The 288,358-nt window shown below is 38.8% G+C and overlaps 8 protein-coding genes and 2 pseudogenes across 11 annotated transcripts in view; 3 read left to right on the top strand and 7 right to left on the bottom strand.

The window, feature by feature from the left end:
• Window positions 1–42,673, top strand: part of LOC144666795 (serine/threonine-protein kinase ATR-like) — a 75,909-nt gene extending 33,236 nt beyond the window's left edge. Inside the window, exons 21-70 of the mRNA XM_078528182.1 lie at window positions 292–486; window positions 999–1,175; window positions 1,545–2,132; window positions 2,965–3,033; window positions 3,887–3,975; window positions 4,269–4,323; window positions 4,682–4,768; window positions 5,812–5,879; window positions 6,082–6,153; window positions 7,043–7,160; window positions 7,283–7,336; window positions 7,931–8,014; window positions 8,291–8,360; window positions 8,633–8,770; window positions 9,402–9,451; window positions 10,336–10,558; window positions 10,942–11,015; window positions 11,570–11,646; window positions 12,155–12,245; window positions 13,148–13,210; window positions 13,552–13,667; window positions 14,109–14,226; window positions 14,675–14,739; window positions 15,808–15,870; window positions 17,810–17,909; window positions 18,441–18,484; window positions 20,293–20,359; window positions 20,687–20,761; window positions 21,198–21,313; window positions 22,486–22,613; window positions 23,710–23,771; window positions 25,071–25,181; window positions 25,675–25,743; window positions 26,506–26,558; window positions 26,729–26,762; window positions 27,289–27,413; window positions 28,211–28,340; window positions 30,223–30,312; window positions 31,559–31,612; window positions 31,941–31,994; window positions 33,051–33,139; window positions 36,091–36,159; window positions 36,825–36,863; window positions 37,115–37,171; window positions 37,377–37,530; window positions 38,587–38,652; window positions 38,769–38,854; window positions 40,442–40,556; window positions 40,987–41,094; window positions 41,510–42,673. Of these exons, the coding sequence (XP_078384308.1) occupies window positions 292–486; window positions 999–1,175; window positions 1,545–2,132; window positions 2,965–3,033; window positions 3,887–3,975; window positions 4,269–4,323; window positions 4,682–4,768; window positions 5,812–5,879; window positions 6,082–6,153; window positions 7,043–7,160; window positions 7,283–7,336; window positions 7,931–8,014; window positions 8,291–8,360; window positions 8,633–8,770; window positions 9,402–9,451; window positions 10,336–10,558; window positions 10,942–11,015; window positions 11,570–11,646; window positions 12,155–12,245; window positions 13,148–13,210; window positions 13,552–13,667; window positions 14,109–14,226; window positions 14,675–14,739; window positions 15,808–15,870; window positions 17,810–17,909; window positions 18,441–18,484; window positions 20,293–20,359; window positions 20,687–20,761; window positions 21,198–21,313; window positions 22,486–22,613; window positions 23,710–23,771; window positions 25,071–25,181; window positions 25,675–25,743; window positions 26,506–26,558; window positions 26,729–26,762; window positions 27,289–27,413; window positions 28,211–28,340; window positions 30,223–30,312; window positions 31,559–31,612; window positions 31,941–31,994; window positions 33,051–33,139; window positions 36,091–36,159; window positions 36,825–36,863; window positions 37,115–37,171; window positions 37,377–37,530; window positions 38,587–38,652; window positions 38,769–38,854; window positions 40,442–40,556; window positions 40,987–41,094; window positions 41,510–41,569 (4,959 nt within the window). The 3' untranslated portion in view covers window positions 41,570–42,673. The remainder of the gene's footprint in view (window positions 1–291; window positions 487–998; window positions 1,176–1,544; window positions 2,133–2,964; window positions 3,034–3,886; window positions 3,976–4,268; window positions 4,324–4,681; window positions 4,769–5,811; window positions 5,880–6,081; window positions 6,154–7,042; window positions 7,161–7,282; window positions 7,337–7,930; window positions 8,015–8,290; window positions 8,361–8,632; window positions 8,771–9,401; window positions 9,452–10,335; window positions 10,559–10,941; window positions 11,016–11,569; window positions 11,647–12,154; window positions 12,246–13,147; window positions 13,211–13,551; window positions 13,668–14,108; window positions 14,227–14,674; window positions 14,740–15,807; window positions 15,871–17,809; window positions 17,910–18,440; window positions 18,485–20,292; window positions 20,360–20,686; window positions 20,762–21,197; window positions 21,314–22,485; window positions 22,614–23,709; window positions 23,772–25,070; window positions 25,182–25,674; window positions 25,744–26,505; window positions 26,559–26,728; window positions 26,763–27,288; window positions 27,414–28,210; window positions 28,341–30,222; window positions 30,313–31,558; window positions 31,613–31,940; window positions 31,995–33,050; window positions 33,140–36,090; window positions 36,160–36,824; window positions 36,864–37,114; window positions 37,172–37,376; window positions 37,531–38,586; window positions 38,653–38,768; window positions 38,855–40,441; window positions 40,557–40,986; window positions 41,095–41,509) is intronic.
• A 4,701-nt stretch (window positions 42,674–47,374) lies between these two features.
• Window positions 47,375–61,189, bottom strand: LOC144666810 (acetylcholinesterase-like). 3 transcript variants are annotated; one of them, XR_013573234.1, is made up of 8 exons: window positions 60,490–61,189; window positions 56,935–57,114; window positions 55,128–55,285; window positions 52,982–53,086; window positions 51,195–51,654; window positions 49,262–49,503; window positions 47,916–48,165; window positions 47,375–47,389 (listed from the first exon to the last, which is right to left on the bottom strand). XR_013573234.1 is itself a non-coding variant. In XM_078528215.1 (7 exons), the coding sequence occupies exons 1-7, from the start codon at window positions 61,083–61,085 to the stop codon at window positions 48,029–48,031; spliced, it is 1,878 nt and encodes a 625-aa protein (XP_078384341.1). In that variant the 5' UTR covers window positions 61,086–61,155; the 3' UTR covers window positions 47,736–48,028. The 3 variants fall into 3 exon arrangements, 1 of the variants encoding a protein (XP_078384341.1); XR_013573235.1 differs by lacking the exon at window positions 47,375–47,389 and adding an exon at window positions 47,648–47,662; XM_078528215.1 differs by lacking the exon at window positions 47,375–47,389 and having other exon boundaries at window positions 47,736–48,165; window positions 60,490–61,155.
• Window positions 61,190–61,853: 664 nt separating this feature from the next.
• On the bottom strand, window positions 61,854–79,866 carry LOC144666812 (acetylcholinesterase-like). The gene is made up of 7 exons (XM_078528216.1): window positions 79,013–79,866; window positions 77,824–78,003; window positions 75,506–75,654; window positions 74,181–74,288; window positions 68,169–68,625; window positions 65,935–66,179; window positions 61,854–63,683 (listed from the first exon to the last, which is right to left on the bottom strand). Exons 1-7 carry the CDS (start codon window positions 79,606–79,608, stop codon window positions 63,547–63,549), a joined length of 1,872 nt encoding a protein of 623 aa, XP_078384342.1. The 5' UTR covers window positions 79,609–79,866; the 3' UTR covers window positions 61,854–63,546.
• A 2,924-nt stretch (window positions 79,867–82,790) lies between these two features.
• LOC144666821 (band 4.1-like protein 3) lies at window positions 82,791–99,214 on the bottom strand. Its single transcript, XM_078528226.1, has 16 exons — window positions 99,053–99,214; window positions 96,031–96,135; window positions 93,919–93,967; window positions 92,225–92,297; window positions 91,841–91,885; window positions 91,209–91,261; window positions 89,853–89,932; window positions 88,674–88,720; window positions 87,632–87,719; window positions 86,389–86,477; window positions 85,854–85,920; window positions 85,395–85,564; window positions 84,473–84,576; window positions 83,860–83,958; window positions 83,205–83,241; window positions 82,791–83,063 (listed from the first exon to the last, which is right to left on the bottom strand). The coding sequence occupies exons 1-16, from the start codon at window positions 99,122–99,124 to the stop codon at window positions 83,060–83,062; spliced, it is 1,182 nt and encodes a 393-aa protein (XP_078384352.1). The 5' UTR covers window positions 99,125–99,214; the 3' UTR covers window positions 82,791–83,059.
• A 2,935-nt stretch (window positions 99,215–102,149) lies between these two features.
• Window positions 102,150–174,209, bottom strand: LOC144666799 (uncharacterized). 2 transcript variants are annotated; one of them, XM_078528201.1, is made up of 9 exons: window positions 174,090–174,209; window positions 122,490–123,510; window positions 115,785–116,152; window positions 113,935–114,625; window positions 112,954–113,050; window positions 110,859–111,108; window positions 107,993–108,793; window positions 106,013–107,246; window positions 102,150–103,663 (listed from the first exon to the last, which is right to left on the bottom strand). In XM_078528201.1, exons 2-9 carry the CDS (start codon window positions 123,475–123,477, stop codon window positions 103,626–103,628), a joined length of 4,467 nt encoding a protein of 1,488 aa, XP_078384327.1. In that variant the 5' UTR covers window positions 123,478–123,510; window positions 174,090–174,209; the 3' UTR covers window positions 102,150–103,625. The 2 variants fall into 2 exon arrangements, with proteins under 2 accessions (XP_078384327.1, XP_078384326.1); XM_078528200.1 differs by lacking the exon at window positions 174,090–174,209 and adding an exon at window positions 127,776–127,866.
• Window positions 134,112–140,346, bottom strand: LOC144664971 (uncharacterized; annotated as a pseudogene).
• Window positions 142,296–144,415, top strand: LOC144666817 (uncharacterized; annotated as a pseudogene).
• On the bottom strand, window positions 146,777–280,202 carry LOC144664970 (uncharacterized). Its single transcript, XM_078526164.1, has 25 exons — window positions 280,120–280,202; window positions 278,666–279,545; window positions 241,193–241,560; window positions 238,304–239,111; window positions 233,770–233,896; window positions 232,892–233,141; window positions 230,375–231,175; window positions 193,125–194,358; window positions 192,422–192,490; window positions 191,206–191,274; window positions 190,666–190,725; window positions 190,051–190,310; window positions 184,414–184,681; window positions 183,604–183,696; window positions 172,672–173,466; window positions 170,395–170,762; window positions 164,243–164,948; window positions 162,852–162,948; window positions 160,787–161,036; window positions 152,362–153,162; window positions 151,976–152,027; window positions 151,140–151,415; window positions 150,749–150,834; window positions 149,239–149,430; window positions 146,777–147,817 (listed from the first exon to the last, which is right to left on the bottom strand). The coding sequence occupies exons 2-23, from the start codon at window positions 279,507–279,509 to the stop codon at window positions 150,749–150,751; spliced, it is 8,682 nt and encodes a 2,893-aa protein (XP_078382290.1). The 5' UTR covers window positions 279,510–279,545; window positions 280,120–280,202; the 3' UTR covers window positions 146,777–147,817; window positions 149,239–149,430.
• Window positions 220,367–226,476, bottom strand: LOC144666828 (OTU domain-containing protein DDB_G0284757-like). Its single transcript, XM_078528233.1, has 6 exons — window positions 226,390–226,476; window positions 225,869–225,937; window positions 225,281–225,540; window positions 223,437–223,704; window positions 222,625–222,717; window positions 220,367–221,248 (listed from the first exon to the last, which is right to left on the bottom strand). Exons 2-6 carry the CDS (start codon window positions 225,897–225,899, stop codon window positions 221,241–221,243), a joined length of 660 nt encoding a protein of 219 aa, XP_078384359.1. The 5' UTR covers window positions 225,900–225,937; window positions 226,390–226,476; the 3' UTR covers window positions 220,367–221,240.
• Window positions 250,215–254,136, top strand: LOC144666815 (uncharacterized). The gene has a single exon (XM_078528220.1). The coding sequence runs from the start codon at window positions 251,852–251,854 to the stop codon at window positions 253,580–253,582; it is 1,731 nt and encodes a 576-aa protein (XP_078384346.1). The 5' UTR covers window positions 250,215–251,851; the 3' UTR covers window positions 253,583–254,136.
• Window positions 280,203–288,358: the final 8,156 nt, after the last annotated feature.

The following is a 288,358-nucleotide window of genomic DNA, read 5'->3' as shown; positions in this document are numbered from 1 at the left end:
TCCTTACATCCCTTCATGTCAATCCATCCTGATTCTATCAGAAGGTAACCTACTGTTAAGTAATGATTTTGTTTTTGTTTTTGTTATGCCAAGGGATGAAAAGAGATCTGTCCATTACTACTTAAAGAGAGTTTTTTTTAAATTTACATTTTTACTCGTGAATGCATGAACGAGTATAGTTTAGCCTTTCATCCTTCCATCGATGTGTTGTAAACATTATGCAAATTAGCTAACGCATTCACGAGTGGCTCATAGACCCCTTTGATTTTCTTTGTTTCTTTTTTTCTGCAGAACACATTGCGTTTTGTTATCCCATACCTGGTCAAGAAAGCCTCGCCTTCATCATCAGCAATCTTACGGCATATTGCTAAAGAGCTGAAGATGAACAGACGGGAGATGTTACTAGAAAACTTCAAATTCATATTCTCTTTTCTTGTGAGAACATGTTCACCATCTGAGCTAGAGAAAGCTCTTGGTTATGTGCAGGTAAATTTTAATGTTAGTAGTGTTTTTTTTTTTTTGGTGAAGGAGGTGGGCTTCAGTGGAGGTTGGGGGCAGTCAGGCAGGCACGGAACATGTGGAATACAGCCGTGTTCTGCCATAGTAGCCGTAGTCCGCTCCATCTGCTAGATCAAGATAGCTCATTTGTGCTGGAATTTAGTTCTGCTTTCTGTAACACAACGTGTTTAGAAGTAATGCTTCCCCTTCTGGATGGGATGCTTATAACTCCATCGCAGGTTTCTCCTGATAATTTTGTCACGTTGCTCCTTTTGAAACTCAAGTAGAGATGCTTTGCACCAGTCAATCGTTTTGCCATATAACAACACCATGACCCCTCTCAAAACCAATTCCAATTCATTATAATGCATTATTTTGCTTTGTGTATTCCACATTTATTTAGCAAATAACTTTTACAGTTTCTGCCAGCTAATTGGTATTTTTGGTATTCTCTTCGTGTGACACACACCCTTTTGTAATATGTTCACTTTATATTTCAGAAAGAGACAGATGTAGAGCTTGGCAGTCTTTTACGATCAGAGGCCCAGAGTGTATACAATCAGCTGCTATTGTATCTTAGTGTTAGTTACAACAAAGTGTTCAGTGGGCTGGCAATGCTAGCATCAAAGGATGACACATATACTGGGCCAAAGGATCTACAAACCACGCAACATCTGGTAAGGCATCATTAATTTTCCACAAGTGTTTTAGTGCAAGAATTGTCGCAACATTGGTATTTTGATTCGCATTTTGCTAAAGCAAGTTGCAACCTTTGCAAACAACTACTGAAACACAAGCTTTGATATTCCCCTCCCCCCATGTAGGTGAAACTAGTACTTATCTTATTGCTCATAATCAATTGCCATAATTTGGCCTTGGTGGAGGAAACGCCAGTTCACCAAGCATTAATCAACTTGGAGTATATTGCTACCTTTTCTGGATGTGACACAAGTCCATTCTGGTTACCTTCCCACTTCTTGGCAGATTGCTATGACGGTTTTCCTTAAATATTGTACAATGTGAATGCTGTCCTTTTGTCTCTGTAGGCAAATTTTCTTCAATCCAGGTTGCTTGGCATCCTTGCTTTCTACAACACTGTGCTTCTAACAAATACTGATTTGGAAGAAAAGAGGTTGGCTCTGGAAAGCCTCACAAAGCTCATGCAAGTGATGGGACGCAAGTTCATTACCACAGTACGAGTCAAAGTCATGGGCATCCTACGACTGTGTTTAAGATTCCAGGACAAGGGGTTCCCTGAGCTGTCATGTGATGCGTGGGAAAGCTTTGTACGAAATGTGGAACTGTCAAGTCTTGGCCCGATGCTGAGCCAAATTGTTGTTACTCTTTTGCCATACCTGAACAAACTTCCTGCAAGAGTTACACAGATTTTTCACTTTCTGATTGTAGAAAACAAAGCATCTTTGCAGGACTATTTTCACGAGATCTATTTTCTTCCTGACATTCCAGAACTCCGCAGAGTCAGTGCTGTACTCAGGTCGTGTAGTGGAAAAGCCTCTAAGAATATGGACCTACAAGCTCAACTACGGCAGTCTCTGAAGGGTATTTCACATGAAAGTGCTGATGTGCAAAGGCACGCTTTATCAAAGCTCAAACAGTTACTTCATGATCACCAGGTAAACATTACCTCTTTTGAGTCGTAGTGTTAAATTAATAGTAACAAGTAACAGGTGTCTAGAAGGAGGGCCAGCTTTGTGTAACTCTCGTCAATACTCAATAAAAACAGGGTTCCTATACAATAGGACCCCGTTTTCAGTTGAGCCTTGACATAAAAAAGCTTTACGTGCTCTTAGGAATCTTGACAACTAGCACTTGGTTGTTTCAATGCCTTTCCATACTTTTATTTTAACACTGATTTAGGTATTCAAATCAGATAATAGCTTGGAGTTTATTAAAAACAATTCACTCATTGTTTTCCAATTCGGTTTGAAAGTCGAGACTTAACTAGGTGAGCACAGATTTGTTTGCCCTTCCAGCATTAAACAGTTCTTATAAACGCTCTGCGACTAAAAAGGTGCAAAAGTACAAGCATTTTTTAACAAGTTTATTTCGTATAGATATTCCAGGAATGATGAATATGACACAAGTATCTTTCTCGGTAGATGTTGTTTCTAAGGAATGATTCAGTGGCAATAGCAACGTTGCAACCTCCCTGGATAGGTTGCTAGCCTACCTTAGGTCACCCTTAGCCCACCCAATATTTTGCCCTTGCACATTTAAACTTAAAAATTATGAGTGGACAGGGGTACTGAGAGGAAACGACCTTACCCAGGAACAGAATACAGTGACCCAGGCTGGGGCTTGAACCTGTACCTCTGATAACAGAGTCAAACACACCAACGATGTGCCTCCAACGATGGCAATGCTGGTTATTGGTGTAGTTTATGTTACAAGTGTATGTTGCTGTACATGTACATGCATCACTGGATGGTCTCTGTCTGTTTTCAGGCTACTCTGCATGGTTATGTCCTCAGTAATGAAACAGTTGATCCTATTATTCCACAGCTTATCAATGCGGTTAGTAACCCATTTTTTAAAATGATATTTTTAATTTGCTAGTTTAGAAATTAAATTTGTGTGATCAAAACCAGAGTACATGTAAAGGTCTGGTAGTTTCATATGTTTCCTTAGCATCCCATGGCTAAAGGTATCATAATTACATGCTCTATTTATAAAACAATGGCATGTACTAAAACCCGAAACAACGAAACGAAACCACCGAAACAAAACGACCGAAACGAGCAAAACGAAACCGCCGAAATAACCGAAACGGCCGAAACAAACAAAGCCCATTACAATAATTGAGAGCTAACCGTAAACAGGCTAACCGGAGTGCATAGTAGGCTAACCTAAGTGAAAAGTAGGCTAACCAGAGTGTGTAGTAGGCTAACAGGAGTGTATAGTAGGCTAACCGAAGCAAATGGTAGACTACCCAGAGTGTATAGTAGGCTAAACTGAGTGAAAAGTAGGCTAACCGGAGTGTGTAGTAGGCTAACAGGAGTGTATAGTAGGCTAACCGGAGCAAATGGTAGACTACCCAGAGTGTATAGTAGGCTAAACTGAGTGCATAGTACAGTAAGTGGCGAAAATATTGAAGTTGTGCTTGTTTCAGTAATTTTGTTTCGTTTTGCTCATTTCAGCCGTTTTCGGTTGTTTCGGTGGTTTCATTTCGGTCGTTTCGGCTGTTTGTTGGTTTTGTTTCGTTGTTTCGGGTTTTAGTACATGCCTAAAACAATATGTTAAAGTTTATGACTGGTTGATGTATAGTCTTAGGCAAGACATCACTGGGTTAATTCTTTAATTTTTCTATGACTGCTATCAATGAAGTTGACATGTACAGTAACTACTACAAACCCATAATTTTCTGTAGCTGATGTCCAGCTGCCGTGTGACTGATTCTGAAGCTAAAATTCTTGTGGCAGAATGTCTTGGAGAACTTGGAGCAGTAGATCCTGGCAGGTCAGTTTGCATTTCATCACTTTGACAGTCAAGAACCTGTTTCCCTTAAACACCTAGACCAGCACTTGATCCTCATCAGCTGTTTGAAGTCACACTTCACACTTAGAAGGTGGCATATCTGCACAATTCACTGGTTTTTGAATTGTACACAACTTTTCGCCATTCACTAATTTGTTACATAAGACATGGCTTTACCTTATGTTAGTGCGGAGGTATATATGCTCTTTTATTGAACTCCAGTTCAGTAAACAATAATTGACCACTGTAACAAAATTGTAATTGTTTTGTTTTAGGTTGGATAAGCTGCCAAATGACCCTGTACTTGTGGATGAACAGACAGTGTTTGAGGTATAAACTGTACAGTTAGAATAAAATGTCTTCCCTATCACATCTTTCTAGTTCAACACACCCTGGTTGGGTTATTGCACTGGATCTTGTGCACTTACTGGCTAAATCAGATTTACTGCCAACTATCCTTTACAGTTCTGAAGCCAAACCCTGTTAATGTTGACGGTATATATTGATTTATAAAATTACCAGCTTGCTTTAACAATGTCTATTTTAATGGCAGAGAAACTGATTGGTATGGTATGGATCATTAATTTTGTTGTATCAAATCTGTGGGGACTTACAATGTAATTTGTATGTGCAAACGTTTTTCTTGTGTGATGAAGGTGTTCTGTTTAACTGTTATTATTGTTTTCAGAGTGGTTGTGATGATACACAGTTTGCTGTTGAGCTCATTAATCAACTTGTTCAAGCATTCCTCGCCGCCCATGATACAAGAGCACAGGTAAGACCCGGGGGGGGGACTTCCTATAAATGGGCTAATGGGGATGTGCCGCTGGATGGGGTCGCATTCTCACGACTGGACTGACTATAATGGGGTCGCCATTTCAACCTTTTTTTATAGGGTGGCTAGAATGGGGTCACACTTTTCCGGGATTTTGAGAGTACGAAAATCTGGCAAGTTGTGATTTATGAACGGAAATATTCGCCGAAAAAAATGTTACTGTATTTATTGCTGTTGTTCAATATTTGACAAACAGCTCCCAGAAAGTGACTAAGTTGGGGTCGTAAAAATTAAATTTACCCAAAAGTGACTAAGATGGGGTCTATAATTGGCCATAGAATAAGACTATAATGGGGTAGGGGTTCTGAGAGGCCAGCGGCACATACCCAACAAAAATTTCCCTAAGTACCCCCCCCGGGAGGTAAGACTGCTTGTTTTGAATTATTATATAACAACATGTCTGCTATGACAAAACTTGCAACACACGTCTTTTTACACACTATACTGTGCTCACTCGGAGTAATACAGTATCGTTTTAAGGAAATATGTTTAACTTAGGGTTCGTTTGGTGCTTTCTAATCCAAGAAAGTGATAAATACTTTATCTTTCAGGGTAAGTGGCAGGGATGGCGGAGCCAGGGGGGGGCTGGGGGAGCTTTAGCCCCCCCCCCCCCACTTTTTCCGAAAAAATAAAGACTTTTTAAGAGAAGAGTCTCTTAAGCCCCCCCCCCCACTTAAAGTCACTAGTCAGCCCCCCCCCCCACCTGGAAAACTGCTCCGCCGTCCCTGATGTGGGAAATGTTTTTCCAAAGTATTAATTAAAGAGATTAATTATTTGAGAAATAAAAAAATGTGTGATTGCATATGATCGAGATCCTTCGTACAAACTCTAACCAACATCTTGCAATGGAAGTAAGACAATTGATTGGAACTTTTAGTGCATTTGAAGGTAGATGTGCATCAAAGCCAAAAGCGTTTTCTATTACGTGGTTCCACTTGGCTCCCAGTCCCTTTTCTTGTTAAGTGTTTTGCACGTTCTTTCAGGATTGCTCTGCATATGCCATCCAAGAAGTGCTGTTAACTTACGAATGCAGCGAATCAAAGAAGAATGGGTTAGTATTTACATTTCAAATCTCTTATTTATAATGCGTTGGTGTTGACTGTAATAACGATGAAGAACTCTGTTTTAATAATAAAATGCATTGAGGTTAAGCCCATACTTTATAAATTGTATCATACGAAATTCCTCCTTGTGTCATCACCTATAACCTGCTGTAAAGGGAATATTTTAGAATTTTTGCCTTGTTTGCATAGGGCTGGCTACAATCTGTGGCAAAAATTTCCAGAACATATCCAAGAAGTACTTAGACCGCACCTGTATTCAAAGTAAGTGAAGTTTTATTTCTCTTTGTTTGCATCTCAAGATACAGTGAATAGGAGTTAAGAAGCAGTCTTGGTGCACATGTAATAATGTATCAAACACAAGAGGCAGTGATGTAATGTATATGAAATGATTCATATATATGAACTGCGGATGTATTTTAGTGTAGTTCATATTTTCCCGTGAGAGGAGTGAAATGATGTAATGTATATGAAATGATTCATACATATGAACTGCGGATGTATATGACAGTGATAAATGATCATCGCAGTCGATAAATGATCATCGCAGTCGCAGTGAATTTGCTTAAATTGGAATTTGCTTTCATATACATGAACTCACAATTGACCTCGCTCCCAATGTGTGGCTTCAATAGCTCAGTTGGTAGAGCATCGCACTGGTATCGCGGAGGTCACGGGTTCGAATCCTGTTGAAGCCCTGAATTTTTTTCAGGCTTCTTTATTGCTTAAATTGGAAATTCACTGCGATGATCATTTATCACTTTCACAAGAGACAGTGTTTCATCAGGTATCGAAACACAGAGGAGAGAGTTGAAATTACGACGTGCAGCCGAATATCTTTAACATAATTCAAGGTGCTTAGATGGCCGATGAAACACCTTTTCAAATGTTAGATATATCTTATCAATCCAAACAAAAAGTACGGAGTAGGAGAAGTAAAATTGTAAAATCTATGTTAATTAAGACCGGGTATCCAAACCTCCTTCACAGTTTTGATTTTCTTTGTTTTAACTTGTTGAATTATATATGAGTTTGAGAAAGCAAATGTGACATAGAAGTTCTTTGTTAGTGTTATAATTTCACAAGAACCTTTCCAGTGGTTAATCTGAAGAATTATATCTAGTCTTACAAAAGTTCATGTTCCCAATTACAGGTACCTTAGTTCTACCACACCCAATTGGTCCCGGCTTCCAAAGCCTATTTACAGGAGTCCAAAGGGTAGGGTGTTCAATGAATGGGTCAGCACATGGACTTCGTATATGATCACCAAGGTACGATGTACAGTGATAGAAAACAACTTCCTTTAAATTCCTGCCAAATGCACACGAGCTGTGCTTAGAGAGAGTCAGACAACAGATGTTTCTCTGAAACTAATTGTTTTTCTCTCTTCTAGGTCAAGAGCCAGAAACCATCACATATGTTTCAGGCTTGCAGTAAGATTTTTAAGGTAATTAAGGCCATTTTCTTGTGAAGTGTAATAATGTAAATGAATAAACAGACTGAAGAAACAGACTACAGAAACAGGAGATGAGCAAGCCTGATAGGGCCAATAGGCTGGAATGTTGACTCTACACTGACTGACAGGTTGTTGAGTATGGATGGAAATCATACCCCAGTACATGAACTCAGAGACACTGCATAGATTTGTTTAGGGCTGTCATCAGTATGGAATGTCTTTGACTTGAATTGCATGGGTGTAGAGCAGTTTTCAATTGAGTGTAGTAAAACCAAAACCAAAGTAATAACTCTGGTCAATTACAAAGGACACAGACAATTCAGTGAACCAGTCAAAACACGAAGCAAATACATGTAGTTGGTACGAAGCGCGGAAAAACGTGCGCGAGCGAGTCACGATTGGTTTTGGTTTTAGTTCTGATTAGCAGAGAAAGTGGTGCGAAATTTTTAAACCAATCACTAAGCGTAAAAATGCAAAACCAAAGCAAACGCAATTAACTTTTTACACTCAAGTGAAAACCGCTCTATGAATGAGGCTGTTCTTTGGTTTCCTCATGTACTCATTCTTTGGACATGCTTTTTGCAGCATGACGTCAAGACTGCCTTGTTCCTGCTTCCACATGTGCTCCTGTACGTGCTGCTAGATGGCACACAAGAAGATGTGGAAGAGGTAAGCTGCAAAATAAGCATTCGACTAAAATGCATAAATCTTGTCAAATTAGTTGTGAACAATTCATACGACAGAGTAGGAAGTTAACATAAAATTCTGCTTCAACTCTCTTGTCCAAAGTATGTTAAATATGAGTTATAACGTTTTCTGAGTCACATACAGATTGGAGTTCATGTTTTATCAGATTTACAAACCTTGGTTTGTTTCTTTGGTTTAGTTTGTAATCTTATACAGAGTTCACAGCCACCTGTTCTGTATTTATTGCTTGTTAACCAGGTATATGTAGAGATCATGGCAGTTCTTACCCATCTGCAAAGAAATGAAGAGCTTCCAGCACCGTCATCTGGTTAGTCTATTTTTCCTTTATTTTTAAAATTTGAAATGACGTGGTTTGCTCTGTCTCTGTAAAAAGTAATTTGGATTGAGAATAGAAAGGGCTTACATTGTGTACATACTGTTATTCTTGGAGACAAACAGACAGGCAGACAGACAGACAGACAGATAGACAGACAGACAGACAGACAGACCGACCGACCGACCGACCGACCACACTGAACACCTTATGGAACCTTTTCACTTAGTAAAGTATCCTCATCAAAGTATATATTTGTTTTGTAGATTTCCGCCAAATGAGTGCTCAGACCGTATTTTCAGCTCTGGACTATTTGAACCGTTGGACCAGAGCAAAGGCTCACAGTTTAGCAGTGAAAACACAGCTGGTGTCTACAAAGAATCGTTTCGGTGCATCTACCACAGGTATAACTCGACATTTGTAACTTTAGTAACTACATAAAACGATTATTTGAAATTACAAAAATCTAGACAACTTTCAGGTGTTTTTGTGTGGTACCAATTGACCCTCTAGACCTGTACATAAGTTGACGGATTTGTTCATAAGGGCAGGAAGTTGCCTTTTGCTCAAAGATATTCAAGTTGACTGAAGACTGAAGAAGGAAAAGACAATAATATAACATAGTCTTACTCTACTCATTGTTTCTTTTAATAAATAGCTATAACTGTGTTCTCCTGCTGCTCTTCTGTATTCTTTTTCTTTTTCTTTTCTTAACTGTTCTTATGTAAACGTGGGTTGTGCAATGACATGGGTAGCAAAAATGGCATAGGTCATGCAGTGGGACATATGACATAACTTCTGCACAGGCATCAGTCTTGTTCCGCGCCCCAGACCGACCTATAATTTGGGCAATGTTATTTAATAGGTCACACAATGACATAAACGATACAATGATTTGGGTCATGCATTGCCTTGAGTCATGCAATCGCATAGTTGACAGAATGAGTTAGGCCATGCAGTGGGAAGAATAGAACTCGATTTTAGCTTGTTGAGATTACTTTCAATTGTAACATGTTTCTTGTTATGGTATTAAAGGAATCCATGATCACAAAGGAGTGGAAAATTTTCTGGAAAAAATTCCTCAGGTAATCCTTATTGAGTTGTATTGTTGTTTGATATTTTACTTGCGATCCCTGCAAGTGAATTCTATGGGGCAAGACATAGACAATAAATCCCTTCGGATTAGTTTGCATAGTTGAAATTGACATTTGGGCTGTTTGAAGGATCAGGGCTCGAGACTAACTTTTTTGCTAACTAGCCAAGTGGCTAGTGACAGCTTTGATTTCACTAGCCAAAACTTATTTTCTTCTAGCCACAATTTTTAAGCATAGTTCTTCTTTTAAGTGGGAGGGGGGGGGGGAGGGTGAAAACAATGTGCGATAATGTTTAAACCTTGAGCCATAAAATGTTCCTTAAATCTTCATGTTTTTTTTTTCTTACATATTTGGGCTTTGTTCTTTACTATAGAAATTGTAGATGTACATGCGTTTTTGTCAACTAGATTGTTTAAAGCTTCACATTCTATAATGTCAACAGTTTACTTGTTACTTATATTCTCTGAAAGACGATTATAATAAATGCGGTTTCTTGCCACTAATGCCTGATTTTTTCACTAGCAATTTTGGCTAGTGAAAGGCCAAAACCTACTAGCTAAAACTGCATTTTTACTGGCCTTTGGCTAGTTGGCTACCGTTAGTCGCGAGCCCTGACTGGATCACCTGAAATTCTCGTATGAGTAGTTCATTTATCAAACACATGAAATTGTGTTTTGAGTAAAACAAAAAATAGTGTAGACAGATCACAGAATAGCTCATTCCATTTCAATTTTAATTGCTTTTACAAAAGAACATGCATAATCTGCAATCAAAGGAGGAAAACAACTCTGTCATGAGCACCATGGAACTATAAAATAAATGAAAAGGATAATGTTGCCTCAGTTACATTTATCTTCATCTCATTTCTATTATAGGACGTCCTGGCTCATGCATCATTTCACTGCAAGGCATATGCTCGTGCATTGATGCACTTTGAGGCGTTCATCTCAAGTCAGCGGCAGGATCTTCAGCAGCATCTGGGGTTTGTTCAGAAGCTCTACATAGCACTGGATGAACCTGACGGAGTGGCAGGTGTGGCGGCGAGCAGGAAACAGGAGCCAACTCTACATGAACAGATCCTTGATCATAAAAGCTCAGGTTGAGTGTCTTTTTCTTTCAATCAATCAATCAAATCAATCAATCAGTCAATCAATCAATCAATCAATCAATTAATAAATCAAGTTTATTTATCCTTGTATCTGGGAGTCCCCTTGCAAAACATATGCTAATATGCAGTGTTTGAATTTTTTTTTACTGCTGATTTCCATACCTCTGTGTTAATGCCGTGTTGAAAATTCATATCACTGTAATATCAACACTTACTTAGGCCCCCCCCCCCCCTCTCTTCCCCCCTCCCATTATGCCAATTTGTTTTTCTGCCTCCTCATTATTTTTATCGAACTTGGGTATTAATGTGTTGTGTTGACCGCGTCGCACCTGATTTTGGCCTTCATGCTTTTTTGTCCTTTCTTTTTTAAAAGGAAAGCTATGTGATGCTTCAGCTCGCTATGAGAGAGCAATTCAAGAAGAACCAGGAGAGATAGGGCACCATAAGGTGAGAGTTTATGTAGTAGATAAAATATGAGGGGGAGATCTGCATGGGCGTTTACAATAGCGAGCCGATAGGCGAGCCATTGTAAATGGCCATACAGATCGGACGCAAATATTTTATTCTACTTGTGAAATGAAAACTATAAAATAAATGTAAAGTATTGTTATGCGAATCAGTAGAGATCTGTATCAAAAGTTAATAAATACTAATTAGCTGAGCAGGAGTTTGTATCAAAAGTTAATTCTATTGTCTGATTTGTATTGGGGTTTACAGATGTGTACATGTGATCTGAATACTGTGCTGGGATTGGTTTGCACCCTCATGAATAGTTTTTTTTTTTTTTTTTTTTTTTTAGACCTCATGAATAGTTAATGAATTTTACAATCAATTTTACACGATGGATGGTTATTGAGTAATATTGTTGTTTTTTTGAAAACCAACCCCTGCGTGGTCAAATGCAAACAAAATTGACCACTGGATTTCTCATTCTGAATACTGTGATTGTAGACCAATTAAGTTCTTTTTGTGATGTGTTTAACACTTTGTGTCACATTTAGGGCTTGCTGCAGTGTCTCATTGATCTTGGTCAAGTCACCACTGCACTAATTCATGTTGATGGGGTGGTCACACGCAGGTTTGTTGACATAATGACAGAAAGAGCTTCATCTACTTATCTTTGAAAGTTGTTACTACAAGTTGCTTTTGATAGAAACAAACAAACAAAAACAACAAAAACCCCTGCAAACAACTCTGTCTCCCTGACTCTCGACTTTCTGACTGTTAAGAACAGTAAACATCTAATTTCGTCTTTCGTCAAGCAGACAGGGGAAACAAATAAATAAACTCCTTAACTAAATATAAAGAGGACGTCGCATTATCTTTATGTACAACCCAATATTTATAATAAATTTATAAAAAGTATGATAACCAGAATCTGCAATTTTAAATTTCTGACACTGAGCCAAAATAAATTAAAAATATTTTGAGTTCAGCGCCACAATGGTTTATATGAGCATAATAACCACAAAAGTGTAGCCCTTTTGACGACTGAGCTTTTTTAGTTTGTTGTCATATATTTTAATGTCCCAGTTACTCCTTTTAAGAAGCTATTCAGGAAAAGGTCTTTGCATTGTTTTTTTCAGATCAGAGTGGGAGAAATCCTTGAATACTTACCGTGTTGAGGCCTCCTGGAGGCTGGGGCAGTGGGACTCTCTTGAAAGTTATCTCAAACTGGTATGTCCTAACTAACTTCTTTAGGCTTTTGAGCTATCGTTAGATATTTTGAAGAGGCTAGCTTTTTTTTTTCAAGGCCACAAGTTCCTGCAAACAACTAACAGAATTTCCATTTTCCCTAAACCGGGCGCATATGGTTTCCCCCTAAGCCCCAGCACACTTTTTTCAGATTTCATATATCCTAGTGGTAAGAGGCACATTGAGAGTGAAGTATATCAGTAAATGCAACGTGAAAAGACTAGCCAGGGCTATACCTAGACCTCGTAATCCATATTTTGTTGGACTAACCATTAGAGAGGTTTTGTACAAGGCAATATTTCTGTACACAAGTTGCTTAAAGCATTGTCCAACATACTAGGAGATCTTTTAGTCCTTCTTTTCCTTCTTTTTCTCCCTTTGGAACAAACATTTGGAGCATTACACAGTGTAATGTGGCTCCTGCACTTCAGCATTGCAAGACAAATTGCACAAAACATTACCTAGTATCACACTTTGTACAGACCAATGCAGTGCTTTCAGCATCTTAGATAGATATATAAACAACTTTATTTAGAGAGGGTGGTATGTAACAGAAAATTTGTGATGAACTTGTAGCCCTCTATTCTAAAAATTTTACAATGCTTAATGTACAACTAATTTATCTAAATTCATCTAGTTAATAAACTACAAAATCCCCTAAAAGTGCTTAAGTTACAATAATTAAAATACAACTTATTAATCTACTACATCTAATTACAAAGCTAAAACCTATAAAATGCTAAAAATTGAAAGGAAAGAAAAAGATATGTACATGAGTTAAAAATAAATTAAGCTAGGATTACTGAGTTACTTTTACACATGTACTCATGTGCTTGCAATTCCTTTCCTGTTGAGCTGACACCTTTCTGCATACCGGTTTTCAGGAAAGAGGTGTTGGTAATTGGGATATTGGCTTGGGACGAATCCTGTTAGCTGCCAAAGAAAAGGTTTGGAATCGATGTTATCTTTAGAGATTTTGTGTTGATTACTATGCTGTAAATCTGCCACATTTACCTTATAAGGTTCTGTGTTGATTACCATGGTGTCAATCTGTAATTAATTTCCATATTGGGAAGTAAAGGCTGCTATTAAAGGTATTATTTAACTCCTCAATAACCACATGAACATAAGTTTAAGAGAATGTAAATTTTGTTTACTAAGTTGTACCAAATACATTTAAAAAATGACATATCTTTCAAATGAAATATGCGGTCCATGTAAATGTTTGATTTCTTTTTTGTAGCAAAACTTTGTCCCAAAGATAACCATCATTTTTTCCTTATTCCAGAATGAGAATGAATTTAGAGACCAACTGAGGATAGTTCGCAGTCAGCAGATGGGATTCCTGTCTGCTGCCAGCATGGAATCTGGGTCCTATCAACGTGGATATGAACATATCGTTAGGTAAACAGAGACTCAAAAATAGGAACTTGTATATTAGTTTACTTAAAATATCCCTTAGAAAAACAAACATGTCTGGGTAATAATAGTTAATAATAGATGTCTTCTTAAGGCCATGTGAATGCTCCCGGCAGTTATATTTGTACCTTTGCCGTGTTTTTTGAAATCTAAACCAAAGAATAACACGATAAAAAAGATATGTAATAGTAAACTGACTAATTTTTGTGCATTTTATATAATAAATACGTTATGTGCAGCCAGTCATAAACATAAGGCTGGACTTCAAGGCTAGCACCTATGGGATAAAGATTTATCTTATTTCTGGGCTTCTGATTTAAAACTGAAGCTCTCGGCTCTTCAGTTTCGTTTCGGCTTTGACCAAATGCATTGCTATGCTTAATGAATATAAATATGCACCATATTGACTCCTTCTTTCTTTTCAAGACTTCACATGCTGCGTGAACTGGAGGAAGCCGTACAAAGAAAGTGCCATGTTGCAGCTGATGGTGTTGATACTACGGGTGTGGCTAGTGACTGGGAGTCACGCTTGCACATCTCACAGGTTTGGGACAGCTATGGTTGTAAAATAATTAGGATCATATATAACTTGTTTTCCGTTTTCCTCTCCATGACCTGCAAAATACTGTTGAATTGTCCTTTATGCTTGTATTGCATTGGCAAGCCTGCAAATAACAACTTGTCATTAGACGAATCTTCACTGAAAGCTAAGACTGGGCAGCTCTGCTACAACTAAATTCGAAAATAATATTTTTTTCTAAATTTAAAAAAATTGGAAAAAATTGTGAACTTCTATAGACAGCTTTTAATACCAAGACACTTTAAAGTTAAACAAGTGGGAAGAAAAGTCCACCAGACTGTCTTTTTGTTGGGTCAATATATTGTCCCTGGACAGACAATTGACTTGCTTAGAGAAGAAAATTTTTTGCAAACTTCCTTGGTCAATGTGATGTTTGCCTCTATCTGATTAATTTGTTTTGAACAAATTGCAGCCATCTTTTCGCACGAGGGAGCCAATTTTAAGCTTGAGACGAGTTGTTTTAAAGCTATTACCAAGGTAACTGTTGGTAAATAATAATAATAATAATAATAATAATAATAATAATAATAATAATAAAGGGTTTCATAGAATGCCTTGACATTGTGTCATAGACCTTTACCTGCCGTCAATCATACATATGATGACAATAAATGAATCTTGAATAAAAGAAAAAACAAATGGATCAAAATCTATCAATCAAGCCCAATAGACGAACCCGATAAAAAGAACTTCTGTTTCCTTAGAGGTCCCTTGATTGTTAAAAGCCACAAGTTACTACTTCAAGGTGTTACTGTTCATATTTAAACGCAAAAGAGTACAAGGGCAGATGAGCGCCTCAGAAAATCAGCTTAGGGAGGAATCTTGTTGATGATCAGACAGAAGTCACAAAATGTATTGTCTTGAATCATGTTTTCAAGTTTTTAATGTGTGTTCAAATCATTGAAAAGTAAGTTTTAGCCAGGTTTCCAAAAGTTTGGTACTTTGTACTCGAGTTTTGATATCTTACTTAACTAGTAGTGACAGACTGATAATTAATATTGTTCTGGTGAATGTCTGGCAATTACATTTAGTTAGCCAGTAGCCCGGGGGGGGGGGGGTACTCCCAATAATGGCCTATATGGGGAGGCTCCGCCCGAAAGCGGTACCTTTTTCAGACTTCAGGTATATTAAAGGGTAGGGATTTCACGAGTTTAAGTATATGAAAGGGTATGGAAATCTGTCATTTGGCTATTTAAAAGGGTTTTTTATTAAAATATTTCGAACAGACGCAATTTATGGCTGTATTATTTTAATTTATTAAGCGCTACATAAAAATGACAAGAAATCGTCCTATTTTAAGTACACGCCATGTCTCTTAGGTATACAAAAGGGGTACCTTTTTTCAGTTAAAGGTATACGAAAGGAGTACAATTTCTGTCAATTTCAGAGTCTTCATTTTAGTTCGATCAGTATATCATGCAATGTTGCCTTTGTTTATTTTCAATGCTAATTTCGCAGCGGCTATAAATGTTTACTCAAAAAAGTGTTTATTATCGTTCTCTATTGTCATTGCTGTTAACTTAGTTTTTGTTTAAATATCTTAAGCTCTGACGAGTTGCAAAAAGAGGCAGGAAAAAGCTGGTTGCAGAGTGCAAAGGCAGCTAGGGGGTAAGTAGTGTTAATTGTCATCCCACCCTCACTCAGTAGCGTTAAAAAAAACTACAAAACAAATAAATCCCAATAAAATAATGACAAATCCCCGGATATTGCTACTCCACGTGTGTTCACACGATACGGGAATAACCTTCATACCAGTATGAGTTTATTCCGGTTCCTATGTCATAACAGATGTCATAAAGCTACACCATATAAGTGCCTAAAACCAAGGTCTTATTATCTCAAACGCAGTTTTGGTTTTGATTATTCTGGGGCCATTAACCCTTGCAAGCTTTAGAAAGGGAATCAATGACTTTTGCTCCTTAACGGGCACCTTCACGGCAAGCACGTAAAACAGTATTCAAGAATTTATTTTCATTAAATACTGATGTTTTATACCGTGTTTAAGACGGAATCCACTAGGAAGTCGAGTAATATTTATTAAAGTTGGACAAAACAAAAATCAATTTCCAGAATAATTTAAATCCTATTGCGTTATTTCCTACCCTTAATAAAAGGTAAAGATGTGAGTAATTATCCTTGATAACACCAACAACAATTTCTTATTAGAGTCTGAGAAAATGAATTTCAAAGTTCACAAGGTATGGGCAAAATCTCACGTGTAGCCATTTTGTAAATTCGTCTTAAGCGATTAAGTGGAATTCAGCGGAACTTCAAAATGTGTTTTCGATGTGTGGTGTTGTTAGAAAAGATTTCTTTTGATAAGATATTTGAAGCAGTAACAAAAAAGTTTGCAATAAGGTGGAAATAATTCTGGTACAACAATTTCTTATCAGAGTCTGAGAAAATGATATTTAAAGTTCACAAGCTATGGGCAAAAGCTTACATCTTTTAAGAGATTCAGTGGAATTCAGCGGAACTTCAAAATGTGTTTTCGATGTGTGGTGTTGTTAGAAAAGATTTCTTTCGATAAGATATTTCAAGCAGTAACACAAAAGCTTGCAATCAGGTGTAAATAGTTTTGGCACATAATTTTGTCCAATAACTACTCGAAGACCTGGCGGATTTCCTCTTAAATAAAGTTTTGTCAAGGGCAATGTCAGTGGTACATTTGGCTGTCTTCTTCAAAGTGTTGCACTTAACCTCGATCTTTATAGATGAATGAAAAGTTGTTGTATAATACACACAAAACACCAGAGAGAGTGTTTCAATACATTTCTAAACAAGTAGAAAACAGTTGAAAATACGACATCCAGAGCAACATTTTTGACGAACTTTAAAGGGACTGTGTCACGGCTAAGTTAATCTTATGTTATTAAATTTTGCCAAATATTCGCTACGAAACTAAATGTTTGCAAAGAAATTAATTCTTTGATACTAAATAACAAAACCATAGCTTCATGGCAGCCAAATGTGTCTCCGGGGCGTCATAAATTAAAGTTACAAGCAGACAAGATTAACTTTGAAAACTGTTCCGCCGGACCATATTTCAAAAGCCCACATCGCAATCCGTTTCAATCTTCGACACTTTTGGCCATCCGTACCTTCTTTTGCATTTGGTGTGTTATTTAAATATCCCTTCACTGTTTTAAGAGGTTATTTTATACATTTAAACAAATTTGATGGTCATTTCCTATGCCTAAGTTTGGCTAAAATCCGTGACACGGTCCCTTTAAGGTGTTTGAAAATGTGATGAAACGCTCTTTTTTAAGTGTCAGATAATTCTTATCAGTCGACATTAAAACCACAAAGAAAACAGGAATAAAATCGTAAAAGTGTATGCTTAAAGCTGTTAGTGCAGTTCCCAGTGGGAATCGCAGGCAAAAATGGCTATTAATATCAGATTTTCAAACCACCATCACCAGTCTGATTTCCTTTTTTAACTAGATATATTGTGAATAAGTTTGAGAAGATATCTTTCACTGTTATAGTGTAGGGTTGACAAGTTCGTTGTTTTGCTGATCAAATGATATATTCTCCTTGCTTTCAGTGCTGGTCACGTCCAAACAGCTGACAGTTCGCTTCTTAGTGCCAGTGCTTTCTCTTTGCCAAGTTTGTGCATTGAACGTGCCAAATGGATGGCGAGTCAGGTAACACCTTAAATTACCGGTATTCTTTATACAAAAGAGGATATGCTCTTCACATTGCAACATGCTAAGCAGTCCTTTGTTCTTCCAAAAAAGAAGAGAGATTCAGAATGAGTGAGAAACCTTCACCCTTTCGAGACCGGAAATAATTTCCTTGGTCTGGTCGGTCATGTGGCAAACGAAGAAGATTTTATTGGTTTGATTTTAAGGAATAAATAGTGAAAATAACCATGTAGACTTCTGCTTTTGCGGGTCAAAAGCCATTAGTGAACATTGGTATGACTGACAACCGGTGTGTATTTCTAGACCTGCTCATTATTTAAATTTGGAAATGGTTTTTGAGGAGAGTAAAAACCACTACACCAAGAGAAAAGCAACCACTGAGCTAGGCAAGTCCAAAAAAAATTCTACTAAAATCACTTCTTGCCTGAACAAAACCATGGCATATTGATGGGGGAAGTTTTCGTGTGTCAGCTCTACATGTTCTCTAGTTTCAGTTGTTTATCTCCTTTGTTTTGGTTTGTTTTGTTACAGGGCGATGTTCATCAGGCTTTAATCAGTTTGCAGAGAGCAGTCAGGTGAGTCTCATGTCTGTGGGTCATGTCTGTCTGCAGAATCCCGGTCAAAATGAGTCAAACATGGAGTTTATGACCTGTTTAAATACAACCCTCCAAGTTTATGTTTTTCCTTAGTGGCCATTTGGCCACCAACTACTCAAGTTTTTGGTCGCCAGTGAAAAATTTTAGTCACCAAATTAAGCTGATGCTTTCAATCCTTCCTCTCAATTTTAGTCGCCAGGCTGGCGACCTTGGTTCAAATTTAGTCGCCAGCTCCAAAATTGTAGTCACCAAATTAAGCTGATGCTTTCAATCCTTCCTCTCAATTTTAGTCGCCAGGCTGGCGACCTTGGTTCAAATTTAGTCGCCAGCTCCAAAATTTTAGTCACCCTGGCGACTAAAATGGTCTTAACTTGGAGGGTTGTGTTATAGAGGATGTATCACAGGGATTTTGTTTACCTTCAATACTTTAAATAGTGGCCCAGGTTCGTTATAAATTACCACCAAGTGTACTTAAATTGTCGACAAGTGTCTCTGATCATGCAGTGGATGGGACGGGTTTAAATGAATTACAACTTTAAAAATTCTTGCCAAGTTCTCCCACTTTTTTTTCCAGAATACTCTTTAAACGATTATGATTTGTTCTTTTTCAAGAATTCGGTTGATTTTTCCTTCGGTGTTATAAGGATCATTTTCTAAACAAGTATATTTTGCAACAAGCTATTTTGCCTATTCCAAAATAGCTCAAACTCAGATTTTTATTTTATTTTGCATGATTGTTTAATCAGAGCCGATTTTTGGTAGAATTTGATAGGGTGAAAAACGCCAATGAAACTTCTAGTGCGCAGTCGTCTCTTAAAGGGACTATGTCACGGCTAAGTTAATCTTATGTTATTAAATTTTGCCAAATATTCGCTATGAAACTAAATGTTTGCAAAGAAATTAATTCTTTGATACTAAATGACAAAACCATAGCTTCCTTGCAGCTAAATGTGTCTCCCGGGCGTCATAAATGAAAGTTACAAGCAGACAAGATTAACTTTGAAAACTGTTCTGCCGGACCATATTTCAAAAGCCCACATCGCAATCCGTTTCAATCTTCAACACGTTTGGCCATCCGTACCTTCTTTTGCATTTGGGGTGTTATTTAAATATTCCTTCACTGTTTTAAGAGGTTATTTTATACATTTAAACGAATTTGATGGTCATTTCCTATGCCTTAAAAAAAAAAAAGGTCAGCTTCGAGCCAAAGTGGCGCATACTGCCGGAGCTTATCCCGGTTTCCTTAGCATTAAGCAGCTAGGAGTATTTCTACTCCCCCCTGGATGGGATGCTAGTCCATCGCAGGGAACCCCCCAGCATTATTTCGCCGGTACCCATTTATACACTTGGGTGGAGAGAGGCACTATGAGAGTAAAGTGTTTTGCCCAAGAACACAACACAGTGACCCCGGCCAGGGCTCAAACCCGGAACGCTCGCTCCGGAGTCCGGCGCGCTAACCATTAGGCCACCGCGCCTCCCATTTCCTATGCCTTAGTTTGGCTAAAATCTGTGACACGGTCCCTTTAAGCACTTGGTCGTTCATTCTTGCTGTTTATTTATTGTGGTTTAGCATTTTTATTGTTCAAATGTCGCATATGATGGTTGTAGTCTGTAACAAACAGTAATAAGAGAAAGATAAAACATTTCTGAACATTTAACAAATGAGTTGAAAGTAGGGTTCTTTTACCCCCTCAAAACTGCAGTAAGCTACCTTGAAGCATAATTTAAAATATTGAAGTTATTAGGCGAGCATAAACTAAGGCACTAGCATTGTTATGTGTTTGCAGTGAAAAGTGGCCCGATGGCAATAGTACTGTATCAGATAGTGAAGCAGGTCGATTTATCCATGCAAAGGTTGGTGATTTTCTGTCTATCATGTCCACGTGTCTGTTTTGCAAAATGAAGTCTTTGCCCACAAATGTCAAATGACTCTGTTTTATACAATGGAACCCCATTAATACGGACACGAAGGGGACAGGCCAAGTGTCCGTATTAAGCAGGCTCTCAGGTTACTCGACTAACACTCCATTCTTCTTCGTCATTGCAAATATGATGCTGTTTAAATAAAAATATTTAAAAAAGTTTTGAAATAAATTGGACTCCTAGATATGTTTTCTCATTAACGTATAACACAATCCTGTGGAATTTTGTTGCTTTATTAATATTTATATTCTATATCAGGCCCTGTTACTTATCGGTCGCTGGATGGAAGAGACAGCTCATTATGCAGCCAACCGGGCCATACAACAGTACAAGGTAATGTGTTTTCTTAGTCTCAAACCTTAACTCTTTCAGCACATTTTTTTAAAGCCTAGCATTAAAATTTTCTGTGCCTTTCCAATTTTTAAAACAAAAACAGTGGGGGATTTCTTTTAATGTCAAAGAGACGTCAGTTTTGTTAAACAAGTTTTACGGAAAACATTTTCTTGATAATGGAATGACATGTAGAGAGAAGAACTCAGAAAAAAAATTCTTAGTTTACAGATGGGATTTGAACCCACGACCTTCCGTACCCTAGTCCAACGCTCTAACCACTGAACTATTGAGAACTCTAGTGGTGAGCAGTGGTCATTATTTGTGGGCCATGTGGCACAAGCATATGTTACAAGGACTGCCTCGTGTAATCACGTGACATTATGTCAATGACATAATGACTTTACTTCAGTGACATTATGTCAATTTTTGCTGACAGGAAGTAACAACTCTCCACGGAGACTGGGAAAATGGACATTTCTATTTAGGAAAATACTACGACAAACTGATGGTGGCCTGTACAGATGGAGAGGAGAAATCCAGCACGCTATCTGTGTAAGTACTTAGTACATGTAGTAGATGCCTTTTGGACTGTGTCAGTGCATTTGGACTCTTTTGCCTTTTAATTGCTTTTAAACATTTTTTTGGTGTTCCTTCTGGTTCTGGCGTTGATGTCAACTTTTTGAGCACAAAACGTAATATGTACATTTCGATGATTGCTTGAAACACGGCGAAAGGTGTGGGTCAACACGATGAAGAGAATGCAGAATTGTACTATTTGATCAAACACCATTGAACATATGCATGTCATTTGTCTTTCTTCAACATTCAACACAGTACGGTACACTGTTAGCATTTTGTATCTTATCTTATTTCTTAGTCACAATATTTATAACTTTTTGCTTTTGTATCATTTGTCGCTCAATCAATGTTGACCACAAGTGTAAAAAAACATCATAAGTTGGATAATTTCAGGTCTGGATAGATTCTTAATACAGGCTTACTGAGATTTTTCTTAACGATGTTGTTAGCTTTCTTATAAACAGCTCGTGATTTTGTAATAAAGCAAACATAGGTGAACCTTAAAGGGTAGATCGATCTTAATTAAGGTTCAGCAGTGTGACTACCGTATTTACTCGAATAAGCGCCGCGGCGCTTATTAAATTTTTCGCGCCTCAAGTGCGGCGCTTATTTGAGGGCGGCGCTTATTTAAAACTTGGACGCCACAAACAATGCCACCTAGACAAAACTTCTACAGTAACTAAAAGAAGGCTATTTTGATTGTCAGTATTCGACTCTTACGGAAGAGAGTAGTTGCGCTTGCTGTCCCGACAAAGTTCACGGCCTTCACAACGTTAACAGAACTACGTATTGTAAGAATTTTGGATAGAAAAAAATAATGGGCGAGCGTTAAAACATAATAACTTGAACTGTTAAACATTGCTTTTGATGGAAAGGAATTTCCGAGGCTGTTTCAGAGTTGCTTTGTAGTGATATTTTTAGTTTTTCTGAATTCTTCGAACAAGCGCCGCATCGGGACTGCGGCGCTTATTAACTTTCTTGTCCCAAATGCGGCGCTTACTCGAGGGCGGCGCTTATTCGAGTAAATACGGTACTTATTTATTCCCATGTATTAACTCTTTAGGACCATGTGAAAATTTTAAACTTAAACACTGACATTTTTTTGAGTCACTCTTTAACATGTATTCAATCCATTTTCTCTCCAGGGATTTCATTCCGTTTGTTCTAAAGCATTACGGTCAATCTCTTCAGTTTGGTAACAAGTTTATTTACCAGTCGATGCCTCGTCTTCTCACTATATGGCTGGATTTTGGTGCCACGGTCTCTGATCAAGGTAATTTGAAACTTGGAACCACTGGAAGAGAATAAACCCTGTATTGTGGAGGGGGACAGGGGGTGGGAGCCCGGGAAAAAAAAGGTACGGGAGGCGGGAGGTTCAGACCCCCCCCCCCCCCCTGTATTAATCCTTTCACTCCTGATTTTTCCCCAAAAACGTTTTTTACCGTTAAATTGAATTTTTGCTGCTATGATCCTGAATTTCCCTAAACTTTGCTCTTTCCGTTTTTCGGCTTTCTTATTCCCGTTACTTTCTATTCTTTATATCTTTTCTTCTGGCCAAAAAAGTTTTGATGCAATCTTTGGATAACCCTGAAAAGGGGACCTTGACCAATTACAGGTGAACTGGCCTGTTTAAGCACCGATTTGGCGCCAAAGTAGGATTGTGTTTTTCTTTGATTAGCTCTGAATACAATAGATATTCAAAATGCACATTCCTGTAGACAGTTCAATCCTTGTTCTATCAGCTGCTTAGCACAAAACTCCACTGACGTGCAAATCGATGACGTCACAAGTGCTTCGCTAGTGGAAAGGTCCGTGTGTTTTCTGAAAAGCATTGTGGCTGTTTGCACCCGGTTCAAGGCATGTTAAGTTGTGCATACTAATCCACTTTTTTCCCTGACTCATTCCCCACTTGAAATAATATAATTCCAAAACTCGGCTGAAGGATCGAGTAACTTTGGTCTCTATTTTTATTTTGAGAAATGACCCGTTCCTAAACTTGTTTTTGCTGGAGGTTTATTATTTTAGGGTTGCACTGTAATTAGTATCATAAGGTACCCAATAGAGCGGTTTTCACTTGAGTGTCGAAAGTAAATTGCGTTTGCTTTGGTTTTGCATTTCTACGCATAGTGATTGGCTTAAAAATCTCGCGCCACTTTCTCAGCCAATCAGGAGTAAAACCAAAACCAATCATGACTCGCTCGCGCACGTTTTCCCGCGCTTCGTGCCAGCTACATGTATTTGCTTTGAGTTTTCATTGGCTCACTGGATTGCCTGTGTTCTTTGTGATTGGCCAAAGTAATTACTTTGGTTTTGGTTTTACGACGCCCAATTGAAAACTGCTCTAAGATATGTTCTGGTTTTGATTTCAGGTCGTCAGACAAAAGCTTCAGACAGGGGAGGAAAGCGACAAAAGTTGATAGACTTTAATAAGGTTTGGCTTTCCATTCATTGTTATTCCATAACATCAGATAAGAGACATTTCTAAATAGACAAACAAATCTTTTAGAGCTGTTAAAGGAAATGCGTAACAACCAAAGAGCGGAATTAATATGACTATAAAAACGCACGCTCTGATTGGTTAAAAGAGCGTGCTTTGTGAGAGTACAAAGCACCGGAGGTCACGCCATCATCCGCAAGGTAAGATTTTTGCTTCGGCATTTTGAGCGATTTGACCAAAATTAAGCGTCCTTTATGGTCCAGACAAACGCAACGAAAACGAGCTATTTGTCTGCAATAAACAGCAGTAGTGTTTACAAAACTGAACGCAAATTACAAGTAGTCCCAATGCCAACAAACTGCCGATAAAAATGCAGCGATCAAGTATCGAAATAAACAAAGGTTTCTCAACCTGCCGAGTGCTTTGATAAACGGCGCTTTAATTGTCACGGAGGTAGACATTACACTGAACAAGTAAAACAGTGTAAGAAAACGACAAATAAGCTGTCTGTGTTTTATAAAGACGAGCTTAATTTTTGTCAACATGTCCAAATGAAAGTGTTGAAAACTTACATGGAAAGTGCGCTCATTCCAAATGACAATCGCGAACTGGTTAAGTCAGGTCAGTCTCTCAGCGAAGATTACAATTATAACGCTCCCCCTTTTTATCTGTTAAAAGTTTGCTCTTGCCCTCAGTAGAAGCAGATCAATCTTTTCAATGTTGTCGCCAGTTCGGGTACTTTTTAAGTAATTCTTTTGCTGCCATAAACACGACTACATGTTCTAAATTTCAAACTCAACTCAGAAGTTTGGAAAGTCAAGCAGTCAAGTTTCATGTTTCCCCCTCCACTTCTTTTGTGCTATCGCCGCTTCCTGCGTGCAACAGAAAAAGAGAACAGTCGAGGCTTCTTTATTTGTCAAAGAATTTTAAGATTATAGGTCAAGTGGTTTCTAGCCAGCAACTGTCAACTCACTGAAGTTGTTCCAGTCTTTAAAATGGAATCAGTAGAGCAACACTCTACTTGTACATTTATGCACTGTTGGTCAGACCTGCGCATCTTGTATCATTATCTTGTTATTCTTTTTTGAATTTAGATTTGTTATTGTTCTTTTTTATTCAACTGTTTTATAATGCACACCTGTATAAGCAATAGTACTTTCACTCAAAGTAAAGTGGACTGGACTAAAAGTTTTGTTTCCGGAATTTTATACATGATAACGTTTTGGCCTAACACAGCTAACTTTAAAAGTAATATTTAGTTTTGTCTAACATACAGTGTTTATTGCCTCATAGATTATGGCAGAGCTGACCAATAAACTGCCAGCGTACCAGTTCCTCACGGCCTTCTCTCTGCTCATCTCTCGGATATGTCACGCCAACCAGACTGTCTTCCACCATCTTGAGGTATTGTCAAACCAGTGTTAATAAAGTTGGCTCACTAAAATAACTAGAAAACTGCATTCTGATTGGTTGATAGGTGCGTTTATTACAAGTAACACTACAAACTAATTTGCCGATGCCTAGCCAGCTAAAAAGTTTAGAAGTTGATAGGGCACCAGTTTGCTAAACGAAAGATAATAGGCCAACACTCAGGGTCGTGATATAACTGAGGAGGCACTAGAAGGCGCTGTCTTTATGTGAAATTAGCATTTGAAGGGATCGTCGCGTGGTTCACTTTCCTGCGCATTCCTTGTGCACTTTTCCATTTTGCTTCTCTCTTTTGGTAAATGAAGTATTTTCTTATACAAAAATATGATATTGTTTGGGAAAACCAAAATGGCCGCTGTTTAAACGCGTATACACAGTGCAGAGGGTGGTGTAACGAAAATCTCCAGAAATGTACCCTTAAAATTAATACAACTCGGTTTAATTCATGGTTACGTTGTTTACTGTTTAGGAAATCATTGCCAAACTATTGGTAACTTACCCACAACAAGCCATGTGGATGATAATGGCTGTTTCAAAGGTAACTTAACATTGCAAATAGAAGTTAAAGACTGACCTCTTCCCGAGCAATAACCTCATAAATATGACTCCAGATAAGTTTATAAGGCAAAGTGTAAACAAGGAATTCCAACGAGTCGATGGATACAAGTCTCACCAATATATCAGACCTTTTTCTTTTACACATGAAAAATTGTTGGGGTAAACTATAGGGATTTATTGTAGAGTCATTTATGTTGATATGTAAAATTATAACCCACCCATTGATTTTTTCGCGCTCTCATTGGACAAAACGCATCACGTGGTACAAAATCGGACGACGGGTATCAGCGAATATACCCCGTCCGATTTGATATCCGTCGCCCGATTTTGTAGGCAAGCACAAAACAAACGAATGAAGTCGCCTTATTCAATTCTAACTTTTAATGAAGTCACAGAGTTAAAAAAAAAACACGTAAATCAATCAACTTAATTTGCTTCAACCACAGTTACACCGGGTTTATTACGTAGGTTTTTTCCTATACATTTACTGGCGATAAAGCGCGTTCTAGAAATTTATCGGAGGGTTATAAATAATAAACCCCTTTCTGGCTTGCTGGTGTATTGGAGGATAATGCCCTTGGCTGAAAGATTGTCCTCAAAATTTGACAGTTGCCCTCGAAGTTTCGCTTCTCGGCCAACTGTTCATTTTTCAACAATCTTTCAGTCTAGGGCATTATCCTCCAATATACCAGCCGACTGAAGGGGTTTATTTACTAAATGTTTTCTTCCTTATCTCAAACAGTCATCATTTGCCATGAGAAAAAATCGTTGCCACAAAATCTTTCAAACCGCAAGGTAGGTTTAACTATCTACTTAAATTGACTTTTGTTGTTGTTTTGTGCTATTGAATTCAGTTTTTACCCTAAATAGGTCTGGTGAAGTGAACCGCAAAATACTGGGTTAGATAGAATTTATCAGCAATGGACTAACGTCCTTTCAATTCTTCCTTTTGGTTTAATTTTTAGCTCACGAGATGTGAAACTAAAAAAGTTTCTTGAGGTGAGTTTATAAGAATAATTGTTTTCGGCTTTCTACAATGATTTTTTGTGATATTGTTTTACACTGTACTTTAAGTATCGGCCCTGAGTTATGCAGATATCGCCTGGCGATTTAAAATGTTATGCTTGGTGTAGAGCATGTCACATAGTTGCAAAGGTTTTTGTTCCCACGGCTGCATTTCATTTTCCAAGCACTTAAAACAAATCAGTGTAGGGTTGATTCATTCCTTGGTTCTCGAATATGCCACGTTTTAGTGCTACAAGATTGTATAACTTACCCATGTCACGGCGGGTAGAAGGAAATAGTCACGTCAAGGTTGAATGCCAAGTTTCACATTGGTAAAAAGAACCTATAGACAAAAACTTAATGTCCTTTACCACCCATCAACTCTAGTGTTTTGTTCTACAAAAAGCGTTTTCAGTATCTAAGCTACCTTAATTGAGTGGTTGTCCTGTACTTAAGAGATTTCCATTTAACTTCAGTTGGTTAATTTGTGGTATGTGCTATTTGCCTCTTCCGTTTTTAGCATTCCACCAGGTTGACTGACAGACTACTTGATGTATGCAACAAGGAAGTGCCCAAGGGTGCTTCCAAACACACGCTGAGTATAAGCCATGACTTCTCTGTACTCAAGAGACTTGTGTCTGATGGGTATGTGAATTTTCCTTTCTAATTCGTACATTTCTTCGAATTTTTTTTATAAGAATTTAATGGTAAATCAAGAAAACTTCAATGGGCTGAGTCAAGATGCAAATCCAGTTTTTTCATTCGTTTTTTTTTTTGTATCGTATATTCCCCCAAAAAATTAAATGAAGCCTGGTATTTTGTTAAGCTCAACTAAGTTTTATTCTTCAAATAAAGACACACGGTTTTAAGTTTGAAAAACATGTTTCGGATGATCTACATGGATCTTCAGTTTCGAAACTGAATATGGATGTAGGTTGCCCGGAACGTGTTTTTCAAACTTAAAACCGTCTGTCTTTATTTGAAGACTATTTCTTGCCTTCTGTTTTTTCGCCAATTAAGTTTTACTTCATAGCAAAGTTTTAGTGAATGTGTGCTAAGCTGTTCATGAATGGAGTCACCACAATTTCTGCAAAGCAGAGTCTTCTGTCCGCGAAGAAAAGATTAAAATGATTTAGTCCTTAAAACCCTTTAAAAGTCCTTAGTTTTTGGTACACTGGCAAAAACTAACTTATTTTGGATAAATTGCGCCCTCTCCTCCTCATAGTTTAAACAATCAACCAAGGAATATGTACAGTTTCGCTTAGCATCCTCTTTAGAGATGCCCTAAATTTGACAAACATGTTTTGATGCGAAGCTTAGTCTCTGTCGTTTTTTTTTTACAGTGATTTCAGTCCCATATTAGTGTCTCTTCAGTCATCCATGACTGTCACACTACCCTCAGGAGCTGATACAAGTCTTAGTCTTTGTTGTTTTTTTTACAGTGATTTCAGTCCCATACTGGTCCCTCTTCAGTCATCCATGACTGTCACTCTACCCTCAGGAGCTGGCAGCCACCATGATCACAATCCATTCCCAGGCTCCTTAGCATGCATCGTAGGATTTGAAGACACGGTTAGTAATGTTGAGACATTGGTTTTTCTACTTTAGAGCGGTTTTCACTTGAATGTCGAAAGTAAATTACGTTTGCTTTGGTTTTGCATTACTACGCCTAGTGATTGGCTTAAAAATCTCGCGCCACTTTCTCAGCCAATCAGAACTAAAACCAAAACCAATCGTGACTCGCTCGCGCACGTTTTCCCGCGCTTCGTGCCGGCTACATGTATTTGCTTGGAGTTTTGATTTGTTCACTGGATTGTCTGTGTTCTTTGTGATTGCCAGAGTAATTACTTTGGTTTTGGTTTTAAGACACTCGAAAACTGCCCTATGGTTTAACGGTTATTGATAGAAACAGCCTGTCCTATTGGAAATCTGCGAATCTGAATGGTTCTTCTATTGTTGTCTGTTCACTGACAGAACTCGACCAAGCCTGTCCCCAGTTGTAGGTTTAGGACCCGGGGGGGGGGGGACTCAAAAAAGTTTTGTAAGGGGAGGCTCCGCCCGAAGATCCAACCCCTTACCCTTTTATATACCTTTTTGATAGAAAAAAGGTACCCCTTTTGTATACCTTTTATTGCAAAAAGGCACCCCTTTCATATACCTACACGACATCACATTTACCTAACCTTTAACCATTTACCTTACCTTGTTATTTTTATGTAGCGCTTAATAAATTAAAACGATACAGCCAAAAGTTGCGTCTGCTCGAAATATATGATATAAAGGCCTTTTAAAATAACATTATGGCAGGTTTCCCTACCCTTTCATATACCTAAACTTGTGAAATCCCTACCCTTTTATATACCTGGAGTCTGAAAAAGGTACCCCTTTCGGGCGGAGCCTCCCCGTATAGGCCATTACTACGGAGTACCCCCCCCCCCCCGGGGTTTAGGACTACTCGCCCTCGTTTTCTAATTCGTGCGTCACAGCGCACGGATTAGGAGAAAGAAAACTTCTAGGATCTATAAAGTCTGTTTCAATAAACTGTAGGGATCAGAAGAGCCCAATTACTTTGGCTTATTTGTGCTGGTCCTTAAGTGATAATGAGTAGCCCTTATTGTTACTAATTTTCGCGGTAACTTAATTTCGCGAAAATGGAACTGGCATATTTCGCGGGTCTTAAATTTCGCGATTTGGCCAAAAAATGGGTTTAGAGGAACTAAATTTCGCGAAAAGTGTCAAACTACTGGTCTGCATTAACAAACAATAAGTCTCAAAATCGGCGCAACTGATTTAAATTTTCCACTAGCAATTGTTTCCAATGACACTGAACAAAACCATATAGCAAAACAAAACTGAAAACAGTTTGACATGTTCCTTTGTAACAAAGTAGAGCTAGTTTGACGACTGTACCAAGATAATTATGAAGTAAACTGACGGCAACGTCATAATGAATTATATAGAAGGGTATTGAAGTTCGCGTCGTTACTTTTCGCAAGAACCTTTTTCGCGGGTCTTTAAAAATCGTTTAAATCGCGAAAATTGAGTCCCGCGAAAATAAGTAACAATAAGGTATTGAAATTCCCCTGGACGGAACGCTAGCCATCACAGTTTCTCTTCAGCAGTTTGACAGGTTTTGATATAAACAGATCGCTGATAGCCATTCTATGCTCCTGGGTGGAGAGAGGCACTGTGAGAGTAAAGTGTCTTGCCCATCAGTCAGCGCCCAATACCGGACCACTCGATCCAGATTCCAACTTTGAAAACATTACCCTCCGCCGTTATGCCTCATCGGGCGCGTGGACGATTATCAGCAACTTGTTTGCGCAGCCAGACAAAAATAATGGTCTTGATGACAAATAGCGGATGTTATGGTAGTTGTGTTCATGTGCACAATTCGTATTTCTTTTTAATTTTTTCGTCAGTTTATATTTCGTTTTCATATTTTCTTTCAAAGGTGGATGTCCTGCAGTCTCTACAGAAACCCAAGAAGATCACCATTAAAGGCAGTGATGGCGTCTCCTACACCATGATGTGTAAACCCAAGGTAAGCGCACCATTGCCTTTGATAGAGCAGTTTTCAATTGAGTGTCGTAAAACCAAAACCAAAGTAATTACTCTGGCCAATCAAAAAGTACACAGACAATCCAGTTAACCAATCAAAACTCGAAGCAAATACATGTAACCTTCACGAAGCGCGAGGAAACGTGCGCAAGCGAGTCACGATTGGTTTTGCTTTTACTTCTGATTGGTTGAGAAAGTTGCACGAGAGTTTTAAACCAATCACTGAGCGAAGTAATGCAAAACCAATGCAAGGCGAATTACTTTCGACACTCAACTGAAAACTGCTCTAACATTGTGTAAGTAAAGTCTGTGTTCAAGCCCTGGTGGCGTAACAGGCAATGCAAGGACGCAACTCTGGTTCCGTAACAGAAGTGACTATGAGTGTTGCTAGCAACGTGGATGGAATGCTACACTCCTGACAAAACTAACCGTAACAAACGAATACAGTAAAAACCCACGAGTAAGAACCTATTATTTTTCAGGTTAGCCTAAACAGGTTCTTACATAAAGGGTTGTTAACACAAATTTAAGCTAATTAGGTTCCTCATACATCATAATCCTCTTCGCGCCTAGGAGGCACATAAGGCTGAGACCAGAGAATTCCATTGCTCCCTTTCCATGGCTGCCTTCTGCCTTCTCAAGTTAGGTTAGGTTCTTAAAAGGTTCTTAATTCCTGAAGAAAAAATTTCAATATTGTTGTAGAGATTTTTGTGGTATTCGGCCTATTCCTTGTATAAAATTTGCATACCACATTAGTGCTTATGTAAAAGTGAAGCACTAATCGCTTAGAATATGACATGATATACATATGCTTTGTCCAAACTTATTTCCCAAAAGTATACATTTTTAATCAATTTTAGAAAATAAGAACCTGTTTCTAAATTTGAGGCTAAATAGGTTCTTATAAAAATGGTATCTAATTTGCAAATTTTAGCCTAACAGGTTCTTAAATGTTAGGTTCTTACTCGCGGATTTTTACTGTATCACACTTTTTGCGAATGTCTGTTACACTGTGAGCAAAGTGTCTTGGTAAAGGACACAACTCAAAAAGCTCGTAACGCACGATCTGGAGGGCAGTGCACTAACAAATAGGCTACCACGCTTTTCTAACAGTTGTGTGGCGTGCATTGAATATCATGATACAAAATGTCACACGCAACATCAAACATACTAAAACTTTAAAGAACAGTTGGGGGATAATCTTGTTTTTTCGTTGCATTCTATTGTAGGATGACCTTCGCAAGGATTGTAGAACGATGGAGTTTAACGCTCTCGTTAACAAGGTTTGAGAAATATTTCGTGTTAACCTATATCAATAGTAAGTGTCTGGGAAAAACATTGATAGGAATGGTATTTTGTAGCCACCTGTGTTAAATAGTACTATAATACTTGAGGCCTAGATTTCACTCAGTTCAGTAATCTATAATGAAACTTAGTAAGAGCAGAGCCTGGTGCCACAGGCGACTTATTGTAGTCTTTGGGTTACTTGTAGAACTTTGCAATCATAAAGGCTCTTAAGAGCTGGACACCCAGGATTTGTTACGTAAGAGCCCTCGGGCACCCTGCAATTATTCTAAGAGTATTTTTATTTATTATTTCTTGTTTTTGCAGTGTTTACGAAAAGATCCAGAATCTCGTACAAGACAACTTCATATTCGTACTTACGTAAGTCGTCCTTTTTAGTGCAGAATGCACTATTGTGATGGTTTGTTGGGGCTGTCGTCCGCTAAACCCCTAAACCCCTAAGACCCTAAAGCGCTATGGTGTAAACTTTAATAGTCAATTAATTAATTAATATCAATTAATTAATTATTCCTTGTGAAGGGGGTGGGGGTGAGGAGCACCTGAACGTACCCCTAGGTAAAACCCGGAGCACATCTACGTTACTTTCATATGAAGATCTCAAAGGTATATATTTGTTTCAGAAAACCCTTTGCTCTCCTTGTGGTACTACTCGACGTTCTAGGGCAACGTACTTTACGCTAAACGCATGCGCAGTTTAGTCTACGTTTTTTGCTGGAACTCGTGAACATCGCTTGTATTGCGTGTTTGTGGTAGGACTCCTGCAGACTTCGTGGCGCCAATTGAAAACCGCAAATTAATTAAATTAGATTTTTAGACTTTCACAGCACTTTCGTAATTAGGAATGCAAAAACTTGCACCGGGATTTTCGGCGTGAACACCTGATAACCAGGAAACAAATATCCTAGCTGTACTGCGTTTTAAAAACCCTTTCGAAAAAGATGTTTTTTGATTAGATTTGTTCTTTAGTTTTTGAGAATCGTCTTTCGTGCAGTTTAAACCGTAACTTAATTAAATTAAACAAATGTCATCGATGTCGCCGTAAAACAAACAAAAAACAAGAGTTTCATGTTACAGCATTTTCAAGGAAAACAAAACTATTTTGTTACAAACGAACAAAAGTGTCATGTTACGTTTGCAAAGATTAACGTAAGGAACAGCTGGGAAAAAATACAAGTAGCCTGTGAACAGTTTTTCCGAAAGTAAAATAAAGCAAATAAACACGAACATATATAAAACATCATACTTTCAATTGTTCCATATTGCATTCTGCACTTACCAAATCATCGAGATTTTTTAACTTTCTGTTCTTTTTCTGTAGATCAAAATGTTTTCGATTTTCATAAGGTTATTCAATATCAGTGGCAATAGGTTAGGAGCTATTTCACACAAAAATTTTTCTTTCTCTTTTTGTTCTAGGCGGTGGTTCCTTTAAATGAAGAATGTGGATTGTTAGAATGGGTGCAGAACACACATGGCTTGAGGAACATACTCACGAAAATTTACAAGTATGTCGTACAAATTAAAAAGTAAAATTTTCCTTCATTCCGACTGTAGCGGCACCATCACGAATGCAGTCAAACCACAGGCGGCCCAAGCTCACAATTAGAGGAGTTAAAATATTTAACATAATTCTCTTTTGTAACCGTATGCGAAACGTGACTCTCGACCGGCAGCATATGGAGGTGTTGTGTTACAACGGTTCTCATTTATAAAGGTTTGTATGGGAGAATACGCTTTCGAATTTATAGCTAAATATAATGCGATTTTGACAATAAAATCAACTTACCTCAATGCCCTGTCGTTATGTCTGTTGTTATCTTGGTTCTCAGGCCGATCCGAGGCGTTTTAAGCGAGTTATGCAATTTTTGGTTTCCACTGCTAAGAAGAAGTACTTCTTCTTAGCAGTGGAAACCAAAAATTGCATAACTCGCTTAAAACGCCTCGGATCGGCCTGAGAACCAAGATAACAACAGACATAACGACAGGACATTGAGGTAAGTTGATTTTATTGTCAAAATCGCATTATATTTAGCTATAAATTCGAAAGCGTATTCTCCCATACAAACCTTTATAAATGAGAACCGTTGTAACACAACACCTCCATATGCTGCCGGTCGAGAGTCACGTTTCGCATACGGTTACAAAAGAGAATTATGTTAAATATTTTAACTCCTCTAATTGTGAGCTTGGGCCGCCTGTGGTCAAACTATGAGGGGTTATCCCCGCCATAATTGTTTTTTCATTTTAAGGTAGTGTTCTTCTTTTTATTGTAGCAACTGTCATTTCGCTTTAGTCGTTTCTCTTCCGCGAAAGGCACATTTTGTGTGAAATTATGCATCAAGTTCCATCAAATATGGTTATGGTTATGCATCTGTATTATCGTTAGCGTTGGTAACCGTTTCTCTCGCTTCACGAACGAGGTGGATTATACGTGCGTTTGCTCTGGTACCTTCAGTGTCCAAGCATCTCGCGAGCACATTTAACACCCAATCTAACCTGAACACTGTATAATCAAACGTATCGGAATCGTGGTTGCCACCCTCTAAAAATCTCACTACATCAATAAGATGAGTACGAAGGCATTCGCGCACTTCACCACAATCTACCGTCTTGGCGGCCATGTTTTTGCTGAGTGACCGCTTCTTTTTCTTTTTTAAGAAAAACCGCTGACAAGTTTGTTTGAGGGCTCAGTGAGTTGAATTTCGCAAAATTCGAGTGACCAAATTCTGTCGAATTTGGCTTCCTTCATGGGTGCATTCTTAATTCGGCATAACCATATTTGATAGAACTTGATGCATAATTTCACAAAATGTGCCTTTCGCGGAAGAGAAACGACTAAAGCGAAATGACAGTTGCTACAACAAAAAGAAGAACACTACCTTAAAATGAAAAAACAATTATGGCGGGGATAACCCCTCATATCAAACAGGGCTCGAGACTTACAGTAGCCAAAGGCTAGTAGAAATGCAGTTTTGGCTAGTAGATTTTGGACTTTCACTAGCCAAAATGATTAGTAGAAATTTCAGGCAGTTTTGTGAAAAGAAACCGCAAATTGAAATGACTCTGAGAGAACAGAACTAACAAGTACACTGTTGACATATATCAAAGAATATGGACAAGCTAAAGTTACCGAAAAGCGAACAAACGATCATTGATAACTTCTTTTAGGACTTTCCGGTGACGAAAGCGACACGTAAAAGAAAACTGTTTCTGCTAATTATTAGCCGGCCTGGGAAATCGAGCATTATGTGTAGGTTGTAACGTTAATCAGTGATTGGGTAAGGTAGCATGAACAACGACGGTAAGAGGTCGCGTACGTGAACGTTTAAAAAAAGCTTTCATGTACACATTTAAGATTCGGTTCCGTTGGATACCCGAGATTATTCTGCAGTGGGTAGGAGCAAAAAAGCGAGGAAAAGACCCAATGAAGACAGCAAAGTGCCTCTGTGAAAACGCAAGTTTTTGCCTTCGTGGAACACAGACTTGCCATGGATTTGGGAAGAAAAACCTATTTTGTCCGATTTGTCACTGGCTTTTGTCTCCGCTGGCTTGGGAAAAAAACAAACGAAACCCATGCTTGAAAGTTCTGGCTAGTAGAATATTGGTTTTGGCTAGTGGAATCAAAGCTGTCACTAGCCACTAGGCTAGTTAGCAAAAAAGTTTGTCTCAAGCCCTGGTCAAACCAACGTGAACGCACACACTTCCCGTAAACGGACATTTGGTCCTGGTCCCAGCCACAGACAAACGCCACATTTTTAACATAGGCGTGCATTGCGTACATATCGCTATGTTTTATAGGCCCGTATGACGAAACGCAAATCCCTTTTCGCCGAGAGCAACTCTAGCTTCTTGAGTGATCTCCAAGTTCCCCAAGTGCACAGCTAAAAGCATGAACCATATTGTTAATTATTGATCTTCATTTGAATTGAGACGGTACCTACATCGTGCTAATCTGTTCTGAATTTTTGCATGTGACATCCAATTTTTTAGAGAGAAAATCATGGACCCTTTGGGTAACGATTACATACATGATACAAAGTAACACCTTGCCGGGGGCAAGCAACGCGCTGGGACAAACAAAACAAAGCGACTTCAACCAGTCATGCTTGACTTTCCTTTGTTTTGTCCCAGTGCGCAGCTTGCCTTCCAGTATGACGGATTTTGTACCATGTAACTATTAATGTCATAAAAAATGTTGTGGTTATTCATCGTGGTAGAGTACAATAATATAGTATTATTTCAGTCGAAACGTTGCGATCTCCATCACACGTGACTACGTCGTGAGACAAACGAAATAATACTTTATTATGTAACTATTAGCTGTAAAGGGCCTATTACTTGAATTTCCTTTCCAGTAACCAAGCATCCCTACCCCCTACCCTGGCAAAAAAATATGACGCCAAAGTCAGAGAAAAGAAGAGAGCGAATATAACTATAAATTTCTTTCTTTTTACAGAGAAAAAAACATGTACACCCGGGGAACAGAGATTAAGAAATTACTGGATAGAGCCGGAAACAAACTCGAGTGAGTCTCTTTTAATAATAAAAATAATTGCTCTAAATTTAATTCCAAAGGAACAAACGTTCTCTGTCACAAAATATTTTAAACCATAGGCACCATATTTTTTGACACCCAAGAGAGACGTCTATGATTGTAGCTGAAGAATTCCACACTAGTGTAGAAGAACTACAGTGATCCATGTTGTGTCTGTTATTCGTTGTTGCTCAGACAGTCGGTCAGTCAGTTAGTTAGCCTGTCAGCCAGTCAGTCGGTCTGTTTATCATTCTGGCTATTGTAAAAATAATGGAATACACGGAATATCGATTCCCAAAAGAACGCATATCCCGAAAACGGAATACTAGTGGTGGTGACCTCAGATCTATTGTATCCGCGCACATGTGAGTTGCGAACGACCTGGGGCGCATAATGCATATTCAGCCTATTCCAAGTAAACCGTATTTCGGAAGTAAAATGAATTCTGAAAACGGAATAGGTCCCAAAAAAACGCGATCACCCTCTATTCCGAGTATTCCTTTTCCGGAATAGTCCCAAACGACTGCGCCCTTAGCCCGCAAGCAGGCTGTCTACTCTGGGAATAGATACGAACTTCTACGTCGGCAGTTTGCCGGCAATCGCTGGTAAACAGATCCGACGAATATTGATGTTTCTAATACATGTTTGTGCCTTAGGGAGAAAAAGCGAGTCTTCATAAACGAGATCCTCCCAAGGTAAGTCTGTTTTATAAAATCTTTGATTCGAAATAATGAACAGAATTTCTCGTTATTCATCGTATGTTATTTTTTACTGTGTCGAAAACTTGACCCGTTAAAAAATGTTGCTTTCTTACTTACTATTGCTATAAATTTATGTGTAGTTTAAAAACATTTTAATTTGCAAGATGGAAGTTAATAATGATCTTTGTAACAAACTGACGGAACTGTTCAGGTAGCACAATGTTTTTTTTTGTTTTTATTCACAGACATCCTTCCGTTTTCCATGAGTGGTTTCTTAAGACATTCCCGAATCCAACGTCGTGGTGAGTGTACTAGATCAAATGCTATTTTCTCTTCACTTTGGTCGTATCAAGTCAACAGGCAATGAGAATTAACGTGCTGATAGTCCTGTGGGCTCTTTTACTACATATCTACAATTTTAGATGACCTGCCTGCCTGTAATTTTGTTTATAAAAACGTTTTCAAAGTCAATGTCTGTTCCATCATGTACCTATGTTGTTTCAACAGGTACATGAGCCGCCTGGCATACTGCCGCACGTCAGCGGTTATGTGTATGGTGGGTCATATCCTCGGTTTAGGTGATCGGCATGGCGAGAATATTCTGTTTGATGCCACGTGTGGAGACTGTGTGCATGTGGACTTCAATTGTCTGTTCAAAAAGGTTAGTTAAGTCATTGCTAGACAAGAGAACGTAATCAGGGGCACCCGACGAGAGAATTTTACTGTATAGGTATCGGATCCCGGCCGCTTTTACGTTATGTGTCCTCTTTGTGCGGTATAAAGATTTATTTTTAAGCGCCAAGAAAATTATATCTGTTTGAATACGCTAGCTGAACTTTCAAACGTCAGAAAATTTTAGGAAACGAAATATCATTACCCGAATTCACCAGCCGCTGTTGCCTTCTCGAAATCGTAGCTGGCCTTTTGTCGTACCCAAAACGACATTTTTCTCTCTCCGGTAACATTCATTACTTTCCCCATGATACGAAAGTTTGAGCTAAACAAAAGAAAACTCCAGGTTTTCACCACACTTGAATCCGAAAATCATAGGTCTTCCGAAGAGATTTTCACCGAAACGTTCTGTTGGGTGCCCCTGCGTAATGTACCCTGAAAAAGAAACACATTTCTTAATCAAAGGAGAACGCAACTCGTGAGACTGCTTCGAAAACATGAACGCCGTAAGAAAAGGAAACTGCTTTACTCCGATTGGACATTGAACTCGCACGTGATCAGAGCGTGCGCCTTGAGACCGAGGCAAGTTTGTGTGCGTGTTGTGTCAACCGGAATGATGTTGAATGAAATTCAGAATTTAGAAAAATAGTATTAATTTTAAAAAGGCTAAAAAGAGATAAAAGTTATAAAGTTCTTAAAAACAAAACGTTTTCGACTCGAAGGTCATCATCAGTGTTAAATGAACATTTACATTCAGCTTGGTTTTGTGACAACAAAAATAGTATTATTTTTTTATATAAAGAAGTATAACTGAGCACTTGATGACAGTTTCATTGGATGACAGTGAGTATTGTTTCCTCCTCCACGGTGAGGGTTCCACATTGACAGTCTCTGGGAATAAAAACCCACACTGTTTCCTTTGAGAATGTTGTTACGCATTTGCGAGTTTTTCAAGTGGAGCTAGCTGTGGGTCAGCGGTGTAACGGCTGGCACTTTAGACTCGATTTTCTCTTATCTATTGCTTTTACGTTGTGATTTGTTGTAGGGCGAGACCTTCGACTGTCCAGAGCAAGTACCTTTTCGATTGACACATAACATCGTGAATGCAATGGTGAGTGCTATGCGTAAAAGCTTGTTACCTCTATTTACAAAATAAAACCATCATTGTTAGGTTTACACTTTATGAAAATAGCTTGCCTCTTACGCTTATCTTTGGTTTATCCGCAGGGCCCGCTTGGTTGTGAAGGTGTTTTCCGTAGGTCTTGTGAAGTGACATTGAGACTTCTAAGGAATCAGTGTGATTCGTTAGTAACGTAAGTAAGCAATTGAATTACTGTTGCCTTCAATGACAGTGTCTTAGAGCGGTTTTCACTTGAGTGTCGAAAGTAATTTGCGTTTGCTTTGGTTTTGCATTACTACGCTTAGTGATTGGTTAAAAAATCTCGCGCCAATTTCTTAGCCAATCAGAACTAAAACCAAAACTAATCGTGACTCGCTCGCGCACGTTTTCCCGCGCTTCATGCCGACTACATGTATTTGCTTCGAGTTTTAATTGGCTGACTGGATTGTCTGTGTCCTTTGTGATTGGCCATAGTAATTACTTTGGTTTTGGTTTTACTATACTTATTTGAAAACTGCTCTAAGGTCATTCCTTAGTATTGAATTGCACTAATTGCGCATAATTCCTGGCGCGATTAGCGCGCGCAGACTACAAATGCGACTTTTTCTTTACGCACCAGAGAGGAAAAAAATCGTCATTTTCTCGAATAGTGACCTATAATTATTTTTCTCTTTTGCTTTGAATAGGCCTTATCACGGTTTTCGACGCCATCTTGACGAGTAGGCAAAGCGTTAAGAAATTAGTGTTTGTATGGAAATCCGACGGCAAATATCTTTTACAAAAATTGAGTTCTGAACAACTTATGAATTGTAAAGTTAAGATTCTCAGGCAAAAGTTTGTATTCACCAAATTTGAAGGATGTAGCTGGGCTAGAAGCGTTCAGTTACGTTTTTAATTTCCCATACATTTGTCTATAATTTTTCCCGCGAGCCGCGTCAATTTGCGGAAAAAATATAGACAAATGTATGGAAAATTAAAAACGTAACTGAAAGTTTTGCCTACTCGTCAAGATGGCGTCGAAAACTGTGATAAGGCCTATTGCAAAAATTTCTTTCTGTGAAATGAATATATATCGAATCCCAGGGTAGAATAAGATATAATTATCAGAAACGTGAGTTAGCAAGCAATGATATTGATTTTTCGGTAAACCGTTGATTATATTGATATTAAAAGGAATTATTGCGTTTATGCAAGGTGCCGCTTCTCCTAAACTTGTAGGGAGAACCTACATGATTATGATAATACATTTATATAGCGCATTTTCCATACGTTCAAATGCGCTTTACACACCAGACCACAACACTGGGAACTTCGTGCCCTACTCTTTGCGAATAGTGTGTGGGTTCTTTAACGTCCCCTGTTACAAGACTGAAGAGACAGTAGACTGGACCTACGGTTTATCGTCCTTTTCCGAGAAGACTGACATGTCTAACCATTTGCAGATGTTATTACAAAGGCAGCACAATCTACTCAGTTATTTTAAGACCCTGAGTGTTGGTCCGGTCTAGGGTTCGAACCCACGACCTCCCGCACAGCAGTCCGGCGCTCTACCAATTTAGCTAACCAGGAGGCGGTACATATATTTTCTTTCAAAATTTACGTTTCTATAAGTAAACAACCAATAGGCAAAATATAACCAAAGTCTAAGTGATAGGACAAGCACTTATTTGCGGTCGAGGTTCATTCAAACGTCCTTAGCTTACCAGTTAGAAAGTGGAATATGTTGTTATTACTATGTTGAAATGCTTTAATGCAATGAAATATTTCGTTTCCGTAATAGTGTTCTGCGGACGTTCATTTACGATCCTCTTGTGGAATGGCAGAGGACAAAAGGAAGAGAATTACTTGCTGAAGCGTCCAAAAACAAGGAGACTGGCGAAGTAACAAACGAAGAGGCAAGTGTGCATAATGGTTAACTTGTTTAAAGAAAGCTTAACTTGAGAGAAAAAACATTAGAAGTAGAATACGGTTGCGCTGATTTAGAGCAACGGTACTAGGAAATGAGGGTACAACCGACTCATCGAACAGGTTTTCTTTTGTTTTACTGCTTGCGTTGATTTCCCGGCGAGCCTCAGCTAGTACAGTTTTTCATACGTTTAGCCGGGTTTTCCTGTTATTCCAAGAAAACCATAGACAACTCGCTTATACATAACATTGCACACAAAGACTAAATTGCTCGGTGTTTATATCCCGAAATTGTTCGGTCAAACAGAAGTGGAATTGTTTTCTACGCCTGCGACAATATTTCACGCAATGTAACGCGGTGTGTTCGAGCGATAATTATTGTAAACTTGAACTAAGGAATAAATATTGTTCTGTTTTTAGGGTGTTAAAATCCTGAAGGACATTGAGAAGCGGATCAAAGGTTTTGAAGGCAACAACAGGATTAGAATTCCTCTGTCGATTGAAGGACAGGTTCATTATCTTATCAATGTGAGTTGCTTTACTCTTTTGTAGCGACAAAATAATCCAGAGATATCGATGTGGGAAGTAGTCATGTGATAAGCAGGGAGGACTGCCCTCTACAATACTTTTGGTAAAATAACCCCTTAAAATCTCGTTTTGTGGACGTGGTCCAAATTCATTTTAAACATATTAGCACTCTAAGGCAAGCGATACCAATCGACAAGTTTTACCCCTTAAAAGGTACTGCATACACCGTCATGTTTTTTAGAGAAGTCCCCCATACCCCGATCCCCGAACATACGTTCAAATCTGACATTTGTCCATAATAGAAATGTCCACTATTTCGAGTTTTATTGTTCAGCTTCTTGTGGTTCGACATTGTTCCTTTGCTTAGATGAACATAATATTATGTCGAGCAACCGAATCTCATTTCATCTTACAGGAAGCTACAAGCGCGGACAATTTGAGCCGTATGTACATTGGATGGGCACCATATCTTTAGAGACAACCGGGACAACTGCCTTGACCATCAGAGGCTTCAAGGTTGTATTCAACTAGCGACAAAGTGGTAGTCAGAGTTGAAGTCATAAGAGGGCTTATGGCCTATCGAAAATCTGAGTCGTAAGAAGTGTCATAAGCTCAATGGAATCGGAGTAGAAAAAACTAAAAAATAATAATTTGTCAAATCAAATCAACCGTTATAAAAACCCCTTTGTTGTAAGGGGAAAATTGGAGTCGTAACCAGTGTCATAAGCTCAATGGAATCGGAGTTTAAAGAATTAAAATTTAAATTTGTCAAATCAAATCAACCGTTTATAAAAAAAAAAACCTTTTGTTGTAAGGGATTTTACTATGGTTGATTTGATTGGCTAGATTTCAATTCTCTTTGTTAAAAATCTTGTCAATCAAACTCATGTGTCCCCAATGCCACTTGTTCCTCGTGCCCCAGGCTCTGCCGGCTAAGAGGGAGCAAGCGGCTCTGGGGATGAGAATGGTACAAACCATCACGATACTGGCTCTCAGGCCCTCCGAGTACTTTCTTTCTCCTTGGGACTCCGACAATCTAGTTTTCAGTGGCTCATAAGCGGGAGAAGAAGTCGGAAACTCTACTTACGACTCTGTCAGTTTGATTTTCACTAGATCGTACGCTTTGCGCTCTTGAATACGTCTTAACAGAACCATATCAAGATTATAGATAACTGTAACAGTGCAATCCTGGTGTAACGAATGTTCAATGTGAAAGATTTGGTTGTGTTTGTTTATCGCATTTTCATTTTTACAGACTTGGTTCATTTTATTCAGTGTTTTTGCTTACGGAATAGTTCGTATCGTGACAATAATTTTGTCTGTTTTATATGTCCAACATTGCCGGTATTCGTGTCGCCGTACGTTGAGTGTATGTCTTTATCGTTCAGGTTATAGCCGGGAAGGGGGGATACCCATATATTTTTAATACAGGGAGGTTTCCCCACCCGCGAGGTTAAAACCCTTTCATATACCATATTCGACAGAAAAGTTAACCCTTTCGTATACCTACGGTAGAAAGTTGTAAATTATACTCCGCTTTCACTTACCTACAAAAGGGACACTGCATCTCTCTCTTTTTTTTTAAAAAAAAAATCACTTAAATAACGCCTTTAAATACTTTAATGATTAAATGAATCTACCGCTCGTTGGGTTATTCGAGATATTTTGAAAGGTCGTTTGGTTGAAATACCTACATGATATTTTCCCTACTATTTTATATGCCTATAGCCTGAAAAAAGTACTTCTTCCGGGAGGAACCATCCCATATAGTTCTTTATACCATGCCATAGAAAATACAGCCAATCAGAATACAGGAAAGCCGTTGTATATTCGACGGTATTCAACCCAACCTTCCCATAGTGCGCTGCGACTGTATTCTCGACGAAATTTAGTGAGCGTATTTTCTATGGCATGGTATAAAATAGTTACACAACACTTTCTTGTGGTATACTATGGAATATCCCACGAGTCACTTGTATTTTCTTGGCATACACACTCGCCTAAAGGCTCGTGTGTATACCGAGAAAAAACAAGTGACTCGTGGGATATTCCATAGTATACCACTCGAAAGCGTTGCATAACTAGTATTTATTTTCCTATTCGTGGGACCAGATTTGCACACAAAAAGCGAGTACGAGAGCCGGCACCGTAAAAAGTATACTAAATGTCCGGTAGAACCCAGTTTACCAAGGCCCAGATTTGACGAGTTGCTGAGGTTTGCACATTAAAAACACTGCTGCCTCGACAGCATATAGTTTATATTAATGTTTAGGCGCAACCCCGGTATAACGAACAGCCTTATGGAGTGTAAGTCAGGGCCGTAACTAGCAAGAGGCAAGACGTGGCACTTGTGTCGTTTAGATTTTAACCCAAAATTAAAAACAAAGCACGTTTAGTTGGGAAAATAATCCCCAGTTGAACGAGATTAATTTTTCTGAAGAAATATCTTATGAACTGAAAATTGCAGAAAATAGCGTTTTAGAGGTTCTAGATTTCAAATATTTCTGGGACCGTGTCGCCAGACCCCCTACCCGAGCTGGGCCAGCTCGCGCATTTGGTGTTCTTCCCTCATCTTTGCCAAAAGTCTGGCTACGGCCCTGTAAGCTAGGGAGAGAGACAAGTGAAATTTTGGGGTTCTTATGTACATTATATAGTTCAGTTAGCTATTCGTTATACCGGGGTTGCACGATGTAAACAGTGTTACATAAAATACACTTATCTATTAAAATTAATGAAATTTTCCAACTTGCGTGGAAATATTCCTGTGTCCAAATGAAGAGGCGGGGGATGTAATAAACATAATTCGAGAAGGAATATATTTTTAAAAAATTCTTGTGTTCGTGCTTATTCAACGGCGATTTCTTTTGACGACAGCATAAGAACGAGTGATCTGTCGTTCCCTTTTCTCGTGCTTTCTCGTCTTCCCAAATACATTTCCCTTAGATTTCCCATCCGTCCCGCTAGGCGTTCTACTGTGCGTTCCGCAGCCCGTGCATTCTCCTATTGATTGCCCCCATGGGCTTCCGGTGGATCACCTCCTACTTTGCTCGGGCATCGCTGTGGGTTAACCAATGTGCTAGCTCGTATGTTAGACTGTGCGTTCCCTCGTGCGTTTACCGCGCATTTCCCTTGCATTCCCTTGGGCTCCACCATGATTTCCCCCGTAGGTTACCCCATGGATTTTTATTGAGTTCCCTCCTACTTTACTCGCGTATCCCCCGAGTGTTCCCTTGCGTTTCCCGTGCGACTCTCTATGTAGAACTCCGTTAGAATTTCGATGTTCCCCATTTCCTTTCAGCGCAACACCCGCGTGTTCCCTTGCATTTCCCGTGCGTTCAGCTGCACGCCGTCCCATGCGTTCACGATTGGAGTCCATGTAGGTTACCTCCTGCAATCCTAGCGCATTCCTTGTTGATCCCTCCATGCGATGGTGATTTCCTTGCGTTTCCCGTCCGTCCCCCTATACTGAAAACCCGGTGTGAGTTCCCCCCATGGGTTTCGGACTTTCCGGTTGGTTTTCCTTTTTCCCCGCATAAAATATAGAAAACAAGCTCGCCTTGGTTTATATTTTTAAGACTTTTTTTGGTTGGTCCGAGCTTTTTGGTATTTCTTTGAAAAACTGAAAAATGTCATTTCACAATTTACCTGAAACCAGAATATTTTCAGAATAGCTATATATAGCACAGCACTGTTTTGAACGGACCAACAAAACGTCCGTGGAGGCAGTGCCTCCTGGGGATGCAGTCGCAAGGATAGTCCACGCATAAACTTCAAAGAATAGTACATTCTTTTAGGAGAAGGAAACTCGAGAAAAACTGCAAGCTTCGAGAAACAGATTAAGTCTGACAAGAGTCTTTTTTTTGTTTCAAACAGCTTTTCCTGCGCACTGACCATAGGTTTTGTTACGACTAGCAAAACAGACGCAAATACTGTGAAACTAGTAGGACTGAGAATTGGAATACAGTAAAAATCCGCGAGTAAGAGCTTAACGTTTTTCAGGTTAGCCTAAACAGGTTCTTACATAAATAGAAGTTAACACAAATTTAGGCTATTTTGGTTCTTATTTTTCTGAAGAAAAATTCGCATTGTTGCTTTAGAACTTTTAGTGGTATTCGGCCTATACTTTGTATAAAATTTGCATACCACCTAAGTGTTCATGTAAACGGCACGTGAAGCACTAATCATTCAGAACATAACATTATATTCATGCACAGTGATGCCTTGTTCAAATTATTTTCCCAAAAGTAAACATTTTTAATCAATTTTAGAAAAAAAAAAGTTTCCAAATTTTAGGCTAAATAGGCTCTTAAAAAGGGAGGGGGGGGGGGGTCTAACTTGCAAATTTTAGCCAAAGGTTCTTTTAAAAATATTAGGTTCTTACTCACGGGTTTTTACTGTACACTATAAATATTCTGGTTATCAAGAAAAATGAAATAAAAATTTTATAGCCGTTTTTCGTTGACCATCTAACTACAAACGCATTACGAAATTGGCGTTAGTTTCCCCTGCGCCTACCTTTCTATTGACGAATTGATGATGAAACTATTCAATGAACGCAAAGGTACTTTGGCAATTGTTGTTTTTCAGAAAATTGTAACATGGTATTGACGACTTTCTAGTCTACTATAATAGCAAGAAGTGGCCACAATTAAAGTAAATCAAGGTTTTATTACCAGAGTTTCAGCAAAGCAATATTAAGTCACATGAAACATAGTAACAAATGATAACAAATTTAAACAAAACGCAAGTCAGAAATTATTTTGATAACCTTTACGATTTTCGAAGTCAACGTCAATCTTGATTGTTTAATCGCGTTTCAACAAGTGAAAAAAATATAAATTAACGACTTCATACTAACCGCATTTACAAATTAAAAAAAAATCCGATATAAAGAAGAATGTAAAAAAAAGGAAAAAAAAACAAGTCTGAAAATTCAACAGAATTGCATAATTCAAGGAATTATCGTCATTTTGTTTTTAAGGACAAAAGGAATATAAAATGTCCATAATTGTCACGTATGATTATAATCGTATTTTTTTAACTTAATTTAGCATTTTCTTTATCACTGACAACGTACATATAACCTATTAAACCTAACTACAATTATATCAAACATCTTATATATTAAAAACTAACTACAGTTAGATTAAAACTACAATGCTACCTATATAAGAACCATTTCAGTCTGGTATGTGAACCAGGAGGAAAGAGGGTTTATCTTTATAATTTATGACATTATCAACTTTAAATTTATGCTACAAATGTTAGAAATATATTAGGCTGGTACTAAAGCCAGCATTGAAACTATGTTAGCAGGAATGGCACTATATTTGTCTAGTTTTTTCCCCAGGGAGTGCGGGAGAGAGTGTTTCCCTTGTTGCAACATTAAACCTTCATTTCAGCAAATGTTTAAACTATGTGAGACAGGTATTTGAACCAGGGTTGGATCTACATTAGCTTAGTAAAAACCTTACAATTGTTGGAACTATGATAAACAGTTACTTGGCAAGGGTCAGAAAGCACTCAATTTAACACTATACTGTTGGAACAATATAAGGCCGGTTCTTTGACCAGGGTTGGGACAATGCTAGGCTGGTGCTTTGACCATGGTTGGAACAATGTTAGGCTGGTGGGGGGGGAGGGGGGGGTTCGGTGGAAAAGGGTGGATGCCGGGGGGACAAGAGGCTGGACTGACCAGGGCTGGAACAATGTTAGGCTGGACTTTGACCAGGGTTGGGACAAAGTTAGGCTGATACTTTGACCAGGGTTGGAACAATATTAGGCTGGTTGTTTGACCAGGTTGGGACAATGTTAGGCTGGTACTTTGACCAGGAATGGAACAATATTAGGCTTGTATTTTGACTAGAGTTGGGACAATGTTAGGCTGGTACTTTGACCAGGGTTGGGACAATGTTAGGCTGGTACTTTGACCAGAGTTGGGACAATGTTAGGCTGGTACTTTGACCAGGGTTGGGACAATGTCAGGCTGATACTTTGACCACGGTTGGGACCATGTTAGGCCGTACTTTGACCAGGAATGGAACAATAACTATTAGACTGGTACTTTGACCAGGGTTGGGACAAATTTAGGCTAGTACTTTGACCAGGGTTGGGATAATAATAGGCTGGTACTTTTACCAGGGTTGGGGCAATATTAGACTGGTACTTTGACCAGGGTTGGGACAATATTAGGCTGGTACTTTGACCAAGGTTGGGACAATATTAGGCTGGTACTTGGACCAGGGTTTGAACAGTATTAGGTTGGTACTTTGATTAAGGTTGGAACAATATTAGCCTGGTACTTTGACTAGGGTTGGGACAAAGCTAGGCTGGTACTTTGACCAGGGTTGGAACAATGTTAGGCTGGTTCTTTGACCAGGGTTGGGACAATGTTTGGCTGGTACTTTGACCAGGATTGGAACAATATTAGACCGGTGCTTTGACCAGGGTTGGGACAATGTTAGGCTGGTACTTTGACCAGGGTTGGAACAATTATTTGGCTGGTACGTGGACCAGGGTTGGAACTCTATTAGGCTGGTACTTGGACCAGGGTTGGATCAATATTAGCCTTGTACTTGCATGAGGGTTGGGCCTATATTAGATGGGTTAGCTTTGTAAAATCCTACAATGCTACATATGTTGGAACTATACTAGACTGATACCTCGATCAGGGTTGTAACTATATTAGCCTGGTTCTTGCACCAGGATTGGACTATAATTATTAGAACGGTTAGCTTAGTAAAACCCTACAATGTTATACTGATAATGGAACTATAAAAGACTGGTACTTGGACCAGGGTAATGGAACAATAATTATTAGCCTGGTAATTGCAGCAGGGTTGGAACTATATTGGACAGGTTAGCTTTAAGCAAAATCCTACAATGCTACTTATAATGGATCTATACTAGACTGGTACTTGGACCATCATTGGAACTATATTAGCCTGGTGGTTGGTCCAGGGTCGGAGACGGCATCTTGCAGCTTGCTTCTGATACGCCATATAACCACCACAAGAACAACGACAAAAACTGCCAGAACCACGACTACAGCAATCAGGGCATTCTCAGTTGCTGAAAGAAAATGAATCACAATAGAAACAAGTCATGAGGAAGAACAACAACAGACTTGACAAGGCCACAACTACTAGTCTGAACAGTTTTCAAGACAATGTGCATCTTAGCAGGCCTTCAGTTAGTTTGCTACACACTCACCCCTAAAACTGAGAATGAAAATCTGGCATTAAAAACTCAGAGACAACACAAAAGCAGCAAACCAATGAGGAGTCTGAAGTATTGTGAACCACCTTAATAAACAAGCACTTAGTAGAACAACTGAATGCCTCTAAGGACGAGCCATCATTTTGTACGTGGCTTAGAAAATTTTGGTATTCCCAGGAATATGTAGCTAAGACTTGAAACTGGCAAAAATATTTGTTTCTTTAGGTGGGTACTTGTCAAGGAAAGATCTTTAAAACCTACTTAATTTCCTCAATGGTTTTCTCCACTCATACGCTCGTCGCCCGCCTTCGCGGCCCCTCTTCTCACATTGCTTTCTTCTCCGGTCACTTCTCCACTCCTGCAGCTCGGTCGGTTTGGACAACCCTCGCATGCATAGGTTGTGAAATTTATGCAACAGACCTGTAGGTATTTTTCACGGCTCCTGGATTAATTTTAAATCCCTGATTCCAAAAATACTTGTGTGTTAATAATATGGGTAAAAGCAGCACCATGGGTGATTTGATAAAAAAAAAATCTGTTTTGAGGGAAATTTTTGCATAAGGAATTAGCTAGGAATCGGATAAAGGATTGATGATAATTCATATTACATCAGAATAGGTCCTTTAAATAAACATCATTTGAATCGGTTTCAAAGACTACGTGGGATTTGTTAACAAGGTCCATGAATTTTTAATGCTCCTTTCTAGGCGAGGGATCATTACTTTCAAAACTTAACGGCAACACAGTCAACTCGCTTAATGGACACCTCTTCAAAATGGATGCCTGGTAATGGTCCTGTCCCTGTCATTTTTAAATCATTTTACTGCAACTTAACTTGACTCCCTATAAGATGGACACCTCTCTAAGACGGACAGTTGGAGCCAGTCCCAGTTGACATCTGTCTTAGAAAGTTGACTGTAGTGCCACCTGAGGCTACACATATCCTTACCTTTGCTAGCAACAGCTTGTTTTTGCGCTGTTGGACCTATAGTAACTGGTGCTGGTTTTGTTGTAATTGGGTTAATAGTTGCCATGGTTGGTTGTGGTTCTGTCAAGGAAGGGACAAATGAATTCCAAAATGCCATCTTTTCAGGAAGCATGTTCTTCTGAATGGAAGATGATGGACTCAATGAGATATACTGTTTATCTTTGAGGGTATACGCTGGCCATTTGGCTGCATCTGTTGGTTTTCTGTATAAAATAATTAAGCTCCATCAAAATTTAATTTGCATAAATACCAATATTAAAAATGGCGATATTATGCATTAAATGATTGTTAGTAGTTACTGCACTGTGTTCTTGGGCAGAACACTTTACTTTCATAGTGCCTCCCTCCAAAAATTAATGTGTATAAATGGGTACCGGCAAATTTAATGCTAGTGGCAACCCTGCAATGGACTAGCATCCCATCCAGAGGGGAGTAGAAATACTCCTTGTCTCTCCATGGTACAGAAACTGGGATAAGCTCCAGCCTAATGGGCCACTAAACGTTCGAATATAGACTTCACCATTTCACGGTAATACATGTATTAGTATTTTAATGATGGCTAGTACATTTAACTGCTGCATGTTACATTGTCTGTATGGCTGATGGAAGTTTTTTTGCTTATATTGAGCTAGAAGGAGGCTTTTGCTTTATGGTAAGCCATAAGTCTTTAGCCTTAACATAAGCCATAAGCTAATTAACATAAGACATAGTACGGCTTATGTTAAGCCAGAGGCAGGGGATAGGTGGGCGATCTAACAGCAACCATCTGTCCTTATTTGGGAGTTGACTATTTTAGTGGACTTTCAAACAAATTTTTAAGATGTTTAGTGACTCTTTTGACCATCAGCAAATACCCTGAAATTCAGCATTTGAATAGTTCAAATGCCAGGCTATATGCCCGGCTTTCCTAATACCCCTACCCCCTCCTCTGGCTTACGTGTACATGTACCACAGTTTGATGCATTATTCTCCAACTGATTCTGCACTTATTGGTTAATATCAATCATTGACAGGGCTACATGTAGTAGGAATTTGACGTTGGGTGCTACAAAGCCAGCCTGGGAACAGAATTAACTAGCTATTAACTTCTTCCCTAGCACAAACTGAAGTAGGAGTATTTCTATGCTCCCAGATGGGATGCTAGTCTGGCCCACTGCAGGGGTAGCCCATCATTTAATTCACCAGTACCCATTTACACACCTGGATAGAAAAATGCACGGTGAGAGAAAGACACAATGCAGTGGTCAACCGGGTCAGTAAAGGACCACACATGGACTGCTCAATCCAGGTTCAGCCACTTTGCCTCCCGTCCCTGATGCATGACATTGTTATAACACATTCATTAACTTTCATTGAATAAATTCAGAACTTACACTACGTCCTCTCAAATAAGGACTAGCCTGGTTCAAATGCTGACTTATAACTAACAATTTGTATTAAAGGATGAAATTTATGATTGTGAACTGGTCAAGGCACAGTGACTCGTTACATAACATTGTGCAGTTCCAGAAAATATCCATACCCACCCCATGGAAGTTCATTGGACACTCTGAGGGGGTGGAGGGTTTTAAAAGCCAAACTTTTAAAAGGAAAGTATGGGGCTATACTGGAATGTCCAGAATTTCCAGAGGGGTGGGGGATTCAAACCAATTAAGAAACCTTCCATGGGAGGGGTATGGATATTTTCCAAAACAACACATTATATGTAATTTATAATATAATTTAAAAAAAGTAATTATTTACAAGGCTAAAAAAAAGGTTATAAAATTTTAAAAAGGAACCGAACGTTTTCGACTTGTTGTCATCATATAATTGATTATAATAAAATTTTTTATGATACATGTAGTATTTACAGTGTCGTAGCACTAACATAAGTTCAGCAGTTAAAACTTACCCAGTCTTGGCAAAGCCACTCCACAAGGAAATAACCTGCTTTGAGAAAGTTATTTCCACACCTTGATCACTAACATTCTTCTTTTTATCGTACTTCAGAAAAGGTTCACCAAACACGTAAATAAGGTCACCACCATGAACAACGCCAGCCCAAGGTGGAAAGCGTGAAGACACCAAATGATCAAAGCAGTACAAGTAAGTTTCTATTTTGTTTTTGACAAAGACATTAGCTGAACGCACAGCAGGTGCCTTAAACAATGAATCAGAGATGACGTCAATGTACTTTTGACGGAGGACAAATGGGTCGGTTTGGTTTGTCCAATCCGTGTACTCAAAAATTACTGCATCTAAAACTTTCCGTGTTTGGTTGTAAACAAATCTATGTCCATGTTTGACGAGGCTGTCAAATGTTGTTTTGTTAATTCCAAATTTGCCAATGCCAGGCACTCCCTTTGATAACCCTAGAAAACAAGTATATTGTTGCATGAGTTGAGTCTCAGTGAATTTGCAGAAACCTCGCCCTCAAGGTTTTCGCTTGAACTCGGGCGAAGCAGGACTTCAAGCCCAGCCAGCAGCCTTAACTAATGGGGGGGAGGGGGGGGGGCTTAATGACAAGCAGGGTGTGTTGACCTTGCCCAGGGCCTGGGCTATCCACTGGTGCCTAGCTGGTAAGTAGCTATCAAAAGCTGGGGGAAGGGGAGGGTGTTTGACTGCTGGGCCCTTGGAGCATGTTTGTGTGAAATTTGAATGCCTTGTGTAGATAATGTGAATATTTTGAATGACACTGCTTGAGGGTTCCCTGTAGAGAAGGCACCCTGCTGGTGTGGCAGGTGTCAGGTGGGCTCATGACCTGACAATCTCCAGCCAGGGGGGGGGGGGGAGGTCAAGAGACTTGTAGTAGCCCAGATTGTTTAAGGTGGCAAGTGCCAGGTTCTTAGAGAATCGCTCAGACGTGTATATAGTGCTATTGCCTGAATATGGTGTACAGATCCCAAGCTACACTGGGCCAGGCCAATAGTTCAGGCTAACATACATTTATTTACGAAACTGAAACATCTGAGACATCAGAGCGTCTGAACGATTTACAACAATTAAATACCATAGTGCAATAGAAATACTACCAAGTCTTTTTTCCCACATTCTGTCCCTTGGATAGCACTTCTCTGTAATTTTACCCCCAATTTCTCGAACCTCCCGATTTCTCAAAGCAATTTCCATTTCCCCTGATAGGTTTCAAAGCTACTGGGGTCACAACAAAGGAGAGGAATACCGTAGAATTTCGGTTAGAAGCCCTTGGCTTATACAACTTCGTAAGGGTTTTTGGGTGGGCTTATAAGCAGAGGGGCTTATATTCGGGAGGGCTTTTAAGCGGAAGGAAAAAAACGTTTCGAAACGAGCCTCGGGAGTGTTGATCGAAATACGTTTTAAAGTTAAAAATGCACAAAAAAGCAACATTTAGCCCTGTTCAGTACTGTCATCCGATAGAGGGGGGCTTATATCCGGGGGGGCTTATAACCGGATGTATTTTTTTGTTTCCAGGTTGATGGGCCTATAACCGGGGGGGGGGGGGCTTCTAACCGGAATTTTACGGTTTGGCTTGGGTTTAAGCAACCGTTAGTGGGGAGAAGTGTTTGATAATGGCTCAGCAAAGGACATTAGTGAAACCTCTGCATGGAAACGTCAGATCAAGGGAATTAAGATCATGATAATTTTGTTTATTTATTTAGTCGTTTGTTTGTTTGTTTGCTCATTCATTTGTTCGTTCATTCATTACCGGTGTTCTTTTACCTGGAACAGGAAGAACAAACAATCCTCCTTCATTCTTTGTGACGCCAATCATTGCCGGTACAGTCCAATTAAACTTTCCATTGACAAGAAGATTAAAAGGATGATCTGCAAAGCACAAAGTATAGTTCTCTGAGTTGGTGAAAAATTTCAAAATATTCATTCAGCAAAATTAATGTTCTATGATATAAAAAAAACATTACTTATTATAACAAGAGTTCTTAAATTTACTTGTCTTATTTTACTTTCGTCTTCTTTTTCAGTCATGTACAACCTAGTCAAAGCAATTTAATTTTTTCTAACTACTCAGCTTGCTTAGTTTATTTCTATTCTGGGTAGTATTTTTGCCTATTTTAGTTAATTTATTTTATGCTGTAATTATTTCTATTTATTTTGGCGAAATAAAATGGTTGTTGTTGTTGTATTTGATCTCTGTGATTTAAATAATAATAGAAGATCTGGGCAGAGGCGGTCAATGTTGCAGAAGACAGGGTAGAGTGGAGGAAACTGGTCAAAGGCCCTATTCTCCCCAGGGGGGGGGGGGGTACTCCGTATTGTAAATGACGGGGATGATCGAATGGAGGCAAAAATCAGGACCCAAAAAAATCCCTTAGTCTTCCGACATTACCCAAAAAAATCCCTGGACCAATAACCCCCCAAAAAATCCCTTGTCAAATTACCCCTAAATTGCCAGGAGGGGCAATAATATAACACAAAGAAAACCATAAAAAATTGAACGCTCGTGTTTGTTTATTCATCATACCATAAATACGCCAAGGCACTTAGGTATGTTTTTAATACCCAAAAAAATCCCCTATTTAAATCAAGTCACCCAAAAAAATACTTGCCAAATTTTCCAACCCAAAAAAATTCCGGAATTGAAAATTTCTGCAAACCCAAAAAAATCCTTTGATCATCCCCGTCATTTACAAGCCGGAGTACCCCCCTGGGCTATTCTCCCAGAGGAGAAATGAAGGATTCAGAGAGAGAAGATCTGTGAACATACTAAAGGGACTGAGAGGAAATTCAGGAAGATGGTCCGAATTATCAGTTGTAAAAAAAGAACTTGAGCGCTCATTATTCCGTTTCGACTGATAACATTTAACAACTATCTACTGGTCTTTCAGCTGGTAATAGTTCATTAAAGGGCCAGCAGCAAATGAAAAACACCAACATAGGACTGGTGCAATACATGCAAATGGCTATAGCAGGGGGGGGGAGAAGCAACTTCCCATACATTCTCTTATATGAAATCTGAGCGATGCTCTCACAACTTGCAAAGCAATCATCGGGGCGGTAGTCAGCGGATGTCTCTAAGGCGCATGAGCAGCTCCTTTCTTTGTGAACTTGCCAAAACAATAACAACATGGGACCAGTGAGAGAGTTCGATTTTTTTATATATGTAGTAATAAAAAAGACTTTCTAAGTTTTGTCTTTAAAGCAGCGAATATTTCTCCGGAAAGGTTCTTGGTGTCAATATGTGGTGTTTGTTATGAAATAAAACCATCACGGGAATGGTAATGAAAACGTGGCGATCGAATATTCCCGCGCTGGTCGGAGCTATTGTTCTTGCTCTATTGTTTCGAGGTTGTTTGTTGACTTGGTCTTTCTTTGTTTTACTTCTTTTACAATCCCCATGTGGGCCAGTTGAAAATCGTGGTATAAAAATTTGCATTTCAGCACTGAAAAGTAGCACGGAATCACAAAATTCTGCGTTCTTAAAACTACACGACGATGACGAAATTTTCGGATAAACACACTGCTTTTAGATTTTTAGTTAAGAGAATTGAACCCCTTTATAATAAGTGATTCCACGGCACAGCAGCTTCCATTTTGCGGGAAAAGATTGCCTGTTGCATCATCGTCCAAAAACCGCTGACTACATTGTGAATCGATCGCTTTGCAAGTTGTGAGAGCATCGCTACTCGGTCCCAGACCTTGTTTCTTTCCACCCCCCTGGGCTATAGCTACAAACAGTGTAGTCCTCATCACCACACACGCTTTGCATACCTAGAATTCCACCTTGCAACAGCACTTGCAGGTTATTAACTTTTTATTTCCTTTTATTTATTATTTTTTACTTATTTATTTTTTTATTTTTTTCATTTTTTAAAAAAAAAAAACACTTATTTATTTTCAGCAAACTCACCATGTAGAAAGTTAAAATCAACAACAGGCAAAATAGGGTGTAATGTTACAGCATCACCAAGCGTACTTTCTTGGGCCTTCAGTATCTCACTGACATTCTTACTCAATAAGCATCTCTTTAATTCTGACATGCTGCACCCAAGATGGCTTGCAAAAGCTCTATTGAAAGATAATAGACTTGTAAGCAAGTTGATTTTATTAAAACCGGTATTCACTAAATTAAATCCTTCTTCACTAGTTTAGTGTTATAGGAAGCACTGTTAAATTAAATGCTTCTACACTGCAAAGATCATTTCACTCATTTCGAGTTTCAACCGCAGTTCACATAATGTCTTTCGTATATTTACTATGTTAGGAAGCACTTTTATTAGGAAGTTTCTTAAGAGAGCCACATGTAATCCGAGACTTCGCGAGACGGTGAGACTGATATCTTTTCTGCGAGCCCTTTTCTTTATTAATTCTGTTAACTGATTATTAATTTCTTCCACCTTGCTGTGGAGAAGGGTGATATGTCCCAATTGTTTTTCAAAGAATTTATAAGTAGCTCCTTCTCCACTTGTCAGTTTTGATAGATCAATTCAAATTGTGATGCCCCCTTTTTTATCAAAATCCCCCCTGTGGGGGGAAAAAAAAAAAAAAAAAAAAAACCTTTACCCAAGCAACACACCGAAAAAAGGTTGAAAGAGACATGAGGCAGAATGCGTACTCTAAACTTTTGACATATCAACAATGCCCATGTTAGAAGACAGGAGCATTGAACCAAAAACTTTCTTTTGTTCTGCTTCGCCGGAACATTAAATTTTTTTTCTACTGCTGTAAAACAAGTGTGGGGTGCCCATTATTTATGCTGGGGGAGGGTCATAATACTTTAGGGCAAGCCCTAGTGGATCGGTCAAGACATTTTAATCCCATACCTGGAGAGGGTCATTTCATTTTTATCACTTAATTGAAAAATCTCCACCGCAATTCCACCCCGTCCCCCCACCCCCCACTGCATATTTCTGGCAATTAGCCTCAGCATTAGGTGTCCTTCAGATTGAAAGTATTTTAATTTGTACCTCACAACAATTACCCAGTCAATAATATGCACTTAATGACTGATCCTTCGGGAAACAGTTAATTTTGTTTCCCGAGAATCTCAATGTTTCACGAGGTGAAGCTGAGGGAAATATTAGATTCGAGGGAAACAAAATTAACTGGTTTCCCGAAGGATCAGTCATTTAGTGATTTGTTATACAGCATGGCAAAGACTTAGAAAAATGGAGGTCATTGGCGGGCATTATTGCACTGTAACCCTGTTGCCCACTCAACAGTTATTATTGTTAGATGTCATGTGACCTCAAATTGGCCAATAAGAGCATGTGCTGTTGGGAAAAATTTTTCGCTACATGTATTTAACAAAAGTTCTTATCACGGTAAAACATCCACCACGTCTGTATATACCTAATTGAAGAAACGTTGACCCTGTGAAAAGCATAAACCATGAACGATATGACCCAATGGTATTCTGGGTAGATAGCCTTGGTTAGCAAAGTAATATTCCTTTTATTGATAATCAAGATATTTTCTTTTTTTGAGAGTCTTAAGAGCATGATTTATGCATCCTGTCTTATTATCATGTTTATTCTGTCAAAGATGACTATTATTTTTCCAATTTCCCAGTAAACATTTGGGTTGCATCGTTCACGGTTTATCCTTTTCATGGGTCAACGATTCTTCAATCAGGTATAAATAGTCATACATGTAGTATAATAAATAAAATGTTTAAATCTGATATGCAGGCATGTTATGGTGTAACTGTGGCCTACCTTGCCGAATCTATGGCTGTTTTGTTATCTATACCAGAAAACGTAGCTGCTGCTGTTCCACTTTGAAGAATGACTTTGCTGTAAAGCCCATCGCTCAGTGGAGACAACATGTGAAGAGCGACACTTGATCCACCTGCAGACTCACCAAAGATCGTCACTTTCTTTGGATCTCCTCCAAACCTGTTGAACAGCAATTTAAAGTTTATTTTTTTGCAGCAGAAAGGACTCAGAAAAGTCCTGTCTAATCATTCAGGGTAGGTAGAAAACAAGGAAATCGCTCAATAGAGCTTGCATGTAAACTACTGAATGAAATGATTGTACTCTTATTATGAGCGAATAAAAATGATTGATTGACTGATTGATTGACTGACTGACTGACTGACTGACTGACTGACTGACTGACTGATTGCTTGAAATAAAATCATAAAAATCTATGCTAATTAAGATCACCTATCCAAACTACCGTTAAGGTTTTGTTTTTCCTTTTTTTAATTTGATGAATTAGTTATTAGGGACCATTCATTATTTATGCCAAGGGGTGGGCTGCCAAGATACAAACTAGTGACGAAAACACTAGTGAAGGATAAAGTGACAGTGAGGAGAGGACATCATTCTTGTGCACTACAGTCAGGGGCGTAGCCAGCTTTTTGGAGAGTTGTAGGCCTGGTCAATTGCTTTTCGAAGGTTTTGGGCAGACTGAGGTGGATCGCCGAGGAATTTTTTTTTTGGATCAAGGCTCTTCAAAAAAAAGGATAACACTATTCATAACTACCTTCTGGTGGTGTAATAGGCCACCATAACCGTACACCTTAACCGACTTTTCCCTAAGGGGGAGGGGGGTGGCTGGGGGCATGCTCCCCCAGAAAGATTTGAAATGCAGAAGCTCGGAAATGCAATTTCCAGCCTTTTGGGCATCAAAAAAGTGTGGTTGATGATTACTTTTATTGACCACAGAACAGGTTTTTTGAACTTTTTTAGACGCAATTCTTATAAATGAGATCTTTACAGATGGCAGTAAGAGGCCCTACAGGTGTTGGTAGACTGCCAGTAACCGGTTTTAACCAAAATCACTGCAAATAGGCTTTCTCCTTCACTTTCTGCTGATGTCTTGTGTATTTCACAGCACCTAAATTATAACATTTCATAGGAAGGAATTGCACCAGTATAAACTCATTCTAAAATAACACTCTTGTTTTTACAGCGCATGCCATTGTGCGTTTGTCTGCCACCTTGAAGGCTCCTGAGTTTGCACCTGCTAGAATAGTCATAGTAGAGCCTTGATCTCATCGCGAAAGGGTAGTTGTGAAACATAAATGCTAACGTACGTAACAAATTGCTCTCAATTTATCTTGAAAGAGTTTTAGCCTGAATTTTTTCTATCGCACATTTTGAAAATACGAGTGGGTTGTGAACTTTGTAGGCCCGGGCCCACAGGCCTATAGGCTGGCTACACCCCTGACAGTAGCTCAGAGAGTGAAAACAATACGGAGGAAACTCCCCTGGTGCCCGTTATATTCCACCAAACATGATCTGGACACAACATTGCAATATCATTTTTACGAAATCAAGACTGCTTTTTGTATCGACATAAATACTGTAATACATAATTGAATACAAGTGTTAACTAATAAGAAAACAGATAGCCCACCTCTTTGTCTGCAACATTTGAGGGTGACCCCCCCCCCCTCAGAACATCCTGGATTTTTCATGGCCCCCCTCAATTCTTGCCGGCCCACCCCCTGGCATAAATAATGAATGCTCCCTTAACTCATTGTTGTCACAACAAAAATAATACAAAATTGACCATGTCGCACGTTTTATTTAATAACTCCAAAAGTATTTACAGCTATAAAGTCTCCAATATCTCATTTGAAAGGGCACAAAATATGCTTTCTAGAAAAAATATAATCTCCTTCATGATACTTAAAACGTTTCAAAAAAAAATTGAATCACAAAAAATCAGTAAAAATAAGTCACAAAATTTAGGCAAAACTGAAATAGTGCAAAAACGCTCTACTGTGTAAATTTTAAGGTCCAAGTAATCATTTTCCGTGAACATTCTAAGACAAAATTGTTCCTGAAATCCAAAAAAAATCGACCAAACAGGGAATTAATTATTTTTTCTTACGTAAACAGAAGGATCGCATTTCAGTTTCCATGGCAACGACTAATAAGAGATCAAGTTACGTGCAGCTACTCACTCACTGCATAATCCCTACAAAACTTACAACTTCCTCCTCAAAACCTATCTTCACTGGCTTTCAAAAGCTGTAAAAGCTCACTCCACTTCGGCCGCCATGTTGATTTATAATTCTCAGACGAGTCATGTTTTGTGAAAAATTGGTCATGAAAAAGCACATTCAGGCACATTCAAATTCAAATTTTAGAGCCGTTTTTTCCTTATATTATGAAAGAAGACTAGCTGAAGAAGACTAGCTCTGCTAGTTGAAATATATTGGCCAATAAATCTTGCCCTCCAGCCGTTGTACCAGCCTTGCAATCAATTTGGTTTTATAAGCACATTCAAGTGTCCTGGCTCAAAATCGCTCTGTAATTGGCTAATCATATCAGCTTCTTGTTCTCCAAATTTGGAGGAAAACGGAAGTAAGGCAAATTTTCTAGGAATTTCCGCGCTACCGGTCCAAAAGGACCGGTAAATGGCCGTGCGTGACAAGAAAGAGTTCAATGAGTTTGATAAGTTTTTTTCAAGCCCTGCTCAAATGAAGGAGGGATAGGGTAAAGAAAGAGTATTTTGTATTTGAAATATATTCATTTGATTGAGTTTTGTAGCTTGGCAGGATGTGTCACATATGAAGCTAGTTGTACGAACTTGTTTTTCATCAGTCTCTCACACAGTCCAATTCCAAAAAGTGTTTGAAACGCAACAAGGTTTCAACTGATAAGAAATTGTACTAGAAGTGTAGATATAGACCTCACCAACTCATCTGTGCCCAATTGCTCAATACATATGGGTGCATAATGCTATCCACTGAATAAATCACTATCCAGTGAATGTGTTGACCAGGATATAGGGTGCCCTTGCACCACTGACCCCAACCTAGATCATAATTTAATAAAGGTTCCTCATTGGTGGAAATATTTGAAAAAATCACCCCACTTTTGTAATCCGTGATTAAACAGCCATTTTTATTGTTAGTGAAATGTGAATTATGGATTTTTTTTACTCATGAATTGTGAAAGGGCAGTTTTATTTTCCATGAAACGTGATCTATACCCCCTCCCCCCTACTAACCCACTGTGCTTCTAGCAATAAATGGCCGATCAATAAGAACATGTACAGTAGCTTTGAAATGCCTTTATTGGCAAACAGTATCTATTTGCAAGTAACTTTGCAGGTCAGTTTTGCCTTCAAGCACATGTTTGCCCCCACCAACATTTGGCTAGTTCTACCCTCCCCACCAGCCCCACCTCCCCACAGGCAGGGGGTGACTATCAATATTTCATGTGACTTCCTCGTGCTAGAACAAGCATATCCGACCTTCGTTTTTCTTACAGAGTTTTTAAAGCTTAAGAACAGCAATACAAACACCTTACCCCTCTATGTTATCGTGTACCCAATGCAAAGCCTTCACTTGATCCAAAAGCCCAAAATTTCCGGGGATCTCTTTTGTTCCAGTCGATAAAAACCCTAGCACACCAACACGGTAATTGAAAGTAACGACCATGACTCCCCCTTCAGTTGCAAGATAAGCAGCATTATAAATTGATATGCCAGCTCCACCCTGATTATATCCACCGCCGTAAATCCAGACCATGACGGGCAAAGAAGTATTTGGATTCGCTTTGTCTTGTGGAATAAAAACATTGATCGTGAGGCATTGTTCATCTGTGTCTTTTGTGGAGTTTACGAAAAAGTTGGGATTTTGCGGGCAAGACTTGCCGAAAGAAGTTGCGTTCAGAGTATTTTTCCACGGCGTCGGTGATTCAGGAGCTTCAAATCTCTTTACGTGGCCAAACGGTATGCCAAGATAGTGGACGAGGGTCTTGTTTGTGTTCAAAACGACGGCTTCTCCGCGTACTAAGCCATAAGTTGTATTGACGATTGGCGAGACTAACGCAGCTAGTGCTGAAGTACAAGCTAAGGAAAAGATAATGAGAAATCCAAGAGACATCACGAAGAAATTTGCCATAGCTTTTCCCGTTCAAAAGGAACAATTCTATGGCTGTCTTTTTCGATGGTTTTTCAGCAGCGTTGGTACATTGTAAGTCCGCGGGACTTGGCGGCGCGGGAGAATGGGCTGTTTAAACCGGAAGTTTCGAAGCGCCTGGGAATAAGGGGAGGTTCCGCGCAAACAAAAAAAAAAAAAAACAAACAAATACCGTAAATAAATTTAAAAAATAAAAATAGATTAAAAACAACTGATCTGCGAGGAGAAGAAAAGGCAAAAGTCCAGAAAATGCAAGATCCACAAGGATTTGATGAGTTGGTTGTTTACGTTTATCTCAAATACGGAGTGATTCCGTCTTAGCAAGTTGCCAAGACGAACAAAACCTCCATAAAATTGTCACCTGTCAAATTTGTATCATTGAATATTAATTGCTGTATCAATATATTACTTTTTGCGGTTTGTTTGTCAGTGACTGAGGGCACGTATGTGCGTAAAAGCCGAGAGTTTAGCTGCCTTCTGTTGAACAACACCAACAAAATTTGTTCAGTAATTTCTGGGTTATTTACGGGTAGGGTACTTGGTGAAGTGGTGGGGGGGGTGGGGGGGTGGAGGGTCGCGGAGGCTTTTTACAACTAAAAAATGCTCATTTAGTCCAGTGGCGGCCAAATTTAGAATTAAATTTGTCAGAGTAAGCTACAGATTGATAAAAATATTAAATCCCAAAAGACTATCAAATGAAAACGAAAATTAATTACAAAAGGTCAAAAGGAAACCTGGCATTAACCTAGTAAATAATAAAGATGGTAAATTTTAAGCTCGGTAAATTACTAATAAATAGTTTAGATGAATTTTTCAACAATGACACGAGCATGGGACAAAGAAAAATTCTGAGTCCCCGACGGGAATCGAACCCATGGCCTCCCAGATACCGGTTGGGCGCTCTAACCAACTGAGCTACGAGAGACTCGTGGTGAGCTGGACCATTTACTGTTGATCGTCCTGCATACTGCTAAGATCAGCAAACAGCGCTATTCATTTTAATAGGTAAAGGCTTTTAAGGTTTTCTTTATGCTGTATGTGTTTTAAATTGGATCCGAATATTTTATTAAATAACGCAGTTTACTACAATGTATTATTATTTTTTTACACCACCAAAGCTGGAACAAGTATAAGTTTTACGGTAACCACTGGCAACTATAAGAACAGTCTTGTTTGTCGGGAACTCATACATGAACCAGCTAATTAACAATTATCCTGCGAAATCGCGCGGAATATCGCCTGATACTTAGCCGACGAGGCCGTAGGCCGAGTTGGCTAAAATCAGACGATATTCCGCAAGATCGAGCAGGATAACTGTTTTATTGTTCAACAAATTGTCAACGAAACACATTCTGCAGATAGAAAAACTGTAATTATGCAGCGCTTTACAAGGCTTCGGACGAATCTTCGCAACCTACGTTTATCGCAGGATATCTGTTATGTACGGATGACAGATATCAATAACATTTTGACCATATATGGGCAGCGCGCGCACTTGTTGAATAATAAATACGGATACCGGGTAATACAGACAACGAGCGCTTTTCTGTAACCCAAGTGTCACGCTCTTGTACAAAGTTGACCTCGCTTTACGGACACTTTTCGGTCACTGCTTATCTGTGCACCGTAAATTTTCATTTGTAACGATTGTGTGCTAATTGTACCCTGTTAGAAAGTAAAAACTTATATCTACCGGTTAATTTGTTCCAAGATTAGTAATGAAGTCGCATGACGGATCATTATTGACAACTGTTTTTCTTTTGATGTTAGTCCAGTCCCTGAACTCTCTCTTCGCGCGCCTGGGTTCAGCCCCTATAAAGGGCGCGCGGAAGAGAGAGTTTAGGGACTGGACTATTTTGATGTTTGTCCGGCGGGTACAGTCAACTCTCTCTAAAACGGACACCGTTGAGACCGGCTCCAACTGTCCGTCTTAGAGAGGTGTCTCATAGGGAGATTAGTTACAGTAAATTGACTAAAAAACGGCAGGGACGGGACCAACACTAGGTGTCCGTCCTATGGAGGTGTCCGTCTTATGGAGGTGTCCGTCTTATAGAGGTGTCCGTTAAGAGAGAGTTGACTGTACACCTATTAAAGGGCGAGACATTTGACTCGTGGAATGAGCGTAAGGTTTCATCAATGAACTAAAGTTACAAGGGAGGCATTAAAAATTGTTCTCTTGCTTTCAAATCTTATGTTTTAGTCTTTGTATTTATAAAACATGTGTCCGAGAAATTCATTCTCAGAGCCCGCTTAGTATATATATGGAGACCAGGATAATACGGACACTTTGCTGTCCCTTAAGTGTCCCTATTAACCAGCATCCACCGTACAATAATTTAAAAGGCTACTAATAATAATCTCGGACGCGGTTGGACCAATATTAGCCTGGTACTTGGACCAGCATTGGAACTATATTAGCCTGGTACTTGGACCAGCATTGGAACTATATTAGCCTGGTAGTTGGTCCAGGGTCAGATAGGGCGTCTCCCAGCTTGCTTCTGATGCGCCATATAACCACCACAAGGACAACGACAAAAACTGCAAGAACCACAACTACAGCAATCAGGGCATTCTCAGTTGCTGAAAGAAAATGAATCACATTAGAAACAAGTCATGATGAAGAACATCAACAGACGTGACAAGGCCACAACTACTTTGAACGGTTTTCAAAAAAATGGACATCTTAGCAGGCATCAGGTTTACCACTAGGATCGATGCATTTAAAAAACTCTAACGGAAAACCAAAGTGATAAACCAATGACGAGTCTGAAGACCAAATTTAGTTATAGGAAATGGCCATCAAGTTCGGTGAAATGTAAAAATAACCTCTTAAACAGTGATGGAACATTTCAATAACACAGCAAATACAAAAGAAAGTACGGATGACCTAGAGTGACGAAGATTGAAACGGATTGCGATATGGGTTTTTGAAATCTTGTTGGCTGAACAGTTTTGAAAGTTAGTCTCGTTTACTTGAAACTTTAAATTATAACGCCCGGGAGACACATTTGGTTGCGACGAAGCTATGGTTTTGTAATTTAGATCCATGTAATTAATTTCTTTGCAAACATAAAGTTTCATTGCAAGTATTTGAACTCAGCCATGACACAGTCCCTTTAAAATTAATGAACAAGCATAGTGTAGAACAACTAAATGTATGAATACATCGCTATAGACTGCGGTACTCTCTCGTTTTGCTATAAAATCCGTGCAACGAATGCAAAAATAGCGAGCGAGATCGAGCGTGAAGTTCGAGTGGCGGAACGGCGAAGTCGCGAGCCGCGAGTCGTCAGGCGCCCTCGTGGCTTCACCGCTCGCCACCTCCAATCGAACTTCGCGCTCGATCTCGCTCGCTATTTTTGCGTTCGTTGCACGGATTTTAAAGCAAAAGAGAGACCCTGCTCACAGTCTAACATCGCTATGGACAAGTAACAGCGGTATCATTTTGCAGTTTCCTTCAGTCTAAATATAAAATGAATTTGGTATTCCAAAATGATTTGAGTGTTATGGAGCTACAACTCCCCAAATAGCAAATTTTTCAAATTTTTCCTCACAATATCGATACTAAATCAAGAGAAGAGGTTATGCGAACTAATAAAATGGTCACCAGAGGGAAATTGATTTGCACTTTTGATAAATTCTCCCAACAATGCTCAAAAAAATGGATGAAGATCAGTCAGGAGAATTTGTATGTGGATATTGGGGCTTAAAGGGACTATGTCACGGGGATTTCAAAAATTTTTGGTCTTAACTATTCTGAAATTAGTTGAAGGCAACCTAACCCATAAAAAAAAACAATATCTTTGAACATCAAAAGGAAGATATAACCTTAACTTGTGGACAGAAATCAAGTTACGGCTATAAATATCGAGTTTTTGAAGACGCGCGGAAACAATTTGAAAACGTTTGCCTAACGTTTTTAAATTGCAATCCGTTTCCATCCACGCCATCCGCAGCCAATAATGCTAGCCAACAGTTTCAGTGCTCTAATATAGCAATTTTTAATAAAAATGGACTGTTCAAAAATCTGGTAAAATGAATCCGTGACGTAGTCCCTTTAAAGGGTTAAGCGGCCAAGCGGCCACTTACTATTTTCCCAAAAGGTAAAGCCTGCTGTTGAGCCAAGTGGCTCATCAGGCCTGAGCTTAACCCTGTTTCTGTAACATTAAGCGGCAAGTAGTATTTCTACTCCCCCCTGGATGGGATGCTAGTCCATCGCCGGGTTCCCCCCCCCCCCTCAAGCAGTAAATTCACAGGTATTCATTTATACACCTGGGTAGTGAGAGGCACTATGGGAGTCAAGTGTCTTGCCTAAGAACACAATGCAATGCCATGGCCAGGTCCCAAACCCGGATTGCTCGATCCGGAGTCCGTCACACTAACGTTAGGCCACCACGCCTCCCACAAAGGTGGCCACTTAAAGGGGCTATGTCACGCAATTTTAGGCAATTTCGGCACTGACCAACAACTGGTCATAGAATTATCGAGAATTAACTGAAATATCACAATAACGGCCTTAAACTGTAGAAGAACTCAAAAGAAACACAGAAAGGCCAAAAAGGGGCATGGATGGGCAAAATTCGCGAAGATTAAAAAAAAGATCAGACCGACTTTTTTCAAGTTTATCTCAGTTTGTATGAAAGTGTCATTTACAACGCTAGAAAATCATCCTTGTTTGTTATGTGACCGTGAGTTTGCCAATAAAAGACTTTTCCTCTGCCAATTTGAAGTTTAGAGCTATTAATTAAAGAAAATAAAATTACCTACAATAACGTGGTATAGCCCCTTAAGGGGTTTGACTACAGTGTCACCAGCCTAAACACATCCTTACCTTTACTAGCGACAGCTTGTTTGTGTGCTGTTGGACCAATAGTAACTGGTGCTGGTTTTGTTGTAATTGGGTTAACAGGTGCCTTGGTTGGTTGCGGTTCTGTCAAGGACGGAACAAATGAATTCCAAAATGCCATCTTTTCAGGAAGCATGTTCTTCTGGATGGAAGATTTTGGACTCAATGAGATATACTTTTTATCTTCGAGGGTATACGCTGGCCATTTAGCTGCATCTTCTGTTGGTTTTCTGTATAAGATAATGAAGCTCTATCAAAATTTTATTTACATGTTACTAGATAATAATCACGCTACAGTGCACATATGGTTGACGGAATTTGTAGATGTGTTTAAGTGGACGGAAAATCTCTGTTCCATTCAAATGCCTGGCATATGCCTGACCTCTCCAACCCCCACCCCCACCCCCACTACAACTGCCCCCCCCCCCCACACACACAATTCCTGCATTATTCTCAAACTTATTTTGCATTCTTGCGTTAATATTCACTACATATATTTGAGTTGGGGGGGGGGGGGGAGAAATACATTCAAGTTACATGTAGAAATAAAATGTAAATTGTTATTGGTAAATGGAAGGACTAGATCTGTGATTTATGCCTGCAGATACTACAGCTGTGAATAGCCAGAAGGTAAATGTATGTGGTTAGACATAAAGGTGCAACCCAGCTAAGAATCAAAGCATTCAGCTAATTCGAGAAAGGTTGTCGGAAAAAAGCACAAAAGTGCACGCGACAAGACCAAAAGGTAGTATGGGTAGAAGTAGAGAGCTACTGCACGTGCTGAATTATAATGAGATAGCGACATGATAAACGCGAATTTGCACGTTTTCTTTCTCTTCAGACATGTGGAAACAAGGTTCTTTTAGCCCACTGAATTTTAGAAGAATTTTTAAAACTCAAAGACATGGGATAGTAAAAGTAAAGATTCCAAAAAAGGCCTCCTGAGAGGAAAAAACAAAATTTTAACGTGCAAAAATACAAACTTGTAAGTTTCCCGTAGGTCAATATGCAAAATTTAAGTGAATACCCAGACCACCTTTCGGTCTTGTCGCGTGCACTTGAATGCTTTTTTTTCGACAACCTATCTCGAATTAGCTGTATACCTTATAACATAAAAGTTTGCGACACATAATTTTTGTGATTTTGAGATGTTCATATTTCTCGACACTTGGAGGGACTATCTCGCGAGGATTTCTAGTCTAAGATTTTTGGTCTAAATTGTTCTAAAGTTAGTAGTAGGCAACTTAACCCACAAAAAAAATTATCTTGGAACATCTAAAGGAATATGTAACCTTAATTTGCGGATAGAAATCAAGCTGTGGCTATAAAGAAGACAAAGACACGTGGAAATAATTTGAAAATGTTTGCCAAACGTTTTCAAATTTCAATACATTTCCATCCGAACCATCCGCAGCCAAAGATGCTCGTTTACAGTTTCAGTGCTTTAATATAACAATTTTTAAGAAAATTGGACTATTATTTTTAGGTTTCCTGCGACACAAATATAAATTTTGGCGGTTCAAAAATCAGTTAAAATCTGTGAAATCAGTATTCCCTTTAAATTTGATAATTTTGCAAAAATTTTGTATTTTGTGGACATAAAACTCACTAAAAAGGGTAAAAATGATATATACAAGGTTAGAAGGATAAAAACAACTTTAATAAACAGCATGCAGTGCATGCAGAAGCGATGACGTTTCACAAAGGGTCTAACATGATTTTGAGGAAATTTGTCAAAATTAAAGTAGCTGACATAGTTAGGATCTGATGGAATTTTACGTTTTTGAGCACGAGACAACTTACATTGGCCATTTTTCACATATTTTTTTATTTTTTCCAGTTTTTTGAAACAAAGTCATATGATTTGTTTATTTTCACATCATTCTGGCTTGACTTTGCATCAATTTTCGTTATTTTCTGACTTTCTAAGAAAATGGTGAAATCCAAGATGGCAGATCCTTGAAGATAACGGCTGACGCCATATGATGTCATCTGACGTCACAGCCAACCAAAATTATGTCATCTTGTAGAATAAGCTATGGTGCAAAATAATTTTGCTGTGCCTTAATAGAACAAAAACCCAAGAGGGGGTTCCATCCCCATCCCCCCACCCCCACCCCTTGTATGGCAGTGGGGGTATGAATTTGCTTGTACATCCAAGGGTTAAAAGCTAAAAAAGTAAATTATGACACATGTTGTATTTAGCAGAACAAACTTACCCATTCTTGGCAAAGTCACTCCACAAAGAAATAACCTGCTTTGAGAAAGTTATTTCCACGCCTTGATCACTAGCATTCTTCTTTTTATCGTACTTCAGAAAAGGTTCACCAAACACGTAAGCAAGGTCACCACCATGAACAACGCCAGCCCAAGATGGAAAATGAGGAGAGACAAAATGATCAAAGCTGTAAAAGTAAGTCTCTATTTTGTTTTTGACAAACACCTCAGCAGAGCGCATGGCAGGAGCCTTGAACCATGAATCGGATATAACGTCTATATACTTTTGACGGAGGATTATTGGGTTTGTCTTGTTTGTCCAGTCTGTGTATTCAAAGATTATTGCATCTATGACTTTCTGTGTTTGATTGTAAACCCAGATCCGTCCACTTTTCACAAGACTGTCAAATGTTGTTTTGTTGATTCCTTTGCCGATGTCTGGTATTCCTTGTGATATACCTAGAAAACAATAACATACCGTAGATTTAGCCACGCCTAAAAGCAGAGTTCCCGGTTATCAACTTTGCCGTTTATTTAATGTGAATTAAATTTTTAACCATTGACAGAAATCAAAGAGCTCTTCTAGTTACGACTGAATTTTTTTTCACTAAGTTTTAAGTTTTTTTAGTTTTCATTCCTTGAAAATATATGAGCAGCAGGTGATTCAAACATTTCTTTGATGCACATGATAACAAATAATACGTCGGAATGTCTATTACATTGATATAAGATATATTCGCCTCACATGACTTAGCATGTCTGGTTAGCACACTCGTGTAGGTATCAGGATAGAGATTGAGATGTTGTGAGTTCAAATCCCAGAGGGGTCAGTTTTTTTTTTCTTTTTTTTTTCTTTCTTTTATTAACCCGTAGCACTAAAATGGTTTGTTTATTATATCGCTCCATAGGTATGCATTGCAGAATAAAAGCATTTACATGTAAGCCGTTAAGTAATAACACTGTAAATAAATATATCAGAACATATAGACTGATTCAGGTACTAATGTACTTGTTCTGTTACATCTGAAAAGCTTTTCATTTTCTTGCCAACAAGCAGCCATGCACTCGATTTTAGCCAATGCTCTGGTTTCTAGATGTATATCCATCGTTGATGAAGCTTATGTGAAACCCGAATTTAGTTTTCGAATGCTCCTTCATGTAGGGCGCTAGCTTGAAAGATAGACACGAAAGTCATTGATCGATTAATGGCTCTCAATGTCCACTTTTTTGGCGGTCGACTACTTAATTCTACACATAATTGTTTGTTTGCTTCTTGTTTTTCTTGTAAACCCATTTAAATTTAAAAGGCCGCCTTTATACGGCCGGTTTTATACGACCACCTTGCTACACTCTTTCTACTAGTATATCTGCTGGTCAGCGGAGCTGCTATGAAAAGTTTACAGATGATGGACCGACTGACTGACCGACCAACAAGTGCCATTGGGCTAACCACTAAACTTCCTGAATTAAAAATTCAGTCGTAAAAAGTAGGACTTGGGCCCACAAACCAATGGAAAACCAATTGAAAATATTGGTTTCCTGCTCCGGATACATAGTTAAAAGGATTTAAAATGTTTTCAAACTCGGAAAAAACTTAATTTTTTACTGGTTTCCAGTAAACGGGACGTTTCACCAACGTACTCCTTGTTGCAACGTCCCGTTTACTGGAAACCAGAATGAAAGAACATCAGTCGAGGAACTCGTCAACCATTCATGAACATTGTCGACTGGAGGGCCACTCGGTAGACACAAGCAAGACAAAAGTGTTAGCCACCGAAATCAACACCTTTAAACGCCGGGTAAAAGAGGCCATTGAGATAAAACTCAGAAAACCTTTGTTAAATAGAGACAATGGTTTTGAATTAGCTCCAATTTATGACAGAATTTTAACTCCCCCGAGGCAGTGAAATGTCTTCTTAACATTCATCTTAAAAAACACCACCTCAGTGACTGATGAAGTCTGGATGATATCAAACGAAATATTTCACGCTTTTTAAATTTTATTTGCGTTTCGAGTTTGAAAACATTTTAAATCCCTGGTCAGCAGTCAACTTCAAAATAACACATGATGTTTATGAGCTCTAAACATGAGTCCACAACATGGGACATGTGACACTGGTCAGCAGATACCTTGTTTTGACAGCTACAGGTCAGTTGACCATAACATGAATGTCCAATATCAAAGATGCAAGCTGACATTAACCCTTTTATGGAGTATGGCCCATACCTGCCAACCCCCAGAGTGCAAAAATCTAGAAACCATTGCATTGTAAGAATGTCATTTATTACAATATCTCAATACTCTCCGAAAATCAGACCTGGAGATTTAAAGAAAAACTTGGAGACTCCCGGGAAAACGGAAAGAGTTGGCAGGTATGACATGGCCGCCAAGTTGCACGATGTACATTGTCATGCTAACCCCCGGGTGGGGATACTCCCATAAATTTCGGATAGGGGTGTGCCGCCAAGGTTCTTAAACCCTGACCCTATTTAAGGATAAAGAAAGCAAAAAATGACACCCTATTCAAGGGGAGGAGAAGCGTTCCGTGACGACCCAAATTACGGCTAACCGCGCACGGCAAGACACAAATCTTTATAAAATCGCTTTAATACCTGAACAGAAAATTCAGTTTTAAGATACCTTTTTTTTCGTTTAGCTGGGCGTTTACTTTAGCTAATAGAATTTAGGTACCCTATCTAAGGATCACACCGGGAACACATTGCCAAAAGGAGCAAAAATGATACCCTATTTAAGGACCGAGAACCTCAAAAACCACATACCTATATAGGCCACATATGGGAGTACCCCCCCCCCCCCCCGGTGCTAACCCCACAATCCATGCCATTAACCCTGACAACCATGAAAAATCAAATGCATGTTCTGTTTTTCTATGCATGCATGACTCTCCTACATGTACATGTACAGTCGACTCCCGATAACTCAACCCTCCAGGAAAAATTGAAATGGGTTCGAGTTATCAGGAGTTCAAGTTATTGGAAGTTACAAGAACAAATGACCGGAAATGAGGAAATAACAGTGTTTAGTGTTTTTCTATTCATATAGTGTACTTTTTAATCAAATTTAGTAGCCAAATGCAGTAACCGTACCTAGCTTTCATGTAAACTTAATTTTTTCTTTAATCAGTTGTTTCACTTATTTTATTTATTACCGTAGTGTCTTAGGAAATTTTTACATTTTATTAGTTTTTTAACTAACCTCTTTTTTAATGAAAGTGCATTGATTTTTTTAATATGCCCAAAAAACTTTATATTTTTATAATTAATATTAGTAGTATTATTATTAAATTTAATTACAGTATGGAGAAGTCGAGTGAAAATGGAACATAAATGTATGTATGAATGTATGACATGTATGAATCATAATGTAACGTAATGTGAAACAACAAAGCAAAGAAGCAGGAGAAGTCCAGGTACTGCAAACTTTGCAGGTTTTAAAGAGAGCAACATCGGGCTACTGCTACAGAGTTTGTGTGATTTACTTTCAGTTTGTCCTGACGCATATCAACTAATAATTATTTTACTATCGATTATCCTTGAAAGTTTTTTAAGGTTGGATTTGAAAAATCGTTATCAACCTTCACCAACAAACTAAATGTCTGTAGCACATGGCATGGCACAGTTCATGTTTGGAGGGGCATTTTGGGGGCGGTTCCGACTCGTATACGTTTTAATTTAAAAAAAAACTCAACTAGTTTTTACTCAGTACATTGTTTGTTTCAATTATATAGCTAATGTCTCGTACTGACAGACATGGTTCGAGTTATCGAGGGTAAAATTATATAGAAATTGACCAGAAGGAAAACGAAAATTGGTTTGAGTTAGTGGGAGATTAATTCGAGTTATCGAGGGGTCTGAGTTACCGAGGGTAGAATTACAGTAATGGTATATTGAAAATCCAGGGGAAATCGATTTTGGTTGAATTAGTGAGGGTTCAAGTTATCAGGAGTCGACTGTATTTCTATGGTCACGCGGCTTTGCTCTGCAGCCCTTTATGCCACTGGAGAGCTTCACTTATATTTTGAGGAACCGGACATCCCATCTAGCAGGGTATAAATGCTTAAAGGAGAAATTCACTCCAGAATGGCCATTTATTTTCTTTATGCCAATAAAAAGTTTACACAAAGGTATGTTATTCACCAAAATTTCCAATGTGCGCTATAATCCTACGAAATTAATTTTCCCAAAACTCGACAACTGAACGCTGCCATTGGAGCTGGTAATGTATGCGTGACGTCCAAGAGCTCAGCCTGAAGTCTGGGGGAAAAATTTAAATACTCGAAACTCCTTGTTTCTTCGTGTTGGCTTTTGTTTGTCAAAATGGCTGTTTGTGCATCTTCATTTTGCTCAAACAGATCGAGCTCCAAGAAATACAAAAAACAAGGAGTTTCAACTATTAAAATTTTCCCGCCAAACTTCAGGCTTAGCTCTTTGACGTCACGCATACATTACCAGCTCCAAGATGGCGGCGTTCAGTTGTCGAGTTTTGGGAAAGATTTTGTAAGGTTATAACGAACGAACGTTGGAGGCTGAAATTTTGGTGAATAACATATCTTTGTGTAAACTTTTTATTAGCATAAAGAAAATAAATGGCCATCCTGGAGTGAACTTCTCCTTTAACATCTTGATCACCATAATTATAAAGGAAATCATCTCAGCATTTAAACAAAACTTTTCCTAATTTAACTAGTTCTATGAGAAACACTACATGTATGGAGATCAGTCATACCATATTTATTCGATTAAGCGCCCTGGGTGATTATTAAATTTTTGGATCTTGAGAGTGGGCGCTAATTCGAGGTGGGCACTTATTTGAGGCTGGGCGCTTATTGAATTTTCACTATTTTCAGCAAATGGTCAGTTTATTTTTGTAACAAAACAATAAATAATAACAAAACGTGAAGATGTACTATAGCAGAATTTAAACTGTTCATTGAAAGTTTCTGTAAAATACTAAGAAAAGTCTGTCATGGGGGAAGTCTCTTAGTAGTACTTAGTCAATTTTAATATTCAATACTCCTCTTGTGCACCTCAGTTTTTTTGTGGGGTGGGGGGTGGGCACGTATTCGAGGCTGGGTGCTTATTAACCTGCGATCAGGCGTTCTTTTTTTCTTTTTACGAAAGCGAGAGGGAAAAAAGAACGCCTGATACATTTATTTAACCGGCCGCCGGCCGCCCCCTAATTTAAATAAACTAATGTGTCGTCGAACTGTCAAACCACTCTTTGTAGTTGGCGGCAAATTCGAGACTCGGATTTCCACAAGGCGTGAAAAACGTCTGGAGAAAAATTGTACATATGAACAGCCTGTATTTAAACTTCGCTGTGTTGAGATAAAAATGCTTTTAGTAGCAAGGTGAGATGGCGCTTGCGAACATATATTTAGTCCCTTTATTTCAGCTTACACACACAAAAAAGGAATTCACCGACAAGAGCTGTTTTACGGCAGATAGGATCGGTCGCTTTTGTAAACATTCCAACATCTCTGGAATATTGTTTTCGAAGAACAACAAAAACATCTTCACGGAACCAAAATTATTTCGCATTGTCGCTCACTCTATTTGTTCTGCCTTCAGAGAGTTACACTTGAAATCTGTTAGGGCTTTAGCTAACGTAGAAAAGAACTCGTCCTCGCAGTAAACGTGACTCGTCTTTGCCATTACCAGCTTCTGACCGGAAATCTCGTTGAAATATGACAACCAATCAATCCACACCACTCCATTGAGTATTGTTTCTCGACCAATCAGACAAAAAACCAGAATCTGGTTTTTTTACATGACTTTCGACAAGCAAATGTATCATGCCCTCCTTCCCCCGCAGCAGTAGTAGGGAGGGAGGGTATGATTTCAGGTTAGGTGCTTATTAACTTTCTCTATCTTCAGGGTGGGCGCTTATTCTAGGTGGGCGCTTATTCGAGGTTGGGCGCTTAATCGAATAGTTTTTAATGATATTGTAATAGTTTTTAATGATATTGCCAGGGTTTATTTTTATTAATTACCTTCAATGGGAAGAACAAAAAATGCTCCTTCATTCTTTGTGACACCAACCATTGCTTGTACAGTCTGATTATTAAACTTTCCGTTGACAAGAAGGTTAAAAGGAAAATCTGCAAAGCATGAAATAATGTTGTTAGTAAATGTTATAAACTTTAGAGGATAGGTCAAAACCAGAACTAGTTTCCATTTAGTAAATTTAAAGTATTTATTTTATAGATTTAGCCAAGCCTAAAAGTGGAGCTCCCAATTTACTGACCAACAAATTATAGAAAAAAATATAGCACTTGAGCCTGCGATTCAATGTAAACCATTATTTGGTCAGCGGTAAACTTCAAAAAAAAAATTTTGACCTCGATGAGTTCTACATGTATATGTGAGGCTTCGCCGTCGTGATTTCCGAACAGTGTTTCTTTGGGGTACCGCAGAGGACGTTTTGTAGTGAGACAAGATTGCTTTCCAGGAGAGGGCATAGGCAGTAGTTTTGACCAATTTCAGCGAATATTCCATAAATTGTCCAAGTAATTGGTACAGATCATTGTAAATCGGCAAACTTACGACCTAATTTGATATTCCAGCTAGTTTAAAAGAGCAACGGGTTAACCAATCGCACTCAAATTAGGCCAGACTATAGTTCGAAGACTGTTCTTTCAAGGACTGGGATCTCCAATGAAAGCGAGTTGAGGAAGTTTGATTTTTCGGCTACATTCCAGAGGCGGTACCGGATTTGTCAATGTGGAAGATTCACGCCTTGTGTAAATGTTTGTATTCAGTACACGAGTCGAAAACTTAAACTCCCAGAACTGCTCTCGCGCGCTACAAATCGCCAAGAAAACAGCATAAAAACAAACCTTAACAATGCGAAAATGTTTCTACTTTATTTTATTACAAATGAAAGTCGTAAAAGCAGATTTTAGAAAGCTTAAATATTAACAATAGCAATAATTTTTATTAGTGAAGAAATTTGAATATTCATATGGGCATGCTGTGACCTCACAAAGATTGGATGGTAAGCCTGTGTTATAATAAAGTTAACATCCCCTGACCCTTAACCTAACTTAGAGAAAGCTAACAAAAAGGCATAACAGAATACCAATCATGTTCTTTTCCTATTAACAGTTGGCAAATAGTGAGCAACACAATTACAATTTTTCAAGGGGCAAGCAAAGACTTTCTAGCACTTGCAAAAGAAATTGAGACTCTTAAAACTGGTGTTGCAAAAAAATAAAGACAACTGAAGGCTTGTGAAATCTAAAAATCTGCAAATTATACAATCTTTTTTGCAGGACCATTCATCACCCCTAAAATTTCTAATTTTTAGTAAACTCACCATGTAGAAAGTTATAATCAACAACTGGAAAAATATCATGATTTGTCATAGTGATGTTTTTCTGAGCCTCCAGTATCTCACTAACATTCTTACTCAACAAGCATGCCTTTAATCCTGACATGCTGCAGCCAAGATGGTTTGCAAGAGCTCTATTGAAAGATAAGAGACAAGTTAGTCATAAGCATTATTAAGACATCAGCAAATACTTTTTAAGGTTCATGATAGGTTAACACCAAAGTAATAAAACCAAACAGCTAGGAATTGGAATATGTGTCGTTCCAGAAAATATCCATGTGCCCCTCCCACAGAGGGGTTTTTGGTTTGAATCCCTCACCCCTCCAAAAATTATTCCATGTAAAAAATTGGGCTTTTGAGACCCCTCCCCCCCCCCGACCCCACCTCTTTAGAATTTCTGATGACCTTCCATGGAGCGGGTACAGATATTTAATTTTCTGGAACTGCACAATTGGCAAGGATTATGCACAAGTACAAGAAACAAAGTTTAGTGTTGAAAATACAGTTTTCTTCATCTTGTCTTTCTAAAGACTATGTGTATGTTACAGGGATTTTATTAGAAAACCTTAGCACATACTTTTGCAGCAGATATAATTCCATACAGTTTGTGTAAATGAAGTATAATGGACAAGTGAAACATAATAACACACGGACATGTTAGGGTTCTGCTGCAACCCTCCAAGTGAAGACCATTTTAGTCGCCATGGCGACTAAAAATTTTGGACCTGATGACTAAGGGCCTGTTTACATGGAGGAAGGGGCCCTGGGTAGGTGAGGTAACCCGCCCAACCGTGGTCGGAAATTAGCTTGCGTTTACATGCAATTTTATCACCCCGGGGTCCTGGGGTAGGGCTTTCCACAAGTTGCTCGAGATTTCCAAAAAGTTGCTCAAAAGTTGCTCCAAATCCAAAAGTTGCTTCTGATAATAAAGTGCTCGGTTGCTCCAAAAATCCAGAACGCTGCTTCTAATCATTTCTCTAAATTCTATTTCCCTTTGAGAGTTAGATTTCTAGCAGTATGAAGTAAAAAAAAGTATAAAAACATATAAGGGGAAAATGTAAAAACAAGATTTCAAACTGAGAAATTGGTGCGAATCAATGACGTCATTTTTGCTGAGTGCAGCCGAAAGTTGAAATGTCTTCGATGGTCCTCGGTTCGGCACCGTACTATCTTCGGAAACGTCGTATTGCTTTTGAACAACCCTCGGATATGTTCGGAGATCTTCGGTCTGGAAATGCTCTAAATTCAATGCTCGAGAGGAAAAAGTTGCTCAAGGGGAAAAAGTTGCTCGAATCATGAAAAGTTGCCAAAAAGTTGCTGAGCAACTTGTGGAAGCCCTATCCTGGGGTGACCTCTTCACGAGGTTAGCGCGTAAACAGACAAAATGGCTTTGTAGATTTCTTTCTCACATTCCTTCCAGTGGTTTCATAGATCGGTTACTGAACTTCGGAGCCGAATTCATTTCTGAGAAAATCGAAGCCGTACAATGACATATTTTCGTAAAGAGCAAGCCAGGTCGGCCTCGAAATAAATTCCATTAAAGTTGCATATCGCATTTCGTTTTGTAATATTTTACACAGTCTACGGCCGGATTTCTCTCATCTTGTGCTTTCGACTGATTAGTTGATTATGCATAGTATTAGAAGTCGAAGCAGTTGTCGAAGTCATTGTTGTTTATAGTCGAAGCGTAAAACCCGCTCGGGCCTACGCTTGATGCTTGACATACATTGTTGACATGCTTCAGTTTCACTTTTAATTCTTCAAGCATCTTTCGCACTGTCGTTCCACATCGGGCGTGATGAAGCTATAGGAAAAGCTCGCTGGGTTTGTAGCTGTCGCTGAAGCCGTAGGCAGCCATATCTTGTGTGGTTTGCATTTGGCGCACTTTCAAATTAAACATGAGTCGACCCCGGGTAGGCGGGTTACCCCACCTTGAAACGTTTACATGGCAAAACACGACCCCGGCTGGGAGGGTTACCCTACCCAGCAGACCGGGTAACCCGCCTAGGCGGGTTACTCCACCTATCATGTAAATGCGATCGAGAAAAAATGAGAGTTTATATGGACAAGGGGGTTACCCCACCTACGCGGGTTACCTCACCTACCCGGAGTCCCCCACCTTCATGTAAACAGGCCCTAAACTGGAACAACAATTGCCAGCCTGGCACTAAAATTGAGAAGATGGATTGAAAGCTTGAACTTAATTAAGCCGCTAAGATTTTTCACTGGCGACAAAACTTGAGCAGTCAGTGGCCAAAACTAATGCCCGCGTGCACTAACGAAAAAAATGTATTGTTGCTTACCTTGCAGACTCGATGGCTGTTTTGTTGTCCATGCCAGCAAATGTAGCTGCTGCTGTTCCACTTTGAAGAATGACTTTGCTGTAAAGCCCATCGCTCAGTGGAGACAACATGTGAAGACCAACACTTGATCCACCTGCAGACTCACCAAAGATCGTCACTTGCGTTGGATCCCCTCCAAACCTATTGATTAGCAATTTGCAATATAATATTAGTTTCTGGTGGCTTTTGGCAAAAGAGGACTCAAGTCAAAATGGTTGCTGTGAACTGTAGGGATTCACATTCGCACTCATGCATTTCAGTGAATTTCTCACCATTTATTTTGACTGTCTACCAATGCAACTCCAGTTTGTATAGTTCATGTTAGTATGTAAGCATAAATTGTTATAAAGACACCCTGATTGTAACACTAAAATAGCTGGAGTGGTAAAACAGCAAGTCTGCCATTTTGTTTGACTTTTACTATTTACTTTAATTTACTATTTAATAACCCAAGATTAACGATTTAACCCACCTAGCTAGGTGTATTAAATTTAACCTGCTATTCCCCCAAGGTTAGCGTAAACTTACCTTGAACAACAGAACTAACCTGTGGATAAAATCTTACCGGACGTTAAGTCAATTTAACCCCAGATTAGGATTGAACCCTCTTTCAACAACCCAGGGCCCAGGTGTCTTCATGTATGCAGTCGTGATGTTTGTATAATGAAATTTATACTGCTACATTCATGAGAGAGTCATGGCGCTGTTGACTGCACTTCAATATTTCTTTGTTTCAACCAGCCAATCAAAACGTTTGAATCAATTCAAAATTCATATGTCCCCAAAGCCTTTCATTTCTAGTGCCAAGGCCCCACTTGCTAAGAGAAGCGAAAAGGGTTATGGGGATGAGAATGATAAGGTATTCATAACAGCCTATGAATTCTTACTAGTGACAGATCGAGCTGAACATACATCGAACGCTGTCTTAGTATGAGTTACTGAGTCTTGGAAAAATTGTAGTAAGCCCCCTTAAAAGTCGTACCCAGCCCCACTCCTCAGCAGGGGCTACGATCATTATTATTTCATGTGACTTCCTCCGACTTCCTCCTGATAGCACATGTTTTTGATTACAGAATTACTACGATTTTAATATTTGCAGAGTTCTTTTTTTTTAACTAAAGTTTGTATACAGTAATAAAAAACACCTTACCCCTCTATGTTATCGTGTACCCAGTGCAAGGCCTTCACTTGATCCAAAAGCCCAAAATTTCCGGGGATCTCTTTTGTTCCCGTGGATAAAAACCCTAGCACACCAAGGCGGTAATTAAAAGTAACGACCATGACTTCCCCCTCGGTTGCAAGATAAGCGCCGTTATAGATTCCAGCTGCAGATCCACCGACACTATATCCACCGCCGTAAATCCAGACCATGACAGGCAAAAGAGCATTTGGATTCGCTTTGTCTTGTGGAACAAAGACATTGATCGTGAGGCACTGCTCAGCTGTGTCTTTTGTGGAGTTCACGATCACGCTTGGGTTTTGCGGGCACGACTTGCCGAAAGAAGTTGCGTTCAGAGTATTATTCCACGGCGTCGGCGATTCAGGAGCTTCAAATCTCTTTACGTGGCCAAACGGTATGCCAAGATAGTGGACGAGGGTCTTGTTTGTGTTCAAAACGACGGCTTCCCCGCGCACTAAGCCATAAGTTGTATTGACGATTGGCAAAACTAACGCAGATAGTGCTGAAGTACAAGCTAAGGAAAAGATAATGAGAAATCCAAGAGACATCACGACGGAATTGGCCATAGCTTTTCCCGTCCAAATGGAGAAATTCTATGGTTGTCTTTTTCGATGGGTCCAAGGCTCGAAGCAGCGTCGCGAGATTCGGCGCGGGAGAATGGGCTGATCAAAGCGGAAGTTGCGGGTCACTGATCCGCGCAAAAAAATATGAATACCGAAAAAATAACTAAAAAAATAAGCTTGATCTGCGAAAAAAGAATAGGAAAACTTCCAGAAAATGCAAGTTGCTCAAGGATGCGATGAACTGTTTACGTTTATCTCTCAAATACGGTGTAATTTTAGTCTTAGCAAGTTGCTAAGAGTAAGAAAACCTCCATATATTTGCACATGTCATGCATCAATTTTTCAAGTTCATGGAGGTATCAATATTTTAAATTACTTTTTGTGGTTTGTTTGTCAGTGACTGAGTGCACGTATGTGCGCGTTTTAAATGAAATCGGGTTAAGCTGAAACGAAGCCGAAGTTATCCGCTGCAACCACTGAAAACTATGCTCTCACAAGAGAACGACGCGCGTCCCTTTGGGGGGGCGGGGGGAGGGGGCTGAGGTGTGGCCGTGGGGCATCTATCTCCCCATCAAATGCATGTCCGACCGTAACCTCATACCTCATACTGTAAAATTGCGATTATAAGCACCCCCCTCCCCCACCCCAGGTTTAAGCCCCCGCTTTCAGGATGGCAGTACTGAACAGGGCTACTTATTGATTCATTATGATTTTTTAACTTAAAAAGGTATTTCGATCAACACTGCCGTGGCTCCTTTCGAAACTTTTTATTCCGCTTACCGGGCGCTTAAAAGCCTCCACGGAAATAACCCCCTTCGTTCGTTAATAAGCCCACCCATTACCCCTTACGAAGTTGCCCAGGGCTTATGGCCGGAATTTTACGGTATATGCTGACGTTCGTAAAATTCACATGTGTAAAAATGAATTTCTCGAAAAATCGAGATATGATTTTCCTCCCGTTCTGACACGATGGCTATTTTTTTTTTTCGTTTACGATATCCAGCGGTGAACGTTCTTTGCAAGGCTGCCTGGTATCTTAGAAATATTACATTTTACTGTAGTTAGGGAAGAAAAGCTCACCTAATACATGATAGATTTGACGGGCAACTTTTAAATAATTTGCTTGAACAAGAACCCCATAAATCAGTGTTCAATACTACCACAGCAAGTAGTCAAGTACTAACTCTAAACTTGACTAATTTTTATCCAAGGTAAGCTTAATTTTTTGTTTAATTTTCACAGTAGGCTCTTTCTCAGCTTCAAAACAATTAGCATGTTTTATTGCTAATCCCACCCGAGGGTCTTTTGGCGCACATTATTATTACATTTCTCAGTAAGCTCTTTTCGTGAGGAACAACAGGCAAAAGATATGGTCACTCCCTAAGAACAAACCCTTCATCTCGTCGACTTCGCGAGGCTTCTGTAATACTGATGTGCTAAAATAACCGTTAAGCCGAACAAACGTCTAAATGAGAGGGCGAGGATCAGTCTATAACAATGCAACAGCCCCCCTCACAAATTTCCAGGCTCCGTGGAGGGGGAGGGGGTATATAAAAATTAACTGGGTTCTACCATAATTGGCCAGATTAGCCAGCGAGCAGGCCAACCTTATGTAACTGAGCAAAACTAATATCAAGATCGGCACATTTGGTGTCAAACCTGGTGGATGCCAGTGAGTTGTATGGGGCAGGGGGGAGACTAAAAGATAGGATAAGGAGGTTTCCACTCACGTGGGCTTTTAGCTTCCTCAGAAGGTGATAGTGAGTTGTTTTGCGAGTTATGAAATGTCGTGCAACGCATCTCCACTCACGTAAAAACCATGTAAGGGGTCAAGGAAGGGAGACTATCAGACTTCAGAGCCTCACGCATTGCGGGATTCGCGTTGCGTGACCCCAACAAAAGTTTGAGACTCGCCTGGCAGGCAGTCACGCAACGCCACTCATCAACCTTTCGGTTTTCACGGTTTAAAAAAGATAATATAATCAAAGAAACATCGTTACTAATAAGCAGGGCCTTTATTCCATTTGAAAGAAATCCACTACATACATCGGATTACAGAATTGTATTCTAAAACATTTACTCCGCAATAAAAACCTTGGTAAATACTTAAATCACAAGCATTCTAAAACAGAATGGCTACTATTAACAGTAAATTAAGAAAAGACGAAAAAAGAGAAAGCAATTCCTCAAAACGGAATAATATTTTAGAAGTAAAGGACTAGCCTTAAGCTATCCTGTTTTTTTTTTATAATCTTTCTTTGGCCATCATAATTAAAACAATTAGGTATACATGTACTAATCGATAACAAATGCAAAGCACAACCAAATGGTTAATCGATAAAACAAAATCTAAAACTTGTTGCAGTTTACAAAAAGTGCACAGATCATCACTATATTTTCAGTACTTTGGTTTTTTTCATGACTTTTCAAAGCTCTGGCACTTAATTTCACATTACCCTCTCAAGACACACTCACAGAGAGAGTTGAAAGAATTTAAAAACTGATCTAAAAAGGATACAGTGAAACATCATAGCCAGCAATAGGCCACAGAAATCTGGTCTTAGTAACAGGGAGGCCGTAATGCAGGGTTCCATTGTAATTTTATTAAAATAAAAATCCTAACTGACTGTAGCAAGATATACATGTAAGGCACAAGGCACATTAGAAAAATCTTGTTGCAGTAACTTGAATGTTTTACGACAAAACTTCTTTAACTCTTTAAGCCCTGCTGATTAACATACAAATTCTCTTCAAAGAAACAACAAACAAACAACAAAAAAACGTTAGGTATGCATAAATGTGAACTAAGGAACTGTTCAGCCCCCAAAAAAGTGCTAGGAGTATTTCTAACACTTGCAATGTATACTGTAAAATTCTGGTTATAAGCCCTGGGATTATACAACTTCATGAGGGTTTTTGAGTGGGCTTTGAAGTGGAGGGGCTTATATCCGGGAGGGCTTATAAGCGGAAAAAATCGTTTTTTATTTAAAACACATAATAAAGCAACATTTAGCCCTTTTCAGTACCCCCGGGGTTCGGGGGTTAATTTTTTTTTTTTTTTTGGGGGGGGGGGCCCCAAAGGGGGTAGTGTGTGTGTGGGTGGGGGGGGGGGGGGGGCATTCTCCCAACATCAACTGTATGGAATGTATGAACACCAGTGAAGAGAATTTGAATGTTGATTTCAGGGCGTAAATGGTTTAACGAACACTGAGCATGATATTTACTGCTTACATTTAAATTAATAAAAATAATGCACGGTTTTCGCTGGATTATTTAAACAAACATTTATCATTATAAGCGTTTTATAAGTGATATCAATATGTTCTAGCATACAGTTTAAAGGTTAATACAAAATTTGATGCGCAATTCACGCATTAGTTCATCTATTACGTACGTTCTTATGAAAAACTGACATGAACATTTTAAAGTTATAAGAGATTAATTTTCCTTTTTTTTACCTGAAAAAAGAAAAAGTAAAAATATCATTAATGAGGATTAAAGCAATGTCTTCGTCTTGGCTGTTTCTCTTTAGCAGCTCGGTCATTTTCTAAGTTTCTGTTTCTGCACTTGCTGTCTTGTAAAAATTAGATGAGGCTTACCCTTCCACTGTCGCAACAGGAGCTTCACCAGGCTCTTCTGCAAAGAAAAATAACAATGAAGTGATTAATTAATCAAACAAACAAACATGAAGGGAAGGAGGGCTGGAAGGAAGGAAGGAAGGAAGAAAGAAAGAAAGAAAGAAAGAAAGAAAGAAAGGATGGAAGGAAGGAACGAAGGAAGAAAGGAAGGGAGAAGAAGAAGGAAGGGAAGGGAAACCCAGGGGGCCCCCCCCCACAAAAATGTCAGGGGTGCTTGACGTTCCTTTTAGAGGGTAAAAATTGTGGACTGGTACTACTTAGGGTGCTGAAATCTAAATTGACTGCCCCTAGAGTTGTTGCAGCAGTACTTTCATTTGTGATGCAAATAAATTTAATTTCTAAATTATTTACTTGAACACAGCCATCTAGTCATCAAAATTAATTGTTAGTGCCAGTTCATTTATTTTCATTAGAACTGGTACAGACATCCCCCAAAAATAAGCTCCTGGTTGGGTTTTTTTTTTTTTTTTTTTTTGAGGAGCACCCTGTCATTCCTGTAGGGGAGTCCCGTTTCAGGAAGGGAAAAGGGAAAAGGGGGAAGGGAGAGGGAAGGGAGAATCAAGAACGGTGAAGGATAGGACACAAAACACCAGTTTGTTAGTTGAACTCTACATACCTGTCTTCTCAACAGGCTTTTCTTCATCCTTCTTTTCTTCATCTCCTTTTTCTTCCTCCACTTTGGGCACCTCCTCGATGATCTCTGTTCTGCGATTGCCTACAACAGAAAGAAAGATTACATACATGTAACAGAGTACAAGTGCCAGATGCAGTTATTAACATGTTCTCATTATTAGTACAAGTACCGGTAAGTTATTGCCATTTTGCTCCAAAAACAGTCACTTAAAACATACTGTATGTGACCTCACAAGGGAAAACATACACTGAAGCTCATCCGTTAAACGGAGGTAATCCTTTAGATTCCGTTTGCTATTCGTTTAAATGCTTCTTCATGAAAACCGTTTTAAGCACTTGCCAATAGGTTTAACGGCGAAGTGTGACCATTCAACTGTTTAAAAAAACCATTAAAAATTTTCATATCCATTAAATGGCAAACTTATAACAAACTCATACTGGCAGGAATTCACTAGGAACTTAATGTGAGACTCGCGTGCTGACACAAAAACTTATCTTTCCAAGGAGATTATCTTAAAGAAAAAAGTACATTGAATTAAAGTTGACTTAAGGACTAAAAGGGTTCTGGCCACGTGTTCCTTATTTTTTTAACTTACCATCAAGAACTTTTGATGAAAAGCGCTTGCTTGAAACTCGTTCAAAGTCTGGGGGAGCACGATTGACTTCCTGACTGTGTCGGGCCTGGTGCTGAGTTCGACCACTGATGAGAAGCAAGCAAAAACAAACAAACAGTCAATCTATCAATCCATCAATCATTATTCAACTGGTGGAGGTGAAGTAAATAAATTATGGTTCAATGGTTAGAATGCTGGAGAAAATGAGTCACAACAAACCACAATGTGATTTACATGTACCGTATTTTCTCGATTAAATGCCGGGTATTGAATAAACGCTGGAGACAAACGCTGGGTCTCCAAGACAAAGTTGAAAATAGGCCCCTGGGGTATTTATTTAAGGTATAATAAGCTGTAGGCATATTAGCCTGATACATTTTTGTCAAAAATAACGAATAAAAACCATTGCTTAAGGCAAATCGGGCTCGAATAAACTGCACAAGTCAAATAAACGCCGGGTCCACCCTGGGCCAAGTTTGAAATAAACGCTGGGGGCATCTAATCGAGATGAATTAAATGTAATAACATGCATTCTAGATGGGCATGTACTAAAGCCTGGTTCTCTAAATGCCCTGATCATTTCTATCGCCTATGTCACTTCAAAAAGTTTTCTTGCGATTGGGACGATTATATGAGAACAATACCAGATCATCGCTAACGTCTGCGGCGATTGGGGCGATCACCCATCACTTGCATGCATTTTGATTTTGATGAAATCATTGATTGAGAAAAAGAATAAAAACGTTCCAGCTACAAAAATGAAGGACTTTGCAATGCTAGAATTCGCATTTACTCTCCAAGAATAAGTAAAGATTCAAGCACTTTTACACCAAGTACCGGTACATGTACAAGTAAACTCCAAGGGCTATTCAAGATTGTAGCAATCAAGGGTTTGTCAACGGACCTGTATCTAAACTTGGAGCCAAGTTTGATGAATCCAACATCTTTAGGTGGCAGATCAGCCTGGGACAGTCTAAAGAATGAATGGTTTTCCACTCCAACTTTCCAAAGTCGTTTTGTGGCCCTCAAACTACCAAACTTGAAACTCAACACTGTTGCAACATAATAGTCATTCTGGGATGTGTCAGAAGAAAAAAAAAAGAAAAAAACAATTATATAATAATTATAATAATCAGAAGACAGTGTTGACCAAGGAAACAAAAAAATAATGTCAGTTAAATTAATTCTTAGAGGTGATTTCCATAATTATTGCCTCTTTCCACCCAAGTTTATAAATGGGTACTGGCAATTTAAACACTTGAAATAACCCTGGGATGGACTTAGCATTCCATACAGAACTGGTCTTTACCATTTGACTGTACCTTTCAACAACTACAAAAACAAAATTATCAGTATAGCTTACCTCACTTGCTGGTCTGATTGTTAATGTAAACTTCTTCTTTTTGAAGCCAATTTTCACAATCTTGGGCCTGTTACAAACAGACAACATATAAATTGAAATTTCAACTTCAAACTACTGCAATACAATGTATACCTGTATTGCAATAATAAATTATTGCAATATACACGATTTGATGTTCAAATGAAAGCAGTAATATTCACAGTACAAGATTAAAAAACTGTTAAGGAAACTACATGTATTTTCTTTACAGATAATAATTTTGAAAAGGATTCAACCAGATGTGTCTTTATATCCAGAGCGATATGATTTTAATTAAATATTTGACAGTTAACACTTAACTTACATCGTACAGAGCAAAATTCTTATTTTCAGTTTTTTCATATCTGTTAGTTCAGGTGAGCCAAAGACAAAAGAACCAAATGTCAAAACTTACAAATATGTACATGTAGATTATATAAAACAGTAGGTGTTTAATTCAAAGCCTGCGTCTGTTAAGTCTACAATTATTTGAATTTAAAACTTTTTTTGTGCTTACCAAACAAATTTGTTGATCAGTCTGTTGTTGTGGAAGATGTGAACGCCCCAAGCAGACACTCCAATGATCACAGGCTGCCCTTCTGCATCCTGAAGCAGGTCAAAACAGAACAACCACATTAGGAGTTTTAACTTACAGTAAAAATTATTATTGCCTGTTCAAGGCAATAATATTTAGAAATTCCAATACAATAATTTGGAAATGAATAATTCCCATTTTATTTTATTTTATCCCATTTATTACAAAAAAAATAATGCACGGTTTTCGCTGGATTATTAAAACAAACATTTATCATAATAAGCATTTTATAAGTGATATCAATATGTTCTAGCATACAAATTCCAATTCGATCTGGAATTAGTGGGATCAAGAAGAGCCACCTAGTGGAAGATCGCACTGTAAATTCCCAATTCCCATTTATTTTATCAAGGTTGCCTTTCATGAATGTTCAAGCAAAAATCCTTTGACTTTTCTCTGACCAGGAAAATGAGTTTCCACTATAAAAGAAGCCAGTTTATGTTTACATTTGCTTAAATGCAGAAAACAAATTTTGTATTCAACAGCATCCAACATGCAAAACTTAAAAAAATCTTAATAATAACTTCATTTCTCCTGGTAGACCGCCAGTCGATCAAAGATAGATCAAAACAAAATAACATGTTTATCTTTGTACCTGACTTTTACAAGATATCGTAATATTAAGAACTTTGCTTGACTAGATATTAAATTCTTTGACCTTGAAATTCTTTCCCACAATTTTTTGACCTGTGATAACTGTCCTTTTACAACAACATTTTAACTATATGTACATAATGTATTGGTACCAAACAGTAATCAACAATCATTGACTCACAAAAGTGTTGACACATCATTTTGGTTCTATTTGATTGTAATTAAACTTTGGTCTAATTTCAGCCTTCTGTGCCTCTTTTCAACCCCCCTCCCCCCTCTTCCCCTATCAATGTTGTAGTTTGTTTTTGACAGCCCTTTGCTACAATCATACAACATTGAATGGGGGGAGGGGGTTATGTTAGCAGAGTGTGATAACATTTAAAGCTAGTGGTAAATTTGCCATAAAAACTGCAAAGCAAAGTCAATGTGTCAGTTACTTTTGTCTAAGATTGAAGTCTCTCATTCAAATCAATCAAGCACTCCTTTCATTAACAGTGTAAGTGTTGTATTACAGAGGATTGTTTAGTAGCACGTATCTGAACAATTAATTTAACAAGAAAACGCTACACACCACAGCTTGATGGAGGTCGACTCCATACAGAGGAAGCTTCCTGGCATTATCCAAATACTGCAACTCAGCATCCTCTGGCATCATTCCCCTGCAAGGTTGGAATATTTAAATAATTAGTTGCCGACTGTATCCCTTTCACACCAAGTCAGCAAATTGTAAAAGAGTGAAACCATAATACTTATTACAAAGAGGTGTGGTGGCCTAGGGGTTAGGGTGCTAATAAGGATGTTTCCGCGTTGAAATCCTCATAGCTGCCGACTGTATAAGCCTGGTTTTCACTAGCGACGTAACGACAAGCGCAAGCACAGACGCGATCACGCATAAAGGACAAATTTTAATCCTTGTGCTTGTGGCAAGCACAAGCACAAGCATCAAAATGCAATGCGCTTGTGCTTTTACTTGAGTCGAAGCCGTTTTCATGGTGAAATAAGAGCTGTTATCCTTGCGCTTGTGCTTGCGTCGCTAGTGAAAACCAGGTTATAGATTTGTGTTGGCAGGTGGTCCTGAATTCATGTACTCCATGTCCTGTATATAGCCAAGTGGTCAGCCTTGCAACGCTTCCAGGGATTCATTGACAGGTTTCTCTTCATCTACAATTTTTTTCCTTGGCTTTTTTAGGGGCCACAATGTACAGTGTAAACTACTCATCTAGTATGTTTTCTTATCTTCTTCCTTTTTTTTTTCAAATTTAGTACAACCCTCCAAGTTTATTTTTTTCCTTAGTGGCCACTTGGCCACCGACTGCTCACGGTTTGGTCGCCAGTGAAAAATTTTAGTCACCAAATTAAGCTCATGCTTTCAATCCTTCTTCTCAAAATTTTTTAGTCGCCAGGCTGGCGACTTTGGTTCCAATTTAGTCCGCAGCTCCAAAATTTTAGTCGCCATGGCGACTAAAATGGTCTTAACTTGGAGGGTTGTAGTATGTCAAGGATTTGGAATTAAGAAGTCGATTTTCAATGATATTTACAGCTAGTTTGGAATTTTAGTTTTTTTTTCTAACGTTGCATTACATTAAAATTAAAAGATGACTGTACAAACAAACCTGTGTTTCTTGTGAAACTCATGTACTTTCCGAAGCATCTCATCTGGCTACAAAAGTAAAAAAAAAACAATTCAACACACACATGGAGCAGAAGGTGCAGATCTACTTCCCATAGTGGCATTATTGTTGCTTTGCAAACTCATTGATAATTCATCATGTTAAAAGCACGGACTGTGACACAGCTGTTTGTAAACCTGATCTTTTAGCATAGATTTTTACAGTTTTTTTCCCCTCCATTTCCTCCTTACCGTACTTACTCGAATAAGTGCCGCCCCCGAATAACCGCCACCCTCGAATAAGCGCCACATTTGGGACAAAAAATTAATAAGCGCCGCCCCCCGAATAAGTGCCGCAGTCCCAATGCGGCGCTTATTTGAGGAATTTCGTTTAACTAAAAACGGCACTACAAAGCAACTCTAAAACAAGCTTAAACATTTCTTTGCATCAAAAGCGATGTTTTGCAGTAATGAATGTTTTTTTATCGGTCTCCCATAAGTTTTTCTATTCAACACTATTGCAATACATAGTTCTGTAAATGTTGTGAAGGACGCAAACTTTGCCAGGACAGTTAGCGCCACTTCTGTCTCAGCAAGAGAGGAATACTGAAAATCAAAAGACGCTCTTTTCAATAACTGTAAAAGATAACTAAAGATTTTTTGTGACGTGCAAATTTTTAATAAGCGCCGCCCTCAAATTAGCGCTGCCCTTGAATAAGCGCCGCACTTGAGGCGCGAAAAATTAAATAAGTGCTGTGGCGCTTATTCGAGTAAATACGGTAGTTCAAGTTTCAATTGAGAAGATACACATACAGTAGAATCCCGATTTCTTAAACCCTTGGTTTCTCAAAATTCTTGATCTCTCAAGCCAATTTTGGTTTTCTTGGGAGGGATGTAGCTAAGAAAACACTACGCCGGCTTATTGACAAGCCCAGCTGGCTTTTCTGGTCCTAGCAGCTCTAAAAGTTTTCCCAAGTCTTTGTTTTCAGGTGAAATTTCAGCCGAAATTAAGTTCTCTTTCAGCTGGTGAAATTAACCAGCAGCTGGCTCTTAGTAACATCCCTGCCTTGACCAGACACTGCTTCTATATTTTAACTTCCTATTTCTTGAACAATTGTGTTGGACTGAGGAAATAACAAAAGTGCTTAGCCTTGTATTAATTTTTATTTGGTATTATTTGTACCTGTTTAGGACAGAATTTAAACTCTGAAAGATATCCTGCGCCCTCTCCATGCTCATCAGGGTCATAGTCTCCAACTTCAGCTACAAACACAAATTAAATATTAAGTATTTTATTCATGTTAAAGGATTAAAAAGTGCAAGACAATCAAAGTCAAGTCAGTTTGTCCAGCTCTGTTTACAAGAATGTGGAGTTCCATAAAAAGCCCCTATTACAGCCCCTCCCCCCCCCCACTTCCTACTCTGCAATGCCGCCTAATGGATAGTACACTGGACTCCGAATGGAGCGGTCCGGGTTCAAGCGATGGCCAGGGTCACTGTGTTGTGTTCTTGGGCAAGACATTTTACTCTCACAGTGTCTCTCTCCATCCAGGTGTATGTAAATGGGTACCGGCGAATTTACTGCTGGGGGGTAACCCTGCGATGGACTAGCACCCCATCCAGGAGGGAGTAGAAATACTTAAATTAGTTGCTTCATGCTATGGAAAACAGGATAAGCTTCAGCAGTATGGGCCACGTGGCTTGACCAGACTTAACCTCCTACTATTCAACAAGCCTCAGGGCTTGAGACTAACTTTTTAACTCACTGGTTTACTGGCTAGTGACATGTCAGATTTTACTAGCCAAAAGTAATTTTTCACTAGTCAGGTATTATGATTTCTATCAAGAACAGTTGACTTTTCCGAGTTTTTCACTAGCCAAATGGCTAGTAGGAATGCTAAACCTGGTAGCCAAAACCTAAATTTTAGTAGCCTTTGGCTAGTTGGCTACCGTTAGTCCCAGGGGGGGGGGGGGTACTCCGGCTTGTTAATGACGGGGATGATCGAAGGATTTTTTTGGGTTTGAAATTTTCGATTCCGGGATTTTTTGGGGTTGGAAAATTTGGCTAATATTTTTTTGGGTGACTTGATTTAGATAGAGGATTTTTTGGGGTATTAAAAACTAACTAAAGTGCCTTGGTGCGGCCTTGGCGTATTTATGGTATGATGTATAAACAAAACAAGCATTCTTTGTGTTATGTTATTGCCCCTCCTGGCAATTTAGGGGTAATTTAACAAGGGATTTTTTAGGGGTTATTTTTGGTCCAGGGATTTTTTTGGGTAATGTCGGAAGACTTAGGGATTTTTTTGGGTCCTGAGTTTTGCCTCCATTTGATCATCCCTGTCATTTACAAGCCGGAGTACCCCCCCCTGGGCCGTTAGTCTCGAGCCCTGAAGCCTCTAGGTCTTATGAACAAGGAAACAATCATCAGACATAATTTCATAATTACTGAAAGTAAAATCCCAAAGGTAAAGGCCACTTTTATTGTTGTCAGTTCCATGTTAACACTAATAAAGCGGCCTGTGTGGCCTGAATTTACCTTGCACAACAAATGAACCAAGAAGGGCGTGAATAGGAACGGAGCACTGCAGTCTACAAAATGAACAACAATGGAGATCCTCAGTGTACATCTACAGGTATCTTGCAACAATATTATTTATTTTAACTATAGTTAAGGCTACCATATTTACCCATGTATTACGTCGATCCAGTGTATAAGTCGACCCCCTATTTTTGAGGCCAGAAACTAAAGTTTTTTCCATTTCTGGGTAAGAATTTTTTTGGAAAATTAACCTTACATGTATGTTTCTTAGAATTTCCCTTTCAGGTAGAGATACTTGATGAACAAAATCACAGCAATGTTATGTTTATTATCGAGCTTACTCGAGCATTTTACATTTTGTAACAACACATGTTAATGCAGGCATTTTGTAAATACAGTAATTTACATGCTACCATTCATAAGATAACATATTTGTTGTGGTTTAATTTTATCCCCGGTTTAAAATTTTTCAAACCAGTTTGATTTTTATTTTCTATTGTCTCATATTCATTATCATAACCTGAAACAAAGGAAAATAAAAATCAAACTGGTTTGAAAAAATTTAAACCAGAGATAAAATTAAACCACAACATATTCACTGTTATGGCCCATACAGCTTTATATCTCACCTTCCTTTAAGAAGATCTTCTCTAAGTTGTAAAACCATCAAGTACCTAAACAACAATGAAATAAAACATCATATTAAATACATGTAGTAATTAAACTAACACAAACTACATGTCTTGACTGTTTTTTAACTGGACTAAAGTTTTACATATCAACAAGAAAATATTTTACTTATACCAATGCTAAAACTGTATAAAGACAAATAAAAATTAAATTTAAATACTGTCAACATTTTTGTAATTTCCACTACTAACCAAAATCAAAGTTAAAAAATAGGAACAGTTACATTCATGTACTCCAACAGAAAACAATCACAATATTTTTTTTTCTTTTGTGATCTGAAGGTCACTCTGACATTAATTTAGTTAATTGCAAATTCTACTTACCTTGTGATATCTTCAACAAGAGCAGTGGGGTTTGGTGGATAAAACTTGACAGCAAAGTAGAAATGATACGGCTCTAAAAAAAAAACATTTAATTTTTTTTCTATAAGCTGGGTGAAATTCTGTCATTCTATTTTTCTAGAGAGTAACCCAGCAAACACATGTTGAACTATGTACAACTCTATGTATTGCTTGTTTATTCCTCAGTGCTTTCCTGATGGTGTTTGTGAATATTTTACATGTACTTTAGAAAGAGGCACACCATTGGCCTAATGGTTAGTGTGCTGGACTCTGTATCGAATTGAGCAGGCTGAGTTTGAGCCCTGGCCGGGGTCACTGTGTTGTGTTCTTGGACAAGACACTTTACTCTCAGAGTACCTCTCCTCACCCAGGAGTATAAAATTAATGGGGTACCAAAGAAATAATGCTGGAGGGTAACCCAGCGATAGACAAGCATCCCATCCAGGGGGGAGTAGAAATACTCCCAGCTGCTTCAAGCTATTGAAACCAGGATCAGCTCCAGCCTGATGAGTCACTAGGCGCGGACGCAGACTTTGCCTTACTTCAGATTAAGCCTAACCCTGTACTGATACATGTATGTCTTCAATGTGTGGTTCCAGAAAATATCCATACCCCCACCACGGAGGGTATTTCACGTAAGACCCCCCCACCTCTCTGGAATTTCCGTTTTTGTTAAGAAAAATAAACCCCCCCACCCCTCCGGAATTTCCAAAAGTATATTGCGTACCCCCCAGCCCCTCTGGAAAAAAAGATTGTACAATGCTCTAAATTTTAGGCCACCTCTCTTGTAAACAGTTACAGTGTATAACTGATCGATCGGAAGATATGTTAGAACGATACATACGTTACATGTACTGCTGAAGACAAAATAAGAAATTTCCTCAAAAGTAAACAAACAAAATATCTGGTAGTCACTTGTCAAATTACCTTGTTGTATAACCATCCATCCCTTTTCATTCCAATCGCTTTAGAAAACCGCTATTAAAATGTATCAGAACACGGATTTGAAGTGTTGATATAAACCATAAACATTCACCATAAACGTGATCGCAAAATCGCTAATGCTCGCTGAGAAAGCAAAATTTAACAGAAAAATTACAAACAAATAGCCAGAAATAACAAAACCATGTTAATCTCGAGTTTCTGACATCATACACTATTTTCATCGCTAATAAACATAAAACTTTTCACAAACAAGGACGATTTTCCTTCGATCGAACGTGAAACAAGCAACCCTTGACACCAGTGCCTTTCGGTCAAACCACGTGACGTTTCGGGGGACTGGTAACAAGTAATGGCGGACGAACGAACATGGAGGATTTCAGTGAAATTATTCGCTTTCAGTGTGCTTTCAGGAGAAAAAAAACCCCTTTTAAATGTAAAGCGATTGTGAATCAAGAACCCAGAGTGCTATTTTTGCTATGTAAAACATTTGTAAAGTAGGTAAGAAACGATTTTTGAAACTATTTGTAGTTTGCACTGCATCAAACTTGACCGTCTGGAAACATAATTCCACTGGCAACCCCCCTCCTCTTCGGAATTTATTGGGCCCTTGACCCCCCCAAATTTCCAATTTCCTCCGTGGTGGGGGTATGGATATTTTCTGGAACCACACAATCTTGCTAAACTTGAAATGGCCCAGTTTACATATGCTAAAGGTTTAATACAAGCCTTACCATGTTTGAGTTGTTTCTTGATAGGTCTCAATGGATCCAGCCAGTTGTACTGCAACCAAGAGATTACAATGAACAAGGGTGCTTGTACATGTACAGTATTTACTACTGTTTGACAAAATGCCTTTCATTGATCACTAAACCAAGGTTAGTGTTATTTTCACCACTACGAGATGTCTTGAAAGCTTATGTCAAAACACAGCCAAACTAACTGCTTGAATATGTTGTGGTTTAAATTTATCTTTGGTTTAAAATTTTTCAAACCAGTTTGATTTTTAGTTTTCATTGTCTTAAATTCATTATCATAATCTTAAACAAAGGGAAATAAAAATCAAACTGGTTTGAAAAATTTTAAACCAAGGAAAAATTTGAACCACAACAAATACAATAATTTGTCTGTTGGTTTAAAATTTTTAGACTGCTATTCCTCAGTTTTTAAAAGTGGCCAGCAGACAATGCTCTTCCTTAGCTACTTTACTGTCCATCTTTATATTTTTTGCATCAATATTAAATAGATTTAGCCAAGCCTAAAAGCGGAGCTCCCCGTTTATTTACTTTGCCCTTTTTGTAAATCCAAAGTTACTGACCATTGACAAGAAAAAAAAAAGAACTTGCGCCCGCGATCCAATGGAAGACCGTAACTTGGTCAGAGGTCATGTTGCACGACAGCGTTTTTGTTGGGCGCACACGCCCGCAAAACATGCCACTAGTCAAGATGACCATGATAAATGAGATGCAAGGGTTCTCCTATTTGTATGCAATTTTTCTATGCCTGCATTATGGTTATGGGGCTCTGCTCTGCAGCCCTTTGGGTCGCTAAGGAGCTCTGCTATAATCCTCTATCTCCAAGCATTGTGTGGACCTTGCATATGCAGTCTCAAAGCAAAAACCTTGTACAGTGCAGTTACAGTAAAAACCCACATGTAAGAACCTAGGGATTTAAGAACCTTCTGGCAGAAATTTGCTTTTTTATTACCCCAAAATATAAGAACCTATTTAGCCAAACAAATTCCAACAGGTTCTTATATGTGGGGTTTAACTATTTAATTTATATATATATACCGTAAAATTCCGGTTATAAGCCCCCCCCGCTTATAAGCCCCCCGGTTATAGGCCCATTATCCTGGAAACAAAAAAATACATCCGATTATAAGCCCCCCCGGATATAAGCCCCCCTCTACCGGACGACAGTACTGAATAGGGCTAAATGTTGCTTTATTACGCGTTTTTAACTAAAAAACGTATTTCCATCAACACTCCCGTGGCTAGTTTCGAAACGTTTTTTTCATTCCGCTTATAAGCCCTCCCGGATATGTAAGCCCCTCCGCTTATAAGCCCACCGAAAACCCCTTACGAAGTTGTATAAGCCCAGGGCTTATAACCGGAATTATAGGGTATATTTTTACCATTGTATCATTTTTTACCACTGTTATTTGTATCATTGATCAATTAATGTTGTTGGACTTTTGGCAACATGGGTACATTAATAAATATTTATAATGAAGACCAGACCAGATTTAATACTATTTTCTGGCAATCAACAACAATGTCTACTCTGTACAAATTAAGAACCTAATTAAGAACCTACTTAGCCTAAACTGTCAATAAGTACCCCACAAAACAATAACCTGTTTTGCCAAACCCTGAAAAAAGTAGGTTCTTACACGCGCTATACACAACACAACATCCAAGATTAGATCCAATTTCACTTACTAGAGTACAAATTGTATGTAAATCCAGGGATGTGACTAAGAAAACACTAAGCCGACCCATAAACATAAATTAGCCGGCAGCCAGCAGCCAGCTCTTAGCGACATCCCTGTAAATCAAATACTGTACGTCCCCTCCCCAAAAACAAGCCCTTACCCCCTAAAATAAGTCTCTCCTTGCCTCCCACCCTAAAAAAAGGCCCTACAAAGATTCAGGCATGAAAATCATTTCAGAAATAAGCTAAAGGATTGAAAAAGATACAACTTCCCTAATAATCTAGACTAACAAAAATATATAGTAACACTAAACTAATATGATCTATTTTTTTGTACAAAAAGGTTCTCAAAGAACAGATTAAGACTTCGGTGTACAGTGTATAATAACAAACATTTCATATTCAGTTACCTGACCGTCCTTCTCGTCAATGTACCGCAAACCAAAGTAATCTTTTTCAGCAACTTCGATTTTCTCGCATATCTTGTCAAATAACACCTGGCCTTTTGCATTTTTCTATAAATGAAAAATGAAAAAATTAAATCAGTAATCCTAACAATGAACATCTTATTAGATTTTTTACAGAAGAACATGTATCTGCGGATAATTTACGAGTTTTGAGCTATTTTTCCAAGCCCTGGCCTGCAGGGACAAGAAAAAACTATACAAGAAATAGCGTCGCGCACAAATGACGTCACCAAAATTGAGACCCCCCACTTGACTCAGACAAACTACACGAGCGATATGAAGAAATTATGTCGCTCTCGAGCACTTCGCTTCGGTCTTTGGCCGTTCTTACGCAAGATGATGGCGATCCTGGCTCGAAATTTGAAAGTGAAGCAGAGAACTACACTGTGGATCAGTTAAAACGATGGCTGAAGTGCAGAGGGCTAAAATTAAGCGGAAAACGACAACCCTTCGTGACGACCAAATTGTGAAACATGTTACGGAATATATAAAGGCTGGACTACTATCGAGCCATAAAAATCGTATTACTAAACACTAATCACGAACCTAGCGTCAAATTTAGTATTGACGGTAAATAGCTATTTTGATCGGCTCGAAATAATTCTTATCAGCAAAAATGTAGCTGAACGGTATAGCAGTCATTTGCATTATCACAGTTGTCGGCGTTTGTCGCCCGAAAGATAACACATTTCCCGCAAATAAAAGCCAAAAATTCCTGAACCTTCTGTGAAACTTTTATTCGATCTTAATAAACGTTCGCCATGTTAAAAAACAGACTTTTAATCCATTCGTTTTCATGACTACACATTACAAGAAAGCATGACAAACGTGACCATCGCGACCTTTATTTACAACCTGGCGCGCCGGGCGGCGTACATTCATGCACTATAATAAAGATAAGAAATCCTCGGCGGCAGAGAGATTTCGCTTTCTTCATTTTCGGATGACTAAAGCGAGAGTAGTGCTTTTACAGGCGTCTTTATTTTTTATTTTTGATGTTACTTTCATTCACGTTTTGCATTTTTGATTCATGTTCAAAAATAAATTCTTGCGACACGACAAGTTTCGATTCAAAAGCAGGCATCACATCTATCCCTCACACAAACCTGGGTCGACTTATCATGACTTATACCTGTTTTGCAATCAATGTTTATTTGCCCCATTCAATATTTTTACAATATTTTTACCTCAGTACCGTTTCGCAAAGTACCATTTCGTAAAGTACCGTTTCGTTTCGCAATTCGTACCGTAAGCCGAATGGAATGAAGACTTTCTTCCCCGATTCCTCCAGCTCTAAGAGCGATTTTGGCCAATGTTCAGGATACCTTGAGTCGGTTTTGCACTCACCATGACAGCTGTGCTTTGTACTAACCATTCTTGACCCTTTGAGAAAGCATACACTCCGATTTACCTAACTTTTCACTTGTTTTCTTCACGTATTGACGCTCTCTCGCATACAATCGCTTATGGCCGACTGCAATGTTTGTCTGAGTCACGCGGGGGGTCTCATGAGACCAAATCTATTTTTATAATTTGTGCGCGACGCTATTAGTAAATGCCCATGAATAATATCTGTAAAACCAATGAAACCACAAAACCAAGTAAAAAAAGGATTTATCAAAGTAAAGAACAAGTTTTATGAAATGCTAAGAACAGATATAAAGCATAGCCATATTTTAGTTTTCCAAACTTTTATCTGTAAAACTATGGGTCAGGTGGATTTTTGAAAAACAAAAATCAAACAACATTTTGTTAGATATTAACTTAAGAAAACTAATTTTCAAAAATTATTTGTCAATAGATTCCTATATTAACAATGCAACAGCAAAATGTTACATGCAGATGCAGAGAAAATGGGCAACTTCAATTGCTTGATCTTTGAACGGCTGACAGGTATAAAAATTAATGGGTATGATAATTTATTTTTAAAATCATTTAACAATGTGTTAGGAATAGCCTGTGCCAAACAAAATGGTTTTGACATACAGCTGAATCCTGATAACTCGAACCTTTACGTAAGAGAAATTGAATTAGGTCTGGGAGTTCAAGTTATCAAGGGCAAAATTGGTAAGAAAATGACCTGGAGGGGAATCGAAAAAGATTCGAGTTAGCGTAAGGTTGGAGTTATTGAGGGTTATTGATTCAACTGTAAAAGCAAACAGTCTGAAGTGACAGGCAGACAGCCTATACATGATGATTATTATTTTAAACCCTGTAACAGTCATGCATTAACTTCTAACACTGTGCTTGATTGATAAACACCAGGAAATATAATGATCAACAAATGACTTGTTTAGTAAACTCTTTACTAGTAATCGCATGCATCTACATGTATGTATTTACACTGTAAAGGCAATAAATTCCAGAGGTAAAATTAGCTACTTTTCCTTACACACAGTAAGATCAGATAGGAACAAAAAGATTAAATCTTTTGTTGTTACTCCGTCTACTCTAGGCGGCAAAGAAGGCTTAAATGCCTCAGGAATTTACCTTTTAACGTAACGGCTTCTTTGAAATTTAATTTAATTGATTGTACAGTTAGCATTTATAATCAGCTTTTTATAGCAATAACTACACGATTGGGCATATACCACGAAAAAAAAAAAGTTTGCATATTTGTCAAGCAAGCGAAATCTCGCAGTTCTAGTAAAAGAAAATCAGTCCATCTAATTATTTAACTGGAATTTGATCGCTCGCGCTCTGCATGCAAAAACAAGACATGTGATTTGAATAATTTTATCTTTTTATCGTCCTGAGATCTTCCCGCATTTCTTGCAGCTAATATACTAATTGAAAATTCCTTAATAACGTGTTTTAACTCACAACCACAAACAGTTTTCCCCAAATCGTAAACTACTACTAATATTAGCAAACATACAACTATAAATCACTGCATACAAACTAAACATTGAGGCCACCATTTTGAAACGCCAAAATCGTCGTTAACAAAAAAGAAAAGGCTTACATCTAGCTCCACAACTTCGCTCTGATCATCTAGCAGTTGAACTTCGCAGCGCAGATTGCTTGACTTTCCCATAGTGATGCAGAATAAGTGCTAATTTTGACGTGAAACTTCAAGCAATACAAAATCTGTACGCCTTGAGAATCGAACCCTCCCCACGCCAACTTGCCTCGATCGCAATCTGTTTTTGTTCTGTTGAATTGTGGGTAGCGCAGAAGCTTGATATGTCCAGGGTGGGGTAGGGACCCGATTATACCTGAGCCGTACCTGAGCCGTGAGCGACGTAATTTAATTTAAAATTTTACAAATCATATCCCTCATCAGAGTGTTATGTGGCTCTTATTAACTGTCAGTAGCTAGGGACCGTCTGTAAAATAACCTTTGTTCTTTCTTGAACTGACCTCCCTTCGCTACTGTGAGCGGCCTGAAGGGGTAAAATGGGAACTGGGATTTGGGAAAATTTTCACTGGAAAAATGGGATTTGTCTCACTGGGACTGGGATTCAAAAACAAAGATCAATGGTCGAATAACTTGGACTGGGATTTGGGAAAATTTTCGAAAACAACAGGCTGGGAAATGAGATTTGGGCAAAATTGTGCCGAGAAACGGGAATAAAATGGTTGGGATCAATGCTAATTAATCTGCTATTAATTTATTCGTAGTTTTGGCAGCCTGAATTTTAGACGTCTTCCTCTCAGTAAGCGACCAGAGGAAGACGACCGAAATTAAGGCTTCAGTTTTGGGTTTTTCTTGGCTGGGCCGGAGGTAGGCCTTTCTCGATTATGCTAGCATTTTTTTTCGGCATTTTTTGGGAAAACGAGCATTTTTTTCGTTTTTTCTTCAAAAAAGAATTGCTAGCATTTTCTGTCATTTTTCATGACTGTGTTCCAGATTTTCAGCACTCAGAACTCAAAAGGATAAATAATCCTAAAGTTTCACAATTTTGATTACACAATTTGATTGTTTTCTGTCTGTTTCGACTGTTTGTGCGTTGTGTTACTTGTGTGTGTGTTGTTGTTGTTTTTTTTTTTTTTAAATAAGAATTTTTTAATATATTTTAATTTTTTTTTTATAAACAAAAAATTATTAGGTATCACCTGTTGTTGATATGAGCATATCATGTGAGAGTTTTTACGTTTTGTTTGAAGTAAAACAAGGCGTTTTTGGAATTCAAGTGGCATTTTTAAAGGAAATCAGGCATTATTTTAGCATTTTTTTGGCTTTTTGCGAGAATTTCTAGTAGCATTAAATGCCAGTTTTACTAGCATAATCGAGAAAGGCCTAGCCGGAGGAGCATAAAACAGAAATAAAAGGGTACGGATTTCACGAGTTGAAGTCTAGAAAATGGTAAAAGAGAACGTCATTCGGGTTGTCAGATTTAAAAGGGAGATGAACCTAGCTTGGGTCGGCCAGGGGGTCAAGTGGTATACCAATATACCTGAAAAACATGAACCAAGTATATCCTAAATTTCCCCAAAAGACCACAATTTGAAAAACCACAGTATACCTGATACCCATTAAGATATCAATGGCGCAGTTTTGGTGTACAAAACCGTACCCAAAAACCGAGGGGTGAGGGCCGTGTTTGATTCACTGACATTTTTTCTCCCTACACCCCACTAAGGAGCTTGTTTGCAGGATAAGGTAAACCTAAAGGCTGATTTTGCAAGTTTTACAAATGCAAAGTTTAGTACAAGCAACGGTACAGAAAAGGGAGGTAGTGTTTGCACTGTAGGTATATAAAGGTGGTACCATGCCCTATTACCTATATGTATATGAGTAGGGGCTTGGACCTTAGGGCAGCCTCCCCAGAGTAGGCATGAATAGATTGTGCTAGTAAATTCAGGAAATGTTGCTTCGCAATATACCCAAAAGTTGCTCTAAAGTTGCTCAAATATCAAAAAGTTGCCACCAAAATTTAGAAAAGTTGCTTGCTCTAGAGTCGTTTTGTTTCAGATAAATACTCAAAACGTGTTTGTTTGTTTGTTGCCATTTAAACATTTTCATTAAATATTCTTACAATCATTAAAAGAGGCCAAAAAGCCATTGTTATATGAGATATATTGTTGTAATCAATATACTCTGTAAACTCAACATAACTTCAATAATAGATAAAAAATATAAAATGAAAATAAAAAATAAAAAAAAATAAAAAAAAAAAATAAAAATCCTTCGAAATAAAACGACCTTTTATGGTTTGGATCGATTTTATATCAATTTGTTGCTCAAAAGTTGCCAAGAAAGGCAAAAGTTGCCCTAGGTTGCTGGTACTACAAAAAGTTGCTAAAAACGCTAAAAGTTGCTCAAAAGTTGCCGAGCACAATCTATTTATGCCTACCCCAGAGAGAATCTCGTTCCCAGCGCCAACGGGCTCCTTGGTCAGCAGTGTGTGGTCGCCCTGGGAACGAGATTGCCCTGAGAAGAAATGGAACACTCCTGAGCTGTTTCATTACTTCTCTGGGGAGGCTGCCCTCGGCCTCCCATATAAAGCTTTGTTAATTAACCCATTTCCCGCGCGTTAGGCAGAGTCTGCAGAAACTTTGCAAATGGTGCTGGTTGCCCCCAGTAAACACAAGAGAGTAACATTGATACGTGGTTCATATCCGAGCACGGTAGTCAGGACTGTGTGACTCAGTGTCTGACATTTGCAAGCTGCAGACTGGAAATTATTAAGAGCTATAACCATAAAAGGGCTACCCGGAGTGAAAACTGCAAGTCTGCAGTCTGCATTTGTCAGGCAGCCTGCGTGACACTTGAACTACAATCACGCAGGCTGGGATTGCGTGACAGAAAATACACGTGCAAATGAACTTTTCACAGCCTTTTCAACTGTTCTGTAAGAACTTGCAACTTCATTTAATTATCACTTGAAATTGATCATTCTCCTCATTGAATCAAAAATCATCATGAAACGTGAAACTGCAAGGCTGAACGAACTGCGTAGAAAACTTAATGCGGCAGAGACATGATAGTTCAGCCTTGCAGTTTCACGTTTCATGCTTTTCATTTGTTGGCTGATAGGTCTTTCATAGATCCTGCTTACACTAGCAGCATTTTGTTCGCGGCCCGGTGCAGTTTATTCATTTAAAAACCATCATCATCATCATCAATCTTTTAATGCCAACTGGAAGTGATGCATAGTGCATCAACAAGGGGTACTATAAAAAATGTTGTTTTCCTAAAAAGTGCTAAAATCTTTTCTCGTTTAGCGAAACGTTTCGGGAATAACCCCTAAATAAGTCGCAGAAAACATTTTAGCACTTTTTTAAGAAAACAACATTTTTCATAGTACATGAACAAAGTGCTACACAGCAACTTATTATTATTTTCATCAACAAGGGGTGTTTATCAATTACAATTATTGTGGTTTTCAGCGATATGCGAACTCTGAAATTCAGCCCTCAACCAATGCATATGGTTAACGCTTTTTTGCTGCCGTCATTCATCTTTGTGGACCTCTCGGGAAACAGAAGTTCACTTAAACTGGGTCAAAAGGTCACGTTTGTCAGTTGTGATTGGTAGACTTCGATCCATTTTGTATGCTTCTGTTTTTCAAGGTTAATTGACTGTTGCCATAATTATGATTGACAGCAGCGAAAAACGCAATTGTTGGTTGGATTTGGAATTTCTCTGAAAACCGCAATAAATTAAAAACAATGCCTTACTTTTCTACTGTGATACACGTGAGGTCTACTTGTCGCAAATCTATTTCCATCATTGCACAAATGGATCACACCAACATTGAAATCCTAGTAGTGTGTAGGATAATTGTCACATTAATCTAGTTAAATCAATGGCCTAGCTATAAGCAGAATAACTCGACTTTCACAATAAAATATCTCAGTTATTGTACCTCCAGAATAACAATAAACTCTACTGTAATATTGATGTCTCTTAGAATAGTCTTTGTATTCAGAATATATTCTAAAATATATATATTTACCGGTATATACAAAAACGAAACAACACCTTAAGAATATCAAGGGCATGAAGTGAATACAAAATTTCACTACTACCGTATTTACTCGAATAAGCGCCGCCCCAAACTTGGACATTTCTTTCCATCAAAAGCGATGTTTTGCAGTTTCACTTTTTCCAACACTCTTACAATACATAGTTTGGTAAATGTTGTAAAGGCTGCGAACTTTGCCAGGACACCTAACGCCACTTCCCTCTTCAACAATCAAAAGACGCTATTTTCAATTACTGAAAAGATTGTATCCTTTGTGGCGTCCAAAAAAGTGCTGCCCTAAAATAAGCGCCGCCCTTGAATAAGCGTCGCATTTGAGGCATGAAAAACTTAATGCGGCGCTTATTCGAGTAAATACGGTACTTACAATGTGACACTGCAAAGTATCTTTCTCGTGACTAAAACTGTTACATCTACAATATATTGTTGAGAAAAAATCATTTTAAAAAAACCTTTACTTACTGGAAATGCAAGTAGTGAATATCTACTAAAGTTTATATCAACAATGCAGCTTTGATGAAATATTTGACTTCATGTCCTGAAGTAACATCGTTTCTACTACTTGTTGGTTGTAAATTGCGACTTTGCGCCTTTAAAGGAGCTACATCACGTGCTACTTGCTTGTTCTGCCAACACATGGGATTCTGCATGGAGAAATTTATAAAGACACAACTAAAAGTCAGGTGATAATGATGTTAGTAACCACCTGACCCCCCCCCCTCCCCCCCCTCCTTCTGAGCATGACATGACATATACTTTATTTAGCACATCTGATCTGCTATAGATATAAAGCAAAATAAATTTCTTGTCTAACACTTCATGTATACAGAGCTAGAATCTACTCCATCATGTTGTAGATATGCCAAGAATAAGCTTTTTAAATGATTCAGTCAAGCTAAGTCCCAGGCCTTTTACAACAGTTCATCACGTGACCAACACAAACGCAGGCCACTGCAGCATCATTTTTAACAGGAATTAGTAGAAACTCAGCTGTGTTCTATTGGAAATCCGCAAATCTGATTGGTTCTCCCACTGTTTTCTATTTAACAATTAGATTATGAGCTCGAGATTTCTATCGTGTGATAGTTGATGAGGGCGAAGCCCGAATCAACTATCACACATAGAAATCGAGAGCGAATAATCTAATTGTTTTAGTATAAATCTACTAGACGTTCAAAACTTAACAACAAAACAGGTTCTCGTTTTTATTAAATAATGATGCAAATAAGTCACACAACACGCGGATAATTGACAACTTCACCACATTGCATTGGCTTCTGTGTGCGCGTTTGCATTTCATTCACGATTTATTGAAACCGTTATATGCCCGAAACTGAAGGAAAAGCCAAGTTTTTTATTGTAAAATGACGATTGAAAGATGTACTGGCGTACAAGGGCCCTTGGAAGTCAAGTTTTTTTAAAATTCGAAAGCGTAAAAGACAAAAAAAAAGTTAAGCGAGTTGTTCGCAAGGAAGAAACCACATTGCACTGTTTAGCTTCTGTGTGCGCCTTTGCATTTCATTCACGATTTATTTAAACCGTCGTTTGCTCGAAATTGAACTAAAAGCCGGATTTTCATTGTAAAATGACAATTTAAAGATAGTCTGACTTACAAAGGCCCTTAGGAAGTCAAGTTGTTTTATATGTAGGAAACTTGAACGATAAGAAATTTATGAAAAGTTGAACGATTCGCCCGCAACCTTGAATTCGCATTCAATTTTGTTGTTTTATTTAAGTCTTATTGATGCATTAAAAAACTTGCAGGTCGAATCTGTTTAGCCTTTCTTTAACTGCTCCTTGATGGGACGATGAAACTGTGTTAGTTTGCCAGACATTTTAAACTTTATTTCCACAAAATGTCTCGGTGAAACGCATCTCTGAATGTTATAAAATTATAGATTCGCCCGCTTTTAAAAGCGTAAACGAATATTAATTGCTTTTCTTACCGTGTAAAATCTTCATTACATATTTCGGTACAGTCTTTATCTTCTCCAACATCGGCTGGAATAGTAAATAATCCAAGTCCTTCTTTACGGTCAATTTAAAAGCCAGAAAAGCGAAAAAGCGGCGACCATTCTGTTGACAACCGCACGCTGTTTCGCTACTCACCTTCTACAACAGAATAGAAGGTGAGTAGCGTAGCCAATCAGAGAACAGCATTCGTGATAGAACGCTAGTAGATTTATACTAATCGGCGATAGAAATCAGTCGCGCGTGTGTAGCTCTTTAAGCGGTAAATTTGCTTGATTTTTGTCTTCAAAGTGCACAATATTGTAGGTTTTGGACTACAATCTTTTAGAGTTTCTACTAAAACAATTAGACTACTCGCCCTCGTTTTCTATGAGCGATAGTCAACTCGGCTGCGCCTCGTTGACTATTTGCTCATAGAAAACTCGGGCTCGTAGTCTAATTGTTAATTAGAAAGTGCAGATTGAAGTAAGCTACCATGGGAATTTAAGGCTTATATCTCAAAATAAAAGATGATATTTTTACAGTTGCTCAAAATGACAAGAATTTGTATGAGAAGGCATAACATTAGTATGCTAAACAATCAACCTCTAGTGCTTTTCTTTTTAAATTTTCCATCTGCCATACAATCTCTCCCTTGAAATACACTGGCATGAGTTTTCCTGGTGTGGTTCCTTTCCTCGCAATCTTCCGACTTCTTACTAGCTACTACTGTCATTTTAAAGGGAATAATAAATTACAGAAAATGCATCTGGATGGCAAAGTCTTCTAATTTCTGTGCAAAACCTCTGGTTTCCAAAGTGCTCACTATCTTAAAATCTTACTGTTATACAGCCGTACTGGTCTGAAAATTGTATGTTTCGTGATAATGGGTCACTGATGCAAAAGACAAATTAGTATTGAGTGACTACTCTCAACACCTCCCTTCCCAGATAAGCTGAAAAGCTCATTATATGATATTGAAATAACATAAAAGCATAACAGTACATTGGATAAAAAGTCAACTGTAATCAAGTGAGTCTTACCATGAACCAAATTCCACATCTTTTCAACAAGGGCTTCACACTGCTTCTCCCAGCTGTAGGTCTCTTCATAACACATCCGCAGCCTTTGAGTCTCTTCAAGTCGCTCTGCTCTGTCTTTCAGACGGACAGCTCTGATTGCCTCGGCCCAATCTTTAGGGTCAGCAGAATCCACCACAAGTGGCTTGCCTAATGGTAAAATGCGCAGTGCATCTCCAAAACCCGAGTTACCACTCACAAGAATGGGAAGACCAGCAGACAAGGCTTCAAGCGCCGTCAATCCGAACCCCTCTGTTCTTGAAGGCATGATGGCAAGATCAGCCTCACAAAACAATTCTTTCAATCTATCTTTATTCTGCATAAACTTTCGGACAATCAGTTGATCTTTAGAGATTCCAGTCTGCAGCAAGTTGTCTGCAACTTCCTCCTGTTTCCCATCAGGTGCGCCGACAAAGATCAGACGATAAGATCTGTCTTTGAGTTCAACTATTGCTTTAGCAGCAATGTCATATCCTTTGAGACTGAAGTCTTCAGGATCACCACGGCCAAAGGTCAACACCTTGAACTTGTCACTCTCAGTTGTTGCTTGCTGTACCTCTAAAAACTCACTGAAAGTGCCTGGAGTCAGCTGGATTATATCTTGGTGTTTCTTGCATGAACGAAGGTAAGAAGAGTAGGCTTCTGTCAACTTTGGTCCAACTCCCACAACAAGATTAGCCAATTTACACAAGTCAACTTCAGTTCTATTCTTCTCTTCACCTTTGGAAATGGCCTTGGGGTAGTTCTTGTGCATTCCAAGTTCTTCAGGCGCAGTATGCACTACTTGCACCCACTTACAGCTGTGGGACTCTCTGATGACTTGGGCTTGTTTACCAAGTTTCCCTCCATGACCCAGTACAATGTCAATGGCAAGGTCTCTTGGTGGAAAGCTCAGCCAGTCAAGGGGGTCATTGTAGCCTGGACGCCTCTCTGCTTCTCTAATGATAACATTGCAGCTTCCAGCGGCTCTCTTCTCTTCTTCAGAACAGGCAAACTGTGGGACAAGGAGAGTGACTTCTATTTGCTCGTGTTTGGCCAATAATGTGGCAAGCTGTCTGTTTATGGTTGACAAGCCTCCCATAGATGAACTCCACTCACTGGCCAAGAGAGTTACTCTCAATGCTGTGTCGGACATCCCTGGTTTACCTTGTGCTGGAACGCCTTGAGATGTGGCAATGACAGTGGGAAGAGACAAATCCTAAAAGAGAAGTGTGACAATTAACAATTAACACACAGTTTGAAATAGGGGTCGATGCAACAAGAAATGGATAGGTGAACAATGCAACTTCATGCTGTATAATTTCTAAGTGGTTCTTAACACAACTATTGGAAAATCGTTTTATAGCACAAGTAAAAAGGTAATCAAACTGGCCAGTATCCAAAACTCTCACCTGCGAGAGATTTAGCGTGCTAACACATGTTAACCACTGCCTCGTGAATATGGAGTATGGGTGCCTGGGATATCCGGGAGGGCCTCCACTGAGGTCAGCCGGCCCTCCCCAGATAGAATAAAGCTGCCAAGGCTGGCAATACCAACAAAACAGCCATGAGCCCCCACACACAGACACCCGTCACACTGATTAAATCAGTGGAAAAATGAATTTATAACTAATAACAAGAAGCAGGGAAGGGAGGGAGGGAGGGGAAAAACTCGCAAAACATCCCTGAAAACCCTCCATGGAACAAAGACCTGACACCACGCTGTCATGTCCGAGAACGCAACGCACTGAGCCTGACAAGAGCTAGTAACCGCTGACCACCAGGACAGCTGACTACCCACTCGTTGTGGTTAACTTGGTTAAATTGCTTTATTTAACTTGGTTAAATCGCATTTAACCTCATTAAGTAATATTATAATAATAAAGTAACGTTAACAGGAATGGCCATTTCTTGTAAATTAAGTAGATTCTGTTTAATTTACAATTATTACAAAAAATCATGTACCTTGCTAGTTCTCTTGAAGAACCATTTATCCAGCCCACAGACAGTGTGTAATTTATCACTGACCTTCTTCATACAGATCAGTGGTTGATCTTGTTTTACTTCAAGAAGGTGGAAGCACTCCTCATCTTCACACAACACATTTCCATGGTTGGAACACTCTTGACCACCCTGCTCTGTCCCTTGATGACAGTACGGGCACGCTACACACAACTCATACTGCAGTCCACTCAGGTACGGCAGCTCTTGTGACAAACTTTGCAAAGTTCCCTCCAGAAACTCACGCACAAGTGTAGCTAGTTCTTCTGACTTCTTTCCTAAAACCTGACGACTTTGTGTTCTTTGCCTAAGAAGGATCTTGATGAAACTCTTCTTGCAAATAAGAACAAAATCATGGATTTGTTTCCCGATAAGAAACCATGCTCCATTTTGGTACAGCCTGGGAGGCTGCATGGGCCAAGTGTTACAACACCAACGGATGGATCGTGACACAAGCTGCGAGAACAGACCATGAGGGACAAAGCCATGCACAAAGTGCAGATACAAAGGACAAGGATCATTGTGTGATGGTTCCATTTTACAAAGCTCTTCAGGTGATGACTTAAGTTGAGCTGGCACAAAATACTTTTCCTCACTTTGGGAGGCTGAGAACTTGGCGATCAAACCAAACCGCTCCATCATGTCTAAGATGTCATCTTTGATGACGCCTTGTTGAATAAACTTGGAAAAGACATGATCAACAAGTTCCATGCTGAGAATGCCATCTTTCTCCAGTTCCTGCCAGTACTTGGAATGTACAGGATCCTACATTAATTGACAGAATATCAATCATGTAAGACTACATAAGATTCACGAATAGCGTTACATAAATTCTGCTGACAACCACATCCTTACAAGATATTAAGGTAGCTCCCTCTTATTCAATAGTACATTCTTTCATGTTTCTTTATGTAACAGAGTTCCTGTCACCTTAAAGATGATTTCCAGTCCGTACTGCGCAGACTCAGGGTTTGTTTTCATTTTTGTTTTGAATTCGTTGAAACGTTACACTTCGGTGATAGCGTACATGAAGTTTTTTAGTTCGCCAAATTGTTACGGATCGTTTCGTTCAAGAATTCACGATGAGCTAAAACGTCCGTTTGAAATACCGTTGAGCTTCTTTTACTCGTTATTATTGTTTTGCAAGGATATCTGACGTTAATAATGAAGAAAAAGGTAAGTTTTGTCCCGGAATTTTTATTTTTGCTAGTAAACATTCTTCTGTTTGTGAGACTCACAAACATTGCAGGCGGAGATTGCGCAGTACGGACTGGAAATCATCTTTAACATGTTACAATAAGGTCATTAACAAATCAACTTCTTGAGTTTTCTTAATTATCTTAAAATACTGCTAAGGAATGTGGTTTTTGTTACATTGACAGGCAAGCAAAATTGAAAGGAGAGTGTAAGGTGATTGAGGTTTGCAGGTCCCAACTTTAGCAAAAACCAATGCCTCCTACTACAGTCACCCCACCCCATAACGGACATTAACTTCAGGACCATAATTTGGTGTCTTTAATAGAGGAAGTCCCTAATACAGGACCTGAACAATCGATGAAAATCGATGATCGGAAAATCAATCGATCAATCGATGACAATCGATTAATTACTGTTGATTGGCATCGATTGGCATCGGCCAATCGATGATCAATCGATAATCACACTTTGGTGGTCGCGAACTTCATCGATTGCCATCGATTGGCATTAAACACACAATCAATCCGAAGCATGAAGTAAATACTTACATATGTTGTTTTGTAAAAAAAAATAATAAAGCTCCTTTCCATTGAGATGAAGTTTACATCATAAGCTTTAATGTTTCTGTTTTTCATTCCAGTTTCCTACTGTTTGCTAGCGCTAGAATTCCAAAGACACTTCGTTATTCGTGACCGAGTCAAAAATGGCGGACGTGACAGGCGAAACTCATCACCAGACTCCCACTGTTGTCTCGTTTTCGTTCCGACGTACGGACGACGTATTTTTGAGTTCTCTCTGCTACTGTTTGATTTGAAATATTTCGGACGAGCGAGAAAATGTTTATGGACTACAAGACAGAGTTTTAGAAAAATTACATTGTACTTAGACAGCGAGGAATTCTGTAAGTTGCGATTTCTATTTACTTTGCCAGGAGTTGGTTCGAAAGCAAACCAGACCGAAAAGCGTACGCTTCGTTGATGGAGGCGAATAAGACTTAAGCTCAAAACGTTTGTTTTAAATAATTATTGCCTTATTACTGTTAAGTTAGTAAGTTTCTCGTTGTATTGACATTTTTTGGAAAGGTTATCATTGTTGTTGCTAATAAAATATAACATACAAGAGAGACCGTGTGTTTTAAAGTAAACATATTTATCAAATACTAGTCAAATAAAAAACGATGGCAGTTAAATGATCGATTGAATTGGTAATCGATGATATTGATAATCGATGAAAATCGATGTTAGTTAATTGATCGATTGTCATCGATTATCGATGAAATTGATAATCGATGACAATCGATAATCACAAAAACTTTAGCGATCGATTGTTCATCGATTATCAATATCAATCGATTAATTGATATCGATTGTCATCGATTGTTATCGATTGCCATCGATTATCGATTCCATCGATTGTTCAGGTCCTGCCTAATAGCAGGAGTTTTTTCAGTAATTCTGGAACTTGCTGGAACTTCAACTCCTGTCAGTAATAACTGGGCATTTGTAATTGCAACGTGTCCGCAAGGAGCGAGTTGACTGTAAATCAAATAGATGTAACTTCCCAAAGAAGCTTAAAAACATAAGATGCAACAATTTCATCCAAAAAAAAAAAAATCACAAGAAATTCTCCTTACCATTTTATCAAAGTGTGGAAGTGTAATTAGCTGCTTTAGAAGGTCAATCAGCCACTGAGCCTTCAGAACAACTGTACTGCGGTGCTTGATAATCACACCAAGGTCATGGTAGAAACTGATCATGGCGGCAAACTCATCTGCATCTTTCAGGAAGCACTCTTTCTTGGCATAGTATTGGAGTTGTTGCAGACTTCTGTGGTAAATTTGTTTAGCTACCAAAGCTTCAATCACCTTTTCAAACAGGAACCATCTTAAGAACAATTAGAGAAAATAAATTATATTGGTTTTAATAAACTTGGGCACAAGAGAGCATGAAGAACTTAAATCTAATGTGACATGTTATTTATGTGATTCTATTATTTAGTTAATAACAAAATGTGTTTGGCAGGTATTTCCCTTTGTAGTAAGTACCACAAATTTTTCAAATTTTTATAAATATATCAAGTTTCCTTTTTAATCATCTAGTTATTTATAAAAGGCCTATATGTATATAAAACATTTATCTAGTGAACAAACTTCCTTTCAATATGTAAAGTCATTTTCTTCTTAAAATTATATGGCTAATAAATCATGAATCAACTTTTGGTTAAACAAGCCAAACATGCGTTTATACAAGGATAACCTCTATTACAATGAATAATTTCTTGAGAGCTGAGATTGACCAAAACAGTGAGCTTCTTAGATATATGCCCACAGTCCAAAAATATCTGGGGATTGGCACTGAAGATAGAGTCATCATCCCAGACTGCGAGCAGTCCCTCTTCTTTCTTAGTCTGTCAAGCGTGAAGTAAAAAAGAGCACGAGTCAAAAAATGGTAAATTTCCCTGGACAATTTTTCCCACTTGCTCTCTTTTTTAGCTCTGCTCTCTTGGGACTAACAAAAGAAGGACTGCTCATGCCTGTCTTTCCTCATCTCCATTGCCCTTCACAATCACACTTCACTCCTTTTCGCTTTCATGAGACTTGTAAGAGGGATCAAATAAAATTTGATTGACATGTCACAGCTCTCACCAAACCTAAAATTCAAATTCACTCCGGGGCAAATTTGACTACAGTAAAAACCCACGTATAAGAACCTAGGTTTTTTCAAGTTAGCCTAAACAGGTTCTTATATAAATGGTATTTAGTGTAAAATTAGGCTTACTAGGTTCTTAATTAGGTTCTTAACTTTTGTTCAAGAAATAAAGTAGAATTTTTAAATGATCTGCTCTTTAATGTCCAATAACAGTATTCTTGGAGGCTTTGGTAAGCAAAATACTATACTATTTTAATCTGATTCTGTTAAAATCAAAACTATACTGTAACCTTCATTATAATTCCCAATAAATCTTGTAACTATGCTGTAACTATAATGTGTACAGACTGTGTTATAAATATATTTTTGAGAAGATTTTTTTAATTCTATATTTTGGAGAAGATTATTTTTTCTTTTTTGAACCTGTTTTAGAATTTTAGCCTAAAATGGTTCTTATGTGAAGGGTGCTTAAAAATGAAATTTTAGCCTAACAGGTTCTTAAATGTTAGGTTCTTATACGCGGGTTTTTACTGTACTCCTCAGTCATTCTGTTTACAACTTGGCCGCCTGCCTTAGAGCCTACAATGCCAAAACAAGGCACTAGAATGCAAAATCCTGTCAGCCATGCAGCCTAATTCAAATTAAACAAATTCAGTTGGAATTAAAACAAAATGTGCAAAAGAAAAAAAAAGTTTGAAAACTGGGGTCAGCTATCATTTTGGGGATATTTAACAATTATTCCACAAGCGCGCATTGGATATGAGTTGGCTATAAACGATCTCATATCCATCAAGCGCGAGTGGAATAATTGTTTTATTTAAAACGCCCAAAGAATTGCAATATTTGAGCTCCCCAGCTATTTTAATTAATGCGTATCAGCTACCATATTTGTGGTAATTGGTATATCATCAGAGCTCATATACCATTGCCTGTTAACCAATCAAAACACAGGAATTGCAATATACCATTGCTAGTTTTTAATAACACCAGATATACCCAGTCTTGGCTCTATCATGTGACATGTTTTGCTAGACTACCTGGTGCACAAAAAATATTTGATCATTATAATACAATATTTACCGGACTGGTATTTTCTGCCCCATGTATGGCCCCTGTCTTAACACCTCCATGATTTTGTTTCGCAGTTTTTGAACTTCGTCAGTGCAATCCTCTTGCTCTTCAAATAACAACATAAGTATAATCATGTTACACATGACTGATATACATACATGTACTAACAGTGTACTAGCTTGTATGTAATTAAATTTACTGAGAAGGGTAAAGAGAAGTGAAAATGAGGGAAAAGCAATGATGCAAGTTGGGAGGAAATAAAAGTGTCTAATCTGCAAACTCTGACTGGCCTTGCATCAGTTTTCAGGTAGCATAATTATACAACAGGAATGCCAAAACTGATATAAACTTGAATTATGTATACAATATGCTAGCTAGCTTGGTAGTCCTAACTGACTGAATACTCACACATGGCACATTTCTAAAAATGTCATGACTGTCACTGTATAACGCTAATTACACGAGGGGACACCAGTTTTGGAACAAGGAATTTTGTCAAAAGGACTTAAATGCAACATTTTCTTGTATACACACCAGCAAAAACACTTGTCAGTGAACTTTTTTTATATATTATTTTTAATAAGTACTAATTGACAGCACAGCAACAGATCATGTCAACTTCTTTATTTTTTCCCACCGGTTTCATCTGATCACACAGACTTCACCTTGTTTAATTTATTGAACATTCCCAATCTGTAATGTGCAAATCACATTCCAACTAAGGTGTGGACAACAAGAAACACCAACATTATATAACATGCAGGATGTGACAAAAATCCTGTGTAATGCACAGAATACACATGTGCAATGTTTATTTTAATTCAGTTAGGGCTGATCACAGATATTAAACGTTCAATCAATAATATACAATTAGTAGAACATCTTTAGCTATGGATCTTCACCTGATTGTTATTTGTTTGTTGTGAATTAATGTTTTTTATCTAATAATGCTGACCTTGTGTTATGGCTATAGTCCACTACAAAACTTACCTGCTTGCTGTGCTGATCTTGTGTTATCGATGCTGAACAAAGGTCGGATCACATGTTTCTCGTATTCCTTACCAGAGATTTTCTTCTGTATCTGCAAGTTCATCCTTGCAACATCTTCAAATGGTTTGTCAGCATGTGTCCCTACAATGAATACTGGAGGCAGCAGATATGGCAGCTTCCCTTGTGCTCCGTCAGCTGTTTCTTCTTTCACCTTTGTGACACTGTGAACTGTAGCAAGCCACGACAGCAAATTCTCCATATTGCTTTCATTGTTTGGGTTTTCTAAATGAATCTCACAAGTTCCTTGTCTAACACAGGGCTGGGCTGGGGCATGTAATGGCTTGCTGAGGTTGTGCACCAAAATGTAGAGTGCTCGTGATGATAAGAAAAGAGGGTGAGAGGCATAGTACAGGTGTTGTCCAGCAAAATCCCACATGTCCATACTTAGAACAGATTCTTCTTTGGTGATACCACTAACACGTTTACCTTTAGCATACTTTAACCACTGATGAACATGTTTAGTGACATCATCTGGAGGTGAAGTGGCATTGATCATTACATCAGGCTCATCTGGTGTGTTTTCACTTCTGCTATCGAGGATATGTTCACCATTGTTAACATTGTCCTGCTTTGATACTTCTAATGGTACAGAAATGTCTGACTCATCAGGGTGATCCACAGTCTTCTCAATCTACAATAAAACAGATAAAAGTAAGTGACATAAATAATCATTAACTAGCAAGCCAGGTGAAGATGAATTTTTCAATAATGACACGAGCATGGGACAAAGAAAAATTCTGAGTCCCCGACAGGAATCAACCCATGGCCTCCCAGATACCGGATGGGCGCTCTAACCAACTGAGCTACAAGAGACTCGTGGTAAGCTGGGCCATTTACTAGGTTGATATGTGACACGCATCCTGCATACTGCTAGGATCAGCAATGTCGAAATCATCAAGTGGTAAATTTTAAGCTCAGTGATAAATAATGAAGATGAATTTTTCAACAATGACACAAGCATAGAACAAAGAAAAATTCTGAGTCCCCGGAGGAAAATGAACCCATGGCCTCTCAGATACAGGTATTTCAAAAAAGACCCAGACAGTTCTAGACACCATACTGCAATACCGTCATACAGATGACAATATACACTCTTTCTTCACTACAAAAATAATATAACAGTCAACTCTCTCAAAAATAGACACCACTGTCATAATATTAGTCAGAGAGTCAATGACTTCCAATTGAGATTAAAGGAGTGTTAAAAATAGACTGAATTTGAAAAATTGGCACTAATAATTGGGGAAAGGAAAATAAAGTAAGAAATTGATATATTATATTCACAGATACCAAAGTGCATAACCATGTGTTTAATCAATCAACTTAGCTATGAGGTCAAGCAAATTAGCAAATTTCTGATGTTATTTAAGAATTTCTAGGCAGGTCTTAAACTTTCACAGTATCCCCTTCTCCTGAGTTTGTGGTTTCAAGAATACATGCATAATGTATTATAGAGCACTTTTCAATTGAGTGTCGTAAAACCAAAACCAAAGTAATTGCTCTGGCCAATCACAAAGGACACAGACAATCCAGTAACCAATCAAAACTCGAAGCAAATACATGTAGCTGGCACAAAGCGTGGGAAAACGTGTGCGTGCGAGTCACGACTGGTTTTGGTTTTACTTCTGATTGGCTGAGTAAGTGGCACGAGATTTTTAAGCCAATCACCAAACGTAGTAGTGCATGGCAAACACAATTTACTTTCGACACTCAAGTGAAAACTGCTCTATGCACATAATTTAATTGTAGCTGAATGTGAACAATTATTTAATAATAAGTTACTGTCAGACCTGGGTCTTTTTGGAATCAATCCCAAAATCCATTGTTCCAGTCTGACACAGTTTTTCAGTCACCATCTTTGCTATATCTTTGGAACATTCTAGCAATCCTTCTTTGTTCTCATGGGTGGAATGCCAGTTCTTAACTCGATTAACTTCAATCTCACATTGTGAAGGGTTTACTTCAATTCCTTCGGTACTCTGTTCTTTAGGATCAAATGGCAGGCCTAAGAGACTCTTCTTTAGACTGGTTTTACCAGCACGATCTGGGCCAATAAAAAGTATTCGACGACGGTAGACATTCACATATCCATCTCTTAAAGCCTTTTCATAGGCCTGTTGTGCTCTTGGTCCCTCTGCTGTTTGACGACGTACATGCACTAATAACGAAATGTAATAAGGGTATTTTAGTCAAAAATTATTAAATAACAATAATTATTGCTAGGTTTCAACAATATCAAACTGTAAGTAATTAAGAGCACAGGTTTCCTACGGTCAAACATATGTCGGTAAGAGTCCTTAAATGGATTTCGCTCATACTCTTACCATGGGTAGGTCTCAATATGAAATAAATCACAGTATACTTTGTTTGGCTAAATATCGATTTGTTTTCGAGAAAATCGATAATTCTAAAATCCAGCAAAATTGACGCTTTCGGAGCTCAAAATTTATGCCGAGTTTGTTAGCTTCGCGTCGTAAAATAAAGAACTCTGGAAGAAAAATACCTATTTAATATCGAAGAATAACATCAAATTAGTACGTCGAAAGCAATTTCTGCTCTTGAAGTCCTTTTATCTACAAAATATAATTAAATTTATTCGACACACTTTTGATTTAATTCAAAATAGGTCAAACTTATCGCTTTATTTAAGTATGAGCGAAGCGAAATAAATGGCCGAAAATTTGGTACTAGACAGATAAATGATTGTTCTTTTCGATACTAAAAGGATTTCCTGGAGAAATGATTTAGTGCGATGCTTTCAGATCTCAAAGTTGCTTAAAATTCGTTAATTTAACCGACCGTGACATTGTTGATCTTATCAACATTATGTAAACAATCCACGCAAAGGTTAATTTTCCCCATGTGAACTTCAACTGAGTAAAATAAAAACATAGACTTGCTTACCGTGGTGTTCGCTGATACATTGTAAATCCTGTTTTCCTCATTTACGACAAAACCTAAGCCCTCGGCGAAGCTGTTATCTAATTTTCTTGACGCGCCATTTGTAACTGATTTCCACGTCTTGAAGTGACAGTTCTTTTCCATGCATTCTTGAAAACAGTCCAATCTTAACTAATCAGTGTAAACAGGAATACGAAGTACTTTGCTTTAAATCAACTTAAAGCTTAGCAGCAGTGGTAGATAAATCGATACGGCCGGCGAATCTCCGTTTCGAAAACCGCCATTTGAGATTTGTCGGCCCTTTGTCCTGCGGTATGCAGATAATTAATTCACACTTGAGTAACTTCCGGCACATGAAATCGACAACCACCGTGACCAGATAGCACCTAACCTGCGATCAGGCTTACCCCTCCACCGCGAGAAAAATAACGCCTGATCGCAGGTTAGATAGCACCCTCCTTTTCGAAATATTGGTCGTGGCACTATTTTTATCATTTTAACATAAGCTCTCAATGAAAAACTTTTGGGCTGAACTTGTAATAAAGTTTCACTTCAGTTAGCCACCGTTCGAGAGAGTTGTTAAATGGTTGCATGAAATCCGGGTGGAACTTCCACCCGGATTTGCTGTTGCGTTGCTTCGCTTTGTTTCATATTTTTTATCCAGTTCTTACCCTTGTTCAAATTCTTGTCCCTTTTTCAGTGGAAAATTCGAAACGACGTTAAAATCCGAACTGAGTTGGAGCCGGTCCCGAAGGTACCCGTTTCAGAGAGAGTTGGCTGTACACAAAACCTTAGATGGCGTCGTTGGGTCCGTCTCCCGTGAATGTCAGTTAAAAATATATATTCTGTGTAGTCTAGCCTGTAAACAAGCTCTCCTTCTTTCTCCTGTGGAGGATTGGGCGAAATAAAAGCGGGAAGGAAAGGTGGGGGAAGGGGTGGGGGAAAAAGGGACCATATATCATGTATATGCAGTTGTAATACCAGTCACGGTAAACAATTTATAATAAAACGCTGAACATTTATGACTGTTTACACCAAGGTGTATATTGGTGTAAAAATAAAAGAAAGGGTGCTTTTCACTTCATTAGATTAAAGCTAGGTGAAGAAAAGTACACGTAATCAGAAGTTTGTTATGGACTTCTGACGTGATGCCATATTTTGTATTTATTTCTGCAAAGTACAACAAAGCATTTATACCAAAGTAGCATTATTTAAAAAAAATGAGCATAATTACAGTTGAGCATTATATCGGACAAAAAACAAGCATTGTTAGAAGCATAACATTCCCTTTTTACCAGCGTAATTGGACGTAAACCGTTTTTCCCCTAATAGCTTCCAAATCAACTCAAAAACACACCGGAAAACAGGTTTAAAAACAAAATATTTATATAATGACTATGATATTTTTAATACATTTGGGTCCCCTGACGGCGAGGCGCTTGTCTCTCCCCGCAAGCTCTGGCGGGGGGCACCTTCCCCTGTTTACGCCGGACCCCAACAGAATATATATATGGTCATATTTTTTAACATTCACGGAAGACGGATCCAACGATAACATCTTAGATTTTGCTTTCACCTGTTTTGCCTTGACCTAATCAAGAACTTGGACAAAGGTAAGAACAAAAAAAAACTATAAAGCGAAGCAACGCAACAGAAGAACCTTAGACCCGGGAGTTAAAAGCGCTGCCATGCAACTATTTAGCAACTTTCACAAACGGTGGCTACCTGAAGTGAAACTTAATTACATGTTCAGCCCAAAAGTTTTTCATTTAGAGCTTATATTAATATAGCAATAATATGGTGCCTCAACCAATACTATACCAAAACGCAGGGTGCTATATGGTCACGGCGGTTGTCGATTTCATGTGCCGGAAGTTACGCAAGTGTGAAATACATTATCTGCACACCGCAGGGCCGACAAATCTCAAATAGCAGTTTTCGAAAAGAAGATTTGCCGGCCGAATCGATTTATCAACCACTGCTGCTGTCCGGAACGTTTCGGTCCGATTTTCGGATAGGATATGTCTTCTGTTTACACGGATAGGGTCCGGATAGGATAGGCCTTCTGTTTACACGGGGCCGTTCTGGAACCGGTGCGGGACGGAACCAAAACTGGACCTGCTATTTTGCAGGTCAAGTTATGGAACCGTTCCGGACCGGTTCCAGAACCGTCCTGTGTAAACACATGGAACGGTGCCAAACGCTTCCGTGTAAACAGAGGCCGATCCGGTCCGGTCCAGTTCGGAACGGCTCCGGTCCGGTCCCGTGTAAACGTATCCTAGCTGGTTAGAGTATAAAAATGACTGAAAAAACGGCAAGGACAGGATCAACACCAGGTGTCCGTCTTATAGAGATCTTCAATAAGGGAGAGTTGACTCTACAACTGTTTTGCCTTAGCCTAATCAAGAATTTGAACAAGGGTAAAACTGGATAAAAAATATGCAGCGAAGCAACGCAACAGAAGAACTTTCGACCCGGAAGTTAAAAGCGCTTTCATGCAACCATTTAACAACTCTCTCGAACGGTGGCTTACTGAAGTGAAACTTAATTACAAGTTCAGCCCAAAAGTTTTTCATTGAGAGCTTATGTTAAAATAATAAAAATAATGCCTCAACCAATACACCAAAAAGCAGGGTGCTTTCTGGTCACGGTGGTTGTCGATTTCATGTGCCGGAAGTTACTCAAGTGTGAATTAATTATCTGCATACCGCAGGACAAAGGGCCGACAAATCTCAAATGGCGGTTTTCGAAACGAAGATTCGCCGGCCGTATCGATTTATCTACCACTGCTGCTAAGCTTTAAGTTGATTTAAAGCAAAGTACTTCGTATTCCTGTTTACACTGATTAGTTAAGACTGGACTGTTTTCAAGAATGCATGGAAAAGAACTGTCACTTCAAGACGTGGAAATCAGTTACAAATGGCGCGTCAAGAAAATTGGATAACAGCTTCGCCGAGGGCTTAGGTTTTGTCGTAAATGAGGAAAACAGGATTTACAATGTATCAGCGAACACCACGGTAAGCAAGTCTATGTTTTTATTTTACTCAGTTGAAGTTCACATGGGGAAAATTAACCTTTGCGTGGATTGTTTACATAATGTTGATAAGATCAACAATGTCACGGTCGGTTAAATTGACGAATTTTAAGCAACTTTGAGATCTGAAAGCATCGCACTAAATCATTTCTCCAGGAAATCCTTTTAGTATCGAAAAGAACAATCATTTATCTGTCTAGTACCAAATTTTCGGCCATTTATTTCGCTTCGCTCATACTTAAATAAAGCGATAAGTTTGACCTATTTTGAATTAAATCAAAAGTGTGTCGAATAAATTTAATTATATTTTGTAGATAAAAGGACTTCAAGAGCAGAAATTGCTTTCGACGTACTAATTTGATGTTATTCTTCGATATTAAATAGGTATTTTTCTTCCAGAGTTCTTTATTTTTCGACGCGAAGCTAACAAACTCGGCATAAATTTTGAGCTCCGAAAGCGTCAATTTTGCTGGATTTTAGAATTATCGATTTTCTTGAAAACAAATCGATATTTAGCCAAACAAAGTATACTGTGATTTATTTCATATTAAGGCCTACCCATGGAAAGAGAATGAGCGAAATCCATAACAGGGCTCTTGCCAAGAATTTTCATTTTTGTTTGAAATTTGTGCATATGTCCTCTTAACTTGTATGTTTGTTATATATGGGTTACTGAATTTATCAACTCCAACTAAACCAGACACCTTCAGGCTACAAAATAGTTGTCCACAATGGATAATGTCCATAAACAAAATATAAATAATATTAAATTGAATACTGAGAAGTTAACGTAGTCATATTTACTAAAAACATGTTTATCACTGGCATAATAATACTTTATGTATTGTATTTTACCTATTTTTAATCACTGTAATTATGTTAAGATGTTGGTGTAATATGTGAATGGACTTTTACCGACTTAATAAAATGTAGATGTAGATGTAGATAAATGCAGGAGTTATTTCAGTAATTAATTTTTACAAGGACTTCAACACCTGTCTGTAATTATAGGGTGTCCATAATAATTTATTTGTAATTAATTTAAACACTTTGTCCATGGCAGGTGATAACACAATAGAACATTACTTATAAGTCCCATACAAGGCATATCACCCTAACCCAACCCATATTATACATAACCCGTAAAACTAATTCACCAACACTCTCTAATTATAAGAAACTTCTAAAAAAAGAAACCAATAACAAAACAAAAATAATATTAAATTGAATACTGAGAAGTTAACTGTAGTTGTATTTACAACAAACATGTTTACTACTGGCATTTATACCATGCCATAGAAAATACAGCCAATCAGAATACAGGAAAGCCGTTGTATATTCGACGGTATTCAACCCAACCTTCCCATAGTGCGCTGCGACTGTATTCTCGACGAAATTTAGTAAGCGTATTTTCTATGGCATGGTATAAAATAGTTACACAACACTTTCTCGTGGTATACTATGGAATATCCCACTTGTCACTTGTATTTTCTTGGCATACACACTCGCCTAAAGGCTCGTGTGTATACCGAGAAAATACAAGTGACTCGTGCGATATTCAATAGTATACCACTCGAAAGCGTTGCATAACTAGTATATATAATATTAATGTTAACAGTATTAACTGTGTATAGGTTACCCTCGCAGTTGATGTGCTGTACCCCAATTTGAAAGCTCAATAAATTTTGGTCATTTAAGATAAGACAATAATTCAGCTTAAAGTTTCTTTTAATTTCATTCTTTGCTTATAATTATTTCAACATTTCAAAATGGAGTTACATTTTATTTATCTTGATGATAAGGAGCTAGAATTTAATTTAGGTTCAATAATTTGCAGTTTTGCCCTCAACATTTCTCAACAACACATTGTTCAAGACTGAAAAAAGAGCTAGCTTGAATTCAACTTAATATGAAAGCTCAATTAATTTTATTTTGGTCATTTAAGATAAGACAACAATTAAGTTTGAAGTTAATCTTTTCTTTTCCTTAGCTTCTTTGCAAATATTTCAACACTTAACATTTGAGTTAAAAATTCTATATATTGAAATAAGGTGCAAGAATTAAATTTAGGTTCATGCAGTTTTGCCCTCATCAAACAACACATTTATTCAAAACTGCAAACGGAGGTAGCTTGAGTTCAACTTTATATGCAAGAGAAAAGGCTTCTTCACTCCTGAATTTTTAACTAGACTTTTAGGCTTTCTAGTGCATGTATGCTGAAAAAAGGATTGCTATCAAAAAATATAAGATACGAAATTCACTTGTCAGGCATGCAAAGTTTCACATAATTAGGATTGAAGTTTTTATTTCCTTGAAATTTGTGGAAATGTTTTCCAACTAAACATTTATGAAGATGCCTAACACAGGTAAATTAAACTTTGTAAAATAATTGTCTAAATAAACTCCATTCATTTATTGTTCTCAGGCTACAAGACAAGCTAATGGTCAGGAGTATGCAGTATACCACTGGTAAGTAAACACTTCATGTACAAATTTGTTCGAGTGCACAATTCAATATAACATGAATACAAATAATGAACATTTAATTTCTTATCTTTACCTGCTACACTTGTGGCATACTTCATCCTATTCTGTATCTTCACAACCCTTCTCGTTTCTTCAACTGTTAAAGGATTATCATCCACATCCAGCCATTCCAGCTCCTTCAGTTCAACAATATCATCAGGCAGAGATGTGAGCTGGTTACTAGCCAAGAACAGCCACCTGAGTTTCTTCAGATTTTTTATGTTTCTTGGTAAAACTGTCAGCTTGTTATTATCCACATGCAGCTCAGTCAGGTTAATCAGTCCACCAATAGTTTCAGGTAGTTCACTTAGCTGGTTGTTGTTTAACCACAGCTCGGGCAGGTTAATCAGTTTACCAATAGTTTCAGGTAGTTCACTCAGCTGGTTGTTGTTTAACCACAGCTCGGTCAGGTTAATCAGTTGACCAATAGTTTCAGGTAGTTCACTCAGCTGGTTGTTTTCTAACCTCAGCTCGGTCAGGTTAATCAGTTGACCAATAGTTTCAGGTAGTTCACTCAGCTGGTTGTTGTCTAACCTCAGCTCGGTCAGGTTAATCAGTTGACCAATAGTTTCAGGTAGTTCACTCAGCTGGTTGTTGTCTAACCACAGCGCGGTCAGGTTAATCAGTTGACCAATAGTTTCAGGTAGTTCACTCAGCTGGTTGTTGTTTAACCACAGCTCGGTCAGGTTAATCAGTTGACCAATAGTTTCAGGTAGTTCACTCAGCTGGTTGTTTTCCACATCCAGCACAGTCAGGTTAACCAGTTGACCAATAGTTTCAGGTAGTTCACTCAGCTGGTTGTTGTTTAACCACAGCACTTTGTTTATACTTGTTGGTAATTTAGTCAGTTTATTATGTTTTAAGTCAAGTTCCTGTACATGAGTCAGCTCAGTAGCAGCTTCAGGAACTTTGGACAAGTTTCTAAAACTCAGGTCTAAAACCCTTTCTCCTTTATCATTAATATAAATGAGCTTCCTCAGCTCCTCTGCTGAAATGCCAATGTTAATGTTTTCCATCTGCATATGTATAGTGTACTTTCAACTTCTGCTTGGTATCTGAAACCAAAAACCATTCAGTCTTAGCTAGATAAAAACCTAAAATCAAAATAGTTCACAACTCGCTCCAAGCTTATAGCTTCTACCTTCGAAGAAGTCTTCAGTGAGAATCGCAAAAATCGGTCCGCGATGCGTACGCGTGGGGGCTTGATAATTTCAAATTTGATTCTTCTTTTTTGTGAATTCATTTAGTACATTCAATTACCTTAAGGCTGCTATTTATTGCGGCAAATAATCTTTGTGATTTTTTGCAAATTCATTCCTTGAAAATTTATGAGCAGCAGGTGATTCAAACATTTCTTTGATGCACATGATAACAGATAAACAGCGGAATGTCTATTACATTGATATACGATATTTTCGCCCTTACGTCATTAAGAATGCAAGAGTAGCGCAGTTGGGTAGGCATCTGACTGGGGAACGAGAGGTCGCCAGAGGCCCGAGTTCGAATCCCAGAGGGGACAATTTTTTTCTTTTTTCCTTTTTTTTTTCTTTTTTAACCAGTAGCACTAAAATGGTTTGTTGTGTTTTGCTGCAGCCGCAATGGCTGCAAGCAAAACACATTGAGAGCTGAAGTTTGTGCCGTAAGGTGTAAGTGCCGTAACAGAGGAGAAATCTGAACTACCGATGTCAATCACATCCATGAACAAACAAAATCGAAACCAATGAACCGTAGCGCTGATCGCATTCGAAGTTACGGGCCAAAGTATTCGAACGCAAACCACGTTGGACACGTTGGAAAACAGAAAACCGATTTAAAAGTATATCGCATTGGGAAAGAAAACAAACTGTGGCGCGACCACTCCAGTTTTATGAGAAAATTATTCTGCAGTTTTCATCATTTACGAAAAGAGCGAAGACTTGGAACCTCGCCGAAGGTCATAAATATTTTCTCCAAAGAACCGGTTAGTGCACAGTTTGTAAACTTTCGCTTTGAAAATAAACTTACCCTCACCTTGTCTACACTGTCTACAGCATACTAGTACTGTATTAACTCTGAACTTCATATTTTAAAATAAAATGTATGAACGTGTAACTTGTCACGCAAAGACAGCTGGAAAGGAATATACCATGCTGGTAGGCTGCACCGCTAATTGTAGCTGTATTCGAGCTATATAAAAGACAGCTAGAAACGAATTAATACTAACAGTGGAACCCCGATATAACGATATGCCAAGGGGGCAGTAAAATTATATCGTTATATCGAGGAATCGTTATATCGGGGTTCCGTCCCATACATTTCCCTATTGCCGGGACATAACATATTCATCGTTATATCGGGAATATCGTTATATCGAAGATCGTTATATCGGGGTTCCACTGTAGTAACATCACAATGGGAAAGAAACTTATTCAGTGGTGCACACCGTCGAAAACAAAGAAATATTAAAGGAAGTTCTCATTCACCAGATTCACTGCATCAGATGCAACATTCGTCAGTTCGTGTTTAAATGCGTGGCGACCAGTTTGTTTACTAGTTATTAAAAAATAATACGGTCTTCATTTAATAAACAGTTCATCCTTAAATTTCAGCTTTTCTACGACTGACAGGTAGGTACTATAGTATAAGCCCCGCTAAAATAGCTGGAAAGGGAAAGTTTTTTGAAAAATGAATTTTTGACTGCCAGACGCGCTGGCGCCACATGTTTATTTTGTGAAGATTAATTAAACGCCGTGAAAAATAGAATTTGATGTCCAGCGAGCCACTGCATCTTCGGCTACGCAGTCCTCAGTGAATCCTCCAACTTCACAAATTTCTAAAACTTTAAGAAAACGAACTTTCGCAGAATCAAAAATTGGTCCTTATCGATCTTCCGATCTTGTTGTGAAGACTGAAATTCGACGAGTGTTCATGCGTGAAGGGATGACTGACGAATGATAATAATTATTTGTAAACTTTCGCTTTCAAAATGAACTTTGCGTTACGTTCAACGCCGTCTTTCTGTTGTTGTACGCCGGTGCGCGTGCGATTATTTATAATTTCTGAATTTTGCATATTTAACTCAGGGTGACACAACAAGTTTGTTAAGAGTTAGTTGTTTCAGTGTTTAATTTGGGTGAAAGTGGTTAAAGAACCACTGTCTTGTCACTAATAAATATATCACATTGAGTTCTTATAAGGTCAATAGATTCTGTCTTTTTCGTTGTTGTTAAAACGCTACCATTGTGACAATGATTCCAAATACAACTAACGGTAACCAGTGAGATAACGCCACTAAAAGAATCACATTGAGTTCATTGAGATTTTTTTATAATGTTAAGAGTTACTGTTTTTTATCAAAGAGACAATCATGTCAGACATTACGTTCACTTACTAGTAATTAAATTATGTTTGCTGTCTTTGATTTCAACATAACATTGATCAGTAAAATTATCAGGATTGAATTAACACAAAGTGACTACAATATAGTGCAATTATTAAGCTGCACACAAGTGACAGACAATAAAAGACGTTGGATTTCAATCTCGACTCACTTGTCTTTCATCAACATGTTCCCTAAGACTTTGCTCTAGCAGCAAAACACATGGACCCATTGGGGCCCTATTTTTTATTATATCGCTCCGTAGGTATGCATTGCAGAATAATTTACATATATCAGAACATATAGCCATATAGACTGATTCAAGTACAAATGTATTAAATTGTGCTGTTTCTGCGGCTTTCAATATTGGCTTGCGTAAGCGTAAAAGCTTCTCTTGAATTGATGTGCAACCTGCACAGACTTCCAGCCAAACGAAATGTTGGCTAGAATGACTTCGTGAGCTGCTGTAATGACGAGCAACTTCAAGAACAGCTCAGTGAAATCAAAGAAACCACACGAAACGTACGACACGCCAAAATCCAATATAGCCTACTTGACACGCACCGCCGACTCATCCCCAGGCTCTCTCGCAGAAGACCACGTGACACAAGCAAACCCACACACAAATAAATAAATTTATTATACATTGTAGTCACTAGCTGTCTTCTCATTGGCTAAGAGCCTACAGCTTATTCTGGGAATCCGCGCAACCTACAGATTAGTGAATAATCTGCTAGCAGATTATTCACTAATCTGTAGGTTGCGCGCACTAATGCATGATTTCCAAGGGCAAATGTGTCAGGCATCTGACGGCGAAGGAAATTCATAACCGTCGATTTGCTTCTTCAACCGAGAAATAGTTTGACCTAAGTTGGAAAAATTTCTGGACAGTAAAGTCTCCGAAAACACAAAACAACTAACAAAAGTTGGGAAGGAACTATTCCACGAAATACTTTGAGGAAAAAGCATTCAGAAATTAAAAGCAGGGCGACAAGCAGGAATGAGCACAAGTTTTGAAACAGGTTGAAATCGTTTGTCATTATTTTCTTTACCAAAAAAACAATGTATAATAAAACAATTATTAGATTCGGTTTATGTGATATCCGGAATAATCAAGGTCTCTGTAAGTGTTATCAGCCTCAGCCTTCGGCTTCGGCTGATAACACTTACCTCGAACTTGATTATTCCGGATATTACAAAACAGGGTAGCAAAGGGGGTGTCTTGATCCCGTTTCACGCACAAATTTTAACCAAATTCACGCGTCACGTTTACTTGAGACAGCAGAATTCACGAATCCCGTATTTTTTCAAGCTATTTTCACGCGTCACGGTATATTTTTTACCCTATTTTCACGCGTCACGGACAAATTTTTGCCCTTTTCACGTGTCACGTATAAACCCTTTGCTACCCTCACAAAAACCTTATCCAATAATTGTTTAAAATCCCGCAGTCGATAACAATGTGGCGGCTTTGCCCCCACAAAAACCTGGGTAATTACTGTATTAGGGCAAACAACGTGAAAGAAAGAAAGTTGTATTAATATTCATCTATTCCGTAACAAGCTTTTAAATACGACAACTAAAGATTTAGAAGACATTTCAAATGCAAACGCTGCTTACTCATGCTGACTGATCGTCAGCCATATTTCTACACGGATCGATCGGTCCGCTCACAATCTCTGAAAGCTTCAAATTTAACAAGCTCTAATATAATTAACTTCTGATCGAGTCTTTCACTTGTGTTTTATCAGTGTTCTCTCTTTAGTCTATAAATAAGGTGATAGAGTTCTGTTCCAGGCTAGGAAGCCGTATAAGCTACATGTTAGCTTCATGTATAAACAGCTTTGATCTCACTACAAGAATTCAGCTTAATTGCTCATTTGACAAGCGTTCAGTTTCTTTAAAAACGCGATGTGAGTATAATTCGCATCAATAAACGTCTGTAAATCAAACATTTCTTACCTCAAACACTTCCAGAAAACAGGGAAAAGGTCACAAAGTAAACTGTAGTCTGTACGCTGCGAAGAACGATACTTTCGCTTTCTCGATAGCTCTGACTGATAAGGATGGGCCGATACTCGATACCAAATATTCGATACACCGATATTTTGACAATTTTGAAAAGTATCGATACTTTCGAAAAATATCGCACTTTCGATACGTTTTCGATACTGCACACGTGACCTGAGCCTGCGGTCTTCTGGTCAGCACGTGAGGTTTGAAAATGCGATTTTGCTCAAAGAAATATTGATGTTCTTGTCAATATTTGAATTTTTCTTGCCTTGACTTGATGTACATGTCCACACATTGCTGATGCAACAGTGAACCGAAAAGACCAAAATCAACATTCTTGGCTAACATTTATAACGCCCGGTCTGTCCTTTGTGTGGTCACGTGACAAACCAATGACGTCAGGACGGAAATGACGTCATAATATCGATATCGAGAAAAAAGGCAAATATCGTATCGATATCGTATCGTTTTGAAAAACCTGTATCGGCCCATCCTTACTGACTGAGCCAACTCCCTTCTCAAATTACCTGTCCGACTTTGTGGTTTGCAGGCCGGGTGGAGAAAGGGTAGTTGTCTCTACCCCGGCCCTCACAGGTTGTGAAACTGAGCGTTTTTCTTGGAAACTTAAGTCTTTTTGTCGTTTTAGGCAGTAAGATATGAGTGAGTGGTTGTAGTATTTTTATTTTTTTTCCCGTCGAGTATTGGGTCAATTACACCAATGAACAAAGTGAAAAGACTTAAGATCCCCAGCCCCTCCCCTGTGCGTCCTGTGTAGTTGTGGTTCATAAAGCGGAAGAAATTTCAAGCAAATTCCCCATTGCTGCATATCTCCCCGCTCTCGTATTCCTACGAAATTCTCGGTTAACCATGAATACCCGAGGTAAAGATAAAATCTATAAAAAAGCGTCCTGTCTTGGCTCATCTTCAACTAAAAAATTAGACCTTCCTGTTTCTATGACCACAGGATATTTGGGGGAGGGGTATGGTGGCCTAGCATTATCACATTAAAACATCACACAACTAATAATAATACTTAATAATACTTTATTTATATAGCGCTATTTCTATTTCTAACCAATAGCGCTTTACAAGTTATTTACAATTAAAAATTACATATCTATATTAAAAAAGTTACAATTTGTATATAATAAAAAAATAAAAGATCAATAAAAGAACTAAAACGAATAAAAAGACTAACTAATTCACCTAAGTTAATTGTAAAAATACACTAAATTATAAAAATATCTAACTAAAAGCTTTCCTAAAAAGATGTGTCTTTAGTTTGCGCTTAAACTCTGAAATGCCATTGCACGATCGAATTTCTAAAGTTAAGGCATTCCAGAGTTGTGGCGAGGCTACAGAAAAAGCTCGAAATCCGTAGCTGCGCAAATTATAGGCGACGTCATCCAAGCGATGGCCATTCATGGAACGTAGATTACGTCTCGGAACATATCTCTTGATCATATCAGACAGATAAGTTGGGGCTAAGCCCATCAAACACTTGAATGTTGTTATTGCGAGACACCACCACGACCAGAACCGATACAGCAGGATTGCAAACGCAGACAGTTGTTTCGTCCGTCTCGCAAAGTCAACTTTTCACGTAGTACGATCAGCCTTGCTTTCAGTTGTCTGTTATTCCATTTTATTGCTGATCAGATCTCTCCGTAGATTCCACGTCGGCCGTATAGCAGCATTATCGTTTGCGGTCCCTTACGGTTTTTGTCTTACTTTATAGTAAAATAAAAAAAAATAAAAATAATTTAAACACTAAGAAATATAATCGAACAAAAAAAGAAACAGAAAAAAGAATAAAACATTGAAAATCATTGTTAAAAAACAGAATTGAAAAACAACATAAGAAATAAACATTGAAAATACATCATTGAAAATCAACATAAAGGGACGGCAGAGCCGGGGGGGCTGCAGACTTTCTGGGTCGAGATTGTCCGCAATATTAATATGCGTGGAGTCTTCAGTCTCCCGTTTTGTTTGACCTGGGGGGGGAGGTAACCCTCATTATGTACCATACCCCGAAAGGGGTGTACCTTTCCTGGCCGGAGAAGCATAAAACAGGGTCCCCTATACTTTTAACGTGAAGCATGATTGAGGCTATTTTTTTGTCGTGAAAGGTGATTTGAGCTTTTATTTTTTCGTGATCCCCGCCAATGTTAGATCTTTTCACGTGCGCATGAACGCAGTTTTTAGCTTAAATTAACGTGACCCGTAGAACGAAGAGTTGAATACTAAGTGGAAAACGCTTTTCTTTTCAAATTTCCTTACGAACCGAACGTGAACTGGCCAAAATAAAACAGCGCGAGCAATATAAAAATTACAAACATTGTTTTTCTACAACAAAAACAGTTACAAGTAATACAGTTGTACAGTTAGAGCTGAAAATAGGTTTCTTTGTGTACAAAGTTCAACAACAACTTTTCCACTAAACTCGAAGAAGAAGGGGCGTATTATTCGGTAACTACAGTCCGACCCCTTTCCATAAATGAATACTAAGTTGTTTACGAGTTCAGAGCAGTCGTTTGTACGGGCCGAACTTAAAAGAATATTTGCGTACATGGTTGTTCAAACAAGGGTGTACAAAAATTAATAAACATTGTACAATAGTTAAAAAGGTTCTTTGTCACTTACAGAACGTGGGAAAATAAGGTCAAGGTTTCCTGCTAGAAAAATATCACCGAATACAATGTATAAAACAACTTAAGGTAAGAAAACAAGTTATTCCAGGAAAGAATCCGTGGTTGACCAATCTAAGGTCAAAAAGGTCAAGATCTATCTAATCATAAATAAGCAAACAAGTATGTCTTTTGTTCTTAAAGCAATGGTTGATAGTGAAGGTTACCTAGGAATGAATAAATATTATGAATTTACTTTGTCGTTCAATAGTCAATCAAAACTGTTTTCCGGCAAGTATCTCACAAGAAACCTTGACTCTCGTTACAAAAACACACACTAGATAAGAAAGATAACTTCAACCAAAAATTGCACTCAATTCAAACATTCCCAAAAATCAGTATATAATTGATACCGTAATCAAAGATGAAATAAGTGTTTGATGATAAAAATAACTCCACAAAAGGTGTCAAAAGAAATGAATTTGTCCATAATGTTCGCTTTATAAAATATATACTATATACAAGGCTAAAAAGAGTTAAAATGGTAAAATTAATATGATAAAACCAAACGTTTTCGGCTGTTTGCCATCATCAGGGTACCCTGATGATGGCAAACAGCCGAAAACGTTTGGTTTTATCATATTAATTTTACCATTTTAACTCTTTTTAGCCTTGTATATAGTATATATAGAAATGAATTTATTATTGTAATGCAAAACAACCGTTCAAAAACCTCGACTTTTTATGGTTTAACACAATAGACTTAAATCGCGAATTTTTTTTTTTTCGTGGACTTTATTTCTCATTTTTTTGGTAGTTCTAGTAAACGTACATCTTAACTTTAGCTCTGTGGTTTGTTTTTAAACACATGAAACTCGTCAGGCATTTTGCCACGTGCATGATCTTGACAGGCACAATGTCCGATCTTGTACCTTCAGAGCGTAACAGTCTAAACGGGGATCGCATGATTTTTGCGTGAACTTGAAAACATTTTTAGAATTATTCGTGACGCGTGAAAAACCAAATTTTTTTGCGTGATTCCATTTTGCAAAGAGGTATAGGGGACCCTGTGAAAACCGCAAAATTTGCCCTATTGTACCAAGATGTATAACACTAATGAAGAACCATCGTTCTGCTCACAAAAACTTTTCTTTCCCAGCGTGTATGTTATCTTCGCTGTCGTGTTTGTGATAAAAGTGGAGAAATTCTGATCCAGCTCTCTGAAAATCGTCTGCGTCCAAATCTGATCGATCGAAACCCCCCCAAAACGCCGAACGTCGAAGCGCCCCCCCCCCCCTCCCCCACCTCCCTCGAGTATGCATTAGACGTACACGAACGCACGACACGATCGGGCTAGACTATTAGTCCATAATAAGCTGCATCAATTCAATGTTTCACGAAACCAATCAGATTCCGATCCAGTTGAGTTACTGACGTCGCCAATCTCTCCTTCACTCTCACTGCTAAATGATATTTCAGTGGGAGAGATCTCGTCACGACACGTGAGCGCGCGCGTGTGATCGAGACGTTCCTGAGCGTGAGATATTGCCATGTTGAAACCGATCTCTAGCGCATGTCCTTCGCCAACCTCGCAAACTCCTCTGCCTCGGCGTCATTAATTATCCTGTATACCAGATCAGATCTTGCCAGAAAGAACAGCATTATATCTTCTTGCGCCATTTCCGACCAGCACTTGTTTTGCATTTTATCTATGACCGGGTATGTTCTAAGCACAGCTGTAGCATAGATCTTGAATGCGTTCACAAAATCGTGACGTTATTATTTATTTAAATATCTAACAGGGAGAGCACGCCCTGTATTTTGCTCTGTGATACTTCGAATCCGAATGCTGATGCAGAAACACACATAAAATGGTTTGCTCCCAAAATTCATGGTAGTTTGAATTAAAAGGCAAATTTTTAAGAAATGGAATGGAAACGTAGGAATGCTCCATTAAAAATGAAGCAAACATGACGTGGGAAACAGAGTTTCAATGGGAATTTCAGGAAATTTAGAAGTCAAATAACTGTTATAAATTCAATTCTGAGTAACTTATGCTGTGTAAACTGAAGACATGAGATAAATTATTTGGCGTGATGCGCAAAATGAAATTTCACTTCCGCTTACGCAGTCGTTCTTTTGGCTCATTACTCAACCTTTTCTCTTCAAGTTTGAGAAGGAAAGATTCCGTAATGAAGACTGCAAGGAAACTTTAGGATAGGAGGCTGGCGCGATATCATCTACTAATGACGTCAGGAAGGGAACGCCCAATGGTTTGGTCCGGGATAGAAAGATCTGACTACAAAAACACATATAATGGTTTGTTCCCAAAAACTCTGATCCATTTAAATGACAATAAACAGATCTCACAACAGCAGATTTTAAAGAAACGAGGGTTCAAGCGGCACAGATAGGTACATATTTTCGGTTTTGACGTCATCGCGAAAAAGGGGAATCCACTAGAAGATCTAATGTTTACCAATGTTTATCAACAACAGTTGTTGAATAATTTATTCCGCTTTGCGCTATCTCTGGCACACGACTGAATATTTCACTTAACAAAAAACGAAAATCCAAGAGGTACATGGCTTGAGCGTGGTTTACTTTCAAAACCGTTTCTCGGCCGTCATGGAAGCTGGCTTAGAGATAAATTTACGACAAATCTGTTTCGTATGGAAGGATTTGGTGTTTTGATAATTCATAACGACCCATGGAAAGCGTGAAAATTGTATTTATCAAGCTATGGCTATTTGTTGTCAAGGATTTGACGACGTTGGAGCAAAAATCGTCGAATCAGCCGGATCTTCAGACGAATGAGACGCGAACGATCTTCGAAAGAGTGAAACACGATCGCCCCTAAAAACGACTGCTTGGGAGGCTAGGCCGTGCAAAGCGTGTCTGGGATAAGTGCTCTTTGGTGACGTCACGTTTCGCGATAGAGCCCAGACTCCCTTGAGCCACGAACGCCTAGGCTGGGTCTATAATATAGTGTGAAGTTTTCATACTGTCATCGGCACATTTCCACCCAGACATTTCTAGAGTTGCTCTCCAGGGCTTATTTTTCGATCTTTCTGACTCGCGTTTCGAGTACGAGATACACTAAACTGCTGTGCCCCATGCTGGTAAAAATGGCCGTTTTTAAGCGATGACGTGCAACTGATGACGTCATCGCTTTAATGCAGGCACCCGATCGACCGGATCCGTTTAGCTCAATCGAACAGAAATCAAGTTTAACTTAATAACAATTAATGCAAGAAATCGCCGCGTAGAACACAAAAGCAAAATACTCCCGTGCAGTTAGAATGGAACACTACAATGTATAAACGAAAGAGAATAAATTTTATATGATGGGATTTAGTAGATTTAGTAGACAGAATTTTTTTTAATTCTTAGAAGATACAGGGCCGCTGTGAGCAAGAGACCGTTTGACCTTTCTCGCAGCTTAAAAGCTAGCTCCCGCGTATCGTATGTCGTTTATCGCAAGTCACGCTATAATATAACGTAATCTTTGTTGAGTCAACATAGGGAAATCTAAAAAAAATATATAAAAAAAGTATTACTGTTGTACAATTGAGCAACTGTGATCTACGAAGAAAATGTATTTTTAACTTTGCATCCTTGAGCTGTGAATTCATAACTACTGTATTTATTTGAATTCCATCAGATCCTAACTATGGCAATCACTAACGTTGCTTCTTAGGTTTAAAAAATGTAAGCTGCAGTTGGATAACAGTCTTAATCACGAACAAGGCGTCAGCTTCTTTTATTTACGTTAAGTTTTTGACAAATTTCCTCAGAAAATTATGTAAGACCCCTTGTGAAAAGTCATCGCTTCTGCATGTATTACATGCCATTTATTATGCTAGACACGATTAAGTCGTCTAGACCTCTTTAACGTCTAAGACGTTAAAGGCGTCTGGTATAAAAACGGGACGCATTTAGTAGACGGTTTTTAGAAAAAAAAATATAAAAATACTGGGTTCTACACTCGGAGGACACTGGGAACGAAGACGTTAAAGTCATCAGACATGAAAGGCGTCTGTCTTATTTACCGCTTTTATACTAGTTAACGGCGCCTCGTTTCTATACTAGACGCCTTTAACGTCTAAGACGTTAGAGCTGTCTGTTAAGAGTGTCGTTCAGACGCTCTTAAGAAAAGACGTTAAAGTCGTCTGTATTATTTACCGATTTTATACTAGTTAACGGCGTCTCGTTTCTATACTAGACGCCTTTAACGTCTAAGACGTTAGAGCTGTCTGTTAAGAGTGTCGTTCAGACGCTCTTAAGAAAAGACGTTAAAGTCGTCTGTATTATTTACCGATTTTATACTAGACGTTAAAGTCGTCTCAAGACAGCTTTAACGTCTCAGACAGCTTTAACGTCTCAGTCGGCATTAACGTCTCTAGCATAAAAACGGCCAATCTTGTAACAAAAATGCTTCAGTTTTCATTGTAATTTAATAACCGTTATTTTTTTCCATTCTAGCATTGACTCTGAAGAAGGCTTGTTGTACCAGTCAAAATATTGGTGCCCTTGCCGTAGTGCGAGACTTAATGATAATGATAATCAATTTATTTAGCGCATTTTTCATATGTAATGTTCAAATGCGCTGTACACAGTACTGTAATTTACTACACACAAAGGCCAGACCACAACACCGGGAACTTCGTGCCCTACTCTTTGCGAATAGTGTGTGGGTTCTTCAACGTCCCCTGTTATAAGACTGAAGATACAGGAGACGGGACCTACGGTTTATCGTCCTTTTCCGAGAAGACTAGAATGTCTAACCATTTGCAGATGCAATTACAAAGGCAGCCGGCACATTCTCCTCAGTTATTTTAAGACCCTGAGTGTTGGTCCGGTCTGGGGTTCGAACCCACGACCACCCGCACAGCAGTCCGGCGCTCTACCAACTGAGCTAACCAGGCGGCGGACTTGCAATTTAATTACATAGTTTTTCTAAACGCTACAGTGACGGCTGGTACGAGCTTTCTACAAAAAGAGATCCGGCAACAAGAAGTTCTGGGTTTTACTCTGCGTTTATACGTGGTTCCTCGATGAAATTAAAAGTTTATTAAAACTGCTTACCTAACTTCTGTGGCGCGGTTTCTGTATGTGTTTGTTTTAAAATTGTTTGGTTTGAGGTCTACGCGCTTAAAAAATATTAAATCTCCATAAAGATGACTAGGACGCCACGATAATATTTAATACATTGATATTATTAAAATTTTTCATGTTTTTAAACCGTACTAGTAACACTCACATAGTGAATTTGGAGAACCTGTGGTTAAGAAGATAATTTAAGTAAGAATTCAAGGAATTCAAAACGTACAAACACAGGTACACTTATAACCATAGCCCTAGGTGGGCCCTAAGGTACGGCCTTGTATTATATATCGATACGGAGGCATGGGGTTCATAAGTAAATAGCGGCCTGGTACTCCATGTAAACCAACAACAAAAATTTGTTAAGTCACAACCGTTCCCAAACAGGGAAGTAATTTATGATAGTTTTTCGGTTCTTTTCTTCAACTTTAACTGCAGTGATTTTTAATAACTAACTAACTAACTAACTAACTAACTGACTGAACTTAATAGTAATTTATCCTCACTGCAAACCTCATTACCACATCGCGGTAGACTAAGTTATGGGAGGAGTCCGCGACTACAGTGGCAGCAAAGGTTTGCAGCGAGTGTAAAAAGGGAGAAGCTCTGTCAACCGGCACCAGGGGAGGAGGGTGGGGCGACAAAAAACTTCCCACACGGGAACGCCGGCAAACTGACCACGATTGAGGCAAAAACCAGGAATTTAAAAGGAAAGAGCGCAAAGCATCATGCCCGCCCCGAGGCATGAAGGCACGAAGGAATTCCAGAGATAAAACATCGAACTCCGCGATGCGCTAATTAAGTATGCAGTGAGAATAGTAACAATAATTAAATAAATAATTAAATAAATAAATCCGAGTAAATCAGTCAATAAATAAATAAGTCAATAGATAAATAGATGACTGACCAAATAAATAACAGTTCTCGTGCGATAAAAGACGACTAAACCTTCCAAAGACGAAACTCTGCTGAGGTCTTAAAGGAGCTATGTAGCGGTAGATTAGTTATAAATCGAAGGAAACCTCAAAATAATAGTTTTTAAACATAGATAAATATCAAGAGTGTAACAAAAACCCGAAAATAAACAAGGATGGTTTCAACTGACGAAGATTAAGACGGATTACGAACGACAAACATGAAAAAACTTGCCAATTTTTCGAAGTTGCGTTGTCTGTGACGTAGTTCCTTTTAAGCAATTTTGACTCAATAAGCTGCATCAGGAGTCCATTACTAATAATGGGCTCCTGGCTGCATCAATTTATTGTTTTAAGAAGCCAATCAGATTCCGATCCAGACGAACTTACGTCTCCATCATCTCCTTCACTTTCACTAGAAAGTGATGTTTCAAAATGCCGCGGACCACTGGAGATCGAGTCACTATGCGCGATCGCGCGCGTGTAATCGAGACGTTCCTGCGCGTGAGAAATTTGCATGTTAAAACCGATCTCTACAGCCATGTCCTTCGCCAAACTCGCAAACCTCTCTGCCTCCGCGTAATTATGTCGTCGATATTCCAGGTCAGAACTAGCCAGATAGAACAAAATTCTATCTCCCTGCGCCATTTCCGACCAGTGCTTGATTTTCAACGTGTTTAAGCACACCTGTGCTTTCGAAATAAACTCCTCACCCACAACGCGTTTTCGTGCGGCCTCGGTGCGGCAATCGAGCAAAAGCATTGTCATTTTGATCAACACAAGCACTAAATGGTGTTTCATCACGGAGAGATGGCTTTTTTTCCTTTCCACACGCACGCAAACGTCGATACACTTATCCAGATTTCGTTGAGCCTCGTTCACTTGTGTGAGACTTCGATGCGGAGTGCGTCCAATGAAATCAATCAACACGCTTGCTCTTTCATAAGCGATCAAGCTCGTGTCGAGGCTCGTTTGACACACAGCAATGTTTTGCTCTGCTAACTGAACATAGCAGTCAGCCTTCCCTATGCTTCCTTGGTTTCTCATGATTCCTGCACGATAACCGTAACCCCTAGCGACCAAGAGGTGCGGATTTTTTGCATTAGGTATCATGCTGACCGCTTCATCGATCAACTGCAGAGAGCGATCCAGCTCTTTTTGGTAATAGGCACCTACACTCTTTTCCAGTTTAATGGCTATTTGAGGGTCCGCGTCGGGAAACTTAAGTAACAGATCGCTTGCGTACTTATCAAAATCGCTCCACTTAGCGTTTTCACGGCGTGATTGTAGCTGATTTACGACCCATGATGATCGTTTGTACAGCTCCATGCTCTCCTTAGATAGTCCGGCGGCTTAGCTCGAAATTTTAGTTGAATTGTGCACTTTTCGATACAAGCATGAAACTTGGCACAATGAAAGTGGTCACCAACAGAAATATTTTCAGATATAGTGCCAAGCCCGAAAAACACCGGTTTCCATGGAAACCTTAATTTATTAACCCTATTCAGACCGGGCTTTTTTGGATCTTTTCAGACCTCCGCAACTTCCAGAATATTTAAGCAATCACAATCAAACTTAGGGAATGTATAGTATGTCCAAACACCTATCTTTTGGTATGCGTCATGTGGGAAGATGACGTCACATGACGTGAAAATTACATCATAATGTCAAAACAGCCGCCATCTTGGATCCGCCATCTTGGATTTCGATTTTTTTCCAAAACGTCATAAAACCGCCCAAATTTCTGCAAAGTACTCAAAATCAATAAAACTGTGCTTAGAACCCGTAAAAGGATGAAAATGATTGCATAAAAATTATTTTTCATTAATAGAAACACGAAAATTACAAAATTGGGAAAACATGCCTGTCAAAATGCCGTTGCCATGGTGACGTCAAGTTCCTGACACAACAACTTACCCTACCAAATTATTTCCAGATAAATTTTAGATAAGCTCGCAAAGTTTGGTAGCGTTTGGATGAATCTTGAAAAAGTTATAAGCGTGCAAAGTCAGCGCGGGCACTTTCCGCCCCTCCCGGTCTGGGTAGGGTTAAAATCAATGAAATTTCGTGAAATATTTGTTTGTCCTAGTTTATAGACAAATACTATTATGCCAGGTAGTGATACCAAGTCGCACGTACAAAATTTAGAAGGAAATGCTGTAATTTAGACTGTTCACAGCCCTATATTTTCCTATTTTTCTTCTGTTAGCGAACGGTTCACCGATCGCGAGAGACCTGGACGCTAGCGCAAAACGAAAGACGCGAGGGAGCAGAGGGCGGGGAACGAAAAATCTTTTCCCATGCAATATTTTCCTATTAAATTATTGGTATCAAACAGATGGTAAAAAATAACAATTGTAAGCCTAATTAAAAGCATTCATATCTGTATTTATGAATAAAAGTCAACAATAAAAGGTTTATAAAAGTACAAGAAGAAATACTTTGTGGGGAAGGGGCAGGGGGGCCTCTGGGCTGAAAATTTCATAGCTGTTTACTATCTGAAAATAGGAAATTGGCGATGGCACTATAACAAGAATTGATTAGTATGCGAATGCTTGTAATCCTGCAAAGTTTGGTGCTTGTATCAAAAATCGCACAATTCAGGAGCTAAGCCGCCGGACTAAGAAAGTGGGGCTGGGTTCAATGCAGACGACGGGGACAAAACAATTGCCGTAGTCTTGCCTGATTTCGATGACGCTCTGGCCCCTGTTTCTAGTGTGAATGAAATTTCACTGATAGGTTCACCAGCGGTTTTCTTTTTTCCTCTCGCTTTCAGCGGAATGGTTTTCAAAGAAGGCTTATCTTGTATTTGGTGTCTGGTTCGTGGAAGCGGAACAGATAGCCAAACACTCCTATCATGTGGCTTTTACTTGCACTTTTGATGCGTTTGCACTGATAATCAGGCATTTTGAGACTAGATACACCAGCTTTATCGTAACTTACTGCCACTGACACCTCGTACTTGCCGGCGATATCGAGCGCTTCTCTTGTATGTTGATTCTTACAGACCAACAGTTGTACTAAGTGGTCTTCTTGACAATTGGGGAAGCCGCTTCTACTCCGACCAACGCTCAATAGTCCATTGGGTTTCCAGTGCTCCCTTAAAACAGGTCTGCCTTCATCACGGCCTTTTGTCTTGCTGTGATTTTCTAAAGTGGGCAGAGCATCTAGTGAACGAAAATTCAAAACATTTTCTCTGCCAATTTGCATGATAGGAGCGTCAACGTTCAAAACAATAGCGTTCTCATTTCTGTTCATTGCTCGTTCTTCGTCGCTTGAATCACTCCCGGGATCACTTCCATGAAGATCACTCGCATCACGGTCGTCTACAGATGCAAACGATCTAAAGCTTTCTGCTCTACCGTCGCTGAAACCTTGAAAACAAGTAGACATACCTTGGTGAATGCAATTTTTGTGTTTTCCACGTGTCGTTATGGGGGTATCAAATTAATCAAATCCTTTCAGGGCACGCGAAACAAGTTCTCAGGATTTATCGATTAGCCAGCCTCCGTGAAGGCTGAGAAACCTTTCCGAAAGTAAGGTTTCGTGAATTAAAGCTGTACCAAGGTCTATACTAGCTTATACTCAAGACATTTAACCGCAAAGTTTTCAGATGGGTGATGAAATCGTAAACAGAATATTTAATGTTTCATGGAAACCTTGTCGATAAATGTCAGTTGGTCAGGGGATTCCCCTTTGCGTGATGAGGTCAGAACCAAATTTGATTAGTTGTGTCTTTTGAACATTTTTGCTTTCCTGCATTTGTCGTTTTAAAATTCCATTTTCTAAAATTTCACGTAAAATGACCACAAGTTTTGACAATGGACCATTACATATCAGTGTTTCTGTATTCTGATCTTTCAACGCAGACCGACCGCATGACGTCATGATTCATGAAAAGCCTTCGAGCCGCACAGATTGCTACGGAACAATAACGGCGACATATTTGTCGGTCAATACTTTCTTTAAGCTAGTCCAATTTTTAGACCAAGGCTGAACCAAGACTGAACGTTCTTGCATACTTTTTTTCATGACGTGAGATAAAAAATATTTGAAACAAAATAAATAAATATTGTATGTGATTAAAATTTACATGAGCTATTCAAGCAATTCGGGCTCGGTTGTTTTTATAACAATTGAAAGTTTTCGTTTCGTTCTCTGATTTTTTTAGAAAAAGGGGTAGAGAAGTAACATATTTAGAGCTCGTTGCAAAAACGAATGGATAAAATAAAAGGAAAAAATAACATTCTTAGCTAAAGCCTTGTTTACACTAAACAGTTCAGTATATCCAACTGAAGCATGGTTGAGGCCGTTATACTCCGTTCAATTTTGTTCAATTATGAAAAAAATAATACTAAATAAGCAGGGTAACCTCGCAATCTAGTTTAAAAATTTGGCGCTTAGTCGGTTCACTGCCAACATTTAATTTTTTCATCTTGAATGTTCAGCCGAGAAGAATGGCTAGAAAGGCCTCTTGTCCTCCTTAGGCAAGAAGACGAAATATTCGCTGTCTGAAACGACACCAGCAGCATTTGAGGTGCATCTTGCCCCCGTTCGATCAAGCTATGCTTAATCTCCCGGCTTAATCTGTCTAAACGAGTTTCGTGTTGTGTATGGTATTTTAAACTCATTTCAAATCTCCTCTTCACTCCACATCACTCCTTGATTGGTGCGCGCGGTGGCAGTTCGGGGGCTGGGGAGAGGGGAAAGGATGCGAGCGTTCGAGGGAGCCTCTCAATGCAAGGAGAAAGACAATTAAAATTGGTGACTGTAATTAGTCAATGTGAACCCATTTCAAATATAATGCGATCAATATTAAGGCTCAATGTGAACACGGCTTGAGTATGTTCTAAACACAGCTGTAGCATAGAACTCAATAGCGTGCACAAAATCGTGACGTCATAAAGGGCACGCACTGTTTTGCTCTGATACAAGACCCAAATGCTAATGTGGAAAAAACATATAATGGTTCGCTGCTAAAAATCCTGATCGTATAAATTAAAGGGCAAGTTTAAAAGATATTGAATGGAAACTTAGGAGCCCTTTATTGAAAATGAAGCAAACATCGTGTGAAAAATGATGTCAACTGTCATAAAATTTAATTCTGAGTAACTAATGCTTTGTAAATTTAAAACGTGAGATAAATCATTTTACAGATAAAGTTGAAGAACCTTATTGTTACTTATTTTTGTGGGACTTAATTTTCGCGATTTCCAAAAAATCGAGAAATTGAAGACCCGTGTAAATTTGCCAAATCGCGAAAATTATAGCCTGCGAATACAGCCGCCTCTCATTCGCGTCCCATGAGAGGCGGCTGTATTCGCAGGCTACGAAAATTAAGTCCCGCGAAAATAGGTAACCATAAGGTATTGTGGCTTGATGCGCTTTAATGAAATTCCAGGTCGATTTTTAAAGAACTCTCACTTCCCCTGGATTACTTAATACTCAACCTTTTCTCTTCAAGTTTTGGAAGAAAAGAATCCGTGACGAAGAGCCAAAGGAATGTAGGATAGGAGGCTGCGCTGGCATGATAACATCCACCGAGTCATGACGTCTGGAAGGGAACGCCCAACCGGGCCAATGTTTTCGTCCGAGATAGAAACATCTGGCTAAAGAAACACATAATAATTCGTTCCCAAAACCCCTGATCATTTTAAGCCAAAATAAGTGGAATATAAAAACACTGAGCAATTTTAGGAAACGAGGGTTCGAGCGGTTTTGAAAACTATTTTTTTAACAATTTTATAATTTTATTTTTACTGTATAAAACTGCTATAATTTTGGTTTTGCCCTCATTACGCAAGGGGAATCCCCTAGAAGATCTAATATTTACCAACAACAGTTGTAGAATAATTTATTCCGCTTTGCGATATCTCTGGCACACGACTGAATATTTCACTTAACGAAAAACGAAAATCCAAGAGACACATGTCTTGAGCGCGGACTTTTAAATAGCACAAATTTTAATTAACGAGCTTTTACTTTCGAACCCGTTTCTCAGCCGTCATAGAGGCTGGCGAAGCGATAAATTTACGAGAAATCTGTTTCGCATGGAAGGATTTGGTGTTTTTATAATTCCATAACGACTCGTGGAAAGCGTGAAAATTGTATTTATCAAGTTATGGCTGCTTGTTGTCAAGGTTTCGACGACGGTGGAGCAAAAATCTTCGAATCAGCCGAATCTTCAGACGACTGTGACGCGAACGATCTTCATGAAAGTGATTCAAGCGAGGAAGAGCAAGCGACGAGCGGAAGTGAGAACGCTATTGTTTTGAACGTTGACGCTCCTATCATGCAAATTGGCAGAGAAAATGTTGTGGATTTTAGTTCACTAGATGCTCTGCCCACTACAGAAAATACCACCAAGACAAAAGGCAGCGATGAAGGTCCACCTGTTCCCCACAGCGTGACGGAGAGAAGCGGCTCCGATTGCCACCAAGACCACTTAGTACAACTGTTGGTCTGTAAGAATCAAAATACAAGAGAAGCGCTTGACATCGCAGACAAGTACGAGATGACAGTGGCAGTAACTTACGATAAAGCTGGGGAATCTAGTCTTAAAATGCCTGATTATCAGTGCAAACGCATCAAAAGCGAAAGTAAAAGCGAGACAAACGCCGGTTGTATGATAGGAGTTGTCGGCTATCTGTTCCGCTTCCACGAACCTGACACCAAATACAAGATCAGCTTCTCTTTGAACGCCATTTCGCAGAGAAAAAGAAGAAAAAGAAAAAGCACAAAGAAACAAATCTCTTGTGAAACAATTAGCGAAATTTCAGTCACACTGGAAACCGGGGCCAGAGCGTCGTCGAAATCGGGCAAGACTAGGAAACATGGGAAAGCGAGAATTGTTTCCCCGCTGTTCAAATTGAGTCCAGCTTCCCTTTCTGAAGAGAGCATGGTGCTGTACAAAAGGTCATCATGGGTGATGAATCAGCTTCAGTCACGCCGTGACAATGCCAAATGGGAAGATTTTGATAAACACGCAAGCGATCTGTTATTCGAGTTTACCGACGCGGACACTCAAATAGCCATTAAACTGGAACAGAGTGTGGGAGCATGCTACCAAAACGAGTTGGAACGCTCTCTGCAGTTGATCGATGAATCGTTCAGTTTGATTCCTTTAGCTGAAAATTCACAGCTTCTAGCTGCCAGGGGTTATGGCTATCGAGCAGGAGTGATGAGAAGACAAAGGAACTTAGGCGAAGCGGATCATTTGGTGCAACTTGCAGAGCAAAACAGTCACGCGTGTCACACGAACCTCGACGCGAGTTTCATTGTCTACGAGAGAGCGAGCGTGTTGCTCGATTTTATTGGACGCATGTCCCAGAAAAGCCCTAAACTCGTAGACGAAGCTCTAAGAAACCTTGAAAAATGCATCGACGTGTGTCTTCGAGTTGAGAGGGAAGACGGTGCATCTATACGTGAAGAAACACCACTTTGCGTTGATCAAAATAGCAATGCTCTTGCTAGATTGCCGCACCGAGGCCGCGCGAGAACGCGTTGTGAGCGAGGAGTTTATCGCGAAAGGGCAAGAGTGTTTGAACACGCTGAAGAAGAAATACTGGTCAGAAATCGCCGAGGGTGTTAAAATTCAGTTCAACCTGGCTAGCTCAGATCTGGCATACCGAAAAGGTAACTGTGCGGAAGCAGAAAAGTTTGCAACTCAAGCGAAGGAAATGGCAGAAGCGCTGGGCTTCAACACAGAAATTTCTCACGCGCAGGAACGTCTCGATCACCTGCGCGCTCTCACGCGTGTTGACACGCTCCCCGCGAATGGCCTGCGGCGTTTGGTAAGATGTAAGATTACCTGCCAGTGAGAGTGAAGGGGAGAATGGTGATGTAAGCTCGTCCGGAAATGAATCTGATCGGCTGAGGATTTTAGAGTAACTGAACGAACATAGACATCAGACATTCATGTCAGAAACAATGATTCGAAAACAAACAGTTTGCGATATGGTACAGCAACTTGTGGACTGCTTAGTCGATGCCAAAAGATATTTGTATTCTAAATTACTCTTTTAGACAAAAGTAACAACTAACTCTTACTTGTATATTGTATAAAGCTCATTGAACCTACACTAAAATGGATTTTTCAAGCATCGAAAAACGTAAACAAAGCGAAATAGTCTAAAATGTGAATATTACGGTGTTGGGAAAATATTGGTTGCATCTACAATTGATCAATTAATTGAAGTCTATGAAGCATTGATGTAATAAAATGGTTCAATAATAAGCCACAGTCTGTATGTTCCGCCCTTATATGGTCAACTGATGTTATAGCGGAAAACGGTATGGTAACACCACATCGAATGCTGTCACTCGAATGTTGTCACGTTCTGTTATCTTTCCTCCCCTATGCTAGAGTATAGAGACTTTACAGTGCCGTAGCAAGGGTAAAATAAGTGGGGGGGGACGCGAGCGCCGGAGGCGCGAGCCGCCAGGGGGGTCTGGGGGCATGCCCTCCCAGAAAATTTTGAAATCTAGAGGCTTGGAAATGCTATTTCCAGCGCTCTCCAAAAGCTATTTGTGATTTACGCATATTGCGAATTTGAGACATTTTTTAGACATTTTGACATTTTTGAGACATTTTTTTCACATTGTTGTCACGATTTCTGGTTTGTTTTAGTTTTTGGCGGTTTAATATTGTTGTGCATCACTCTACATACGTTAAAAAATGAAAAGAAGTACAAATGTTTATTGTTTCAAACCTCTCGGGAGATAAAATTGTATTTTCAACATTTTATACAGGTCTGTTTTTACTTTTTGGGAAAAAAACTGGGGGGGCACGGGCCCCCCCGGCCCCTCCCCTTGCTACGGCACTGCTTTAACACAAACATTTGTAAGACAATCGATACAAATTGCTGTTGACAAGTGTATAGCGTGAAGACAACGATCAGTATAACATGGTAAAAAATTACCATACATGGCATTTGATTTTAGCCTTTCTTACTATATATTTTTTTTTAAATATAATAATCAAAAATGGTCTTTAAGTATCCGGCCTATAAACGACAACATCTTTTTAATATTTAAAAAATTTAACAAATGGTCAACAAAACAATATTGCAGAGGGTTTCACCTGCAAAAACATTCCTGCACAAGCAATGGGCGTAAAAAAAAATCGTGCAAGCTGAAAAATTTTCCCACCCCTCCCATCACTTTTCTAATGGTCCGTCCCTTAGCTAAGAATATCACATTTGTTATTTTATTTCATCCATTCTTTTTTACAGTGAGCTCAAAATATATTACTACGCTACTCATTTCTAAAATAATCTTCAACAGAATTTAATATTCGGTATTAAAATACACTAAAAAATGCTTGAATAGCTATTGCGGCGCATACAACCCTTGTACTTTTCTCTGTTTCTTTTGTTTAGAAAGTTTCAGGCTAAAATCATAAAAAAATGCAAGAACTTTCAGTCTTGGTTCATCCTTAGCATCAAAACTGGACAATCTCATAAAACATATTGACCAAAAAAAAATGTAGCCGTTCAACACCTGACCTAGATCTGCAGTAGGCGGAGGAGATTTCAAACGCGAAGACTCTTCATCAGTCATGACGTCATCAGCAGTCGTCCTCAAAATACAGAAACACAAACATCTTATGGTCCATGTTCAAAAGTCATATCCATTTTACGTGAAATAAACTAAATGTAATATCAAGACGACATACACAGGAAAGCAGAAAGTTCAAGAAACAGACGACCTTACTTAATTTGCATGGTTCTGACCTAATCGCGCAAAGGGGAATCCCCTGACCAACTGACATTTCAACAAATCAACAGCGTTTGCAGAAAACATTAATATTCTGATTTCGATTTCGAGATCAACACCCTTCTATAAATATTTTATGATTATAGACGCCTTCATAGTTGACCTCGGTACAACTTGGATTAACGAGATTCTACTGTTTACTTTCATCTGATTACGGTGATTAGATGCCACCGAAAATTGAAGTCAAAACAAGCAAACAGGCTAAAAAAACCTTTTTAAAAATGCCTTCTATCACAAGACTAGTTCCAGTAACATCGACATATTCGGTTCCATCATTGAGCACAGAAGCTTGGACTTTGCGTGACTCGTCAGATTTAGTCACGCAGGTCAGTGCCACGTGACAGAAAAACACGAAATAACCTCACTCTAATAACTTTGTTCTGAAAACCTTGCTTGCTGTTTTTTTTTTTTACTTTTAAGTTGTACAAGCAGTGTTTCTCTACGAACATACAACTCTATCATTTATCATTAAAGGGCCAATGAAGAAGAAAGTAAGTTTGCCTAATATGATTCAAAACGAAACTTTCAATCGACTGCGCAGGAAACTGGTTTAATAGATACCTGCTTTAAATACAACCTGTCAAAATAATATATATCGGTATTGTACCTGAATTACAATAAAATATACTGTACTTTTGATATCTCTAGAATAAACAATGTTTGTAAAGAATATTTTTATCAGTATTTAAAATATATATCAATGTACAAAAGATTTACATTAGTTTAAATTGTTAAATGAAGGAATTGAATATTAAAATTTTTATTTCTTAGTTACTGACTGTTGTATCTACAAAATCTGTTTGAGAAATATTGCTTTTAATTTTTTTTTGTTATTCACTGGAAACGTCTAATATTGACTACAATCATTGACAAAAGTGTTGACCCATTGTCAATTTACGCCCTTTTTTATTGTTATATGGACCAATTTCATCATTTTGCCCCACCGTTCCAACCCCCCTCCCCCCAATCAATGTTGTAGTTTGATTCTAGGAGTCCTTTGCTACCATTTTACAACATTGGATGGGGGTATTTTAGCAGACAGTCATGAAATTTAAAAACTAGTGGTAAATTTGTCATAATTTAAAACCGCAGAGCGAAGTCAATGTGTCAACTACTTTTGTCAAAGATTGTAGCTACTATAATTTATGTCATGCAGACAACATTTCTGTATTTGGTTCCTTATAAATTGTTTGCTATCAAATAATTGATAGATAGCACTTTGTTTACAGTAAATACGTTTGTCTACAATCTCAGATTAATCCGAATCAAACATAGATTATTTGATCATTGTTATTTACTACTCTTATCTAAAAATAATCATTCTTCCTTTATCATCAATTACCATTCTAAATCTATAATTGATAATTTCGTTATTGAGAAATCCAAAAGGAATGTCGCGAGGGGAAAGGGAATGATCCCTCAAAAAGGAATTTTAATGAAACAGCTTATCCTCAAATGAAAACTAATAAACAGAGATATTTTGCAGATGACTGGAAGAGAACTGAAGCTCTTGAATTGAAGCAGACATTATTGCACAGGACACTGCACTTCCAACATTAATCTGCTGAAATAGAAACACAAATGTCTTGTGTAAGTAACGTACCAGATCTATGCGAAAAACAAATCACATTTAAGGAAATAGAAAGTGGTTTCACTGGTTTTTGTCTTTTGTGAAATCAAAAACGACTAAAATAAAATATACCCTAACGTGAATTAAAGCCGTATTGATGTGAAAAGCAGAGTAAATTCAGACTCTACTTGTAAGTTATATCGTATGAAGATATAAATTTTAAAATCGGTATTACAAACAAATCCTATGTCAGAATTTAAAGTAATTTTCACTTTAATTTAGTGTCAAAAGTGATTCGCATTTGCTCTGCTTTTACATCACTATGCTTTGTGATTGGTTTAAAAAACTCGCGCCACCCTCTTGACCAATCAGAAGTAAAATACCAACCAATCATGACATGCTTACACACACTTTTCTGCGCTTCACGCTGGCTTCGCTTATTTGCTACGAGCTTTGATTGGTTCACTGGATTGTCTGTGTCCATAATACAAATGGCCGGAGTGAAAAGATTTGTTTAAGTTTTACGACACTACATTAGCATGCACATAATTACCAATAATATATGTTACTAGGGTAATGTTGGGTGATAGAACAGTGACGCAAATAGTTATGTGATTAACAATGTTGTCGCCAGCTATAATGGATTTGAAGAAATGTCACACAGTCATTGTGGTTCACATAATTTTTTACGAACATTGGTAAAACCTGTGTGTGAAGAGAAACTTGTGTGTAAAGGGACATTTTTTTCCAATATACAAAGGTGGGTGTGATGTAAGTTATTATGTGAGCCTTTGTTTTCCAGTTCTATCTCACACTCGCTTATCTCGCTAGTTTCGATAAAGAGATCACAACAGGCTTTCAGCCAGGTGGGAGTCCAGGAGTCCTATGGACGGCCACTTATCACAAACATTTAATATGAATTACTCATGTATACAGAGGTTTTTTTCAGCAAAATTGGAAATTTTTAGACACCTTTGCACTCATAGGCCCTCCTATGGGGACAAAGTCAGGCCTTATAAAAATTTTGGATTCCCACTTTTAATATCCTGGCTAAAAGCCTGGATCACAACATCATAAAGCCAAAGTAAACCTCTTGCTGGTTTTTTTTTCTGGACTCACGTTAATTTTGTTTAGGTCTTGTGAGTGATAACAATAATAGAAATTTAAGAAAGATGAAAGTCAGTTATGGACGAGTTCTAGCAACACGACTCGAACTTATGGACTTCTGTGTTGTATACTCTACCAGTGAGCTACAGGAGATTCGTGGGACGAGCTAGGCCATATAGCAAATGTGATTAACTTCGCTCATACTGCAGCTAGGATTAGTTTTGCTAATAGAAATGATGGTGGATGTTATGCTTGGTAGAAATATGAGAAATATATTAATAGGTGAGTCACACAAGCTACCAGCTTACCAATTTATTCGCAGTAACACTTGCAAGTCTGAATTTGTTGTTGTGCAAATCATTTGGCATGCTTCCCTTCAGTGGCTCACTGTAAAGAACTTCATTTACTGTCATTTATTACACTCAGTTCCTGTGGTCTTGTATCTCTTTGGTGTCTTCTAAATTCAACGTTTTCATTCTAATAAGACTGCCCATGGTAACCTGCAAAGAGAATCAGGTGATAATCAGTTGTAAATCCAGAGGGGCTCTCAATGGAAGGGGGCACTTTTCAGCCCTTTGGAGGGGTGGGGGAGTGGGACAAAACAGTTCAGTCCTTCAGGCTTTTAATTTTTTCTCATCCACAAGAGGAGTGGGGGGAGGAGGGAGTGTAGGGGTTTACTCCTCCCACAGATCTGTCAGTGCAAATGATACTAGTAACAAATATTAGATTGTTGTTCACTCCCATTTTTCAGGAGGCGTTTTAGCCATGACAAGAATCATGACAAGAATGTGGACTACTGTTCTCAAGCAGTTGGGTTACCTCCACAGCATAGACTTGTTAAACCTCATGATTCTTAATGTTACAGCAACGCTGGATGAGACGGTAGATCATCATCGGCTACCCCCCCCCTTCCAACAAGTATTTTGCCAGGTTTCCTATAACAGTTCACCGCTATCTATTTACACTCCTGGGTAGAGACAGGAACTGTAAGAGTTAAGTGCTCTGTCCATAAACAGCCATTAGACACCACACCTTCCCATTTATTATTGCAAGGTAAAGTTGGAGTAAAGTATATAAGCCATTATTTTGGGGGGATAGTGTGGTGCAGCAATTATTCCAGCATAACAACAAGCATAATAGTTACCATCCAGCATAATTTGGAGCATAGTCGGTTTATTGTTTCTAAGGGTTATGCCAAGGTGCATGATACTTAATTATAATGATTATAAGGGGCATGATGAGTCAACTCCTAGTTCTTTGATCCTAGGCTGGGTTGTTCGAAAAGCAACACTAACCCAGGATTAAAAGTTGATTGAGTGTTCAATTTCTCTTGTATAAAAGTGTTTTTATTGCTTATGTTTTGTGGAGTTTGAGATTACCTGAGTAGTCGACGTCAAAACTGGAGGACAAAAAATATAAACAGAAAACCTCACTGAAAAGTTCAAAATCTGAAATCAAAATTCATTCTAATCCTGGATTAGCTCAATCATGCTTTGAACAACTGGGCCCTTGTTTTGCCACGCCTGAATGATAGTGCATGAAGGCTCAACTCTCATAAACTCGCAGCAATTAACTCTTATGTAACTGTTTGTCCTGTAACACTGTCAGTCAACAACTGATCAAATAATAAGTTGAGAAATAGATAGCGGTGGTATGATATCGGTGCAGAAAATTCCATTTAATTCCCCTACCAATTTTGTCCCTCGTCGCAAAAAAAAGTTGTTAGGCCAGCGGGGAGAGCAAGCCCTTACCCCTCCCCCCAATGTTTCCCCCATTGTGTGGGGTACTCCATTTAATTTCATTAATATTGTTAAGTACCTAATCAGTTTTCAATCTTTTTACACTCTTTTCTTCCTGAATATCAGAACTTTCATCTTTTAATCTCCTCTTTTTCTCTGAAGGATCTGGAAAAGGCAAGAAAACAAAACAGCAATTATGCAATATCTTATCGGACAAAGCATACCTGGTTATAACTTAATGTAAACCAACTGCTTTTTCACAAGGAGGAGGTTTAAATTAATTCTGTAACCAATTGTCACTGTTTTATTTCTAGATATTGTCCTTTGTCTGGTTCTGTTAGATTCGGAATGAAAAATGGTGAACAAATGTTATTCTACTTCAATAACGGAGGAATAATTATAATTATTTAGAGTTGAAGGCATGTGTATATAGATTACTCTAAATGTCCAAAAGAATAAAGAATAATTACCATCAAAGCAGCAAAATTGTTCTGCCAAGTCTTGGCGCTGCACAAGTTTATGTGATAATGCATTATACAAAGCCTGGTAAGTCGCAGCAGAACCCTGTTTTTGTTTCCAATGCAATAACATGCGGTATCCCTTTTCACTCAGAAGTTCATGTGTCTGATGTATTTCCTGAAGCTTTGGTTCACTGACATCCAGGCGACGTCCGAGCTTTTCCCACTTTTCCGCAATTTCAAATCCCAGTTCTTCCATTTCTACACCGCCCGGTGTGCCTTGCTTAACTACAAAGAGAACAAAGTTAGGTAGGCTAGGTAGTTTAAGAAAATATGCAAATAGATGATGTTACCAAAGTTTTCTCAAAACAAAAGATTACTACTATGAGGTAAACTATAACATACTGAAAGGTCGCTAAGTGAGTACCAAAAAGTTAATGTCACTATGTAGTGGTCAAATTTGTTTTACCACTGATGACAACATCTCGGGCTGAAGTGAATATAATTGCTAGTTCAAGTGAACCTTTTTCAGTCAAAATATCAGTACTTTGTAAATTGGAGTAACACAAAATTTAGCCAGCTTCAGGATGGTGCAAAAAAGGTGGATGGCAGAAAAAAAAATCTTAGTCCTTGTTGATTAGTCACTGTCCAGAAATGACGAGACTATGATAGAGGTAGAACCCAGACACATCTCAAGAACAAGCCACTTATTACACTTAATGAGCCATTAAAACCAGTTAAATGTCACATTTGTTAACAATATTTGTTTTCTTGTTAAGAGATTTTTCACTTGGCTATACATAAATAGCAAGTTCTAAACACAGGGGAACTAGACCTCCGTAGTTTACCTTGTGCTGGTACACCTTGAGATGTGTCAATGACAGTGGGAGGAGACAAATCCTGAAAGAGAAGCATGACAACAATAAACACTGAGTTTGAAGATGCAACAAGTGACAGATAGGTGAACAATGCACCTTTTTATGCTGTAGCAAGTGCATGGTTCTATACACATCTATTGGTAAATAGCTTTTATGGCACAAGTAACTAGGTAATCAAACTGGCACGTATTCAAAACTTTATCTGCTGATAAAATTTAACCTGCGAGAGATTTAGCGTGCTAACACACACCTGTAAGTAATATTATAATAAAGTAATATTAACAGGGATTGCCACTTCATGTAAAGTCGATTTTGTTTAATTTACAATTACTACATAAATCAATTGATGCATGTACCTGGCTAGTTCTCTTGAAGAACCATTTATCCAGCCCACAGATGGCGTGTACTTTATCACTGACCTTCTTCATACAGATCAGTGGTTGATCTTGTTTTATTTCAAGAAGGTGGAAGCACTCCTCATCTACACATGACACTCTTCCATGGTTGGAACACTCTTGACCACCCTGCTCTGTCCCTTGTTGACAGTACGGGCACGCTACACACAACTCATACTGCAGTCCACTCAGGTACGGCAGCTCTTGTGACAAACTTTGCAAAGTTCCCTCCACAAACTCACGCACAAGTGTAGCTAGTTCTTCTGACTTCTTTCCTAAAACCTGACGACTTTGTGTTCTTTGCCTAAGAAGGATCTTGATGAAACTCTTCTTGCAAATAAGAACAAAATCATGGATTTGCTTCCCGATAAGAAACCATGCTCCATTTTGGTACAGCCTGGGAGGCTGCATGGGCCAAGTGTTACAACACCAACGAATGGATCGTGACACAAGCTGCGAGAACAGACCATGAGGGACAAAGCCATGCACAAAGTGCAGGAACAAAGTACAGGGATCAGTGTGTGATGGTTCCATTTCACAAAGCTCTTCAGGTGATGACTTAAGTTGAGCTGGCACAAAATACTTTTCCTCACTTTGGGAGGCTGAGAACTTGGCGATCAAACCAAACCGCTCCATCATGTCTAAGATGTCATCTTTGATGACGCCTTGTTGAATAAACTTGGAAAAGACATGATCAACAAGTTCCATGCTGAGGGTGCCATCTTTCTCCAGTTCCTGCCAGTACTTTGAATGTACAGGATCCTACATTAATTGACAGAATATCAATCATGTAAGACTACATAAGATTCACGAATAGCGTTACATAAATTCTGCTGACAACCACATCCTTACAAGATATTAAGGTAGCTCCCTCTTATTCAATAGTACATTCTTTCATGTTTCTTTATGTAACAGAGTTCCTGTCACCTTAAAGATGATTTCCAGTCCGTACTGCGCAGACTCAGGGTTTGTTTTCATTTTTGTTTTGAATTCGTTGAAACGTTACACTTCGGTGATAGCGTACATGAAGTTTTTAGTTCGCCAAATTGTTACGGATCGTTTCGTTCAAGAATTCACGATGAGCTAAAACGTCCGTTTGAAATACCGTTGAGCTTCTTTTACTCGTTATTATTGATTTGCAAGGATATCTGACGTTAATAATGAAGAAAAAGGTAAGTTTTGTCCCGGAATTTTTATTTTTGCTAGTAAACATTCTTCTGTTTGTGAGACTCACAAACATTGCAGGCGGAGATTGCGCAGTACGGACTGGAAATCATCTTTAACATGTTACAATAAGGTCATTAACAAATCAACTTCTTGAGTTTTCTTAATTATCTTAAAATACTGCTAAGGGACCATTCATTTTTTAGAAGGGGGGGAGGGCCGGAGGAATCCCTGTGTGTATTCAGTTGTAACTTTTTGGCCCTCCCCCTGTAGTATAGTAAAAAAAGGAGGGCCCTCCCCTAAAGTGCAATATTAAATTTTGCGACCCCCCCCCCCCCCACACACACACATGTAGTGGGACACGTCGTGACCCTTACGTAACGTAGCATTACGTAGTCGCGTAACCGGTCGAAACCGGTTATCAGAGAGCACATGTAGTCGAGCAGTCATCCATGTTGTCGAATCTAGTACGTTCGCTGATCGTTCAATAAAGGCCTTTGTGTTTAGTGTGAACAACGACTCTTCCGTCTACAAAGTGGTGGAAAACCCGAGGCTTCAAATATGCCAGCTACTATCGAAGAACTTCAAGGAGTCGTTTCCGGTTTAAGCGAAGTTGTCAAGGGACTTGTTGGCGCAATTCAAGCCGTTCACACTGCACAAACCACTGCGGCCGCTGCTTCACAAGCTCACCCGCCTGAACATCAAGCTATTTCTTCTCCAACCTTGTGCCTACCGACGCTCCAGTTACCTACTTTCCGTCAAGATACGAAAGTACAAGATGACATCGGCGATTTCCTAGATCGTTTTCAAGAGCAAACGTCTCAGTTTCCTGTCACTGTACGTCTATCGCTGCTCGAACAACAGTGCATCGGCGAGTGGCCACGTTCAGTGTTGTCGTTTTGCCGTGGTACAGAGGGTTTTGCTGAGAAACCGCCGGAGGAACAGTTAAAATTGTATCTCGCAAGTTTACGAAAAGAATTCCAAGAACCTACCGACTCCAAATGCCGCCGTTTGGCTTCTGAATTGAGTGCAATGAAACAAGATCCCTCAGAATCTGTCGACGAATTCGCTTTCAAGTACAAGAATATCCTTCACCAACTCGAAAAACTGGGCGAGAGTCTCCACAAATCCTGTCCAACTTATGTTACTTCGCAGTTTATCTCCAAGCTACAACCGCATATCGCTCGTCCTTTAATTCTCCAAGCCCAGAACGTAGCAGAGCTCAAAAAGCCATCGACGCCGCTCGACGAATCGAACATTCCTTCATCACTTCTGCGAATGAATCGCCTACGCCTTCGACAGTATTCCAGGAAACCCCACAGCGTTCTGCCTTAGTCAGCACTCCTGAGCAATTTCAAAACAATCTGCCATCTCAGCAACAACGATCCTGTTGGATTTGCGGTCACACCCAACACTCGGCTCGAGACTGTCCTCAGCGACCAGCCAAGAAGAATAAGAAACCTCCAGAAATATGCCGCAACTTTAACAGGCTTCTTTCTGCGAATTGTGAGCAAGCAAACAACAAGTGTTCAGCTGGAAGACTTCATAAATGTTCTCAGTGTCACAAATGGGGATGTAAAGCTCTTCGCCACAAGAACTTGCCAACCCAATCTCTAATGGCGGGAATCCCACCCTCGAACGAACCCTCGGATAGTGAATTTCCTCCTTCCAGTTCCACTCAAGAACAGGCCGTATTTGGCTTACCCGCTGTTGCCAACCCTGGGGGTACACTCAAAGAGCGCCATATCCTCTGGACTCCTGTTGTCTCCGCTGGAAAGAAACTTCCTCTACCTCTGGACAGTTGCTGCTCCGTGTCTCTTGTAAGTCGTTCCCATGCTGATCATGTTGCCTCTAAATGTCCACAGTTGAAGTATCAGTCACTTGAAAAACCAGTTGCTGTCTCTGTTGCTGACGCAAAGTCTCAGCTGCATGCCATTGGCACAATGGAAATTCCAATACAGTGGAACAATGGCAAAGAAACCACATTTCAGATGTTAGTTGTTCCTGGTCTTTCCTGGCCCATTCTTTTCGGAGAAAACCACTTGCACTCTACACAGGCCTTAGTGGATCACGCTGCCCCAAGCATCCACTTTCGACATCCCAGCATGTCCTTCAAAATCACCTGTTCTCTCCAGAATCCTCTCACAGAAGCATCGCCTCAAGGCAACCCTCATGCTGGTGTCACCTGTTTACTCACAGGAGCTCCATTCCCAGGCCATTCAACTGGAACTTCTAAACTAAATCGTGGTCTGAACTTTGTCTCTGTTTACCTTACGCTTGGTACTTCACTCATGGCACTCTCCCACTCAGATTTATGGGTTCACGGTCAAGAAATTCAGCCCGGTGTTAGAGTTTTGAGTGGTCCATTTCACTTAAGTGCTGCCAATGATCAACTTCTTCCTGCTCGTTCCTGTCATGCATCAGTCTGTAATCTGACATCAACTTCACCTGAAACTATTCCGGAACAGCTTGTCCCTGACCTTCAGTCTCTGTATACAACCACCCTTGCAGTTGAGTGCAAACGTAAACAATCAGATATTCCACAGAATGTTATTCTCGAACATGTTTTCACCACAAGTTACCGCCCTCGTGTGTTGTCGTTTTGCCGTGGTACAGAGGGTTTTGCTGAGAAACCGCCGGAGGAACAGTTAAAATTGTATCTCGCAAGTTTACGAAAAGAATTCCAAGAACCTACCGACTCCAAATGCCGCCGTTTGGCTTCTGAATTGAGTGCAATGAAACAAGATCCCTCAGAATCTGTCGACGAATTCGCTTTCAAGTACAAGAATATCCTTCACCAACTCGAAAAACTGGGCGAGAGTCTCCACAAATCCTGTCCAACTTATGTTACTTCGCAGTTTATCTCCAAGCTACAACCGCATATCGCTCGTCCTTTAATTCTCCAAGCCCAGAACGTAGCAGAGCTCAAAAAGCCATCGACGCCGCTCGACGAATCGAACATTCCTTCATCACTTCTGCGAATGAATCGCCTACGCCTTCGACAGTATTCCAGGAAACCCCACAGCGTTCTGCCTTAGTCAGCACTCCTGAGCAATTTCAAAACAATCTGCCATCTCAGCAACAACGATCCTGTTGGATTTGCGGTCACACCCAACACTCGGCTCGAGACTGTCCTCAGCGACCAGCCAAGAAGAATAAGAAACCTCCAGAAATATGCCGCAACTTTAACAGGCTTCTTTCTGCGAATTGTGAGCAAGCAAACAACAAGTGTTCAGCTGGAAGACTTCATAAATGTTCTCAGTGTCACAAATGGGGATGTAAAGCTCTTCGCCACAAGAACTTGCCAACCCAATCTCTAATGGCGGGAATCCCACCCTCGAACGAACCCTCGGATAGTGAATTTCCTCCTTCCAGTTCCACTCAAGAACAGGCCGTATTTGGCTTACCCGCTGTTGCCAACCCTGGGGGTACACTCAAAGAGCGCCATATCCTCTGGACTCCTGTTGTCTCCGCTGGAAAGAAACTTCCTCTACCTCTGGACAGTTGCTGCTCCGTGTCTCTTGTAAGTCGTTCCCATGCTGATCATGTTGCCTCTAAATGTCCACAGTTGAAGTATCAGTCACTTGAAAAACCAGTTGCTGTCTCTGTTGCTGACGCAAAGTCTCAGCTGCATGCCATTGGCACAATGGAAATTCCAATACAGTGGAACAATGGCAAAGAAACCACATTTCAGATGTTAGTTGTTCCTGGTCTTTCCTGGCCCATTCTTTTCGGAGAAAACCACTTGCACTCTACACAGGCCTTAGTGGATCACGCTGCCCCAAGCATCCACTTTCGACATCCCAGCATGTCCTTCAAAATCACCTGTTCTCTCCAGAATCCTCTCACAGAAGCATCGCCTCAAGGCAACCCTCATGCTGGTGTCACCTGTTTACTCACAGGAGCTCCATTCCCAGGCCATTCAACTGGAACTTCTAAACTAAATCGTGGTCTGAACTTTGTCTCTGTTTACCTTACGCTTGGTACTTCACTCATGGCACTCTCCCACTCAGATTTATGGGTTCACGGTCAAGAAATTCAGCCCGGTGTTAGAGTTTTGAGTGGTCCATTTCACTTAAGTGCTGCCAATGATCAACTTCTTCCTGCTCGTTCCTGTCATGCATCAGTCTGTAATCTGACATCAACTTCACCTGAAACTATTCCGGAACAGCTTGTCCCTGACCTTCAGTCTCTGTATACAACCACCCTTGCAGTTGAGTGCAAACGTAAACAATCAGATATTCCACAGAATGTTATTCTCGAACATGTTTTCACCACAAGTTACCGCCCTCGTCTAAATGGCTCTACGGAGCATGTGCACCGATGGTTAAACTCTGCATTAGGCATTTACTGTGAGAAAAATCAACAACTGTGGGAAGACTTCTTACAACCTGCAACCTATGCTCACAACACCTCACCAATACCTGGAACAGATCACGTGACTCCTTTCTTCCTGGTCTTTGGAAGACATGCTCCCTCTCCAGAGGTGCTCTCATTTGATTTGCCACCTGCACCTCTCTCCCAGTCTTCATAATTATGCCAGAGAGCTCATCAAACGGTCAATTGCGGCACAAAAGAACTTTGATAGAATCAAAGCAGATCTAAAAAGAACTCAGCGAGAATATTATGACATGAATTCAAGAGATCTTCATGTGCCAGATGGAAAACGAGTTTTTGTCCGACTTCCTCCCCCAAGTTCAACTGCCAAAGGAGCAGCTAGCCGCTTTATCAGAAGGTATGATGGACCCTTTCTTGGGATCAATTTAGGTTTCTGGGAAACTGCTCACCTACCCCTCTCCAAACCTAACATTAACCCTTACTTATCGCTTTGGGCAAAATGTTAGGTTTGGGGAGGGGGTAGGTGAGCAGTTTCCCAGAAACCTAAATTGATCCCTTTCTTGTTGTTGGTCATGTTCACGGTCGTCAAGACTTACTAAAGTTACGGCACTTAACAACAGACAAAGAACTTAAAGCAGTGAACATTGAAAAAGTTGTTGTAGTTCCTGATGGTGATCCTCATACAGATATCCGCGCTGATACTGAGCGAGAACAACCCTTGCAGAATGCCACACCTTCAGTGCAAGAACATAATGTAGTTCGGCCCGTGTCTAGTACACTAAGTCCAGATTTAAACAAGGTCGCACTTTCATTTGGACAATATCTTAGTACATTATCAAAACCTCAGTGTTATGCTTCCGAAGCTTGTAAAGTAGTTTACCAAAGTTTACCAGAAGCCAGAGACATTCTTAACCGACATGGTAAACTCAAAGGACTTGTTAGCAAATGTTCTTACTTATCGCTACAAGGCGGACCACATGGGGGTACTTACCTCCTTGTCTTAGATGTCAAGCTTTTCCAGGAACTTAACAAGTAAACACCCAAGAAGGGGTGGACTCATGAGCAAACATTTGTTTTCGTTTTTGTTAAAAACTCTGTTCGGATCGCTCGTTATCTATTGTTCCAGTTAAAACTCAAAACCCAAGAAGGGGTGGACTGTAGTGGGACACGTCGTGACCCTTACGTAACGTAGCATTACGTAGTCGCGTAACCGGTCGAAACCGGTTATCAGAGAGCACATGTAGTCGAGCAGTCATCCATGTTGTCGAATCTAGTACGTTCGCTGATCGTTCAATAAAGGCCTTTGTGTTTAGTGTGAACAACGACTCTTCCGTCTACACACACACACACACATGCACCTCAAAAAAAATTCACATCAAACCTCTTTTTTGACAGAGCTCCATTCCGCTGGGTTGCACAAGATTATCTTTGATCGCAAAAAAATCTATGCTACAGTCAAACGCACGCCGTGCAATATACACGAATTGAAGCCCTTCTTCATTATGTGTAACACTACTCTCGTACGGCTAAGAAAGAACCACTCTTTAGCATCAGAAGTGACCTTTAACGGTCAAAAATGCGAAAAATAGCCTTCTAAACAAACACACTTAAGCACGGATCAAAACTACATTAACACAATTGGTCCATTTACGTGAGCCAATGCAATTAAAAATCAGAATTTTCGATCCTGCAGACAAGTACAAAAACGGCAAATCCGAGTCTTTTGAAGGCTACTGCAGTCTCTAAACATTGAGAGCGATGGTTTCTTTGAGTTGTTTTTAAGCTCCCCTTAGTTTGAGTGGTTGTGATTTGCGCTCTGGGAGCTATAAAAGACATAAAACTTTACCTCCATTATTGTTGATCTGTTTTGTTGCGTTACTTGCATCCACCAAATAAATTCTATGGCAGTTTGATTACTGCGTTTGAAGTCTCTAGTATGCCGCAACGATCTCTTCTGGCAAATGTTTTATCTAAAGCAAGACTCGAGTTTCGGTCCTTCAGTGGTAACAAAACGTTATCCTACGAACCAACCGCCACTTCAGAATACGAGTTGACAGTAAGAAATCCACTGATCCGATACACAATGTAGACTACAACATTCCTTTAAAGGCTTTTAAGAATCTTTCAACAAACATGAGCCGATAAACCTAACGAAATATGCCACAGAGCTAGCAAACACAATGGCATTAAGATCATCACTGAAACGGCTCTAGAGAGCATTAATCAAATCCTCCGTTAACAGACTGAAGGCTAACATTTAGCAACCAGCGGGAGTTGTGCTTGGTCTGTCACATTTTATATCACTTAATATTTATTGAAAATAAAAGATTTTGATCTGGATTAAAATGCAGTGTTTTTCTACGTGACCCCCCCTTTTCAAAAACGAAAATAATGATGACCCTCCCCTTTTGCCACTGTAAAAAATTAGTGACCCCCCCCCCAAGATTCCTCCGGCCCTCCCCCCTTCTAAAAAATGAATGGTCCCTAAGGAATGTGGTTTTTGTTACATTGACAGGCAAGCAAAATTGAAAGGAGAGTGTAAGGTGATTGAGGTTTGCAGGTCCCAACTTTAGCAAAAACCAATGCCTCCTACTACAGTCACCCCACCCCCCCCCCCCCCCCACCCCATAACGGACATTAACTTCGGGACCATAATTTGGTGTCTTTAATAGAGGAAGTTCCTAATAGCAGGAGTTTTTTTCAGTAATTCTGGAACTTGCTGGAACTTCAACTCCTGTCAGTAATAACTGGGCATTTGTAATTGCAACGTGTCCGCAAGGAGCGAGTTGACTGTAAATCAAATAGATGTAACTTCCCAAAGAAGCTTAAAAACATAAGATGCAACAATTTCATCCAAAAAAAAATCACAAGAAATTCTCCTTACCATTTTATCAAAGTGTGGAAGTGTAATTAGCTGCTTTAGAAGGTCAATCAGCCACTGAGCCTTCAGAACAACTGTACTGCGGTGCTTGATAATCACACCAAGGTCATGGTAGAAACTGATCATGGCGGCAAACTCATCTGAATCTTTCAGGAAGCACTCTTTTTTCGCATAGTGTTGGAGTTGTTGCAGACTTCTGTGGTAAATTTGTTTAGCTACCAAAGCTTCAATCACCTTTTCAAACAGGAACCATCTTAAGAACAATTAGAGAAAATAAATTATATTGGTTTTAATAAACTTGGGCACAAGAGAGCATGAAGAACTTAAATCTAATGTGACATGTTATTTATGTGATTCTATTATTTAGTTAATAACAAAATGTATTTGGCAGGTATTTCTCTTTGTAGTAAGTACCACAAATTTTTCAAATTTTTATAAATATATCAAGTTTCCTTTTTAATCATCTAGTTATTTATAAAAGGCCTATAATATATAAAACATTTATCTAGTGAACAAACTTCCTTTCAAGATGTAAAGTCATTTTCTTCTTAAAATTATATGGCTAATAAATCATGAATCAACTTTTGGTTACACAAGCCAAACATGGGTTTATACAAGGATAACCTCTATTACAATGAATAATTTCTTAAGAGCTGAGATTGACCAAAACAGTGAGCTTCTTAGATATATGCCCACAGTCCAAAAATATCTGGGGATTGGCACTGAAGATAGAGTCATCATCCCAGACTGCGAGCAGTCCCTCTTCTTTCTTAGTCTGTCAAGCGTGAAGTAAAAAAGAGCACGAGTCAAAAAATGGTAAATTTCCCTGGACAATTTTTCCCACTTGCTCTCTTTTTTAGCTCTGCTCTCTTGGGACTAACAAAAGAAGGACTGCTCATGCCTGTCTTTCCTCATCTCCATTGCCCTTCACAATCACACTTCACTCCTTTTCGCTTTCATGAGACTCGTAAGAGGGATCAAATAAAATATTCAAATTCACTCCAGGGCAAATTTGACTACAGTACGTAAAAACCCGCGTATAAGAACCTAGGTTTTTTCAAGTTAGCCTAAACAGGTTCTTATATAAATGGTATTTAGTGTAAAATTAGGCTTACTAGGTTCTTAATTAGGTTCTTAACTTTTGTTCAAGAAATAAAGTAGAATTTTTAAATGATCTGCTCTTTAATGTCCAATAACAGTATTCTTGGAGGCTTTGGTAAGCAAAATACTATACTATTTTAATCTGATTCTGTTAAAATCAAAACTATACTGTAACCTTCACTATAATTCCCAATAAATCTTGTAACTATGCTGTAACTATAATGTGTACAGACTGTGTTATAAATATATTTTTGAGAAGATTTTTTAATTCTATATTTTTGAGAAGATTATTTTTTCTTTTTTGAACCTGTTTTAGAATTTTAGCCTAAAATGGTTCTTATGTGAAGGGTTCTTAAAAATGAAATTTTAGCCTAACATGTTCTTAAATGTTAGGTTCTTATACGCGGGTTTTTACTGTACTCCTCAGTCATTCTGTTTACAACTTGGCCGCCTGCCTTAGAGCCTACAATGCCAAAACAAGGCACTAGAATGCAAAATCCTGTCAGCCATGCAGCTTAATTCAAATTAAACAAATTCAGTTGGAATTAAAACAAAATGTGCAAAAGAAAAAAAAAGTTTGAAAACTGGGGTCAGCTATCATTTTGGGGATATTTAACAATTATTCCACAAGCGCGCATTGGATATGAGTTGGCTATAAACGATCTCATATCCAACAACAAGCGCGAGTGGAATAATTGTTTTATTTAAAACGCCCAAAGAATTGCAATATTTGAGCTCCCCAGCTATTTTAATTAATGCGTATCAGCTACCATATTTGTGGTAATTGGTATATCATCAGAGCTCATATACCATTGCCTGTTAACCAATCAAAACACAGGAATTGCAATATACCATTGCTAGTTTTTAATAACACCAGATATACCCAGTCTTGGCTCTATCATGTGACATGTTTTGCTAGACTACCTGGTGCACAAAAAATATTTGATCATTATAATACAATATTTACCGGACTGGTATTTTCTGCCCCATGTATGGCCCCTGTCTTAACACCTCCATGATTTTGTTTCGCAGTTTTTGAACTTCGTCAGTGCAATCCTCTTGCTCTTCAAATAACAACATAAGTATAATCATGTTACACACAACTGATATACATACATGTACTAACAGTGTACTAACTTAAATGTAATTAAATTTACTGAGAAGGGTAAAGAGAAGTGAAAATGAGGGAAAAGCAATGGTGCAAGTTGGAAGGAAATAAAAGTGTCTAATCTGCAAACTTTTATAACTGACTGGCCTTGCAAGTTGTCAGGTAGTATAATTATACAACAGGAATGCCAAAACTGATATAAACTTGAATTGCATAGCTTGCTAGTCCTAACTGACTAAATACACACAGATGGCACATTTCTAAAAATGTCACGATTGTCACTGTATCGATTTAGCGCCCCCCTTGGAATGTGTTTTTGTCAATAAGCGCCCCTATTCCAATAAGCGCCCCCATTCTAATAAGCGTCCCCATTCTTAAAAGTGCCCCTATTCTAATAAGCGCCCCTTTTGTAAATAACTGCCCCTACTGAAGTCATCGACGTAGAATAGATAAACGCATGAACATTTATCATACCGTACAGGTATATATTTACTGCTAAAATGAACAATTCTTTTAAAAGTAGCTGAACTTTCAACAATTTGCTACTGTTATAGTTTCTGTTATTGTTAGTTAATTATCTTAATATTTATCAAAGTTTTGTTTTGAACATTTGGTTGTTTCATGAGAAATTAAATAAGCGCCCTGTCCCAAATAAGCGCCCTGTCTCGAATAAGCGCGCCCTCCCTTGAGGTGCCAAAAGTAAATAAGCGCCCCGGGCGCTAAATCGAATCATTACGGTACATGAGACGACACCAGTTTTGGAATGAAGGAATTTTGTCAAAAGGACTTTTAAAAATGCAACATTTTCTTGTATACACATGAGCAAAAAAACTTGTCAGTGAACTTTTTCCTATATATTATTTTTAATAAGTACTAATCAACAGCACAGCAACAGATCATGTCAACTTCTTTATTTTTTCCAACCGGTTTCATCTGATCACACAGACGTCACCAGGGAGTTTAAACAACATGACATTAAAGGACCTTGCTTAATTTATTAAATATTCCCAATCTATGATGTGCAAATCACATTCCAACTAAGGTGTGGACAACAAGAAACATCAACAGGATATAAAATGCAGGATGTGACAAAAATCCAAAAATCCAAAATCCAGAATTTACATGTGCAATATTTATTTTAATTTTATTGCTGTCTGTTTGTTGTGTCAGCAATGCTGGGCAGTGAATTAATGTTCTTTATCTAATAATGCTGACCTTGTGTTATGGCGACAGTCCACTACAAAACTTACCTGCTTGCTGGGGTGATCTTGTGTTATCGATACTGAACAAAGGTCGGATCACATGTTTCTCGTATTCCTTACCAGAGATTTTCTTCTGTATCTGCAAGTTCATCCTTGCAACATCTTCAAATGGTTTGTCAGCATGTGTGCCTACAATGAATACTGGAGGCAGCAGATATGGCAGCTTCCCTTGTGCTCCGTCAGCTGTTTCTTCTTTCACCTGTGTGACACTGTGAATTGTAGCAAGCCAAGACAGCAAATTCTCCATATTGGTTTCATTGTTAGGGTTTTCCAAATAAATCTCACAAGTTCCTTGTCTAACACAGGGCTGGGCTGGGGCATGTAATGGCTTGCTGAGGTTGTGCACCAAAATGTAGAGTGCTCGTGATGATAAGAAAAGAGGGTGAGAGGCATAGTACAGGTGTTGTCCAGCAAAATCCCACATGTCCATACTTACAACAGATTCTTCTTTGGTGATGTCGCTATCAACATGTTCACCTCTAGCATACTTTAACCACTGATGAACATGTTTTGTGACGTCATATGGAGGTGAAGTAGCATTGATCATTACATCAGGCTCATCTGGTGTGTTTTCACTTCTGCTATCAGAGTGATGTTCACCATTGTTAGTATTGTCCTGTTTTGACACTTCTTTTGCTTTTCGTGATGGTAATGAAATGTCTGACTTATCTGGGTGATCCACAGTCTCCTCAGTCTATAATAAAACAGATAAAACAAATGATAAGTGACACACACGTAATAAGATGCAAGTCAGGTATTCCAAAAAAGACCCTGACAGTTCTAGACACCATACTGATACTGTCATACAGATGACAATATACACTGTAACTTATGTCAGAGATGTCATGCAATGACTTCCAATTGAGATTAAGAGATTGTGAAAAATACCGTAAAAACCCGCAGATAAGCCGCACCTTTTTTCCAAAAATTTTTGCTCGAAAGCGGGGGTGCGGCTTATCTGCGGGAACATTTGGAAAAGGTGCCGTTAATTTTCGTTAACTGATGCTAATTTATGGAAAATTATGTAAATTAAAAAACATAAAACTACAAGAGAGTACCGGTCATTGCTTTTGCAAGTTTGACAGCTGCTATACTGTTTGCAGTGTCGACAATGGCCTATAACTTTAATAAAACAGTAATATTGATACTTTTACGAGCGAGAAAATACCACGAGTATTTACGAGTAAGATGGCCAATTGTTTCTTTCTCCTTTTGCACTTTGATGAAAAATTTGTCGAACTGATTACGAAACTCTCTTTATGCAACAAGTTTATCTCCAATAGATGGCTCCCAAACCTCTTTAATTTGTCAATATGATAGCCACGAAACACGAACGCCTCCATCGCCATCTTGTTTTGCTTTACGTTCTCGCCCTAGTCCCATATTTCGCGTCCGATCAAATGCCTGGTTACTAAGCTACGAACGTTCTGCAAACGAGGGGTGGCGAATGGTACCCAGAAAATCCAGGGTCTCGGAAAATTCCGGTCAAATCTCGAAATCTCGGACGATTTTGTGATGAGTCTCGGAGTCTCGTTTTTTGGGGATTTTTTTGTGTCTCGGAATCTCGAATTTTTGGCCGCAAGGTCTCGGAGTCTCGGATTTTATATTATTTCAGCCAGAATCTCGGACAAAACGAATCGTTGTTAACGAAAAGCTACGAGAGCTAACGAGGAAAGTCCGCTCATTCTCGTCGCCCAGAGGCCGCGATCCTTCTGGTCAGAAGGCATTCTCGTTCCCAGGCAATACCAATGAACTCTACATTAAGTTTCAGACGCCCGTATTGAAATCGCTTGAATACGATTTATATATGTGTACGATCGTGGTCTTTCGAGTATAATGGCGTGACCAGCCAGTATATTCAGTCAAAGATTACGTACACGGAATGTACGGATTACACCGATTACTCATGGTTCAGAATTGGAAACTTTATCCGTATCGCTACTCTAATTATAGCTAACCATATAACTTTAAATAAATAGGTTTTGTCTTACCCTGTTAATCCGATGTTTCGTGCTCTTCGAACTCTGTAGTACCTTGAGTGGTTAGTCTTGTGCTGTACTGCATTCAAGATTAAGACACCTTGCTCTCCTATGCCTTACTTACACTGGAGTATATATAAGTCACGGTAGCGGTGAACTCTCAAGGAAATTCAGCATAGGACAGGAACTGAGAAAGATGCGATGGACTGATATTCAATTCAGGGTGCAAGTAGCTGTACTGAAATAGCAGAATCTCTGACCCGTTTCATATAAAACTCTCCGTAACAATACTATAACAATTTCTTTGATATGAATATTTGGAAAATTTTTAAGAATGATCCAAAGCCTGAGATTTTGAACAGAGTATAAATTTTATGTTAAAATTGCAAATACCATATAATTATATGTTTTAAAATGGACCGTATACATGTAAAGCTCTTTGTTTCTCCAAACGAGAAAAATTGAAAATGAGAGTAAAAAACCGTTACTAGCCAAATGCTCCGATGCTTATGACAGTTCGATGAATGGACGATGCAATACGACGATATGCACAGTATACGACATGAACGGAGATGTAATATGCTAAACCAGTTTAAGAATGTACACAAGAGTATTTTCAGCCTAACAGCGGCGGAAAAACTTGAAATACACAGCCTGGGCCGGAAAAAATATTCAAATAGGAAAAAAAACAAGAGTGTATGTGCAGCGTGAATCTAATATCATTACGGAATAAACGCTAATGAAAGCTGATAAACTCTCATAGGTTAATGCATCACATGAATGGGATACCGTTACACATGTTAGGTAAAATTCCTGGTTCTCTGGATTAGTCTTGGAATGTTTCCAGATTTAGCTATATTTCCAACGTGGTCGCAAAAACAATGAATTGCGCGCATATAAGAAACGTTGACCTATTTACAAATTGTTTAGCTAGAACACGCAAGTAAGCAGTTATGCATAATCGATTGTTAAAGCTAGCCAAAGCTTTGGTAAAATTCAAGGGCAATGCCAAAACACGTGGAGACCATGCGATCATGTAACCACCCTTAACATACCCTTACACAGACATCAACGATGCCTCTCCTCTGACGCCATCACATTTCTTATGTGGATACCGTCTCCTAACATTACCGGACACGAATGCTAAAGAAAACGAAGCAGATCCAGACTATATTCCATCTGAGGTGTCAACAAAAGCACTGATAAAAAGAGCTCAGTATCACAAAACACTAAGAAACGCCTTCTGGACACAATGGAAAACTGAATATCTGACAAGTCTGCAAGAACATCACACTTGTCGAAAAAGAATAGTAAACAAAAAGACAGTCGCTATTGGAGATGTTGTTCTCATACACGATAGCACACCACGAAACCAATGGAAAATAGGTGTGGTAACTAGCCTACACACGGGGAAAGATGGACTCGCAAGATCTGTATCTCTAAGAGTACCTTCTGGAAAGGAACTATCACGTCCTATAGAGAAACTTTATCCGTTAGAGATGTCAGACATACCGCCTAACAAAAACATAGAAAAAGCTCCTGAAAATGATATACAACGTCCTCCTTTACGACTTGCCGCTCAGAAGGCAGCACAGAGAATCAAGGCACAAATAGAATAACCACTGGTATTAAAGGGAACAATATATGACATTTTTCTTTTATTCCTTACACATAAATGTATACTATATTTTCAGCTTATGTTGTCGGCCCGGGAGAGTGTCATAAATTATGTAATTTAACTACGTCACAATGCGCGCGACATGTAATTAAAACAACAACAATAAAGAAAGAAGACGTTACGTTTACTCGTCTTATTTTGTCGTTACAACATTAACAGTTGTAACATACTTAGACTGTCCACAGCCCTCTATTTTCGTGTTTCTCGATCGATGAGCGCGCAGTGAGAACGGCAAGAGAACTGGACGTTTTTTGCGTTGAAAAATTGAGAGGCTGTGGACAGTCTACCACTTACTCGTTATTCTTAAGCTTTATACTATCTCATACTACGCTACTTACGTTTTCTTTTTTGCCGATGCTTTTCCTTCACCCCTTCTTCGTCCATATTTATCTATGAACCAGTTCTCAAACGTTGGAAAAAGCTGACCAAAACCTTCAAGATTCAAGGGATCAGATCGATCTGGCGACCTTCAAAAAGCTTTTACAAGAGACTGATACTTTCCGACCGGAATCGGGAAGATGTCGTGACGCAAACGCTCGCATAGTATGACAGAGCGTGTGACCTTGGATAGTTAAATGTGGGGTCGTGATAGGTCGTAACAAGGTTGCGAAGTTAATCCATAACTAGCAGCTGGCGTCTTACTGTGAGTACATTTCGCCAATTCTTTACGTCTCACTAAAAAAATACTAATCTCGGGCTAAATTTTTTACTGTACAGAGTCTCGGGCTCGGTTTTTTACTGCTCAGAGGCTCACAGAGTCTCGGGCTCGGATTTTCTTAAATCATTTAAGTCTCGGTCTCGGATTTTGAAACAAGGGTCTCGGCGTCTCGGCGAGTCTCGGATTTTACCATTCGCCACCCCTCAAACGCAAGTTCTTGTTGTACACACAAAAATCTATGGAAAAACTGCGTTGAATGAAGAAATACCTGTCAACAAATGCCAGAAAAAGATCACCCATAATATGTCAAAGATGGTTTTCATTATATTAAAGAGCTCAAATTGTGGGTAAGACTGAAGTATTTTCTGTTTCAATGTTCATTGAGTTTACGTTCGATAAAGAAGACTTCCTAAAGATTCAACTTTGGATTTTTGACTCGACTTTGGATTTTCTTTGATTAACTTTCAAAAACCTTTTTTTCCAACATTTGAGTTGTTAAACTCAGGGTGCGGCTTATCTGCGGGTGCGGCTTATACGCGGGTGTTTACGGTAGACTAAATTTGAAAAATTGGTGCTAATAGTGGGGAAAGTAAAGTAAAGTAATATTCACAGCATTTTTACGAAGTGCATAACCATGTATTAAATAAATCAACTAAGCTAAGAGAAGCAAGGTTGCATATGATCCAGGACATAATTTACACCGGCTTTCAGAGTTATGTGCATAGCTATTTTTCTCCATCCACCTTTTGACGTGCTGTTTGAAATGAGCTGATCAAAACCGATGCACATACCGGTGTTGGCTTGCAAATGAGCCCACAAGATCAGAAGATCATGCTAGTGGGCTGTGATTTGGCGGAATTCGATCTGTGTTGTTTGTTTAGCACATCAAAAGATGGATGTCAGTATAAAGCCGTTATGCACATAACACTGAAAGCGGGTATAAAGCCAAATTTAAAGTTATTCAAGAAATATTTTTGACTTCTTCATTTATAGGAGGTCTCAAACTTTCACAGTATCCCCTTCTACTGAGTTTGTGGTTTTAAGAATACATAATGTATAAAATGTACATAATTTAATTGTAGCCATAGGCGTACGGGCACCTTCGGACCTGGGGGGCGGAGACCAAATTGCCCGAAAAAAAAAAATGACTTGCATTGAAAGCCGAATAATGGACAACAAAACGTGCATTGAAATAGTTGTGTACAAACCTCAACTTGCCTGCTTGCTTTAAGGAAACAATAGTTTTTTTTATCATATTCGTGGTGTTTCCCAAGATGTCAATGGTCAATGCACTGTATCTTTTTTCTTCGGAAATATATTATTTATCCACTCCTGAGTTCAGCAAAAATTAACGTATTTTCGGGCAGCCAATTTACATTCCCTCACTTGAAAGATATGTAAAAGCGTGTCAGGTAAATGGGTTAAAACATTTCGTTGAAAGTTTTGAGCTAGCCCTTACGACTTAACATTTGAGTCAAAGCACTAGCTTCATCACATCTGTAACAGCTTTGTTTCAAGATCTTAGGCTGGATTCACCGCGCGCAAACGGTCGAGCTATGGAAAAAAACTTGCAAAACAAAAATCGCAATTTACGAGAGGAAACGAAAACATACATGAGAAATCAGTTAGACTTTTGAACCACAAAGTTATATTTGCAATACCTTTCTCTGTTGATGTAATTCATTTTGAACATCATGTTGAGATCTGTCGGCTTATTTTCTATTTTTTCTTAGGCTTGTTGCCCAAATTCCAAGCATTTTGCCTCGTACGCCTATGATTGTAGCTGAATCCGAACATTTATTTAATAATTAAGTTACTGTCAGACCTGGGCCTTTTTGGAATCTTTGCCAAAATCAATTCTTCCAGTCTGACACAGTTTTTCAGTCACCATCTTTGCTATATCGTTGGAACATTCTAGCAATCCTTCTTTGTTCTCATGGGTGGAATGCCAGTTCTTAACTCGATTAACTTCAATCTCACATTGTGAAGGGTTTACTTCAATTCCTTCGGTACTCTGTTCTTTAGGATCAAATGGCAGGCCTAAGAGACTCTTCTTTAGACTGGTTTTACCAGCACGATCTGGGCCAATAAAAAGTATTCGGCGACGGTAGACATTCACATATCCATCTCTTAAAGCCTTTTCATAGGCCTGTTGTGCTCTTGGTCCCTCTGCGCTTTGACTACTTACGTGCTCTAATAATAAAAGGAAATATAAAATTAATAAGGATGGTTTTGTCAAAAATTATTAAATAACAATAGCTAGGTTTCAACAATATCAAGCTGTAACGTAATTGACATTGCATGTTTGTTATGTTGTGGTTTAAATTTACCTTAATTGGCTTGAAATTTTTCAAACCAGTTTCATTTTTATTTCATTGTCTCATATTCATTATCATAATCTGAAACAAAAGGAAATAAAAATCAAACTGGTTTGAAAATTTCTAAACCAAAGATAAATTTAAACCACAATTAACATATACACCTGATTGCAGAATTGTTGACCTATGAAAAAAGCATTAACGAAGAACATTGCAACCCATATGTTTACTGGGAAATCTGAAAAAATAATCTTTCTTCATGACAGAATAAACATGATAATAAGACAGGTCGATAAATCATGCTCTTAGGCCGTCAAAGAAAGAAACCATCAACTCCAAGATTATCAATGAAAGGATATTACTTAAAGCTTACCAATGCTGTCTACCCAGAATCCCATTTGCTCTCATCACTCATGGTTTAAGCTTTTCAACTTTCTTCAATTAGGTGTATAAGGTATTTAAATTTATCAATTACAACCAAACCAGACACCTTTCAAGGCCATAAAAGAGTTGTCCACAATGGGAAAAGTCCATAAATGCAGGACTTATTTTCAGTAATTAATTTTTACAAGGACTTCAACACCTGTCCATAATAATTTATTTGTTTATTAATTTAAACACTTTGTCCATGGCAGGGGATAATTACACAATAAAAAGTCCCCTACGAGGCATATCACCCAAACCCAGTCCATATTATACATAACTGTAAAACTAATTCACAAACACTCTCAATTAATTATAAGAAACTTTAAAAAAAGAAAACAAATATTATAACAAAATAATATTAAATTGAATACTGAGAAGTTAACTGTAGTTGTATTTACAACAAACATGTTTATCACTGGCATAATAATACTGTTAGCAGTATTAACTGTGTAAAGGTTACCCTTGCAGTTGATGTGCTGTACCCCAATTTAAAAGCTCAATCAATTTTGGTCATTTAAGATAAGACAATAATTATATTTAAGGTTTCTTTTAATTTCATTCTTTGCTAATAATTAATTTAACATTTCAAAATGGAGTTACATTTGATCTATCTTGAAAAAAGGAGCAAGAATTTAATTTAGGTTTAAATTGCAGTTTTGCCCTCAATCTTTTTCTCAACACATTTATTCAAGACTGCCAAAAGAGCTAGCTTGAATTCAACTTATATGAAAGCTCGATAAATTTTATTTTGGTCATAATTTTAAGATAACACAATAATTAAGTTTGAAGTTTCTTTTCTTCTTCTTCAATTGCAAATATTTATTTTAACACTTTATATTTGAGTTAAATTTTCTATATCTTGAAATAAGGTGCAAGAATTTAATTAAGGTTCGTGCAAACAACACATTTATTCAAAACTGCAAAAAGAGCTTAAGCAAGCTAGCTTAAATTCAACTTTACATGAAAGATTTCTCTTGAATTTTAAACTAGACTTTTAGGCTTTCTAGTGCATGTATGCTGAAAAAAGGATTGCTATCAAAAAATACAAGATACGAAATTCACTTGTCAGGCATGCAAAGTTTCACATAAGGATTGAAGTTTTTGTTTCCTTGAAATTTGTGGAAATGTTTTCCCACTAAACATTAATGAGGATGCCTAACACAGGTAAATTAAACTTTGTAAAATAATTGTCTAAATAAACTCCATTCATTTATTCTTCTCAGGCTATAAGACAAGCTAATGGTCAGGAGTATGCAGTATACCACTGGCAAGTTAACACTTCATGTACAAATTTGTTCAAGTGCACAATTCAATATAACATGAATACAAATAATGAACATTTCATTTCTTATCTTTACCTGCTACACGTTTGAAATTCTTCATCCTATTCTGTATCTTCACAACCCTTCTCGTTCCTTCAACTGTAAAAGGATTATCATCCACACGCAGCACTTTCAGCTCCTTCAGTTCAACAATATCATCAGGCAGAGATGTGAGCTGGTTTCCAGCGAAGAGCAGCCACCTGAGTTTCTTCAGATTTTTTATGTTTCTTGGTAAAACTGACAGCTTGTTGTTTCTCACACCCAGCACAGTCAGGTTAATCAATTCACCAATAGTTTCAGGTAGTTCACTCAGCTGGTTGTTGTTTAACAACAGCTCGTTCAGGTTAATCAGTTGACCAATAGTTTCAGGTAGTTCACTCAGCTGGTTGTTGTTTAACCACAGCTTGGTCAGGTTAATCAGTTGACCAATAGTTTCAGGTAGTTCACTCAGCTGGTTGTTGTTTAACAACAGCTCGTTCAGGTTAATCAGTTGACCAATAGTTTCAGGTAGTTCACTCAGCTGGTTGTTGTTTAACCACAGCCCGGTGAGGTTAATCAGTTGACCAATAGTTTCAGGTAGTTCACTCAGCTGGTTGTTGATTAACCACAGCACTGTGAGATTTTTCAGCTTGTTAATACTTGTTGGTAATGCTGAAAGTTTATTATCAGACAAGTCAAGTTCCTGTACATGAGTCAGCTCAGTGACAGCTTCAGGAACTTTGTACAACCTTCTTTCCCTCAGATCTAAAACACTTTGTCCAAACTTATTTTCAAAAATTAACTTCGAGAGTTCCTCTGCTGAAAATTCCATCTTTAAGATGCAGTGTACAATTCACTGGTTGGGTATCTGAAACCAAAAACCATTCAGCCTTAGCTAGATAAAAACCTAAATCAAAAATAGTTCACAACCCGCTCCAAGCTTATAGCTTCTACCTTCAAAGAAGTCTTCAGTGAGAATCGCAGAAACCTGGGTAAATATTACTGTATTAGGGCAAACAACATGAAAGAAAGAAAGTTGTATTAATATTCATCTATTCCGTAACAAGCTTTTAAATACGACAACTAAAGATTTAGAAGACATTTTCAATGCAAACGCTGCTAACTCATGCTGACTGATCGTCAGCCATATTTCTACACGGATCGATCGGTCCGCTCACAATCTCTGCAAGCTTCAAATTAAACAAGCTCACTTAGCTACTTATATAATTAAATTCTGATCGAGTCTTTCGCTTGTGTTTTATCAGTGTTCTCTCTTTAGTCTATAAATAAGGTGATAGAGTTCTGTTCCTGAGACTAGGAAGCCGTATAAGCTACATGTTAGCTTCATGTAAACAGCTTTGATCTCACTACAAGAATTTCAGCTTAATTGCTCATTTGACAAGCGTCAAGTTTTTTAAAACGCGATGTGAGTATAATTCGCATCAATTAACGTCCGTACATCAAAAAATTCTCACCTCAAACACTTCCAGAAAACAGGGAAAAGGACGCAAGTAAACTGTAGTCTGTACGCTGCGAAGAACGATACTTTCGCTTTCTCTTTATAGCTCTGAACATACGGTAACTCCCTTTCTCATATTACAACAGTAGGGGTAGGGAAGGGCAGTGGTACATGGTAGGGACAAAAGTCCCGGGACAAAAGTCGGACCCGATCAAGATCGATCAACTCGGTAAACAGCTTTTTGTTTATTTCCTCTTTGCTGAATAGCTGCTATTCTTATTCAAATCATTTCGCCGAGTTGATCCGGGCCGACTTTTGTCCCTGCGTTGTGGGCGGCGTTGCGGAGGGAGTTAACGTACGTGTCTACCCCGCACAGGTAGCGAAACTGATCTTATCTTATCTGTTGTTGACGAGGAAAAGCCTTTCGTGTCATTCATCAGTAAGACGTTGCTGATGGGAAAACTAGACTGATAGCCTGATGATATTCTCCGATCGTTTATCGCGCAAAAGTTAAGAGAACTCCCATCCTCGGCGACCCAGGGGCAGTAATGTATCAGTCAAATCGAAGGTTCAACATCCCCCCCCCCCCGGGCATACCTCGGGCATTTGACGCCTTTGTCGTCCCTGGGGGTGGGGAATTTGATCACTACACATATGGGGTAGGGAATTTGAACTCTGACCTCGATTTCGAACTACGTGTCCCAGTGAGTGAACGTGGGTTGATAAATCATGGCGAAGGCCGAAATAAGGTCCAAAATGACAAGTTTAGGATTCATAAAGAAAAGATTGCCACTTTGTGACAACTTGGATAAAAAGCCAAAGGTTACAAAGGCTTTTTTTTGTATTTTAGACTTGTCTGCAGACTTGGCGCGTGAATTAATTCTCGAAAAAAGGCATTTTTAATGACCTGAAATGGATCTATGGTGGGGCATTTGAACGGCTTTTTGGCCCTGGGAGGGGGGAATTTGAACACAAATTTTTCAAAAATTCAAATGCCCGGGGTGTTGCCCGGGGGGGGGATGTTGAACCTTCGATTTGACTGGTACATAAGTGGGACGACGGGATTTTCGGGCGAGAGTTTACAAACCCCACTTTCGCCCGAAAATCCCGTCGTTCCGATAAGCTACCCGTCGCCCCCACTTACTGCCCCTGGGTCTCCGAGGATGGAGAACTCCAAGTCAGCTTTTTATGTTTCCTGGAGTGGAAACGACAGCTGAAAACTCTTCATTTGCGAATTGCGTCAGGCACCTATCCGCTCAAAAGAAATTCGTTCCTAATCCACGATATTTTACTGAAAGGGAGCAACACAAAACGATTTATTTCCAACTGTACTTCCGGTTTGCTGGATTTTCATCCGGGTGGGGAGGTTACTCGCTCAAAATACCTATACGGGTATGTGTCCCCCAACGGGGTCGTGATTTTGTGCTTCTGATCTAGAACGGGTATCCATTTTAGAGACGATTCCTAGAATGGGGTATGATGTTTCAAACGCACGAAAGTTTCAAACTATCAGCAGCCAAAACGGGGTGTTAAGTGGTAGTTTCTCTTAAAGCGGTCCATCGCATTTCGGGTTCGGAAAAAAGTTTTCCCTCATACTTTGCCCAGTGAACTATCTTAGGTTGTAAGTAAATGCGTCGACTTTAGTTTTTGGAAACACGTTAAAATATATTTTTTAGAGCTCTCAACAGTGAAGGCTGCAAAAGGCCTAATTTTGACCTTGGCCAGAACGAGAAATTTCATAAGTTGACGAGCTCGCCGCTCAAAAACAACCAAACGCACCAAATTATTATTATTATTCCTAAGTTAAGTGGTCCTTCAAAGGTTGAAAACGCATGTTAATTTTGATACATTTTGATTTACGGGTCCGTGAAAATTTAAATATCAGCAACCGTTAGATCGCTTTTTGTAAACATGCAAAAGTATGGTGTCTTCGCCGGCCTTTATTTCACGATTCCAGACCAGACCATTCTAAATTCCAACTGAATCCTACTAAACAGATGTTAGGAAGCATAGAAATATAAAAATACCTTGCACTTTTTATCTTCCTTTGCCACAGCGACTTCGAAAATTCCGTGCTTATGCGAGAAAGTAAGCTCATTTGCATAATGTGTATGAAATACTCGCATAAGCACGATGGACCGCTTTAAGAGAAACCACAGGGGGCCCAGACAAACTGTTTGTGTATGGCCTGTGCACATTAACATTTTCATAGAGAATGTATGGAATTTTCCGAATGGTTTGTAGAATTGCGTAAAATGGTGCAAAACATTAACAAATTTGTGCTGAATAAATGTTAAGTTTCCTACCTTTTGTGTAGTGTCGTTCTTTTGGCTCGAAATGGCGAATTTGAGTCGATTGAAGGGTATTTTGCCTTTGCTGTTTACTATACATCTAATTATATGGAAAGGGTGGAAACTCCAACAGCTCCAAAGTAGAACACTTCCAGCGCCGAGCCGATTTTCGACCTGATAATCCCATCGCACAGCTTTCAAACTACGCATCAGAAAAGAGGAAGGCTTGACGAATCTTCTCGTATCATTTGATCGAAAATTTATCCAAACGGTCCGGAACAAGCCCTCAAACGAAAACGGGTATCCAAAATTTTTAAGCCGTCCGAATGCGTAGCACCAATTTGTGGTGCCGAAGGGAAACGCTATTCCCCAGCCTCTTTGTGATTGGATACAATTGAACAATGGTCGTTCAAGATTTTGTTTCGTGGATAGGGAGGCAAAGGCAAAACAAATACTCAATAGTATAGGGAGTGATGTCAATTGTGCGACACAACCTAAGGACCCTCGCGCAAAATATGGCAATATTGACGGCGATGCCGAAAGCGATGCATTATCATTTAAATATGCGTCGTTGTAACTTGTCAGTGCGGCGAAGTAATTATGAAATATTCATACTGACTTAAGAAACGAGTAAGTACCTACATCTAGTCGGTATGAGTTCATTTTTAAAGCTAGCTAGCTTCAAATAAAAGTCAGCGTTCATTTTTCAACGAAAAAAATATTTTACAGCCCTAAAAAAATATCAGACTTTAGTCATCTCACCTAGTTGTTTTACAGAGATTGCAAAACAATACACCCACATGTGAAACTCTCGTGCAAAACCATTGTTGTGATTTGCTATTCTTATGTCAAGGTTGGCTGATTGGGAAAACCCCGCGAAGTTCCATCACGACTTTCGTAGCGCAGAAAATGCAGGCGATCGCGAGTTTGCGGAAAAGTGGGATTTTTTCGGGACATACGAATATGGCAAGGTACTCGTGTTTGAGTTCCTTTATTTTTCTTTCTGTTTTTGATGTTTTAAACATTTATGGCTGCAATCACCGAAATAGTCCTCATTTTATAGGTTCGAAACCTAATTAACTTCAGAACAATCTGAAATCCTACACATAGCCGAAGCTGGGCACAATATTCTCGTAACTGGAGAGGGAGGAACAGGGAAATCTTTTGGGGCGAAGGCTATCAACAGTTGACTGCTAAAGCAAGGGGAAAAGGTTTTCATTGTTTGTGGGAGCGGTGTTTTGGAAAGAGTGTAGTGGAAGTAAATAAACAGACGTCAACGGTGCACTCCTTTTTCTTCGACGCATAGAAGTTACAACGACGCATATTAAATGATAATGCATCGCTTTCGGCATCGCCGTCAATATTGCCATATTTTGCGCGAGGGTCCTTAGGTTGTGTCGCACAATTGACATCACTCCCTATACTATTGAGTATTTGTTTTGCCTTTGCCTCCCTATCCACGAAACAAAATCTTGAACGACCATTGTTCAATTGTATCCAATCACAAAGAGGCTGGGGAATAGCGTTTCCCTTCGGCACCACAAATTGGTGCTACGCATTCGGACGGCTTAAAAATTTTGGATACCCGTTTTCGTTTGAGGGCTTGTTCCGGACCGTTTGGATAAATTTTCGATCAAATGATACGAGAAGATTCGTCAAGCCTTCCTCTTTTCTGGTGCGTAGTTTGAAAGCTATGCGATGGGATTATCAGGTCGAAAATCGGCTCGGCGCTGGAAGTGTTCTACTTTGGAGCTGTTGGAGTTTCCACCCTTTCCATATAATTAGATGTATAGTAAACAGCGAAAGCAAAATACCCTTCAATCGACTCAAATTCGCCATTTCGAGCCAAAAGAACGACACTACACAAAAGGTAGGAAACTTAACATTTATTCAGCACAAATTTGTTAATGTTTTGCACCATTTTACGCAATTCTACAAACCATTCGGTAAATTCCATACATTCTCTATAAAAATGTAAATGTGCACAGGCCATACACAAACAGTTTGTCTGGGCGCCCTGTGGAGAAACTGCCACTTAAAAGATTGACCTGTTACCAGAACGGGGTATTATTTTGAATGTAAATTCTTTCTAACACGGAGTGCTACTTTTGAGAACCGGGCGGCACATACCCACCCCAAACATACCTGACAACCCCCAGTGATTTTTATTAACCATGTTCTGGGATTCAGGCAATTTTCTTGATGAGTATTTAATGCGCTGTTGCTAACATCTTCTCCGTGGGGGACTAGCTTGTCTGAAGAACTGGTGGCAATTTGGAAATTTTACTTAAGAGACTCCCTCTTTGAATATTTCTCGTAAAAACCTGGTTGGTAGTCAGTTGGACACAACATGCTTGTTGATAGACCAATTTCGATATATTAAAATTCAGCCTAAAACAATAGACATCACTACGAGGCTCCGGGGAATAAACCCCACAAACTCTATAGTTTAGTCCCCGGAGCCTCGTAATGAGGTCTATTGTTTTAGGCTGAATTTTACTGAATATATCGAAATTGGTCTATTAAACCCTGTTACTTGAATCCTAACCATAAGCCGCAAAGAAACTGTTAATGTCAAAACAGCAACAAGAAAGTAGGGAGGCTAAAGATCCCCAGCCCCTCCGCCGCGCGGTTTATTGGAGAGTAGCAGAAACCCATAAGGGTTTCTCATAAGTTTTTTTAAGTTTCAGGCAAATTCCCCATTGCTGCAAGGTAAGGAACATTCGGCAAGCAGAAGCCACTTAAGAGAGGGCGTCAACAGGAAGCAAAAGGTACTGGAATAGGGACGTTTATTCAACACCCCTCCCCCCCCCCCACTCCCTTTGTACCATCCCCTGGGGCCCCTCTCCCCTCCCTTTGCACCATCCCTGGGATTTGTGCATCTGTAACAGGTGATCAACACAAAACGCTGTGGAGCAAGAACAAACGTGACCACAAGAAAATGAAAAGTTTTCGATTTCTTCAGTTAACAGTCTTAACAAGTTCTCCTCTTGTTAAAAAAATAAGTCCGTTTTTCCTTCGAAAAGTTACAATAAAGTTGACCAAGAAAGGATCCTCTCTCGGTTGACATGTGACCGGGTGTGTAGCCATTCGGATTGATTTGGTTTTATTTACAAACGAGAACGAAAGTCCCCCAAATGGCTTACAAAAGCGCTAGAACGACTGAGACAGGATTTCAAGTCCGGGGAGGGAGGGGCGGGGGGGGGGGGGTGGTGTTACTCCCTTTGGCGGACTTCACGTGAAAAAATGTACCTTTTAAGGCTGGAGGTAAATAAAAGTAGGAATTTCAAACGTTTAGTGCTACTTATGTATTCCAAGGTGCCTTCCAGATAAAACGTTCAGAAAAGGGATTCAGTATTTCCACTGCACGTATGTGAGAAGGGTAGCAGTTTCTTGGTTATCCTTGATGTGAAAAGAGCAATCTGAAGGAGTAAGGGTTTAGACTTCCGGGTGGAGCATCCCCGTCAGGCGCGAATCCAGGAAAAATAGTGACCGTTTTCCAATAACACTGGCGCCAGCCTGATGGGGGTCCAGGAAAATTTTTAGATATTGATTCCCTAAAGTGTCTTATTCGGGTATATTGAGTTACTAGGACAAGGGGTTGACTGATTTCCGTAAAACGGTGGAAACCGGTCTGGATCCGCGCCTGCCCGTGTTAAATTTTGTTCAGTAACCCATCTACCTGGGTGTTTGGCCAAATTATTATTTTGAGAAACTTTGGAAATGGTCGTGGTGGTCCCTAGTAGGTAAAAACAAGAGAGAAGCATCAATCACAATTATAATTTTCTTTTAAGCCGATCTGTTTGTTCTTGACTCAATTTTCGATGACTTCTGTTCATCTTCATCTGATGACGGTGAACAAATGCCACCGAAAATAAATTAACACAAAAACAAGGAAACCGGCTTAAAAAACTTACCTTATTATAGGAAATTAACGCTCCATGAAATTAACGCGACTTTCAAAACTTCGCGTTAATTTAAGTCGCGTTAATTTTTGTTAACGTTAATTTCCGCACCGTTAATAAGTAGAGTGTTAATTTCCATTATTTTGGCCCCAATTTCTTGATACAGGCCGGACGTTCTTGACTCCCAGGAAAAGGCATTATTTCATCAGGGTGGAAATCTGCCGGCATCACTGAAACTGTGAAGTACGCTCGAGGCGGTCAGATTCCTTTGCTTAACCCCTACGTTTAGGATAATACGCCTAGTGTTGAAATAAACTTGATCCTGTTGTCTCAACAAGTGTTTTCTTTGTGTTCGTCGCGTTAATTTCCTTCATTTTGAAATGTTTTCCCCTCTTCTGCGTTAATGTCCTTTATTGGGGAGTAATTTTTCCTTTAATTCGCGTTAATTTCAAATACCTTACTTAACACAAACGTTAATTTCATATAATAAGGTATTATAAATGTCTTCTACCTATCACAATACTAGGTCCAGTAACATCGACATATTCGGTTCCATCATTGAGCACAGAAGCTTGGACTTTGCGTGACTCGTCAGATTTAGTCACCCAGGTCAATGCCACGTGACAGAAAAACACACAGTAACTTAATTCTAATAACTTAATTCTAGCACAGGGAGCCCTCACATCCGTTAAGAATATGAATAAAATATTAACTTACCTTTATCGCGCGCGTGTTTTGTGGCGGCCATTTTGAATTTTTAATACGCGCGCGGTCTGCTAGTGCGAGGTCTGGAACCGATATTACGGAAGTCTGGGACGGGCGGCAGAATTCGTAAATTCTCGGAGGATCCGATCGCTCACCGAGGATAAATAAGTGAAAAATAAATAAATAAGTGATAAATAAGTGTAAGTTTTTTAGAGCTCCGAGCAGCGTCCGCGCGATCTCCGTAATATCGGTTCCAGACCTCGCACTAGCAGACCGCGCGCGTATTAAAAATTCAAAATGGCCGCCACAAAACACGCGCGCGATAAAGGTAGGTTAATATTTTATTCATATTCTAAACGGATGTGAGGGCTCCCTGTGTTCTAGCAGCCTTTCTTGCTGTTTTTCTTTTAAATTTGAAATCGTACAAGCAGTGCTTCTCTACGAACATGCAACTCTATCATTTATCATTAAAGGGCCAATGAAGAAGAAAGTAAGTTTGTCTAATATGATTCAAAACGAAACTTTCAATCGACTGCGCAGGAAACTGGTTTAATACAATCTGTCAAAATAATATATATCGGTATTGTACTTGATTTACAATAAAATATACTGTACATACTTTTGATATCTCTTAGAATAAACAATGTTTGTAAAGAATATTTTTATCAGTATTTAAAATATATATCAATGTACAAAAGATTTACATTAGTTTAAATTCTTAAATGGAGGAATTAAATATCAAAATTTTTATTTCTTAGTTACTGACTGTTGTATCTACAAAATCTGTTTGAAAAATATTGATTTAAAAAATTTCTTTTCTTATCATTCACTGGAAATGTCTAATATTGACTATCTACTAAAATTTATGTCACGCAGACAACATTTCTGTATTTGGTTCCTTATAAATTGTTTGCTATAAAATCACTGATAGATTGCACTTTATTTACAGAAAATATCTTTTTGTACAATCCGTCCTAATCTTAATCTAAAATAGATTGTTTGACCATTATTATTTGCTGTTCTGTATCTAAAAATGATTATTCCTTTATCATTATTTACCATTCTAAATCTATAATTGATAATTTCGTTATTGAGAAATCCAAAAGGAACGTCGCGAGGGGAAAGGGAATGATCCCTCAAAAAGGAATTTTAATGAAACAGCTAATTCGCAAATGAGGACTGGAATAGAACTAAAGCTCTTGAATTGAAGCAGACATTATTGCACAGGACACTGCACTTCCAACATTAATCTGCTGAAATAAAAACACAAATGTCTTGTGTAAGTAACATACTACATCTGGGTAGAAACATGTCACATTGAAGGGAAACTGGTTTTACTGGTTTTTGTCTTACGTGAAATCAAAGACGACTATTGAATCAAAGCAGCTTCCCTTTGCTGATCATTTTAGTAATTCTCATAACCATTCTCTTGACTGGGTATTGACATGGCGAGGAGAAATTTGATGTTGGTCACTTAGAACTTCAAGGGTTAAAGCATAACAAAATGCACTTTCAAACCTTCTTTTTAGTTTTACCTTTTACTATCAAGCCATGACAGTTCTTTTATGAAAACAGCGTAAGATAAATCAAAAGGGCTCGTATACCAATAGAAACTTAGGTAGATAGAAACTTTATTAAGAATGTCATCAACCACCTAGCTGTGGGAAAACTCCCCCACTAATACGGGGACAAAACAAAAGAGTTAAACTAAAAGAAAATGCTACAAAACTACATGTATAACTATTTACAATAATAAAATTTAGATCTAAGTTAAAATATGTCATGAGACTATGTACAGTGGATTATATAATACAATACATACTTAAAAATTCTTTAGGAGGAGCAGAGCGGACAGCCTCTGCACCCATCATCTAATAATGCATCAAGATTGTTAAGATTTCTGATGTTCGTCTTAAAAATGCTGAGAGATGTGGCCTCTCTTATGCTCTTTGGTAAATTTGACCACAATTTGGGTCCTAGATATCTGATCGAGTGCTTACTGTATTTGACCGAGTTAAACCTAGGCATTGTAAAGTCAGATTGTCTTAAGTTATACGTACTGGGGTTATTGTACTGGGGTTATTGTTATTTTTGTGATATCCGGATTAATCAAGGTCGAGGTAAGTGTTATCAGCCTAGAGACCTTATAGAGACCTTGATTATTCCGAATATCACAAAAAGTAAAGTAATGACAAACAATTTTAAACAATTTCAACCTGTTTTAAAACTTGTGATACAGTCCGGCTGGTCTTCCTACTAAATCGTGGAATAGTTCCTTCCCAATTTTTGTTAGTCATTTTGTGTTTTCCGAGACTTTATTGTCCAGCAATTTTTGAACTTTGGTCAAACTATTTCTCGTTTGAAGAAGTGAATCGACGAACTATGAATTTCCTTCGCCGCCAGATGCCTGACACATTGCTGTTGAAAATCATGCATTGCGCGTGCGACCTACAGATTAGTGAATTATCTGCTAGCCTAGCAGATTATTCACTAATTTGTAGGTTGCGCGGGGTCGCGCAGATTCCCAGAATTAGCTGTAGGCTCTTAGCCAATGAGAAGACAGCTAGTGACTACAATGTATAATAACAGAGATAATAGGGGCATGATTGAACTGCTACTAGTTTCTTACCTTGAGAAGTGCCTTGGCGGCAGACTTGTGCAGCACCCTGGTCACAGGACTTGGAAGAATGGTCATTTCCACTCTCAAGCTGGTATGCCAAGGCTGAAAGAAAAAGAGTCCATTTTGTAGACATTTTTGTTTTGTCACTGTTTATACTTGGCATATGCTTAGCTTAGTCAACGTCAATTGACAAGGCAGAATTTTTGTTTTGTTTCCAATGCAATAACATGTGGTTTTGTCATTTGTCTGCAATTTCATCAACCAAATATTCCAGTTTTCATAATTTGTAGATGTGCCTTGTTTTACTACAAAGAAGATCCAATAAATTATATATTTATTGCATGCAGATTCGTTGAAGACCCACAATGGTTTATTTTGTATAACAATAGCTAACTTTCCATCTAATGACATCCAATAAATGATAAACCTCTGAGTTAAGAGCAGTGATTAAAAAAACTTGGGAGACATGACATGACATTCATGACCAACAGACTTACTTTACCCAGACAACAACAACAACATAATTTATTTCCTTAACTTACTTTGTACAAGTTAAAATTGCAAGACTTTTTATGTTTTATACCATAGATATTTATGTATTATTTTATTATTAAGTTAGGGAATGGAGGCCAAGTGAACCGTTAGGATTTCTAGTTGGCCCCCATGTGTCAAAAATAAGTTAATCTGTATATCAGGTGAGGAACCAATGAAAAGCAAAGAAAGAATGTAAATAGGAAAGAAAAAAACAATACAATATTAGTAATTTTACTGAGTACTGAGTGTATGAAGTACTGAATGTACTGATGACATGAGCTTTACCTTGTTTGGGTTCAAGACTGACATAGTGCAGCTCATGAACATGTCCCAGTACAAGTGGGTTGGTGCTGTCAATAGGGTGCTCTGGCCTGATAGTGAGGTCACTGTGATGCGGCAGACTGCTGATCACATGAATGCATGTTTGATAACAGTTTGCTGCAGCATATAGAATCACGTGATCCCCCCACGTGCCATCTTGCTCCATGTTTGTAAGGTAGTCAGCCCATGTTTGATATCCATGGACAAAGTTGAACAGATCTGTTCCATCCAGCTGTAAAAGGATTAAAAAAACAACTTGACTTGAAGTGGAATATAGTTTTAAAGTGAACCTAACCCCTAATTTTTTTTCACCTCCCAAAATTAATGTATTTACTTTTTCAGTGCAATTTTGTTTGATTTGGTAAAATCCTCGATTTTTGATGCCCTATTGAAGTCGGGCTCCGTTTGGTTCGAGACCACGTTTATGGAGATCTGGGGAAAGTAGGCTTGTGATACACATTTTGCTAGTCTTTAAGCAGAATGCATTAAATCTGGGATCTTTTCTTCACACAAAACCAAACTTTCATAAATTTCTGAGAGGCAAAATCCTGACTATCGACGTCCACCATTTCGTTTACCTCAGGACCAGTGCATGCACAACCTGAATTATTTAAAATGGGGCTGAGATGGAAGATGAACAACAAATAAACAATTTCCAAGTTGGTTTACAAATGACAGCATAAGCTCTATGTCACATATGGCAAAAGTTTTAGAGTTAGATCTTATTAAGTGTCTGATCCTGGGGAGGACTTCCATATAAAATGGACAGGCATGCTCATCAGGAAATTTAAATTACTGTACCTCTGAAGAAGACAAGTATAGGCATGGCGTAAATTATTTTACCCCTAAAATATACCATTTTTCATTTTTTTGGTCAAGACCGCTAAAACTAATATAATGTTAAAATTTTTCTAAGACATTAAAAAATAAAATAAGTGAAACAACTAATCAAAGGAAAAAATTAAGGTTACATAAAACTAGGTTAGCCCAATAAAAATAGATCAGCAATAAAATTTCCGAAACAAAAATGTTTTAAGTGCCGATTTAAAAGTCGAAAGAGATGGTGCATTTTTGAGAGAGTCCGGTAGGCTGTTCCATAGTATAGGTGCAGAGAAAGAGAAGGCATGTCTTTGATGTCTTATTGGTCAAGACCGCTAACACAGTATGAAAGCACTTTTCCTTATCTATTCACATACAACCCTTAAAAAGACCACTGCACCATGGCAAAAATGATTACCTTCCCCTTCTCCTGGATGTCTCATGACACAGACATATTCCTATCTAAAGTTAGTTGTATAATAGAGGACCAAAATGTTGAGTTCTTTGTCACTATAAGGACCAACCTCCCACCATTAATTTTTCAGAGAAAATACTTAGCCATCCTCGGAGACCCAGGGGCAGTTTGTGGGGGCGAGGGAAAGTCTAAACGGGCGAAAAAAAAAAATCGGCGAAGAAAAGTCAAGAACGAAAAAAATAGCCCCTGGGGACAACCTCTTACCAGACCAGTTCCAAAAGGACGCCGTCGTTCTGGCTTCTGATTGGTGCCAGAAAACTTTTGTTTTTTTGTGCCCAATCAGAGAGCAGCAAGACCAGGAGTCGTTTCGTGTGTTCTTACACGGATAAATACACGAAGCCTAGTTGGTCGCCATGTTTTCTGTTCGTTGAAGCTACAGTTGGAGGAGAAAAGTTACAGTCACAGATGTAGGGGAAATCGTTCGGCATATCTGCAAGAAACTTACGGGAAATACGCTGGATCTTCGTAGGTATCGTACACACACCGATTAACTGATGTCGATATAACTTGGACGTGTTTCGAAATTCGCTTTCTTTGGCTGGACGAACAGTTTCTGGTTTCTTTCTCCTGCTTTCTCGCATCACTTGCTGTGACTGAAACTGTGCCAATGCATAGTATTTTTTTTATCGCACGGGCCAGGCAGGTATGTCAAGCAACGAACAGCTTCGTGTACGAGTGCACCAATGCTATCGAGCGCCCTGTGAGTAATATTCATTTGGAAGAAAATTGCCATGACGGTCGAGTCTATTCTTTTGTTTTTGTTAATAAAAAGAGAAAGAGATACCTTGTGGTCGAGTTTCTGTAATTATTTAAATTTGTCAAATCTTATTTCACCCCTTCAGGTTCCTCAGTATGTATATAGAGGCACATACATGTACTATCTTAGAGAGTATGGTGCATATTTACATAGTGAAGTTTTGCCTGTAAGAGCCAAGAAGATTAACAACCCACAGCCTGAAATTTACCATTTAGACACCCATTTTTATAAGAACCAATTCCATCTAAAATTTGGGAAATATTCTTATTTGGTAGGCAAGTATTATTTTCATTATTCCCATTGGAAATACTACCTCTTTGAGGTTCACTGCACCAAAGTGGCTCATTAAATATCTACCACTAGTCACCTAAACTTTGGAAATAACTCCTATTACTTATATTTGGTTATCAACCTGTGTTCGCATGTAGAAAAAGTGCAATTGTACAAATAACTACTTTACTTCCTTACCTCAAATGCTGCATTCAAAGTGTAAATACCGTAGAATTCCGGTTATAAGCCCTGGGCTTATACAACTTCGTAAGGGGTTTTGGGTGGGCTTATAAACGGAGGGGCTTATATCCGGGAGGGCTTATAAGCGGAATGAAAAAAACGTTTCGAAAAGAGCCACGGGAGTGTTGATCGAAATACGTTGTTAAGTTAAAAACGCACAATAAAGCAACATTTAGCCCTATTCTGTACTGTCATCCGGTAGAGAGGGGCTTATATCCGGGGGGGCTTATAATCGGATGTATTTTTTTGTTTCCAAGTAGATGGGCCTATAACCGGGAGGGCTTATAAGCGGGGGGGGCTTATAACCGGAATTTTACGGTATGGCAGCCCTGTTTTATACTTTACAAAAATGCTAAATGTTGCATGCCCCTGTAACTTGTATACCTTATCTTTCAAATATGAATATTGTCAATTACCCCAATAAAAGCATCATGCATGATGAATGAATTACCAGTAAATTTGTATGGCCTGATAGACAACAAGGAGTTGAATCCAAAGGACTGTGTCAAGCACAGATCAGTCACTCTTGCTTGGAATTGGACAAGGAATGTAGGAAAATTGTTTGGAAAAAGTCTTTATTAAAATGCATTTCCCTGGAAGATCTCAAAAAAATTAATCGTCAAAGCTGATGAAAGAATGGGAATGCAATGCTATCACATTGCATTCTAAGAGGTAACTGTAGACTCTAGTACTGTTACTTGTTCCACCTAGTACTATGTTTATCTGTTTGGCTTTGAGGTTGTGTGTTATTGTTTTGAAGTGACAATACTGTTTTAAAACAAAAAAAAGGCTGCAAAGCCAAATGGGTGGCCTTTTTATGCCAAGAAATTACACAAATGCCTGCTGTTCTACACCTTGTTGGTCTTTCTCCTTTTCTTGTTTGAACACAAAAAAGGTTTGTTTTAAGATCTTTATGTTTTGTTTACATGTTTCATGATTGCAGTTGCTAAAAACATCACATCCTGGCAGTAAACAGGATATTTCTCATAGGGAACTACAGTGTAGGGTTAACTTCCACAAGCCTTGTAGATCAAAAGCAGAGCATCTGGAATTTACTTACTGGGATGTCATAGGTTCATTGCATGTTGGGAGATTTGAAATTACAAGTTTGCCTGTGTCACTGACTGAAAAATCACCATGATCATTGAATTGCCAGGCATGTTTCTATTACTGTGCAGCACAGCTTGAGTTAAAAATACAACAGTGGCACCTGATCCTGGTATGAACAACATATGTAAATACATCAGTGATCATTTTCAGTAACACCTGAACTCTGAAATTCAAAACCCAAAGATTGCTTTTTTGCTGCCGTCAATCATAATAATGGCAATAACCCACAAACCTTAAAAAACAAAAACAAGCCAACAGATTTGACCTGGTTTAAATGTCTCCCGTGACTGGTCCACTTAGATGATTGACAGTAGCAAAAACTGTTAACCGGTTTAGCGGTTGATTGAGCTGAGTTCATGTTACTGAAAAGCACAATAGATATACAGTATCTCAATCTGTATTATCAAAATGAAGACGCCATTGTTTTTCAAAGGCATTTTGAAAACCACTTGTCAATTAATCAATTTACTTCATCCCATTTATCATCACACATACACTGTAGACTGAGCTAGACTGGGCAGAAGCACACAGGCTATTAATTGTTTTTAGTTATACAGTTAAAAAAACTACATCTCAAAAAACAGTCAGGTCCATTGATGAGGAGTCTATTAAAACGACAGACATTGCTATATACAGTGGCTTGGAAGAATTCTGTGACTCAATATCATTAATTATAATAAATGATAATCTTTTGCACTTTACAAAATTAAAATGACATTTCACGAATAAAAATCAGTGAAAACATCAGATGAGAATTAAAAACTAAGATTTAATAGACAAGTTAAGCTTATAAATAAGTGCATTTACATTTAGCTTCATTTGCACGTTTATGTCAGGGAAAAAAAGGAATATTACATCATGAAATTCACTGTTCTCAAAGAAGGCTGAAGAAAGTTGTGCTCCTCTCGTACACGAAGCTGTCCGTTGCTTGACATACCTGCCTGGCCTGTGCGATAAAAAAAATACTCTGCATATTTGGCACAGTTTTAGTCACAGCAAGTGATGCGAGAAAGCAGGAGAAAGAAACCAGAAACTGTTCGTCCAGCCAAAGAAAGCGAATTTCGAAACACGTCCAAGTTATATCGACATCAGGTAATCGGTGTGTGTACGATACCTACGAAGATCCAGCGTATTTCGTGTAAGTTTCTTGCAGATATGCCGAACGATTTCCCCTACATCTGTGACTGCAACTTTTCTCCTCCAACTGTAGCTTCAACGAACAGAAAACATGGCGACCAACTAGGCTTCGTGTATCTATCCGTGTAAGAACACACGAAACGACTCCTAGTCTTGCCGCTCTGTGATTGGGCAGAAAATAACAAAGGTTTTCTGGCACCAATCAGAAGCCAGAACGACGGCGTCCTTTTGGAACTGGTCCGGTAAGAGGTTGTCCCCAGGGGCTATTTTTTTCGTTCTTGACTTTTCTTCGCCGATTTTTTTTTCGCCCGTATAGACTTTCCCCCGCCCCCACTAACTGCCCCTGGGTCTCCGAGGATGATACTTAGCAGATTTTAAGTCCAATTCAACTGCATGTTCAGAACTGAATTAAGCGCCCAGCCTTAAATAGTTTTGAATAAGGGCCCACTCCCTTCCCCCAGACATCGAGGAGGAAGCACCAGAGAGTTGGCTAATTGACCTAAGTGACAGATGAGAATGAAATTGACTAAAGTTCTACTAAGAGACTTCCCCCAAGACCGAGTTTTCTTAGTACTTTACGGAAACTTTCAATGAACAGTTAAAATTCTGCTTTTATTAGTACATATGCACGTTTTGTTGTTATCTATTTTTTTATTTGCAAGATACACGTACTACTTGCTAAAAATGAAAATGTTATAAGCGCTCAGCCTCAAATATGCGCCCACTCTCAAGGTCCAAAAATTGAATAAGTGCCCAGGGCGCTTAATCAAATAAATACGGTTCCTAAACTTACCATGTGTGGGTTCTTGTTGAGGTACTGGACAACAGTTTGTCTCAATTCTTGATGAGAGATTTGGATTCTTTTCACAAGGTCTAGCTGTTCTGACAATGCATAAAACATACAATCTCCTGATCCTTGGTTGTCAGAAATCAGGAAGCCTCTGTCGGATGCAATCTTCCTCAACTCTGCTGAGAGGTCAGTCCTTTTGTTGACCTCACTTGCACTGTGTTGCATTTGCTGAAGTGTCTGGAACATTTGCTCAGGCTGCAGACCTAACACAAACACACAATCTGTGGTATATTTATTGGAAGAGGAGATACAGTGGTGAGCAAACAAGGCACAGTAAAACAGAGGAAATCTCTTACAAGCCATCCAATTAGTTGTGGAATTGCTGCACTAATTTTGGAATCATAATGCATGAATGTGTAAAAAAATAAGCATGCTTCAAAAAATTGTTGGCTCGAGCAAACAACAATGTCAGGGTAATGTTCTAATATTAGTGTGTCAATATATTTTTACTCAATTCTACTTGTGTCAAAGCAGTCTTAGTTTCTTGCCCTAAAAAGAAATGTTTCTTGTAATTAATTGGAGAAGCACTGATATGTAAATATCTTCATGCATGCTTACCAGAGGGCCTAAGGGCCTTCATCTGTTCAATGCCAGACTCTACTGAAAAGCCACACTGACCTGTAGCAATAAAGAAAATTAACAAGCTTTCTGTGCACGACAGTCGCCGTATGACATAGCATGACTTGCAACATGAAAAACATGTGCAGTAAAAATGCACCTAACCAATTATCATAAAAATACCATTCATTTACGAACGTCGTTAACCCACCACCTCAGTCTAATTTTTGGAATCATAAGGACTGTAAATGTGTAAAAATATAACACGCATCAAGTGTTGGCTCAAGCATTGAATTATTAAACAGACCAACAAGCTATTATGGGCACACAATAATGTCAGAATAATGTGCTAACTACCTACTGATATTAAAGGAATATATGGTGCTTAAAATATCTACTGATATTTTCACATAATTCTGACTGTCAAAGCCATGTTAGTTTACTAAGTTTCACTGTCAAAGCAAGCTTTATTTCTTGTAATGACTGTAATTATCGGAAAAGCGCAGTTACCGGTGTGTACGTGTCTTTATGGATGCTTACCTAATGGCTGTAGAGCTTCACTGCCTTTCATCTGATCAATGCCAGACTCTACTGAAGAGCCACGCTGACCTGTGATGATAAAAAATTAACAAGCTTTCAATAGATATGGTTATTTTCTATCTCTGCGCACAGACACTCCATGTATGACAGTGTAACTTGCGACATGAATAACGTGTCAATCGATCGTAACATGTGAATGTGTAAAATATAGCATGTGTCAAAGAAGTGTTGGCTCTAGACTGAGAGCAGTGTCTCTTTTGTGGGGATGAACGCAAAAATAGAGAAGAGATAGATCAACGAGTAGCGTCACAGGCACCGGAAAAACAGTGGCACCCACGCTACTAGCCAAATCGTATATCACCCTCTCCTCACTATTTTCTCTTTTGTTCCTAACCCAGATATACTGCTTGCAGTATATGTTGGCTTAAGCAAGTAAGATGGATTCTGCTGAAAATTCAAGCAATGAGTGCAAAAATTAATTACCAAAAATCTAATCATTTAGCACAGTAACATTTTCTATACTATTTGAAACATCTCACTGAAATTTATTTTTCTTAGTGGCTGTGCGATTAAATTCTCAAGCATTCTCGAGAAAGTTAAAGCCAACCTCGTAACAATGTTTTCAAGTAATTGGGCATTATTTCCAGTTGTTTTGAACTGACATAAAACGTCCGTTTTAACTGAAATATGGATAACTTCAAATCTAGTTTTTCTCTCATGGGGTTAGCTTGAGTGTCTAAACTTTTGATAAGTTTTTGTTCCCTGTACTTAAACTGTTACCATGCTATGAGATCTTTTTGGTAACTTTATCCTTGCCTTTATTGCTCAAATGTTTGGCGGAATCCATCTTAATTCAACAAAATACCAACAAGCAAACAATAATGTCAGAACAACGTTCTAATATTAGTGTACTGTACATTGGCCTAATATTTTTTCTCGATTTCATCGCCAAAGCGATCTTAGTTTCTTGTAATGTATTTAATAGAAAAGCAATGTTATGTAAATGTATTCATGCATGCTTCTGTTATATGTGCTTTTGTAAATAGATGTCTTTTTAAATTTACCGGTATTTCTTAAATCTCTGTAATACATATAATAGGTTTTCATTTTACTAGTTAATAGCTTATTATTTAGTTTGTTTTTTATTGTAAAGCCACACGTCTGTTGTGACTAACTTCTTAATAAAGACTTCTAATCAAGACGTCTAAGACTTTACCTAAGGGCTGTTGAGCTTCAATGTCCTTCATCTGTTCAATGCCAGATTCATCCAAAGTGCCACACTGATCTGCGATGATGATGAAGAAATTATAATTAATAAGATGTCAATAGATATTGTTATCCATGAAATGACATCCACAAGAGTAAGGAATACAATGGCCGATTCCCTCTATGGCGCACGCCTGCAGGGAATCATGGTAGTTGTATTCATCCCACCATGTGCGAGACTTAGCAACGATGAATACAACTACCATACGATTCCCTGCAGGTGTGCGCCATAGAGGTTATTGGCCATTCTCTTTCTCTAAGAGCATTTAACATCATTTCAACAATTACAACAAATGAATGATTTTGCTAAAACTGCTGCCTGACCCAAACTTAAAAGCGCTTAGGTTTAGGCAAATTAACATACTTCCTGAGTAGAAATAGTACTAACCCTTATGGGATTCTTGTTAAGTTATAATTTGGAAAGTAGCATTACTTTCGCATGCACATAGAGATTCAAAATGGCTAAATCAAATACAGGCAAAGGTGTGTTTTGTTTGAGAGCTTTACAGTAATTATTTAATGTTCTAGTGACTGTTCTCATCCTCTTCCTTCTCCTTTAAAAAAAAAAAAAAAAAGAATAATTAAGCCCTGGTTTATTTCCGAGAAGATACAACATTATTATAAAAAGAAACTCAATTAATTGAAAGCCTTACCATGAACCAAACTCCACATCTTTTCAACAAGAGCTTCACACTGCTTCTCCCAGCTGTAGTTCTCTTCATAACACACCCGCAGCCTTCGAGTCTCTTCAAGTCGTTCTGCTCTGTCTTTCAGACGGACAGCTCTGATTGCCTCGGCCCAATCTTTAGGATCAGCAGAATCCACCACAAGTGGCTTGCCTAATGGTAAAATGCGCAGTGCATCTCCAAAGCCTGAGTTACCACTCACAAGAATGGGAAGGCCAGCAGACAAGGCTTCAAGCGCCGTCAATCCAAACCCCTCTGTTCTTGACGGCATGATGGCAAGATCAGCCTCACAAAACAATTCTTTCAATCTTTCTTTATTCTGCACAAACTTTCGGACAATCAGCTGATCTTTAGAGATTCCACTCTGCAGCAAGTTGGCTGCAACTTCCTCCTGTTTCCCATCAGGTGCGCCCACAAAGATCAGACGATAAGATCTGTCTTTCAGTTCAACTATTGCTTTAGCAGCAATGTCATATCCTTTGAGACTGAAGTCTTCAGGATCACCACGGCCAAAGGTCAACACCTTGAACTTGTCACTCTCATTTGGTGCTTGTTTTACGCTCGAAAATTCACTGAAAGTGCCTGGAGTCAGCTGGATTATATCTTGGTGTTTCTCGCATGAACGCAGGTAAGAAGAGTAGGCTTCTGTCAACTTTGGTCCAACTCCCACAACAAGATTTGCCAATTTACACAAGTCTACTTCAGTTCTATTCTTCTCTTCACCTTTGGAAATGGCCTTGGGATAGTTCTTGTGCATTCCGAGTTCTTCAGGCGCAGTATGCACTACTTGCACCCACTTACAGCTGTGGGACTCTCTGATGACTTGGGCTTGTTTACCAAGTTTCCCTCCATGACCCAGTACAATGTCAATGGCAAGGTCTCTTGGTGGGAAGCTCAGCCAGTCAAGGGGGTCATTGTAGCCTGGACGTCTCTCTGCTTCTCTAACGATAACATTGCAGCTTCCAGCGGCTCTCTTCTCTTCTTCAGAACAGGCAAACTGTGGGACAAGGAGAGTGACTTCTACTTGCTCGTGTTTGGCCAATAATGTGGCAAGCTGTCTGTTTATGGTTGACAAGCCTCCCATAGATGAACTCCACTCACTGGCCAAGAGAGTAACTCTCAATGCTGTGTCGGACATCCCTGGTTTACCTTGTGCTGGAACGCCTTGAGATGTGGTAATGACAGTGGGAAGAGACAAATCCTAAAAGAGAAGTGTGACAACAATTAACACACAGTTTGAAATAGGGGTCGATGCAACAAGAAATGGATAGGTGAACAATGCAACTTCATGCTGTATAACTTCTAAGTGGTTCTTTACACAACTATTGGAAAATCTTTTTATAGCACAAGTAAAAAGGTAATCAAACTGGCCAGTATCCAAAACTCTCACCTGCGAGAGATTTAGCGTGCTAACACACCTGTAAGTAATATTATAATAATAAAGTAACGTTAACAGGAATGGCCATTTCTTGTAAATTAAGTAGATTCTGTTTAATTTACAATTATTACAAAAATCATGTACCTTGCTAGTTCTCTTGAAGAACCATTTATCCAGCCCACAGACAGTGTGTAATTTATCACTGACCTTCTTCACACAGATCAGTGGTTGATCTTGTTTTACTTCAAGAAGGTGGAAGCACTCCTCATCTTCACATGACACTTTTCCATGGTTGGAACACTCTTGACCACCCTGCTCTGTCCCTTGATGACAGTACGGGCATGCTACACACAACTCATACTGCAGTCCACTCAGGTACGGGAGCTCTTGTGACAAATTTTGCAAAGTTCCCTCCACAAACTCACGCACAAGTGTAGCTAGTTCTTCTGACTTCTCCCCTAAAACCTGATGACTTGGTGTTCTTTGCCTAAGAAGGATCTTGATGAAACTCTTCTTGCAAATGAGAACAAAATCATGGATTTGTTTCCCGATAAGAAACCATGCTCCATTTTGGTACAGCTTGGGAGGCTGCATGGGCCAAGTGTTACAACACCAACGAATGGATCGTGACACAAGCTGTGAGAACAGACCATGAGGGACAAAGCCATGCACAAAGTGCAGATACAAAGGACAGGGATCAGTGTGTGATGGTTCCATTTTACAAAGCTCTTCAGGTGATGACTTAAGTTGAGCTGGCACAAAATACTTTTCCTCACTTGGGGAGGCTGAGAACTTGGCGATCAACCCAAACCGCTCCATCATGTCTAAGATGTCATCTTTGATGACGCCTTGTTGAATAAACTTGGAAAAGACGTGATCAACATGTTCCATGCTGAGGGTGCCATCTCTCTCCAGTTCCTGCCAGTACTTGGAATGTACAGGATCCTAAAAATCAGTCAGAAAAACAATGTCAATTGTATACAACCTCAATGAAGATCGATAAGAATGCATAAATTTATTGACAACTACATTACAATGTTGAGCCCCTGGAATAAAATGGAGAAATGTTTTCATGCCTATGTCAACCTGCGAGCAGGTGACTTGAGGGTCACACACAAGTGGCGAAGAGTGAGAACAAGCGTAGAAGCTTATTTTACTGGCCAATATTTTTTTGCAGCTTCCCTGCTCATGTGTGTGACTATGTAAATGTAGCCATTGTATAGTGTAGCTCCATAAATTATTCATACCTCCCCCACTGTAGGGATTTTTCCTCAGACCCCCCACCCCTCTGGAAATTCCAATTAAGCTTCATACATTTCCTTAAAAATTTTGGCTCTGGAGACCCACCCCCAAACCCCAGGATTTACAATCCCTTCTGTGGGGGGAGTATGGACATTTTCTGGAACCACAAATTAAACCACAGATCCTACTACAAGCATTCATTTTAAACATCTACCGACAGGTGATCCTTGATGTAACAGAGCTCATGGAATGGTTCTGCCAAATACCTGAACATTTTTACAAGGTACTGACAGGAAATCACAAAATATATCTGTTTGCATATCCGACAGAAAACTTTGGTTTTGTGATGTTGAAATAAACAAAATAATAAATTATAAAGCGTTATTATGTTTATAAGAATAATGTTTTTCAGTCTTACAAAATATTGTAAAAAATGTCACTCACATCTGATATTCTTACAGCAAGGAGCCTATAAGTGTGACCACTTTTAATTAATTCACATTCTTTTGTGCAGTCATTATCCAATCACAAGCCCATAAGTGTGACCACTTTTAATTAATTCACATTCTTTTGTGCAGTCATTATCCAATCACAAGCCCAGAATACCAAGAATGTGAATAAATTTAAAGTGCTCACACAAGTCATTTGGGCTCCTTGCTGTAAAATAACTACGGTAAATGTTTATAAAATTGAACAATTCAGTTTTCTTATTAGGTGGTATACAATATCTGATGGACAAATGGACAAACACACCCTGTCACTATAACTATTTTTTGCAGGCAAAGTAGTTTGTAACCAAAGTTAAATAAATGATATCATTCTCATATTGTGACGTTCTACGGGAAAACGTACACTAATGATTTCTCGCTAAATGGGTAAAAACTAACGACTAACGAACGAGTTACTAACGACTTTTTAAAGCGTTTTAACGACTAGTTGAACACGTTGAACGTTCAAGCAAAAATTGCTAGACTTTCAACAGCATTATAACGAAAACGCTAAATTTTATGAACAACTTTTTTAAACTACTCTAGCAGTAACGGGCCGTTGAAACTATCAACTGGCTTACTAAAAAAACGTTTGACTAAAACAATCATCTCATGCTTGTGTACTCATTCTAAATAATGAAAATCTTTATCAAGTAAAAGTATTCTGCACACCTGAGGCGAAAACACTATATCTTATCCTATATCTTATATCCGGGTGTGAGGGCCCAACTGAAAAAAAAATCTCATTTTTCGTTGATAAATTACTACAAGCAATTGCTAAACTACGTACATCGAGGATAATACCAACTTTATCAACTTTGCAGGTAAAAAAATATACAGCAGATTAGAATTCTAGTATCTATGGATGTAACCAGCTGGTATAATATACCACATGAAGAGGGATGGAAATAGTATACCAAGCATACGAAACGTTCCACAATAACAACCCTCCTATCCAAACTCACTTCATAACGGAAATGCTTGGCTTTATCTTAAAGGAAAATTCTCTCCAATTTAATGGCAAGAACTATCTACAAACTCATGGAACTACCATTGGTACAAAAATGGCATTTCCCAGCATCTTTATAGCAGACATTATAACAAGACTTATTCGCCAAAGCAATATCAATACAAGAAAATGGAATCGATACATTGATGACGTGTTCTCCATTTGGGGTCATGAACGACAAGACATTTGTCAATTTATTAAACAAGCCAACAAACTCCACCCCACAATTAAATTTACTGCTGAAATATTATAGAACGAATTAACTTATTTTTAACTTTCCTGGACACAGTAGTTTATAAAGGAGATAGATTTAACACAGAATATATCCTTGACATCAAGACACACTATAAGCCGACAGAAAAATTCCAATACATTCACTTTACCACGTGTCATCCACTGGGTGTTAAAAGAGGATTTTTTTTATTAAAGGCGAAGCAACAAACTCTTCAAAAAAAAAAAGATTTGAAGATAACTTCTTTAACTTCAAATTGCGCCTAAAGCGCGCGACTACCCAAACAACTTTATAAAGAGGTCTCTAACAGGAATCAATTTCGCCAATAGACAGTCGATCGGCGCTCCAGCAAACAATTAAAAAAAAAAAAAAACAGAAAGAAAATACTGCCTTTTGTAACTACCACCTACAACCCAGAAGTACGCGACCTTAATTAAATATTAATTGATAACTAGTATTTAATACAAAATCAGCCGTTGTGAAAAATATATTCACAAGGCCTCTGATGATATTTTATAAGAGAGGCAAATCTCTCAAGGACATGCTGGTTAGACCAAAAATTTAAATTGTTATACTGCGTCGCAAACAAAACCCATGGGGGAGTCCGGGTCCATTTTCATGCAAATCAAACTCATTTTCATTTTAATGGTTTCGCACCTAGACTCGTTTTGAAACAGTGGCAAAGGGTAACTCGGAAATGGCCTATTATCCTTTTAACCAAAATTTTAAGGCTGTCAGGGATATGAAGTTCAAAAGAAAGGGAGAATAAAAGGGACGAGAAAAAAGAAAGGAAAAAGACAAGAAGAAAAAAATTAAAATCAAAAACAAAAAGTCCAAAATGGGGCTTATACGCATGCGTCAAAGTAATGGTGTACATGTTGTACTTTAACGTTGAGAAAGTCTAGCTCCTCAGTAAACCGGTTTTACAGCAAATGTAAGAACATGTAAGAGCATGGTAACCAAAAAACTGATTTAACGGTTAAAAAACGGCATTTTTGAGAAAATTTGCCAGTTAAAGTGTTAAAATGTAATTAGCAATGAAATTTGAATAGTATATATTAAATTTTAAGTTGTACACGGCCCCACAAGCTTACAAGCAATAAACCTTTTACTGTGTTTAATCAACATTCCACAAACTATTTATCGAAACAGATAAAAAATAATAAGTTGCTGTTGTTCATGTACTATAAAATGTTTTTTCTTAAAAAGTGCTCAAATGTTGTCTCGTTTTACGAGTCGCAAAGTTCGAATTTTATATTAATCGAAACACACAGTTTGACTCTCCTGTATAAATATAAGCAGTATTTTAAAAGATAAGTGACATCGGGAAGGTTTTAACTCTCGAGAATGTTCGGCGGTCAAGTATTTTATTTTTTTTTTTGTTTAACTAAAACGGGTGCATGTTTATTTAAGAAAGAAAGAAAGATGTAATGAAATGTAAGACGACGTGTTACATTTCCTCGATTGATGGAAAATACATGCTCACGACTTTTAGAAAGTCTAGTATTACAGGAACGTAGCGAACTAGTAACATTAGCCTTTCGAAAGCTCTGAAATGACAAAGCCATTTTCCGAGTTTAAAATTCGATCGATACTTGCGATCGACACCTCCATCGACTGTCGATCGACCCACGATCGACAATCGATCGACATACCGCCTTTTGAGGAGGAATACTGAGATCACCGACATACCAACGATATATCACTGACAGACGACCGACACGCTACCGACAGACGACCGACACGCTACCGACAGCCGACCGTAAGGTACCGATCGACACGTCGACCGACATCGAACGTGTAGTCATCGCTAGTATCGATCGCCACTCGATAGAGTGTCAAAGAAAATTGAAAGTCTGTCAACCGTGTGTCGATCGCGGGTCGACCGATAGGTTGATCGAGTGTCGATCGAGTGTCGATCGTGGGTCGATCGAGTGTCGATCGATAGTGTCGATCGATGGTCGATCGCTAGTGTCGATCGACACTCGATCGAGGGTGCCGTAAGTACACATGATCCAAGTATTCTGCACACCTGAGGCGAAAACACTATACTGTTCTTATATCAACTACATCTTTCCTTACCATTTTATTGAAGTGCGGAATTGTTATAAGTTGTTTTAGAAGGTCAATCAGCCACTGAGCCTTCAGAACAACTGTACTGCGGTGCTTGATTATCACACCAAGGTCATGGTAGAAACTGATCATGGCGGCAAACTCATCTGCATCTTTCAGGAAGCACTCTTTTTTCGCATAGTGTTGGAGTTGTTGCAGACTTCTGTGATAAATTTGTTTAGCTATCAAAGCTTCAATCACCTTTTCAAACAGGAACCATCTAGAGAACAATCAGAGAAAATAGATTGTATTTACATGGACATGTACAATGGCCCATTATTTCATGGTTGTTACAGTCAAAACAGCTCAAGCATTAATCCTATCAAGGGTGAATAATGTAATAGTAATTTGATTTAGTTCTTTAATTGCTTTAATATTCCATTCTTGAGCCAGACATTATGGAATCAACATTCCAATGTTGAATACTAGAGTCGTTGCATGTTTAAATTCGAACGTTGAAATATTCACTTTAGCCTGTGTACAGCCATCCCGCTCCCCTAAAAATAAATTGGGGGATAGGGAACGTCTGTGTTATGCCGTCATTAATCATGTTCTGCGGCGGGTGGTTTTCCCGGAATGTGTGGAAAATGATCTGATTGGCCCTTACACAAAAACCATTCATAATTGCCTTTAATTTATACGGGCGATAGCTTGTGGTGTTCCAAATTATTTCAGCGTGGGGCGAGCATTCGATCTTTACAGCCTTTTGCGTCTCACTTGTTTCTGAAGGGCACAATAATAAATGATATGCAGTATTATTTAAACCAGAACAAGTTGGAAAGAGCCGTAGTTTGGTGAAGACTGTGTTATTGAAAATTTCTGCGTTGTAATTTTGAAATCTCTGTAATATGCCACATCTTTCGTTAGTGCGGTTTGTTTTGGCTCACTTCGATTTAAAATGTTTTGGTACGGAAGGACAAGCTCTTAAATTAATCCATGAAGGCGAATGACTTCTTGGATTCCGGGCCCGGCCGTTAACTAATACTGTTGCACAATGAATTGTACGAATGACAGTGTCTGGCTTTGCCGAAAACTGTTGTAGCTTTACTTAGAGAACGAAGAAGGTTGGTTATTAGTTTTTGTGCTGTAAACGCTAAGCTTCTTGCATTTTATTGATCTAGCTCTTTGTTTCTTGAGCTTAATGATGTTTTATCCCCTGTGTTTGTTGTGTTATATTTGGAACCGCATGATTCAAATTTGGTCATCCGGATATCCGATAATAATAATTTATGTAAAATTAAATTTATAAATTAATTTATGAACATGATTAACGACGCCACAACACCGATATTCCCTCCCCCATTTTTTGAGGGGAGGCTATATTCACTTCAGTAGGTAGGAAAATATTGAATGATATCAAATTTCCATTAAGTCACCCTTAATAGAATCCTCTGGCAAGCTGTTTTGATTTTCATTTCTGCTTACACTATTTCTACCTTCCTGGTGGACCACAAAAGCTTTATTTTGCATCATATTGCAATATTACAACATCCAAGTAAAAACATTTACTCAGTTTACAATTAGTTTCAACAAGTTTTTCAATGAGGCAAGAGGGATCAATGCAAATTTGAATAACATTTTGTGAATCTCAGCCAACCCAAAATTCCCTTGCAATCGCTTGGCTGGTAATTAAAGGGCTATATCCAAAAACCCAACGACTTTAGTGCTGCACTCTCCACTCGACTACTCCTCATTCTCCTCAAGGCTTAATGGCTGCTTTCCTAAGAGGTTAATTATGCTGCCAAAACTGGTATGGCATGTAAAATCCAGCCAGCCCTGCTGCCTGATTGTAGCACAAAATATGCAACACTGCAAAAGTTAACAAACTTAGTTTGGATAAAAACTTAAAGTGATAAATAAAAATGCCAAGCATTTTGAAAACTGGGGAATATCACCAGGTATTTCCAGTTTTGGATGTGTCACGTGATGTGTTTTGACTAAATGTACACACACAAAAAAATATTAATGGATATTATTATATAATATTATTTACCGGACTGGAATTTTTTCTCCCATGTATGGGCCCTGTCTTAACACTTCCATGATTCTGTTTCTCAGTTCTTGAATTCCATTGATGCAACCCTCTTGGTCTACAGAATAACAACAAGAGTACAATACGTTTTGACACCAACGCAGTATAAGCATCTATGCACACATACTAACAATGAAGAATTACATAAATTATTTAATCTGCAGAGCTAAAGAAAAAATTACAGTAAAAATTGGTATTAAATGTATTTAGCAGATTTGTACAAAGAGGAGGGTAAAGAGAAGTGAAAATGAGCGAAAAGTAGTGCAGTGCAAGCTGGATTAAAATAATAAAGTATCTTATCTGCAAGCTTTTGGCAACATTTATCTTTTATCATCGAATACCAAAACTAAAATAATTAATCCTAACTGATTGAATGTGTGGTTCCATAAGAAAATGCACCCCCCCCCCCAATCGTGGAGGGAATTGGAGGGGTGAGGCAGGAGGGGGGGGGGAGGCAGCGGGTGTCAGTGAAATTACGTTTCCATGATCAATTCGATGGAGTGCTACCTACTTTCAAAATTTCTTCTTACCTACACTGCAGATAATTTACATAAGAAAAATTTTTATGTTTGTCAATTTCCTAGCGATTGTGTTTTTGATTCTGTGATCATGTTTATGGTGAATGTTATCAACATTCCTTTAATCCATCTTATATAGCATTAAGCAGTTTTCACGCGTGATTGGATGAATAATAGGAGATTGTATGGTTATAAATCAACGTAAATCAACAAGTGACTACCAAATATTTTTTCTGTTTACTGCTGAGGAAATTTCTATATAAATTTTGTCTTCACATGTTTGTGTTATGGTCGATTGGTTATACACAATTGCCACGTTTACAAAAGAAAGCAGCCTAATGTTGAGAACTATCTGAAATTCCCTGTGTTTTAGGGGTATGGATATATCAGAGTTCTCAGATAAACCCGTAACCCATCACACCTGTCATGAGTGTCACTAGAAAGTGCTACTAACAGCTGTAAAGGCACAGCAGTAGATAGGTTTGAACTACATAGCATTTAACTATGTAGTTCCCTATAACAGGCAAAATCACTACAGCAACGGTTGCTGAACTTTCTATTGAGAACCTTGGATATTTTCTAGAACCACACAATTGAATCTAACGATGCTAGCTAGTCAGTACTAAATTAATTCAACAAGATCGGTATCTACTGTAAAATTAATTGCAAATTCAAATTATTTTCTCATTGACTACATTAAGTAGTTGTACTGAATATCAGTCAATATTACATGGTCATACAAAGTACTTCCATACCTGCTTGATGTTTTCCTTGCTTGGGACCCTGACCAAAGAATCTTTTTATCCTATTTCGCATCAGTGAACTTGTGTTATCAATGCTGAAGAATGGTCGGATCACATGTTTCTCGTATTCCTTACCAGAGATTCTCTTCCGTATCTCTGAGTTCATCACTGATATGTCTTCATGTGGTTTGTCAGCATGTGTACCCACAATGAATACTGGGGGCAGCAGATAGGGCAGCTTCCCTTGTGCTCCGTCAGCTGTTTCTTCTTTCACCTGTGTGACACTGTGAACTGTAGCAAGCCACGACAGCAAATTCTCCAAATTTGTTTGATTGTTTGGGTTTTCCAAATGAATATCACAAGCTCCTTGTCTAACACAGGGCTGGGCTGGGGCAAGTAATGGCTTGCTGAGATTGTGCACCAAAATGTAGAGTGCTCGTGATGATAAGAAAAGAGGGTGAGAGGCATAGTACAGGTGTTGTCCAGCAAAGTCCCACATGTCCATACTTACAACAGATTCTTCTTTGGTGATACCACTATCAACATGTTCACCTTTAGCATAATTTAACCACTGATGAACATGTTTTGTGACGTCATCTGGAGGTGAAGTAGCATTGATCATTACATCAGGCTCATCTGGTGTGTTTTCACCTCTGCTATCAGGGATATGTTCACCATTGTCCTGCTTTAATATTACTAATGGAACAGAAATGTCTGACTCATCAGGGTGATCCACAGTTTCCTCAATCTAGAATAGAGCCGATGAAAGAAATGATAAGCAACATATTTACTGTAAGCCAGGTACTCAGATAAAGACCCCGGCAATTCTAGACACGGCAAATTTCCGCCGCCCTCTCCACTCCTCCCTTTGTGTCTTTGGTCCTCTCTAGACACTAAATCTTTACTGATGAAACTTTTCTCTGACTTGTTCCATTGCAATTCATTACAAATTTACAGTACCGTAAACACCCGCAGATAAGCCGCACCCTGAATTAAGCAACTCAAATTTTGGAAAAAAAGTTTTTTGAAAGTAAATAAAAAAAAAATCCAAAGTCGAGTCTTCAGGAATCTTCTTCATCGAAGGTAAATTCACTAAACATTCAAACGGAAATACTTCAGTCTTACCCACAATCTCAGCTCTTTAATATAATGAACACCAAATTTGACATATAGTTGATCTTTTTTCTGGTATTTGTTGACCGGTATTTCTTCATTAAACGCAGTTTTTCCATGGATTTTTGTGTGGCAACAAGAAAGTGCATTTCCAAAACGTACATAGCTTAGTAACCAGGCATTCAATCGGATGCGAAAATGGGACTGGTGCGAGAACGAACATGCAAAACAAGATGGAGGTGTCGCAGTGATCTTGGCATCCCCCAAATTTAGGCACCCCCGTCCCAAGATCCCTAGTGAATTTGGCATCCCCTGAGGGGATGCCAAGATCACTAACAGCAGACTTAGCTAACTGGGGCAAGTGAAGCAAACCACAATTCCATTAAAAAACCATTTTGCTTTATCAGAAAGCTTTGTCTTCATAAATTTAATCGTTCTTAGCAAACAGTATTGACGACTTCGCAAATATTCGCAAAGCTATAAACAAACCGTTTGATTCAAGTCTGCGCAATTATTCTTAAAACCGAACCACGCGCCGAAATCCCTTATACTAACACACACATGGTGCTTAACGCTAACCTTTTAATTTTTCAAACATAAAAAGCGCATTGTAAGAGCTTCCAATTTGCTCAGTGGGTGAACATTTCAAATGCGAACATGATCAAGAAACTGACAAAGGACTGTCACACAATATAGCAACTCGATATGAATGCGATCGCCAGGCGTGACCTCTCGAGTCTGTGAACTTATCTCTTTTGTTTGTATTGTTATGAGCAAAAGGTTTTATTGCAGGTTAGGGTTAGTAAATACTGGGTTAACTTAATGACTTTTACCTTGTGATTTCGGTTTAGTCCATATAGGTATTCCAGGATCGACCCAAGGTTAGAACATTTACAAACAGCTAAGGCACGAAGATGAAAAAAACACTTAAAGACGTTGAAAACGTGGAAAGGACAAGACATATAAGGAGAGTGATTTATTGGGGATACCGAAATCCCTAGTGACATGGGTATCCCTTCCTACTATATTGTCTCCGATGAGTATTCTGAGAATTAACCTATACTAAAACTAAAAAGTAGGTTACAGAGACGAAAGGCTTTCAAACAGGTACAAAAGTGACAGGACGAGGAATTTTGGGGGATACCGAAATCCCTAGTGATATCCGTATCCCATCCTCATATTTGTCTGTGGTGAGAATTCTGAATAGAAAAGTAACCAACACTAAAAATAAAAGGTGTGTTACCTAGACGAAAAGGGTTCTAACCGGTAACCGGTATCACTAGGAAATTTGGTATCCACAACAATTTACTGTGCTTACTTGTTCAGTTACATGTGTAGTATAGGTAATTCTCTACAGGTAAAGTAGTTCATTCTTTGTCTACCCTACATTTTTTTCTGTACCTTAGTTACTTACTTTTACGGCGTTCGAATTTCTACAAAAGGGTATCGATAACTGACATATATATATTGGAAGGGGATACCCCCAGGGGGGGGACTCCCGCTTGTAAATGACGGGGATGATCGAATGGAGGCAAATTTTAGGACCCAAAAAACCCCTAAGTCTTCCAACACAACCCAAAAAAATCCCTTGTTAAATCACCCCTAAGTTGCCAGGAGGGGCAATAATATAACAAAAAGAAAATCATAAAAAATTAAACGTTTTTGTTTGTTTATTTATCATACCATAAATACTCCAAGGCCACACCAAGGCACTTAAGTTCGTTTTTAATACCCAAAAAAATCCCCTATTTAAATCAAGTCACCCAAAAAAATACTTGCCAAAATTTCCAACCCAAAAAAATCTCAGAATCGAAAATTTCAAACCCAAAAAAATACTTCGATCATCCCCGTCATTTACAAGCCGGAGTACCCCCCCCCCCCCTGGGGGGATACCCATGTCACTAGGGATTTAGGGATCCCCCAAATTCTCTCTCCTTACCTTTTTTAGCCCGTTTGAACGCTTTTCATCTATTTAACCTACTTTTCATTTCTAGTATTGGTAAATTCTCTCTCTCTTCATCATACTCATCAGAGACATTATAGTAGGACAGGATACCCATATAACTAGGGATTTCGGTATCCCTTGATCCCCAATATATATATCTCTCCTGACGTTTTTTAAAATATGTCTTGTCCTTACCACGTTTTCAACGTTCGAGATTTTTTTCTTCATCTTTGTGCCTAAGCTGTTCGTTGTACTCTTGGGACGATGATCAAATACCTATAAATCACAAGGTGCAGGAGTAAAGGTCATTACGTTATCCCAATAAACTAACGTCTTGTTTGTTTACACATACCTGTTTTATTTGTCACTTAACTATATTGTTAATAATGATACAAACAAAAGGGATTAGTTCACATGGAATAAATGAGCATTTAATAAAAAAAACAAAACAAAAATCTTTGGTCTATTAGGTTATTAAAATCTTTGACAGACACAAGAGGTCAATTTTCACAGCCTGGTGACTGCATACATATCGAGTTTCTATTGCGTGACAGTCCTTTGTCAGTTTCTTGATCAAGCATGTTTGCATGTGAAATTTTCATCCGCCGAGCAAATTGGAGTCTCTTACAACCGCTTTTTATGTTTGAAATATTAACCTGCCTTGAAAAGTTTATCGATAAGCACCATGTGCGTGTTAGTATAAGGGATTCCGGCGCGTGATTCGGCTTTAAGAATAATTGCGCGGAAGTTTAATCAAACCGACAAACTGTTTGTTTTCCTTTGCGAATATAAATTTGCAAAGACGCTAATATTATTTGCTAAGAACGATTTAATTTATGAACAAAGCTTTGTGATAAAGCAAAATGGTTTTTGAGTGGAATTGTGGTTTGCTTCACTTGCCCCAGTCTGCTGTTAGTGATCTTGGCATCCCCTCAGGGGATGCCAAATTAACTAGGGATCTTGGGACAGGGGTGCCTAAATTTGGGGGATGCCAAGATCACTGCGACAGAGGCGTTCGGGTTTCGTGGCTCGTATCGTTAAGTTTGGCCTTCTGCTGGAGATTAACTTGTTGCATCAAGAGAGTTTTGTAATCAGTTCGACTAATTTGCCATCAAAGTGCTAAACGGGAAAGAAACAGTAGGCTATGATCCGCATCTACCACGCGAATACTCATGGTATTTTCTCGCTCGCGGTGTATCAATATTTATTGTGTTGAAATATATGCCCTCGTCGACACTGCAAACAGCTTTCACGGGCTTTTAAACTTGCAAAAGCAATCACCAGTACTCCCTTACAGTTTTAATTACTATTAATTTGCATACTTTTCCATGAAAATGTCAATTCATGAAAATTTTCGGCACCTTTTCCAAATGTTCCCGCAGATAAGCCGCACCCTCAATTTCGAACAAAGATTTGTGGAAAAAAGGTGCAGCTTATCTGCTAGTTTTTACGGTAACTCTCTCTAAAATGGACAGTACTAATGGCCATTTTAGATGTGTATAGAGACGTGTTACAAATACAAAATAGGGTTGACCAGTGATCTTCTATCTGAGATAAAGAGCCAGAGAAACTGTCTGAAGATGACTTCCGCTCAGGTTGTCGAAATGTCAGTCACCAACAACAGTTCTTCTCAGAACTACTCTCACCCGGACAATCACACTTTACGACCTACATGTACTGATGCTCCTGGGTTCAAACCATTTACTATAATAGTATCAATACTGCTTTGAACACATTGGACAGGGGTCTACTTATGAGAATTCTATATGGCATGGCAAAAAGTGTCAAGCCTACATTCTGCCCCTTACATGTGTATACAGTCGAAGCTCTCTATAACAGACACTCTCGTACGCAGACATGCAGCGCTAATTAGGGGCACCTTGTTTGAAACCCCGTTTTATCTCCCATACAAACTCGCTGCGCCTACGAGTTGGTGTGTTTCTGAATGCCACGAGAAGTGATAGAAGTGTTAACTGTTTGCCTCTAAGGGAAAAAGTGGATCAATGTAATTCATTGATACGTAAGAAACGAGTTCACGATCGCCGCGGGAACTATTGATTTGTTCGCTACATTTCAGGTTAGAAGATCTTAGAAAAATAGTTTAAATGACAAGCTTATGTGGTGTCTGGTGGTGTTCCAGCACAAGTTGCATGGCCAGTGCCTTCCCCAAGGTAAAGAAAAGCTCCACTTCCAAGACATCCACTGTCTCAAAAGAAGTTGTTCATGTCCGGCTCTTTCCGCGTCCGATACTCGCACGGAATCACACGAAACAAATCCTAACCAAGTGAATGAAATTCAACTGCCCCCTTAGTTAAAGCTAGTGAAAGCATTGAGCCAAATAAGAACGACTCGGAGCTAATAAATGTGATCGCTTACACATTTTCTAAGATCTTCTAACCAGAAATGTTATGACCAAACTTTATAAAAACTTCCTTCGGCAATCGTGAACTCCTTTCCTTCGTCTGATTTCCCCTCAGAGGTGAAAGGGGAAACTGGCAAAAAACTTTCTCTGCTGTGGAAGATTCTTTTACCTTCAGGTAGCCTTAATTAACGAACCCAAAAAATCATTAAAAGGTTGAAACTTAACAGGCCAGATCGACCACGAAGCAAGGCTTTTCTGGGAAAGTATTGTCAAAACAAAACATTGAGGCCTAACTAGCCTCGCTTTCATGTGACTCGTCCCAGGCACCGACTGAGTGGTTTGCCATACAGTCGAAGCTCTCTTACGGACACTCTCGTAGCGGCGCTCTCTTCGCCCCTTGTTTACCCTTTTCTCCCTCACTCTTATTTTTCATTCTCGTCTTCCCGTCCGCCCGACACTTCGTTCGACTTCTTTTCTTTTGCTCCCGTGCCCTCCACTCCCTCTTTCCTTTTTCATCTCCGTCGCCTACTCACACGGACCACATTTTCTTGTTCGTCCCCGCGTCCGTTTTGCTGGCGCTCCCTGCGGCCATCTTTCCCCTCCCTTTCCTGCCTCGCCATTCTCTGCGGCCACTCCAGTTCGGCTTTTTTCGCGTCCCGGGGTGTCCGCTACGGGCTTCGACTGTATTTGCATTCGGTGTATAGATTATGTGCATTAAAATAAGTAACTCTCAGACCTGGACCTTCTTCGATTGATTTCCATCTTCACTTCCTGAGTCCCATTCATCCCATTCACTTCCCGAGTCATTTCCAGTTTCACTTGCTGAGTCCGATTCTTCTGATTCTTCTTCAAATTTAAAAAAATCCTTTGGTTCAGTCTGACACAGTTTTTCTGTCACCATCTTTGCTATATCTTTGGAACATTCTAGCAATCCTTCTTTGTTCTCATGGGTGGAATGCCAGTTCTTCACTCGTTCAACTTCAATCTCACAATATGACGCATTTACTTCAATTCCTTCAGTACTCTGTTCTTTAGGATCAAATGGCAGGCCTAAGAGACTCTTCTTTAGACTGGTTTTACCAGCACGATCTGGGCCAATAAAAAGTATTCGGCGACGGTAGACATTCACATATCCATCTCTTAAAGCCTTTTCATAGGCCTGTTGTGCTCTTGGTCCTTCAGCTCTTTGCCTTTGTACATGCCCTATTTAAGGAAATTCAATAAGAATAGTTTTGTCCAAAAATACTAAAATAACTTACAGCTAGGTTCAACAATATCAAGCTGTAAGTAATTGACTTGCATGTTTGCATACAACTGATTGAAGAATTGTTGACCCATGAAAAGCATAAACCAAGAACGATGCGACCCAAATGTTTACTGGGAAATCGGGAAAAAAATTATCTTTGTTCATGACAGAATAAACATGACAATAAGACAGCAAGCCCTAGGATTTCAAATCCCCTTGAAAACAATATTTTGGTTCCGTGCCTAGAGATGGGAACCCATCGGTAACTATTTTTTGGTTCCGTGAAAATTCATGTACACGTACCCATTTCAAATACATACATGTATCACTGATTTAATTAAATAATACAGCCGTTTTGAGTAGTAGGCAAGTTAGCTCTGGAGTAGTCAGGAGCACAGGCTACGAGCTTAATTGTTATGTACAGAAAAGTTGTAAATTTCATGCCAGTAGCAGGATCACATCCGTTTACAGCAATTTTTTTGGCTTGAAATCCTAGGGCTTGAGACAGGTTACATAAATCATGCTCTCTGGCTCTAAAAAAAGAAACTATCAGTAGATTATCAATAAAAGGATGTTACTATAATTAAGCTTACCAATGCTGTGTACCCAGAATCCCATTTGGTCTCATCACTCATGGTTTAAGCTTTTCAACGTTTCCTCAATTCTTAAGGTGTATACAGTACCGCTCAAAAGTAAGTTACCACCTCTCGTCTCGTTTCTCGCGAGACGAGTTTCTCGTCTCGCGAGACGAGAATCTCGTATCGCAAGACGAGATTCTTGTCTCGCGAGAAGAATCAACGAAGCGGAAATGTCTGGCATAAATTACGGCAATTATCTGACGAGAAAACGATTAATGTCTCGCGAGAGTTTTCGCCGTTTTGTCAACTAAAATTCGAAGTTTTTGCCTGATTGGAAAGATTGCTGATTTGTTGACAACGATCGGTTTTTTTTTTCACTGGTAAGAAAAGTTCCATTTGAGATGAATGTGTGTGCTAGCGAACTCGAGAGAGCTTTTCAATCGAAAGTCGTCGCTTTGCTGTTCTTTATTATATTCTTCTATCACAAATGCAAAAAGTGAATTAAAGCAACTCAAAAATCGAAAATCAAAAGCAGAGCACTTGCATTACACTGCAACATCTTCACGGGTTTGTATTAAATGTTGCGTGCGTGCAGCTGTTGAATCGAAACTTGTCGCGTCGCAAAAGAATTTATCTTATCAAAAATGCAAAACGTGAATGAAAGCACCATCAAAATTCAGAGGTTAAGACGCCTGTTAAAAGCACAACTCTCGCTTCAAACATGACCCGAAAATGAAGAAAGCGAAATTTTCTGCCGTCGAGGTTTTCCTGTCTTTAGATCTTTATCTGACGGTGAATCTTCGCCGGTGTGTAAACAAAGGTCACGCTTGTTATGATTTCTTGACCTTTCATCACGCTTGCCGCCGAATCGTGGCTTGGAAGTTGTAATGTGAAGTTATGAAAAAGAACACATTAAGTGCGAGCGTTTATTAAAATAAAAGTTTCACAGAAGATTGAGGAATCGGCGACATTTTTTGCGGGGAATGTGTTATCTTTCGGGCGACGAATGCCGACAAAGTTGTGATTTATGCAAATGTCGGCTTCTAACCAACGAGAAGTTTATTTGCCGTTCAGCTAGATTTTTTACCGATTAGTACTATTTTTAGCGGAATGAAATAGCTCTTTTTCGCTCAATTCTAATTTTGACGCTGGATTCGTAATCAGTGTTACGATTTCTACGGCTCGAGTCCCGCCAACGTGCTCAAACGTCACAAATTACATAACTACAGTAATTTTACCGCCAACATCGCCGCTCACGTGTGAAAAATGTTAGCTGGAACTCGTGAAGCCAGTTATAAAGTTTTTCGTGGCTGTAATAGCTTAACATATCGTAAACAAGAAAATGGTCGTTGAAACCGAAGTCTTTAACGCTAGCAAAACATGGATAAAATTTTTCATTTCGAGAATGACGCGAATTCTCTCAGAGACCCAGACATGCTGTGTAAATAAACAACTTGTCGATGTTTATAATTTTCATTACGTGTAACTACGAATACGGAGTTCGCTTGCAGTTCGCTTGTTCTGTTTAGCCTTTTAAGTTCTTGGTAACGGTTAAATTTCAGTTTGGGATAGCATATGTAACAAGTATTCAAAAGTAGGCTTGTTGAACCGATCAAATATAATTTCTTTCAATCTTTGGCCGCTACAGGGTTCAGACGAAATTTACCGCCAAAAAGCCGTGCAAAGATCGCTCGATAAATTTCGAAGCGTTACTTTACTTGACTGAAAACCGTGATCTAGATAGCCACGGATGAGATGATTTCGATTTAAAACATACAACTTTGAATAAGACTTTTGCTTTGGAATCAAGCGATATTCGGGGAAGAAAGAACTCGCTTGAATGGTCGACATGTCAAATGGCACATTTTCTGTTTTCAACCACAGGTAATCTTTGCTAGGCGATGTTCGCTCGCTTATTTTTTCTACATGTATGGTTAACAATGGGTAATTAAAATCTCGAGAGAAGTTAGAGCCGTGAACTTGCAGTTTTTACAAGCGTCTCGCGAGACGAGTGTCTCGTCTCAAGAGACGAGAATCTCGTCTCGCGAGACGAGAATCGCGTCTCGCGAGAGGGTGGTAACTTACTTTTGAGCGGTACTGTAATTATAATTTATCAATTCCAACTAAACCAAGCACCTTCAGGCCACAAAATTAATGGTACAAGTCCATAAATGCAGGAGCTATTTTCAGTAATTAATTGTTACAAGGACTTCAACACATGCCTGTAATTATAGGGTGTCCATAATAATTTATTTGTTAATTTAAACACTTTGTCCATGGCAGGTGATAACACAATAGAACTTTAAGTCCCATACAACTAAGGAATATCACCCAAACCCAGCCCATATTATACATAACTGTAAAACTAATTCACAAACACTCTTAGCCTGAGTATCAGGCTTTTCTAAGGGGTAGGGGGAAAAGGAAGGAGCGCGGACGGAAAGAAAAGCCTGACACAGACGCTTTAATTCCAGTCTTCCACCCTTCACGGCGTGATAAGCGTCAACCAATCAAATTCATTTCCGGTTGTCACTTGCGAAGCCGGACCAAGATATAACTGATAAGACACAATACATCTTGCAACAATATTTATAATGCCGATCCAGGCATCAATAAAATGCAAGTAATCAACGTTTTCACGGAACATATATCTTGTCCTTACACGGCGAAAATTTCGAGAGTTTAAAGTATATCTTACAAATAGAATTGAGCAAAAACAAGCTAGCAAAACATGTGGCAAAGAAGTGTGAAACAAACAGGAAACCACGCAGCGCAGACAATTATGCAATGACCTCTAGACATTTCCTTGGCCACAATCTTACGGCTCTATTTAATACATAATGCCTCTAAATAAAACAGTGCCCCTCAGAAAGAAGTGAGAAGCAAATTTCGTCGAAAAACCGAATTTAACACAGAACGGCAATGGTACAAATGTCACAAACGTAGGCCCGTCACCTTTATTTTGCTAAAACTCCGAGGACGTCGACTTTCCGTTTCACAAGCAGCTTTCGAGGCATAATTTCTGTCCTCTATTACGTCTAATTCCAGGAAAAACTGTAGAGCGCCTTTACGAGCCGTTTTGAAGTCGTCGCCTTCCATAAATACACTGAAATAACGCTGAATAACGTCGAGCGAAGTTTTCGCTCACTGTTCGTTCGCGTGGACATCAGTTCATTGAAGACGCCGTTATGAAATTTTTATTTCCGGTGGTGTGACGTCAGGGCCCATTGTGAATTACCCAATCAGCGCCACATCCAGAATCTGGATGGTTGACATGACCCAATCAAAGCGTTTGTGTCAGGCCTTCCTCTCCTGTTTCCTTCCCTACCCTCCCCCCTCCCCTTAGGAAGGCCTGATACTCAGGTTAAAACACTCTCAATTAACAATAAGAAACTTTAAAAAAAGAAAACAAATATTATAACAAAATAAAAATAATATTAAATTGAATACTGAGAAGTTAACTGTAGCTTTTTTTTCAACAAACATGTTTATCACTGGCATAATAATACTGTTAACAGTATTAACTGTGTAAAGGTTACCCTTGCAGTTGATGTGCTGTACCCCAATTTGAAAGCTCAATAAATTTTGGTCATTTAAGATAAGACAATAATTAAGTTTGAAGTTTCGTTTTTTTCCTTCCATTGCAAATAATTATTTCAACACTTTACATTCCAGTTAAATTTTCTATATCTTGAAATGAGGAGCAAGAACTTAATTTAAGTTCAATTGCAGTTTTGTCCTCAATCTTTTTCTATACAACACATTTATTCAAGACTGCAAAAAGAGCTAGCTTGAATTCAACTTATATAAATATAAAAGCTCAATAAATTTTATTTTTGTTATTTAGATAAGATAATAATTAAGTTTGAAGTTTCGTTTCTTTTCCTTCAATTTGCATAATTATTTCAACACTTTACATATGAGTTAAATTTTTTTTAAATAAGGTGCAAGAATTTAATTTAGGTTCATGCAGTTTTGTCCTCAAACAACACATTTATTCAAAACTGCAAACGGAGGTAGCTTGAATTCAACTTTATATGAAAGAGAAAAGGCTTCTTCACTCCTGAATTTTTAACTAGACTTTTAGGCTTTCAAGTGCATGTATGCTGAAAAAAGGATTGCTATCAAAAAAATATAAGATATGAAATTCCACTTGTCAGGCATGCAAAGTTTCACATAAGGATTCAAGTTTTTATTTCCTTGAAATTTGTGAAAATGTTTTCGGACTAAACATTTATGAGGATACTTAACACAGGTAAATTAAACTTTGTAAAATAATAATTGTCTAAATAAACTCCATTCATTTATTCTTCTCAGGCTAAAAGACAAGCTAATGGTCAGGAGTATGCAGTATACCACTGGCAAGTTAACACTTCATGTACAAATTTGTTCGAGTGCACAATTCAATATAACATGAATACAAATAATGAACATTTAATTTCTTATCTTTACCTGCTACACCTCTGGAATACTTCATCCTATTCTGTATCTTCACAACCCTTCTCGTTTCTTCAACTGTTAAAGGATTATTATCCACATTCAGCACTTCCAGCTTCTCCAGTTCAACAATATCATCAGGCAGAGATGTCAGCTGGTTACCAGCCAAGAACAGCCACCTGAGTTTCTTCAGATTTTTTATGTTTCTTGGTAAAACTGACAGCTTGTTGTTATCCACATGCAGCTTGGTCAGGTTAATCAGTTGACCAATAGTTTCAGGTAGTTCACTCAGCTGGTTGTTGTTTAACCTCAGCTTGGTCAGGTTAATCAGTTGACCAATAGTTTCAGGTAGTTCACTCAGCTGGTTGTTGTTTAACCACAGCTCGGTCAGGTTAATCAGTCCACCAATAGTTTCAGGTAGTTCACTCAGCTGGTTGTTGTTTAACCACAGCTCGGTCAAGTTAATCAGTTGACCAATAGTTTCAGGTAGTTCACTCAGCTGGTTGTTGTGTAACCACAGCCATTTGAGATTTTTCAGCTTGTTTATACTTGTTGGTAACGCTGACAGATTATTAACAGACAAGTAAAGTTCCTGTACATGAGTCAGCTCAGCAACAGCTTCAGGAACTTTGTACAACCTTCTTTCCCTCAGATCTAAAACACTTTGTCCACACTCATCTTTAAAAATAAACTTACAGAGTTCCTCTGCTGAAAATATGTTTTCCATCTTTTAGATGCAGTGTACAATGCAACTGTCTATAAATTCACTGGGTTCTACTGTCGAGTATCTGAAACCAAAAACCATTCAGTATTAGCAAGATAAAAACCTAAATCAAAAATAGTTCACAACTCGCTCGAAGCCTATATTCAATCTTCAAAGAAGTCTTCAGTGAGAATCGCAGAAACCTGGGTAAATATTACTGTATTAGGTCAAACAACATGAAAGAAAGAAAGTTGTATTAATATTCATCTATTCCGTAACAAGCTTTTAAATACGACAACTAAAGATTTAGAAGACATTTTCAATGCAAACGCTGCTAACTCATGCTGACAGATCGTCAGCCATATTTCTACACGGATCGATCGGTCCGCTCACAATCTCTGCAAGCTTCAAATTAAACAAGCTCTCTTAGCTACTTATTTAATTAACTTCTTATCGAGTCTTTCGCTTGTGTTTTATCAGTGTTCTCTCTTTAGTCTATAAATAAGGTGATAGAGGTCTGTTCCTGAGGCTAGGAAGCCGTATAAGCTACATGTAAAGCTTCATGTATAAACAGCTTTGATCTCACCACAAGAAGAATTTCAGCTTAATTGCTCATTTGACAAGCGTCAAGTTTTTTAAAACGCGATGTGAGTATAATTCGCATCAATAAACGTCTGTACATCAAACATTTCTTACCTCAAACACTTCCAGAAAACAGAGAAAAGGACGCAAGTAAACTGTAGTCCGTACGCTGCGAAGAACGATACTTTCGCTTTCTCTTTATAGCTCTGAACATACGGTAACTCCCTTTCTCATATTACAACAGTAGGGGTAGGGAAGGGCAGTGGCAGGGACAGAAGTCCCGGACCACTAGTCCCTCTTGATCGGACCCGATCAAGATCGATCAACTCGGTAAGCAGCTTTTTGTTTATTTCCTCTTTGTTGAATAGCTGCTATTCTTATTCAAATCATTTCGCCGAGTTGATCCGGGCCGACTTTTGTCCCTGTGTTGTGGGCGGCGTTGCGGGCAGGGTGGGGAGGGGGGAGTTAACGTCGTGTCTACCCCGCACAGGTAGCGAAACTGATCTTTCTTATCTGTTGTTGACGAGGAAAAGCCTTTCGTGTCATTCATCAGTAAGACGTTGCTGATCGGAAAACTAGACTGATAGCCTGGTTATATTCTCCAATCGTTAATCGCACAAAAGTTAAGAGAACTCCCATCCTCGGTGACCCAGGGGCAGTAAGTGGGAGCGACGGGTTTTCGGGCGAGGTATACAACAAGCTATAGAGCGTAAACTTTCGCCCCACTTTCGCCCAAAATCCCGTCGTCCCGATAAGCTACCCGTCGCCCCCACTTACTGCCCCTGGGTCTCCGAGGATGGAGAACTCCAAGTCAGCTTTTTATGTTTCCTGGAGTGGAAACGACCCGCTCTGACTCCAGCTGAAAACCCTTCATTTGCGAATTGCGTCAGGCACCTATCCGCTCAAAAGAAATGCCCTGTTCCTTTTTTTAGCACATTATAAAACATGGCAGTTCGTTCCTAATCCACGATATTTTACTGAAAGGGAGCAACACAAAACGATTTATTTCCAACTGTACTTCCGGTTTGCTGGATTTTCATCCGGGTGGGGAGGTTACTCCCTCAAAATACCTATACGGGTATGTGTCCCCACGGGGTCGTGATTTTGTGCTTCTGATCTAGAACGGGGTATCCATTTTAGACACGATTCCTAGAATGGGGTATGATGTGTCAAACGCACGAAAGTTTCAAATTATCACTGCAGCCAAAACGGGGTGTTAAGGGTGTTTCTCTTGCGTCCTCGCATCGGGTTCAGCCCCCCCGCTCTGTCCCCCGTGCTCTCCAGTAGGCTCGGCCTTTGCTGGCCGCGGTCTGTACGGCTCCCCTCCCGCGCCCCCGTGTCCCGTCGCGTCTTCGGTCCGTTTGCCCGTTCGCTTCGCGTTTCTCCCCTCCTCCCCCCTCCCCCCCTCTCTCCCCTTCCCCCACCGACCTCGTGCTCGTGCTCTCATGCCCAGCACCCTGGCCCACTAAAAGATTGACCTGTTACCAGAACGGGGTATTATTTTGAATGTAAATTCTTTCTAACACGGAGTGCTACTTTTGAGAACCGGGCGGCACATACCCACCCCAAACATACCTGACAACCCCCAGTGATTTTCATTAACCATGTTCTGGGATTAAGACAATTTGTTGTTGAGTATTTAATGCGCTGTTGCTAACATCTTCTCCGCGCCAAGACTAGCTTGTCTGAAGAACTGGTGGCAATTTGGAAATTTTACTGAAGGGACTCCCTCTTTGAATATTTCTCGTTAAAACTTGGTTGGTAGTCAGTTGGACACAACATGCTTGGTAATTAAATCCTGTTACCTGAATCATAACCATAAGCCATAAGGAAAGAAACTGTTAATGTCAAAAAAGCAACAAGAAAGTAGGGAGGCTAAAGATCCCCAGCCCCTCCCCCGCGCGGTTCATTGGAGAGTAGCAGAAACCCATAAGGGTTTCTCATAAGTTTTTTTAAGTTTCAGGCAAATTCCCCATTGCTGCATATCTCCTCGCACCAGTATTCCTACAAAAGTCTCGATCAACCTTGACCATCCGAGGCAAAGATAAAGTCTCAAAGTTTTTTCTTCGCTAAGCCTCGGCTCAAAATTAGACGTTCCCATTGCTTTGACTGCTGGATGTTTATTGAAGGGGTACAGAGCGGGAGTAAAACAGGCGGGATGTCTAAGCGAGAAAAGTGGGCGGGGGGGGGGGGGGAGGAGAGCGCGAGCCGCGAGGGATTACGAAAGTGGAAAGAACCGGAAAAAAGGTAAGGAACATTCCGCAAGCAGAAGCCACTTAAGAGAGGGCGTCAACAGGGAGCAAAAGGTACTGGAATAGGGACGTTTATTCAACACCCCTCCCCCACTCCCTTTGTACCATCCCCTGGGGCCCCTCTCCCCTCCCTTTGCACCATCCCTGGGATTTGTGCATCTGTAACAGGTGATCAACACAAAACGCTGTGGAGCAAGAACAAACGTGACCACAAGAAAATGAAAAGTTTTCGATTTCTTCAGTTAACAAGTTCTCCTCTTGTTAAAAAAATAAGTCCGTTTTTCCTTCGAAAAGTTACAATAAAGTTGACCAAGAAAGGTTCCTCTCTCGGTTGACATGTGACCGGCCGTGTGTAGCCATTCGGATTGATTTGGTTTTATTTATAAACGAGAACGAAAGTCCCCCAAATGGCTTACAAAAGCGCTAGAACGACTGAGACAGGATTTCAAGTCCGGGGCGGGAGGGGCGGGGGGGGGGGGGGTGGTGTTACTCCCTATGGCGGACTTCACGTGAAAAAATGTACCTTTTAAGGCTGGAGGTAAATAAAAGTAGGAATTTCAAACGTTTAGTGCTACTTATGTATTCCAAGGTGCCTTCCAGATAAAACGTTCAGAAAAGGGATTCAGTATTTCCACTGCACGTATGTGAGAAGGGTAGCAGTTTCTTGGTTATCCTTGATGTGAAAAGAGCAATCTGAAGGAGTAAGGGTTTAGACTTCCGGGTGGAGCATCCCCGTCAGGCGCGAATCCAGGAAAAATAGTGACCGTTTTCCAATAACACTGGCGCCAGCCTGATGGGGGTCCAGGAAAATTTTTAGATATTGACTCCCTAAAGTGTCTTATTCGGGTATATTGAGTTACTAGGACAAGGGGTTGACTGATTTCCGTAAAACGGTGGAAACCGGTCTGGATCCGCGCCTGCCCGTGTTAAATTTTGTTCAGTAACCCATCTACCTGGGTGTTTGGCCAAATTATTATTTTGAGAAACTTTGGAAATGGTCGTGGTGGCCCCTAGTAGGTAAAAACAAGAGAGAAGCATCAATCACAATTATAATTTTCCTTTTAAGCCGATCTGTTTGTTCTTGACTCAATTTTCGATGACTTCTGTTCATCTTCATCTGATGACGGTGAACAAATGCCACCGAAAATAAATTAACACAAAAACAAGGAAACCGGCTTAAAAAACTTACCTTATTATAGGAAATTAACGCTCCATGAAATTAACGCGACTTTCAAAACTTCGCGTTAATTTAAGTCGCGTTAATTTTTGTTAACGTTAATTTCCGCACCGTTAATAAGTAGAGTGTTAATTTCCATTATTTTGGCCCCAATTTCTTGATACAGGCCGGACGTTCTTGACTCCCAGGAAAAGGCATTATTTCATCAGGGTGGAAATCTGCCGGCATCACTGAAACTGTGAAGTACGCTCGAGGCGGTCAGATTCCTTTGCTTAACCCCTACGTTTAGGATAATACGCCTAGTGTTGAAATAAACTTGATCCTGTTGTCTCAACAAGTGTTTTCTTTGTGTTCGTCGCGTTAATTTCCTTCATTTTGAAATGTTTTCCCCTCTTCTGCGTTAATGTCCTTTATTGGGGAGTAATTTTTCCTTTAATTCGCGTTAATTTCAAATACCTTACTTAACACAAACGTTAATTTCATATAATAAGGTATTATAAATGTCTTCTACCTATCACAATACTAGGTCCAGTAACATCGACATATTCGGTTCCATCATTGAGCACAGAAGCTTGGACTTTGCGTGACTCGTCAGATTTAGTCACGCAGGTCAATGCCACGTGACAGAAAAACACACAGTAACTTAATTCTAATAACTTAATTCTAGCACAGGGAGCCCTCACATCCGTTAAGAATATGAATAAAATATTAACTTACCTTTATCGCGCGCGTGTTTTGTGGCGGCCATTTTGAATTTTTAATACGCGCGCGGTCTGCTAGTGCGAGGTCTGGAACCGATATTACGGAAGTCTGGGACGGGCGGCAGAATTCGTAAATTCTCGGAGGATCCGATCGCTCACCGAGGATAATTTATGATAAATAGTGTAGTTTTTGGCTCCGGCGCGTCCGCGCGTCTCCGTAATTCGGTTCCAGCCTCGCACTAGCAGACCGCGCGCGTATTAAAAATTCAAAATGGCCGCCACAAAACACGCGCGCGATAAAGGTAGGTTAATATTTTATTCATATTCTAAACGGATGTGAGGGCTCCCTGTGTTCTAGCAGCCTTTCTTGCTGTTTTTCTTTTAAATTTGAAATCGTACAAGCAGTGCTTCTCTACGAACATGCAACTCTATCATTTATCATTAAAGGGCCAATGAAGAAGAAAGTAAGTTTGTCTAATATGATTCAAAACGAAACTTTCAATCGACTGCGCAGGAAACTGGTTTAATAGATCCTCTTTAAATCAATCTGTCAAAATAATATATATCGGTATTGTACTTGATTTACAATAAAATATACTGTACATACTTTTGATATCTCTTAGAATAAACAATGTTTGTAAAGAATATTTTTATCAGTATTTAAAATATATATCAATGTACAAAAGATTTACATTAGTTTAAATTCTTAAATGGAGGAATTGAATATCAAAATTTTTATTTCTTAGTTACTGACTGTTGTATCTACAAAATCTGTTTGAAAAATATTGATTTAAAAAATTTCTTTTCTTATTATTCACTGGAAATGTCTAATATTGACTATCTACTAAAATTTATGTCACGCAGACAACATTTCTGTATTTGGTTCCTTATAAATTGTTTGCTATCAAATCACTGATAGATTGCACTTTATTTACAGAAAATATCTTTTTGTACAATCCGTCCTAATCTTAATCTAAAATAGATTGTTTGACCATTATTATTTGCTGTTCTGTATCTAAAAATGATTATTCCTTTATCATTATTTACCATTCTAAATCTATAATTGATAATTTCGTTATTGAGAAATCCAAAAGGAACGTCGCGAGGGGAAAGGGAATGATCCCTCAAAAAGGAATTTTAATGAAACAGCTAATTCGCAAATGAGGACTGGAATAGAACTAAAGCTCTTGAATTGAAGCAGACATTATTGCACAGGACACTGCACTTCCAACATTAATCTGCTGAAATAAAAACACAAATGTCTTGTGTAAGTAACATACTACATCTGGGTAGAAACATGTCACATTAAAGGGAAACTGGTTTTACTGGTTTTTGTCTTACGTGAAATCAAAGACGACTATTGAATCAAAGCAGCTTCCCTTTGCTGATCATTTTAGTAATTCTCATAACCATTCTCTTGACTGGGTATTGACATGGCGAGGAGAAATTTGATGTTGGTCACTTAGAACTTCAAGGGTTAAAGCATAACAAAATGCACTTTCAAACCTTCTTTTTAGTTTTACCTTTTACTATCAAGCCATGACAGTTCTTTTATGAAAACAGCGTAAGATAAATCAAAAGGGCTCGTATACCAATAGAAACTTAGGTAGATAGAAACTTTATTAAGAATGTCATCAACCACCTAGCTGTGGGAAAACTCCCCCACTAATACGGGGACAAAACAAAAGAGTTAAACTAAAAGAAAATGCTACAAAACTACATGTATAACTATTTACAATAATAAAATTTAGATCTAAGTTAAAATATGTCATGAGACTATGTACAGTGGATTATATAATACAATACATACTTAAAAATTCTTTAGGAGGAGCAGAGCGGACAGCCTCTGCACCCATCATCTAATAATGCATCAAGATTGTTAAGATTTCTGATGTTCGTCTTAAAAATGCTGAGAGATGTGGCCTCTCTTATGCTCTTTGGTAAATTTGACCACAATTTGGGTCCTAGATATCTGATCGAGTGCTTACTGTATTTCACCGAGTTAAACCTAGGCATTGTAAAGTCAGATTGTCTTAAGTTATACGTACTGGGGTTATTGTACTGGGGTTATTGTTATTTTTGTGATATCCGGATTAATCAAGGTCGAGGTAAGTGTTATCAGCCTAGAGACCTTATAGAGACCTTGATTATTCCGAATATCACAAAAAGTAAAGTAATGACAAACAATTTTAAACAATTTCAACCTGTTTTAAAACTTGTGATACAGTCCGGCTGGTCTTCCTACTAAATCGTGGAATAGTTCCTTCCCAATTTTTGTTAGTCATTTTGTGTTTTCCGAGACTTTATTGTCCAGCAATTTTTGAACTTTGGTCAAACTATTTCTCGTTTGAAGAAGTGAATCGACGAACTATGAATTTCCTTCGCCGCCAGATGCCTGACACATTGCTGTTGAAAATCATGCATTGCGCGTGCGACCTACAGATTAGTGAATTATCTGCTAGCCTAGCAGATTATTCACTAATTTGTAGGTTGCGCGGGGTCGCGCAGATTCCCAGAATTAGCTGTAGGCTCTTAGCCAATGAGAAGACAGCTAGTGACTACAATGTATAATAACAGAGATAATAGGGGCATGATTGAACTGCTACTAGTTTCTTACCTTGAGAAGTGCCTTGGCGGCAGACTTGTGCAGCACCCTGGTCACAGGACTTGGAAGAATGGTCATTTCCACTCTCAAGCTGGTATGCCAAGGCTGAAAGAAAAAGAGTCCATTTTGTAGACATTTTTGTTTTGTCACTGTTTATACTTGGCATATGCTTAGCTTAGTCAACGTCAATTGACAAGGCAGAATTTTTGTTTTGTTTCCAATGCAATAACATGTGGTTTTGTCATTTGTCTGCAATTTCATCAACCAAATATTCCAGTTTTCATAATTTGTAGATGTGCCTTGTTTTACTACAAAGAAGATCCAATAAATTATATATTTATTGCATGCAGATTCGTTGAAGACCCACAATGGTTTATTTTGTATAACAATAGCTAACTTTCCATCTAATGACATCCAATAAATGATAAACCTCTGAGTTAAGAGCAGTGATTAAAAAAAACTTGGGAGACATGACATGACATTCATGACCAACAGACTTACTTTACCCAGACAACAACAACAACATAATTTATTTCCTTAACTTACTTTGTACAAGTTAAAATTGCAAGACTTTTTATGTTTTATACCATAGATATTTATGTATTATTTTATTATTAAGTTAGGGAATGGAGGCCAAGTGAACCGTTAGGATTTCTAGTTGGCCCCCATGTGTCAAAAATAAGTTAATCTGTATATCAGGTGAGGAACCAATGAAAAGCAAAGAAAGAATGTAAATAGGAAAGAAAAAAACAATACAATATTAGTAATTTTTACTGAGTACTGAGTGTATGAAGTACTGAATGTACTGATGACATGAGCTTTACCTTGTTTGGGTTCAAGACTGACATAGTGCAGCTCATGAACATGTCCCAGTACAAGTGGGTTGGTGCTGTCAATAGGGTGCTCTGGCCTGATAGTGAGGTCACTGTGATGCGGCAGACTGCTGATCACATGAATGCATGTTTGATAACAGTTTGCTGCAGCATAAAGAATCACGTGATCCCCCCACGTGCCATCTTGCTCCATGTTTGTAAGGTAGTCAGCCCATGTTTGATATCCATGGACAAAGTTGAACAGATCTGTTCCATCCAGCTGTAAAAGGATTAAAAAAACAACTTGACTTGAAGTGGAATATAGTTTTAAAGTGAACCTAACCCCTAATTTTTTTTCACCTCCCAAAATTAATGTACTTTCTTTACTTTTTCAGTGCAATTTTGTTTGATTTGGTAAAATCCTCGATTTTTGATGCCCTATTGAAGTCGGGCTCCGTTTGGTTCGAGACCACGTTTATGGAGATCTGGGGAAAGTAGGCTTGTGATACACCTTTTGCTAGTCTTAAAGCAGAATGCATTAAATCTGGGATCTTTTCTTCACACAAAACCAAACTTTCATAAATTTCTGAGGGGCAAAATCCTGACTATCGACGTCCACCATTTCGTTTACCTCAGGACCAGTGCATGCACAACCTGAATTATTTAAAATGGGGCTGAGATGGAAGGTGAACAACAAATAAAAAAATTCCAAGTTAGTTTACAAATGGCAGCATAAGCTCTATGTCACATATGGCAAAAGTTTTAGAGTTAGATCTTATTAAGTGTCTGATCCTGGGGAGGACTTCCATATAAAATGGACAGGCATGCTCATCAGGAAATTTAAATTACTGTACCTCTGAAGAAGACAAGTATAGGCATGGCGTAAATTAGTTTACCCCTAAAATATACCATTTTTCATTTTTTTGGTCAAGACCGCTAAAACTAATATAATGTTAAAATTTTTCTAAGACATTAAAAAATAAAATAAGTGAAACAACTAATCAAAGGAAAAAAATTAAGGTTACATAAAACTAGGTTAGCCCAATAAAAATAGATCAGCAATAAAATTTCCGAAACAAAAATGTTTTAAGTGCCGATTTAAAAGTCGAAAGAGATGGTGCATTTTTGAGAGAGTCCGGTAGGCTGTTCCATAGTATAGGTGCAGAGAAAGAGAAGGCATGTCTTTGATGTCTTATTGGTCAAGACCGCTAACACAGTATGAAAGCACTTTTCCTTATCTATTCACATACAACCCTTAAAAAGACCACTGCACCATGGCAAAAATGATTACCTTCCCCTTCTCCTGGATGTCTCATGACACAGACATATTCCTATCTAAAGTTAGTTGTATAATAGAGGACCAAAATGTTGAGTTCTTTGTCACTATAAGGACCAACCTCCCACCATTAATTTTTCAGAGAAAATACTTAGCAGATTTTAAGTCCAATTCAACTGCATGTTCAGAACTGAATTAAGCGCCCAGCCTTAAATAGTTTTGAATAAGGGCCCACTCCCTTCCCCCAGACATCGAGGAGGAAGCACCAGAGAGTTGGCTAATTGACCTAAGTGACAGATGAGAATGAAATTGACTAAAGTTCTACTAAGAGACTTCCCCCAAGACCGAGTTTTCTTAGTACTTTACGGAAACTTTCAATGAACAGTTAAAATTCTGCTTTTATTAGTACATATGCACGTTTTGTTGTTATCTATTTTTTTATTTGCAAGATACACGTACTACTTGCTAAAAATGAAAATGTTATAAGCGCTCAGCCTCAAATATGCGCCCACTCTCAAGGTCCAAAAATTGAATAAGTGCCCAGGGCGCTTAATCAAATAAATACGGTTCCTAAACTTACCATGTGTGGGTTCTTGTTGAGGTACTGGACAACAGTTTGTCTCAATTCTTGATGAGAGATTTGGATTCTTTTCACAAGGTCTAGCTGTTCTGACAATGCATAAAACATACAATCTCCTGATCCTTGGTTGTCAGAAATCAGGAAGCCTCTGTCGGATGCAATCTTCCTCAACTCTGCTGAGAGGTCAGTCCTTTTGTTGACCTCACTTGCACTGTGTTGCATTTGCTGAAGTGTCTGGAACATTTGCTCAGGCTGCAGACCTAACACAAACACACAGATACAGTGGTGAGCAAACAAGGCACAGTAAAACAGAGGAAATCTCTTACAAGCCATCCAATTAGTTGTGGAATTGCTGCACTAATTTTGGAATCATAATGCATGAATGTGTAAAAAAATAAGCATGCTTCAAAAAATTGTTGGCTCAAGCAAACAACAATGTCAGGGTAATGTTCTAATATTAGTGTGTCAATATATTTTTACTCAATTCTACTTGTGTCAAAGCAGTCTTAGTTTCTTGCGCTAAAAAGAAATGTTTCTTGTAATTAATTGGAGAAGCACTGATATGTAAATATCTTCATGCATGCTTACCAGAGGGCCTAAGGGCTTCACTGTTCTTCATCTGTTCAATGCCAGACTCTACTGAAAAGCCATGCTGACCTGTAGCAATAAAAAAAAAATTAACAAGCTTTCTGTGCACGACAGTCGACGTATGACATAGCATGACTTGCAGCATGAAATACATGTGCAGTAAAAATGCACCTAACCAATTACCATAAAAATACCATTCATTCACGAACGTCGTTAACCCACCACCTCAGTCTAATTTTTGGAATCATAAGGACTGTAAATGTGTAAAAATATAACACGCATCAAGTGTTGGCTCAAGCATTAAATTATTTAACAGACCAACAAGCTATTATGGGCACACAATAATGTCAGGATAATGTGCTAACTATCTACTGATATTAAAGGAATATATGGTGCTTAAAATATCTACTGATATTTTCACATAATTCTGACTGTCAAAGCCATGTTAGTTTACTAAGTTTCACTGTCAAAGCAAGCTTTATTTCTTGTAATGACTGTAATTATCGGAAAAGCGCAGTTACCGGTATGTAAGTGTCTTCATGGATGCTTACCTAAGGGCTGTAGAGCTTCACTGCCTTTCATCTGATCAAAGCCAGTTTGTACTGAAGAGCCACGCTGACCTGTGATGATAAAAAATTAACAAGCTTTCAATAGATATGGTTATTTTCTATCTCTGCGCACAGACACTCGATGTATGACAGTGTAACTTGCGACATGAATAACGTGTGAATCGTAACATGTGAATGTGTAAAATATAGCATGTGTCAAAGAAGTGTTGGCTCTAGACTGAGAGCAGTGTCTCTTTTGTGGGGATGAACGCAAAAATAGAGAAGAGATAGATCAACGAGTAGCGTCACAGGCGCCGGAAAAACAGTGGCACCCACGCTACTAGCCAAATCGTATATCACCCTCTCCTCACTATTTTCTCTTTTGTTCCTAACCCAGATATACTGCTTGCAGTATATGTTGGCTTAAGCAAAGTAAGATGGATTCTGCTGAAAATTCAAGCAATGATCGAGTGCAAAAATTAATTACCAAAAATCTAATCATTAAGCACAGTAACATTTTCTATACTATTTGAAACATCTCACTGAAATTTATTTTTCTTAGTGGCTGTGCGATTAAATTCTAAAGCATTCTCGAGAAAGTTAAAGCCAAACCTCGTAACAATGTTTTCAAGTAATTGGGCATTATTTCCAGTTGTTTTGAACTGACATAAAACGTCCGTTTTAACTGAAATATGGATAACTTCAAATCTAGTTTTTCTCTTATGGGGTTAGCTTGAGTGTCTAAACTTTTGATAAGTTTTTGTTCCCTGTACTTAAGCTTAACTGTTACCATGCTATGAGATCTTTTTGGTAACTTTATCCTTGCCTTTATTGCTCAAATGTTTGGCGGAATCCATCTTAATTCAACAAAATACCAACAAGCAAACAATAATGTCAGAACAACGTTCTAATATTAGTGTACTGTACATTGGCCTAATATTTTTTTCTCGATTTCATCGCCAAAGCGATCTTAGTTTCTTGTAATGTATTTATTAGAAAAGCAATGTTATGTAAATGTATTCATGCATGCTTCTGTTATATGTGCTTTTGTAAATAGATGTCTTTTTAAATTTACCGGTATTTCTTAAATCTCTGTAATACATATAATAGGTTTTCATTTTACTAGTTAATAGCTTAATTTAGTTTGTTTTTTATTGTAAAGCCACACGTCTGTTGTGACTAACTTCTTAATAAAGACTTCTATCAAGACTTCTAAGACTTATACCTAAGGGCTGTTGAGCTTCAATATCCTTCATCTGTTCAATGCAAGATTCATCCAGAGTGCCACACTGACCTACGGTGATGAAGAAGAAATTATAATTAATGAGATGTCAATAGATATTGTTATCCATGAAATGACATCCACAACAGTAAGGAATACAATGGCCGATTCCCTCTATGGCGCACGCCTGCAGGGAATCATGGTAGTTGTATAATATTTCATCAAACCAATGTGCAAGACTTAGCAACGATGAATACAACTACCATATGATTCCCTGCAGGTGTGCGCCATAGAGGGAATTGGCCATTCTCTTTCTCTAAGAGCATTTAACATCATTTCAACAATTACAACAAATGAGAATGACTTTGCTAAAACTGCTGCCTGACGCAAACTTAAAAGCGCTTACGTTTAAGCAAATTAACATACTTCCTGAGTAGAAATAGTACTAACCCTTATGGGATTCTTGTTAAGTTATAATTTGGAAAGTAGCATTACTTTGGCATGCACATAGAGATTCAAAATGGCTGAATCAAATACAGGCAAAGGTGTGTTTTGTTTGAGAGCTTTACAGTAATTTAATGTTCTAGTGACTGTTCTCATCCTCTTCCTTCTCCTTTAAAACATAATTAAGCCCATGGATTATTTCCGAGAAGATACAACATTATTATAAAAAGAAACTCAATTAATTGAAAGCCTTACCATGAACCAAACTCCACATCTTTTCAACAAGAGCTTCACACTGCTTCTCCCAGCTGTAGTTCTCTTCATAACACATCCGCAGCCTTCGAGTCTCTTCAAGTCGCTCTGCTCTGTCTTTCAGACGGACAGCTCTGATTGCCTCGGCCCAATCTTTAGGATCAGCAGAATCCACCACAAGTGGCTTGCCTAATGGTAAAATGCGCAGTGCATCTCCAAAGCCTGAGTTACCACTCACAAGAATGGGAAGACCAGCAGACAAGGCTTCAAGTGCGGTTAATCCAAACCCCTCTGTTCTTGACGGCATGATGGCAAGATCAGCCTCGCAAAACAATTCTTTCAATCTTTCTTTATTCTGCACAAACTTTCGGACAATCAGCTGATCTTTAGAGATTCCACCTTGCAGCAAGTTGGCTGCAACTTCCTCCTGTTTCCCATCAGGTGCGCCCACAAAGATCAGACGATAAGATCTGTCTTTCAGTTCAACTATTGCTTTAGCAGCAATGTCATATCCTTTGAGACTGAAGTCTTCAGGATCACCACGGCCAAAGGTCAACACCTTGAACTTGTCACTCTCATTTGGTGCTTGTTTTACGCTCGAAAATTCACTGAAAGTGCCTGGAGTCAGCTGGATTATATCTTGGTGTTTCTCGCATGAACGCAGGTAAGAAGAGTAGGCTTCTGTCAACTTTGGTCCAACTCCCACAACAAGATTAGCCAATTTACACAAGTCTACTTCAGTTCTATTCTTCTCTTCACCTTTGGAAATGGCCTTGGGGTAGTTTTTGTGCATTCCGAGTTCTTCAGGCGCAGTATGCACTACTTGCACCCACTTACAGCTGTGGGACTCTCTGATGACTTGGGCTTGTTTACCAAGTTTCCCTCCATGACCCAGTACAATGTCAATGGCAAGGTCTCTTGGTGGGAAGCTCAGCCAGTCAAGGGGGTCATTGTAGCCTGGACGTCTCTCTGCTTCTCTAACGATAACATTGCAGCTGCCAGCGGCTCTCTTCTCTTCTTCAGAACAGGCAAACTGTGGGACAAGGAGAGTGACTTCTACTTGCTCGTGTTTGGCCAATAATGTGGCAAGCTGTCTGTTTATGGTTGACAAGCCTCCCATAGATGAACTCCACTCACTGGCCAAGAGAGTTACTCTCAATGCTGTGTCGGACATCCCTGGTTTACTTTGTGCTGGTACACCTTGAGATGCGGCAATGGCAGTGGGGGGAGACAAATCCTGAAAGAGAAGTGTGACTACACTTTACACCGAGTTTGAAATAAAAGATGCAACAAGTGATGGATAGGTGAACAAAGTGCAATCTTAATGCTGCAGCTGCTAAGTGGTTCTTTACACATCTTTTGGTAAATAGTTTATATGGCATTATTAAGTAACTCAGTATCCAAACTAGCTTGAGCACTCAAAGCTTCCGCTTGAAGGTATAGTTTAACCTGCAAGAGATTTAGCAAGCTAATCTACACACCTGTAAGTAATGTAATACCGGTAATAATGTAACAGAGATGACTACTTCTTGTAAGTAGATTTTGTTTAATTTATAATTACAGTGTAGTAACAGTAATTGGACTGAGTGGAGTACAATTCAGGAAGTAATCGGGTGAGTAATTTCGAAATCGGCCGAGCGCGCAGCGCGAGGACAATTTGAAATTATGAGCACGATTACTCTCTGAATTGTACGACATGAGGTCCAACTACTAATTAATTGTATCAATAACAAAATTCGAGGTTAGAAAGTCTTTGAGAATCCTTTTTAGTGTGAAAAAGTAAATGGTAAATTCAACTGGTTGTACAAAAAGTGGGAAAACAGCAAGAAAGAACCCATTTATATGCCTATTTATCAATGCGTAGGTGTCCATTTAATAATTTATTACAGGTATCCAATTTGAAGTTGTTCAAATTGGATACCTGTAATTGGACACCCACGTGATCGTGCGCCAATTACGCGAGAAATAGGTGCGCGCAGAACCAATCAAAATGGAGAATTTTTTTATAGATACAATTATTACATAAATCACATACAGTACCTGGCTGGTTCTCTTTAAGAGCCATTTCTCCAGGCCTTGGACTGTGTGTACTTTCTCACTGACCTTCTTCATACAGATCAATGGTTGATCTTGTTTTATTTCAAGAAGGTGGAAGCACTCCTCATCTACACATGACACTTTTCCATGGTTGGAACACTCTTGACCACCCTGCTCTGTCCCTTGATGACAGTACGGGCATGCTACACACAACTCATACTGCAGTCCACTCAGGTACGGCAGCTCTTGTGACAAATTTTGCAAAGTTCCCTCCACAAACTCACGCACAAGTGTAGCTAGTTCTTCTGACTTCTCCCCTAAAACCTGATGACTTGGTGTTCTTTGCCTAAGAAGGATCTTGACGAAACTCTTCTTGCAAATGAGAACAAAATCATGGATTTGTTTCCCGATAAGAAACCATGCTCCATTTTGGTACAGCTTGGGAGGCTGCATGGGCCAAGTGTTACAACACCAACGAATGGATCGTGACACAAGCTGCGAGAACAGACCATGAGGGACAAAGCCATGCACAAAGTGCAGGAACAACGGACAGGGATCATTGTGTGATGGTTCCATTTTACAAAGCTCTTCAGGTGATGACTTAAGTTGAGCTGGCACAAAATACTTTTCCTCACTTGGGGAGGCTGAGAACTTGGCGATCAAACCAAACCGCTCCATCATGTCTAAGATGTCATCTTTGATGGCGCCTTGTTGAATAAACTTGGAAAAGACGTGATCAACAAGTTCCATGCTGAGGGTGCCATCTCTCTCCAGTTCCTGCCAGTACTTGGAATGTACAGGATCCTAAAAATAAGTCAGAAAAACAATGAAAATTGTATACAACTTCAATAAAGATCGATAAGGATGCTTTGACAACTACATCACAAAGTTGAGCCCCTGGAATTAAATGGAGAAATGTTTTTTATGCCTATGTCAACCTGCGAGCAGGTGACTTGAGGGTCACACACAAGAAGCGAAGAGTCAGAACAAGCATAGGAAGCTTATTTTACTGCCATATATTTTTGCAGCTTCCCAGCTCATGTGTGTGACTGTGTAAATGTAGCCATTGTGTAGTTCCATAAATTATCCATACCTCCCCCACTGTAGGGATTTTTCCTCAGACCCCCCACCCCTCTGGAAATTCCAATTAAGGTGGCTTAATACAGTTTTGAGGGGGTAAGTGAGCCCAACTTTTAACTCTCTTTAAATATATTCAGAATGTTCTTTCTTTCTCTTTTACTGTTTCTTAGCGTATGATCATTCGACATTTACAATAAAAATCTAAAAACAAAAAGGCCAAAATGAATGGCCGAGTGCTTAGGAGGGGACTGGGCACTAGTTTTTTTAACAGCGTTTTTCTCAAAATTACCCGTATGACCCCACCTCAAAATTTCAGAATTTAAAATAATTATTGGCTTTGATTTAACATTCTGCGGATAAAATAAAAATCTGACTCTAAGATTTTATTTTATTTTATTTTTTTTATTTTATTTTTCATACGGGTAGATTTTGAGAAAAACGCTGTTAAAACAATATGCCCGTCCCCTGCTAAGCACTCGGCCATTCATTTTGGCTCTTTATTGTTGTTTATTAGCATTTTTATTGGTCAAATGTCGCTATGATGGCTATATGCTTTAAAAAACAGTAATAAGAGAAAGAAAGAACATTCTAAAATTTTTAAAGTTAAAGTTGGAATACCCCCTCATGTATTAAGCCACCTTAAGCTTCATACATTTCCTTAATATTTTTGGCTCTGGAGACCCCCCCCCCCAGGATTTTCAATCCCTTCTGTGGGGGGAGCATGGACATTTTCTGGAACCACAAATTAAACCTCAGACCCTACAACAAGCATTAATTTTAAAGATCTACTGACAGGTGATCCTTTATGTAACAGAGCTCATGGAATGGTTCTGCCAAGTACCTGAACATTTTTACAAGCTACTGACAGGAAATCAAAAAAATATATCCGATTGCATATCCATGGCAGAAAAATTTGGTTTTGTGGTGTTGAAATAAAAAAAATAAGACATTTAAGTGTTATTATGCTTTAAGAATAATGTTTTTCAGCCTGACAAAACATTGTAAAAAATGTCACTCACTTCTGATATTATTACAGAAAGGAGCCCATAAGTGTGACCATTTACATTATCCAAACAACCCATAAGTGTGACCCTTTTAATTAATTCACATTCTTTTGTGCAGTCATTATCCAATCACAAGCCCAGAATACAAAGAATGTGAATAAATTAAAAGTGGCACACAAGTCATTTGGGCTCCTTGCTGTAAAATAACTAAGTGTTTATAAAATTGGACATTTCAGTTTCCTTATTCGGTGGTATACAATATCTGATGGACAAATCGACAAGCATACCTCTGTCAGTCTATACCTATTTTTTGCAGGCAAAATAGTTTGTAACCAAAGTTAAATTATGATAGTCTCTAATTGTGCTAGTCAAATCAGTTTAAGCACCTGTGGCAAAAACATTAAACTGTTCTTATATCAACTACATCTTTCCTTACCATTTTATTGAAGTGCGGAATTGTTATAAGCTGTTTCAGAAGATCAATCAGCCACTGAGCCTTCAGAACAACTGTACTGCGGTGCTTGATAATCACACCAAGGTCATGGTAGAAACTGATCATGGCGGCAAACTCGTCTTCATCTTTCAGGAAGCACTCTTTCTTGGCATAGTATTGGAGTTGTTGCAGATTTCTGTGATAAATTTGTTTAGCTACCAAAGCTTCAATCACCTTTTCAAACAGAAACCATCTAGAGAACAATCAGAGAAAATATATCATGTTATAAACAAAGCCTGTTATTTCTTTTAACATTAGACACGAGAAAACTTGAAAAGCTTAAATAATTTGCTGTCATCGTAAACATGATTTTTGTTTATGTTATTTAGTTCTCGTGACTACCAAGAATTTTGCATATTTTGTAAATACCTAGATTTTTTTTCATTAAAAATATTTTTTGATTGATTTCGATTTTGAGGATGTTTCAAAACGTGCAACGCACTCCATACAGCTGTAGATAAGCCCCCTCCCCCCTTACATTTCAAGCTTGATTAAAAATAAATAAATAAAAAATAAATGAAAACTTTAAAAACCCGCTGAGGGTAAAGAAGTTGGTTGCTGTTCTAATGATAAGTTGGCCAAATCTAACGCTGTGTATTAATTCTGCGTTAATCAACTCTTAAAATACCTTTTACAAGCTTCTTTTCAATCACATTCCCGGTATCTCTCACTGAATAGAGATGCTTTTTTGACAAGATGTACATTTCAATTAAATTAATGTTATAAGCTGTAATGTTATTGTATGTGTTGTAAAAAAATTTTGTCAATAAAGAGCATAAATTATAAAAAATAATAATAACAATACTTGAAGAATTATTTACCGGACTGGTATTTTCTCTTCCATGAATAGGCCCTGTCTTAACACCTCCATGATTTTGTTTTGCAGTTCTTGAATTTCATCTGCGTGAACCTCTTGCTCTTGTTCTTGCTCACCACGACCCTCTTGCTCTGATCAAATTTAACAACATGGGTGTAATCAAGTTTTGACACTAACACAATGTGTACACACAAATGATATTCAACAGTGTACTTGCATGTTATTAAATGGGCTAAAGTATTAACACTACAGTAACATTTTGCAGATATGTACAAGAGGAGCGGAGATCTACAATACTTCTCTAAATATTTAACAAGGTACATATTTATTTTGTTTCATTCAACTCTATGCTGTCCTTGTAGTAAACAGTCATTCCAAGAACTTTGTGCTAAATGCATGCACTGAAGGTAATAAATTAAGACTACATTATATACTAGGTGGAACCCCTGACAAACAGAGTGTTTCTTCCAGCCATTAAAATCCTACATGTATATACTCCGTGAAAACAAATAAAACAGCAAATTAATTTAATTAGACTTTAAGGCGCCACAGCGGTTTGTGTGAAAGAATTCTTTCCTATAAGGAAAGGTGGCCTTACATCTCTCATAAACAGAATAAGCCTTTCCTTCAATCATTCAATATGTGTCATAAAATTTTTTTACTATAATTAAAGGCAAAGCAAATGCCATCCGGCCATGTTGCTGTGTTTGCAAAAAAAGCCAAAAGTATCATGGGTTGGGGGGGGGGCTCTTTTAATAAATAATTTATATATTATATAAAATAAATATTATAAAAAAAATTTAAAAATTTTTTTTAATTTTTTATTATAATTATATAAAGAGAAGGTGTGTGTTTTATTATATATATAAAAAAAAAAAGAAAAAAAAAAAAAAAAATAAAAAAAAATTTACAATGTTAGCAAGAAAAATAAAAGTACGTACAAATGTATCATGTAAATACAAATGAACAAAAGTATATTGTGTTATCCATATAGTTGTAAACGAAAGTGGTATATAATTATCATGTTTGGCCTTTCAATCACCTTACTGGAAATAAAGCGAAGCAAATAAACATAACATTATTCTTTCATTTAAATGGCCATTGCATCATATATAATATCCTAATTGAGTCTGGGTTTTTAGTTTTCTTTTTGATAAGAAATAGTGAGCAACACACAGCGATACATCTTGTCAAATATTCCAGTTACATGTACTTCTGTATTTTCTCCATCAGGTTTTGTCTGCTCATGCAGACTTCATTAGGGGGTTTATGGTGATTCCACTGAATTGCATTGCGCATCCTTGTTGCACATAGGTTTTTGTGCATTTAGCACGTGCATGAGCGTGCGTACACAGAACACTATGAGTTTTGAATTGGAAATTCCAGAGGGGTGGGGGGGTCAAGGGCCCAGGAAATTCCGAAGAGGAGGGGGGTTGCCAGTGAAATTACGTTGCCAGATGGTCAAGTTTGATGCATGCAGTGCAAACTAGTTTCAAAAATCGATTCTTACCTACTCTACAAATGTTTTACATAGCAAAAATAGCACCCTGGGTTCTTGATTCACAATCGCTTTACATTTAAAACAGGTTTTCTTTCTCCTGAAAGCACACTGAAAGCAAATAATTTCACTGAAATCCTCCATGTTCGTTCGTCCGCCATTACTTGTTACCAGCCCCCGAAACTTGTCACGTGGTTTGACTGAAATGCACTGGTGTCAAGCGTTGCTTGTTTCGATCGAAGGAAAATCGTCCTTGTTTGTGAAAAGTTTCATGTTTATTAGCGATGAATATAGTGTAATTATGTCAGAAACTCGAGATTAACATGGTTTTGTTATTTCTGGCTATTTGTTTGTAATTTTCCTGTTAAATTTGGCTTTCTCAGCGAGCATTAGCGATTTTGCGATCACGTTTACGGTGAATGTTTATAAAGATCAACACTTTTCAAATCCGTGTTCTGATACATTTAGTGGTTTTCTAAAGCGATTGGAATGAAAAGGGATGGATGGTTATACAACAAGGTAATTTGACAAGTGACTACCAGATATTTTGTTTGTTTACTTTTGAGGAAATTTCTGTATTTTGTCTTCAACAGTACATGTATGTATCGTTTTAACACATCTTCCGATCGTGGCCTAAAACTTAGAGCAATGTACAATAATAGAGATAAATTATTTATCTTTTTTTCCAGAGGGGCTGGGGGGTATGCAATATAATTTTGGAAATTCCGGAGAAGTGGGGGGGGTTTATTTTTCTTAACAAAAACGGAAATTCCAGAGAGGTGGGGGGTCTTACGTGAAATTTCCTCCGTGGTGGGGGTATGGATATTTTCTGGAACCACACAATGCAATTAAGTAATACTTTTTTCTAGAAACGGTACTAGGGTTCCTAATATATACCTTGCGGGTTGTAACGTTACTATAATGGCCATCTATTTTGTATAAAAACTAGTGTGGTAAATTTATGTCATTTTTGTAATGCTCATAACATAATTGTAACCCGGACCAAGGTTTAGAAAATTTTAAATACTAGCTCCTACATGTAATTCTAATTCAGTGGAATCACCTTAAACAACATAGCTTAATTTTTATTCCTAATCTTAAGAGTGCAAATCACATTCCAAGTTAGGCGTGAAAAGAGAAGATACACCTACAAAAATAAATATTACATGCAGGATATGACTAAAATCTTGCATAATGCAGATAATATGCAGCGTTTAATTTCAACTTTGGGGCTCTTAGATTTAACTTAAGGTCATTGCCCTGTATTGCATTGCGCATCCTTACTGCGCAGAATTTTACACGTAATTAGCGCGCGCACAAAAACAAAATGGCGGCTTTTTGCTATGCGGTTTAGTCCGTGAGAGAAGTAAATTGTCGCTCTCTCGTAAACGAGTACGGACGCCTATCAATTTTTTCTCATATTTTGGGTGTAGCGATCAAATTCTTTCTGTAAAATGAAAACAGATCAATTCCTATGTTTGAAAAATAAATTATCGCTAACAACGTGTACCGGTACTTTGCCAGTACTCGCAGAGGAATTATAAAGGAATTATTTGGAATATACAAGGTCTTCCTGCTCCTAAACAAATGTGATGACCCCCTTTTTTATTTCAAAATTTAAGTTCCCTTAAAGTAATAAACCAGTAGGCGAAGTTTGGTTAAAAATCTATGTTCAGTTTTATTTCAGGGTAATGACCTTCAATTAAGGTATCAGTGTACCCCAAAATTGACCATTTTTAAGAAAAATATATTTTGGTATTTTCAGGTAGATCTCATTAAGACCTTTCATTCAAAAAAAAGAGCATGGAAAAAGATTGACTCTACACAAAGTTATGAACGAAAAACTTTTCTTGCCATTAATTATTTGATATTGTTAGCTGTCAACAGGTTGTCTAAAGAAGCGCGGCGATCTACCGTTGCGTGATTTTATATCACAGTTCTTGGTTTTCGACGAGATGCTTTGGGTGTTTTTCGCTGACAAAATGCATAGTTTTTCAGACGTGAAAGAAGAAACATTTTCCCATTCCTTTCTCATGTTCAAAGAATGCTGCAACAACGGAAAAAGACAAAAGATTTGGCTGATTCACTAGTAGATAGCGACAGCGAATTATTTTTCGCCGCTTGAAGCGGTAACGACGGTAACGCCACGACCCGGCATCACAACCCCTCGGCTCACTTGCGACTCCACGTTTTTGTTGTTTTAGATTTAACATTTCTAAAACTGTTGCACTAAGACGAAAATTGTTATAAAGCGAGCGGTAGAAATAAAATTATGCAACAGACTGTTTCCGACCAGAAGCAACATTTGACACCGCTTTGAACAAGTTCTATTGTTAAAGTAAAATGAACCTTCATTCTATCGCTCAACGCGTGATCATTTTCACACGTCTTGTGTAATTAATCTCATTAAAGCGGAAGCACGCCCCAAAATACATTTTCTTTCGTATCTAGTAAACAAAGTTTCGAAGAGAGAGGCGCACATTTTAAGTTCGTTTTCAATGGGGTTTCAACAATTTTCGCTGAAATTTGGCAAGAATGTTGCCCGATAATTGAGCAACAAAACTGTGTCGGCGAATTTTAACTTTTTTCTTCTTTCAAAAGTTATGGCTGTTTAAACGCAGACAATAGTTGTTCCTTACACTCTTAAAGTTTATCTGCGTGTCAAAAACAAACCAGACAAGTAATCAATATTCCCCGACACAGTTTCTTAGAGAAATGTGTGAAGAACACATAGCAATGCTAATCGCTTTTTCCCACTCAAATTTGTCCGGAAACGAACCCGATTTATGAGCCTCGGTACTTTTGGAAATAACACGCTCTCTTTGGATAACATTATTATTTTTACTTAAAATAAATATATCTCCGTAATCTACAATTCCTAAGCTTTCAGAAAATATATACTTTGTTGGGGTTGCGTTAATTACCAGACGGTAAGGCAGCTCCAACGCATGATGGTCATTTGGGGTACACTGATACCTTAAATCAGTAACACAGAATCAACAACATCTTAAGTGCAACATCTTAAGTTATGGATCTTTACCTGATTGTTGTCTTTTTTTCTCCTGGCCCTTCCTGAATAATTTCTTGACCCTACTTCTAAGTGATGTTGTGTTAGCGACGCTGGGCTGTAAATGTTCTTTGTCTAACACTTGTACTGACCTTGTGTTATCGATCCTGAACAAAGGTCGGATCACATGTTTCTCATACTCCTTACCAGAGATTCTCTTCTGTATCTGTGAGTTCATCACTGATATGTCTTCATGTGGTTTGTCAGCATGTGTACCTACAATGAATACTGGAGGCAGCAGATAGGGAAGCTTCCCTTGTGCTCCGTCAGCTGTTTCTTCTTTAACCCGTGTGACACTGTGAATTGTAGCAAGCCACGACAGCAAATTCTCCATATTGGTTTCATTGTTAGGGTTTTCCAAATAAATCTCACAAGTTCCTTGTCTAACACAGGGCTGGGCTGGGGCATGTAATGGCTTGCTGAGGTTGTGCACCAAAATGTAGAGTGCTCGTGATGATACGAAAAGAGGGTGAGAGGCATAGTACAGGTGTTGTCCAGCAAAATCCCACATGTCCATACTTACAACAGATTCTTCTTTAGTGATGTCACTATCAACATGTTCACCTTTAGCATACTTTAACCACTGATGAACATGTTTTGTGACGTCATCTGGAGGTGAAGTGGCATTGATCATTACATCAGGCTCATCTGGTGTGTTTTCACTTCTGCTATCAGGGTTATGTTCACCATTGCTAGCATTGTCCTGATTTGACACTTCTTTTGCTTTTCGTGATGGTAATGAAATGTCTGACTTATCAGGGTTATCCACAGTCTCCTCAGTCTATAATAAAACAGATAAAACAAATGATAAGTGACACACATGCAATAACATGCAAGCCAGGTATTCCAAGTTTTCTGGGATCACTTATGCATAACCTCTCAGAAGGCCTGGCTTCTCAGCCAGTAAAATGACTACGGTCAAACCAAACGTGAAGATGTTTACAATGTCAAAGGCGCCGTTTTAGTTGCTGAAATCTTAAAAGGAAAAGCTTTAGTAGACTACAGGTTGTACAAGACAGAATTTTAGAGGAATGGCTAAGACAGCAAGGAATGCTGTATTAGTTGCAATTTTTATTAAGTTCGCCAAGAGTTAATTTGAAAGCAAACCAGAAACGCTTCTGTGATGGAGGCGAATTAGACTTCAGCTTAAAACAGAGAAGAAAGAAAACTGCAAGACACTTGGTTTCAACTTTAAACACAAAGTTTTACACATATTTATCAACATTAAGGAGTAATTTCAAACTGGATGGCAGGATGTATAAAGCTAGATTACATGTATCCGTAGAACAATGTCAATGCGTCATGTTGTTAAAATGGAGATAGAGTTTGATTTAAAGCTATCGTATTTGTGTAACTGAGTTGTAGTCTTCATTTCCAAAATAACAAAACCATTTAGATTTTCCATGGGGTAGAGCAGTCCATGTTTAAAAATAATGGAAATTCCTGGGGGGTGAGGGGGGGGGGGGGTGCAAACCAAAAAAACCATCCGTGGGGGGATATGGATATTTTCTGGAACCACACATTAAATCAATCAACTAAGCTAACAGAAGCAAGTTTGATCCAGGAAATTATTTACACTCGGCTGGCTTTCAGAGTTACATGCATAGCTGCATTTTTCTACATCCATCTTTTGACGTGCTGTTTGAAATGAGCCAATCAAAATCAATGCATACCGGTGTTGGTTACACACAAATTAAATGAGCCCACAAGTTCAGAAGGTGGGCTGCGCTTGGAGGAATTCAACCGTGTTGTTTGTTTAGCACATCAAAAGATGGATGTCAGTAGAAAGCCATTATGCACATAACACTGAAAGCAGGCATATAAAGCCAAATTAGCAAATTTCCAATGTTATTCAAGAATTTTTACTCCTTCATTTATAGAAGGTCTTAAACTTTCACAGTATCCCCTTCTCCCAAGTTTGTGTTTTTAAGGATACATAATGTATTAAATGCACATAATTTAATTGTAGCTCAATCTGAACATTTACCGTATTTTCTCGGTTATAAGGCGCACGGTTTTTTCGAGGAAAATCTGTTTTTTCTTTGAAAGTTTTTGCCAAAATTGGGGTGCGTCTTATAGCCGAGTATTTTCGCCCAACAAAATCTTATGGCCGCCATTTTACCAGAACTTGCAGTTAAAACAAGAAAAAAGAAAACTCTTAGTGTTGGACATTGACTTTTATAATATTTTACACATCAAGAACAAGAAACAGCACAGTTTCCATGTGAAGTTTTATATTATCCGGTATTGACGAGTTGACAAGTTGTGGTAACAGCTGCTTATGTCAGCATTTTGTTGAAACAGACAAAGAAAATCAAGCATACTCATATTAAACAAACCTTTCTCATCATGGAAAGTTGATAAATGAATTTAGAAGACAAGGAAAACGCCAAAAAAGCCTGAGAATCGTTGAAAGCCACTCGATAAACAAAGTACGAAGCAATACGAAGCGTGCTTGAGAACTTGGTAACCAAGCTACAACTCAGTGGTCACTGGGAACTACTCATCTGCCAGGTTACTCAGCAGCTAAGTTCGAAGCATGAACGATGGAAAGATGTTTACCTCGAGCGAATTTACGTCTTATATTGGCAAGAAATCTTACCTGATCTTAACTTGAAAATTGTGCCAAGGAGTATGAGCAACATTCAAACATTCAAATTCTGTAAGGAGAACTGTCCTAAATTGACGACTGTATCTTTTTAACTCCCCAACTCATGGTGCGTCTTATAACCGAGTGTTTTCGGAAAATTTTCAGTTTGGAAACTTGGCATGACAAATTTGCCAAGTTTGGGGTGCGTCTTATAACCGAGTGCGCCCTATAACCGAGAAAATACGGTATTTAATAATAAGTTACTGTCAGACCTGGGCCTTTTTGGAATCTTTGCCAAAATCAATTCTTCCAGTCTGACACAGTTTTTCAGTCACCATCTTTGCTATATCTTTGGAACATTCTAGCAATCCTTCTTTGTTCTCATGGGTGGAATGCCAGTTCTTAACTCGATTAACTTCAATCTCACATTGTGAAGGGTTTACTTCAATTCCTTCGGTACTCTGTTCTTTAGGGTCAAATGGCAGGCCTAAGAGACTCTTCTTTAGACTGGTTTTACCAGCACGATCTGGGCCAATAAAAAGTATTCGACGACGGTAGACATTCACATATCCATCTCTTAATGCCTTTTCATAGGCCTTCTGTGCTCTTGGTCCCTCTGCTGTTTGACGATGTACTCGAGCTAATAATAAAAGGAAATATAAATTAGGATGGTTTAGTCAAAAATTATTAAATAACACATTAGCTAGGTTTCAACAATATCAAGCTGTAATGTAATTGACATTGCATGTTTGTTATGTTGTGGTTTAAATTTACCTTAATTGGCTTGAAATTTTTCAAACCCGTTTCATTTTTATTTCATTGTCTCATATTCATTATCATAATCTGAAACAAAAGGAAATAAAAATCAAACTGGTTTGAAAATTTCTAAACCAAAGATAAATTTAAACCACAATTAACATATACACCTGATGGAAGAATTGTTGACCTATGAAAAAAGCATTAACGAAGAACATTGCAACCCAAATGTTTACTGGGAAATCTGAAAAAATAATCTTTCTTCATGACAGAATAAACATGATAATAAGACAGGTCGAATAAATCATGCTCTTAGGCCGTCAAAGAAAGAAACCATTAACTCCAAGATTATCAATGAAAGGATATTACTTAAAGCTTACCAATGCTGTCTACCCAGAATCCCATTTGCTCTCATCACTCATGGTTTAAGCTTTTCAACTTTCTTCAATTAGGTGTATAAGGTATTTAAATTTATCAATTCCAACCAAACCAGACACCTTTCAAGGCCATAAAAGAGTTGTCCACAATGGGAAAAGTCCACAAATGCAGGACTTATTTTCAGTAATTAATTTTTACAAGGACTTCAACACCTGTCCATAATAAAAGGGTGTCCATAATAATTTATTTGTTTATTAATTTAAACACTTTGTCCATGGCAGGGGATAATTACACAATAAAAAGTCCCCTACAAGGCATATCACCCAAACCCAGTCCATATTATACATAACTGTAAAACTAATTCACAAACACTCTCAATTAATTATAAGACACTTTAAAAAAGAAAACAAATATTATAACAAAATAAAAATAATATTAAATTGAATACTGAGAAGATAACTGTAGTTGTATTTACAACAAACATGTTTATCACTGGCATAATAATACTGTTAGCAGTATTAACTGTGTAAAGGTTACCCTTGCAGTTGATGTGCTGTACCCCAATTTAAAAGCTCAATCAATTTTGGTCATTTAAGATATAAGACAATAATTATATTTGAAGTTTCTTTTAATTTCATTCTTTGCTAATAATTAATTTAACATTTCAAAATGGAGTTACATTTTATCTATCTTGAAATAAGGAGCAAGAATTTAATTTAGGTTTAAATTGCAGTTTTGCCCTCAATCTTTTTCTCAACACAATTATTCAAGACTGCCAAAAGAGCTAGCTTGAATTCAACTTATATGAAAGCTCAATAAATTTTATTTTGGTCATAATTTTAAGACAACACAATAATTAAGTTTGAAGTTTCTTTTCTTCTTCTTCAATTGCAAATAATTATTTTAACACTATATATTTGAGTTAAATTTTCTATATCTTGAAATAAGGTGCAAGAATTTAATTAAGGTTCATGCAAACAACACATTTATTCAAAACTGCAAAAAGAGCTTAAGCAAGCTAGCTTAAATTCAACTTTACATGAAAGATTTCTCTTGAATTTTAAACTAGACTTTTAGGCTTTCTAGTGCATGTATGCTGAAAAAAGGATTGCTATCAAAAAATATAAGGCTGCATTCATTATGTATGCTACAGGGGGGGGCAGAGGATTTTTTTTTTTTCAGCGGCTCGTTTTTTTATATCCCCCCCAAGGTCCATACAAATTTTCATAATCCCCCCATGCAATCAGCCGAAAAATGAATACCCCCCCCCCCTCCTCCCTCACAAGAAATATCAAAATAAATATCTGTATAATAGTACACTACCTTATTATAGGAATATAACGAAGCATTTTAACAACGCGAACAAAATTTACGCGTAATAAAATTAACGCGAATTCAAGAAAGGTTCTGGTTAAATCCTAATAGTAAAAAAGTTAACATCACTGAATAGAATTAACGTGAATTTTTGAAATTCGTGTTAATAACATGTATCGTTAATTTCCTATAACAAGGTATATATGTTTGAGATTTCAAGAGACATGTTTAATAACAACATCGAGAGAGTTTTGACAGTTTATGTCATACCTATGCCAGCCAGTCTAAGTAGCGCAAATTAGGTATAGATAGCCTGCCAGCTCGTGTACGAGTACTACCAGGAGTATTGACAGTAACCTCCGTTTCACTGTCACTCTCGTCGACAAAAGCAACAACCTCATCATCATCATCATCACTCTCACTATCACACTCATCCACAGATTCATCTCCGCTGTTGCCATCCTCTTCACCCTAATTTTCCTGCTGTTCAGGTCTAAATATTTGTTAAGTTCTTTGACGTATAGCTTGTTCATATTTTCAAACGTGGACGCGATAGTTTTCCAGTCATATTGTTCGTATCCTTTCATTGAACATTTAAGTGCACATTTGTTGTTCAATTTCATAAAACTGTGCACTGAATTGCACCCGGGGGGGGCACTCAAAAAAGTTTTATACGGGGAGGCTCCGCCCCAAGCTCTTACCCCTTTCACAGAAATTGTACCCCTTTCGTATACCCTTTACTGAAAAAAGGTACCCCTTTCATATACCTAAAAGACTTGGCATAGACTTAGAACAGGACGTTTTTTTGTCATTTTCATGTTGCGCTTTATAAATTAAAATAATACAGCCATAAAGTGCGTCTGTTCGAAATATTTTAATTCAAGGCCCTTAAAAAACCTAAATGACGGATTTACATACCCTTTCATATACCTAAACTTGTGAAATCCCTACCCTTTTATATACCTGAAGCCTGAAAAAGGTACCCCTTTCGGGCGGAGCCTCCCCGTATAGGCCACTATATGGAGTACCCCCCCCCCCCGGGGAATTGCATTGTTTTCTTTTGCATTCATTGATTCAATAAAGTTGCACTGCTTAGACTGAGGTTGCATTAAATGTTTCCATTTTAGATGTTTTACTTTCTATGCTGTATCGAAACATTACATCTACAGGCCAGGCACACTACTTGAAAACTTCAAATAGCTACTATAGTCTCTCAGAATAATATAGGTACCCTTGTTGCTTACAATCCTTGAAAGAAGCTGCTGTACTTATCATTTCTTTTTTCACTTTTTTAAAACTATTACAAAAGCTAGACAGAATCTTACAAAAAATAAGCATCCCCCCAGTAGATATTTAACAATTTTCATATCCCCCCTTTTTTTGCTCTAAAAATTTGAGAACCCCCCCTTAAATCCTCTGCCCCCCCCTGTAGGATACATAATGAATGCAGCCTAAGATATAAAATTCACTTGTCAGGCATGCAAAGCTTCACATAAGGATTGAAGTTTTTGTTTCCTTGAAATTTGTGGAAATGTTTTCCCACTAAACATTTATGAGGATGCCTAACACAGGTAAATTAAACTTTGTAAAATAATTGTCTAAATAAACTCCATTCATTTATTGTTCTCAGGCTATAACACAAACTAATGGTCAGGAGTATGCAGTATACCACTGGCAAGTTAACACTTCATGTACAAATTTGTTCAAGTGCACAATTCAATATAATATGAATACAAATAATGAACATTTAATTTCTTATCTTTACCTGCTACACTTCTGTAATACTTCATCCTATTCTGTATCTTCACAACCCTTCTCGTTTCTTCAACTGTAAAAGGATTTTTATCCACATCCAGCCTTTTCAGCTCCTTCAGGTCATCAATATCATCAGGCAGAGATGTGAGCTGGTTACCAGCCAAGAACAGCCACCTTAGTTTCTTCAGATTTTTTATGTTTCTTGGTAAAACTGACAGCTGGTTGTTTCTCACACGCAGCTCGGTCAGGTTAATCAGTTGACCAATAGTTTCAGGTAGTTCACTCAGCTGGTTGTTGTCTAACCACAGCCCGGTCAGGTTAATCAGTTGACCAATAGTTTCAGGTAGTTCACTCAGCTGGTTGTTGTATAACCACAGCTTGGTCAGGTTAATCAGTCCACCAATAGTTTCAGGTAGTTCACTCAGCTGGTTGTTGTTTAACCACAGCTTGATCAGGTTAATCAGTTGACCAATAGTTTCAGGTAGTTCACTCAGCTGGTTGTTGCTTACCAACAGCACTTTGAGATTTTTTAGCTTGTTTATACTTGTTGGTAATGCTGTCAGTTTATTATCAGACAAGTTAAGTTCCTGTACATGAGTCAGCTCAGTAACAGCTTCGGGAACTTTGTACAACTCTCTTTTCCTCAGACCTAAAACACTTCGTCCAAACTCATTTTCATAAATTAACTTCGAGAGTTCCTCTGCTGAAAATTCCATCTTTAAGATGCAGTGTACAATGCAACTGTCTAATTCACTGGTCGAGTATCTGAAACCAAAAACCATTCAGCCTTAGCTAGATAAAAAACTAAAATCAAAATAGTTCACAACTTGCCTCAAGCTTATTTTCAATCTTCAAAGAAGTCTTCAGAGAGAATCGCAAAAACCTGGGTAATTACTGTATTAGGTCAAACAACATGAAAGAAAGAAAGTTGTATTAATATTCATCTATTCCGTAACAAGCTTTTAAATACGACAACTAAAGATTTAGAAGACATTTTCAATGCAAATGCTGCCTACTCATGCTGACTGATCGTCAGCCATATTTCTACACGGATCGATCGGTCCGCTCACAATCTCTGAAAGCTTCAAATTAAACAATCTCTCTTAGGTTCTAATATAACTATCTTCTGATCGAGTCTTTCACTTGTGTTTTATCAGTGTTCTCTCTTTAGTCTATAAATAAGGTAATAGAGTTCTGTTCCAGGCTAGGAAGCCGAATAAGCTACATGTTAGCTTCATGTATAAACAGCTTTGATCTCACTACAAGAATTCAGCTTAATTGCTCATTTGACAAGCGTTCAGTTTCTTAAAACGCGATGTGAGTATAATTCGCATCAATAAACGTCTGTAAATCAAACATTTCTTACCTCAAACACTTCCACAAAACAGGGAAAAGGTCACAAAGTAACTGTAGTCTGTACGCTGCGAAGAACGATACTTTCGCTTTCTCGATAGCTCTGAGCCAACTCCAGCCTCGTCCCCAGGCCATACCGCGCTATGCGAGTGAGCGGAGGAGGACTGGTACCGAGCGCGATAGCGCGAGGCCTGGCACAAAATGGCAAAAAAGTCCCAGTTTAGCGAGAAAAAGTCCCAGATATAGCTCGACGAAAATATACGTTTTTCTGCGAGGAAAAGAAAATATTTCTGGTTCATGAGGAAACTGCATCCCTTTTGAACATTTGTGGACTATTTTAGATGGCGGAGACGAACTGTAATGCCGTTTTTTCCTGCCTTGCAGAATGGTATTGGTCGTATTTAATAGAGTTAAGAAAATTATTTCGTTCACTACTCGTAGTGATACATGGGTCTACTTGTATCTAGAAGTTCTTTGTGGTAAGCAAATTACGTTCGCCAGGTACTAGTAACTGTGTTAGTTTTATTTAAACCTGAAAGGCGTCGATCTCAATGTTTATAGAGCTAGGGTCGGGATTTTCGACCTTTGTTGTTTACAAATTTATGTGCGAAAACAAAGAAACAATTCAGCTTACTTGAGAGAAGAGGGCTAATCCCCCGATGCATGTATTAAAGCTTGTCATTGATTACCTGTAATTTTTTATTTAGCTTTTTAGAGAAAGAAAAAAAATAATCTAACTCTCGTAAACCAAAACTTTATTTGATCTTGATGTAGCCTGTCTTTTTCTTGTATACTCTGGCTCATTTCATTGGCAGGAGATGTTAATCCAAATCCTGGGCCATGTTCAGGTTATATATAACAAGTATGCTTCAATCATTTTCGTCAATTCAATGAGCTTATTAAATAAAAATTACATCTGGTCATGCTTATTGCAGATTCCGAGTGTGAATTGATAACATTTCCATTGTGTAGCACCACTAAACAGCCAACAGTTCTTGTCAGCCCAAAAGGTGTGGAAATTTATTTCAATTTCCCTCAGTTGCAGAGTTAGCATTTCAGCTGAAGTTTATATATTTTGCTGCCAATTTTCGTGTAGTTTTGACAAATTTACCTGCTGAGATGTTCAAAAAGAAACAGAAGTGCACTGCTTTCCCCTTTAGACAAGGTACATACTGCATCATTGTAGACATAGCTCGTTTAACAAAGTATGATTCTTCTGCTATTCTCTCTGACATTTACTTGCAAAGAAACACATAAACACAATATATATATACTGTGTTTATATGTTTATTTGCAAATAAATTAAAATATCAAAATATATAATGTTTAAATATTGTTTGAACCGCTCCATAAAAGCTGGTTACTGGGGCTTTTGGACCAGTTTCTTTTTAATTTGTGAGCCCCATTCTGCATTTTTGATAGCCCAAAAATATTTGTATTTTTCCTCACATGGGTACACTGGCTATTTTTCCCATTCCTTAAACTACCACCTTTTTAACTCCTACTTGCAGAGATATTAAACTGAGCTTGACTGACACACACACACACACATAAACACAGTACAGTATACAAAAGTATTTACATGCATTCAACTCTTGCAATATATACTAAAACTAGTAGTTATTGGAATTTAGGGGAGTGCATTTGGTAGGGTGGGGTGATTTGGGGAGGAGGCAGGGAAAGCTGGAGGCAGTGGAAAGTGTTATATTATGTTTTCATATTCTCTTGATATTTGAGGACTGCCCATAGAAAATGTATGACATTGCCAGCTGATGAAACCTGATCTGCTTGTACCAACCCATCTTTCTAAAGCATAAGAGAAGAATAAAGCCTTTTGATTGATTGTGCCAAGCTAAGTGGCTAAAGGTCTTTAATGAATCCAAATAGAGTACATTGTATATCTAGAAGATACTCTGGATAATGTTTGTATAGTAACAATATAAATATAACATTAACTAACAGTAACAAACGACTTTTAAACTGAAATGAAGCCATTCTAAACATTTTGATACCAGTCCATTCGGAACAGTTTTTTGTTTCCTTACAATCATAATCTTGTCAATGCTTAGTGGCCGAAGGGAATTTGGTATGTTATAGTCCCACAAGTCTGAAGTTCACAAGAGAGAAGTTGAATCTGTTAAGCAGCTGAGTTGACACATTACAACTCGGTATCGTCACCAACAGTAGGCGAATTGCAGCGTTTGTTTCCCAGAAAACAAACCACTACACAGCTTTCTAATTTTCTGATAAGAGCTTTAGTCATATATTTCGCTACTGATACTTCGAATAAATAGTTACAACTTCACTTACCTTGGATAAAACTGCGAAAAATATTCGAAAAAAGCGAAGGCAAAGGAACAAACAAAGCACACACGAAAGCACAGTTGAAAGTACTGATGGATATCAGCTTTGAGCCTTTTATCTTTTCACCGCTGTTGTTGTTGTGTTAGCGAGAAGCAAAAATACTCATCACAACTTTCCACGAACGACCACTATTCTATCTCCGTTCACCAAGACACCAACAGAGAAATCGATCGATAGAGACAGCTCCCATCGCCAGTTACAGTTAGTGGAACATATTCTTTAAGCTCTTTAGATGGTACAATTTGCTGCGCATAAAAATCGACATTTAATTTTTCTACCTTAAATAAAAAATCTCCAATTACTTCACGAGTTTGCTGGCAGACATGGATGAAGGAATCCCAGCCTAATTCTGACGCGTTTTTAAGTTCTTCAAGAAGTTGACTGAAGTTCAATCGTTGGACAGGCTCCGCCATATTGGATTTGCCGTTTATTGCCAGGCGTCCTAGGCGAACTTCCCCGACAACCTTGGCGGGTGACGTCACATCCAAATTCGCCGGGGACGACTGGGGACGAGGCTGAGCCAACTCCCTTTCTCAAATTACCTGTCCGACTTTGACATGACCAACAAGGTGCTTATGGAGAAATGTTATGGGCTGCAGGCCGGGTGGGGAGGGGGTAGTTGTCCCTATCTCCGGCCCTCACAGGTTGTAAAAACTGAGCGTTTTTCTTGAAATCGTTAGTCTTTTTGTCCTTTTAGGCAGTAACATATGAGTGAATGGTTGTGGTATTTTCATTTTTTTTCCCGTCGAGTATTGGGTCAATTACACCAATGAACAAAGTGAAAAGACTTAAGATCCCCAGCCCCTCCCCTGTGCGCCCTGCATAGTTGTAGTTCATAAAGCGGAAGAAATCTCAAGCACATTGCTGTAAATCTCCCCGCTCTCGTATTCCTACGGAAGTCTTGGTTAACCACAGAGCCCATAGGCTCCTGTTGACCATGAATACCCGAGGTAAAGATAAAATCTATATAAAAGCGTTCTGTCTTGGCTCATTTTCAACTCAAAAATTAGACTTCCTGTTTCTATGACCACAGGATATTTGGGGGAGGGTTATGATGGCCCAGCATTATCACGGTAAAATATGTTAGTATTTGAAAAGAAAAATGGAAAGAAATGAAAATTATAAGCAATCAAAATAGAAAAAAGGGAGAAAAAAGTATAATTAATATAAATATAATTAAAAAATAAAGAAAAATAATTGTACTTTCAGAGCGTAACAGCCTAAACAGGGATCGCCATGATTTTTGCGTGAACGTGAAAACATTTTTTTAGAATTATTCGTGACGCGTGAAAAACCAAATATTTTTTACGTGATTACACGTTACAAAGAGGTATAGGGGACCCTGTTTTCTAAAACCGCAAAATTTGCCCTATTGTACCAAGATGTATAACACTAATGAAGAACCATCGTTCTGCTCACAAAAACTTTTCTTTCCCAGCGTGTATGTTATCTTCGCTGTCGTGTTCGTGATAAAAGTGGAGAAATTCTGATCCAGCTCTCTAAAAATCGTCTGCGTCCAAATCTGATCGATCGAAACCCCCCCAAAACGCCGAACGTCGAAGCGCCCCCCCCCCCCCTCCTCCACCTCCCTCGAGTATGCATTAGACGTACACGAACGCACGACACGATCGGGCTGGACTATTAGTCCATAATAAGCTGCATCAATTCAATGTTTCACGAAACAAATCAGATTCCGATCCAGTTGAGTTACTGACGTCGCCAATCTCTCCTTCACTCTCACTGCTAAATGATATTTCAGTGGGAGAGATCTCGTCACGACACGTGAGCGCGCGCGTGTGATCGAGACGTTCCTGAGCGTGAGATATTGCCATGTTGAAACCGATCTCTAGCGCATGTCCTTCGCCAACCTCGCAAACTCCTCTGCCTCGACGTCATTACTTATCCTGTACACCAGATCAGATCTTGCCAGAAAGAACAGCATTATATCTTCTTGCACCATTTCCGACCAGCACTTGTTTTGCATTTTGTCTATGACCGGGTATGTTCTAAGCACAGCTGTAGCATAGACCCCGAATGCGTTCACAAAATCGTGACGTCGTTATTTATTTAGCGCTCTGTGTTTTGCTCCGTGATACGTACTTAGTACAAAATCCGAACGCTGATGTAGAAACACATAAAATGGTTCACTCCAAAAATTCCTGATAGTTTGAATTAAAAGGCAAATTTACGATTGAAAATGAAGCAAACATGGCGTGGAAAACAGAGTTTCAATGGGAATTTCAGGAATTTAGATGTCAAATAACTGTCAAAAAATTCAAATCTGAGTAACTTGAAGACATGAGATAAATTATTTGGCGTGATGCGCTAAATGAAATTCCAGGTCGATTTTAAAAGAACTCACACTTCCGCTTACGTAGATGTTCTTTTGGTTCATTACTCAACCTTTTCTCTTCAAGTTTGAGAAGGGAAGATTCCGTAATGAAGAGCCAAGGAAACTTTAGGATCGGAGGCTGGCTCGATAGCATCTACCAATGACGTCAGCAAGGGAACGCCCAATGGTTTGGTCCGGGATAGAAAGATCTGACTACAGAAATACATATAATGGTTTGTTCCCAAAAACTCTGATCCATTTAAAGGAAAATAACAGATCTCATAACAGCAGAGTTTTAAGAAACGAGGGTTCAAGCGGCACAAGTAGGTACAAATTTTCGGTTTTGACGTCATCACGCAAAGGGGAATCCCCTAGAAGATCTAATATTTACCAACAACATGTTGTAGAATAATTTATTCCGCTTTGCGATATCTCTGGCGCACGACTGAATATTTCACTTAAAGAAAAACGAAAATCCAAGAGGCACATGTCTTGAGCGCGGACTTTTAAATAGCACAAATTTAAATTCACGAGCTTTTACTTTCGAACCCGTTTCTCAGCCGTCATAGAGGCTGGCGAAGCGATAAATTTACAAGAAATCTGTTTCGCATGGAAGGATTTGGTGTTTTGATAATTCCATAACGACTCGTGGAAAGCGTAAAACTGTATTTATCAAGTTATGGCTGCTTGTTGTCAAGGTTTCGACGACGGTGGAGCAAAAATCTTCGAATTAGCCGAATCTTCAGACGACTGTGACGCGAACGATCTTCATGAAAGTGATTCATGCGAGGAAGAGCGAGCGACGAACGGAAGTGGGAACGCTATTGTTTTGAACGTTGTTGACGCTCGTATCATGCAAATTGGCAGACGAAATGTCCTGAATTTTAGTCCAGTGGATAATTTGCTCATGTCAGAAAATCCCAGCGGCGGCGATGAAGGTCCACCTGTTTTGAGGGAACACTGGAAACCCGAAGGACGTTTGAACGTTGGACGCAGCAGAAGCGGCTTCCCCGATTGCCACGAAGACCACTTAGTACAACTGTTGGTCTGTAAGAATCAAAATACAAGAGAAGCGCTTGACATCGCAGACAAGTACGAGATGAAAGTGGAAGTAAGTTACAATAAAGCTGGTGAATCTAGTCTTAAAATGCCTGATTATCAGTTCAAACGCATCAAAAGCGAAAGTAAAAGCGAGACAAACGCCGGATCTATGATAGGAGTGGTCGGCTATCTGTTTCGCTTCCACGAACCTGACACCAAATACAAGATAAGTTTCTCTCTGAACGCCATTCAGCAAAGAAAAAGAAGAAAAAGAAAAAGTGCAAAGAAACAAACCTCTTGCGAAACAATTAGTGAAATTTCAGTCACACTAGAAACCGGTACTAGAGCGTCGTCAAAATCATGCAAGACAAGAAAAAATGGGAAAGCAAGAATTGTTTCTCCGCTGTTCAAATTGAGTCCAGCTTCTCTTTCTGAAAAGAGCATGGTGCTGTACAAAAGGTCATCAAGGGTTATGAATGAACTTCAATCGCGCCGTGACAACGCAAAATGGGAAGATTTTGATAAGTACGCAAGCGATCTGTTATTCGAGTTTACCGACGCGGACACTCAAATAGCCATTAAACTGGAACAGAGTGTGGGAGCATGTTACCAAAACGAGTTGGAACGCTCTCTGCAGTTGATCGATGAATCGTTCAGTTTGATTCCTTTAGCTGAAAATTCACAGCTTCTAGCTGCCAGGGGTTATGGCTATCGAGCAGGAGTGATGAGAAGACAGAGGAACTTAGGCGAAGCCAGCGATTTGGTTCAACTTGCAGAGCAAAACAGTCACGCGTGTCACACGAACCTCGACTCGAGTTTCATCGTCTATGAGAGAGCGAGCGTGTTGCTCGATTTTATTGGACGCATGTCCCAGAGAAGCCCCAAACTCGTAGACGAAGCTCTAAGAAACCTTGAAAAGTGCATCGACGTGTGTCTTCGGGTAGAGAGGGAAGACGGTGGCCTCGAGCTCTACGTGAAGAAACACCACTTTGCGTTGATCAAAATAGCAATGCTCTTGCTCGATTGCCGCACCGAGGCCGCGCGTGAACGCGTCGTGAGCGAGGAGTTTATTGCAAAAGGGCAAGAGTGTTTAAACACCCTGAAGACGAAATATTGGTCGGAAATCGCCGAGGGTGTTAAAATTCAGTTCAACCTGGCTAGCTCAGATCTGGCATACCGAAAAGGTAACTGTGCGGAAGCAGAAAAGTTTGCAACTCAAGCGAAAGAAATGGCAGAAGCGCTGGGCTTCAACACAGAAATTTCTCACGCGCAGGAACGCCTCGATCACCTGCGCGCTCTCACGCGTGTTGACACGCTCCCCGCGAATGGCCTGCGGCGTTTGGTAAGATGTAAGATTACCTGCCAGTGAGAGTGAAGGGGAGAATGGTGATGTAAGCTCGTCCGGAAATGAATCTGATTGGCTGAGGATTTTAGAGTAACTGAACGAACATAGACATCAGACATTCATGTCAGAAACAATGATTCGAAAACAAACAGTTTGCGATATGGTACAGCAACTTGTGGACTGCTTAATCGATGCCAAAAGATATTTGTATTCTAAATTACTCTTTTAGACAAAAGTAACAACTAACTCTTACTTGTATATTGTATAAAGCTCGTTGAAGCTACACTAAAATGGATTTTTCAAGCATCGAAAAACGTAAACAAAGCGAAATAGTCTAAAATGTGAATATTATGGTGTTGGGAAAATATTGGTTGCATCTACAATTGATCAATTAATTGAAGTCTATGAAGCATTGATGTAATAAAATGGTTCAATAATAAGCCACAGTCTGTATGTTCCGCCCTTATATGGTCAACTGATGTTATAGCGGAAAACGGTATGGTAACACCACATCGAATGCTGTCACTCGAATGTTGTCACGTTCTGTTATCTTTCCTCCCCTATGCTAGAGTATAGAGACTTTACAGTGCCGTAGCAAGGGTAAAATAAGTGGGGGGGTACGCGAGCGCCGGAGGCGCGAGTCGCCAGGGGGGTCTGGGGGCATGCCCTCCCAGAAAATTTTGAAATCTAGAGGCTTGGAAATGCTATTTCCAGCGCTCTCCAAAAGTTATTTGTGATTTACGCATATTGCGAATTTGAGACATTTTGACATTTTTGAGACATTTTTTTCACATTGTTGTCACGATTTCTGGTTTGTTTTAGTTTTTGGCGGTTTAATATTGTTGTGCATCACTCTACATACGTTAAAAAATGAAAAGAAGTACAAATGTTTATTGTTTCAAACCTCTCGGGAGATAAAATTGTATTTTCAACATTTTATACAGGTCTGTTTTTACTTTTTGGGAAAAAAACTGGGGGGGCACGGGCCCCCCCGGCCCCTCCCCTTGCTACGGCACTGCTTTAACACAAACATTTGTAAGACAATCGATACAAATTGCTGTTGACAAGTGTATAGCGTGAAGACAACGATCAGTATAACATGGTAAAAAATTACCATACATGGCATTTTAATTTTAGCCTTTCTTACTATATATTTTTTTTAAATATAATAATCAAAAATGGTCTTTAAGTATCCGGCCTATAAACGACAACATCTTTTTAATATTTAAAAAATTTAACAAATGGTCAACAAAACAATATTGCAGAGGGTTTCACCTGCAAAAACATTCCTGCACAAGCAATGGGCGTAAAAAAAATCGTGCAAGCTGAAAAATTTTCCCACCCCTCCCATCACTTTTCTAATGGTCCGTCCCTTAGCTAAGAATATCACATTTGTTATTTTATTTCATCCATTCTTTTTTACAGTGAGCTCAAAATATATTACTACGCTACTCATTTCTAAAATAATCTTCAACAGAATTTAATATTCGGTAAATACACTAAAAAATGCTTGAATAGCTATTGCGGCGCATACAACCCTTGTACTTTTCTCTGTTTCTTTTGTTTAGAAAGTTTCAGGCTAAAATCATAAAAAAATGCAAGAACTTTCAGTCTTGGTTCATCCATAGCATCAAAACTGGACAATCTCATAAAACATATTGACCAAAAAAAAATGTAGCCGTTCAACACCTGACCTAGATCTGCAGTAGGCGGAGGAGATTTCAAACGCGAAGACTCTTCATCAGTCATGACGTCATCAGCAGTCGTCCTCAAAATACAGAAACACAAACATCTTATGGTCCATGTTCAAAAGTCATATCCATTTTACGTGAAATAAACTAAATGTAATATCAAGACGACATACACAGGAAAGCAGAAAGTTCAAGAAACAGACGACCTTACTTAATTTGCATGGTTCTGACCTAATCGCGCAAAGGGGAATCCCCTGACCAACTGACATTTCAACAAATCAACAGCGTTTGCAGAAAACATTAATATTCTGATTTCGATTTTGAGATCAACACCCTTCTATAAATATTTTATGATTATAGACGCCTTCATAGTTGACCTCGGTACAACTTGGATTAACGAGATTCTACTGTTTACTTTCATCTGATGACGGTGATTAGATGCCACCGAAAATTGAAGTCAAAACAAGCAAACAGGCTAAAAAAACCTTTTTAAAAATGCCTTCTATCACAAGACTAGTTCCAGTAACATCGACATATTCGGTTCCATCATTGAGCACAGAAGCTTGGACTTTGCGTGACTCGTCAGATTTAGTCACGCAGGTCAGTGCCACGTGACAGAAAAACACGAAATAACCTCACTCTAATAACTTTGTTCTGAAAACCTTGCTTGCTGTTTTTTTTTTACTTTTAAGTTGTACAAGCAGTGTTTCTCTACGAACATACAACTCTATCATTTATCATTAAAGGGCCAATGAAGAAGAAAGTTAGTTTGCCTAAAATGATTTCAAACGAAACTTTCAATCGACTGCGAGGAAACTGGTTTAATAAATACCTGCTTTAAATACAATCTGTCAAAATAATATATATCGGTATTGTACCTGAATTACAATAAAATATACTGTACTTTTGATATCTATAGAATAAACAATGTTTGTAAAGAATATTTTTATCAGTATTTAAAATATATATCAATGTACAAAAGATTTACATTAGTTTAAATTGTTAAATGGAGGAATTGAATATTAAAAAGAATTGAATATCAAAAATCTTTATTTCTTAGTTACTGACTGTTGAATCTACAAAATCTGTTTGAGAAATATTGCTTTTTTTTTTTAATTTTTTTTTGTTATTCACTGGAAACGTCTAATATTGACTACAATCATTGACAAAAGTGTTGACCCATTGTCAATTTACGCCCTTTTTTATTGTTATATGGACCAATTTCATCATTTTGCCCCACCGTTCCAACCCCCCTCCCCCCAATCAATGTTGTAGTTTGCTTCTAGGAGTCCTTTGCTACCATTTTACAACATTGGATGGGGGTATTTTAGCAGACAGTCATGAAATTTAAAAACTAGTGGTAAATTTGTCATAAAAACCGCAGAGCGAAGTCAATGTGTCAACTACTTTTGTCAAAGATTGTAGCTACTATAATTTATGTCATGCAGACAACATTTCTGTATTTGGTTCCTTATAAATTGTTTGCTATCAAATGATTGATAGATAGCACTTTGTTTACAGTAAATACGTTTGTCTACAATCTCAGATTAATCCGAATCAAACATAGATTATTTGATCATTGTTATTTACTACTCTTATCTAAAAATAATCATTCTTCCTTTATCATCAATTACCATTCTAAATCTATAATTGATAATTTCGTTATTGAGAAATCCAAAAGGAATGTCGCGAGGGGAAAGGGAATGATCCCTCAAAAAGGAATTTTAATGAAACAGCTTATCCTCAAATGAAAACTAATAAACCGAGATATTTTGCAGATGACTGGAAGAGAACTGAAGCTCTTGAATTGAAGCAGACATTATTGCACAGGACACTGCACTTCCAACATTAATCTGCTGAAATAGAAACACAAATGTCTTGTGTAAGTAACGTACCAGATCTATGCGAAAAACAAATCACATTTAAGGAAATAGAAAGTGGTTTCACTGGTTTTTGTCTTTTGTGACATCAAAAACGACTAAAATAAAATATACCCTAACGTGAATTAAAGCCGTATTGATGTGAAAAGCAGAGTAAATTCAGACTCTACTTGTAAGTTATATCGTATGAAGATATAAATTTTAAAATCGGTATTACAAACAAATCCTATGTCAGAATTTAAAGTAATTTTCACTTTAATTTAGTGTCAAAAGTGATTCGCATTTGCTCTGCTTTTACATCACTATGCTTTGTGATTGGTTTAAAAAACTCGCGCCACCCTCTTGACCAATCAGAAGTAAAATACCAACCAATCATGACATGCTTACACACACTTTTCTGCGCTTCACGCTGGCTTCGCTTATTTGCTACGAGCTTTGATTGGTTCACTGGATTGTCTGTGTCCATAATACAAATGGCCGGAGTGAAAAGATTTGTTTAAGTTTTACGACACTACATTAGCATGCACATAATTACCAATAATATATGTTACTAGGGTAATGTTGGGTAATAGAACAGTGACGCAAATAGTTATGTGATTAACAATGTTGTCGCCAGCTATAATGGATTTGAAGAAATGTCACACAGTCATTGTGGTTCACATAATTTTTTACGAACATTGGTAAAACCTGTGTGTGAAGAGAAACTTGTGTGTAAAGGGACATTTTTTTCCAATATACAAAGGTGGGTGTGATGTAAGTTATTATGTGAGCCTTTGTTTTCCAGTTCTATCTCACACTCGCTTATCTCGCTAGTTTCGATAAAGAGATCACAACAGGCTTTCAGCCAGGTGGGAGTCCAGGAGTCCTATGGACGGCCACTTATCACAAACATTTAATATGAATTACTGTATACAGAGGTTTTTTTCAGCAAAATTGGAAATTTTTAGACACCTTTGCACTCATAGGCCCTCCTATGGGGACAAAGTCAGGCCTTATAAAAATTTTGGATTCCCACTTTTAATATCCTGGCTAAAAGCCTGGATCACAACATCATAAAGCCAAAGTAAACCTCTTGCTGGTTTTTTTTTCTGGACTCACGTTAATTTTGTTTAGGTCTTGTGAGTGATAACAATAGTAGAAATTTAAGAAAGATGAAAGTCAGTTATGGACGAGTTCTAGCAACACGACTCGAACTTATGGACTTCTGTGTTGTATACTCTACCAGTGAGCTACAGGAGATTCGTGGGACGAGCTAGGCCATATAGCAAATGTGATTAACTTCGCTCATACTGCAGCTAGGATTAGTTTTGCTAATAGAAATGATGGTGGATGTTATGCTTGGTAGAAATATGAGAAATATATTAATAGGTGAGTCACACAAGCTACCAGCTTACCAATTTATTCGCAGTAACACTTGCAAGTCTGAATTTGTTGTTGTACAAATCATTTGGCATGCTTCCCTTCAGTGGCTCACTGTAAAGAACTTCATTTACTGTCATTTATTACACTCAGTTCCTGTTGTCTTGTATCTCTTTGGTGTCTTCTAAATTCAACGTTTTCATTCTAATAAGACTGCCCATGGAAACCTGCAAAGAGAATCAGGTGATAATCAGTTATAAATCCAGAGGGGCTCTCAATGGAAGGGGGCACTTTTCAGCCCTTTGGAGGGGTGGGGGAGTGGGACAAAACAGTTCAGTCCTTCAGGCTTTTAATTTTTTCTCATCCACAAGAGGAGTGGGGGGAGGAGGGAGTGTAGGGGTTTACTCCTCCCACAGATCTGTCAGTGCAAATGATACTAGTAACAAATATTAGATTGTTGTTCACTCCTATTTTTCAGGAGGCGTTTTAGCCATGACAAGAATCATGACAAGAATGTGGACTACTGCTCTCAAGCAGTTGGGTTACCTCCACAGCATAGACTTGTTAAACCTCATGATTCTTAATGTTACAGGAACGCTTGATGAGACGGTAGATCATCACCCCCCCCCCTTCCAACAAGTATTTTGCCAGGTTTCCTATAACAGTTCACCGCTATCTATTTACACTCCTGGGTAGAGACAGGAACTGTAAGAGTTAAGTGCTCTGTCCATAAACAGCCATTAGACACCACACCTTCCCATTTATTATTGCAAGGTAAAGTTGGAGTAAAGTATATAAGCCATTATTTTGGGGGGATAGTGTGGTGCAGCAATTATTCCAGCATAACAACAAGCATAATAGTTACCATCCAGCATAATTTGGAGCATAGTCGGTTTATTGTTTCTAAGGGTTATGCCAAGGTGCATGATACTTAATTATAATGATTATAAGGGGCATGATGAGTCAACTCCTAGTTCTTTGATCCTAGGCTGGGTTGTTCGAAAAGCAACACTAACCCAGGATTAAAAGTTGATTGAGGGTTCAATTTCTCTTGTATAAAAGTGTTTTTATTGCTTATGTTTTGTGGAGTTTGAGATTACCTGAGTAGTCGACGTCAAAACTGGAGGACAAAAAATATAAACAGAAAACCTCACTGAAAAGTTCAAAATCTGAAATCAAAATTCATTCTAATCCTGGATTAGCTCAATCATGCTTTGAACAACTGGACCCTTGTTTTGCCACGCCTGAATGATAGTGCATGAAGGCTCAACTCTCATAAACTCGCAGCAATTAACTCTTATGTAACTGTTTGTCCTGTAACACTGTCAGTCAACAACTGATCAAATAATAAGTTGAGAAATAGATAGCGGTGGTATGATATCGGTGCAGAAAATTCCATTTAATTCCCCTACCAATTTTGTCCCTCATCGCATACAAGTTGTTAGGCCGGCGGGGAGAGCAAGCCCTTACCCCTCCCCCCAATGTTTCCCCCATTGTGTGGGGTACTCCATTTAATTTCATTAATATTGTTAAGTACCTAATCAGTTTTCAATCTTTTTACACTCTTTTCTTCCTGAATATCAGAACTTTCATCTTTTAATCTCCTCTTTTTCTCTGAAGGATCTGGAAAAGGCAAGAAAACAAAACAGCAATTATGCAATATCTTATCGGACAAAGCATACCTGGTTATAACTTAATGTAAACCAACTGCTTTTTCACAAGGAGGAGGTTTAAATTAATTCTGTAACCAATTGTCACTGTTTTATTTCTAGATATTGTCCTTTGTCTGGTTCTGTTAGATTCGGAATGAAAAATGGTGAACAAATGTTATTCTGCTTCAATAACGGAGGAATAATTATATTTAGAGTTGAAGGCATGTGTATATAGATTATTCTAAATGTCCAAAAGAATAAAGAATAATTACCATCAAAGCAGCAAAATTGTTCTGCCAAGTCTTGGCGCTGCACAAGTTTATGTGATAATGCATTATACAAAGCCTGGTAAGTCGCAGCAGAACCCTGTTTTTGTTTCCAATGCAATAACATGCGGTATCCCTTTTCACTCAGAAGTTCATGTGCCTGATGTATTTCCTGAAGCTTTGGTTCACTGACATCCAGGCGACGTCCGAGCTTTTCCCACTTTTCCGCAATTTCAAATCCCAGTTCTTCCATTTCTACATCGCTCGGTGTGCCTTGTTTAACTACAAGGAGAACAAAGTTAGGTAGGCTAGGTAGTTTAAGAAAATATGCAAATAGATGATGTTACCAAAGTTTACTCAAAACAAAAGATTACTACTATGAGGTAAACTATAACATACTGAAAGGTCGCTGAGTGAGTACCAAAAAGTTAATGTCACTATGTAGTGTTCAAATTTGTTTTACCACTGATGACAACATCTCGGGCTGAAGTGAATATAATTGCTAGTTCAAGTGAACCTTTTTCAGTCAAAATACCAGTACTTTGTAAATTGGAGTAACACAAAATTTAGCCAGCTTCAGGATGGTGCAAAAAAGGTGGATGGCAGAAAAAAAAAAAATCTTAGTCCTTGTTGATTAGTCACTGTCCAGAAATGACGAGACTATGATAGAGGTAGAACCCAGACACATCTCAAGAACAAGCCACTTATTACACTTAATGAGCCAAAAACCAGTTAAATGTCACATTTGTTATCAATATTTGTTTTCTTGTTAAGAGATTTTTCACTTGGCTATACATAAATAGCAAGTTCTAAACACAGGGGAACTAGACCTCCGTAGTTTACCTTGCGCTGGTACACCTTGAGATGCGGCAATGACAGTGGGAGGAGACAAATCCTGAAAGAGAGGTGTGACTACACTTTACACCGAGTTTGAAGATGCAACAAGTGACAGATAGGTGAACAATGCACCTTTTTATGCTGTAGCAAGTGCATGGTTCTATACACATCTATTGGTAAATAGCTTTTATGGCACAAGTAACTAGGTAATCAAACTGGCACGTATTCAAAACTTTATCTGCTGATAAAATTTAACCTGCGAGAGATTTAGCGTGCTAACACATGTACACACCTGTAAGTAATATAATAATAAATGTAACATTAACAGGGATTGCCACTTCATGTAAAGTCGATTTTGTTTAATTTACAATTACTACATAAATCAATTGATGCATGTACCTGGCTAGTTCTCTTGAAGAACCATTTATCCAGCCCACAGACGGCGTGTACTTTATCACTGACCTTCTTCATACAGATCAGTGGTTGATCTTGTTTTATTTCAAGAAGGTGGAAGCACTCCTCATCTACACATGACACTCTCCCATGGTTGGAACACTCTTGACCACCCTGCTCTGTCCCTTGATGACAGTACGGGCACGCTACACACAACTCATACTGCAGTCCACTCAGGTACAGCAGCTCTTGTGACAAACTTTGCAAAGTTCCCTCCACAAACTCACGCACAAGTGTAGCTAGTTCTTCTGACTTCTTTCCTAAAACCTGACGACTTTGTGTTCTTTGCCTAAGAAGGATCTTGATGAAACTCTTCTTGCAAATAAGAACAAAATCATGGATTTGTTTCCCGATAAGAAACCATGCTCCATTTTGGTACAGCTTGGGAGGCTGCATGGACCAAGTGTTACAACACCAACAAATGGATCGTGACACAAGCTGCGAGAACAGACCATGAGGGACAAAGCCATGCACAAAGTGCAGAAACAAAGGACAGGGATCATTGTGTGATGGTTCCATTTTACAAAGCTCTTCAGGTGATGACTTAAGTTGAGCTGGCACAAAGTACTTTTCCTCACTTGAGGAGGCTGAGAACTTGGCGATCAAACCAAACCGCTCCATCATGTCTAAGATGTCATCTTTGATGACGCCTTGTTGAATAAACTTGGAAAAGACATGATCAACAAGTTCCATGCTGAGGGTGCCATCTTTCTCCAGTTCCTGCCAGTACTTGGAATGTACAGGATCCTACATTAATTGACAGAATATCAATCATGTAAGACTACATAAGATTCATGAATAGCGTTACATAAATTCTGCTGACAACCACATCCTTACAAGATATTAAGGTAGCTCCCTCTTATTCAATAGTACATTCTTTCATGTTTCTTTATGTAACAGAGTTCCTGTCACCTTAAAGATGATTTCCAGTCCGTACTGCGCAGACTCAGGGTTTGTTTTCATTTTTGTTTTGAATTCGTTGAAACGTTACACTTCGGTGATAGCGTACATGAAGTTTTTTAGTTCGCCATTACGGATCGTTTCGTTCAAGAATTCACGATGAGCTAAAACGTCCGTTTGAAATACCGTTGAGCTTCTTTTACTCGTTATTATTGTTTTGCAAGGATATCTGACGTTAATAATGAAGAAAAAGGTAAGTTTTGTCCCGGAATTTTTATTTTTGCTAGTAAACATTCTTCTGTTTGTGAGACTCACAAACATTGCAGGCGGAGATTGCGCAGTACGGACTGGATATCATCTTTAACATGTTACAATAAGGTCATTAACAAATCAACTTCTTGAGTTTTCTTAATTATCTTAAAATACTGCTAAGGAATGTGGTTTTTGTTACATTGACAGGCAAGCAAAATTGAAAGGAGAGTGTAAAGTGATTGAAGTTTGCAGGTCCCAACTTTAGCAAAAACCAATGCCTCCTACTACAGTCACCCCACCCCATAACGGACATTAACGCCCACGTCGCAAGTGGAGGTTAGGTGCCCAAGGGGCCCGGGGGCTGCAATCGCAATCACACCCCCAAGGCGCCAGAACACCCGACTGGCCTGCCCAAACCGGCAACCCAGCCATGAGCCCCCCGTGCCAGGCCCCCGAACCCGAGCACCCGTCACACTCAAGCCCAAATGGCTCAGTGGAAGAAAACTGAACACAAGGTCCCAGTAAATGGCCCAAACCCCAGGGAGGGAGGGAAGGGAATGCTGAGAACGCTACTACAAACTAACACAAAACGCCACGCCGATCGAACTACGAACAACAAACGCCAGCACATGGGATAGCTACGCATGTACCGAAGGGAAACACCGCTGGACCAGACTCGACCCAGCACTTCAGCAACCATGTGAACACCACCAGAACGCTACTAACAAACATACGCCAAACGCTTAACGCTACAACGCCTGAAATACTAGAAACACGCTAATGACTCGGCTCTTGCTCCTTGTCGTTAACTATGTTAAATTACATTTAACTGTATTTAACGCCCACGTCGCAAGTGGAGGTTAGGTGCCCAAGGGGCCCGGGGGCTGCAATCGCAATCACACCCCCAAGGCGCCAGAACACCCGACTGGCCTGCCCAAACCGGCAACCCAGCCATGAGCCCCCCGTGCCAAGCCGAAGGATCCTCCAGGTTGGGACCAACCTGGAGCCACGAGGGGGCTCGGGAATTCCACGCCGCAGCCCCCGAAGACCCCAACCTGAGGCACCTAACCGTAAGTATAATAAGCCACACGTACTAAATACCTGTCACGCCACCAACTGACTGGAAACCCGGACAATTGAGTTAACTGGAGTCCGAATATAGATCTGGTAGGCATCACTGGACCAACGCCCTAAAGTCTTGATAAGGTGATCCGGAACACCACGGGCCGCTGCGGTAGTTGCTGCCCCAATACGGAAGCTGTGGCCAGAGTACGAGCCCGAGTAACCCGCTGCATGTAAGATAGACTGCACTGAGGATGACAACTGCTGCCGTGTAAGCGGACGACCACTGCTAAACCTGAACAGCGGTCCCGGAGTGGCACCACGTTGAGAAAGGTAGTTGCCTAGTGCCACAATGGGACAAACTAAGCCCACGCCACGCCCCAAGTAGATATCACAACCCGCCCGAAAGGGGTCAGTCTTAGAACACTTGATCCGAACCCTAAAACAAGTGGGATTCTCCAGAGAGTCTGCTTGCACGTCATCGACTGTCATGTTAGTGCTCGGATGGAAGGTTGAGTTCACCGTGAATTCCCCAGCTCGTAAAAAACCGAAAAATCCCAAGCAGCACGCCGCCCACAACATCACATGGTCTGCTGTGGATAGGTCCAAGGAGCGCTGGATAACCCTCAAATGGTCTATTGTGATAGGAAGGCGTCTAGGAGTCACTGGACCCTGGACACGCTTAATGCCCCTGAGTAACCGCTGCAAACGAAGACACCCCACCAGGGGATCTGGACAGCCATGGTCAATGTAGAGGGAGCGAACTGCTGAAAGGTAGACCTTGATAGATGAATGGTTTAAATTGTCCGCCAGCACAGTGGCAAAGCGCATCAGAGTCTCCTCATCGGCTAGAGGGAGGATGCCATGCTGAGTTACGCGACCATCCTGACGGCAGAAGTTGATGAAACGGCGCTGGGCAGAGAGGTAAACTCGCCGAGTCGATGGTGCAAGACCTTGAGTAAGGAGAAACTGGCACCTCTGAGTCAGGGCGTCTGAAGAGCAGCGAGGAGGGAGGCAGGAATCTGGGCCGGTGCCTCGTCGGCATGGGGCACTAAAGCTCTGAACCGCTGAAATTGGAAACGGGAGAGAGCATCAGCTACTGGATTATCTTTACCACGAACTGACGAGGCAGTAAACGAAAACGAATGGCGAATGGCCAGCATGGACAAATAGCGCAGCAACAACATGAGACTCTGATCACGCGAAGTGCCCGACTTGAGTACTGCCACCACCGACTCATTATCGCACAAAAACTCGACCCGCCGCGACACCCACTGCGAGCCCCACAGAGAGGCTGCTATAACGATTGGGAAAAGTTCCTTGTACGCAATTGAGGATGATCTCTGCATGGCCGACCACGCGCCACAGAACCATTGAGATTTGAAGATAGCGCCATAGCCCAGTGAGCCGGATGCATCTGAAGAGACCTGGAAGTCTGGGAGAGGGGCCCATGTGGGCATACAAAAGAAACTCAGGCCATCCCAGGTCTGAAACAGCTCCCGCCACCACGTTAAGTCCCGTTGGAATTCCTGGTTCAGCCTGATCGGGTGATCATCCCGGCGGAAGGCGCAGAGCAAATTAATCATGCGACGAAGAAAGGTCCTACCCTGGGGCGCAACCTTACAAGCATGATGGAGGTGACCGATCAAAGATTCTAGCTCCCGACGCCTACAGAAACGCTTCGTAGACCACTCTTCCAACAGTGCAACGATCCTGTCCCGCTTATCCGATGGAAGGCGAGCCTGCAGTTTTTCTGAGTCCAATTCAATCCCAAGGATGGTTAAACAAGTAGCCGGTCCCTCCAACTTGTCAGGATGCAACGGCAGGCCCAATTTCTTACACAGGTGCACACACTTCTGCAGATTATTGTGACAGATGGGAGAGGCTGGTGGGCCCAAGGTCAGAAAATCATCCAGGTAGTGACGCAGGAAGTCAACACCGTAATTGTTAACCAAAATCCACTCGACAAGATCTGCAATGGCTGTAAAAATAAATGGCGCTGACCGCAGACCGAAAGGGAGTACCATATCCACGAAATATTGACCCCGCCACCTCATCCCCAACAAGGGGCGATCCTCCGGGTGAATAGCAACATTCCTGTACGCCGTCGCCACGTCAAACTTAGCCATCAGAGTTCCTCGACCTAGAGTCATAATGCCCTCAATGAACGCATCCACTGAAACATACTGGACTGTAAAAGCAGGCTTAGGAATGCCATCATTAACGCTGTGCCCCTCTGGCGACGATAAATCCAAGATCAACCGCCATTTGCCCGGCTGATTATTCTTGGGTATCACTCCAAAACGACTTATGTGCAGGGGCGCCACTGGTGGAGACGAAAATGGGCCAGCCACCCTGCGAGCTGAGACTTCAGTTTGGAGATAGGAGTCAATTACCGCAGGATGATCCAAGGCAGAGCGCATATTGGCGGAAGCTGACTTCAGAGACCCATAGGAAGCCTCAAAACCAATCCGAAAACCATCCCGTATTCCCGAAATCACAAACGCTACTGCTGACCTATCCGGGTGGTGACGTAACTCTTGCTGGAACTGATCCAAGCGCAACGGCGAGACTTCCTTGACAGAGGCTAACGGAGAGAAAATGCCATCTGCAACAATGGGCTGAACTGGAACAGGAACTGAACGAAACAACTTAGCCCTACACGGCAGTTCAATCTGCTGGCCAGGCAACGGAACATGATTATCTACACTATATACACTGGAATCACGACGAGCTTCTAGCCTGTCAGTACCGTCCTCCTCTTCCTCCAGGAGGGGGGACCGGGAACGATGACCGGTAGCGCGGGGAAAGGGGCAGTTGACCATTGCATGTTCCCCTTCACAGTTTGTGCACACATGGCGGAACCTGCACCTACCAAATGGCCACAGGCACTTTCCCTCATTCCACGAGCGGCAAAAGGGGGTACGCGCACTTGAATCATGGCTGCCCGCTGGGGACTGGGACGACCCTGGAGAGGAAAACCGCAGCTGCTGTGGCGAGGATGACGCTGGGGACCGCAAATGAAAATTGTACAAATCCAGGTTCATCTTGGACCAGTCGCCCAAGCCCGAGGCCGCGGCATCCTTTCTAAATGCGGAGTCATAGTCCAACCATGCCGAGCCCGGAAACTGACGTGCTGTCTGTATGATCAGCAACTTGTATTTTGTTAAATCTGACCAACGACGCGGATGGGTAGCACACAAAACCATCTGGAAAATTGTAAACGCTTCTGTCCCCGTCAAAATATCAGAGATCTCTACTTGCCGACGCTTAGCATTCGACACCAAGAGCTTCGAATTCCCCTCCAAGAAAACCTGTGGCGCCCGTTCCGCTGCCCGCAGATTCGCCGACAGTAGGTCTGCCAGCTCCACAAACTCACCCCCAGCAATCTTGGACACCAGTTTGGCCGGGATCGGGGCATGACCTGGCCCAACAATGAACGCCTTCTCTGCTTTTGGCCACGCAGTCACGTTATCCACGCTCGGCAGAATGGCGCCAAACGACGCACATGCGCCGGTCGCCGCAATGGGAGCCCCGAGGGCCGAGCTTGAGTCGGTTGTGGCTGTCAACGGCGTAAAAGTCGACACAAACGAAGGCAACGTGTACGTACCTGATGATTGAGTCGAAGCACCAGAGGCAACGTGAACATCAGCACTCGTTACAATCGGCGGTGCAGAGGAGCTTGCCGGCGCAACGCTGACGGCGGGCGAGGAGGCGTTCCCTGGAAGCGACGCTAAGATGGCAGGCAGCGAGCTGCCAAGAGCGCGAACCACAGCGTTGGCAATCGCATCCGCTGATAGCGGCGGCCCAGCGCCAGCAGAACCCGATGCAGGCACTAGCGAAGCGGCTGAAGAGGCTGGCAAACCATCCTGAGACAATCCCGCCGACAAGCTGTTGTTAGTCGAACGAGGTGGCGGCGGCATATTGTAAACACGTGGGCGACAAAAAACTAGCTCCGACCAAACCAACTACGACGGCGAGCAGCGAAGAAGGAGAAAAATCACGACCGACGACCACCACAACTTCACTGGAACCGCCAACAGCGACGAAGACCACGGAATTTTACGACAAAACGAGCAGCGACGCACAGGAATTGGACACGCCGAGGTGTGATAAAACCCAATGCCACTGGACGCGAACGACAACTTCTACGAACGTAGGCCAAAGAAAGATGGATGCCCGACAAAAACAGCGAAAATCCCAGTCAGCACACGAAGAACACTTCGAGAATTGCAAACAGGAACAGCAAAAGTCGCCGAAACGAAAGAACAAATGCTGAGAACGCTACTACAAACTAACACAAAACGCCACGCCGATCGAACTACGAACAACAAACGCCAGCACATGGGATAGCTACGCATGTACCGAAGGGAAACACCGCTGGACCAGACTCGACCCAGCACTTCAGCAACCATGTGAACACCACCAGAACGCTACTAACAAACATACGCCAAACGCTTAACGCTACAACGCCTGAAATACTAGAAACACGCTAATGACTCGGCTCTTGCTCCTTGTCGTTAACTATGTTAAATTACATTTAACTGTATTTAACTTCGGGACCATAATTTGGTGTCTTTGATAGAGGAAGTCCCTAATAGCAGGAGTTTTTTCAGTAATTCTGGAACTTGCTGGAACTTCAACTCCTGTCAGTAATAACTGGGCATTTGTAATTGCAACGTGTCCGCAAGGAGCGAGTTGACTGTAAATCAAATAGATGTAACTTCCCAAAGAAGCTTAAAAACATAAGATGCAACAATTTCATCCAAAAAAAAATCACAAGAAATTCTCCTTACCATTTTATCAAAGTGTGGAAGTGTAATTAGCTGCTTTAGAAGGTCAATCAGCCACTGAGCCTTCAGAACAACTGTACTGCGGTGCTTGATAATCACACCAAGGTCATGGTAGAAACTGATCATGGCGGCAAACTCATCTGAATCTTTCAGGAAGCAGTCTTTTTCTGCATAGTATTGGAGTTGTTGCAGACTTCTGTGGTAAATTTGTTTAGCTACCAAAGCTTCAATCACCTTTTCAAACAGGAACCATCTTAAGAACAATTAGAGAAAATAAATTATATTGGTTTTAATAAACTTGGGCACAAGAGAGCATGAAGAACTTAAATCTAATGTGACATGTTATTTATGTGATTCTATTATTTAGTTAATAACAAAATGTGTTTGGCAGGTATTTCCCTTTGTAGTAAGTACCACAAATTTTTCACATTTTTATAAATATATCAAGTTTCCTTTTTAATCATCTAGTTATTTATAAAAGGCCTATGTATATAAAACATTTATCTAGTGAACAAACTTCCTTTCAATATGTAAAAGTCATTTTCTTCTTAAAATTATATGGCTAATAAATCATGAATCAACTTTTGGTTACACAAGCCAAACATGGGTTTATACAAGGATAACCTCTATTACAATGAATAATTTCTTGAGAGCTGAGATTGACCAAAACAGTGAGCTTCTTAGATATATGCCCACAGTCCAAAAATATCTGGGGATTGGCACTGAAGATAGAGTCATCATCCCAGACTGCGAACAGTCCCTCTTCTTTCTTAATCTGTCAAGCGTGAAGTAAAAAAGAGCACGAGTCAAAAAATGGTAAATTTTCCTTGACAATTTTTCCCACTTGCTCTCTTTTTTAGCTCTGCTCTCTTGGGACTAACAAAAGAAGGACTGCTCATGCCTGTCTTTCCTCATCTCCATTGCCCTTCACAATCACACTTCACTCCTTTTCCCCTTCATGAGACAAGACGGATCAAATAAAATTTGATTGACATGTCACGGCTCTCACCAAACCTAAAATTCAAATTAACTCCAGGACAAACAGGTTACCATTTGACTACTCCTCATTCTGTTTGCAACTTGGCCACCCTCCTTAGAGCCTACACTGCCGAAACAAGGCACTAGAATGAAAAATCCTGTCAGCCATGCAGCCTAATTCAAATTTAACAAATTCAGTTGGAATTAAAACAAAATGTGCAATAGAAAAAAAAGAAAGTTTGAAAATTGGGGTCAGCTATCATTTTGGGGATATCACCAGATATACCTAGTCTTGGCTCTATCATGTGACGTGTTTAGCTAGACTACTGGTGCACAAAAAATATTTGATCATTACAAAACAATATTTACCGGACTGGTATTTTCTGCCCCATAAATGGTCCCTGTCTTAGCACCTCCATGATTTTGTTTCGCAGTTTTTGAACTTCGTCGTTGCAATCCTCTTGCTCTTCAAATAACAACATAAGCATAATCAAGTTACACACAACTGATATACATACATATACCAGTACTTAACAAAACACTTAACAGGGTACTAGCTTGTATGTAATTAAATTCACTGAGAAGGGTAAAGAGAAGTCAAAATGAGGGAAAAGCAATGGTGCAAGTTGGGAGGAAATAAAAGTGTCTAATCTGCAAACTCTGACTGGCCTTGCATTAGTTGTCAGGTAGTATAATAATACAATTCAACAGGAATGCCAAAACTGATACCATCGCTTGCATCTAAGCGTGAACACGTGCCGCCGAAACATGATCTAATTGGGTATCAAACATGGCATGTTTGATCGATAAACATTTGAAGTTTAGCAGACCGTAACGCGAACTTTCGCACTCAAAATGCTCACCATAAACACTGACTTAAGGCGAAACTTTACACTAGAAGTGATTCAAGTGAACCTGCAAATGCATATCGACACAAATCAGGATCAATTTTTTTTGCGAGAAGTCTCTATATCCAATCTTTTTGCCATTTCGAAACCGGTATGTGTTAAACTTTCGGCGCAAAAGTTGCTGTTACCGTCTGCCAAACTTCAAACGTTTGATGACCAATCATTTTTTTTTTATTGCTATTATACACATAATACAATTACATTCATTTGTTATTACAGAATATTATAATTTACAATTATCCATATCACACTAGTTACACTAAATTACAATAAATCACAATTACAATAAATTAGATACATTATTAAGTTTAGAAAAAAGATCGAAAAACAAAATAAAGGGAAAAGGAGCAGCTTAAACAATTATAGGTATTTAATAAAATAATAAGGTATAATACTTAAATCTATCTTCTCTATTTTATACTTTGTGTTTAATTTATTAACATAATCGGGAGAGTAATAATTGGTCTGTTGTGCAGTTTGTTGGTATAAATGTAGTAACGCATATATAGCAAGGTATACGTGCAGGGCTCAAAATAATTTTTGGATACTGACGGGTCATGTTGACCGGCCAAATCAATTTTTGCTCGGTCATGTCTCGTTTTGGACCGGTCAAAATATTGAGTATTTACTTTGAAGCAATAGCCTATTCTGCCAAAAATTTCGCAGCATAAGCTAAAACACTCGTTGTTAAAGAGCATAAGGCTTAAGCTTAAATGTCTTGATCACTAAAAGTGTCATTTTATTTTGTTCACTTTTTGAATTTCCATTTCTTCTGCGTTCTACTCTACATAAAACAAAATGCTTAGTAGCCGTAATAGTATGTTACTCTGCATAGTTTTACATTAGTTAACAACTTACGGGTGGAGGGATCTTGGTTGTATAAGCACGTTACTTGTCTATACTACCGAACACTAAATAGTAATAGGACATATGCCCATGCTACAAGTGAGATAACTTTGTCTTTGCTCGGCATGTACTGTAGGAAGAAAAGAAATGCCAACGGCTTCATGTCAACTGTGGTCAGTAAAAAGGAAATACGTCTTCGACTTTTAGATATCTTTCCTGTATGATGCGATACTAAATTTCAAGCTAGGGGATTGACAAAATAACTGCCGAGAAAAGATTTCACATTTGTCCACAACGCTTAGCAACCAGGCATTTCAGTAAGGGTGTGCTGGAAGTTTAACATGTCTTTTGTTGCTTGGATTTGAGTCACTGCAAAGTTACGGACACGTTGTTCATCGAGCTTCCTATAAGATGCCCTCTTTTAAAAATTCTCTTTCTTCAAGACTGCCAAGAGATTAGCAAGAAAGCCTACGTCACTTCACATTTCAAAAATCATGGACCTCTCCAAGTTTTCAACATCGCCTACAGCAGAGAAGCCCGTTCTATGTGGTGCCTGATTGAGCTGCTAAAATATACTTACGGCAAAGTACTTTTAATCATAGATATCCGCGGCAGTAGCCTTACACAAGAAGACTTCGATAGAATTGGTGAGAAACACTTGAATGCCATGGCTAGAATAAAAGATATCGAGAGTTATTGTTTTAATCTGTAGACGCCGGACGCGGAGACCATTTTTTTATTTTGTACAGTACAAGCAAACGTTTACCGGAACTCTCTTTGACAATTAAGTAGCACCACGTCTTAGGTGGTCAACTTGTCAGCACACATGGGGACATGTTCAGTTGCGAAATAGGCACAATTTAAAGAAACATTGCTGACTTAACATTCAAAGCGTTTAATGATTTTATTATTTTCTCATGATCTTGCTGGTGAAAAACACACTACGAACTCGTACTTTCTAAAGGTGCATATAGTTTTTTAAAACTACTAACGAGTGCTATTTTTCTCGGCCCGCCTGACAATTGAAACTGTTATTGTGTACGCTTGTTAATAGCAGGCGTTGATTGATGCCATGTTCACTGTTGTCTGTTTAGCGTATTTACAGAGGTGGATGTTTCCTGTTTTATTTAAGCAAACCGCTAACAAATCCGCAGAGCGTGACCATCTCATCTGTATTCTACAAATTTGTGACTGCAAGCTGCTATGATATTTTATGATTTTACTGTAAAATTTCAAGAAATACTGCGAATACATTTTTTTTTTTGTGTTATTTATTTGAAAGCCGTGTACGTGACCGGTCAAAATGACCGCAAACCCAAAAAAATTCGCGCGGGAAGTTTTCTTCTTCGTTTTACAATGCTTTCTTCATCCGTCAGCTCGTGAAAACAGACCGCCATTTTGTTTTCAAAACATGTGCTTTCATTTGCATAAATTAGTTTTCCAAATATGGAAAGTAGTGCCCAGTTTTTCCCAAAACAAAAGAGATCGTTTCCAGGCATTTTGTTTGGACGGTTTACCGGCCACTGGGGTTACACGGACTTTTACTTTTGGCCGGTTTACCGGCCAGTGGTGGTGAAAGGGTTAAGCATAATATTCCAAAAATAATATACATGTAAAATTAGTAGAACATCTTTAGCTATGGATCTTCACCTGATTGTTATCTGTTTGTTGTGTCAGCAACGCTGGGCAGTGAATTAATGTTTTTATCTAATAATGCTGACCTTGTGTTATGGCTACAGCTAGTCTACTACAAAACTTACCTGCTTGCTGCGGTGATCTTGTGTTATCGATGCTGTACAAAGGTCGGATCACGTGTTTGTCGTATTCCTTACCAGAGATTTTCTTCTGTATCTGCAAGTTCATCCTTGCAACATCTTCAAATGGTTTGTCAGCATGTGTACCTACAATGAATACTGGAGGCAGCAGATATAGCAGCTTCCCTTGTGCTCCATCAGCTGTTTCTTCTTTCACCTGTGTGACACTGTGAACTGTAGCAAGCCATGACAGCAAATTCTCCATATTGCTTTCATTGTTTGGGTTTTCCAAATGAATGTCACAAGTTCCTTGTCTAACACAGGGCTGGGCTGAGGCATGTAATGGCTTGCTGAGGTTGTGCACCAAAATGTAGAGTGCTCGTGACGATAAGAAAAGAGGGTGAGAGGCATAGTACAGGTGTTGTCCAGCAAAATCCCACATGTCCATACTTACAACAGATTCTTCTTTGGTGATGTCACTATCAACATGTTCACCTCTAGCATACTTTAACCACTGATGAACATGTTTTGTGACGTCATCTGGAGGTGAAGTAGCATTGATCATTACATCAGGCTCATCTGGTGTGTTTTCACTTCTGCTATCAGGGTTATGTTCACCATTGTCCTGCTTTGATACTTCTAATGGTACAGAAATGTCTGTCTCATCAGGGTGATCCACAGTCTCCTCAATCTAACATAAAACAGATAAAAGTTAGTGACACAAATAATCATTAACACGCAAGCCAGGTATTTCAAAAAAGACCCAGACAGTTCTAGACACCATACGAATACCGTCATACAGATGACAATATACATTTTGTACATTGTTCCTTCATTATAAAAATGTTATGTATACAGTCAACTCTCTCAAAAATAGACGCTGCTATCGTAATATAATGAGTAACTTATGTCACGGATGTCAATGAGTTCCAATTGAGATTAAGAGATTGTGAAAAATATACTAAATTTGAAAAATTGGTGCTATAATAATGGGGAAAGGAAAATAAAGTAAGAAATTAATATATACACAGCATTTTTACGAAAGTGCATAACCATGTATTGAATCAATCAACTAAGCTAACAGAAGCAAGGTTGATCCAGGAAATTAGTTCATCTTGAGTTTTCGCAAATAAAACTACAAATTTAATTTCTTTCACAAAATGTTCTGTAATTCAGCATCTGAAGCACTCGATGCGAAACGATGTAAATACCACGAATCTTGTAAGCTGAGCCGTAGAATAGCACCGACAAAATCGCGCAAGCAAGTTTCAGAAGCCTGAATTTCAGACGTCTCTTTCTGGTCGCTACTGAAATTCAGACAAGAGTTTCCGTAAATAAAACCGGTTCTTAAATTTGAGTTGTAAAAATTCTGTAGATGGCAAACGAAACATTCCACGTGAAAAACATCGAATCCGTGAAGCCTTCCGTAAATAAATGGCAAAACAGACTTGTGTCGCGCCATCGCGTCTAGCTTGAAATGAGCGTGTTTTATTTTTTGTGAATTTGGCATAAAATTCTTAAAACTTAAATTCTTCCTGAATGAAACTTGTCTTCATTTATAACACAGATAATGGCGTTCATTATTATTACAGCTTTAGAGAAGTTATACAAATATTGCTTAGTTATAAAAGTTGGCAAAATTTGCATATGTCAAAAGTAGTTTGAAACCTTCCGAATAAACTCCAGCGTAAATAAATGTAACACAACGCCGCACGCAAGTATCCGATTTAGATTCTTTCATACACACGTACATGTAACTGCGTTTTTCAAAAGAAAACTAAATGACAGAGTGAACTTTATTGCGGTTTTCAGTGAAATGCGAACTCTGAAATTCAATCCTCGACCAACGGTTTACGCTTTTGGTGCCGTCAATCATCTAAGCGGACCTCTCGGGAAACAGAAGTTCACTTAAACCGGGTCAAAAGGTCACGACTGTCAGTTGTGATTGGTAGATTTCGATCCATTATGTTTGTTTCTGTTTGTCATGATTCGTTGGCAGTCGCCATAATTATGATTGACGGCAGCGAAAAACGCAATCGCTAGTTGGATTTTGAATTTCAGAGTTCGCATTTCACTGAAAACCGCAATAAGGTTTAATATTTGTATCCTAAATCATAACACAAACAATCGTATGCGTGACATTGCACATGTGCTTCATGTTTGTCCTCAGATCGCCTGAACGCAGGTTGTTGATTTGGCGGGACCGTGCTAACTCCAACTCGGTTACTTCTGGTTCGATTTGCCCTCAATATTCATTCACTGTCGATTTCGAACTTTTTGGGACGGTTCGAAATATTAAAGGACCAAGCGCGCGTTGTTACAGCAGGGATGTGTAGCCGGCACGCTGGCTTCGACCATAGTACAACACTCGAGAGTGCGGCTCGCTTGAGCAATTTTATTCTCGAGGAATCATTCAAGCGACAAGCTCATTATTTTTCTCGACTCGAGACTCGATCCTCGAGACTCGAGACTCGAAACTCGAAATTTTCGAGTTTCGAGGATCGAGGCTCGAGGGACTGTCAATTTACATTTGAGCGGTACTGTACACCGGCTTTCAGAGTTACGTGCATAGCTATTTTTCTACATCCATCTTTTGACATGCTGTTTGAAATGAGCCAATGAAAACCGATGCATACCGGTGCTGGTTTCATGCAAATGAGCCCACAAGTTCAGAAGGTCGTGCTAGTGGGCTATAATTGGCGGAATTCGATTCGTGTTGTTTGTTTAGCACATCAAAAGATGGATGTCAGTAGAAAACCGCTACTCACATAACACTGAAAGCGGGTACAAAGCCAAATTAGCAAATTTCCGATGTTATTCAAGAATTTAATTGTAGCTCAATAGACCAATTCGGCTAACGTGTTTACATCGTTGTTGCCACCCAATTCAGATCATGTGATGATTCCTTTGGGAGGTTACAATTGTTCTGTTCGTTCATACTCCCATGCGCTCAGTTACGTGTGACAAATTGCACAATTGTAACCTCCCAAAGGAATCATCACATGGTCTGAATTGGGTGGCAACAACGATGTAAACACGTTAGCCGAATTTGTCTATCTGAACATTTATTTAGTAATAAGTTACTGTCAGACCTGATCCTTTTTGGAATCATTGTCAAAATCCATTGTTCCAGTCTGACACAGTTTTTCAGTCACCATCTTTGCTATATCTTTGGAACATTCTAGCAATCCTTCTTTGTTCTCATGGGTGGAATGCCAGTTCTCAACTCGATTAAATTCAATCTCACATTGTGAAGGGTTTACTTCAATTCCTTCGGTACTCTGTTCTTTAGGATCAAATGGCAGGCCTAAGAGACTCTTCTTTAGACTGGTTTTACCAGCACGATCTGGGCCAATAAAAAGTATTCGACGACGGTAGACATTCACATATCCATCTCTTAATGCCTTTTCATAGGCCTGTTGTGCTCTTGGTCCCTCTGCGCTTTGACTACTTACGTGCTCTAAAAATAAAAGGAAATATAAATAAGAATGGTTTTGTAAAAAATTATTTAATAACAATAACTAGGTTTCAACAATATAAAGCTGTAAGTAATTGACATTGCATGTTTGTATATGTTGTGGTTTTAATTTACCTTTGGTTTAAAATTTTTCAAATCAGTTTCATTTTTTTTCATTGTCTCATATATATTCATTATCATAATCTGAAACAAAAGGAAATAAAAATCAATCTGGTTTGAAAAATTCTAAACCAAAGATAAATCTGTGAGGAAAATCTATTACGAATGCCGAGGAACGTTTGAAAAGCAGTTGCGAACAAATGCAGGACTAAACTGTCGCAATCGACAGTGAAACTGAAAGAAGAGGTCAAATGACTCAAATCTTGCTGTTCTTATACCTCCGGTACGTATATAATTTTCACACAGCAATTAAAAATAAAACTGCAAAAAAAAAAGAAATTTAACTTGACTCAAACTTGACTCGTGACTCGAAGTTGACTCAGGCTCGAACTTGACTCGTGCTACGATCAAACTCAAATGTTTACTGGGAAATCTGAAAAAATAATCTTTCTCCATGACAGAATAAACATGATAATAAGACAGGTTGCATAAATCATGCTCTTAGGCTCTCAAAGAAAGAAATAATCTTGTTGACCAATGATGTGATATTACTTAAAGCTAATACCAATGCTGTCTACCCAGAATCCCATTAATTTGATCTCATCACTCATGGTTTAAACTTTTCAACTTTCTTCAATAAGGTGTATGTGGTATTTAAATTTATCAATTCCAACTAAACCAGACACCTTCAGGCCATAACTTCAACACCTGTCCATAATAAAAGGGTGTCCATAATAATTTGTCTATTAATTTAAACACTTTGTCCATGGCAGGTGATAAGACAATACAGGATAAAAAACCCTACAAGACATATCACCCAAACCCAGTCCATATTATATGTAACTGTAAAACTAATTCACCAACACTATCAATTACTTATAAGAAACTTCTAAAAAAAGAAAACAATAAGAAAAGAAAATTAATATTAAATTGAATACTGAGAAGTTAACTGTAGTTGTATAATTTACAACAAACATGTTTATCACTGGCACAATAGTACTGTTAACAGTATTAACTGTGTAAAGGTTACCCTTGCAGTTGATGTGCTGTACCCCAATTTGAAAGCTCAATAAATTTTGGTCATTTAAGATAAGACAATAATTAAGTTTGAAGTTTCTTTGCTAATAACTATTTTAACATTTCAAAATGAACTTATACATTCTATTTATCTTGAAATAAGGAGCAAGAATTAAATTTAGGTTCAATAATTTGCAGTTTTGCCCTCAATCTTTTCCTATACAACACATTTTATTCAAGACTGCAAAAAGAGCTACCTGAAATTCAACTTAATATGAAAGCACAATAAATCTTATTTTGGTCATTTAAGATAAGACAACAATTACGTTTGAAGTTTCATTTCTTTTCCTTCAATTACAAATAATTATTTCAACACTTTACGTTTGAGTTAAATTTTCTACATGTACATGTATATCTTGAAATAAGGTGCAAGAATTGAATTTAGGTTCATGCAGTTTTATATGAAAGAGAAAAGGCTTATTCACTCTTGAATTTTTAACTAGACTTAGCTTTTAGGCTTTCTAGTGCATGTATGCTGAAAAAAGGATTGCTATCAAAAAATATAAGATATGAAATTCACTTGTCAGGCATGCAATTGCAAAGTTTCACATAAGGATTGAAGTTTTTATTTCCTTGAAATTTGTGAAAATGTTTTCCAACTAAACATTTATGAGGATGCCTAACACAGGTAAATTAAACTTTGTAAAATAATTGTCTAAATAAACTCCATTCATTTATTCTTCTCACGCTATAAGACAAGCTAATGGTCAGGAGTATGCAGTATACCACTGGCAAGTTAACACTTCATGTACAAATTTGTTCGAGTGCACAATTCAATATAACATGAATACAAATAATGAACATTTAATTTCTTATCTTTACCTGCTACATTTCTGAAATACTTCGTCCTATTCTGTATCTTCACAACCCTTCTCGTTTCTTCAACTGTTAAAGGATTATTATCCACATGCAGCCATTGCAGCTTCTCCAGTTCAACAATATCATCAGGCAGATATGTCAGCTGGTTACCAGTCAAGAACAGCCACCTGAGTTTCTTCAGATTTTTTATGTTTCTTGGTAAAACTGACAGCTTGTTATTATCCACATGCAGCTCAGTCAGGTTAATCAGTTGACCAATAGTTTCAGGTAGTTCACTCAGCTGGTTGTTGTTTAACCACAGCTCGGTCAGGTTAATCAGTTGACCAATAGTTTCAGGTAGTTCACTCAGCCGGTTGTTGTCTAACCACAGCTCGGTGAGGTTAATCAGTTGACCAATAGTTTCAGGTAGTTCACTCAGCTGGTTTTTGTTTAACCACAGCTCGGTCAGGTTAATCAGTTGACCAATAGTTTCAGGTAGTTTACTGAGCTGGTTGTTGTCTAACCACAGCTGGGTCAGGTTAATCAGTTGACCAATAGTTTCAGGTAGTTCACTCAGCTGGTTGTTGTCTAACCACAGCTTGGTCAGGTTAATCAGTTGACCAATAGTTTCAGGTAGTTCACTCAGCTGGTTGTTGTGTAACCACAGCACTTTGAGATTTTTCAGCTTGTTAATACTTGTTGGTAATGCTGAAAGTTTATTATCAGACAAGTAAAGTTCCTGTACATGAGTCAGCTCAGTAACAGCTTCAGGAACTTTGTACAACCTTCTTTCCCTCAGATTTAAAACACTTTGTCCAAACTGATTTTCAAAAATTAACTTCGAGAGTTCCTCTGCTGAAAATTCCATCTTTAAGATGCAGTGTACAATTCACTGGTTGGGTATCTGAAACCAAAAACCATTCAGCCTTAGCTAGATAAAAACCTAAATCAAAAATAGTTCACAACCCGCTCCAAGCTTATAGCTTCTACCTTCAAAGAAGTCTTCAGTGAGAATCGCAGAAACCTGGGCAAATATTACTGTATTAGGGCAAACAACATGAAAGAAAGAAAGTTGTATTAATATTCATCTATTCCGTAACAAGCTTTTAAATACGACAACTAAAGATTTAGAAGACATTTTCAATGCAAACGCTGCTAACTCATGCTGACTGATCGTCAGCCATATTTCTACACGGATCGATCGGTCAGCTCACAATCTCTGCAAGCTTCAAATTAAACAAGCTCACTTAGCTACTTATATAATTAAATTCTGATCGAGTCTTTCGCTTGTGTTTTATCAGTGTTCTCTCTTTAGTCTATAAATAAGGTGATAGAGTTCTGTTCCAGGCTAGGAAGCCGTATAAGCTACATGTTAGCTTCATGTAAACAGCTTTGATCTCACTAAGCGTCAAGTTTTTTAAAACGCGATGTGAGTATCATTCGCATCAATTAACGTCTGTACATCAAAAATTTCTCACCTCAAACACTTCCAGAAAACAGGGAAAAGGACGCAAGTAAACTGTAGTCTGTACGCTGCGAAGAACGATACTTTCGCTTTCTCTCTGAACATACGGTAACTCCCTTTCTCATATTACAACAGCAGGACAACAGCAGGGGTAGGGAAGGGCAGTGGTATGGACAAAAGTCCCGGGACAAAAGTCGGACCCGATCAAGATCGATCAACTCGGTAAACAGCTTTTTGTTTATTTCCTCTTTGCTGAATAGCTGCTATTCTTATTCAAATCATTTCGCCGACTTGATCCGGGCCGACTTTTGTCCCTGCGTTGTGGACGGCGTTGCGGGCAGGGTGGGGAGGGGGTTAACGTGTCTGAGGAAAAGCCTTTCGTGTCATTCAGTAAGACGTTGCTGATGGGAAAGCCTGGTTATGATTTTAGTAGGTAAAATCTGATTGGCTTAGCGGCGGAAAGGAATGTTGGCCTCGGTTAAGCAGGCTTTCGTGGGGAGGAGTGAAACACGATCGCCTCAAAGAACGACTGCGTGGGAGGCAAAAGTTAGAGAACTCCAATCCTCGGAGACCCAGGGGAAGTTAGTGGGGGCGACGGGCAGCTTATCGGGACGACGGGATTTTCGGGCGACAGTTTAGACAGTTTACAACAAGAGCGTAAACTTTCGCCCGAAAATCCCGTCGTCCCGATAAGCCCCCCCCCTGGGTCTCCGAGGATGGAGAACTCCAAGTCAGCTTTTTATGTTTCCTGGAGTGGAAACGACAGCTGAAAACCCTTCATTTGCGAATTGCGTCAGGCACCTATCCGCTCAAAAGAAATTCCCTGTTCCTTTTTTTAGCACATTATAAAACATGGCAGTTCGTTCCTAATCCACGATATTTTACTGAAAGGGAGCAACACAAAACGATTTATTTCCAACTGTACTTCCGGTTTGCTGGATTTTCATCCGGGTGGGGGTTACTCCCTCAAACTACCTATACGGGTATGTGTCCCCCAACGGGGTCGTGATTTTGGGCTTCTGATCTGGAACGGGGTATCCATATTCTAGAGACGTTTCTTAGAATGGGGTATGATGTTTCAAACGCACGAAAGTTTCAAATTATCAGCAGCCAAAACGGGGTGTTAAAAGATTGACCTGTTACCAGAACGAGGTATTATTTTGAATGTTAATTCTTTCTAACACGGAGTGCTACTTTTGAGAACCGGGCGGCACATACCCACCCCAAACATACCTGACAACCCCCAGTGATTTTCATTAACCATGTTCTGGGTTAAGACAATTTGTTGTTGAGTATTTAACTTCTCCGCACCAAGACTAGCTTGTCTGAAGAACTGGTGGCAATTTGGAAATGTTGCTGAAGAGACTCCCTCTTTGAATATTTCTCGTTAAAACTTGGTTGGTAGTCAGTTGGACACAACATGCTTGTTAATTAAATCCTGTTAGCTGAATCATAACCATAAGCCATAAGGAAAGACACTGTTAATGTCAAAACAGCAACAAGAAAGTAGGGAGGCTAAAGATCCCCAGTCCCTCTCCTGCGCGGTTCATTGGACGGGAGCAGAAACCCATAAGTGTTTCTTATAAGTTTTTACTTGTTAAGCAAATTCTCCATTGCTGCTTATCTCCCCGCACTCGTATTCGTTCAAAAGTCTCGATCAACAATGACCACTCGAGGCAAAGATAAAATCTCAACGTTCTGTCTTCTCTAAACCCCGCTTAAATATTACACGTTCCCATTTCTTTGACTGCTGGATGCAGTTATTGGTACAGAGCGGGAGTAAAACAGGCGGGGAATCTAGGTGAGAAGTGGGGGGAGGGCTTGGGATTATCAAAGTGGTGAGAACCGGAAAAAAATAAGGAAAATTCTGCAAGCAGAAGCAAAAGAGGGGGCGTCAACCGTGAGTAAAAGGTACACCGCCGCCCCCACTCCCTCTGCACCATCCCCTGGGACCCCTCCCCCCACTCCCTTTGCACTATCCCCTGGGATTTGATCATCTGTAACAGGTGCTCAACACAAAACTCTGTGGGTCAAGCACAAACGTAAGCACAAGAAAGTGAAAAGTTTTCCATTTCTTCAGTTAACAAGTTCACCTCTTGTGAAAAATATCTCTGTTTTTCAGTCGAAAAGCTACAATAAAGCTTGACCAAGGAAGGATCTTTCCTTGGCTTGACACATGACCTGGTGTGTATTATTTTGGTTTTATTTATAAACGGGAACGAAAATCCCCCAAATGGCTTACAAAAGCGCTAGAACGACTGGCACACTATTTAAGTTCCTGGGGGGGGGGGGGGGCGTTACTCCCCACGGCAGATTTACAGGAAGGATTCGACGGGGAAAAAGGTACCTTTAAAGGGATGGAGGTAAATTAAAGTAGGGATTCAAAGGCTTAGTGCTATTTATGTATTCCAAGGGGCCTTCCAGATAAAACGTTCAGAAAAAGGATTCAACAACAACAACAACACTTTATTTGCATTCCCAATTACAAATGGTATTGCAAAAGTATAGGAAAATAATGATAATAATAATAATACGAATTACATCTAAAGATATGTAAGGGCAAGTAATAGGATCAACTAATTGACAATTGTTGCGATTGTCGATTCATTTCTTAGTGCAAAAGCTTCATGTATGAAGTAACCTAATTTTTTGCAGAGAAAGGCATCTATATTATTAAAGAGAAATATAATTTTTTGATTGGCATCTAAAGAACTAAAATCAGAATAATTACTAACAATGTAGTCTATTAGAGATTTTCTAATTGTATCATATCTACTACAATTAAGTACAAAATGTTCTTCGTTTTCAATTTCATTTGAATTGCAGTTTTGACAGATTCTCAGATGCTCAGGAAGTTTAGGATAAGAATGTCTACCAGTTTCAATTCGTAGGTTATGGTTGCCTACTCTAATTTTTGCTACTGCCCGTCGATGTTTAAGATTTGTAATTAGTTCTAGTGAGTTAGAGGGAGTAACATCTGTTTTGAAAGTAGAGTAAAATTTCAGTTTTTTGTTACATCTAATCAATTCATGTTGATGCATTTCTAAGCCAGTTTTAAAGTTTTCGATTATTTTGGATTGACACTGTTTAGTTTTTAATCTATCTCCTTTTGTATCAATCATAGTTTGTAGATCAGTAGAGAAATCGGTACCATATTGTTTAAGTATATCATAGATGGAGAGCATAAAGCATTTTTTTCCAGAGTCTGCCAGTTGACTTGAAATTTGAAGGCATTGTCTGGCAACGCTTGAAGTCGGAAGGTTTAGTAAGTGAAGCCAAAACTTGAGTATATTAGAGAAAATAGTTAGTTTGAGAGGGAGTCTTCCGGTTTCATTTCTTGCTGCGACATTCGATGCTCTTCTATTAAGGCAAAGATAAGATTTGTAAAATTGCGATTGAAAGCGTTCGATAGGATCTTTCTCCCATTTGTTAAGGTTGAGGCTATCATATGCCCCCCATATTTCTGAACCATATAAAAGAACGGGTAGAAAAACAGCATTAAATAAGAAATTACATTTGGAAATAGAGAGTTTGTTGAATTCAATATACCTTTTAAATGCAAATACTGAACGTCTAGATTTTTCGACTAAACTTTTTTTTGAGGAGGTGAAAGTACCATTCGAGCTAAATATTGTTCCCAGGTAGGTGTAATCTGGGGTATTAATAATTTGGTTTCCATTTAAAAAGAAAGAATATTTTTCCCGGGTGCTTTTACGGTTCTGCTTTTGAAAAATTAAAACTTTTGTTTTCCGAAGATTTATTTTCAACAGCCATTTTTGTACGTAATTTTGGAGTGTGTCGATTTGCTTTTGAAGACCTGAAGCACTTTGAGAAATAAGGACTAGATCATCTGCATAAAATAGACAATTAAGTGGATCTCCATTTGGTAGGGTAATTGCGTCTGTATCACGAGAGTTATCTAGAGTAAAAGGAAAGTCGTTTAAATATAGATTGAATAGTAGAGGAGACAGAATACATCCTTGTCTTACACCCCTGTTGTAATTAAAGAATTGGGTCCTACGATTTCCGCACTTTATGGCGCATTTGGATCTAGAGTACATATCTGAAATCAGTTGATAAAAGTGTCCACCTAGTTTATAGGTAATCAGCTTTGAAAGTAAACCATCATGCCATATAGAGTCAAAAGCTTTTTGAAAATCAACAAAACAGCAAAATAATTTTCCCTTATTTGCATTAGTTACATATTTGTCAATAAGAGTTCGTAAAGAGAAAATGTGATCCGATGTCCGAAATCCCTCTATGAAACCAATTTGTGAGGGATGTAATAGATTTTTGTTTTTGGTGAGATTTTGTAGTCTATTATTTAAAAGGGCTGTAAATAGTTTTCCAAGGCAACTAGTCACGCAGATGCCCCTGTAATTAGTTGGATTTGACTTTTCCCCTGATTTAAAGATAGGTGTAATCAGTCCCATGGACCAACAATCAGGAAACATTCCTGCATCAAGAATGAGATTAAAGAGTCTTTTCAGTGAGGTCATCAATAGGTGGCCGCCACTTTTTAACATTTCATTTCGTATTCGGTCTGTACCAGCCGCCTTCTTGTTCTTTAGTTTTTTAATGCCGTTTCTTATTTCACTCTCCGTAAAAGGATTGTCAAGTTCATTATAATGCAATAGAGACTGTTGATTACGTTTTAGTTCTTCTATAACAGTCTCCTGTGTTTTGGAAAAGGTTTCTTCACTTGGAGCAGAGTGTAGTTGTTGGAAGTGTGTTAACAGTTCGTCTACAGGGACATTTGAATCAGCTGTATTGGAAGCCGATTTTGACATGGTTTTTAAAGTGGACCAAAATTGTGTTGGGTCATTTGTTTTGACGAGTTCTTGTATTTGAGTATCTTGGTATCTTTGCCTTTTATGTTGTAACATGGATTTATATTGTCGTTTTACCGTTAAGTATTCTTGTCTCGTCTCTTCATCATGAGGATACGTCTGCTTTTTGTTCGAAATACATCTCAAACGTTTTCGTAAATTTTTGCAATCTTTATCAAACCAGACTTGTGAATGTCGATGTCTAACGAACTTCTTTTTGTCCACAACAGGTTGTAATGATTTCTTTGCAGCAGCATCTATTATCCTTGTAAATTTATCTACAGCCTTGTTAATGTCACCTATTTGAGTTAAATTTTCTTTTTCAAAAACAGAGATCATGTTTTGCACTTCAGTAGACTGTAGAGCTGAAATAAATTTTTCTTTAGAATCTGGATTCCATTTATATTGTCTCGGTAGGTTGAAGAGAGTTTCTGTTGGTTTTGTGTTCTCCTTAAGCGTGAGGGAGTCCTTAACTTTTATCCAGGAAACTAACTGGCAATGGTCCGAAAACGGGGAGGGGTGACGGACCACAAAATTCTGAAAGATGTTCATTGTCTCATGATCTGTTATGATGTAGTCAACTGTGCTTATTCCTTGGCTTCCGTGAAATGTTATTTTCCCAAGAGAGTCGCCCTTGCAACGGCCGTTTAGTATTCTTAAGTCTAATGATTTGCATATTTCGATTAGTGTTTTACCATGTTCATTTGTGTGGCCATCAAAACTATTCCTGTTTGGTACTTGTCTTGGTAAGGGAAAATTGTCGTGTGGTATAAAATCATTAAGTCCTTCGACTATAAAATCATTTTCTGTTCCAGTACGGGCATTAAAATCACCCATTAGTACAATCGAATAATCGTTCTTTAGGTTATTAATATCATTTTCGAGATTGGTGAAGATGTCTGGGTCGAAATAAGGTGAGTCTCTTGGTGGAATGTAGACCGAACATAATAGTATGTCTTTGTCTGTTTGAAATAGGTTAAAAGCTATTCGACACCAAATGTAATTAGGGGTTTGTTTCACAAGTTCGACATATGGTGTTAAAAAGTTTTTAACTGCAACTAAGATCCCCCCTGAGCATCTTCCAGGTCTTTTTGTGTTTCTTTTCATTGGAGGACTCATTGCTACAATTTTGAAATCAGGTATATCTATGTCGTCACATCCCCATACTTCAGATAAGCTGATAATGTGACACTTATTGATTTGGTTTAAGAAATCAGGATCATTCAATTTATATCCGAAAGCCGAGTTTTTTAAGCCACTGACGTTCCAGCAACTTAGCTTGCACAGATTTTTCACAGGGGCGGGACCCTGCGAAAAACACATTATAGAGAATCTAACTAGCAATAAATGGCAAGAACTATAGCGTAAAAATGGACAAAGTGCAAGAATAATCAAGGAAAGAAAACAAAAACGAGATTAATTAATAAATGAATAAATTATAAATTATAGTTAAACGTTTTGTGTATCAAGCTTACTTAGGATTGACGAATCATCTCATAGAGTTTTATTAGCTGTGCTAGAGTGTCACTGTCCATATTTCCAGTTGGTGGCTTGACTACCTCCGCGTATGTTTTTGTGACTCTGGGTGGTAGGTGATTGAATGGACCATTTGATTCAGGAGTGAAAGGCTTGACATTTGGGGCCATCAGTAGCGGTGGAGGGTGACTGATTGGCGGCATCCGTGGTTTTGTGTTCAATTGGGGATTGGTACGCCTTGAGATCCGGTTGAAGACACAGTCCTTGAGGTTCGAGACCAGTAGTCCTATTTTGTGCTTTTTTAAGTGTTTTCTGTCGTGTAGCATTGTACTCGTAATGTTTTCGTTGTTAACAAAGTGGACATTTGGGTAGGATCGTAGGTGGCTTAATTGGCTGTTAAGTTGAGAACGAGTAGCGTCGAACTGGTCGTTGCGTACCAGAATAACAGCTTCACGTTGCCAATTTAAAGAATAGCGTGCTTTCATTTGATATCTATTATTTTATCTTGAGAGTTTTGGAAAGTAGTTGAAAATCATTTCTGTTTACCAAGCGTAGGAAAATGGTGGATGTTTCAACAGGATATTTACTGTAACAACTGTATTTATAGAGATTACAGTCGTGGAATATAGCAGATATAGCTTTTATATCAACGTAACTAGTATCGGCTAATGGTAAAAATGTTGCTGAAAGAGAGGACGATGTAAATATCAGTTGTTCGATCGGTAAGCATTGTTCTTATCTTTGTGTAGACAACTTTTTTTAAATTTAGCCGCGGCAACAGATTGTATCGGGGTTAAAGAGGGATTGTAATCTAAGCAATTAGTTGGTCGGGATTGAATGTCAAAGTTAATCTTGCACACATAACACTAGCCTGCGAACAGGCTAACATAACACATGTCGTTTGAACAAAAGGTTTGAATCGTTTGAATCGTTAGTCGATTGAATACCCAACCATTTTAAAGTTATTACCAGTTATGGTACAGCATAGTAAGCTCTGTGTAGAAGTTAAAGTCTCTCTTTAAAAGTGAGATTTGTGCGAGTTAAACACTACTACATAGTTTATTGCGTACGTTCGCGCGGAATCACGTGTCAAGCAAGATCGAATGTTTTCTATTAAGCAGAACCTAGCAGAATATTTCATTCAGTAGATTTAAATAGCGAAGAAAATGACTGTAATTTACACGTTCTTCAGCCGCTGCGTTGTAGCTTTGGCGTTACAAAAACATTAAGACCGGCTCAAGAGTGACCAAAACCAAATTTCTCCTCACAATATCAATACTAAATCAGGAGAAGAGGTTATAAGAATTAACAAAATCATCACCACTCGCATGTCATTATCACTTAACAGGCTAAGCGTTCACGAATAAACACCCAAAGCGATATCTCATATAGCGTGAAGAAAGCACATGGAAGTCATAGTATAAGTATACAGTTGAATGTATGCTTAGTGAACCAAAGTGCAATACAGTGCAATGTCTGTCATCTTTTTCTGCTGTTATTGGAGTTATATAACTGATCAACTTTACAAGCAATAAATAGACGTGAAAAGCGATCTCTTTTTTAAATAAACTCTAAAAAGTGACACGAGACACTAAGCCCAGAGGGCTTTTGATAAATCTCCTCTTCACTCCACATCACCCCTTGATTGATGCGCGCGGTGGCAGTTCGGGGGCTGGGGAGAGGGGAAAGGATGCGAGCGTTCGAGGGAGCCTCTCAATGCAAGGAGAAAGACAATTAAAATTGGTGACTGTAATTAGTCAATGTGAACCCATTTCAAATATAATGCGATCAATATTAAGGCTCAATGTGAACACGGCTTGAGTATGTTCTAAACACAGCTGTAGCATAGAACTCAATAGCGTGCACAAAATCGTGACGTCATAAAGGGCACGCACTCTTTTGCTCTGATACAAGACCCAAATGCTAATGTGGAAAAAACATATAATG

This window comes from Oculina patagonica, chromosome 9, assembly GCF_052425735.1.
Source record: "Oculina patagonica isolate OP01 chromosome 9, crgOcupat, whole genome shotgun sequence".
NCBI classification, from domain to species: domain Eukaryota; kingdom Metazoa; phylum Cnidaria; class Anthozoa; order Scleractinia; family Oculinidae; genus Oculina; species Oculina patagonica.
Note: the sequence above shows the minus strand (reverse complement) of the source record. Positions and strands in the feature narration are given on the sequence as shown.

Coding starts and splice junctions, on each gene's coding strand:
- LOC144666799 (XM_078528201.1), bottom strand. CDS start 123,477: ATGCAGATGGAAAACATTAACATTGGCATTTCAGCAGAGGAGCTGAGG. Junction 114,626..115,784: donor TTGATTCCAAAAAGACCCAG/GTCTGACAGTAA, acceptor GTTTTATTGTAG/ATTGAGAAGACTGTGGATCA. Junction 108,794..110,858: donor TTCCACACTTTGATAAAATG/GTAAGGAGAATT, acceptor CAATTAATGTAG/GATCCTGTACATTCCAAGTA.
- LOC144666821 (XM_078528226.1), bottom strand. CDS start 99,124: ATGGGAAAGTCAAGCAATCTGCGCTGCGAAGTTCAACTGCTAGATGAT. Junction 86,478..87,631: donor TCGACCTCCATCAAGCTGTG/GTGTGTAGCGTT, acceptor GACCTGCTTCAG/GATGCAGAAGGGCAGCCTGT. Junction 83,242..83,859: donor AAAGCCTGTTGAGAAGACAG/GTATGTAGAGTT, acceptor TTTTCTTTGCAG/AAGAGCCTGGTGAAGCTCCT.
- LOC144666810 (XM_078528215.1), bottom strand. CDS start 61,085: ATGGCAAATTTCTTCGTGATGTCTCTTGGATTTCTCATTATCTTTTCC. Junction 57,115..60,489: donor GTACACGATAACATAGAGGG/GTAAGGTGTTTG, acceptor GCTGTTCAACAG/GTTTGGAGGAGATCCAAAGA. Junction 48,166..49,261: donor ACAAGCTGTTGCTAGCAAAG/GTAAGGATATGT, acceptor ATTTTCTTTCAG/CAACTGAGAATGCCCTGATT.
- LOC144666812 (XM_078528216.1), bottom strand. CDS start 79,608: ATGGCCAATTCCGTCGTGATGTCTCTTGGATTTCTCATTATCTTTTCC. Junction 75,655..77,823: donor ACAGCCATCGAGTCTGCAAG/GTAAGCAACAAT, acceptor ATCTTTCAATAG/AGCTCTTGCAAACCATCTTG. Junction 66,180..68,168: donor AGTGACTTTGCCAAGAATGG/GTAAGTTTGTTC, acceptor TATCTTATACAG/AAAACCAACAGAAGATGCAG.
- LOC144664970 (XM_078526164.1), bottom strand. CDS start 279,509: ATGGAATTTTCAGCAGAGGAACTCTCGAAGTTAATTTTTGAAAATCAG. Junction 164,949..170,394: donor AAGATTCCAAAAAGGCCCAG/GTCTGACAGTAA, acceptor GTTTTATTATAG/ACTGAGGAGACTGTGGATCA. Junction 152,028..152,361: donor TCTTCAAGAGAACTAGCCAG/GTACATGCATCA, acceptor CTTCTCTTTCAG/GATTTGTCTCCTCCCACTGT.
- LOC144666828 (XM_078528233.1), bottom strand. CDS start 225,899: ATGAAGAACAGTGAAGCCCTTAGGCCCTCTG. Junction 223,705..225,280: donor TCAACAAGAACCCACACATG/GTAAGTTTAGGA, acceptor ATCCTTTTACAG/CTGGATGGAACAGATCTGTT. Junction 222,718..223,436: donor CAGTCTTGAACCCAAACAAG/GTAAAGCTCATG, acceptor TTTTTCTTTCAG/CCTTGGCATACCAGCTTGAG.
- LOC144666815 (XM_078528220.1), top strand. CDS start 251,852: ATGGCTGCTTGTTGTCAAGGTTTCGACGACGGTGGAGCAAAAATCTTC.